Below are 230,075 nucleotides of genomic sequence, written 5' to 3' on the forward strand. Positions count from 1 at the left end.
AAATCTTTCAACACTAAGTAACTTTACAGAATGATAACCCTAAGTTAACCAGGAAAAATGTTTTATAGCATTGTAAAATACAAAGCATATACAGTATATAGATCCAGCCGATATTAGTTTATTGATCTGATGTTCTGACGCAAGTAACCTTTCCTAAACTGTAGTTATCTTTCACAGACCTCTACACGGGGCTACACAGCTGCTAGAACAGACTCATTAACAGAGTCAAGGAGACTAGATTTCTCTCTCGCACATTTTTACTGAAACCAAAATTATTTTGATTGCAAATCCATTGTCTCTGATCAAAATCCCAAATAGCTAATAAAATTACTTTTATTAATGATAAGTTTTGTTATTGTAAAATAACAAAACGTATGGCATATTCGTGCAGCATGTTGAATCCTGGCCTTGGTGTGCAATAAATAGACAAACAGATGTAAGTGATCCTACCCACGTAATAAACATATCCGTGCAGACAATGATTACACTGCTCTCCGGGGTGCTTTTCAACCCACATCATCTATTCATCACAACTAAACACTTTCATTTCCAGGATTTGCAATTATACTTGCTGAGGCAGGGAACATACACGCAGTCCCTGTCTGAAGAAGCACAAGCAGTGCCTGTTCTGTATCAGCTAGAACTGCTGAGCTTAGCAGGAATGTCTGTCACTAAATACATGCAGCTTTAATCCAAGGTATCGTCACGGGTGTTTTGTAACGTTTGTGATGAGTTTAGTATCTGGGTTGATTGCTTGGGAGACCAAACCCCATGTATGTTTGTACAATACAGGCAACAACAGTGCACTGCACAGGCACAGTACAGCAACAACAGTGCACTGCACAGGCACAGTACAGCACAGTATAGCAACAACAGTGCACTGCACAGGCACAGTACAGCACAGTACAGTAACAACAGTGCACTGCACAAGCACAGTACAACAAAATATAGCAACAACAGTGCACTGCACAGGCACAGTACAACAAAATATAGCAACAACAGTACACTGCACAGGCACAGTACAGTACAGCAACAACAGTACACTGCACAGGCAACAGTACACAACAACAGTGCACAGGCACAGGCACACAGTACAGTACAACAACAGTACAGTGCACAGGCACAGGCACAGTACAGTACAGTACAGCAACAACAGTACACTGCACAGGCACAGTACAGTACAGGCAACAACAGTACACTGCACAGGCACAGTACAGTACAGCAACAACAGTGCACTGCACAGGCACAGTACAGTACAGCAACAACAGTGCACTGCACAGGCACAGTACAGTACAGCAACAACAGTACACTGCACAGGCACGGTACAATACAGTACAGCAACAACAGTACACTGCACAGGCACAGTACAGTACAGTACAGCAACAACAGTACACTGCACAGGCACAGTGCAGTACAGGCAACAACAGTGCACTGCACAGGCACAATACAACAAAATGTAGCAACAACAGTGCACTGCACAGGCAACAACAGTACATTGCACAGGCACAGTGCAGTACAGGCAACAACAGTGCACTGCACAGGCACAGTACAGTACAGGCAACAACAGTGCACTGCACAGGCACAGTACAGTACAGGCAACAACAGTGCACTGCACAGGCACAGTACAGTACAGGCAAAAACAGTGCACTGCACAGGCACAGTACAGTACAAAGTTTACAAAAGCAACAAATACACATTCTGACAGATTTGAGGAAAGCAAGAGGGATTAGGTCACTTATATTGTACAGACCAGAGTGTGATTGTTTCTCTGTTTAATAATTTTGTCTGCATCACAAAATGCTTTTTATTTGGGGGGGGGGGGGGGGGGGGGGGGGTGTGTTGCAAAATAGTTAACTGAACCATACTTAACAAAACACATACCTGACAGCAAGGTATCATAAATCCAGATGCTGTGCATCACGGCCCAGACAACTTCAAAGCATAAGGAAAGAAAACAATTCCACAGCCTCGAGCACAATACAGTGCCTTCACCATAACAGCATAACTGCGTGTGGCACTAGGTCTGTACTCAGACAAGATACTACATGTAAAAGAGCTTCATATGTGCTGAATCAGCAGCCACAGCACAGTCATCTAAGCCTTCTGTCTGGTCTTTCCAATGTGTTCTGTTTTCACACAAACATGTCTTTTTGAGTTTTTATTGATCCATTTTTTTATCATCAATTTAATCATTTTTGATTATTTTATGATTTCGTTTTTTTATGCTAATTTACTGTTTTAGTCATGTTTTAGTTTTAGTTCCAATAGTTTTTTTTTTCCTTTTAAATCACATGTGCAGATTCTGTTGCAGAGAGAGCTCCAGTTATTTAGTTAGAGGTTTCATATGTCTGGGGCTACATATAGAGACATTGTTACCACAATTTACCAGCATCACTAGCCCAACCTCCCTTAGCTCACCTGGAAAAGACTGGCTTGTTCGGTCCTGTTGTCAGGGCAGCAGGAGAGGTTTGGGGTTTCCGGATGATTAAGCTCAAACACTTTGACTGATATTTGTAGGGTTATGCAGTATAAACACTGTGTACTAAATGTGCCAGTGACCTTGACATTGGTATTTAACCAGCATGGCTGCCCTATTGAGGTCATGTGACATTTAAGGTTTCTGAATAATAGAGACAGCAGAATAGTTTCACATTTTGTAAAACAGAATTATATTCTGTGGTTCACTGTGTTGTCCATCTACTCTTCTGAGGGACAGCAATGGGCACAGGTTTCCCTGTTCTAGTAAATTCATACAATATGCACAAATCGCATCATTTGGAAACAAAGGGGCTTTGTTTTATTGTTAATTTGCAAGCAAACATTAAGGAAACCAAACTCCACATGGGAATGATCAAGCTGGGATTCACAGTAACTTAACAAAAGCAATATAATTCCGGTTTAAAGAATGGAATCGCATGCTTGTGTCTCGGACATTTCTTACTGTTTTAGTTTTTTGTCAATTCTTCCTTGTTAGTAATCAGATCGAAAGTTCACAGAATGACTTGAATAACAGTTCATTAGAAACTAACACACAGGTGCAAAGCAGCTTTTAATGGTCACATTCTGAGGAAACCTGGACTCTACCTGCAATTTAACACTTTGCAATTTGCATCTCCTGCTGCTAATATCTCACCATCATTTAATCTCACAACTTCATACACGTCACATGGCTTGAAATGTATTCCCCACCTCCACAATGCTACAACCACATGTAATAACAACCCCATACCTGTAATAACAGCTCCATATTTGTAATAACAACCCTGTATCTGTAATAACAACCCCATATCTGGAATAACAACCCCATATCTTCAATCAAAACAAAGCACTAGTCTACAATACATGTCTCTCATTGCCCTGAAAACCAAGTAAGCCCTTTCTCACCCAAACTATGGAGTGTTGCTATAAAACTCCCCTGACAAAAAAAACAACAAACTAATCCTACATGTTCAGATGCTACGATAAGATAGCTGTTAGATATCTGGGAAAATGTTGGCTAAATGTTAAGTGTGGGTTTTCTTTTGTGTTAAATATGTTTTAGTATCTTAGCTTGGTATTACTTGTGCAGGATGTGAATGTTTCCATTTGTAACTTTGTGTGACTGTATGGTGCCCAGGGTTGTCTTTTTCCCTTTGTTTAAAATGAGATGTGACATCTCAGAGAATAGTTTTTCTAGTTACAGCAAATAAATATATAAAGCAACTGGATTTTAGGCTTCTTGACGCATACATCTCAGCTGTCTTTCCTCGGTTTCAGCAGCTTCTTAGAAATCGAAAGGTGATTTTACTTTGGAGGAAATGACAGAACTTTGTATTAATATAATCGTTCAATAGATTTGAACAGCCCTGGGGATTTCTATAGGCGTATAAATGGCATTCACAAGTACTGGACATATAGTTATATATAACTAAATCATTCCAGTAAATCTTATCAAATCTGTATTACCTTCCCTTTATATATCTCACAGCTTGCTATAAGAAGGATGCACATATTATGCTAAATTTCTGTTTGATTTGTAATGGTACTTTTTTGATAATATGCTGCACTTCTCATTAAAAGAAGGTATTTGACACACTTGAGTTGCTTCTAAAAGTTTGAATCCTTGTAGGAAAAACAATTCACAGCATTTATTTTTGACAATAACACTTCTTGCAACATAGCTTGTTAAAAAAAGTATTAACTTCCTTAAAAACGTTTGACTGATTGTAAGAATCATTAATGGCTTTATTGAAGGGGTCACCTCATTATAGTCTGACAGATGTAATAAAATTCTGCAGGTTTATAAGAAAACATTATGGACTATTTCGAGATTCAAATGTCTTATTTGTGTTGTTTGTTTGTGTAGGCTGCTGACTAAGTTTGTAGCACACATGTCTTTATTGTGTGCTTGTATTTGTAATTGTTTTATTGTCGAACAGGACCCCTTGTAAATGAGGCCTCGGTTTCAATGGGTAAATCTTCTGTATAAATGCATTTTATTTTATTTTATTTTTAATAAAAAAATGTTTAATAATTGTTGATGAAGCTTCAGTGAGCAGCACTATGTTGTGTCTCATTGATGAAGCTTCAGTGAGCAGCACTATGCTGTATCTCATTGATGAAGCTTCAATGAGCAGCACTATGCTGTATCTCTTTGATGAAGCATCAGCAAGCAGCACCATGTTGTGTGTCGTTGATGAAGCTTTAGTGAGCAGCACTATGCTGTATCTCATTGATGAAGCTTTAGTGAGCAGCACTATGCTGTATCTCTTTGATGAAGCATCAGCAAGCAGCACCATGTTGTGTGTCATTGATGAAGCTTTAGTGAGCAGCACTATGATCTATCTCGTTGATGAAGCTTTAGTGAGCAGCATTATGCTGTATCTTGTTGATGAAGCTTCAGTGAGCAGCACTATGTTGTATCTCATTGATGAAGCTTCAGTGAGCAGCACTATGTTGTATCTCATTGATGAAGCTTCAGTGAGCAGCACTATGCTGTATCTCGTTGATGAAGCTTTAGTGAGCAGCATTATGCTGTATCTTGTTGATGAAGCTTCAGTGAGCAGCACTATGTTGTATCTCATTGATGAAGCTTCAGTGAGCAGCACTATGCTGTATCTCGTTGATGAAGCTTTAGTGAGCAGCATTATGTTGTATCTCATTGATGAAGCTTCAGTGAGCAGCACTATGCTGTATCTCATTGCTGAAGCTGAAACCACTCAACTTGTATTCTATAGGGCAAATAAAGGTCTCATTATTTTGGAGAAAAACATGTTTGTCATACAGATGTGCTGTAACTTAAGTTCCACAGGTCCTCCCTCCTCGGCAGCTTCTGAAGTTTATTCATGTGTTGCAGTGCTCTATTGTAAAGTACTATCCAGAAGAAACATTGTTGCTGTGCTAGAAAGTGTTAACATCTACAAAGCTGCTGGTTTCAATTATACCAATACATGTTACACACATTATGTAACAAGACATGATGAGCATATCAAGTTAGGACTGAATAAATGCATCATTTGTTCACAAATCATGCCGGTGATGAACAATTCTTTTCACTCTGTCTTTACTTTGTGGGCTTGATTGCAGTCAGCAGTCAGGTATACAAAACCAAAGTCTAGTCTTAGTCCTTTTATTTTATTTTATTTTTTGATGTCCTGACAGTTTTAAACATGGTCTATCCCATGTGCAGACGAGGCAGCATATACTGTACAAGAGAAAAGATGGGTCTATTCCATGTGGAGACGAGGCAACACATACTGTACAGTAGAAAAGATGGGTCTATTCCATGTGGAGACGAGGCAACACATACTGTACAGTAGAAAAGATGGGTCTATTCCATGTGGAGACGAGGCAACACATACTGTACAGTAGAAAAGATGGGTCTATTCCATGTGGAGACGAGGCAGCACATACTGTACAGTAGAAAAGATGGGTCTATTCCATGTGGAGACGAGGCAGCACATACTGTACAGTAGAAAAGATGGGTCTATTCCATGTGGAGACGAGGCAACACATACTGTACAGTAGAAAAGATGGGTCTATTCCATGTGGAGACGAGGCAACACATACTGTACAGTAGAAAAGATGGGTCTATTCCATGTGGAGACGAGGCAGCACATACTGTACAGTAGAAAAGATGGGTCTATTCCATGTGGAGACGAGGCAACACATACTGCCTCAAAGGGCTGTACTAAAGATGTGTGTGCTGGAGTCACAGTAGAAAAGATGGGTCTATTCCATGTGGAGACGAGGCAGCACATACTGTACAGTAGAAAAGATGGATCTATTCCATGTGGAGACGAGGCAGCACATACTGTACAGTAGAAAAGATGGGTCTATTCCATGTGGAGACGAGGCAGCACATACTGTACAGTAGAAAAGATGGGTCTATTCCATGTGGAGACGAGGCAACACATACTGTACAGTAGAAAAGATGGGTCTATTCCATGTGGAGACGAGGCAGCACATACTGTACAGTAGAAAAGATGGGTCTATTCCATGTGGAGACGAGGCAACACATACTGTACAGTAGAAAAGATGGGTCTATTCCATGTGGAGACTAGGCAACACATACTGTACAGTAGAAAAGATGGGTCTATTCCATGTGGAGACGAGGCAACACATACTGTACAGTAGAAAAGATGGGTCTATTCCATGTGGAGACGAGGCAACACATACTGTACAGTAGAAAAGATGGGTCTATTCCATGTGGAGACGAGGCAACACATACTGTACAGTAGAAAAGATGGGTCTATTCCATGTGGAGACGAGGCAACACATACTGTACAGTAGAAACACATCCAAGCATTGGAGTGACAAGATGCAAAGTAAATCACACTGAGCTTATTTAACTTTGATCTTATAAACACCCCCAATCCACATGTTTCTAAAGGAAGGAAGCGGCATGTCTGTGGTGTGGCACAGTGTATTAATCAGCCTCAAAGGGCTGCACTAATCATGTGTGTGCTGGAGTCAAGAGTCATTATGAGAAACAAGTGGGTGATGGGGCCAGATATCAAAGATGATCCAAGACACAAATGTGATAAAGATGCTCCATGTGATGCTCCACAGCTCCGATCCATAGCCTGTCATGCTAACCTCTCATAAGACAATAAGAACATAAGAAAGTTTACAAACAAAAGGAGGCCATTCGGCCCATCTTGCTCGTTTGGATGTTAGTAGCTTATTGATCCCAGAATCTCATCAAGCAGCTTCTTGAAGGATCCCAGGGTGTCAGCTTCAACAACATTACTGGGGAGTTGGTTCCAGTCCCTCACAATTCTCTGTGTAAAAAAGTGCCTCCTATTGCCTGTTCTGAATGCCCCTTTGTCTAATCTCTTTTTGTGACCCCTGGTTGTTTTTTTCTTTTTTCAGGTCGAAAAAGTCCAATACCTTTTAGAATTTTGAATGCTTGAATTAGGTCAATTTTGTGTTGTCTGCAGTTTGCTTACTTGTTAAACATGTGCAAGAGATTCCAGAGACGCAGCGCACACTCTCAACAACAGATGCTTGTGTTTCATGCCTCCCAGCAGTTGTGTAAAAGCATTGTGAGAATCCTTGATTGTGGATAATAATAGAGTGGGAGCAGGTCCTAGCTATGTGCCAGGCTGTGAGGAGGCCCTACTCTATGGCACCAGAACTTTCCAGCCATAAGGCCATGATCTGCGGGTTCAATAGAGAATGTGTGATCATGTCTATGGTGTGTATTAAAGCACGTGTAGTGTAAGACAATGGTGTGATTTTCCAAGAGCCTCACATATAGTAACTGCTGCAGTGAGTTCTGTATGAAATAGGTCACTTTGCATGTCTTAGTTTATCTTTTTTTTTTCTTTTAAGCAAGTTGCTAATCTCACCCTAATTTCACCCTATGCTCACAGCAACATAGCACTAAACAAGCTTGGAGTCCGGCAATAGAGTAGGGAACTTTCCAGGCTTTCCTGTGATCTGTATTTCAAACATAAAAACAGACAAAACATCTTCAAAGGCTCTCTCACAGTGAGGGGCCAGATCCATGCTCTTCATGAATGGCTCTCTAAGGGAAAACCTCCCATTGCTGTAAATGTATTACTTCAGAACTAGTTAATATCAGCAGGATGTAAAGAACAAGCGCCTCTCACTCTGTGTTTTCATGTATTCCTGTCAAAGTGCTTCTCAGCATGACCTGTTTAACGGCATTAAATCTTCAGCAGTGAAATTCAAACTTCAAAACCAAGCCCTGAAGTTGGAGTCCTAGGGCAGCACCAGGTGGGGTTGCAGTACTGTGTATATGTCTGCTTCAGTATTTGTTGCATCAGTTGAAACTGCTGGAAATGATACTCACTGCCTAATTGGAGGATGTTATTCCATCATGTGTATCGTTGAAATGAAGGAGCTCTAACAGTGATGGAAGAAGTCTTGTCTTGAAAACGATGTGCTCGTAATTCATAAATTTACTGAAGCACGAATAAAATGAGTGCATGTTTAAAGAGGAGCAGCAATGAGAAAGCTGTGGTATCTTGAATTCTGATGATCACTGAAACTCCTTGTGGAATAGCAGGCTTATCTGCAGATAATTACCACACACTCTGCCTCTGCAGATAATTACCACACACTCTGCCTCTGCAGATAATTACCACACTCTGCCTCTGCAGATAATTACCACACACTCTGCCTCTGCAGATAATTACCACACACTCTGCCTCTGCAGATAATTACCACACTCTGCCTCTGCAGATAATTACCACACACTCTGCCTCTGCAGATAATTACCACACACACTGCCTCTGCAGATAATTACCACACACTCTGCCTCTGCAGATAATTACCACACACTCTGCCTCTGCAGATAATTACCACACACTCTGCCTCTGCAGATAATTACCACACACTCTGCCTCTGCAGATAATTACCACACACTCTGCCTCTGCAGATAATTACCACACACTCTGCCTCTGCAGATAATTACCACACACTCTGCCTCTGCAGATAATTACCACACACTCTGCCTCTGCAGATAATTACCACACACTCTGCCTCTGCAGATAATTACCACACACTCTGCCTCTGCAGATAATTACCACACACTCTGCCTCTGCAGATAATTACCACACACTCTGCCTCTGCAGATAATTACCACACACTCTGCCTCTGCAGATAATTACCACACACTCTGCCTCTGCAGATAATTACCACACACTCTGCCTCTGCAGATAATTACCACACACTCTGCCTCTGCAGATAATTACCACACACTCTGCCTCTGCAGATAATTACCACACACTCTGCCTCTGCAGATAATTACCACACACTCTGCCTCTGCAGATAATTACCACACACTCTGCCTCTGCAGATAATTACCACACACTCTGCCTCTGCAGATAATTACCACACACTCTGCCTCTGCAGATAATTACCACACACTCTGCCTCTGCAGATAATTACCACACACTCTGCCTCTGCAGATAATTACCACACACTCTGCCTCTGCAGATAATTACCACACACTCTGCCTCTGCAGATAATTACCACACACTCTGCCTCTGCAGATAATTACCACACACTCTGCCTCTGCAGATAATTACCACACACTCTGCCTCTGCAGATAATTACCACACACTCTGCCTCTGCAGATAATTACCACACTCTGCCTCTGCAGATAATTACCACACACTCTGCCTCTGCAGATAATTACCACACTCTGCCTCTGCAGATAATTACCACACACTCTGCCTCTGCAGATAATTACCACACACTCTGTTTCTGCAGATAATTACCACACACACTGCCTCTGCAGATAATTACCACACACTCTGCCTCTGCAGATAATTACCACACTCTTCCTCTGCAGATAATTACCACACACTCTGTTTCTGCAGATAATTACCACACACACTGCCTCTGCAGATAATTACCACACTCTGTCTCTGCGTTGTCCTCCACTGTTGTAGCTCCTGGGTGGTTACATGTTGAGTCCACAATATGAAAACAAGTGGTCGGCTGACGGCACACGCTTCAGAGGACAACGTGTGTTCATCTTCGCCGCTCTCGAGTCAGCGCAGTAGCGGCCTAAAAAAAATAATTGGACATATTAAATTGGGAGGAAATAATAAAAAATAATTGGCAACAACTAAATAAAAAAAAATTTTATAAATAAAGAAATGGATTGGTTGGGATTGTTGCTGAAGTCTGTTTTTCCCATTGCAGGCTTTTGTCGTCTCATGAAGATTTTTCTTGAGGAATGCAGCTATATTTATCTTCACCAAGAAGGGATTTCAGCAGTCTTACTTATTATTTCCAAGAATATTTCAGTTGTAGTTTTAATGTGTTAAACGCTGACAGGAAGAGGTCTGGCAGACCCAAAGCCACAACAGAATCAGTTTCAGAGAGTCAACAGCTTGCATGATAGGCAACTCACAGGACAACAGCTTCAAGCACAGCTTAACACTGGTCGAAGTAAGCAAGTCTCAGTTTCAACTGTGAAGAGAAGACTTCGAGCTGCAGGTTTGACAGGTCGAGTGGCAGTAAGAAAGCCATTGCTAAAATGGCAAAATAAGAAAAAGAGGCTTGCCTGGGCCATGAAGCACCGTCAGTGGACTACTAAAGACTGGAAGAAGGTCTTATGGACCGATTAACCAAAATTTGAAATCTTCAGTTCATCACGCAGTGTTTTTGTACGTTGTCGAGTAGGCAAAAGGATGGTTCCTCGGTGTGATGCCAACTGTCAAACATGGAGGAGGAAGCCTGATGGTCTGAGGCTCTTTTGCTGGATCCAGAGTCGGCGACTTGCACAGAGTGAGTGGCACCCTGAACTAAAACGTCTACCACAGCATTTTGCAGCGCCATACAATACCCTCTGGTATACGTCTAGTTGGTCAGGGGTTCATCCTACAGCAAGATAATGACCCAAAACATACCTCCAGGCTATGTCAGAACTACCTATATACTATAGACTTTACTATATATAGTCACATGAAAATCATATAAAAAAATTCCTAAAGGTATAGTAGTGGCACAGATGGGTTTTTTTGGTGTGTAGAATACACTGTAGAATCTCAGCTGTAGAATACACTGGAGTGAAGGGTGCACTCTAGAAGCTTTGCCTCAGCTATAGAATACACTGGAGTGACAGGTGCATTCTAGCAAGCATTTCCACTCCTGCAGACAGAGGCACACAGCGCAGCTCTCCACGGGGAACTAAAACATTTCCAGTGTGTTTCAACTCTAAAACCTGCTAGAATTGTGTCAGGATCTCAAATCATTTCATTTGAAAGGGACAAGGGCTTAGTATTTGGAGAGCCAGATACAATTGGTGACCGGTTGATTTGTATAGCAGGCCTTAGAATCTGAAATAAAAATAAGCCTATGGCCTTTCCTTTATCAGCTCTTCCTGAAGGAATTAGTGATTAATTTACTCGGGAGGCCTAATAAAGGAGATTTAAAAAAAAAAAAAAAAAAAACATTAAGCTATAAATATTTCACTTATCAATGGTCCTCCCAAAGTTTACTCTTCAGCTTCCTCCCTCAGTCTGAGAGGTTTTCTTGACAAGGTGTGTTCTTATTCCTCTTTCCACACAGAGACAGGCAGCAGTGCAGTATATGATGTGTATTTAAAGGGATAGTGTCTTTAATAGCTTTTTTATTCAGTATATGTTGTTAATATTTTTTTTGTTTTTTATTTGATTATTACACATTTCTTTAAAATAAACAACAAAGAAAGCAATACTAAGGACTTGGTTTTAACACTGAAGACAAGGTAGGCCACCAACTCCTTACAGTACCTGCTGTCTGAAGACCTCCAATCCAGGTCAAGGCAAAGCCCAGCCCTGCTTATCTGACAGGAGCAGAATCTAAAGCATTGCTGAAAGCCATACAGAGGTATTGTAGTGCCATATGGGTTATCAATGATAAAACAAAGAAGGTAAAGCGTTATATCTGATTGAACTCATGCTAGGACACTTAAACCTGATTGAACTCATGCTAGGACACTTAGACCTGATTGAACTCATACTAGGACACTTAGACCTGATTGAACTCATACTGGGAGTGGTGGAACTGTGCGTCAGAAATTGTGGTCAGACCTGACGATCTTATTAAACACAAAATCGCCCTCTTCAGTTCAGTAATTGCTACTGACAAGGTTCATTCATTAACAGTGTATTGGTATTTAACAAAAGAGCCCTGGGGTGCATAAGAGGTATGTGTTGAAAATTCAAATCATTTGATTACATGAAACAGTTCAACATGAAACATTCAAAGCATGTGAATGCATTCCTTCTAATAAACTACCTCCCAGCGACTGGCAGAAGATATTACTCAATACCAATGGCAGCCTCTCCAGGTGAACAGGATATTTCAAAAGATTCCCAAAACACTTTAAAAAACTGTGATTAAGCTGCCTGTGACCTGAAACCTATAGACAAATCATGGATAAGAAGGCAGGAATGTAGACCACAGCCAGACTATATATTAATCTGTCAGCAGGATTAGTGTGTACGGGGTAGTGTACTGGAAAGATGCAGGCATGGTGACACATTGGAGGGGTGATGAGAGCTGGATGGTTCTTGTACCTAAATGATTAATTTCTGACCAGCTGCAATAGAAAGAATGAATTATGTTATTAATCTCAAGATATTTATAGTGCTCAGGTGTTTGAGCGTGCGTGTCCACATGGAAATAACAGCAAGTAGCAAGAAGTTTTCATCAGCGTTATGGAAGCAAGTGTTATGGAAACAATCATGTCACAAAGAAGGCTAAATCCCAGTGGTTGCCATCATGTGAAGGGCCCTTGCTCAGCAATTGTAACCCTGGTAACATGGCAGGGCACTTATTGGGAAAGCTGTGGTTTAAGGGATCACTTGTTCAGCACTCTGGAGTATCGTAACCCTGGTAACACAGCAGAGCACTCATTGGGAAAGCTGTGGTTTAAGGGATCACTTGTTCAGCACTCTGGAGTATCGTAACCCTGGTAACATGGCAGGGCACTCATTGGGAAAGCTGTGGTTTAAGGGATCACTTGTTCAGCACTCTGGAGTATCGTAACCCTGGTAACACAGCAGGGCACTCATTGGGAAAGCTGTGGTTTAAGGGATCACTTGTTCAGCACTCTGGAGTATCGTAACCCTGGTAACACAGCAGGGTACTCATTGGGAAAGCTGTGGTTTAAGGGATCACTTGTTCAGCACTCTGGAGTATCGTAACCCTGGTAACACAGCAGGGCACTCATTGGGAAAGCTGTGGTTTAAGGGATCACTTGTTCAGCACTCTGGAGTATCGTAACCCTGGTAACACAGCAGGGCACTCATTGGGAAAGCTGTGGTTTAAGGGATCACTTGTTCAGCACTCTGGAGTATCGTAACCCTGGTAACACAGCAGGGCACTCATTGGGAAAGCTGTGGTTTAAGGGATCACTTGTTCAGCACTCTGGAGTATCGTAACCCTGGTAACACAGCAGGGCACTCATTGGGAAAGCTGTGGTTTAAGGGATCACCTGTTCAGCACGCTGGAGTATCGTAACCCTGGTAACACGGCAGGGCACTCATTGGGAAAGCTGTGGTTTAAGGGATCACTTGTTCAGCACGCTGGAGTATCGTAACCCTGGTAACACAGCAGGGCACTCATTGGGAAAGCTGTGGTTTAAGTGATCACTTGTTCAGCACACTGGGGTATCATAACCCTGGTAACACAGCAGGGCTCTCATTGGGAAAGTTGTGGTTTAAGGGATCACTTATTCAGCACTCTGGAGTATCGTAACCCTGGTAACATGGCAGGGCACTCATTGGGAAAGCTGTGGTTTAAGTGATCACTTGTTCAGCACGCTGGGGTATCGTAACCCTGGTAACACAGCAGGGAACTCATTGGGAAAGCTGTGGTTTAAGGGATCACTTGTTCAGCACACTGGAGTATCGGAACCCTGGTAACACAGCAGGGCACTCATTGGAAAAGCAGTTGTTTAAGGGATCAGACTGTCAATGTGTGTGTTTAAATATATATTAATTATATTAGCTTATATGCTCAAAATAGCACCCAGTCTGGACTGTCCTCTCTTATTCATATCAGCACCCAGCCTGGACTGTCCTCTCTTATTCATATCAGCACCCAGTCTGGACTGTGCTCTCTTATTCATATCAGCACCCAGTCTGGACTGTGCTCTCTTATTCATATCAGTACCCAGTCTGGACTGTCCTCTCTTATTCATATCAGCACCCAGTCTGGACTGTCCTCTCTTATTCATATCAGCACCCAGTCTGGACTGTGCTCTCTTATTCATATCAGCACCCAGTCTGGACTGTCCTCTCTTATTCATATCAGCACCCAGCCTGGACTGTCCTCTCTTATTCATATCAGCACCCAGTCTGGACTGTCCTCTCTTATTCATATCAGCACCCAGTCTGGACTGTCCTCTCTTATTCATATCAGCACCCAGTCTGGACTGTCCTCTCTTATTCATATCAGCACCCAGTCTGGACTGTCCTCTCTTATTCATATCAGCACCCAGTCTGGACTGTCCTCTCTTATTCATATCAGCACCCAGCCTGGACTGTCCTCTCTTATTCATATCAGCACCCAGTCTGGACTGTGCTCTCTTATTCATATCAGCACCCAGTCTGGGCTGTGCTCTCTTATTCATATCAGTACCCAGTCTGGACTGTCCTCTCTTATTCATATCAGCACTCAGTCTGGACTGTCCTCTCTTATTCATATCAGCACCCAGTCTGGACTGTCCTCTCTTATTCATATCAGCACCCAGTCTGGACTGTCCTCTCTTATTCATATCAGCACCCAGTCTGGACTGTCCTCTCTTATTCATATCAGCACCCAGTCTGGACTGTGCTCTCTTATTCATATCAGCACCCAGTCTGGGCTGTGCTCTCTTATTCATATCAGCACCCAGTCTGGACTGTCCTCTCTTATTCATATCAGCACCCAGTCTGGACTGTCCTCTCTTATTCGTATCAGCACCCAGTCTGGACTGTCCTCTCTTATTCATATCAGCACCCAGTCTGGGCAGTTGATGCCTGTTTGTGCATATAAGAGCTTCTGACGTTTCAGGAGTTGGAATTGTTTGTATACAGTATGTGTTGGCATATTGATTTCATGAAGCCATTATTGAAGGTGCTGTTCTGGGGCTTCCATGGGGAATGTGTAACTGCACACTTCTTCATGATTATCTGAGGGCTTCACTGTAATGGGACTGCTTCCCCTCTAATTGGTTACCAGTATTTAGAATTGTAATAATTGAAAGTCGTGGAGATCAGTGCTGAGATTCAGATCACAGCTGCATGATCACGAATGAAGTCTTAAAACCAGCAATCAAGCTAATGAAATCAATCTCATGAAATTGAAATCGACAGGGTGCTGAGGGAATTAGTTAAACTAATCCACAGATTCATTTCTTCATTTTTTTTCTACCTACAAGGGCCACCAAAGAGATTTTTTTTCTTTTGCTTTTAATGACACTATTGTTGTCAACATGGCATTTGAAATTAATTTTTTGTTAGCAGGAGATATGATCAGAATGTAACATGACCCGTTCAGGAGTGTAATTCTTTTCTGGGAGACAGTTAGACAAGTAAACAAACCAGAGATAACAGAAAGGATACACAGTTGTTCACATTGTGTAAAATAATGGATGAGTGAGGGAAAGCATGAACACAAACTTTCCTCTGTTCCAGTTTATTATAATTAGAATTTGAATCCTTTTTTGGAATTCATACCTTCAAAACTCTCAGTCAGAATTCTTCCAGAACCCATGCCAGTCTCCACACTGGCAAGATCCAGGCTCCATGATATCATCAGTTCTGTTCAGTTGGCTTTTCTGTCAGTTTTGCACACAGTATGTCTGGGTAGCCACTTATCCAATTGTCACGAAACTTGATATTAACATTACTTAGCATATTATTGAGAGTATCAGTTCCTGGAGATACAGGGGGTGTCTATCTGTCCACACATCTAGCTGCAAGTCATCCTTACATGTTTGCATATATCTGGAGAATCGCTTACCGAATTGTGATTAAAACAAAAGTAATTTCCACTCTTACTATACTGTTGATATGTGTCATGGGTATAGTCAACTTTTTCATCTAACTAAAGGCTTTAATATTAAATTTACAGTGACATTTGTTTTGGTTGTCCAAAACAAATATAAATGTCATTGTTTTTCTTCTCACAAACTAAAGTAATCTATATATATAGGAATTGTGTTTCTCAATATCTATTCATTATTGAGACAGAGCTGCTCAAACCCCAGTGGAGCCCAGTCTTTATTGAGAGAGAGAGAGAGAGAGCGCTGCTCAAACCCCGATGGAGCCCAGTCATTATTGAGAGCGAGAGACGTTCAAACCCCAATGGAGCCCAATTATTATTGCTAGAGAGCTGCTCAAACCCGAATGGAGCCCAGTCATTATTGAGAGAGCTGTTCAAACCCCAATGGTTAAAAGTTAAAAGTTAGGGGGTAAGTAAAATATTAAATACTAGAGAAAGAAACATATTTATATGAGATTATTAATTGGAAACACTAACACAAGAAAAGGTAGAATGCCAAGCTGAAATGAGCCACTGAACTGGTACAGCTTCTTAAAATCCATTGTGAGCTTTATTGGCAGATACTGTCATATATATAGTGGCTCCCTGGGTAACTCTGCTGTCATAATGGAATAACCCTAGTTGTTCCCAGCATGCATTGCTAGGGCAAGCTGGTCATTTTTTTACAATTTTACCTATTATAGCTGCAATAACTAATCAAACATCCTTTCATTTACAATGCCTGTTTAAAATGAGCTATCCTTTTATTAAACTAACCATATATATATATATATAATATATATATATATATATATATATATATATATATATATATATATATATATATATATATATATATATATATATATATATTATATTTATATTCAAGCACAGCATTGAAATACACAGGCATTGGTTAGATCAACCTGCTGGCAGAACAGCTGTCAGCTTCAATAAAAACAATCTGTGGCTTTGCATAATGTAACCAGTGATAATAAGCCCTCTGATCCATTGCTTCGTGTTTCTTTTGTAGAAAGCAGGATGTGTATCCAAATGTTATTTTGCTGGTTAAGACTGTTCAGTTCAAATCTATAATCAAGGATTTAAAAAAACGCTCCCCAACAAATCAGGAGGTCTTGTTTTGCAAACATATGGATGACATAAAAGAATCCCTGAGTCTTAAAAAAGAGCAGCTTAAACTGGAACGCCTATTGTCTAATGCTGAGAAACACGACTGTAACCATAGACACAAAATAATAGTTGATGATAATAATAATGATATTAGACGCAGGGTTGAAAGTGTAATCATCCTTAATGATAAAACTGAATCTATAACCTTCAAATATCTGATTCCAGTGAAGAATTCCTTATTTGTGCTACTTGGACCAATCCTCCAGGCTACACAGGTTAGACTGAAAGCGTGTGTACATTTTGTGACCCTGCAGTCCTGGAATAATTGTTGAAATGTGGACTAGCACAACAAATCCCTCAAGAATGCTTTGTTCTGTGAATCTCACATGAATTTTTTACTCTGATAATCACACCGGGTGCAGAACCAGTGAATTCCAGTGAAACATGATTTGTAATAAGCACCAACACAACCCTGTCTGGCCCAGTTTCTATTTAAATCAATGTGGGGAGTTTCATTATAAATCACAGAGAGGGGAGGGAGGGCATGTTAACCCTAACCTGGAATGCATTTAAAACCCGAAACATCATCCTAACATCCATTTGATTTAATATAGACCGAAGAGGATAATGTGTACTCTACCTTACAGACTTGCGTGTGTGTGTGTGTATCATATACTGTATATGTATCATATATAGCAATGTTGCTAACAGGAAACAGCAATGCAAAAAGAGATATAAGCTTCACTACACAGAGTGCCAGATTTATACTCTCTGCTCAGCACATTACACAGAGTGCCAGGTTTATATCACTGCTCAGCACACTACACAGAGTGCCAGGTTTATATCACTGCTCAGCACACTACACAGAGTGCCAGGTTTATACTCTCTGCTCAGCACATTACACAGAGTGCCAGGTTTATACTCTCTGCTCAGCACACTACACAGAGTGCCAGGTTTATATCACTGCTCAGCACATTACACAGAGTGCCAGGTTTATACTCTCTGCTCAGCACATTACACAGAGTGCCAGGTTTATATCACTGCTCAGCACACTACACAGAGTGCCAGGTTTATATCACTGCTCAGCACACTACACAGAATGCCAGGTTTATATCACTGCTCAGCACATTACACAGAGTGCCAGGTTTATACTCTCTGCTCAGCACATTACACAGAGTGCCAGGTTTATACTCTCTGCTCAGCACATTACACAGAGTGCCAGGTTTATACTCACTGCTCAGCACACTACACAGAGTGCCAGGTTTATACTCACTGCTCAGCACACTACACAGAGTGCCAGGTTTATATCACTGCTCAGCACACTACACAGAGTGCCAGGTTTATACTCTCTGCTCAGCACACTACACAGAGTGCCAGGTTTATATCACTGCTCAGCACACTACACAGAGTGCCAGGTTTATATCACTGCTCAGCACACTACACAGAGTGCCAGGTTTATATCACTGCTCAGCACACTACACAGAGTGCCAGATTTATACTCACTGCTCAGCACACTACACAGAGTGCCAGATTTATACTCACTGCTCAGCACACTACACAGAGTGCCAGGTTTATACTCACTGCTCAGCACACTACACAGAGTGCCAGGTTTATACTCACTGCTCAGCACACTACACAGAGTGCCAGGTTTATATCACTGCTCAGCACACTACACAGAGTGCCAGATTTATACTCACTGCTCAGCACACTACACAGAGTGCCAGGTTTATACTCACTGCTCAGCACACTACACAGAGTGCCAGGTTTATACTCACTGCTCAGCACACTACACAGAGTGCCAGGTTTATACTCACTGCTCAGCACACTACACAGAGTGCCAGGTTTATACTCACTGCTCAGCACACTACACAGAGTGCCAGGTTTATACTCACTGCTCAGCACACTACACAGAGTGCCAGATTTATACTCACTGCTCAGCACACTACACAGAGTGCCAGGTTTATACTCACTGCTCAGCACACTACACAGAGTGCCAGGTTTATACTCACTGCTCAGCACACTACACAGAGTGCCAGGTTTATACTCACTGCTTTTTTAGCATAGGCCACAATGAAAATATAGCTACTATCCATGTAATATATATGTATATATCCACCCATCTCTGCATTATCATTAACCGCTTAATCCTTTACAGGGTTGCGTTGAGCCAGAGCTAACCCACCAGACACAGGGTTCAAGGTAAGACTACACCCTGGACAGTGCGCCAGTCCATTGCAGGGCACCACACACACAGAGGATAATTTAGAATGACCAATCAACCTCAACAGCATGTCTTTGGACTGTGGGAAAGGAAACCGGAGTACACTGAAAAAATAAGAAAAGGCAGGTTATGTAAAGGACTTATGTTGCACCCCTCCCCCCGATAAAACGAGGGAGTGGTTGTACAGTATTTGTTAGCCTGTTTGTTTTTCTATAGGTCTGTCGCTATATCGCAGCCATTGATACATAGCGGATTTATATTGGACCCCGACACCCATGATCTATCGAGTGGGTGGTATATATATATATATATATATATATATATATATATATATATATATATATATATATATATATATACTGGAGGTAACTATAGTTCTTCCTGAGGGGCCTTTTGTTTCCCACTATGAGCCGAGGTAAGTAAGTGAAGCAAGGTTGTGTAATAAATATGATTTTATACATTTTGTTTAAATATAGCTGTTACAGAACAAATAAATAAATAACTTTCTCACTGCGGCATAGAATTCTCTGAGTCGTCCATTTTCTGTTTTCTACCATTTTGCTTTGTTGTGTGAAGAAGGAATGATGTTCAGCGTGATGATGTAATTTGAGGGAGTTTGTAAAGAATCTATTGACCAAAAGTAGTGTCACAGGGGCGAAAGTGGGATCTATTTTTGGTCATGTGATGCCGAGAGACTAATGTATTCCTTTGTTCCATCTAGAATTGATTATTGGCCTCTTTACACTGGCTCCCTGAGCAGTATAGAATTTGCTGTTAACTTATAAGGCCTTAATGGATTAGCACCTATTTATTTGCAGGAGTTACTCATCATGTATCTTCCAAACTGCACTTTGAGATCACAGGATGCAGGGCTGCTGGTTGTTTCTGGGGTCAACACGGGAGGCAGGGCGTTTACTTGTTGTGCTCCTAAATTATTGAATGCTTTGCCTTCGTTTGTCAGGGAAGCTGGGACCATTACAGTTTAAAGACTAAAAATGCACTTTTATAAAATGGCTTTCTTATCTTAGTGGGTTTAATGTAGCTTTAAAATTTCTGCTTTTGTATTATGTGTATACTGTTATTTAAATCTGTTATTTAAATGGTCTGATTGTGGCAGTTGTATGTGTGACATTTTTCTGCTATGTACTGTACAGTGCTTTGCGATGCTTTTGTATAAAAAATGCTATATAATGCAATAAATACATATGAATAAATCACAAGCCATAGTCTATAAGGACTGGTTCATAAATAAATAAATATATATTGTAGCATGCATGGGGATAGGCAGCAGCAGGGCTGGTAGGTGACGTAATCACAAACAGAGACATAAGCCTGATATATGCTCCTTGCAAAGAAGCCGACTCTTTTGTACAGCGGTATCGGCGCTATGCTTCAGTGCGAGAGGTCCTGGGTTCAAGCCCGCCCCCTCCGCCTGTGTGTGGATTGCCTCGCCCTGTGTGATGCGCCTGCCTGCGTTAACCTATTTTGCTACAATATATATACCCATCCCCTGTGACCATGTTTAATGAAAATGTACAAAAGACATGTTAAGCCCCTGGGTGAACTGGAGCAGTTTCTCTATAACTTCCTGTTGAATTACAACATTCATTTAAAATGGCTGTGAAAGACTGGTAGGTACAATATGTTCGCTGGCCTCATTCTGCAGTGTATGTGTGTGTCCTACAGTAACGTCCTTATCGAATGAGAAAGGACAATCACTGTATAGCCTTTGGAAACCCTGTCTGCAGAAGGTATTCTAGGGGTTAGCCCTCTCAACTGAATGCTCTTCATTTCACTACAGCAGCTGCTGCTTTATAACTAGCTGGCTTTAATTTAAAAGAAATAGTTTTACAGTGTATGACCTGCCTTTAAATCCAGATAGAGGATGTGTGATAGAGGTATGGGATGCAAGGACATTGTAAAATTGTTGTCTGGAATTGTGCAGTCTTTGGAAAAGGTCACTTCCAAATGGAACAATGTATTGAATACAATGAAAGGAAACAATGAAATCATGACAGCAATCTAGCTGGACATTGAGGGATAAAATAGGGCAATTGTTGGATGTACAGTAAACACTGATATAATACGTGCCTGAGCTGGTCTCTTATCATCTGTTAAATTCACTGTATCCAATAATTTCATGCCAGAGATGTGAGCCGAACGTGTAACACAATCGAGGGTCCGTGGGTTTTTAAGCCACAAAGTTATGTATCACTTTTCCCACAGGGCTGTAGAAGTAGTTTGCAGGGATATTTTCAAATGTAGGAAAGACAAGTTTGCACAACTCAGGTTTCTCCTAAAGATGACTAGTAAAGCATAACTATCCATCATTAGAGGTGTAGGGATTTCTGTTATTTTATATTTAGTTATTAACAGGGATCCTAGTTTTCTGTTATAAAAAAAATCTGTGTTATTCCACAATTAAAATAAAAAGTTTATATAATTTTCGGCATCTTGTTCAACAGTAGCAACGCAAGCTACATTTTAACATGCTGAGACAGAGCGCCTCATTCTTGACCTCTGTACACTAGAAGCGGGTTTATTGAACAAGTATGTTTATGTAAATTCAAAGCAGCATTGTCTGTGTGATGAGTACAAACATGTGTATTGATTTGGTTATCAAACAAACACAAAAAGCCTCAAGTGTAAAATTAAAAATTAAAAATCTCAGACAACCTAGAAAATCTGTGTTTTTCCACATTATTCCACAACAAACAGATTCCTAGAATCCCTGGTTATTAACATACCTCCGCTTATTGCCTAATGAAATCTTGACTTTAGACTGTCCATGGGTCTCTGTGTGCTTATCATAATTTCTTTGCTTCTACACCCACCTGTTTCTCTGTTCATGGCATCAATAGAACATTTTGTTTAATATTAAAAGTAATGCTAGCAACAGTTCTTCAAAATTTTTATAATAGCTGGCGCCCACATTAGCAGCCCAAAAAATGATGTCAATCACATTTAGGGTTAGGTGAGCAAGCTTGTATTTCATCACAAGGTGATATAATCAGAACTAACACTCTAACAGGACTCCTTGTAAGCAATTTGAGCAATCCAAAATCTAACCTAAAAACAAATGTCTCTACAAAAATGAATTGCTTGTACTAGCATGTCTTCATTCAGATCTGGAGACCTAACTGTCACCTATCTGTGCCAGGCAGTAGTGCTTAAACATTAGATACAGTATTTCTACAATCAGCTGCCCACAATGTGCCATAATGTAATAAACAGATACCCAAGTCCAAAGGGTTCCAGCAGTGGATCTTGCTTGCAATCTCTTGCCCATCCTTATTAGTGTGTGACTCATTTTAATGTGAGCAATATATAGAATGCTACAATGTTCAATAACAAATAAATGAATAAATAAATAACCCATACTCTGCAGATTTTCAAGGACAGCATTAAAGTACAGTGGTTTACAATATATGAAGATGCTGTCAATTACTTTAAATGAAAGGCTTTTAGAAAGACATCCATCCATCCATTATCATTAACAGTTTAATCCTTTACAGGGTTGCGGTGAGCCAGAGCCTAACCCAGCAGACACAGGAAAAACATGTTTAGTAAAAATTCAGACTGCCATTCCTCAAATGGGGAAGATCAACCTTGTGGAAATAAGCATAAGTCCTGCATTTACTGTAATGGCTGTCCGCCTTTATTCAGAGCTATTTCTGAAGCTTATGAATTCGACGAGGACTATCTGTATAGATGGGATGGACTGCATTTAAATAACAAGGGAACTAGTCTACTCGGAGAAAAGATCCTCGAGCAGGTTCGGAAGAATTTAAACTAGAAAGGAAGGGGGGAGAAATCAACAAAAAAACAGAAGGGAGACCGCATCAAAACAAGAACAACAACTCAGGTAAGACAACCATTAAATGTATTTATCTAAATGCTAGAAGTATCAGAAACAAAATTCTAGAACTTGAAGCTACTGCACTAACAGGTAACTATGATGTGATAGGTGTTACAGAAACGTGGTTGTCTGAGAGTGATGGGGACGAATTTAATATTTGTGGGTATACACTGTATAGGAAAGACAGGCAGGACAGAAGAGGAGGAGGGGTAGCGCTATACATAAGAAACAGTCTTGAAGCCCAGGTGTTAAACCTGAACAAAGAAAATAAAACCGAATCAATATGGGTCAGAATAACGGACAAAAATTCAAAAGGCATAATAATAGGAGCATGCTATAGACCGCCAGATTCAGACGGTGAGCACAATAATCTGTTATACAATGACATTAGAAATGTGTGTAGCAAAGGAGAAGCCATACTAATGGGGGATTTCAACTTCCCCCAAATAAAATGGGAAAACCCGGTGGGTAGCGCGAAGGATGAAATAGAAATGGTGGAAATGACAAATGACTGCTTCCTAACACAATTTGTGAAGGCACCCACTAGAGGGGAGGCATGCCTTGATTTAGTCTTTTCAAATAACGAAGACAGAATAACTAAAACAGAGGTCAGAGAACCACTGGCAAACTCAGACCACAACATGGTCTCATTTGAAGTGTTTTTTAAATCCCCAAAAGAAATTACTAAAGCGAAGGTTTACAATTTTAGAAAAGCAAACTATGAAGGTATGAAACAGAGACTAACAGAAGTAGATTGGAGTAAAATAGAGAAAACACCCACAGAAGAAGGATGGTTGTTCTTCAAAAATGTAGTACTAGAGGCACAAAACAATTATATCCCTAAAGTAGACAAATCTAAATGTAAAACTAAATTGCCAAAATGGTTTAATAGATCAATTAAAAAAAATATTCAGCGAAAAAAGGCACTTTACAGAGCATTAAAAAGGGACCAAAAAGAAAATACGCAGAAAGAGTACACAGAACTGCAAACGCAAGTCAAAAAGGAAGTTAGAAAGGCCAAGAGAGAAATAGAAATGAACATTGCTAAGGGAGCTAAAACCAATTCCAAAATGTTTTTCCAATATTACAACAGCAAGAGAACATTCAAAGAGGAGATTAAATGTTTAAGAGATACAAATGGCAAAATCGTAGATGAAGAAAAAAAAATAGCAAATATGTTAAATGATTACTTTTCACAAGTTTTTACAAAGGAAGATACTGACAACATGCCCCACATGTCATCCAGTTCCTATCCAGTTTTAAATAACTTTAGCATAACTGAGGCAGAAGTGTTAAAGGGACTAGGAGCTCTTAAAATAAACAAATCCCCTGGGCCGGATGAGATCCTCCCAGTAGTACTCAAAGAAATGAAAGAAGTAATTTACAAACCGCTAACCAAGATCATGCAGCAGTCTCTTGACACAGGGGTGGTACCGACAGACTGGAAAATTGCAAACGTAATACCGATCCACAAAAAGGGAAACAAAACTGAACCAGGTAACTACAGACCAGTAAGCCTGACTTCTATTATATGCAAACTTATGGAAACTATAATAAGATCCAAAATGGAAAATTACCTATATGGTAACAGGGTACTGGGAGACAGTCAACATGGTTTTAGGAAAGGGAGATCGTGCCTAACTAACTTGCTTGATTTTTTTGAGGATGCAACATCCATAATGGATAATTGCAAAGCATATGACATGGTTTATTTAGATTTCCAGAAAGCTTTTGACAAAGTCCCGCACAAAAGATTAATTCTCAAACTGAACGCAGTTGGGATTCAAGGAAACACATGTACATGGATTAGGGAGTGGTTAACATGTAGAAAACAGAAAGTACTGATTAGAGGAAAAACCTCAGAATGGAGTGTGGTAACCAGCAGTGTACCACAGGGATCAGTATTAGGTCCTCTGCTATTCCTAATCTACATTAATGATTTAGATTCTGGTATAGTAAGCAAACTTGTTAAATTTGCAGACGACACAAAAGTAGGAGGAGTGGCAAACACTGTTGCAGCAGCAAAGGTCATTCAAAATGATCTAGACAAGATTCAGAACTGGGCAGACACATGGCAAATGACATTTAATAGAGAAAAGTGTAAGGTACTGCACGCAGGAAATACAAATGTACATTATAAATATCATATGGGAGATATTGAAATTGGAGAAGGAATCTATGAAAAACACCTAGGAGTTTTTGTTGACTCAGAAATGTCTTCATCTAGACAATGTGGGGAAGCTATAAAAAAGGCTAACAAGATGCTCGGATACATTGTGAAAAGTGTTGAATTTAAATCAAGGGAAGTAATGTTAAAACTGTACAATGCACTAGTAAGACCTCATCTTGAATATTGTGTTCAGTTCTGGTCACCTCGCTATAAAAAAGATATTGCTGCTCTAGAAAGAGTGCAAAGAAGAGCGACCAGAATTATTCCGGGCTTAAAAGGCATGTCATATGCAGACAGGCTAAAAGAATTGAATCTGTTCAGTCTTGAACAAAGAAGACTACGTGGCGACCTAATTCAAGCATTCAAAATTCTAAAAGGTATTGACAGTGTCGACCCAAGGGACTTTTTCAGCCTGAAAAAAGAAACAAGGACCAGGGGTCACAAATGGAGTTTAGAAAAAGGGGCATTCAGAACAGAAAATAGGAGACACTTTTTTACACAGAGAATTGTGAGAGTCTGGAATCAACTCCCCAGTAATGTTGTTGAAGCTGACACCCTGGGATCCTTCAACAAGCTGCTTGATGAGATTTTGGGATCAATAAGCTACTAACAACCAAACGAGCAAGATGGGCCGAATGGCCTCCTCTCGTTTGTAAACTTTCTTATGTTCTTATGACTCAAAGTAATCCTCAAGAGTTTCTTTTTTAAATCTCAGTAAATGTAGTCTGAAGCGTCAAAGCCAAAAAATGTTTCCAATTAAAATGTCACCTGGTTTCTATTGTGTTCAGAAAGCACCATGACAACCACAACTGCTAGCTGCTTCAATATAAATATGCACATCATCATGCATCATGACTATCATGACTTCCTTTGATAGCTCCGCCTCCACGGTGAAGCAGAGCCCCTTGGTGGGTGAAAGTCAGCTCATGACTTCCTTTGATAGCTTCCTTCCTGTCTGCCTGTGCTTTAGCTGGCAGGGCTCAGGAATAAGCGTGAAAAACCTGTGTCCAGAGTTAAGAATTCAAATGACAATGCTTACTGACTGGATTTTATCAATAAAACATTTCTTCCTATTACATATTGAAATAATGTAAAAATAAAGTGTGTTTTTCGCACGTACGTTCATCTTGCTTCCTCATAATCCATCTTGAAACGAATACCTGCATTACTCCAGACTGGAGCAGCTATGTTGGCAGTGCTATACATACAATGCTCAAGGTGAAAGTGATCTACAGGCTAAATGAAAAGATTTACTTCCCACACACGCAATATTGTAAAATATGTTTATTTTGAATCAACAACACCAGAAATAGCAAATCCTGCCGTGGTGCTTTTGACTTTGATAACTCATTTCGCCACACCAGAAACTTAGAAATATTCTGCCAGTCAAGAATTTAAGAGACGTCCCCATTGACTCTTTCTCTGCACACATCACAGACAATCATACTCAAAGGGACACAATGGGAGTGGGTGTAAAATATACTGTTTATTCACAAGAACAGGCTACATAAATGGACTATCATACACATATCTGTACAAAGATCATGTGACTGGCAAACATTAATGAACCGTATTGGAAAGCTGAAACTGAAGAAGCACCCCATTATTTTGCAGGTAGAATAGATTTGGGCAAATTTAATTCATAAAATTGATATATCAAAACCATTACTTTAGTAGCCTGTGTTTCCAACATGTTTAGGTTTAAAGTTGTTCAACTTGGCAGTAGTGAAAACCAGCTCAGTCAAAGACATCTTAGGGCTTGTTCCCAGAGAGACCACATCACTGCTGGGTGTTACAGTGCTTGGGACAAGTTGACTGGGGTATACATGCTAATTCCTTCCTTGTTTCTCCTGTTGGGAGGAGCTGCACTATGAGGCTTTCTGAAGCCACTAAAACAATGGCAAAGAGAGCTGTTTGTTTGTAGTAAGATTCGGTTTACTTTACAAGTCACACGGCAGCTCACAGCTTCCAGCAGTAAATCAATCAGCCGTGATCAGCCATCTTGCAATAGGGTTCAGTGGCAGATAATAATAATAATAATAATAATAATAATAATAATAATAATAATAATAATAATAATACTGTATTTATATATATATAAATTATTTAAATGGGTTTGGCAACTGTATAGTTTTCAATGCAGAGTACTTTGCAAACCATGATATGTAAATAAATTATAAAATACAAGCAACCCTCCAAGAGTTTACAAATAAATGATATCCTTCATACATTACTACAATGAGGGTTGGGTGTGTCTGTTACAGCAGCTTCAGCTGTGGGAATATGAGGATGGCTGTGGGTGTGTCTGTTTCAGCAGCTTCAGCTGTGGGAATGTGAGGATGGCTGTGGGTGTGTCTGTTTCAGCAGCTTCAGCTGTGGGAATGTGAGGGATGGCTGTAAGTGTGTTTGTTACAGCAGCTTCAGCTGTGGGGAATGTGGTGAGGATGGCTGTGAGTGTGTTTGTTACAGCAGCTTCAGCTGTGGGGAATGTGGTGAGGATGGCTGTGGGTGTGTTTGTTACAGCAGCTTCAGCTGTGGGAATGTGAGGGTGGCTGTGGGTGTGTTTGTTTCAGCAGCTTCAGCTGTGGGAATGTAAGGATGGCTGTGGGTGTGTTTGTTACAGCAGCTTCAGCTGTGGGAATGTGAGGATGGCTGTGGGTGTTTTTGTTACAGCAGCTTCAGCTGTGGGAATGTGGTGAGGATGGCTGTGGGTGTGTTTGTTTCAGCAGCTTCAGCTGTGGGAATGTAAGGATGGCTGTGGGTGTGTTTGTTACAGCAGCTTCAGCTGTGGGAATGTGAGGATGGCTGTGGGTGTTTTTGTTACAGCAGCTTCAGCTGTGGGAATGTGAGGATGGCTGTGGGTGTGTTTGTTACAGCAGCTTCAGCTGTGGGGAATGTGAGGATGGCTGTGGGTGTGTTTGTTACAGCAGCTTCAGCTGTGGGGAATGTGGTGAGGATGGCTGTGGGTGTGTTTGTTACAGCAGCTTCAGCTGTGGGAATGTGAGGATGGCTGTGGGTGTGTTTGTTACAGCAGCTTCAGCTGTGGGAATGTGAGGGATGGCTGTGGGTGTGTTTGTTACAGCAGCTTCAGCTGTGGGAATGTGAGGGATGGCTGTGGGTGTGTTTGTTACAGCAGCTTCAGCTGTGGGAATGTGAGGATGGCTGTGGGTGTGTTTGTTACAGCAGCTTCAGCTGTGGGAATGTGAGGATGGCTGTGGGTGTGTTTGTTTCAGCAGCTTCAGCTGTGGGAATGTGAGGATGGCTGTGGGTGTGTTTGTTACAGCAGCTTCAGCTGTGGGAATGTGAGGGATGGCTGTGGGTGTGTTTGTTACAGCAGCTTCAGCTGTGGGAATGTGGTGAGGATGGCTGTGGGTGTGTTTGTTACAGCAGCTTCAGCTGTGGGGAATGTGGTGAGGATGGCTGTGGGTGTGTTTGTTACAGCAGCTTCAGCTGTGGGAATGTGGTGAGGATGGCTGTGGGTGTGTTTGTTACAGCAGCTTCAGCTGTGGGAATGTGAGGATGGCTGTGGGTGTGTTTGTTACAGCAGCTTCAGCTGTGGGAATGTGAGGATGGCTGTGGGTGTGTTTGTTACAGCAGCTTCAGCTGTGGGAATGTGAGGATGGCTGTGGGTGTGTTTGTTACAGCAGCTTCAGCTGTGGGGAATGTGGTGAGGATGGCTGTGGGTGTGTTTGTTTCAGCAGCTTCAGCTGTGGGAATGTGAGGATGGCTGTGGGTGTGTTTGTTACAGCAGCTTCAGCTGTGGGAATGTGAGGATGGCTGTGGGTGTGTTTGTTACAGCAGCTTCAGCTGTGGGAATGTGAGGATGGCTGTGGGTGTGTTTGTTACAGCAGCTTCAGCTGTGGGAATGTGAGGATGGCTGTGGGTGTGTTTGTTACAGCAGCTTCAGCTGTGGGAATGTGAGGATGGCTGTGGGTGTGTTTGTTACAGCAGCTTCAGCTGTGGGGAATGTGGTGAGGATGGCTGTGGGTGTGTTTGTTACAGCAGCTTCAGCTGTGGGAATGTGAGGATGGCTGTGGGTGTGTTTGTTACAGCAGCTTCAGCTGTGGGAATGTGAGGATGGCTGTGGGTGTGTTTGTTACAGCAGCTTCAGCTGTGGGAATGTGAGGATGGCTGTGGGTGTGTTTGTTACAGCAGCTTCAGCTGTGGGAATGTGAGGGATGGCTGTGGGTGTGTTTGTTACAGCAGCTTCAGCTGTGGGGAATGTGGTGAGGATGGCTGTGGGTGTGTTTGTTACAGCAGCTTCAGCTGTGGGAATGTGAGGATGGCTGTGGGTGTGTTTGTTACAGCAGCTTCAGCTGTGGGAATGTGAGGAGTGGCTGTGGGTGTGTTTGTTACAGCAGCTTCAGCTGTGGGAATGTGAGGATGGCTGTGGGTGTGTTTGTTACAGCAGCTTCAGCTGTGGGGAATGTGGTGAGGATGGCTGTGGGTGTGTTTGTTACAGCAGCTTCAGCTGTGGGGAATGTGGTGAGGATGGCTGTGGGTGTGTTTGTTACAGCAGCTTCAGCTGTGGGAATGTGAGGATGGCTGTGGGTGTGTTTGTTACAGCAGCTTCAGCTGTGGGGAATGTGGTGAGGATGGCTGTGGGTGTGTTTGTTTCAGCAGCTTCAGCTGTGGGAATGTGAGGATGGCTGTGGGTGTGTTTGTTACAGCAGCTTCAGCTGTGGGAATGTGAGGGATGGCTGTGGGTGTGTTTGTTACAGCAGCTTCAGCTGTGGGAATGTGAGGATGGCTGTGGGTGTGTTTGTTACAGCAGCTTCAGCTGTGGGAATGTAAGGATGGCTGTGGGTGTGTTTGTTACAGCAGCTTCAGCTGTGGGGAATGTGAGGATGGCTGTGGGTGTGTTTGTTACAGCAGCTTCAGCTGTGGGAATGTGGTGAGGATGGCAGCGGGTGGGTAAATTTATTATAGAAAACAAGCTTTATATAAACATGTAGAGCTGAAACTGCCTCAAGTACCAGATATTAAGAAATATTAATAAAGTATATGCACCACTGAGTAAGACCACACAAAGCCAATGTGTTTTCTAATGAAGCTCTGGAAAGAGATAAGCCTATGAATGTGTCTTATAAATACTGTCGCATTGCGTAACGTTCAGGACAAATCAATTAGCAGCCATTTAACAAAGCGAAATGCACATCTCACAATTATCTCAAATGATCTGCATGCAAATAGAAGGGGCTGTTTACATGAACTGTTGCTACTGACAGTTTGCGTCTAGTTTATACAGTGTCTACTTACATTGGCTTGTTTGAGAATATGTATTTATTTGGAGAGTAAAGAACCTCTGTGGATCATTAAAACCCCTAGGCTTCCTACAGAAATAGAGGCTCTTACTAAGCGTTGCATCTCCAGAGTAATCAGGGGCAGTCTTTGCATGCAAATTGCAAAGAGAAAAGAGGTTCCTGAAAACAAAGAGAAGGTGATGAAGTTATCCGTCCATTTACTAGTTCAAAAGCTTTTAAAAAGGGAACCACTGATGGAGCGAATACAGACCACATTTTGAATTGACCAATATTGTTTTAGCATTAAAACATCTTTTTTTTTATTTATGTACAGTGATTGTTTGATTTGTGTTGGTTTCTGATGATCAATGTTGACTGAAACATGCAGAATATTCAGTGCTGGACCTTGCTCTGAATCATTGTACGAGTCTCAAGTTTGATTCGTTCTTCCTCCAAATGTACAACTCTTTTCAAAATAAAACAGTTCAATAAAATAGGACGGTCAAATGCTCAGCTTGGTTTGTTTTCCATCCCTCTTTCTCCTTTATGGCTCATCAAACCTGATTCTGCCTCCCTTGTAGAGCAGGGGATCAGGTTCAGTCCAGAGGGGCTTGGCTTCTGTTCAGGTCAGCCAACAGACTAAACTCTCCAAAACTGTACAGTGACTCTCTGAAACTGCCCATTGACTCTCTGAAACTGCACAGTGGCTCTCTGAAACTGTACACTGACTCTGTGAAACTGTACACTGACTCTGTGAAACTGCACACTGACTCTCTGAAACTGCACACTGACTCTCCAAAACTGCACAGTGACTCTCTGAAACTGCACACTGACTCTCTGAAGCTGCACAGTGACTCTGAAACTGCACATTGACTCTCTGAAACTGCACACTGACTCTCTGAAACTGCACAGTGGCTCTGAAACTGTACACTGACTCTCTGAAACTGCACAGTGACTCTCTGAAACTGCACATTGATTCTCTGAAACTGTACACTGACTCTCTGAAACTGCACATTGACTCTCTGAAACTGCACACTGACTCTCTGAAACTGCACAGTGACTCTCTGAAACTGCACAGTGACTCTTTGAAACTGCACACTGACTCTCTGAAACTGCACATTGACTCTGAGTGGCCTTACATTTTAACAGTTAATATATAGTTAATATGCTGTTTTCTGACTAGTATATAACAATACAAATACAAACTACTGAGAAACAGCAAGTAAGAAGGGGGATAAAACACCAAGTGAAACAAGCCGCAATTTTTTTCTTTTTTTTCTTTTTTTTTCATAAGCTAGAACCATCTGTACACAAATACGGAAATGCTTGGATATTGAAATCTTGGCAAGGCACTTATAGTCCTTATTTTTTTTATTTTTCTTCATTTGCCGGCTTCTCTGTTAGCAGTCCATCATCCACAACTCCTTTCAAGCAAGCAAACCATGTTTACAATCAACTCAAAAACTCCTCTAAAGTGCTCTTTCAGTCTTGCAGGAGATTCTACATCCTCAGATCACACCCACATCTTTCTTCTGCCCCAGTAATTCCACTCTTCACACTCATTCTATGCATTCCTGCCTCCTTCCCCTCATCGGCGCCTGGAAGTGATGTCAAAGCAGGTGATCATCATGAGATGTTCCTTGCAGAAGTTGACGCGACTCTCGAGACGCTCTGTAATGCACTCCAGGGCTTCCAGATACTCCAGGGAATCCACTTCGAATGTCTGCTGCAGATCAACTGCAATCACAATGGAAAATCAAAATGAGATTCTCTATGTAGGCTACCTTTCACTTCACAACGAAGCAAAGAACTAGCAAAGAGCTGAGAGCACAGTGAAAGAGTGAAAGAGTAGAGAGCACAGTGAAACAGGGAAAGAGTAGAGCACAGTGAAAGCGTAAAGACCGCAGTGAAAGAGTAGAGAACACAGTGAAAGAGTAGAGACCACAGTGAAACAGTGATAAAGTTGAGACCACAGTGAAACAGTGAAAGAGTAGAGAGCACAGTGAAAGAGTAGAGAGCACAGTGAAAGAGTAGAGACCACAGCGAAACAGTGAAAGAGTAGAGCACAGTGAAAGCGTAAAGACCGCAGTGAAAGAGTAGAGAACACAATGAAAGTGTAGAGACCACAGCAAAACAATGAAAGAGTAGAGCACAGTGAAACAGTGAGAGTAGAGAGCACAGTGAAACAGTGAAAGAGTGGAGAGCATAGTGAAAGAGTAGAGAGCACAGTGAAACAGTGAAAGAGTAGAGAGCACAGTGAAACAGGGAAAGAGTAGAGAGCACAGTGAAAGAGTAGAGAGCACAGTGAAATGGGGAAAGAGTAGAGAGCACGGTGAAAGAGTAGAGAGCACAGTGAAAGTGTAAAGACCACAGTGAAAGAGTAGAGAACACAGTGGAAGAGTAGAGACCACAGCGAAACAGTGACAAAGTAGAGACCACAGTGAAACAGTGAAAGAGTAGAGAGCACAGTGAAACAAGAGTAGAGACCACAGCGAAACAGTGACAAAGTAGAGACCACAGTGAAACAGTGAAAGAGTAGAGCACAGTGAAACAGTGAAAGAGTAGAGAGCACAGTGAAACAGGGAAAGAGTAGAGACCACATTGAAACAGTGAAAGAGTAGAAAGCACACTGAAAGAGCACAGTGAAAGAGTAGAGAGCACAGTGAAAGAGTAGAGAGCACAGTGAAACAGTGAAAGAGTAGAGCACAGTGAAACAGTGAAAGAGTAGAGAGCACAGTGAAACAGGGAAAGAGTAGAGAGCACATTGAAACAGTGAAAGAGTAGAGAGCACAATGAACGAGCACAGTGAAAGAGTAGAGAGCACAGTGAAAGAGTAGAGAGCACAGTGAAGTGCTACCTTTCAGTGCTACCTTTCACTTTATAACGAAGCAAAGAACTAGCAAAGAGCTGACAGCACAGTGAAAGAGTGAAAGAGTAGACAGCACAGTGAAACAGGGAAAGAGTAGAGCACAGTGAAAGCGTAAAGACCGCAGTGGAAGAGTAGAGACCACAGCGAAACAGTAACAAAGTAGAGACCACAGTGAAACAGTGAAAGAGTAGAGCACAGTGAAACAGTGAAAGAGTAGAGAGCACAGTGAAAGAGTAGAGAGCACATTGAAACAGGGAAATAGTAGAGCACATTGAAACAGTGAAAGAGTAGAGACCACAGTGAAACTGAAAGAGTCAAGAGCATAGCGAAAGAGTAGAGCACAATGAAAGAGTGAAAGAGTACGGATTCACTCTGGTGTATGAGGCAACACTGAGGAAGGAGGACTAGCAGAAGTTCTAGAATTAGAAAAGGAACATATAACCTACAGACCTCCTAGAACTTATACATTATTCTAGAATGGATGTGCAAAGAAATCCAGTACAATGCTACAGCTATTCTAATAAAGAAGTATAAAGGTCTGTAACATATGGCTATATATATATATATATATATATATATATATATATATATATATATATATATATATATAGAATATACATGCCTCAATGTATTAAGAAAGGAAGTAAAAAGCATGCTGATGTATTGTAGATCAGAAGTGGATAAAGTGTTTTTTTCTAAACAGATTTTTGTGGGAAAAGGAGCCATCTTTTTACTGCAGTGTTTTAAATGGGTAATAATGTTTAACACATGCAGTACAGGTTTTTTTGTTTCACATTTTATTTCTATAAATCTTACATTCACTGGTCCACTTCTCAGGTTCAAGCATCAGGTGCTGTTTGGTTGTCTCCAGTTCCTTCTTAAGCCACTCGTATCTAGCTCTAACCTCAGCGATTCTCTGCTGTCTGTTCTCCAGAATCTTCAGCTTGGCACTGAAGAATACCACCTAATAATATGGAAAACAAACCATTTATTCCCAGCAACAAATACACCCATCCACAAACAGAAAACCACTTTGAAGTACTGTGTACAATGTATTAAATGTCTCATTTCCGTAAGGGCAGCCTCTGATTCACAGCGTCTCTAGTTATTAAGCAGGCCTCTCACCCAGTTGTCTCTTAGTCACAACGTCTCTAGTTATTAAGCAGGCGTCTCACCCAGTTGTCTCTTAGTCACCCGTCTCTAGTTATTAAGCAGGCGTCTCACCCAGTTGTCTCTTAGTCACAGCGTCTCTAGTTATTAAGCAGGCGTCTCACCCAGTTGTCTCTTAGTCACAGTGTCTCTAGTTATTAAGCAGGCGTCTCACCCAGTTGTCTCTTAGTCACAGCGTCTCTAGTTATTAAGCAGGCGTCTCACCCAGTTGTCTCTTAGTCACAGCGTCTCTAGTTATTAAGCAGGCGTCTCACCCAGTTGTCTCTTAGTCACAGCGTCTCTAGTTATTAAGCAGGCGTCTCACCCAGTTGTCTCTTAGTCACAGCGTCTCTAGTTATTAAGCAGGCGTCTCACCCAGTTGTCTCTTAGTCACAGCGTCTCTAGTTATTAAGCAGGCGTCTCACCCAGTTGTCTCTTAGTCACCCGTCTCTAGTTATTAAGCAGGCGTCTCACCCAGTTGTCTCTTAGTCACAGTGTCTCTAGTTATTAAGCAGGCGTCTCACCCAGTTGTCTCTTAGTCACAGCGTCTCTAGTTATTAAGCAGGCGTCTCATCCAGTTGTCTCTTAGTCACAGCGTCTCTAGTTATTAAGCAGGCCTCTCACCCAGTTGCCTCTGATTCACAGCGTCTCTAGTTATTAAGCAGGACTCTCACCTGGTTGCCTGCCCCTCTCCTCTTCTGGAGTCGTTCCACATCATCTATTTCATATACTTTGATCTCAAAGGGTTCGGTCGAACCTCTCTGTGCAGGTCGCAGTGGCCCGTCTACCCAGCGTACCCCAGGGCTGTTGGCAGGCTTCCGGACCGGTGAGGCTGCATCGAGGGACAGAGTTGGGATCAAGCGACGCCTCTGAGTCCCTGCGAAAGAGGCCAGTATGAATATATAATCCTAGAATTAGAATCTCATTTTCAATCAAGCTTGAAGGAAAGCAATGGTGGGATTAATATAGAGGGTGCCAAAAAGAAGCACCACTGTTTAGGCCATTAAAATACACATGAGGTACCCTGACCAAATCACAGGTGTATATTTTGGTATCATGTAAATAATTACTCAAAGTCATGTGAGAACAACTTTGGGTGAATAAGAAGGAGAATATATTGACCTGGAGGTAAACTTTCCTTGGGTTAAACTTTGCAATTGACTTTCTCATACTTGCATAATTGTTCAAATAGTCTAATCATTTTTCTTCCTAGTGTTTTACAATTTGATAAGCCTTTCTGGAGTTCAAGAAGTGATGGCTATCTCTTTCTAGTCATTTCTTCCTATTTTCTGTACTCCGGTCAGAAATCCAATTTAAAGGGCCTTTGTGCATGTAGATATCCAATGCCTTAAAAGTTTTCAAGGAAAAGTAATAAAAGAAAAACCAAAATCATTTAGAAAAAGATAAAAGCAACAGAAGCTGAGTTGCTTATCAGTGCTGGGCACAGATTAACAGGTCCTGATCCATGTCATTCAGGAATGGCACTGTGGCTTTTTTATTTCCATACAAATTGGCAGTTAGAAGAATGTATTATCTGACCAAAAAGATAGAGACGGGAGACGTTTAATGGCTTCTGTTGTGTTAATTTAAAGAACAGCAAATACAGACTTTATAATTCTCAACACCCAGCTTAGTAATGTCTGATTCTATTAATCTCAACACTAGAGTGACTGCATTCAGCCTGTTAAATCTTTTCCACAGTCACCCCAGTCATGAGCTCATTGAGATTGGCTCTGCCTGGCAATGGGAAACCAGCCATTCAAACACGATTACTGCGCTCCTTTTCAACAATGTGTCACATGATATGCTCTTGCTTTAATCTGGAAGGAGGGAAACAAGGCTGCTGATTCAGGGGGAAAACAGGTCTCAAAGTGGCTGGGTTGTTAGAATAATGTTGTCAAAAGGGTCTCAAGGCTGCAATTGCAATTTATCCTGAGTGAGTCCCAACGTGCTGTTGCTATGAAAGGTACTCTTATGAAATGGCTACAGAAGCTGTGTTTTACTGTCTACCAGTCAGATATTAGTCCAATTTTTAAATTTCCAATCTATGCCCAATGCCACTCTGTGTGGCCCGCTGAGGCTAGTCCCCAGACGCTGACTGCTCCAGGCTTTTAGATACAATACTGTCCCTGAGGCTAGTCTCCTGACTGCTCCAGGCTTTTAGGTACAATACTGTCCCTGAGGCTAGTCCCCTGTCTGCTCCAGTGATTTTAGATACAATACTATCCCTGAGGCTAGTCCCCTGACTGCTCCAGTGCTTTTAGATACAATACTATCCCTGAGGCTAGTCCCCTGACTGCTCCAGTGCTTTTAGATACAATACTATCCCTGAGGCTAGTCCCCTGACTGCTCCAGTGCTTTTAGATACAATACTGTCCCTGAGGCTAGTCCCCTGACTGCTCCAGTGCTTTTAGATACAATACTATCCCTGAGGCTAGTCCCCTGACTGCTCCAGTGCTTTTAGATACAATACTGTCCCTGAGGCTAGTCCCCTGACTGCTCCAGTGCTTTTAGATACAATACTGTCCCTGAGGCTAGTCCCCTGACTGCTACAGTGCTTTTAGATACAATACTATCCCTGAGGCTAGTCTCCTGACTGCTCCAGCGCTTTTAGATACAATACTATCCCTGAGGCTAGTCTCCTGACTGCTCCAGTGCTTTTAGATACAATACTGTCCCTGAGGCTAGTCCCCTGACTGTTCCAGTGCTTTTAGATACAATACTATCCCTGAGGCTAGTCCCCTGACTGCTCCAGTGCTTTTAGATACAATACTATCTCTGTGGCTAGTCCCCTGACTGCTCCAGTGCTTTTAGATACAATTCTGTCCTTGAGGCTAGTCCCCTGAAGGCTCCAGTGCTTTTAGATACAATACTATCCCTGAGGCTAGTCTCCTGACTACTCCAGCACTTTTAGATACAATACTATCTCTGAGGCTAGTCTCCTGACTACTCCAGTGCTTTTGGATACAATACTGTCCCTGAGGCTAGTCCCCTGACTGCTCCAGTGCTTTTAGATACAATACTGTCCCTGAGGCTAGTCTCCTGACTACTCCAGTGCTTTTAGATACAATACTATCCCTGAGGCTAGTCTCCTGACTACTCCAGTGCTTTTAGATACAAAACTACAACTGAGGCTAGTCTCCTGACTACTCCAGTGCTTTTAGATACAATACTATCCCTGAGGCTAGTCCCCTGACTGCTCCACTGCTTTTAGATACAATACTGTCCCTGAGGCTAGTCCCCTGACTGCTCACTCATTTCATTTCTCACTCAAAGAAATGAAAGAAGTAATTTACAAACCACTAACCAAGATCATGCAGCAGTCTCTTGACACAGGGGTGGTACCGACAGACTGGAAAATTGCAAACGTAATACCGATCCACAAAAAGGGAAACAAAACTGAACCAGGTAACTACAGACCAGTAAGCCTGACTTCTATTATATGCAAACTTATGGAAACTATAATAAGATCCAAAATGGAAAATTACCTATATGGTAACAGGGTCCTGGGAGACAGTCAACATGGTATTAGGAAAGGGAGATCGTGCCTAACTAACTTGCTTGATTTTTTTGAGGATGCAACATCCATAATGGATAATTGCAAAGCATATGACATGGTTTATTTAGATTTCCAGAAAGCTTTTGACAAAGTCCCGCACAAAAGATTAATTCTCAAACTGAACGCAGTTGGGATTCAAGGAAACACATGTACATGGATTAGGGAGTGGTTAACATGTAGAAAACAGAAAGTACTGATTAGAGGAAAAACCTCAGAATGGAGTGTGGTAACCAGCGGTGTACCACAGGGATCAGTATTAGGTCCTCTGCTATTCCTAATCTACATTAATGATTTAGATTCTGGTATAGTAAGCAAACTTGTTAAATTTGCAGACGACACAAAAATACGAGGAGTGGCAAACACTGTTGCAGCAGCAAAGGTCATTCAAAATGATCTAGACAAGATTCAGAACTGGGCAGAAACATGGCAAATGACATTTAATAGAGAAAAGTGTAAGGTACTGCACGCAGGAAATAAAAATGTACATTATAAATATCATATGGGAGATATTGAAATTGGAGAAGGAATCTATGAAAAAGACCTAGGAGTTTTTGTTGACTCAGAAATGTCTTCATCTAGACAATGTGGGGAAGCTATAAAAAAGGCTAACAAGATGCTCGGATACATTGTGAAAAGTGTTGAATTTAAATCAAGGGAAGTAATGTTAAAACTGTACAATGCACTAGTAAGACCTCATCTTGAATATTGTGTTCAGTTCTGGTCACCTCGCTATAAAAAAGATATTGCTGCTCTAGAAAGAGTGCAAAGAAGAGCGACCAGAATTATTCCAGGCTTAAAAGGCATGTCATATGCAGACAGGCTAAAAGAATTGAATCTGTTCAGTCTTGAACAAAGAAGACTACGTGGCGACCTAATTCAAGCATTCAAAATTCTAAAAGGTATTGACAGTGTCGACCCAAGGGACTTTTTCAGCCTGAAAAAAGAAACAAGGACCAGGGGTCACAAATGGAGTTTAGACAAAGGGGCATTCAGAACAGAAAATAGGAGACACTTTTTTACACAGAGAATTGTGAGGGTCTGGAATCAACTCCCCAGTAATGTTGTTGAAGCTGACACCCTGGGATCCTTCAACAAGCTGCTTGATGAGATTTTGGGATCAATAAGCTACTAACAACCAAACGAGCAAGATGGGCCGAATGGCCTCCTCTCGTTTGTAAACTTTCTTATGTTCTTATGTTCTTACTCCAGTGCTTTTAGATACAATACTGTCCCTGAGGCTAATCCCCTGACTGCTCCAGTGCTTTTAGATACAATACTATCCCTGAGGCTAGTCCCCTGACTGCTCCAGGCTTTAAGATACAATACTGTCCCTGAGGCTAGTCCCCTGACTGCTCCAGTGCTTTTAGATACAATACTGTCCCTGAGGCTAGTCCCCTGACTGCTCCAGTGCTTTTAGATACAATACTGTCCCTGAGGCTAGTCCCCTGACTGCTCCAGTGCTTTTAGATACAATACTGTCCCTGAGGCTAGTCCGCTGACTGCTCCAGTGCTTTTAGATACAATACTATCTCTGAGGCTAAACCCCTGACTGCTCCAGTGCTTTTAGATACAATTCTGTCTCTGAGGCTATTCCCCTGACTGCTCCAGTGCTTTTAGATACAATACTATCCCTGAGGCTAGTCCCCTGACTGCTCCAGTGCTTTTAGATACAATACTATCTCTGAGGCTAGTCTCTTGACTGCTCCAGTGCTTTTAGATACAATACTATCCCTGAGGCTAGTCGCCTGACTGCTCCAGTGCTTTTAGATACAATACTGTCCCTGAGGCTAGTCCCCTGACTGCTCCAGTGCTTTTAGATACAATACTATCCCTGAGGCTAGTCTCCTGACTGTCCAGTGCTTTTAGATACAATACTATCCCTGAGGCTAGTCCCCTGACTGCTCCAGTGCTTTTAGATACAATACTATCCCTGAGGCTAGTCCCCTGACTGCTCCAGTGCTTTTAGATACAATACTATCCCTGAGGCTAGTCCCCTGACTGCTCCAGGCTTTTAGAAACAATACTGTCCCTGAGGCTAGTCCCCTGACTGCTCCAGTGCTTTTAGATACAATACTATCCCTGAGGCTAGTCCCCTGACTGCTCCAGTGCTTTTAGATACAATACTATCTCTGAGGCTAGTCCCCTGACTGCTCCAGTGCTTTTAGATACAATACTGTCCCTGAGGCTAGTCCCCTGACTGCTCCAGTGCTTTTAGATACAATACTGTCCCTGAGGCTAGTCCCCTGACTGCTCCAGTGCTTTTAGATACAATACTGTCCGTGAGCCTAGTGCCCTGACTACTCCAGTGCTTTTAGAAACAATATTATCTCTGAGGCTAGTCCCCTGACTGCTCCAGTGCTTTTAGATACAATACTGTCCCTGAGGCTAGTCCCCTGACTGCTCAAGTGCTTTTAGATACAATACTGTCCCTGAGGCTAGTCCCCTGACTGCTCCAGTGCTTTTAGATACAATACTATCCCTGAGGCTAGTCTCCTGACTGCTCCAGTGCTTTTAGATACAATACTATCTCTGAGGCTAGTCTCCTGACTGCTCCAGTGCTTTTAGATACAATACTATCTCTGAGGCTAGTCTCCTGACTGCTCCAGTGCTTTTAGATACAATACTGTCCCTGAGGCTAGTCCCCTGACTGCTCCAGTGCTTTTAGATACAATACTGTCCCTGAGGCTAGTCCCCTGACTGCTCCAGTGCTTTTAGATGCAATACTGTCCCCCGAGGCTTGTCCCCTGACTGCTCCAGGCTTTAAGATACAATATGATTCCCAAGGATGTTTCATGTTGTACAGCACTGCGGGAGAAAATAATTAAATGAAAGCATCTATATGGATGTATAAACTGGTTAAAACATTAGCAGGCAGCTTTACACAGCTGCTGTAGAAAAGGCATTTCTAAAACATTTCTATAAACATCTGTAAAGATGTACCAGAAATCCCAACTTGCACCTTGTGTATAGCATTCATTGTGTATGGCTGAGCTGCCTCTGGGTAAATCCTTTATATATACACTACCCACTGGTATACTACCCTATAAAAACACACTACACAGTACACTATATAGTATACTATACCTTTCACCAAGCTATATAGGTAACATATAGGTGTTAGCTACAGGCTCTTCATAGTGCATAGTGGTGCTCTGAGGTTTGTCCATCGTTTAGTGCCTGTTCCTACCAAATTGCACAGTTCTGAAGTAATGTTTTTCTACAACAGCATTGCAAAGTGGCCAATTGAATATACAATGTACAGTTTACAGGCTACTTTCCACAAGACTGTTACTTACAAAAACCATTATATAAGCTAGCTTACTACATGAGCGTATTTAGCAGCCAAATGCTCTCGTTCTGTGTCTTTCAGCTGACAACTCATTGTTTTCTTTCATTAACCTTGATCTCATATAGAGGCCAATTTATAACTAAATGATTTAATGAGTGTTCGCGTATAAACATAACAGCCGGTAATTAGTGTATTTGATTTTTCCCCACTGTAATTAATGGCTTGCTAATTACAGCCTCTTACTTCATCACAGCTGAGAGTGTGTATCCCCCCCCCAGCATTGTGCTCCTCTTTCATGAGCCCACAGTGAAGGATGAAAGAGGGCTGTTCCTTCACCACCAAAACCTGGCCAATCCCTGATGTGCACCTGCAGTAGCAGAAGGGAAGGGAGGATTCTTGAATGCAGCAACAAAAGGAAATAGCAAAGATGGCAAGGCCTCTTTCCGGTGGTATAGTGTATACATACATACACCTGCTGATTTCCTTAATTATTGCTTGAGCAGCGCACCTTTATTTTTTAGGCTTGCATCATTTATTGTAAAGGCTCCTTCACAAACCAGCCAACAAAGACAGATCTGGGTTGTTTTTTTTTTCTTCTTACACATGGTATTCTACTTACCGTTATTATTTCTTTTCTTCTGGTTTTTGAGGCTTCTTCGGCCACTAACTGAGCTGCTGTTCTCGCTCACGGAGTCCTGGGCAGACGAGGCACTTCCGGTCGCCTCGCTGTCCCGAATCATGCTCTCATAGCCGCTGCTGCCCCCGCTGTGGTAGAATAAGGCAGTTTTACCCATGGCTGGAGGGAGCTCCCCACTTAGAACACTGCTGTTGTCACTGCCATGGCCACTGCTGCAGCGGTGAGGCTTGCGTGGGGCTGTGATCTTGCTGTAGGGGGAAGGCAGCGTATGAACAACAGGCTTCTCATCTCCAGGAAGCCCTCCTCTCTCCTCGGAGTCTGATGCCCCTTTTACATGGCTGGCATGAGATGCACCACTTCCTTGGAGCAGCTCTGAGATCCGTCCGTTCACAGCTCTCAGTGGTAGTTTGGAAACCAGCCCTGAGCCCCGGTTCCTGCACAGGGACTGGGTGGACCAGGATATCTGATTTTTGCCATTAGGTGGTAAGCTGGAGCTCCTGTTGACAGACTGAGGGAGGGATTTCGTGGAAAAGCTCAGTGTTTTGGTGCTGGAAGCTGACATACTTCTGGCTTTGGGGCTGGCTAGGAGAAGCTTAGTGACAGCTGAGATCTTGGACTGGGTTACCTTGGGCGACTGAGGGGTGGCGCTGGTGCCACCAGAACCAGTGGATGAGGACATGGAGGCACGACTCAAGCTCCTGCCAGCCCTTGGCATGGTGCTGTCCCTTCCAAAGATGCTCTTTGAGCCAACCGAAGTCAGGCTTTCAGCCCTCTCCAAGGACAGGCAGTTGTAGTGCCCGGTATGAGACCTCCCCAGGGAGTTGGTCCGGTTAGCAAGTTGCTCCAGCTTGGCACTGAAGAGCTTGCTGCTGCTTTCAATGTTGGGACCTTTCAGCTTCCCACTGCTGCCTAGATCATCAGGAAGGCTGCCCAAGAGTGAGAGTGTTTGGCTCTGGCTGCTGCTGCAGCTGCTGCTTGTGTTGTGCAGAGGGCTTGCTCTGTTCCTCTGGTCCAGGCTGGATTTTCTAACTGGAGGCAAAGGCGGAATTCCTTTTGGCTTGGCAAGAATGCAATGCTTGGCTGAAGCTGCTCTCCTTTCCAGAGTGGCCCTTGGGCTGCAAGGAGTTGAGGAGGCAGCCCCTATACCACTACACTCAGCACCCATGAACCCAAGGGAGGTATCTTCAAGATTCTCTTGTCTGTTCAAGCGGTGCCATCCCCTGGGCAGGCTTCCTGTCCTGAGGACCTCATAGGAATAAATGGGACTCTGGCTACCAGAACTGGACAAGGTCATCTCGCACCCATCAACCACCCTCCTCAGGCTGTCAGAATATATAGGGGAGTTGGCTGCCTCCCCACTACTGGAACTGAATCGGTCAGCCGAGTTCCACACCTTTATTGGATCAGAGGACCTTTTTTCTCGTTTGGCCTCACATATGACATCTACAGCTTTCGTGTCCTCATCTTCTCTTTTAAGCCAGGGATCATCAAACTTGATGTAATTGGAGATAGGGAATACTGCCACCTTGTTATCTACAGTTTGAGGGACGTTAATGCCTGGGCTGACTTTAGTGAGATCCTGCAGGACCCTTGTGTTGACTGTGATGCAGGGATGAACAGTGACGATGGGCATGTAGCCATCTGAGACACCCAAGCTTGACACATTAGAGACGGTGACTGCAGTTTTGTCCAAAGTTGATATTTGACAGTTTTTTGGTGGGGAAGCCTTGATGGGGTGGCTCTTCTCAGCAGCCGTCTCGACTGCAGCAAATAGGTTGTCAGCAATTGAGTTCTTTCCCCCGTTCAGGTAGAGAAGGCTTTCGCCCTGAATTTCTTCTGGGAAATCAGTCAGATGAGGTTCTGCCAGGGACTCCCCTTGCCCGTAGCATGGCTGGGTGACAAAGCTATGACAGGACTGCTCTCCATCACTGCCAGTGCTCATTTCACTCAGCCAAGAGCTGATGGAGGAACGATGGCTATTTGTGGTCAAGGCTTCCCCTTCACCTTTGGGGACTGGCAAGAACTGTGTGGTGCTGACATCAGAAATGGTAGCAGTGGTGGAAGTGGCAGCACTTTTGTAGCTCTCAGGGTCTTCACTGATGCTACTGATGATACTGACAGGCCGTGAGCCAGAGGCCATGGCCTGGACTGAGCAGTCGCTGTTAAAGCTGATTATGCTCGTGGGGCGTCCATTTTCCAGCATACCGATTGTCAGCTCTTCAACCAGCGTGAACACCAGCTCGTCTTCCCCATTCAGCTCCAGGGGCTGCTGAACTGTCACTGTGGTGGTACTGTTGACCTCCTTCTTGGTCTCTGGCTGAGACTGTTGATTTTCTGAGAAGGTTGTCTCAGCAGAGCTTCCATTTATAGGAACAGAAGACTTCTTTATGACCTGGGGGCTCATACCCACAGGGGAAGTCCTGACTTCAGGCTCCAGCAAAGACTCGGTAGAGGATTTACCATTTTCCTTGCCCAGACTTTGGGGTGGTAGTGGGGCTGGGCAGGGCAGTACTCCCTTCTGTGTGTACACCTTACATCTCTGAGATGGGGAAGAGGGAGGCTTATACTCAGATGTCTTGGTTAGGCTGGCAATGCCCAGTCTGGGAGAGCCCAAGGGCCTTGGTTTTGTTTCTCCAGAGCTGTTAGTGGTCAGAGATTCCTTGCTGCTGTGCAGGGTGGAACTCTGAGCCCTCTGTAAGGAACTAGCCTGCATGCTGCAACTTCCTGTGACACTCCTGCTTGAGGATAGATCAGAATGGTTTCCATTGGGACAGGTGATGGCAGACATGCTCTGGACATTGCTTTGGGCAACACTGCCATTCTCCACAGACTCTATCTGTTGCTGTTCAGTTATGTGAGCTTCTGATACCACCTGAGGCCCTGCCCCTTGGGTTTGCACTGGCTCATGCTTTGTCAACAGGTTTGCAGTATATTGTGCAGCAACCTCTTCAAAGGGGAATTTGCTGACCTCCTCACTGCCATCAATGCACTCTAGCCTCTCCTGCAGTTCTGCAAAGGTGTTGCATTTCAGGCAGTCCTTGCCTCCTGCATTCTCAGCCTTTTCTTCTTGCGGCTGCTGCTTCTCTGGCTCACACTTGTTTTTCTGCAGAGAGGGGATTATGGGCACGGAATCCGGAGGCCCTTCATTGTCGGTCAGTTCCTTGTCTGACAGGGCTGAGCCGTTGGGGCCCACGTAGATGACAGTGTCGCAGGACTGCTCGCTGCTGGACGAGTAATCGGGATCACTGGACAGGAGCAGGAGAGGGAGGTCAGGGTCAACCACGTTCCTCGAGTGGAATGTCCTCAGCTGGGTAGGCCGGCGCATTTTCCCTTCCTCACAGGAACTCTCACCACCAGAAGAGCTGGAGGTATACTGGGCAGAGGAGAGAAAGCAAAAGAGAAACAGTTACTATTGCAGGGGAAGGCCCTTTTGAATCTCATCCATTTTGTAATGAAAGTGAATGACAGTGCTTTTAATAGAATGTAGTGTAAGTGCCAAGGCCTGGCAGTCAGATTTTGTTTTAATGATGCAGGACTGTCTATCAGAGTGGTCTGTTCTGTCAGTCCTACAACAATGCAGTATTGTCCTTACAATGCAGTATTGTCCCATGAGAAATGGATACCGATCAGGACTATACAATATGAATCTCAGAAAAGGCTTAGTCCTGTCAGCACACTTACCTTAGTCTTCTTCTTCTTCATCCTCAGCACTCGGGATGCAATCTGGACCGTGGAAAGTGTCTCTGCAAAGTTGCTGGCGATTGCTGAGATGTGTGCAATCATGGTAGTGCGGCAGTTCATGTTTCCCAGAGACTCACGAAGCAGCATAGTGAGCTTGCTGTCCCTGCCACAAAGAAACAGAACCACGTTTCAAACCCCATTTGAATTTGTCAAAGCTCTTTGGGGTTTGTGGTGGGCAACTATCTGCCTTGCATATGCACCTGCTGGAATTTCTGTTTGTTTTCTTGCACCTTCCTGTGTGCTGCATGCTGGAACCAACCACCTTGGCTGTTTTTGAGTTGTTAACTTTTCTTCAGGGAATTATGGCAGCGACAGTGAATCATGTTACTATGGAAACAGCAAAATTTATACAGCTGTGATTGGGGAGCCAAAAATATTTTTTATATTAATAGTAATAAACTCTTCATTGTTCCCGTGATAGAATGTCAATACATTACCCTTGAGGAACTTTGACCAGTCAAATGTTGCTGCTGGCTCACCCTTGAGATTTAAAAGTTAAGATCTCCCTGGCTTTGACAACTACAGGCCACTTATATTACTTGGGATATTAACTACCAGTGTTTTGTACACAGTCAGAATATTAAAAAATGGCAATAGACACACAGACACACACACACATTATATAATGGGGTTTTGTCCTTGACATCGTTGCTTAGCAACCTGAAATGTGGTTTAACCTAATATCCCACCATATCAGTCTGACATTTTCTCAGTTTAACACAGAATTGTGAAAGAAAGGCTGTTGCTGCAAATGATAACAGATGACTTTCACACAATGAAAGGCTAATGTATGTGTCTTTAATTCAGGGGTTATTTCATATCACAACTCGTCCAAAATGAATACTCAGAATATATTATCAGCTAAGGATGTTTCCTGTGATAGACACATATGCTTACATTACTGTCGAAGCAGCTATCGCGTATCCCTTCATCTCATATTGCTGACCCTTTTCTGTGTTTATCTGTGCTTTTCAGGGGACCGCAGTGATGCATTACAGACAGGACAGGGCTGTGCAGTGTGGATTGCATTGCAGACAGGACAGGGCTGTGCAGTGTGGATTGCATTACAGACAGGGCAGGGCTGTGCAGTGTGGATTGCATTACAGATAGGACAGGGCTGTGCAGTGTGGGTTGCATTACAGACAGGACAGGGCTGTGCAGTGTGGATTGCATTACAGACAGGACAGAGCTGTGCAGTGTGGATTGCATTACAGACAGGACAGGGCTGTGCAGTGTGGATTGCATTACAGACAATACAGAGCTGTGCAGTGTGGATTGCATTACAGACAGGACAGGGCTGTGCAGTGTGGATTGCATTACAGACAGGACAGGGCTGTGCAGTGTGGATTGCATTACAGACAGGACAGGGCTGTGCAGTGTGGATTGCATTACAGACAGGACAGGGCTGTGCAGTGTGGATTGCATTACAGACAGGACAGAGCTGTGCAGTGTGGATTGCATTACAGACAGGACAGGGCTGTGCAGTGTGGATTGCATTACAGACAGGACAGGGCTGTGCAGTGTGGATTGCATTACAGACAGGACAGGGCTGTGCAGTGTGGATTGCATTACAGACAGGACAGGGCTGTGCAGTGTGGATTGCATTACAGACAGGACAGGGCTGTGCAGTGTGGATTGCATTACAGACAGGACAGGGCTGTGCAGTGTGGATTGCATTACAGACAGGACAGGGCTGTGCAGTGTGGATTGCATTACAGACAGGACAGGGCTGTGCAGTGTGGATTGCATTACAGACAGGACAGGGCTGTGCAGTGTGGATTGCATTACAGACAGGACAGGGCTGTGCAGTGTGGATTGCATTACAGACAGGACAGGGCTGTGCAGTGTGGATTGCATTACAGACAGGACAGGGCTGTGCAGTGTGGATTGCATTACAGACAGGACAGGGCTGTGCAGTGTGGATTGCATTACAGACAGGACAGGGCTGTGCAGTGTGGATTGCATTACAGACAGGACAGGGCTGTGCAGTGTGGATTGCATTACAGACAGGACAGGGCTGTGCAGTGTGGATTGCATTACAGACAGGACAGGGCTGTGCAGTGTGGATTGCATTACAGACAGGACAGGGCTGTGCAGTGTGGATTGCATTACAGACAGGACAGGGCTGTGCAGTGTGGATTGCATTACAGACAGGACAGGGCTGTGCAGTGTGGATTGCATTACAGACAGGACAGGGCTGTGCAGTGTGGATTGCATTACAGACAGGACAGGGCTGTGCAGTGTGGATTGCATTACAGACAGGACAGGGCTGTGCAGTGTGGATTGCATTACAGACAGGACAGGGCTGTGCAGTGTGGATTGCATTACAGACAGGACAGGGCTGTGCAGTGTGGATTGCATTACAGACAGGACAGGGCTGTGCAGTGTGGATTGCATTACAGACAGGACAGGGCTGTGCAGTGTGGATTGCATTACAGACAGGACAGGGCTGTGCAGTGTGGATTGCATTACAGACAGGACAGGGCTGTGCAGTGTGGATTGCATTACAGACAGGACAGGGCTGTGCAGTGTGGATTGCATTACAGACAGGACAGGGCTGTGCAGTGTGGATTGCATTACAGACAGGACAGGGCTGTGCAGTGTGGATTGCATTACAGACAGGACAGGGCTGTGCAGTGTGGATTGCATTACAGACAGGACAGGGCTGTGCAGTGTGGATTGCATTACAGACAGGACAGGGCTGTGCAGTGTGGATTGCATTACAGACAGGACAGGGCTGTGCAGTGTGGATTGCATTACAGACAGGACAGGGCTGTGCAGTGTGGATTGCATTACAGACAGGACAGGGCTGTGCAGTGTGGATTGCATTACAGACAGGACAGGGCTGTGCAGTGTGGATTGCATTACAGACAGGACAGGGCTGTGCAGTGTGGATTGCATTACAGACAGGACAGGGCTGTGCAGTGTGGATTGCATTACAGACAGGACAGGGCTGTGCAGTGTGGATTGCATTACAGACAGGACAGGGCTGTGCAGTGTGGATTGCATTACAGACAGGACAGGGCTGTGCAGTGTGGATTGCATTACAGACAGGACAGGGCTGTGCAGTGTGGATTGCATTACAGACAGGACAGGGCTGTGCAGTGTGGATTGCATTACAGACAGGACAGGGCTGTGCAGTGTGGATTGCATTACAGACAGGACAGGGCTGTGCAGTGTGGATTGCATTACAGACAGGACAGGGCTGTGCAGTGTGGATTGCATTACAGACAGGACAGGGCTGTGCAGTGTGGATTGCATTACAGACAGGACAGGGCTGTGCAGTGTGGATTGCATTACAGACAGGACAGGGCTGTGCAGTGTGGATTGCATTACAGACAGGACAGGGCTGTGCAGTGTGGATTGCATTACAGACAGGGCAGGGCTGTGCAGTGTGGATTGCATTACAGACAGGACAGGGCTGTGCAGTGTGGATTGCATTACAGACAGGACAGGGCTGTGCAGTGTGGATTGCATTACAGACAGGACAGGGCTGTGCAGTGTGGATTGCATTACAGACAGGACAGGGCTGTGCAGTGTGGATTGCATTACAGACAGGACAGGGCTGTGCAGTGTGGATTGCATTACAGACAGGACAGGGCTGTGCAGTGTGGATTGCATTACAGACAGGACAGGGCTGTGCAGTGTGGATTGCATTACAGACAGGACAGGGCTGTGCAGTGTGGATTGCATTACAGACAGGACAGTGCTGTGCAGTGTGGGTTGCATTACAGACAGGACAGGGCTGTGCAGTGTGGATTGCATTACAGACAGGGCAGGGCTGTGCAGTGTGTATTGCATTACAGATAGGACAGGGCTGTGCAGTGTGGGTTGCATTACAGACAGGACAGGGCTGTGCAGTGTGGATTGCATTACAGACAGGGCAGGGCTGTGCAGTGTGGATTGCATTACAGACAGGGCAGGGCTGTGCAGTGTGGATTGCATTACAGACAGGGCAGAGCTGTGCAGTGTGGATTGCATTACAGACAGGACAGGGCTGTGCAGTGTGGGTTGCATTACAGACAGGACAGGGCTGTGCAGTGTGGATTTACCTTATTGTTCTTCTGCCTTTTTATGAACCTTCACCAAAAAACTCTGATTACACCATGCTGATTAAATGAAACTAAATAGCACACATTGTTTTTTAGCCTCCTTTAGTTCATAGTATCTTCCCAGTAGATTTTCATATCAGGAGATATTTAAACATCTCAATAGGGTATACAAGTCTGTTAATCCTTGGGAATGAGCTGATTAGTGTCTTTATTAAACAAAGCCTATACTATGGCATGGTCTATCTAATAATGTATATACAGCACTCATACACACAGTGTGTGTAACTTTAAGGCTGCATTCTATGATTCTCTCACTCTTTTTTTGTTTTCGAAGTTACCTCAGATCACCAATTATTGACTAAAGCCAGGAAAAGTGAACACATTACCCCTGTTTTGGACTATTTGCACTAACTCCCTGTGGAGTATAGAATTGATTTTAACAAAAGATTTTGTTGTTAACTTATAAAGCCCTAAATGGATTAGCACCCACTTATCTGCAGCAGTTACTGACCCCATGTGTTCTGAATCGCACTCTGAGATCACAGGAAGCAGGGCTGCTGGTTATTCCTGAGGTCCCTGAATCACCGTGGGAGGAGGGCTTTTTCATTGTGGAATGCTGTGCCTGTGTCTGTCAGGGAAGCTGGGACTGATACAGCTTTTAAATAGACTGAAAGCTTTCTTGTCTTTTATATTTTATTATTATTATTATTATTATTATTATTATTATTATTATTATTATTATTATTATTATTATTATTATTATTATTATTAATAATAATATGTGTGCATAATTATATTTATCTATGTATGCATATGTGTGTATATGTCTATCTATATATATTTTTTTATTATACTGTTGAATATGTTTTTTAAATAGTATGATTGTGGTAGATGAGTAATATGTTTTACAAATGTCAAAAGTATAGTGAAGAAATAATAGAAGAATATTGCCTCGTACCCCCGCAGAACAGCGGAGGCTGCGAGACCCCCCCCCACCTCGAGTCTGTGCTCATCTACGAGCAGAGCGCTCCCCGTAGACTGACTGACCCCTAGTGGTTGAAGTTTTAGTGCTTCAGGAGCATTTCTGGCAGAGACATAATGTACACTTGCTTTCATGATTTCATTTTGTTTTCACTTAGTTCTAGAAGGAGGCAGCAATTTCTGACATTAGCATCAGTTGTAATTCCATTTTACCAAGGATCAGTTGCTTATGCAAAACCCTTATTGTGCACATTTATATTATCAGCCAGCAGCAATATGAAACAGGAATTGCAGCTGAGCTCTCCAGAGTGTTTACAGTTGTGTTTTGCAATGTAAATGTGTTGCTTTTAAATTAAAACTGCATGGTGAAACATTATATTTTCCCACGGGGCGGAGAGTGGATTGAACTTCACTCTTTCAAGATATTGAATTCTGAAATGTAACCATAGCAATGTTCAATGCTAGAGAGAGGGGTAGTCCAATATCCCATATAGGAACTGTTGTAGTAAAACTTAATACTGATGGTAGCAAAGTTAGTTATGTAATCTGAACTTGATTTATTATATCTTTGGAAAACAACAGCATACCTTTGCTTTCAGATATCCTATTGTTGCGATTTCATTTATACTGAAACATACAGAATGTGTCCACTAGGCTACAATTAAGTAATTAAGTAATTCCTAGTAATTTGTAGACCTGCTTAATTAATTAACAAGGTAACAGTTGTGTGGTTCATTCAGTGCTACTTCAGCCTTTTGTGGAATAATATTATTCCTGCATAAAACTGACTTTCCTAATCGAAAACCATAAAGAATCTCTTTCTTGTTCACTGTAAGACTAGACACTTCACGATTGTATTTGCATGTTTTTTCTCCACAGTCTGGTGTTGGCTCTGTTGGGACGGAGAGACACAGCCTTTAGAAGAAGAGAATGCCACATGGAGCCCTTACTTGTATGGGATGTGCTTGCTGCCATTGACGAGGGCGAGGATCACGTTCCCCAGTGCTGACAGTGAGAGGCACAGTCCAGCCCCACTGTCCCGGCTCTTGCCCAGCACCTTCACACAGCTGCCCAGGTCGATGAGGTGCAGGCGGCTGCGCCCCCCAGACACTACCGCGGAGGGAGATAAAAGAGAGAGGGGGAGGGGTAGAAGGGGTAAGTCTTCCTTCATGGTTCACACCTCACAGTGCTCAAGGCTTTTCTTCATCCACATTTAAGAAGAGCTTATCCTTGTTGCAGGTTGGTGCAAGTGCGAGGATCACCCAAACATCCAGATACGCTGATGCACACATGTCATGAGCAACTCATGTGGAATTCCTTGACCCGGGTTCAGCAACTTGAGTCAGGACATGATGCCTGCACATCTTACTGTCAAAAGTTATAGAGGTCAAAATGTGGTGATGGGGACTTATTAATGTGTATCAGTGTGTACTTATCGGTGTGTATCAGTGTGTACTTATAAGTGTGTTAACAGTAAAATGTTCTTATCAGAAAAGAAACAACTTTAGTTTGGAAGTATATTTTAAATTAAACACAGAGCTTCTATCTGCATTGCAATCTAATAGAAACAGAATAACAATCTCTGGAGAGAATTCATATGTTTGGGTAAATTGAAATAGAGTATCTGATCTGAAATAAGTGTTTCAGTTCAGAAACAGAAATAGAAAAAATAAGTATTATTACAGAAAAACTGTTAAGTCTAAAAATGAGACAATACAGTCGAGTTTCTTATTAATTAAAAAGTAACTCAGGCCTCTCAAATACGTATCTATAAGTTGTCAAGGACTGCTGAAGCAGGGGATTTTTAGCTGGAGAGAAACCAAGTTTGGTAAACACATTATTCATGTAAAGGTCAAAGCAGACCAAATGCTTAGATCAAATTAAGTCTTCTGACGCACAAAGCGGAAGAAAAGTTCTATAAAAGTGGAGGCAAGACTCCAGTCCAGTACCATTCAACTTGGTAACACAAGAAGTTTGGTCCATTCTCTGAAGATCTCTGGAAAGCTGGTTGCTGTTTGGGTCGAATTCAGTAGCCTCTGCCTTCAAAGACAGCTCTTGTTTATAGTTATATTCTACACAAAACTTCCATATATTGGGAGGTAAGCATAATTCTGAATTTATATCTCACTTATATTGAAGCGTGGCTATAGGGATAGGAATTATATTTTAGCTTTAGAGAGTGACATATTGGATGCTTTAGGATTATTAGCGTTGGGCATTTCTTAGCATTTCACCTGTCTAGCCCAAGGGCAAAACATGTTATAATCACAATAGTCTGAAGCATTAACATTGTTAAATTTGTAAAAGCAGGGGCTCCCAAGTGGCGCATCCAGTAAAGGCGCTCTGCGTGGAGTGCAGGATGTGCCCTATAGCCTGGAGATTGCGCACCAGCAACCCCTGTGGCTGACAGGGCGCCTGCAGGTCTACAGTGGAGCCATTCAGATCTGTGTTGTCCTCCGGCACTATGGGTCTGGTGGCTTTGCTGTGGATCCGCAGTGTGAAAAATGATGGATTTGCAGGAACACGTTTCAGAGGACGTGTGTTTCAGCCTCCGTTCCCCGAGTCGCCGAGGGGTTGCAGCAGTGAACCAGGATAAAAATAATAATTAGGAATTCCAAATTGAAGAGAAAACCAGGGTAAAAACCATTGGTGATGATTTAATTTAATAAAAAATAAAAACAAATTGTAAAGGCACTGGATCACCCAGATTGCCTATTAGCTGGGATTCGTCGTGGTCTGTAACCAGTCAATCCATTTTTAAGTATTTAATAAACTGAAGGAGTACTAACAATGCCCTGAATCATTGAAACTTCAAATTGAATGGGTCTGTGTGATTATTCTTGATCAAAGGTTGTCTATGGCATCACACTGTAAGCCAGTACATTAACTATGCACTTCAGGATTAGAACCATCTATATACCTTCCTGTTACCCTGGGTTCTCTGATCAAGAACCAAAGTAGTGCTTTAAGTAACTATGTGTACTTATTATTGTGCTAATTATTGTATTATTATGTACTTATTACACCTATCAGTGTGTATCAATGTGTGCTTATCAGTGTGTACTTATCAATATGGGCTCAACAGAAAATCACAATAATGCATTAAGATATATATTTTTTTCCATCTGCATTTGCTAGAAATTATCTTTGAAATCACAACCCAAAAACTCTACATCACTAGGCCATCAAAGGGCCGTGGTTGCCCGGCTCGAAGTCTACAGTAATATACAAGCCACGATATCAACTCCCACAAGGTTAGCTTGGTAATTCTCCTCTCAGAATAGAGCCCCTGGTACGGCAGGCTGACTTACTCCCTCCCTTGCCGCTCTTGTCCATGCGGTACTGGTAGACATGCAGGGTGAAGAGCATGTGTGAGTTGCGCTGCTCCTCTTCGTCGCAGTCCGGCTTGCTGCTGCGGCGGGAGGCAATGGCGGCGTCGAGGAAGAAAGCTGCCTTCTCCGCAGTGGGGGCTCGGAGCTCACTCTGGTTCTGAAGCTGTTTGGGAAGAGCAGACTGCGCTGAAGGCATCTGGAACAACTGCAGACATCTTGGGGCCACGTATTATTGAAGCACCTGGAGTGGAATGGCCCTCCAGGACCGAGATTGGACACCCTGGCTGTAAGGTATAAGCTCAGGGCGAAGTAGTTACTGTACCTCTATAGCTGTGGTCACTCAACTGTGTCACTAAGTTTAATATAAAGTGGGTATGTGATAATGCTTTGATGCTTCACAGGACTCTCACTAAAACAGGGAAGCAGATTGACTGAAAACCTCTTTATTAAATTTTACACAAGATTAGCTCTGCTTTTCAGAAGCCTAGAATTGCTGCTCAGGATTCATCCACTCAGCACAGAGAATGTATTCCCTCTAATACCCATCTGTATTATTTGTGTAGTCCACAACGAAGGGTATTTTAATAAGTAGCTATGAAGCCAGCATATTAAACCGGCTACAGAGAAAAGATGGCTTAAACAGATCTATTGAATTCTCCTTATGAGTTATCTTTCTAGCTTTAAATATAGTAGGTCAACATAATGAAGTATTACAGGCACAGAAATGAACAAGGCTAACCACTTGCACTATAGGGACCTCAGCATGTGAAAAAGCACATTAAGTCTTGGCTCGATTTCAATTCAATAGGTCTGTTCTGTTAAACCCTGATAGTCTCTTGGTAGAGATGCTTTGGGGGGCACACTCCTCTAATTAAGACAAAGCTGTCAGCTGTTTCATGGTCCTGAATGAAGCTGTACTGCTATTCACTGTATTTAACCCTTTAGATCCCGGAGTGCCCATGGGCGCCAGTGCTATAGGTTCCTAGAATGCCAGCTGGCATCCATATGCTTTTCTGTGATAGTAAATGTGTTGACTCTTCAATAATCATGTTAAAACAATAAAGCAGCAGACATTCGAAGACCTTAAGATGTGCAGGATGCTCCAGCATGTGAAGGGTTCAGAGAACACTATAGTATCTAATCTGATTACAGGCTTTACATTGTTAACATCACCCATTATCACAATGAAAATGCAATGCTTAAACCAGTAAACATGTACACAGTATAACACATTAAGAGCATCAAGCTTGTTAAAATGTTTACTACAAATTGTTATACCGGTATGTATCCATGGTTACCTGCATGCCACAGATGGGGTCCTCACAGAGGTAAACTCCTGGAGACTGGCCATCCTGGAGACTGCCTGTAGCCACCTCTGAAAGCAGGTCCTTGAGCTTTTCGTCTTTCCCCCAGACCTCGACAGCAGAGGCTCGGACTGAGAAGCGTGCACCAGTCTTCTCCTTCCTCTCGTTTATCAGCCTGAAGAGCCAGGATATGGAGCAGGGGATGATTCCAAGGGTCTGCATGGAGTCATCTTTTCCCATCATGGTATATGACTTTCCTGTCAGGCAGAGAAATGGAAGCACTGTAAGTCTACATCACTGTCGCAGCGGAGTGTTGTTTTCTAATACAGATTTATAGTGCATTGAATTGCTGCTTTATTTGGTGGCACTGACCGAGAATGAAGTGCAATGGGAAGCTGCTCCATACTCTTTACTGAGGAATGAATGAATTAAGCCAGATTATATGTCAATATATCTTTAAAAAAAATCACTTTTTCACTTTAGAATAGTGAAAATTAAGAGGTTTTGTTAATATTTAGCAATTCCTTCATTTTAATTGATCTTATTATCACTGATAATATAAACAATTAATATAAGCTGACCAGTTTACACATGATGTTCATTTCATTAGCTACCCTGGTTACAGGTACTGGATAAAATAATGGCATTATTAAGCACCCTATCTTGGTGCTGTATGTGATGTTTTATTTTCCTATGTTTTCTGGAGGGAGATGGATAAAGGGAGATATCCCTAAATAGTATATATTATATATATTATATCAGATATTAAGTGGCATCTAATATATATATAATATATATATATTCTTATATATATAATATATATATATTATATATATATATATCAATATATAGTTTCGTGAAACACTACCAACCAGGTGATACTTTCCGGCGATATATCTATATATATATATATATATATTAATATATACTATATATATATATATATATGTGTGTGTGTGTGTGTGTGTGTGTGTGTGTGTGTGTGTGTGTGTGTGTGTGTATGTTTGATAAGCGTATTGCTCTCATAAGCTGTGGGGAACGTCAGTCTCAGGTACCCCAGCTAGCTGCCTCGGTTGCTGCAGTAGGGTTTGGAAGGAAACTAGAAAAGTGAACTGAACTCTATAACATACATTGTTGTAACTCTTAAAACAGGTCAGGCACACACACTGTAATCAATGACAATTTCACTTGCTTAAATAACCTCTTTATTTCTTGTTTTTTAACATATATAGAAAGGTTATTTCTCTTCTGGAACTTGCTTTCTTTGAATAGGCAGTTTTATTAAGATAATTTGTTTAGAGACCATAAAGAAATCACCCTATTAATCTTCCCAGTCTCCCATTGCAGGACAGTCGTTGTATAGACTGCATGCTGATGCAGCACCCTCTTTGTCCCTGGATTACTCTGAAGCATGACATCACTGTTCATGCCTGCTGCGCTCCATGCTCACTCACACACACTGAGCAGCGGTGGGAGACAGGGCCTTTATTACCACTGAAACCATTACAAAAACAATACGGTACAATGGCTGGCTGAGCACCACAAACAAGGTAATAATTCAAGTGAGGGGTTCGGATGAGGCAATGTGGATGAACCCCAGGACTGAATTACTGCCTTGCGTCTTGTTTAGATATTTATTACGGCTATTGGGTAATATAATATACTTGCACTTTATTGATATTCTTTCTATATTCAGGTTTAGTGGTTTAGCATTTTCATTAATCATAGTTTAAGTTTAACAGTTACAAAGGACTGGTCTGGTAATGGCTATGTACGCTGGGTGTTCATTCTGTGTGAAGGTTGCATTACCTACAGTTTGTGTGTGTCGGCCCTGTGATGTCTGCTGCCCAGTTATTGCAGGGCAGTTATGTGAACTGGATCGGAATAGCATGTTTTTTGACTGTAGCTGAGAGATTATTTGTGAGCAACTAGTGAATATAAGAAAAGTAGCAGCAGTGGTGCACAGAGGACACCACATGTGCGCATGTACAGAATATAGTGAAACAATCATTTTAGGAGAGGTTCATCCCCTTTACTTTTTACATTAATTGATTTTTTCCTAAAATAAAAGTAATTAACAAAATAAAAGATAATATAATATATTATATATATATATATAATATATATACATATATTCTGACCAGTTGGTCTTATATAAATATATATATATATATAGTGCCTATAGAAAGTCTTCACCCTCTTGAAATTTTTTCACATTCTGTTGTGTCCGTGCCTCAGAGTTTCATGCATTTACATGAGGATTTTTTTCCATTTATCTCCACTTATCTGCAAATATAGCCTTCATCCATGTAATATATATGATTATTAACTAATTGGCCCTGTAATGTTAACAAGTCTGTGGAGAGGCCAGGCTGACCAGTGTGTTCAGTGAAAGGCTGCACTGACCGAGCTTGGTGTGTCCGAAGCAGAACACACAGCCGTCCGCCCCGTCCACCACGGACTGGATGACCTCCGCCACCGTGCCGGCGCTCACTTCAGCCTGTCCGGAGACACAGGAGAGGTTACTGTGATGAATGGGAACAGACAACAGAACCGCGGGAGCCTCTTACCAGCAAGCTCTGTGCTGCAGTTATCCTGGGAAATGGATTGGTCTCCATGGGAGCCTTTGGGAAGGCTGGGTGTCCTCATTAAAATGTGTATATTAAACTCCTCCAGGAACCCCTCCCTCGCTGCCACAAACACAGGATTGTGTATATTAAACTCCTCCAGGAACCCCTCCCTCACTGCCACAAACACAGGATTGTGTTTATTAAACTCCTTCAGGAACCCCTCCCTCACTGCCACAAACACAGGATTGTGTTTATTAAACTCCTTCAGGAACCCCTCCCTCACTACCACAAACACAGGATTGTGTATATTAAACTCCTCCAGGAACCCCTCCCTCACTGCCACAAACACAGGATTGTGTTTATTAAACTCCTCCAGGAACCCCTCCCTCACTGCCACAAACACAGGATTGTGTTTATTAAACTCCTTCAGGAACCCCTCCCTCACTGCCACAAACACAGGATTGTGTTTATTAAACTCCTTCAGGAACCCCTCCCTCACTGCCACAAACACAGGATTGTGTATATTAAACTCCTCCAGGAACCCCTCCCTCACAGCCACAAACACAGGATTGTGTTTATTAAACTCCTCCAGGAACCCCTCCCTCACTGCCACAAACACAGGATTGTGTTTATTAAACTCCTTCAGGAACCCCTCCCTCACTACCACAAACACAGGATTGTGTTTATTAAACTCCTTCAGGAACCCCTCCCTCACTGCCACAAACACAGGATTGTGTTTATTAAACTCCTTCAGGAACCCCTCCCTCACTGCCACAAACACAGGATTGTGTATATTAAACTCCTTCAGGAACCCCTCCCTCACTACCACAAACACAGGATTGTGTATATTAAACTCCTTCAGGAACCCCTCCCTCACTACCACAAACACAGGATTGTGTATATTAAACTCCTCCAGGAACCCCTCCCTCACTACCACAAACACGGGATTGTGTTTATTAAACTCCTTCAGGAACCCCTCCCTCACTGCCACAAACACAGGATTGTGTTTATTAAACTCCTTCAGGAACCCCTCCCTCACTACCACAAACACGAGATTGTGTTTATTAAACTCCTTCAGGAACCCCTCCCTCACTACCACAAACACAGGATTGTGTTTATTAAACTCCTTCAGGAACCCCTCCCTCACTACCACAAACACAGGATTGTGTTTATTAAACTCCTTCAGGAACCCCTCCCTCACTGCCACAAACACAGGATTGTGTTTATTAAACTCCTTCAGGAACCCCTCCCTCACTGCCACAAACACAGGATTGTGTATATTAAACTCCTTCAGGAACCCCTCCCTCACTACCACAAACACGAGATTGTGTTTATTAAACTCCTTCAGGAACCCCTCCCTCACTACCACAAACACAGGATTGTGTTTATTAAACTCCTTCAGGAACCCCTCCCTCACTACCACAAACACAGGATTGTGTTTATTAAACTCCTTCAGGAACCCCTCCCTCACTACCACAAACACGAGATTGTGTTTATTAAACTCCTTCAGGAACCCCTCCCTCACTACCACAAACACAGGATTGTGTTTATTAAACTCCTTCAGGAACCCCTCCCTCACTACCACAAACACAGGATTGTGTTTATTAAACTCCTTCAGGAACCCCTCCCTCACTACCACAAACACAGGATTGTGTATATTAAACTCCTCCAGGAACCCCTCCCTCACTGCCACAAACACAGGATTGTGTATATTAAACTCCTCCAGGAACCCCTCCCTCACTGCCACAAACACAGGATTGTGTTTATTAAACTCCTTCAGGAACCCCTCCCTTACTACCACAAACACGGGATTGTGTTTATTAAACTCCTCCAGGAACCCCTCCCTCACTACCACAAACACAGGATTGTGTTTATTAAACTCCTTCAGGAACCCCTCCCTCACTACCACAAACACGGGATTGTGTTTATTAAACTCCTCCAGGAACCCCTCCCTCACTACCACAAACACAGGATTGTGTTTATTAAACTCCTTCAGGAACCCCTCCCTCACTGCCACAAACACAGGATTGTGTATATTAAACTCCTTCAGGAACCCCTCCCTCACTGCCACAAACACAGGATTTAAGGGTTACATTATTTTAGCATCCAGTATAGATAATGTGACATTCAGATATTTTAATATGTGTATTTATTCAAGCTTGATGCTATACTTCATACTGGACGCATTTGGCTAACTGTTCAATAGTCCTGAACTATGCAATATGTAAGGAGAAACAAACAGAAATGATGCACAACTGTCCTACCTTGTGTTGGATTTGCAGTTAGCTGGACAGACACACAGACAGACAGACCACTAGAACTTTAACTAGACAGACAGACAAACAAACAGACAGACAGGCAGACAGACAGACAGAAAGGTAGACAGGTATGAAGACAGATACATACATTCACTAAAAACACATACAGTAGATCGACAAATGGGTGTATGATACAGGAGCCTGATCCTGCAATGGTTACATACATCTACATTCAAACTTCCCAAAAAGACCCTGGTAGGAGGTGCATTACCTGCGGACTCACTACCTAGTAATCCATTTTGTTTTTGGAAGGGCATGATTTTGGATGTGTGCATATTAGTTTAATAGCGGTAGATACGTGTTGTGGAGAATTCTCCAGTTCAGATGCATGGACAGTTCAGATACATGGGCAGTTCAGATAAAGAGGCGACTATAGTACCTCTTTAAGTCTTGACCAATCCAATGCTCTTTCTTTGGAGTAATAATGTGACATGTGCACCCCTTTCACTAACCTGCCAGACATCATAGAGTAATAATGTGACATGTGCACCCCTTTCACTAACCTGCGAGACATCATAGAGTAATAATGTGACATGTGCACCCCTTTCACCAACCTGCGAGGCATCATAGAGTAATAATGTGACATGTGCACCCCTTTCACTAACCTGCGAGACATCATAGAGTAATAATGTGACATGTGCACCCCTTTCACCAACCTGCGAGGCATCATGTGGGAAGACAGCATCAAAGGCGAACATCTTCGGTGGCACCTGGCTGCCCCGCTTCTGCGTAGTATTCTGGGGGGCGTTGGTGGCTGGGTCAAACAGGGTGATCTGCTTTTTACGGGGGTCGACTTTCAAGAAGGAACTGGACTCTGTGGTGACCCCTGCTGGGGCTGGGCAGATTCGCAGCATGACTTTCACCTGGAAGAAAGACAATGTTATACTAGCAGTATCTACAGCTGCTAATGCAGCCTCACTGGTTGTTCCCACTGGCTGTTCACATTGGCTGTTTCCACTGGTTGTTCACACTGGCTGTTCCCACTGGCTGTTCACACGTGATTTTGAAGGGGTGATAACCAAGGCTTCACAATTTTTTTTCTTACCCTTCATTAGAATATAACCACATTTGGTTCTCTTATCTTTTTTGCTTTCCAATCTTTATTTTTACATTGATTGCAGGGCAGCCCATTTCATCTGCCACAGTTCTATGACTTTCTGTGCTGTAGGTAACAGGACCCTTGTGTAGTTTCTGGAGCGCAGTCCTATTACCAGGAAAAAATGATCAACAGCAAAACAATACAGGACTTGTGAGAATGTTGGCAAGAATTATTATTATTTATTTATTTTTAACCCTTGGTTATGATCTCTTTACCCCTTGTATGAGAGTGATACAGTTTAAAGTGAATCTGCTTTTGCTATTTTCACTGCATCTGTGTTGGTTAATTTGAGCATATCCTCTGGTTTTCTCATCCTCTGGTTTTCTCGTCCTCTGGTTTTTCTCGTCCTCTGGTTTTTTCATCCTCTGGTTTTTCTCGTCCTCTGGTTAACTCATCCTCTGGTTTTTCTCGTCACTGATTTTCTCGTCCTCTGGTTTTCCTCGTCCTCTGGTTTTTCTTGTCCTCTGGTTTTCTTGTCTGATTTTTCTGATCCTCTGGTTAACTAATCCTCTGGTTTTCCTCATCCTCTGGTTTTCCTCGTCCTCTGGTTTTTCTTGTCCTCTGGTTTTCTTGTCTGATTTTTCTGATCCTCTGGTTAACTCATCCTTTGGTTTTCCTCGTCCTCTGGTTTTCCTCGTCCTCTGGTTTTTCTTGTCCTCTGGTTTTCTTGTCTGAGTTTTCTGATCCTCTGGTTAACTCATCCTCTGGTTTTTCTCATCCTCTGGTTTTCCTCGTCCTCTGGTTTTCCTCGTCCTCTGGTTTTCCTCGTCTGGTTTTTCTTGTCCTCTGGTTTTCTTGTCTGATTTTTCTGATCCTCTGGTTAACTCATCCTCTGGTTTTCCTCGTCCTCTGGTTTTCCTCGTCCTCTGGTTTTTATTGTCCTCTGGTTTTCTTGTCTGATTTTTCTCACCCTCTGGTTAACTCATCCTCTGGTATTCCCGTCTTCTGGTTTTCCTCGTCCTCTGGTTTTCCTCGTCCTTGTGAATGTATTGTCGCAGTTTCTATTGGTTGGGTGTTATGTGATTAAAATTCTAAAACAAAGGCAATGAAGGACAACTGACTGAAGAAGCAGTGCTCTGCACAGACTTACTAGCTTGACAAGTAAACAGCCACCTCTCTCTGACCCGCATCACAGCATTGCTCCTACGCACAAACGGGCAGCCATTTTTTTCCCGTAATTCCCAGTCTTCTTGTTTTGTTCTGACATCAGCTTTTTGTTTAAGATTTTTCTCTTTGTGTTTGAATGCAGTGCACTGATAAGAGTTGCAGCAAGATTGAAATTACAAAGGGATATTCAAAGTGTGAACTCCAGTCTATACTTGACTTCTGGTTTTTGAAAGGATTTTACAGTTGTTTGTTTCTCATTTTGTCATTTACTCTATTAAAAAATAGGCCTCAGTTAAAGACTGGGGTACAGGCACTGAAAATATGCCCTTTAGCGTTCTTACATTGGAAATGTGATATCCTACGTCAATTTCACGTGTTTTTTATTTATATATGTAATGAATGTAAAGATTGAACTGGAATACAATGTTGTATAATTTGTCAGACTAAATCGATTCTATGAATGAATAACTGTGTAATTAATCACACTCTATTTATCAGTAACACTTAAATAATAGCTACAAATGTATAATGCATTCCGACTGAATACCACAGGAATTACACTGGAATATCCTCTGCACTTCCTCTGATCCTGAGGTCATTATTTTGAATTCAGCCCTGTTAATTCATCATGATTTAAAAACATTTTGCTTCCCCTTTCCCATCCATCCATTCCTAATGAATTCCATGTTTATTATTTAGTCATTTGTACCCTCTTACTTGCCCAGCAGGGGATTGTGAGAAGTGTTGATTCATGCATGAATGAATGCCATATACATGTGAGCAGCATCATTTGTTACAAAGTACCATAGAATCGGTACGAGCAATTAAATCCACATGAATTAGCAGGGCTGAATTCGTTATGAATTACCGTACCTCAGGGTTCAGAGGAACAGCAGAAGATATTCTGCTGTCATTCCTATGGTATTCAGCCCAAATTCATTAGGAGTGTACTGTCCTTATTGTAAACTGTTCCCAGCCGATCCTTTAGAAAGATATTACAGAACAGATACTGGCTCCTCAAAGAGTAGCCTTGTCCCCTCTAGGCACAGAAGCCACTCATTGTGTGCTTGGTGTGGATGTGTCAGTAAGTACAGCTGGGTCAGACAGACGGTGTGGAGCCCCAGTGAACCTAATCAAATCCATCCTGAGAGTCCAGGGTTTCCACGATCAGCCACCATGCCAGTCCTTTCAGCAGCTTTTTAATATTCAAGCTGAACTGGGACTCGTTTCCCTACTGAAACAGTCCGAAAAGGCTTTTATGAGCGGTTAATTATTTGGGCTTGTTGTTACAGTTTTGGCAGTGCATGGTATTAAATCGAACACACCTAATTAGACAAGATAAATCAAATGCCAAATTTTAGGGAAGGAAATTGGCTTTTCATGCTTAATTTCCTGTGTGCCATTGTTCTTTAATTGTAGGCTTTCATGTGCACTAATCCCTTGTAATTAAACTGGTTAGAAGATAACCCTTGTATGCTAGGAGCCCTCAGTTCAGTCAGAATAATTTGTCCCAGGCTTCAAGCAGTGTCAAACCTTGTACGTTCTCTAATAAACACGATCAGTTCATTTCTGTGCAGGCCTCATATGTAATGGTGTAGCCCTAAATCTTAAAGTACCGAAATGCCTATTAAAATATAGATTTTTCTAAACCTAATTATACAAATTCACATTTTATTTGTAAATTGAACATGAGGTGACAGTTAATAGCTAATGCATGCGTCTTGCATGTCACTTGTAGGCTACTCCCCCAGTGCTGACAGATTGGCATTTTTCCAGCCAAATTTGACTTGTTTTGACAGCATCTAGCAGGCTACTGTTATCTTTGGTGATTTAGATATTTTTTGGCTATTTTTATCGTGCAGATTTTTTTTTTTATTCCTTCTCATCGCCAGAGCAGAACTTCAATCACCATGATGCCCTGTATTAGTATATCAACTCCTCCCCGTCTTCAATCACCACGATGCCCTGTATTAGTATATCACCTCCTCCCTGTCTTCAATCACCACGATGCCCTGTATAGTATATCACCTCCTCCCTGTCTTCAATCACCACGATGCCCTGTATTAGTATATCACCTCCTCCCCGTCTTCAATCACCACGATGCCCTGTATTAGTATATCATTTCCCCCCCGTCCTCAATCACCACGATGCTCTGTATTAGTATATCACCTCCTCCCTGTCTTCAATCACCACAATGCCCTGTATAGTATATCACCTCCTCCCTCTCTTCAATCACCACGATGCCCTGTATAGTATATCACCTCCTCCCTGTCTTCAATCACCACGATACCCTGTATAGTATATCACCTCCTCCCCCTGTCTTCAATCACCATGATGCCCTGTATAGTATATCACCTCCTCCCTGTCTTCAATCACCACGATGCCCTGTATTAGTATATCACCTCCTCCCTGTCTTCAATCACCACGATGCCCTGTATAGTATATCACCTCCTCCCTGTCTTCAATCACCACGATGCCCTGTATAGTATATCACCTCCTCCCCCTGTCTTCAATCACCACGATGCCCTGTATAGTATATCACCTCCTCCCCCTGTCTTCAATCACCACGATGCCCTGTATAGTATATCACCTCCTCCCCTTGTCTTCAATCACCACGATGCCCTGTATTAGTATATCACCTCCTCCCCCCATGTCTTCAATCACCACGATGCCCTGTATTAGTATATCACCTCCTCCCCCTGTCTTCAATCACCACGATGCCCTGTATAGTATATCACATCCTCCCTGTCTTCAATCACCACGATGCCCTGTATAGTATATCACATCCTCCCCCTGTCTTCAATCACCACGATGCCCTGTATAGTATATCACATCCTCCCCGTCTTCAATCACCACGATGCCCTGTATAGTATATCACATCCTCCCCGTCTTCAATCACCACGATGCCCTGTATAGTATATCACATCCTCCCCCTGTCTTCAATCACCACGATGCCCTGTATAGTATATCACATCCTCCCCCTGTCTTCAATCACCATGATGCCCTGTATTAGTATATCACCTCCTCCCCGTCTTCAATCACCAAGATGCCCTGTATTAGTATATCACCTCCTCCCTGTCTTCAATCACCACGATGCCCTGTATTAGTATATCACCTCCTCCCCATGTCTTCAATCACCTCGATGCCCTGTATTAGTATATCACATCCTCCCCCTGTCTTCAATCACCACGATGCCCTGTATAGTATATCACATCCTCCCCCTGTCTTCAATCACCACGATGCCCTGTATAGTATATCACATCCTCCCCCTGTCTTCAATCACCACGATGCCCTGTATTAGTATATCACCTCCTCCCCATCTTCAATCACCACGATGCCCTGTATTAGTATATCAACTCCTCCTTGTCTTCAATCACCACGATGCCCTGTATTAGTATATCACCTCCTCCATGTCTTCAATCACCACGATGCCCTGTTTTTGTGATATACATATATATAATCTTAAAAGCAAGAGCAATTGCTCAATCCAATCCCTGTGACCGATTATATGGTTTATGGCCACAGTCATAGGATGCACTTTTGCTGTCAGCTGTCTTCATCAGCATTTTTAGTACAAGAGATGTTAGCCTTCCTAAAGTAGAACTGTAGTTTGTAATAGAAGTCCCTAATGTTCTCTTAATTGCATCACAAGGACTGAATCAGACAATTTTGCAGGAGATTTGACTGCAAACATTTAAAATACATGCTGGTTATTAGACTCTGATGTGGAGTGTACCATCAAAACTGGTATGTAAGGAATCGGACACTGATTTTTGTGTTGCTATTGTGTATTCAATGGAAAGACTAATTTGATTTCCTGATGGAAAATACATCACTTCATTGATGCCCAGGCACCAGAATTAGAGTGGTCACGTGCTATATAAGCATTCTCCTAACACATCGGTAAATGTTCTAAAGTTAATTCTTAAGTCAAGGTTCTGGCTATAGAAAAAAGTACCGGAACGCACTCCTGCTTGACTACACCACTGCTCACATGGCAAGATGCTAAATGATAAGTTAAGGCACAATAGAGTGTCTCCTCAGTAGCACACTGCTTAAAGCAGAAAATAACTATTTTATTGTGAATTCAAAACTGAACTAGAGTCATCGATATGCACTAAACTGTGCTCAATTTAGGCAATGCTTGGCTACAATATGGAGGAGATAAGTGTCTTTAGGCAATTTTCTTTAATAAAGTTCCACCAGTGTGTGACATTTGCAAGTGCGTGATCATTTCCTTTTAATTTAAAATGCATCATATTCTATACACTGTGCATTAGCATAGCATTAGCATGTCATTCATCTATTTAATCACCAATATCCAGTCCAACCTGTATCCTGTCTGTCAGCTCTGCTTCTCTGCAGCTCGCATATTTTCAGCAGCACAGTGTCTTTAACAGCATGTACTCGTCATCATCACTGAAGCAGAACACCAGAGCGGTTCCTGTCACTCTGTCATGATGATCACACAGCAGCAACATGGATACCATTACAATTGAAATGTGTGTCTACACTGTCACTTACACTTATTCATATTACATTATTTCAGCAGCACAGAGCCCCACACTGCATGTCTATGCATAGTCATAAGACACAAGGTTCTGAATAAGCTGTTACATGTCTCAGTACTGTAAGAATGTATGACACCACCAGCCCAGTATTAGACACATTTGATGGGGGTTTTGTATGATAATTTAAAAGAATGATATCAGCATATTGGACCCTAGTCTGAAAGTTTTAACTTTCATAAATACACCCATGAGACTGATAACAATGTAATTTAGAAATGAGATGAGTAACTGTATTGGAGCACAGAAGGAGCATCCCTTCCTATCACATACTGGTCTGGATAATAATGGGGGTACCCACTGAAGACTACCCTGCTGTTTGCATATGCATCCTCACTGAAGACCACCCTGCTTTTTTGCATATGAATCTCACTGAAGACCACCCTGCTGTTTGCATATGCATCTCACTGAAGATCACCCTGCTGTTTGCATATGCATCTCACTGAAGACCACCCTGCTGTTTGCATATGCATCTCACTGAAGACCACCCTGCTGTTTGCATATGCATCTCACTGAAGACCACCCTGCTGTTTGCATACGCATCCTCACTGAAGACCACCCTGCTGTTTGCATATGCATCTCACTGAAGACCACCCTGCTGTTTGCATATGCATCCTCACTGAAGACCACCCTGCTGTCTGCATATGCATCCTCACCACCCTGCTGTCTGCATCCTCAGTGAAGACCACCCTGCTGTCTGCATATGCATCTCACTGAAGACCACCCTGCTGTTTGCATACGCATCTCACTGAAGACCACCCTGCTGTTTGCATACGCATCTCACTGAAGATCACCCTGCTGTTTGCATACGCATCCTCACTGAAGACCACCCTGCTGTCTGCAACCGCATCCTCAGTGAAGACCACCCTGCTGTCTGCAACCGCATCCTCAGTGAAGACCACCCTGCTGTCTGCATATGCATCCTCAGTGAAGACCACCCTGCTGTTTGCATATGCATCTCACTGAAGACCACCCTGCTGTTTGCATATGCATCCTCACTGAAGACCACCCTGCTGTCTGCATATGCATCCTCAGTGAAGACCACCCTGCTGTCTGCAACCGCATCCTCAGTGAAGACCACCCTGCTGTCTGCATATGCATCCTCAGTGAAGACCACCCTGCTGTCTGCATATGCATCTCACTGAAGACCACCCTGCTGTTTGCATATGCATCCTCACTGAAGACCACCCTGCTGTCTGCATATGCATCTCACTGAAGACCACCCTGCTGTCTGCATATGCATCTCACTGAAGACCACCCTGCTGTTTGCATATGCATCCTCACTGAAGACCACCCTGCTGTCTGCATATGCATCTCACTGAAGACCACCCTGCTGTTTGCATATGCATCCTCACTGAAGACCACCCTGCTGTCTGCATATGCATCTCACTGAAGACCACCCTGCTGTTTGCATATGCATCTCACTGAAGACCACCCTGCTGTTTGCATACGCATCTCACTGCTGTTCGTATACATCTCACTGTCCTCAGACTTTAAAGTTATGAGTGTAAAAAGTTGTCCGGATGTTAACAATGAAAAGAAAAATTACAGGTAGACAATGCTATATTTTTTGGAACCCCGCTACTTACTCTTTAAGAGTATCAAAAAGTGATTGCTTGTAAAACTAGTCTAAAGTAGGGAATGAAAGCAGGCCATGCTGACTTCATAGCAGGCTCTGGTACATTTAAAATAAGGGCATGTCACATGTTAGTCCTCACTTTTCTGTCAGGTCAGTCTGCCTAGGCTGCCATCAGCTCACCAAGTCAGTCTTATTCATTCCTTTCTGTGACGCTTCATCAATCACGTCAAGCCCCTTTCCAATCCACTTTCCACACAGACAATGATGAGACAATAGTCACGTGACCCAAAGCACTGGTACCAGGAAGCAGAAGTCTACCTGTTCTTGTAATATTTGCATATCCTGAATTAGTGATTGTGATCAAATTAAGAAGAGGTAAAAAAATAAATGGAAAAGCATTGGTAATTACTCCTTTATAAGAGGGAGCAAGATAAACAGAAAATAGAAACACACAAGCAAAAATGAACATTGTTGGATTTAAGAATGTGTTGTGTCATGCATTCTAACATGCGTTCTGAATATAACTGCATGCATTCTAACATGCGTTCTGAATATAATTGCATGCATTCTAACATGCGTTCTGAATATAATTGCATGCATTCTAACATGCGTTCTGAATATAATTGCATGCATTCTAACATGCTTTCTGAATATAGCTGCAAGCATTTGAATATGCTTTCTGAATATAATTGCATGCATTCTAACATGCTTTCTGAATATAGCTGCAAGCATTTGAATATGCTTTCTGAATATAATTGCATGCATTCTAACATGCGTTCTGAATAAGTGAGAACAACGCAGTTAAACGAGGCAGTCTTCCCAGCGACAGCGAGTGGAAGCGACAGCAAGTGGGAGAAGTACAGGCGTGGAAAAGTACAGAGCAGTTTCGAAGCAGAAAGGAGAAATTGCATCTTGAATTGCTTTAATCAGAAAACAGGGGACATTGGGGAAACACAGCCGCGTGTGTTTTTTTGTGATAACAAACAAGCTGAAACTCGGAGCAGCTGATTCAAATTCAGCGCCGTTTTGAGACACGGGCGAGGGGAGGAGCCGACAGCACAGCAGAACAACGCAGTTAAACGAGGCAGTCTTTCCAGCGACAGCGAGTGGAAGCGACAGCGAGTGGGAGAAGTACAGCGTGGAAAAGTACAGAGCAGTTTCGAAGCAGTTTGAAAGCAGGTTGACAGCTGCAGAAGAAACTAAACTTCAAAAAAAAAAAAACCTCAACATGGTCTTCAAGCCTGTAATCTGTGACACCTGCTTGATGTGGGAAATCCGAGAAAACCCAGCGGAGCTAAACCAAGTGTGCGTAAAGTGCCGCGCGATCCAGGATTTGCATAAACTAGTAAGTATGCTAGAAATGGAGCTGGAAGAAGTGAGACAGCAACAGGATCTTGAGGAACTGGCACACCCACAATTCATGGAAGTCTGCATCACCCCTAACAGACTGAAAGCCACCAGGGAGATAGAAGGTCAGAACAGCTGGGTTCAGGTAGGCAGAAGCAGGGAAAAAAAGAAACTTCGTCAAACACAACCACCAGAAATCAAAACAACCAACAGATTTGAGTCACTTCAGAATTGTGATGAGCAGAACCAACAACAAGAGAATGAAAGGAACAACATCCAGGACCCTATTGACAGTGGTGACCAGACAGCAAAAAGAAGGGAGGTCATGATTGTTGGGGACTCCATATTGAGAAACACAGCAAGTTCAGTTCGCAGTTTGGACCCCCTTACTACAACAGTGTGCTGCCTTCCGGGAGCCTCGGTCAAGCACATCACTGAGAACGTGGACAGGCTCCTAGAACGAACAGGAGACGACCCGGTAGTAGTCGTCCACATCGGTACAAACAACATTGGAAGAGACAGACCAAAATCCCTGCAAAATAAATTCAGAGAGCTAGGAAGGAAATTAAAAGAGAAAACCAAAACTGTGGTATTTTCTGGTATACTACCGGCACCTTGCAAAGGACCATATGGACAGCTGGAAATAATTAATCAAAACGCATGGCTGAAGACGTGGTGCACACGGGAAGGCTTCACCTATCTTGATCATTGGACCACATTCTACAACGAGGACTATCTGTATAGACGGGATGGACTGCATTTAAATAACAAGGGAACTAGTCTACTCGGAGAAAAGATCCTCAAGCAGGTTCAGAAGCATTTAAACTAGAAAGGAAGGGGGGAGAAATCAACAAAAAAACAGAAGGGAGACCGCATCAAAACAAGAACAACAACTCAGGTAAGACAACCATTAAATGTATTTATCTAAATGCTAGAAGTATCAGAAACAAAATTCTAGAACTTGAAGCTACTGCACTAACAGGTAACTATGATGTGATAGGTGTTACAGAAACGTGGTTATCTGAGAGTGATGGGGACGAATATAATATTTGTGGGTATACACTGTATAGGAAAGACAGGCAGGACAGAAGAGGAGGAGGGGTAGCGCTAAACATAAGAAACAGTCTTGAAGCCCAGGTGTTAAACCTGGACAAAGAAAATAAAACCGAATCAATATGGGTCAGAATAACAGACATAATAATAGGAGCATGCTATAGACCGCCAGATTCAGACGGTGAGCACAATAATCTGTTATACAATGACATTAGAAATGTGTGTAGCAAAGGAGAAGCCATACTAATGGGGGATTTCAACTTCCCCCAAATAAAATGGGAAAACCCGGTGGGTAGCGCGAAGGATGAAATAGAAATGGTGGAAATGACAAATGACTGCTTCCTAACACAATTTGTGAAGGCACCCACTAGAGGGGAGGCATGCCTTGATTTAGTCTTTTCAAATAACGAAGATAGAATAACTAAAACAGAGGTCAGAGAACCACTGGCAAACTCAGACCATAACATGGTCTCATTTGAAGTGTTTTTTAAATCCCCAAAAGTAAAGACTAAAGCTAAGGTTTACAATTTTAGAAAAGCAAACTATGAAGGCATGAAACAGAGACTAACAGAAGTAGATTGGAGTAAAATAGAGAAAACACCCACAGAAGAAGGATGGTTGTTCTTCAAAAATGTAGTACTAGAGGCGCAAAACAATTACATCCCTAAAGTAGACAAATCTAAATGTAAAACTAAATTGCCAAAATGGTTTAATAGATCAATTAAAAAAAATATTCAGCGAAAAAAGGCACTTTACAGAGCATTAAAAAAGGACCAAAAAGAAAGTACACAGAAAGAGTACACGGAACTGCAAACGCAAGTCAAAAAGGAAGTTAGAAAGGCCAAGAGAGAAATAGAAATGAACATTGCTAAGGGAGCTAAAACCAATTCCAAAATGTTTTTCCAATATTACAACAGCAAGAGAACATTCAAAGAGGAGATTAAATGTTTAAGAGATACAAATGGCAAAATCGTAGAGGAAGAAAAAAAAATAGCAAATATGTTAAATGATTACTTTTCACAAGTTTTTACAAAGGAAGATACTGACAACATGCCCCACATGTCATCCAGTTCCTATCCAGTTTTAAATAACTTTAGCATAACTGAGGCAGAAGTGTTAAAGGGACTAGGAGCTCTTAAAATAAACAAATCCCCTGGGCCGGATGAGATCCTCCCAGTAGTACTCAAAGAAATGAAAGAAGTAATTTACAAACCGCTAACCAAGATCATGCAGCAGTCTCTTGACACAGGGGTGGTACCGACAGACTGGAAAATTGCAAACGTAATACCGATCCACAAAAAGGGAAACAAAACTGAACCAGGTAACTACAGACCAGTAAGCCTGACTTCTATTATATGCAAACTTATGGAAACTATAATAAGATCCAAAATGGAAAATTACCTATATGGTAACAGGGTACTGGGAGACAGTCAACATGGTTTTAGGAAAGGGAGATCGTGCCTAACTAACTTGCTTGATTTTTTTGAGGATGCAACATCGATAATGGATAATTGCAAAGCATATGACATGGTTTATTTAGATTTCCAGAAAGCTTTTGACAAAGTCCCGCACAAAAGATTAATTCTCAAACTGAACGCAGTTGGGATTCAAGGAAACACATGTACATGGATTAGGGAGTGGTTAACATGTAGAAAACAGAAAGTACTGATTAGAGGAAAAACCTCAGAATGGAGTGTGGTAACCAGCGGTGTACCACAGGGATCAGTATTAGGTCCTCTGCTATTCCTAATCTACATTAATGATTTAGATTCTGGTATAGTAAGCAAACTTGTTAAATTTGCAGACGACACAAAAGTAGGAGGAGTGGCAAACACTGTTGCAGCAGCAAAGGTCATTCAAAATGATCTAGACAAGATTCAGAACTGGGCAGACACATGGCAAATGACATTTAATAGAGAAAAGTGTAAGGTACTGCACACAGGAAATAAAAATGTACATTATAAATATCATATGGGAGATATTGAAATTGGAGAAGGAATCTATGAAAAAGACCTAGGAGTTTTTGTTGACTCAGAAATGTCTTCATCTAGGCAATGTGGGGAAGCTATAAAAAAGGCTAACAAGATGCTCGGATACATTGTGAAAAGTGTTGAATTTAAATCAAGGGAAGTAATGTTAAAACTGTACAATGCACTTGTAAGACCTCATCTTGAGTTCTGGTCACCTCGCTATAAAAAAGATATTGCTGCTCTAGAAAGAGTGCAAAGAAGAGCGACCAGAATTATTCCGGGCTTAAAAGGCATGTCATATGCAGACAGGCTAAAAGAATTGAATCTGTTCAGTCTTGAACAAAGAAGACTACGTGGCGACCTAATTCAAGCATTCAAAATTCTAAAAGGTATTGACAGTGTCGACCCAAGGGACTTTTTCAGCCTGAAAAAAGAAACAAGGACCAGGGGTCACAAATGGAGTTTAGAAAAAGGGGCATTCAGAACAGAAAATAGGAGACACTTTTTTACACAGAGAATTGTGAGGGTCTGGAATCAACTCCCCAGTAATGTTGTTGAAGCTGACACCCTGGGATCCTTCAAGAAGCTGCTTGATGAGATTTTGGGATCAATAAGCTACTAACAACCAAACGAGCAAGATGGGCCGAATGGCCTCCTCTCGTTTGTAAACTTTCTTATGTTCTTATGTTCTTATGTTCTTATGTTCTTATGAATATAACTGCATGCATTCTAACATGCGTTCTGAATATAATTGCATGCATTCTAACATGCGTTCTGAATATAACTGCATGCATTCTAACATGCATTCTGAATATAATTGCTGCAGCTTCAGTGATATTACTTTATGATGAGATAAAAGACCAAGAAATTGGGAGATGAATAAGACAAGACAAGCAAGGCAAGGTTTTAGCCTGTGCTCTGTGTTGTAAGTCCCACTATTAGTAATACTGTAATTATTATTATTATTATCTAAAATACCCGTGATTCATCATTATTATGAAATCATTTATGAAAACCATCATATGCAGTTACAGTATTTGCACTCATTGGATCAGCGGGAAACAGCAGGAAGATAACAAGATCATTAAATCAGAACTTAAACCAATACAAAATGAGGGGAGGAGACCTTTATTAACATGGCCTCTTATTAATAGACTTAAAATGGAACAAATTATTGATCTGAACAAGGTCCGGTCCCAGCTAGTTTGGATTAGCAAGAGTTTACTGGGCTTGTGAATTATTCATATTCAAGATGATACAATTCTAATAGAGTGTGCTTATGATAGCCTGCTGTCCCTGTTGTGCATCATAGAGAACTGATGATAGCCTGCAGTCCCCCTGGTGCATCATACAGAAGTAATGATAGCCTGCTGTCCCTGTGGTGCATCATACAGAAGGGATGATAGCCTGCTGTCCCTGTAGTGCATCATACAGGAGTGACGCTAGCCTGCTGAGACCTCCAGACAGCAAAGGAGAAGTACAGTTGTGGAAAAGTACACAGTAGTTTAGAAGCAGTTTGAAAACAGGTTGACAGCTGCAGAAACTAAACTTAAACTTACTAAAAAAATTACAAAAAAAATGCATGTTTCACTCACTCAGAGTTGTGTGTTCAGGGCAAAGGAATGGGAGAGAGTGAGGGGGTAAAAGTAATAATAATAATAATAATAATAATAATAATAATAATAATAATAATAATAATAATAATAACTGCTACGAATGCTGGAAGCACCAACACCGTACTTGTTTTCACTAGTCCTTTTTTCTCGGGAAAATGCAGAGAAAACCTTTCAATGGCTGAGTGAGACCGATAGGAGCCGAGAGAAGCCGAAAAAGGTGGTGGATCTGAGCAACACACACAGTCTCTGCATCACAGCCCTACATGGACACAAACAAACAATATAGCTGCTTCCGCATCCAGCACTCAAAGAATATTATGGACATCTGCAGAGGTTTTTGAGGTGTTATAGTAATAAAAAAATGACTTGGATCGCATTATTGAGGAGTTTGGTGATAAAACGAGTGATCAGGAGATGATTTATCAGTATGCATTACTATGAAGAGGTATGTGATAAATACAACGAACAAGGGGTGGGGCGGGGCTAGAGATGCAGTACTGGGTGTCCTGTTGATATGCAGGGCCTTTTAAATCTGTTTTACTTTTAATAAAATTACTTTTAAACAGCACGTGTAAAATAAACAGATTGTGTGAAACTAAAATGGACCTCAAGCGCCTGACAAGCACTGAATAAATGGACTGCAAAGGGTTAATGAGGCATACTGTGCACATTTGAGACAGGATAGGTTTTTAAATTGGCCCAAAAACTGAAATAAATAAATACGTAAATTGAGCCTGACTCATACATTTTAATAAATGGACCGCAAAGGGTTAAAATCTATTACAGCATCTATTACTACCCCTTAATAAGGATGTGGTTTTCACACAACTGATAAAAAATAAGAATTTGTTTGTTACTCTCCCTGCACATAATTACTGCAACACCTAATTATAAAATGCACTGGCAGGAACTGGAAGATGCCCCCATTATACTAAAGTTATGTTATAATAAAGTGTGTAACTGTGCAAGGCCTGTTAGGAAGAAAGAAATACTAGAGGAGAACCATTTTGTACGGTGTTGAGGAGCTGCCAAAACAAGAACGTGCAACTAACTTTGGGCCATTTTTAAAGTCAATTCCAGCTTCCAACCAAGATGCTCCTGAAAAAAAGGGTGTGCCTAGATCATGTGTCACCGGGTGCAGTGACAGTGAGATGGTGTTGTATCAATGGTGTGCCTAGATCATGTGTCACCGGGTGCAGAGACAGTGAGATGTTGTTGTATCGAGGGTGTGCCTAGATCATGTGCCACCGGGTGGAGAGACAGTGAGATGGTGTTGTATCAAGGGTGTGTCCAGATCATGTGTCTCAAGGTGCACTGACAGTGAGATGGTGTTATATCGAGGGTGTGCCTAGATCATGTGTCTCAAGGTGCAGTGACAGTGAGATGGTGTTGTATCGAGGGTGTGCCTAGATCATGTGTCACCTGGTGCAGAGACAGTGAGATGGTGTTGTATTGAGGGTGTGCCTAGATCATGTGTCTCCGGGTGCAGAGACAGTGAGATGGTGTTGTATCGAGGGTGTGCCTAGATCATGTGTCACCTGGTGCAGAGACAGTGAGATGGTGTTGCATCGAGGGTGTGCCTAGATCATGTGTCTCCGGGTGCGGAGACAGTGAGATGGTGTTGTATCGAGGGTGTGCCTAGATCATGTGTCTCCGGGTGCAGAGACAGTGAGATGGTGTTCTTGGTGTTCTAACAAACCTCTGCTTTTCAATAAACTTACAACTGATTCTAACCTTGATCGTCTCTGTCTAGCAGAAACCTGGCACTCTGAAAATGACAAGCACTCCCTACATCTATCCACCTCAAATGGCTACTCACTCTTTGACAAGCCACACCTCACTGGTAGAGATGGGGGCACTGCTCTTTGTTTGAGAATCTCTCTATCAAGCTCCCCTCTCCCATGTCCCTCACCCTTGCTATTATCTATTGTCCACCAAAGAATAACTCTGCTTTCATTGCAGAGTTCTCACAATTTCTCTCCCTAATCTGCAATTCAACTGACAAAATTCTACTCCTAGGTGATTTCATCATCCATGTCGATTTGTCTTTTTCCCTTCTAGTGACCGCCTTTGTTACACTCCTGGACTGTCTTGGCTCTCTCAATCTGTCAATGTCCCCACTCACACCCATGGACACCCCCTGGATCATCACTAGGGGTCTTGATATCTCCAAAAGGTCAGATATCTCTCTCTCTGACCATTTCTTAATCACTGCTAATATTAATCTTCCAGCACCTTCAACTACTACTGATACTGTCATTTCCTTCTGTCCCAAAAATCTGCTAAATCCTATAATACTCTTGGAATGTGTCTCTTCTTTAACTTTAGCATAAGGCAGAAGTGTTAAGGGGACTAGGAGCTCTTAAAATAAACAAATCCCCTGGGCCGAATGAGATCCTCCCAGTAGTACTCAAAAAAATGAAAGAAGTTATTTACAAACCGCTAACCAAAATCGTGCAAGTCTCTTGACACAGGAGAATTGCAAATGCAATACTGATCCACAAAAAGGGAAACATAACCGAACTAGGTAACTACAGACCAATAAGCCTGACTTCTATTATATGCAAACTTATGGAAACTATAATAAGATCCAAAATGGAAAATTACCTATATAGTAACAGGGTCCCGGGAGGCAGTCAACATGGTTTTAGGAAAGGGAGATCGTGTCTAACTAACCTGCTTAATTTTTTTGAGGATGCAACAACGATAATGGATAATTGCAAAGCATATGACATGGTTTATTTAGATTTCCAGAAAGCTTTTGACAAAGTCCCACATAAAAGATTAATTCTCAAATTGAACGTAGTAGGGATTCAAGAAACACATGTACATGGATTAGGGAGTGGTTAACATGTAGAAAACAGAAAGTACTGATTAGAGGAGAAACCTCAGAATGGAGTGTGGTAACCAGTGGAGTACCACAGGGATCAGTATTAGGACCTCTGCTATTCCTAATCTACATTAATGATTTAGATTCTGGTATAGTAAGCAAACTTGTTAAATTTGCAGACGACACAAAAGTAGCAGTGGCAAACACTGTTGCAGCAGCAAAGGTCATTCAAAATGATCTAGACAAGATTCAGAACAGGGCAGACACATGGCAAATAACATTTAATAGAGAAAAGTGTAAGGTACTGCACGCAGGAAATAAAAATGTGCTTTATAAATATCATATGGAGATACTGAAATTGGAGAAGGAATCTATGAAAAAGACCTAGGAGTTTTTGTTGACTCAGAAATGTCTTCATTACTTTTTTATGTTCTTATGTTCTTCCCTTCTGACTGGTACTCTCCCATCTTCGGTCAATGAAGGGGTGACCCTCTACCATATCACAGCACTGAAACTGCTCTGCTCTGGATTGTAAATGATCTTCTGTTTAATCCTGATGCTGCTGCTCCCTCTGTCCTTGTCCTCCTGGATATAACTGCTGCTTTTGATACCATAGATCATAGCATTCTTCTTGACTGCCTTCAGAAGTATGCTGGGATCTCTGGAACCTGTCTCTCCTGGCTGTCCTCTTACCTATCTGGATGCATACATGTTTTCTATGATGGGAGCAGTGCTGATGCAAACCTGTTCACTTGCGGTGTCCCTCAAGGGTCTGTTCATGGGCCTCTTCTCTTCAACATCTACATGCTTCCCTTGGTTCACCAACATAGCCTCATGTTTCACTCCTATGCAGATGACACCCAGCTTTATCTAAAACTAGAACCTGGATGTGGAAATTGCATCATTTTGTGTTTTATGCTCCCATGGATGTTTGAATATTAATTAAAATGATGATTAACAACAGTGAGATTGAATTGCCATTTCTGTGGTATGGTACAAGGTAATAAAGGAACACACAGTTTAACAAGCCAGCTATGATCAGCAAACAAAAAAGCCTACATAAAGTCCTTAGATAAGTTATCTAATTCAATTTGAAGACACATCCTCATTATTGATTGGTACTAAAAACAATGTGTACATTTAAAAAAAGGAATAGTTAGGAAATGTTATCTTGCAATGAACAGGTTTTTAACAGGTTCCAACAATGCACTCACATATGTGATTCGTATCAAATTATCTTTATATTGGGCTTGTTTGTATCCGGATATCTCATAGGGAGCTCCAAGCAACCCACGAGCACACATGAGTGAGTCTCAACGGGGCTGACGGACCACCCTGTAGTGTATGAACTATCCTTGAGTGCCGAAAATATAAACCGTGTTCACAGCGCTGTATTAGGGCATAACCGTAGAACTGTATAAGAACAATATAGGCTGTGTAATAACAGCAGACAGATGGGCACACGGGTGATGTTTCTCACATGTTTATATGGCAGCTCCACAATTGGAAGAATATATATATATTTCCCTCCATAATGAATTATAAAGTGCAATGCCAATCATAAAAAATAAATAAAAAAAATGCAATTCTCAAGTCTGCCAAACATAAAAGTGCCTAATTTTGGTTTGAAACTGGAACATTAATGGTTACCATGCACAGGCATGATGGAAAATATATGAAGTCACTATATCTGTATTTGTCACCTTTTTTCATTTTCTGTGCTTTATTTTCTGGATGAACATGTATTTAAGAAAAATAAAACTGCTCAGTTCTTCTCAGTGCTGTGAAACAGCGGGCTGTTTTTTTTTTTTTCTTCTCCTGTGCTTGCTTTTATAGTACATTTCTCCTTTGTTACTGCTTCTAGGAAACCTACAGCTGCATCAGAATGTACCCACGCTGCTATATAAGTTAAAATAACTCAATATTGCCTCTGTCAGCCAAAACTTGCAAACATTTCATTATTGCTGCCTGGCATTCTAACCCAAGGACCCCTCATGTTTCTGTCTTCAGGGAACACTAGCAATGGAATTTGTAACAACGCTTGGACTTGTTGGAAGCACTCTGGCAGTCTGCAGTGCACAGAGTATTGCGTCAACCTTTCTATAATGAACTGCAGGAGACACTCCACTATTTGACACCCCTGGACACTCATGTAGATATGGAGGTGGGCTGATAACCTTGCTTCAACTGGCTACCAGAACAATAAACACAAGACCCTGCCTTCCTGACACAAAGTGAAGGTCTTTATATATAAATGTCTCTAAGGTTTTTATAATGCATTATTGGAAAGTGTGTAAGGAATGGGGCTGATCTGCGCTATTGCTCGCTTACAGTAGAAATGATGCTGAGTGATTTGCGTATCTCACTGTGTTTGATATCTCACTGCAGAGGCCCCTGTGTTTGATACTTCACTGCAGAGACCCCTGTGTTTGATATCTCACTGCAGAGGCCCCTGTGTTTGATATCTCACTGCAGAGACCCCTGTGTTTGATATCTCACTGCAGAGGCCCCTGTGTTTGATATCTCACTGCAGAGACCCCTGTGTTTGATATCTCACTGCAGAGGCCCCTGTGTTTGATACTTCACTGCAGAGACCCCTGTGTTTGATATCTCACTGCAGAGGCCCCTGTGTTTGATATCTCACTGCAGAGACCCCTGTGTTTGATATCTCACTGCAGAGACCCCTGTGTTTGATATCTCACTGCAGAGGCCCCTGTGTTTGATACTTCACTGCAGAGACCCCTGTGTTTGATATCTCACTGCAGAGACCCCTGTGTTTGATATCTCACTGCAGAGACCCCTGTGTTTGATATCTCACTGCAGAGACCCCTGTGTTTGATATCTCACTGCAGAGACCCCTGTGTTTGATATCTCACTGCAGAGACCCCTGTGTTTGATATCTCACTGCAGAGGCCCCTGTGTTTGATATCTCACTGCAGAGACCCCTGTGTTTGATACTTCACTGCAGAGACCCCTGTGTTTGATATCTCACTGCAGAGACCCCTGTGTTTGATATCTCACTGCAGAGACCCCTGTGTTTGATATCTCACTGCAGAGACCCCTGTGTTTGATACTTCACTGTGTTTGATATCTAACTGCAGAGGCCCCTGATATTTCACTGCAGAGGCCCCTGTGTTTGATACTTCACTGCAGAGACCCCTGTGTTTGATATTTCACTGCAGAGACCCCTGTGTTTGATACTTCACTGCAGAGACCCCTGTGTTTGATATCTCACTGCAGAGACCCCTGTGTTTGATATTTCACTGCAGAGGCCCCTGTGTTTGATATCTCACTGCAGAGACCCCTGTGTTTGATATCTCACTGCAGAGACCCCTGTGTTTGATATTTCACTGCAGAGACCCCTGTGTTTGATACTTCACTGCAGAGACCCCTGTGTTTGATATCTCACTGCAGAGACCCCTGTGTTTGATATCTCACTGCAGAGACCCCTGTGTTTGATACTTCACTGCAGAGACCCCTGTGTTTGATATCTCACTGCAGAGGCCCCTGTGTTTGATACTTCACTGCAGAGACCCCTGTGTTTGATATCTCACTGCAGAGACCCCTGTGTTTGATACTTCACTGCAGAGACCCCTGTGTTTGATATCTCACTGCAGAGACCCTGTGTTTTACTGAGAGGCCCCTGTGTTTGATATCTCACTGCAGAGACCCCTGTGTTTGATACTTCACTGTAGAGACCCCTGTGTTTGATATCTCACTGCAGAGACCCCTGTGTTTGACATCTCACTGCAGAGACCCCTGTGTTTGATATCTCACTGCAGAGACCCCTGTGTTTGATATTTCACTGCAGAGGCCCCTGTGTTTGATACTTCACTGCAGAGACCCCTGTGTTTGATATCTCACTGCAGAGACCCCTGTGTTTGATATTTCACTGCAGAGGCCCCTGTGTTTGATACTTCACTGCAGAGGCCCCTGTGTTTGATATCTCACTGCAGAGACCCCTGTGTTTGATATCTCACTGCAGAGACCCCTGTGTTTGATATCTCACTGCAGAGGCCCCTGTGTTTGATATTTCACTGCAGAGGCCCCTGTGTTTGATACTTCACTGCAGAGACCCCTGTGTTTGATATCTGTGTTTGATATCTCTGCAGAGGCCCCTGTGTTTGATACTTCACTGCAGAGACCCCTGTGTTTGATATCTCACTGCAGAGACCCCTGTGTTTGATATCTCACTGCAGAGACCCCTGTGTTTGATATTTCACTGCAGAGGCCCCTGTGTTTGATACTTCACTGCAGAGACCCCTGTGTTTGATATCTCACTGCAGAGGCCCCTGTGTTTGATACTTCACTGCAGAGACCCCTGTGTTTGATATCTCACTGCAGAGGCCCCTGTGTTTGATACTTCACTGCAGAGACCCCTGTGTTTGATACTTCACTGCAGAGACCCCTGTGTTTGATACTTCACTGCAGAGACCCCTGTGTTTGATATCTCACTGCAGAGACCCCTGTGTTTGATATCTCACTGCAGAGACCCCTGTGTTTGATATCTCACTGCAGAGACCCCTGTGTTTGATACCTCACTGCAGAGGCCCCTGTGTTTGATACCTCACTGCAGAGACCCCTGTGTTTGATATCTCACTGCAGAGACCCCTGTGTTTGATACTTCACTGCAGAGACCCCTGTGTTTGATACTTCACTGCAGAGACCCCTGTGTTTGATACTTCACTGTAGAGACCCCTGTGTTTGATACTTCACTGCAGAGACCCCTGTGTTTGATATCTCACTGCAGAGACCCCTGTGTTTGATATCTCACTGTAGAGACCCCTGTGTTTGATATCTCACTGCAGAGACCCCTGTGTTTGATATCTCACTGCAGAGGCCCCTGTGTTTAATACTTCACTGTAGAGACCCCTGTGTTTGATATCTCACTGCAGAGACCCCTGTGTTTGATATGTCACTGCAGAGACCCCTGTGTTTGATATCTCACTGCAGAGACACCTGTGTTTGATACCTTACTGCAGAGACCCCTGTGTTTGATATCTCACTGTAGAGACCCCTACGTTTGATATTTCACTGTACCTGACAGGGGCCCCTGTGTTTGATATCTCACTGTAGAGCCCTGTCACTGCTCGAGACTCTGAAAGGAGTGTGTCTCTCCTGTAGAGCCCTGTCACTGCTCGAGACTCTGAAAGGAGTGTGTCTCTCCTGCAGAGCCCTGTCACTGCTCGAGACTCTGAAAGGAGTGTGTCTCCCCTGTAGAGCCCTGTCACTGCTCGAGACTCTGAAAGGAGTGTGTCTCTCCTGTAGAGCCCTGTCACTGCTCAAGACTCTGAAAGGAGTGTGTGTCTCCTGTAGAGCCCTGTCACTGCTCGAGGCTCTAAATGTAAAAGATCATTTATTTTAGCTATCAGTGCTTTCATTGTATCATTTATTAAAATGAAACTGATAGGCCAATATGTGCTATTAGCCCTCAATGCACCAGCAACATTTATCTGTCTCGTAATAATTAACACAAACACAAAGCTTCTTACAAGAATGTCATTGGCCTTTTTCTTAATCATGTATTACACATAGCCCCTGAAGTTTCTCCTGCATTCATGGATAATTACTTATTATAAGTCATCAGTAATGGAAAAACCCCTTTAAATATACAGTGCACCCATTCAAATTAATTCACCTTTTGATGCCTTATAGCCTGGAATTAAAATGCAATAAAATAGGTTTTTTTTTTTTTCACTTATCTACACAGCCTACCCTACAACTTCCAAGTGAAAAAAATATTGTAGAAATTTGTTGAAAATTAATTACCAATAAAAACTGAAATAGCTTGGTTGGATAAGTGTCCACCCCTTTGTAATAGCAATCCTAAATTAGCTCAGGTGTAACCAATCGCCTTCAAAATCACACGCCAAGTTAAGTGGCCTCCACCTGTGTTAAATTGTAGTGATTCACATGATTTCAGGATAAATTCAGCAGTTCCTGTAGGTTCCCTCTGCTTGGTAGTCCATTTCAAAGTAAATATTGTCAAATCTAGCTGTGCAAAGTTAGTAGAGACCTATCCCAACAGACTTTTCCAGTTTTGTATTTTTAATATATATATTTTTTCTCAATAAAACCTTTTTCCCCTTAACAGTGTTGAGAATGGTGTGTAGACAGGTGTAAAAAAAATCCTAATTTAAATGCATAAATACACTGCCTCAACAAAATGTGAAAAAAGTTCAAGGGGTGTCGACTTTCTATAGACACTGTGTGTGAATATATATATATGTGTGTGTGTGTGCATAATATTAGGAGCATGCTATAGACCGCCAGATTCAGACGGTGAGCAACATAATCTATTATACAATGACATTAGAAATGCGTGTAGCAAAGGAGAAGCCATACTAATGGGGGATTTCAACTTCCACCATATAAAATGGGAAAACCCGGTGGGTAGCACGAAGGATGAAATAGAAATGGTGGAAATGACAAATGACTGCTTCCTAACACAATTTGTCAAGGCACCCACTAGAGGGGAGGCATGCCTTGATCTAGTCTTTTCAAATTACGAAGACAGAATAACTAAAACAGAGGTCAGAGAACCACTGGCAAACTCAGACCACAACATGGTCTCATTTGAAGTGTTTTTTAAAACCCCAAAAGTAATGACTAAAGCTAAGGTTTACAATTTTAGAAAAGCAAACTATGAAGGTATGAAACAAAGACTAACAGAAGTAGATTGGAGTAAAATAGAAAAAACACCCACAGAAGAGGGATGGTTGTTCTTCAAAAATGTAGTACTAGAGGCGCAAAACAATTACATTCCTAAAGTAGACAAATCTAAATGTAAAACTAAATTGCCAAAATGGTTTAATAGATCAATTAAAAAAAATATTCAGCGAAAAAAGGCACTTTATAGAGCACTAAAAAAGGACCAAAAAGAAAGTATGCAGAAAGAGTACACAGAACTGCAAACACAAGTCAAAAAGGAAGTTAGAAAGGCCAAGAGAGAAATAGAAATGAACATTGCTAAGGGAGTTAAAACCAATTCCAAAATGTTTTTCCAATATTACAACAGCAAGCGAACATTCAAAGAGGAGATGAAATGTTTAAGAGATACAAATGGCAAAATCGTAGATGAAGAAAAAAAAATAACAAATATATTAAATGATTACTTTTCACAGGTTTTTACAAAGGAAGATACTGACAACATGCCCCACGTGTCACCCAGTTCCTATCCAGTTTAGCATAACTGAGGCAGAAGTGTTAAAGGGACTAGGAGCTCTTAAAATAAACAAATCCCCTGGGCCGGATGAGATCCTCCCAGTAGTACTCAAAGAAATGAAAAAAGTAATTTACAAACCGCTAACCAAGATCATGCAGCAATCTCTTGACACAAGGGTGGTACCGACAGACTGGAAAATTGCAAACGTAATACCGATCCACAAAAAGGGAAACAAAACTGAACCAGGTAACTACAGACCAGTAAGCCTGACTTCTATTATATGCAAACTTATGGAAGCTATAATAAGATCCAAAATGGAAAATTACCTATATGGTAACAGGGTCCTGGGAGACAGTCAACATGGTTTTAGGAGAGGGAGATCGTGTCTAACTAACCTGCTTGATATTTTTGAGGATGCAACATCGATAATGGATAATTGCAAAGCATATGACATGGTTTATTTAGATTTTAAGAAAGCTTTTGACAAAGTCCCGCACAAAAGATTAATTCTCAAACTGAACGCAGTTGGGATTCAAGGAAACACATGTACATTGATTAGGGAGTGGTTAACATGTAGAAAACAGAAAGTACTGATTAGAGGAAAAACCTCAGAATGGAGTGTGGTAACCAGTGGAGTACCACAGGGATCAGTATTAGGTCCTCTGCTATTCCTAATCTACATTAATGATTTAGATTCTGGTATAGTAAGCAAACTTGTTAAATTTACAGACAACACAAAAATAGGAGGAGTGGCAAAGGTCGTTCAAAATGATCTAGACAAGATTCAGAACTGGGCAGACACATGGCAAATGACATTTAATAGAGAAAAGTGTAAGGTACTGCACGCAGGAAATAAAAATGTACATTATAAATATCATATGGGAGATACTGAAATTGGAGAAGGAATCTATGAAAAACACCTAGGAGTTTTTGTTGACTCAGAAATGTCTTCATCTAGACAATGTGGGGAAGCTTTCAAAAAGATTAACAAGATGCTCGGGTACATTGTGAAAAGTGTTGAATTTAAATCAAGGGAAGTAATGTTAAAACTGTACCATGCACTAGTAAGACCTCATCTTGAATATTGTGTTCAGTTCTGGTCACCTCGCTATAAAAGAGATATTGCAACTCTAGAAAGAGTGCAAAGAAGAGCGACTAGAATTATTCCGCGCTTAAAAGGCATGTCATATGCAGACAGGCTAAAAGAATTGAATCTGTTCAGTCTTGAACAAAGAAGACTACGTGGCGACCTAATTCAAGCATTCAAAATTCTAAAAGGTATTGACAGTGTCGACCCAAGGGACTTTTTCAGCCTGAAAAAAGAAACAAGGACCAGGGGTCATAAATGGAGATTAGACAAAGGGGCATTCAGAACAGAAAATAGGGGGGACTTTTTTACACAGAGAATTGTGAGGGTCTGGAATCAACTCCCCAGTAATGTTGTTGAAGCTGGCACCCTGGGATCCTTTAAGAAGCTGCTTGATGAGATTCTGGGATCAATAAGCTACTAACACCCAAACGGGCAAGATGGGCCGAATGGCCTCCTCTCGTTTGTAAACTTTCTTATGTTCTTATGTCTCTTTTCTGCTGAAGAATGCTTCTAATGATAAATGAGTCTGCCGGTCTGCCTGCTTCTCTCTACAGAATAGATGAGTCCAGAATCCCGTCCAGCTTCTTACTGCATAATACATGAGTCCACCGAGAATCCCGTCCAGCTTCTCACTGCAGAATACATGAGTCCACTGAGAATCCCGTCCAGCTTCTCACTGCAGAATACATGAGTCCACTGAGAATCCCGTCCAGCTTCTCACTGCAGAATACATGAGTCCACTGAGAATCCCATCCAGCTTCTCTCTACAGGATAGATGATTCCACTGAGAATCCCGTCCAGCTTCTCACTGCAGAATACATGAGTCCACTGAGAATCCCGTCCAGCTTCTCTCTACAGGATAGATGATTCCACTGAGAATCCCGTCCAGCTTCTCACTGCAGAATACATGAGTCCACTGAGAATCCCGTCCAGCTTCTCTCTACAGGATAGATGAGTCCACTAAGAATCCCGTCCAGCTTCTCTCTACAGGATAGATGATTCCACTGAGAATCCCGTCCAGCTTCTCACTGCAGAATACATGAGTCCACTGAGAATCCCGTCCAGCTTCTCTCTACAGGATAGACGAGTCCACTGAGAATCCCGGCCAGCTTCTTACTGCATAATACATGAGTCCACTGAAAATCCCGTCCAGCTTCTCTCTACAGGATAGATGATTCCACTGAGAATCCCGTCCAGCTTCTCACTGCAGAATACATGAGTCCACTGAGAATCCCGTCCAGCTTCTCACTGCAGAATACATGAGTCCACTGAGAATCCCGTCCAGCTTCTCTCTACAGGATAGATGAGTCCACTGAGAATCCCGTCCAGCTTCTCAATGCAGAATACATGAGTCCACTGAGAATCCCGTCCAGCTTCTCACTGCAGAATGCACGAGTCCATTGAGAATCCCGTCCAGCTTCTCAATGCAGAATACATGAGTCCACTGAGAATCCCGTCCAGCTTCTCACTGCAGAATACATGAGTCCACTGAGAATCCCGTCCAGCTTCTCTCTACAGGATAGATGAGTCCACTGAGAATCCCGTCCAGCTTCTCTCTACAGAATACATGAGTCCATTGAGAATCCCGTCCAGCTTCTCAATGCAGAATACATGAGTCCACTGAGAATCCCGTCCAGCTTCTCACTGCAGAATACATGAGTCCACTGAGAATCCCGTCCAGCTTCTCTCTACAGGATAGATGATTCCACTGAGAATCCCGCCCAGCTTCTCACTGCAGAATACATGAGTCCACTGAGAATCCCGTCCAGCTTCTCTCTACAGGATAGATGATTCCACTGAGAATCCCGTCCAGCTTCTCACTGCATAATACATGAGTCCACTGAGAATCCCGTCCAGCTTCTCACTGTAGAATACATGAGTCCACTGAGAATCCCGTCCAGCTTCTCTCTACAGGATAGATGAGTCCACTGTCTACACACTGTCTCCTCTGCGCCCCCCGCAGGTAAAGTTAAAATACACACTGTCTCCTCTGTGCCCCCGCAGGTAAAGTTAAAATACACACTGTCTCCTCTGCGCCTCCCACAGGTAAAGTTAAAATACACACTGTCTCCTCTGTGCCCCCGCAGGTAAAGTTAAAATACACACTGTCTCCTCTGCGCCCCCCGCAGGTAAAGTTAAAATACACACTGTCTCCTCTGCACCCCTGCAGGTAAAGTTAAAATACACACTGTCTCCTCTGCACCCCCGACAGGTAAAGTTAAAATACACACTGTCTCCTCTGCACCCCCGCAGGTAAAGTTAAAATACACACTGTCTCCTCTGCACACCCGCAGGTAAAGTTAAAATACACACTGTCTCCTCTGCGCATCCCACAGGTAAAGTTCATTCCATCTTTCATTCGCATCATGGAAAAGATGACCAATCACAGCCTACAACCACAGCAGCCCCCACTGACCTCCAGCTCACACAGTATGAAAAGAAAGGACCCATTAATGATCTTTAACAACAATTGAAAGATGAGGTCAGTATTGACCAAGCCTGTCCACACAATACATGTTGTATTATATGATCAAAGCCTTTAATTGTTACCTGCTGTGCTTTCACACAGAATCTCCCTCCAGCATGGAGGACCATATTATTTGTGTATGCAATAGATAGATCGGTGGTTCTCAACTGTGGCCCTCGAGATCTATTCCAGTCCTGGTCTTTATTCCAACCAGGTCCTAAATTAGTTCATTTCCTTTGATGCATTGATTATTGTTGATAATTACCTGTCAAATATTTGAGGCATAGGAACTTGGTTGCTGATTGCACCTCTAACAAATAGAATTGTCAACTTTTCTTAGCCTTGCAACCAGAAAGGAGAAAATTCGTTTAAGCTAGAACAGTGTCTAAAGTGTATCATATGTGGAGAGATGCCTTCAAGCTACAACGTTGTATACACTGCAGCACGTGTGGAGAGATGCCTTCAAGCTACAACGCTGTATTCACTGCAGCACGTGTGGAGAGATGCCTTCAAGCTACAATGCTGTATACACTGCAGCACGTGTGGATAGATGCCTTCAAGCTACAACGCTGTATACACTGCAGCATGTGTGGAGAGATGCCTTCAAGCTACAACGCTGTATACACTGCAGCACGTGTGGAGAGATGCCTTCAAGCTACAACACTGTATACACTGCAGCACATGTGGAGAGATGCCTTCAAGCTACAACGCTGTATACACTGCAGCACGTGTGGAGAGATGCCTTCAAGCTACAATGCTGTATACACTGCAGCACGTGTGGAGAGATGCCTTCAAGCTACAACGCTGTATACACTGCAGCACGTGTGGAGAGATGCCTTCAAGCTACAACGCTGTATACACTGCAGCTCGTGTGGAGAGATGCCTACCTTTCCCAGTCCTGGGTTGTCCTTGATTTTGTTGACGGCTCGCAGCAGGCATGGCGGTGCTGGCGGGGGAGAGCTCTGCAGAATTGCACTGAAGTTGGTGGGGAAGAGAGGGGGGTCACACAAGAAGGATGGAGATGGACGATGTTTCTTCTTTTTAGAGGACAGATTCAGCTTCTGTGCAGCTCTGCAGGGAAGAAACAACAGTTAGAACAAAAGAACATAAGAAAGTTTACAAACGAGAGGAGGCCATTCGGCCATCTTGCTCGTTTGGTTGTTAGTAGCTTATTGATCCCAGAATCTCATCAAGCAGCTTCTTGAAGGATCCCAGGATGTCAGCTTCAACAACATTACTGGGGAGTTGGTACCAGATTCCCATGATTCTCGGTGGAAAAAAGTGCCTCCTATTTTCTGACTGCCCCTTTGTCTAATCTCCACTTGTGACCCCTAGTCCTTGTTTCTTTTTTCAGGTCGATTCACTTTGGCAAATACTATATTTTCCCTGCTCAATATGGTGTATGATATCTTTATATACAAATCCCATCCATACTATCCATTTAAAAAATGAAACAGTATTTCAGCATGATGTGAATGAGCTTAGAAAAGTCAATATGGCAAAGCTGTAATATATTTTTACACAATATCTTTCTATCTTAGTTTTCCTATTTTACAGTCAAAACAACTTTTTCTTTTTGTCCTTTTATTTTAATTCCAATTGTATTCATTTTTTGTTTCACTCTTTTAATTGTTCTGTTTCTACAAGCTAGCTTTTTAACTTTGTTTTTTACTCTGAACTGCAGTTCGGCTGCTTTACCGATACCAAACTGTCTCAGTCAATCAGCAACCTAACCCTAACCCCTAACCCTAACCCTTAACCCCTAACCCCTAACCCTAGCCCTAACCCCTAATCCCTATCACAGAGCTCTGCAGTGCATTTATTATTTATTATTATTATTATTATTATTATTATATTATTATTATTATTATTATTAGTATTATTATTATTATTATTATATTATTATTATTATTATTTATTTCTTAGCAGATGCCCTTACCCAGGACGAGGTACAGTTGTATACAAAAAATACATATCAAGAATTACAGAACAATTAAGAGCAATAAACAAAGTACACTATTGCATTAAAATGCTGGTATCTGAAGTCAATAGCAGTTTATACTCTATATTGCTCATGTCCTGAGAAACCAGATGGCATGTATTGCCTAGATGCCAAGGAAGTATGCAATGCTGACATGTTTCTGAACATATCTATGGATATTGTCATTCTAAATGTTTCACTTAATTTTTTTGTTTATTTTCTGGTGTACATTCAAAGCTGATATTGTTTTATTGGTATGAGTTTCAATGAATTTCAGTTAGGCGTGGAACGTTTTTTTTGTATTTAAAGCAAAAGAAAAAAGCTGAATAAAGCTGATGTTGCAGGAACCAGTCAGTGGGTTATGTTGGGTTGTACAGAACAGTTTCTACATTTAGGGTTGGGTGTTTTTTCTTTTTCTTCATTTCATCATCTATCACACATCCTTACTGTTGCACACAGAACAAGTTCAAATGCAATTCTGAAGGCTTTGTGCCCCATAAGTCCCTCCTTGAGAGAAACCCAAGTACAGTCGGTTCCTCAGATTGGTTTTACAGACATGCAATCACAGCCTATTGTTTTTAAAGCTCCTCCTCCCTTGCAAGGCTGGATTAAACGTTTCTTGAAAACAGATGGGCCCTTCCCTTTAAGTGCTTGTTGAACAAATCATCTCAAATGCCTCCCCTTGATAGTAAATAAAAACAGGTGGCTATTGTTAGGGTAATGGGAGCATGGAGGTGGTTACTTGTGTTTGTATGGGTCTTAATGAATCAAACAGGAGCGGTTTTCAAGTGCTGGTGTTTGGGTTCAATTTAGCTCAGAAACGAGACAGGCGAATGAATGGCTACCAAGAATGGAGGCACAGGGCTTGACTAGAATGAACGTCTTTAATCCAGGGATACAGGAATGGAGGCACAGGGCTTGACTAGAATGAACGTCTTTAATCCAGGGATACAGGAATGGAGGCACAGGGCTTGACTAGAATGAACGTCTTTAATCCAGGGATACAGGAATGGAGGCACAGGGCTTGACTAGAATGAACGTCTTTAATCCAGGGATACAGGAATAGAGGCACAGGGCTTGACTAGAATGAATGTCTTTAATCCAGGGATACAGGAATGGAGGCACAGGGCTTGACTAGAATGAACGTCTTTAATCCAGGGATACAGGAATGGAGGCACAGGGCTTGGCTAGAATGAATGTCTTTAATCCAGGGATACAGGAATGGAGGCACAGGGCTTGACTAGAATGAACGTCTTTAATCCAGGGATACAGGAATTTGACTAGAATGAACGTCTTTAATCCAGGGATACAGGAATGGAGGCACAGGGCTTGACCAGAATGAACGTCTTTAATCCAGGGATACAGGAATGGAGGCACAGGGCTTGACTAGAATGAACGTCTTTAATCCAGGGATACAGTTGCACATTGGGTACCCTACCAAACTGGAAGCTTAGACACAGATTTTTGTTTATCTCAAATAGCCTTTGCCTTTTGATTTCAGAGAGCTAAAGGGAACATGTTCTACACCTGGCTACAAATCCAGTAGAGAATAAGCCTCCATATAACCTTTCCCTATTAAACAGAAAAACACATTTCCATAGCCAGAGCTGGCTATGCAGTGCTCAGCCACCATGAGTCCACATTTCTGGGTTTGTGTTGCCACAGTTCAGCGGATTTGAACAACATGCATTGCTTGTATTTACAGTGTAGTTTCATTTCATAGTTTTTACCTGTTGGTAAGAATATCTTAAATCTGTAGAAGAATGCAGTTATCTGAATGTTTGCATTCTCTTGTGAATTATTAACACACAAACGCAGCAAGGAATGTTCACGACTAAAGGTAGATTACAAGTGCAACTTGGATTAAGTTTTGCTGCAGGCAGGGACATGCTGTCAGTAAGATAGCAATGGTGTCTGTAAAATAAATGTACTATCCCTAAATTACAGAATGTCTTGCATGTTCCCAACAATACAGGTCACTTTGGCAGATATCGATTCAGCCCCAAATAATATAAAGAGAACTCAGATCTCCCCTGAGCACCGGCCGCATCACTAACAACGAACTTCATTAGAATTTCATCTGAGATGTCTTGAAGAGAAAGTAGGCTCAAATGACAAGCAAAGTGTTTGTAACAGACAATGTGGTGTGCTGATAAACAAGAAGCTACACAGAAGAAATTACTTAAATTCATCTGAATTCAAGCACTCTGCCAGGGAGCTGTAGATCAGTTGCAGTCCAATTGCCTTCCATGATGTATTGGTCAGCTGCATGCTCACCTGACAGGATGACTTCCATAGGACAAGCAAATTGCAACAGAATCCCCTCTGAGACGAGTCAAGAGTCTACTGAACAGGGACAAGCAAATTGCAACAGAATCCCCTCTGAGACAAGCCAAGAGTCTACTGAACCGGTTACAAGCCCATTGCAACAGAATCCCCTCTGAGACAAGTCAAGACGCTACCGAACAGGGACAAGCCCATTGCAACAGAATCCCCTCTGAGACAAGCCAAGAGTCTACTGAACCGGTTACAAGCCCATTGCAACAGAATCCCCTCTGAGACAAGTCAAGACGCTACCGAACAGGGACAAGCCCATTGCAACAGAATCCCCTCTGAGACAAGTCAAGACGCTACCAAACAGGGACAAGCTCATTGCAACAGAATCCCCTCTGAGACAAGTCAAGACGCTATTGAACAGGGACAAGCCCATTGCAACAGAATCCCCTCTGAGACAAGTCAAGAGTCTACTGAACAGGGACAAGCAAATTGCAACAGAATCCCCTCTGAGACAAGTCAAGATGCTACTGAACAGGGACAAGCAAATTGCAACAGAATCCCCTCTGAGAAAAGTCATGATGCTACTGAACAGGGACAAGCAAACTGCAACAGAATCCCCTCTGAGACAAGTCAAGATGCCACCAAACAGGGACAATCCCATTGCAACAGAATCCCCTCTGAGACAAGTCAAGATGCTACTGAAAAGGGGCAAGCCCATTGCAACCTGCTGTAGGGGTGGGAAGGGTACGGTGTAGTGCTGCAAAGTGGTACATTGTTAGAATGTGGTACATGTACCAAAACAAATGCATGTGTAAGATCAGAAAATGGTACACTGTCAAAAAGTGGTACGTTTGTATTTAAGTCTTTTAATGCATGTACAAGTTCTTTTTTTGGTTTTTCAACAGCGGTATAGCCTACACTACAATGTGAAGCAAGAAATTATTGAATAGGCTACTGATGTGTGCTTGCTTTAAATATACACATTTCAGAACCATTAGCTGTGTTCATAAGTTGCTGCAAACCTTAACACTGCGTTAAAACAATATGCAGATTTAAGCTTCGGGAATCTACATTATCTTCAAATTTTTACATGTGATTGTGTTCCCTTATGTAAACAGATGGACAGAATACGCACTAATTGTATTAAATGAGGTGCCTATGCAAGCTGCCTGTGTGCACTGTATCAAGGGCTCAACATGTTAGGTTGGCTATAGCTGCATATTAAAGTTTGGAGATAAAACAGTGTCTGTAGTATACATATTCACTCTATATGGGAATGTTACCATGTAGATGAAAGCAACGTTAATCTGCTCAGTTGACCCTGGCTCGAATAGTATAAGAGTGTAATTCAGTGTGATGAAGTGCTATTAATCGCAATCTTGTCTTGTCCCTCTTAGCAATATTTTTATTTCCTTGGCACAGGATTGTTGCTTTTAGTTACAGAATTAGAATACAGAGCTCAATGAAACTTGCTCAAGGAATCCCGCAGTAATGATCTCTCCCCCTCGTCCCAAGACTCCAGATAACTCCCCACAGTTCAGCAGCCACTTCACAGTGTGTAAGGTCTTCCAGTTAAGGCTACAGTAGCATTAGCTGTGCAGTACAAAACAGAGTTCCAACAAATCATTTTTGCTGTATTCATTCTGCACTAATAACATTAATAAAATAATCTGAACATAGATTATAAAACAAATTTAAATGAAATGGATGCAGTAATTGTATCAATTAAATATACAATTAAAACCAAGATTAAGTGAGATTCAATTTTCTACTCGCTCAGCAGCCTAGTGATACCACTGGATAATGGGTCTTTTAAAGGGTTACCATTAACAGAGCCCATCACATTCCCAGTAAACGTCAAGGATGTGACTCATTATACACATTAGGCATGTAACAAAGCACTCTCCAGTGTTTCCACACTGTCCACCACTGTATTTAGAACACAACTTGAGTTCCATTAGCACTTTTGTGAATGCCCAGAAAATGAAACTGGCCCACTATACAAGCAATAGGCAAGCAAATCTTCACCACAAGTAATAACCCTCCTAAACACTTCCACTGTTATACATCGAGCAAATCCAGACTACAGAACTGCAAGTTTTACAGAACTGAGGATCTCCAGGAAATGACTTTCAAATCGGGCACAGAGTGTTTTCATTTATTTCACTTCCAAAAGATTGTTTTTTTTTTCCAAGTGTTAAAAACATTTTTCAGAACTTTCCGTCACCCGAGGAAAAGAGCCTTTTCAATCCCATACTGTAGATATCTACAGTACTCACAATTACACCATTAGTCATTCGTTAATCTGTGTGCAGGCTCCAGGCATCTTTATCTTCACTTGTAGCTCCAGACACCTTCATCTGCAAATAGCACAGGGAAGTGTAGATGCTGCTGGCTTCTGAATATAGTCTGTACATGTAGGACATATAAAGGCACTACAGTATTTGGAATATATATATATGTATACATATATATATATATATATATATATATATATATATATATATATATATATATATATATATATATATATATATATATATATATATATATATATATATATATATATATATATACTGTACACAGGGAGGAGAGTATTTTTAACATATCATTAGAATTAAAACTAACACTGCTTGCACAATAACAGTTAGAACTACCTCTAATAAAAAAAATAATACAAAAAATAAAAAAACTAAACATTTCAAACCTTGAACGTTATGTAAGGTTATCTAAACACGTATTAACATTGAGGGCTAACTGAAAAAAGTGTTTCTGTTTGTAACATACTTTCAAAAAGGGTGTGTGATACTATGTTTAAAAATGTTACTGCAATATTCATTGCAGTTTTTTTTCTTTTCTTTTTGAATAACCATACTGGGCAGTATGAAAAACAATTCCCCGGTGCTCTGAACTGACCAGGAATTTACACATTCACTCTCCACTTCAAGCAGAACACATTAGAACGTTTTTCAAGACCGGTGCCACACTGCAGCTGCTATTTTTAGCTGAGTTGTCCTATATAAGTAAAAAAAAGGCTCTTACTGCAATTACCCAGAGAAAACTAACACAACTTCTGCCAGCAACAGACTCGTATGCAGAAATGCATAGTTCTCTCATTGGCAAACAGATCTAATGCATGCATAACAAAGGTGTATTCTTGTTCCCCTCAATTAAACATTTCCCAGAGGGCTTGAAAAATAAACAGCCACTACCAGCCTGACCTTTACAGCCATGTTTGCACATTTATAATGCAGGACAAAAGCTGACCCATTCAACACTCTGTATCTCACAAGGAGTTCTCCCTTCAAACAAGCAAGCAGAGCAGAGCAGCAGCATGAGACTTCACAAACTGGAGCTCAGAGGCAGTTTACAGGTACTTACACTGTGATCCAGTCCATCCCCTTGCGAAAGCCTATTCATGGTCCATGTTCATGGCTAGAGGGGCTGCGGTTTACCTTCTCTTTCACCATGGTACCCTATACCACTCCGGGTTATGGCATCACTTCACCTAGGAATGTGGCACCTGCAGCACCGGCAAAGCAGTGCGCTTCAACCTTGTAAACTCAGCAGATATCAGTGAGTGCTCGACCAAGGGGATTGCACCAGCCCCCCCCCCCTCTCTCTCTCTCGCTCTCCTGCTCCACACTGCCTACAGGATCTTCATTAGCCCGTTGCTACTCAGGACAGAGAACTGTGTGGAACACAAATGTGATGCACTGCGGTCTGACTTATATTCAACACTTGGAACCAGGTTACCTGGGCGACGCTGTTTGTTGATTGGCACAATATGCCAATTCGGCAGCACTAACGCTTTGCCTAGTACAGCAGTGAAGCCTGGCACGGCTCTCTGTCAGGTGGGATATTAAGAAGATTCCGGTGGAATTTTAAGAAAGTCTAAACATACAGCTGTGGCCAAAACGTTTGCATCACCCTGTAGAATAAACACATTTTGCCTCATAAAGTTGAATTAAACCTGCTGAATAATGTAAAAACGGGACAATTTAAATCTAACATGAAATGCTGTTCTACTATTAGGACTTCGGTAGACTTCTGAAATATAATTTTGTAGTTTGTTTGACTATGTGATGTACATAAAATATCTAAATGATGTTCTCATATATATATATATATATATATATATATATATATATATATATATATATATATATATATATATATATACACACACATATATATATATATATATATATATATATATAGAGAGAGAGAGAGAGAGAGAGAGAGAGAGAGAGAGAGAGAGAGAATTATGTCTCAATCCTAACATTCTAGGTGCTACAAAACATTTGGCCACAGCACATTGCAAGCTGTTAGGAACAAGGGTGTCTGGCAGCACAGACAGAAGATAATGCAGAAAGCACAGTTCCGAATTCCATATTTTTCTCCCATTTTACAAAATGCTTCCAATAAATAAAAACTCATGGACCGAATAAATAATCTTTTTTTTTTTTTTTTTTTATTGAGTAAGAATAAATAATTCTCCATATTTCCCGTTTCAGCTTGTGCATCAATTCATAATTTCACATGAAACAATGATATCTCATTCCTCTTCTCTCAGACGGAATTTCAATGGTGTGCTCTCAGTTTAAGGTTCTAACTCAGAATGTAAAAAAGGGTAAAGTTGTTTAGTTTGGTGTTCCTGATCTGTGATACATTTAAATAATGTAATACAAAGCATTTGTCTCAAAGAACCTTACAACATAAAAGAATACCACTAATAAATAATGCTGAGGAAGTCTTTAATCCTGCTCAAGCCCAAAGTAGAACACATTTCAGTAATCTCGTGGCACCTCAGGGTCAGAAACAGAAGCAGCAGCACTTCCCTGCCTGGCCTGAACGGCTTGCTGTGATTGGGCTGGACTGCACTTCCCTGCCTGGCCTGAACGGCTTGCTGTGATTGGGCTGGACTGCACTTCCCTGCCTGGCCTGAACGGCTTGCTGTGATTGGGCTGGACTGCACTTCCCTGCCTGGCCTGAATGGCTTGCTGTGATTGGGCTGGACTGCACTTCCCTGCCTGGCCTGAATTGGCTTGCTTCCCTGCCTGGCCTGTGGCTTGCTGATTGGGCTGGACTGCACTTCCCTGCCTGGCCTGAATGGCTTGCTGTGATTGGGCTGGACTGCACTTCCCTGCCTGGCCTGAATGGCTTGCTGTGATTGGGCTGGACTGCACTTCCCTGCCTGGCCTGAATGGCTTGCTGTGATTGGGCTGGACTGCACTTCCCTGCCTGGCCTGAATGGCTTGCTGTGATTGGGCTGGACTGCACTTCCCTGCCTGGCCTGAATGGCTTGCTGTGATTGGGCTGGACTGCACTTCCCTGCCTGGCCTGAATGGCTTGCTGTGATTGGGCTGGACTGCACTTCCCTGCCTGGCCTGAACTTGCTGTGATTGGGCTGGACTGCACTTCCCTGCCTGGCCTGAACGGCTTGCTGTGATTGGGCTGGACTGCACTTCCCTGCCTGGCCTGAATGGCTTGCTGTGATTGGGCTGGACACTTCCCTGCACTTGGACCCTGCCTGGCCTGAATGGCTTGCTGTGATTTCCCTGGGCTGGACTGCACTTCCCTGCCTGGCCTGAATGGCTTGCTGTGATTGGGCTGGACTGCACTTCCCTGCCTGGCCTGAACTTGGCTTGCTGTGATTCCATTGGACTGCACTTCCCTGCCTGGCCTGAATGGCTTGCTGTGATTGGGCTGGACTGCACTTCCCTGCCTGGCCTGAATGGCTTGCTGTGATTGGGCTGGACTGCACTTCCCTGCCTGGCCTGAACGGCTTGCTGTGATTCCATTGGACTGCACTTCCCTGCCTGGCCTGAATGGCTTGCTGTGATTGGGCTGGACTGCACTTCCCTGCCTGGCCTGAATGGCTTGCTGTGATTGGGCTGGACTGCACTTCCCTGCCTGGCCTGAATGGCTTGCTGTGATTCCATTGGGCTGCACCGCCTGTTGTTTCTCTTTTCATCCTATTCAAAAAACTGCAAACAGACTTTGAGGAAAGTTTTCAGGACTCTAACCCCAGAATGTTCACTTTGCTTTCACCAGCTCAGTGCGTCTAGACTGTGAGACTCGGCCAATCACTTCATCACTTCAGAATGTTCACTTTGCGTTCACCAGCTCAGTGCGTCTAGACTGTGAGACTCGGCCAATCACTTCATCACTTCAGAATGTTCACTTTGCTTTCACCAGCTCAGTGCGTCTAGACTGTGAGACTCGGCCAATCACTTCATCACTTCAGAATGTTCACTTTGCTTTCACCAGCTCAGTGCGTCTAGACTGTGAGACTCGGCCAATCACTTCATCACTTCAGAATGTTCACTTTGCTTTCACCAGCTCAGTGCGTCTAGACTGTGAGACTCGGCCAATCACTTCATCACTTCAACCACACTGGTTCATTTCATCAATTCAACTACACTGGTTCTACTCTCCAGCGCATGTGTAGGTCTACTGAGCTTCCACTCTGGGGAATAGCAAATTCTGTTTTTTTCCCACTTTTTACCAATTTAATTAAACATGACATTTGAACATAAATATAATGTTGATAGTTAAAATAAGTAAATTAATAAATGTTACCACAATTTTCGTTCTTTTTTTTATTAAAGCTAGTATTTTCAAAGTCTGTTTTTGCTGTAATAGTAACTAAAGCACCTGAAAGCACTTGCATGACATAATGTTTATAAACATCCCTTGGCTCACTGCTGGCATTAAAATAAGCAGGACAACTTAATTATATTACAGCAGTTCAGAAAACAAATATCCAGCACTGTTGTGAGAATCATATTTACAGTCTTCCACTGACAGTGTAGTTCAGTCTACATATAAAGGTGTTTTGAAAAGACCTGTTGAGCTTATTACTGGCATTATAATAAACAATACAAAATATTACAGTTAGTAACAGTCCAGCAATGTCTTGTGAGAGTAATCCTATGCACAGTACTCCACAATTGAAGTTCAGTGTTTTACTGGCATTATAATAAACAGGATAAAATATGAAACACTGATAAATGACTGAGTCGTTGCTCTAACCAGGTTCACTGCTGTGATCACCCGAATGTAATTTAAATAGCGCCCCTTTTAATGAAAACACATAATGAATCCTGCCAATTGTTTCTTTGCTAATTCTGCCTTGTTATTAACAAAGGGTGTGTCCAGACAGAATGTCTTTATGAAACAAACTGTGCATAGTGTAGTAACTACATCCACACTGTAAAGAGATTAATTTCCTTTAAAGGAAAGAATAGCTAGAAAAGTAGCTTTGCGCTTGCTTCTTCATCTTCAGATAATATAACTGAATTAAGGAACGCTCTTGGTTTAACATTGCAAATTATAGCTTTATTAAAGGCAGGTAGAGTGACAAGAACTAATCTAAACAATAATTAAACACGCAATGAATTTGGCTTAAGTACTTCAGCGCAGTACAGTAATTTAGATCTAAGTTTTCAGCACAGAAGAATGCTGTGCTTTACTATTGTTGCCTTCTTACTAATCTATAAAACCTTTGTGTCTGATTAAGAGAATCAATCTATAAAACCTTTGCGTTTGAATAATTAAGAGATCTTAATCTTTAAAACCTCTGTGTTTGATTAAATAAGGAAGTCAATCTATAAAACCTCTGCGTTTGATTAATTAAGAGATGTTAATCTTTAAAACCTCTGTGTTCGATTAATTAAGAGATGTTAATCTATAAAACCTCTGCGTTTGATTAATTAAGAGATGTTAATCTTTAAAACCTCTGTGTTCGACTAATTAAGAGATGTTAATCTATAAAACCTCTGTGTTTGATTAATTAAGAGATGTTAATCTTTAAAACCTGTGTTTGATTAAATAAGAGAAGTCAATCTATAAAACCTCTGCGTTTGATTAATTAAGAGATGTTAATCTTTAAAACCTCTGTGTTCGACTAATTAAGAGATGTTAATCTATAAAACCTCTGTGTTCGATTAATTAAGAGATGTTAATCTATAAACCATCTGTGTTTGATTAAATAAGAGAAGTCAATCTATAAAACCTCTGCGTTTGATTAAATAAGAGATGTTAATCTATAAAACCTTTGTGTTTGAATAAATAAGAGAAGTCAATCTATAAAACCTCTGCGTCTGATTAAGAGATATTAATCTATTAAACCTTTGTGTTCGATTAATTAAGAGATTTTAATCTATAAAACCTTTATGTTTGATTAAATAAGAGATGTTAATCTATAAAACCTTTGTGTTTGATTAAATAAGAGAAGTCAATCTATAAAACCTCTGCGTTTGATTAAGAGATATTAATCAATTAAACCTTTGTGTTTGATTAAGTAAGAGATGTTACAATCTCACAGGTCATGAAGAATGCATTTGGGGGGGTGGAAACGCTTAGCCTCGCCCCTCTATCCACTTCAACTGATACTGTGAATGATCCCAGGCACTGCAGTGTCTTCCTTTGTCAGGAAGTGACCCCTGCAGCCCTTGCTGAGTAAATGAATGAGCCCTGCTTAGGTAATCAACAGTAAATACAGACACAGGAAGGAGATGTCAGAGCTGCCACGGTCATGTCTGATGGATTTCAGTGCTCTGAATCTCTCTGTCTTACTTGAGTGCATCAGCTCAACTCATGAATACTTTATAAATTATATCCTATCTATCACTACAGATTGTTGCTAAAAAAAACTGGAAGTCATTTATTTCCCATGAAAAAAAAAAAGTTTTTTGGTCTATCTATTTAGAGACAAAGGCGCCTTACATAGAAAAACTTAGAGGGACTTACATAAAAAAAAAGTACTAACTTTAATGTGATAATTTTTTATAAACTGTGACTTGCTAGAACATGCTTGTTAAAATGTGACTTTTATAACAAGTAAAAGAAAAAAAGTATGCCTCCCTTAAATCCGAGCACATCTGGTACGTAAAACATAGAACACACTGCTGTGTGGTCCATTTCAAAGGTTTGTTCTAGTTTCGATATGATAGATTAATAATGGCGTGTTCTTGATCCTAAAACGTGGGTCGCAGAACACAATACTTAAACACCTCATGAGACACTGTAGACATTCATTACACTGAACGGCTCACAAGACGCTGTAGATATTCACAACACTGAACAGCTCACGAGACGCTGTAGATATTCACAACACTGAACAGCTCACGAGACGCTGTAGATATTCACAACACTGAACAGCTCATGAGACGCTGTAGATATTCACAACACTGAACAGCTCACGAGACGCTGTAGACATTCATTACACTGAACAGCTCACAAGACGCTGTAGATATTCACAACACTGAACAGCTCACGAGACGCTGTAGATATTCACAACACTGAACAGCTCACGAGACGCTGTAGATATTCACAACACTGAACAGCTCACGAGACGCTGTAGATATTCACAACACTGAACAGCTCACGAGACACTGTAGATATTCACAACACTGAACAGCTCACGAGACGCTGTAGATATTCACAACACTGAACAGCTCACGAGACGCTGTAGATATTCACAACACTGAACAGCTCACGAGACGCTGTAGATATTCACAACACTGAACAGCTCACGAGACGCTGTAGATATTCACAACACTGAACAGCTCACGAGACGCTGTAGATATTCACAACACTGAACAGCTCACGAGACGCTGTAGATATTCACAACACTGAACAGCTCACGAGACGCTGTAGATATTCACAACACTGAACAGCTCACGAGACGCTGTAGATATTCACAACACTGAACAGCTCATGAGACGCTGCAGATATTCACAACACTGAACAGCTCACGAGACACTAGATATTCACAACAGCTCATCTGTAGAATGAATGTTTCTGTTTGAGCCCAGCTGCCAGTGGAGTAGCAAACAACAAAGAGCTTTCACTTCTAAATCCCATTTCATTAGATTGTCTCTGAGTTGTCATGTGAAATACAATTAAGACACAAACCACTGGTGAAAAACTGCTAGCCACTGTGTAGTGTATCACGAAGACGAGCTGACAGGGAGAAATGATGTCTAGTTTGATAGTGCAGGAACTTTAATATCTGTAAGGACTCTTTCCTGGACCACTTGATATATTTATAATGTAATTACACCACTGTCAGTGCACCTGTCAGCACAGATTGCTTTCTCTTGGAATATCCTACAGCGCCACACAAGACTTAAAAAAAATATCTGGGGATCCCTGAGTGGCTCACATGGTAAAGGAATGCTGTGTGGAGTGCAGGAGGAGTCATAGTCACGAGAGCGCAGCTTCAAAGTAGCAGATCTTCACTGACAATTCCACAGGGTGTGTTTGTCTCCGGCACCACCCTAACATTCCGTGCAGTAACACACAAACCCAGGCATTTTACATTCTACACTGCCGTGGAGGGATTGAGGTAGAATGCAAGAAGGCCTTGGTCATTAAACATGCCACTGACCTTTCCTTTCCTATGTAGTTTGTAGAGACTAATAAACAAAACAAAAAATGAAGCTATACTTAAGCAATTCGTTTTAATGGCAATGTATTTACTTATCGCATCCCATATTACAAACATATCTAACTCTTAATGGTATATTTGAGAAGTTTCAGTCTACATCTAAGTGTGGCCTTTGATACTGTAGACCACCCTACTGAATCATCTTGAAAGCACAGTAGGACTGTCTGACCTTGTCCTATCCTGGTTCAAATCATCTTTCTGATAGGTTTCAATTAGTCTCTATTGGGTAGTGTGATGGGGTGCCCACCCCTTAATGTATGTATATATTCATTTGTATTGTTGTCGTTGTTGTTATTATTATTCTATTATTAGTATTATTATTGTACATGCTTGTGTGCAAGCGGACAAAACCATCCGTCATTGTTGTTTGAGACCGGCGAAAAGCCAGTCTCAGCAAATGTGGTTGGCATTGATGGGGTTGAATCCCCATCCTGAGTAGAATGTGGGAATGTGGCCGAAGCCGTAATAAGATAATTTTTAAATAGATAATTAAGGCTCTGGCTACAGTATACAAGACCCACTCTGGGCTCAAAGTTGAGAAGAGTTAAGGAGAGTAAAGAACGAGATTGAATGCTACCAGGAAGTGAACCCTGGTACTCGTTTTATAAAAAGAATTATCTGTTAGTGTTTATTTTGTTTTGGCCAGTGTGCCCTTTATTTGTGTTTTGTTCAATTGTTCATTTTTGTTTAATTAATAAACGCACTGAGTGCAGCCATAGCGCCTCAGTTTACCTGCACGTTCTGTGTTATTTTTTCATTTCCCTGGTCTGACGTCTGCCCTTCAGCCCTCACTGAACCGTCTTGAAAGCACAGCAGGACTGTCTGCCCTGGTCCTCTCCTGGTTCAAATCTTATCTTTCTGATAGGTTTCAGTTTGTCTCTATTGGGGAGGTAAAATCAGCATCATCTGTGCCGATGATACCCAGCTATATTTGTCCCTAAAGCCAGGACTTTCTTCTGCCTGGGTGTTATTAGCTACTTGCCTTGCAGACATCAAGCATTTGATGGCACAGAATTTTCTAATGTTGAATTCAGATAAAGCAGAGGTTATGCTAGTGGGCTCACAGAACCAACTGAAAGGAAATTTGGGATTACATGAGCTCGGCCCTTGCAGTCTCTCATCAAACCTTAAACTAGAGTTTGGGGGTCAACCTAGCCAAACTTAGACCAATTATTTCCATATCTGATGCAGAGAGACTAATGCATGTCTTTGTTTCATCTAGAATTGATTATTGTAATGCATTATTTTTTGGTGTCCCAAAATGTGTGGTATCCTGCTTGCAGGTATTGACAATGTCGACCCAAGGGACTTTTTTGACCTGAAAAAAGAAACAAGGACCAGGGGTCACAAATGGAGATTAGACAAAGGGACATTCAGAACAGAAAATAGGAGGCACTTTTTTACACAGAGAATTGTGAGGGTCTGGAATCATCTCCCCAGTAATGTTGTTGAAGCTGACACCCTGGGATCCTTCAAGAAGCTGCTTGATGAGATTCTGGGATCAATAAGCTACTAACAACCAAACGAGCAAGATGGGCCGAATGGCTTCCTCTCATTTGTAAACTTTCTTATGTTCTTATGTTCTTATATTCTTAGAGTCAGCGACCTAGTGTCTCTCTCTCTCTCTCTCTCTGTGGTTAGTATTGTATTTTATAACCTCTCATTTTAGCCCTTGTGTTTTGTTTGTTGGATAAAATAAACATGAAAAACAGTGCTGCAGCATACAAACTGCAGAACACTTAGCTCTTTAAACTGCAGCCCAATCAGCTCTTTAAACTGCAGCACAATCAGCTCTTTAAACTGCAGCACAATCAGCTCTTTAAACTGCAGCACAATCAGCTCTTTAAACTGCAGCACAATCAGCTCTTTAAACTGCAGCACAATCAGCTCTTTAAACTGCAGCCCAATCAGCTCTTTAAACTGCAGCCCAATCAGCTCTTTAAACTGCAGCACAATCAGCTCTTTAAACTGCAGCACAATCAGCTCTTTAAACTGCAGCACAATCAGCTCTTTAAACTGCAGCCCAATCAGCTCTTTAAACTGCAGCCCAATCAGCTTTAAACTGCAACTTCTTGTCTCTAAGTTTCCTTACTGCCAACTAACATATGGGCCCACAGCACTATCCCGTCACACCCACACAAAAGCATCTTCACTGATACAATAACACAACACGTGCATATTATCACCTTCACTGATACAATAATACAAGTGTAACCTATTATATATTAACACCTTCACTGATACAATAACACAAGTGTAACCTATTATGTAGTGCTCTGTTTATCCTATTATGTAGTGCTCTGTTTATCCTATTATGTAGTGCTCTGTTTATCCTGTTATGTAGTGCTCTGTTTATCCTGTTATGTAGTGCTCTGTTTATCCCATTATTCTGGTGCAATGGGTTGGCAACAATCAGGCACTGAACAAAAGAAAGAATAACGAGAGCTGAAAAAGGTCCTGCTGATGACTGAACAGTGTGCACATCTAAATGCTGCCTGCTGCTCACAGGACAAACTGAACTGAAACTCAATGAGGGGTTTGGCTGCTGGGTCTATCACTACAATCTTTCTGCTATTTTAACAATTTGAAACAGATTTAAAACGCCACAACAACCCTAATAAATACCTCTTTCAAATACACGTCACATTCACTTCATATACACTGAGTGTACAAAACATTAGGAACACCTTCCTAATATTGAGTTGCACTCCCTTTTACCTTCAGAACAGCCTCAGTTCATCAGGGCATGGACTCTACAAGGTGTCGAAAGCATTTCACAGGGATGCTGGCTCATGTTGACTCCAGTGCTTCCCACAGTTGTGTCAAGTTGGCTGGTAGTGGATCTCTACTCCAAATAGCTTGTTCCATATCAACCCACAGATGCTCAATTGGATTGAGATCTGGTGACTGGGCAGGCCACTGCAGTAAGCTGAATTCACTGTCATGTTCGTGGAACCATTCCTGGACAATCCTAGCCTTGTGGCAAGGGGCATTATCCTGCTGAAAAAATCCATTAGCTGATAGATACACTGCTGCCATGAAGGGATGCACCTTATTGGCAATGATGTTCAGATATCCTGTGGCATTCAAACATTGCTCCATTTTTATCAAGGGGCCCAATGTGTGCCATGAAAACACACCCCACACCATCACCACCAGCCTGCACTGTTGACACACAGCATGATGGATGCATGTCCTCATGTGGTTTTCTCCATATCCTAGTCCTCCCATCAGCATGAAACAGCAGGAACCAGGATTCATCACACCAGGCAATGTTTTTCTAATCCTCCAGTGTCCAGTGTTTACGTTCCTTAGCCCACTGCAACTGCAGTTTCTTGTGTTTCGCTGAAAGAAGTGGAACTCTGTTAGGTCGTCGTCTGTCACACCCCTTTTATGTCAAGGTACGACGAGTTGTGCATTCTTTTATGGGTCTTTCGGCACCAATGTTGTACTGGACTGTCAGCTGACTAACTGTAGCCCATCTATTGCTCTGCACAATTCGTGTCAGCCTCCTTTGGCCTCTTTCATCAATGAGCTATTCTCTTTCCATATTTCCAATGCAGAATAAAACATGTTTCTTCTGATACAGCATCTCACCTTGTCACTAAGTTTTTCTATTACTTATTCATTTAAAACAAATGGATCTGAATGTCATTCTGTGTTTAAACACATCACTGCACTAACCCCTTTCAAACTGGCTACCATTGCTCTCCTTGCTTTGCCTTATAACACACAGTACTTTGTACATACTGCACTGTGACTAAGAACATCTCAACAGATCCTGCTACTATTCCACCCCCTCTTGGAAATTCCTGCAGTGAAACGGCGGTGCTGGACCCCCAGGGAAAAGATTTCTGAAATAAGTCAAGTGGGACCTATTCCAAGTGAGCCGCCACTAATGAAGGCTCTCGCTCTTGACAAAAATAGTCTCAGCTGTTTTGCCAAACCATCGATCATCTGGGGAGACGTGTGGAGAAGGTCAGTCCTGTTGTTTAGAGGCTGCTCGGCTTCTATAGGAGGGGCTCTGCTTGAGGGACCCCGTGATTACACACAATTATTATCATCTCTAATTAATACTATCCTGCTAACAGCCATGTAATCACACTGTCTGACTGCTTTCCCTCCCTCTCTCACCATCACTGTGGGAAATGATCCAGCTGCAGAGGGAGATGTCTGCGCAAGATAAATCTTACAGAATAGATTACATTTTGTCAAAAATGGAAAAAAAATAAGAATTCCTTTCCCAGGAATGGAAAAAAAAACAAGACGTAATAAGATTCTGCAGTTACATATCAATCAATATTTTCACAAAGTGCTTTACAAGATACAGTAAAAATCATATCTAAGCAGCACACTGTCTATAATGCGACTCTGCAGTCACATACCCAAGCAGCACACTGGAGTCCATAATGAGACTCTGCAGTCACATACCCAAGCAGCACACTGGAGTCTATAATGAGACTCTGCAGTCACATACCCAAGCAGCACACTGGAGTCCATAATGAGACTCTGCAGTCACATACCCAAGCAGCACACTGGAGTCTATAATGAGACTCTGCAGTCACATACCCAAGCAGCACACTGGAGTCCATAATGAGACTCTGCAGTCACATACCCAAGCAGCACACTGGAGTCTATAATGAGACTCTGCAGTCACATACCCAAGCAGCACACTGGAGTCCATAATGAGACTCTGCAGTCACATACCCAAGCAGCACACTGGAGTCCATAATGAGACTCTGCAGTCACATACCCAAGCAGCACACTGGAGTCCATAATGAGACTCTGCAGTCACATACCCAAGCAGCACACTGGAGTCTATAATGAGACTCTGCAGTCACATACCCAAGCAGCACACTGGAGTCCATAATGAGACTCTGCAGTCACATACCCAAGCAGCACACTGGAGTCCATAATGAGACTCTGCAGTCACATACCCAAGCAGCACACTGGAGTCCATAATGAGACTCTGCAGTCACATACCCAAGCAGCACACTGGAGTCTATAATGAGACTCTGCAGTCGCATACCCAAGCAGCACACTGGAGTCTATAATGAGACTCTGCAGTCGCATACCCAAGCAGCACACTGGAGTCTATAATGAGACTCTGCAGTCACATACCCAAGCAGCACACTGGAGTCTATAATGAGACTCTGCAGTCACATACCCAAGCAGCACACTGGAGTCCATAATGAGACTCTGCAGTCACATACCCAAGCAGCACACTGGAGTCTATAATGAGACTCTGCAGTCACATACCCAAGCAGCACACTGGAGTCTATAATGAGACTCTGCAGTCGCATAGTCTGGGGCTTCTCTCAAGTAGAGACAAATACAGCGGGCTAAGTAAAAATCACCTTCGAAGTCAGAGCTTAGAAAGATGGGTCCCATTAGCAAAGTAGGACTTCAAGACTCTCCAGATCAGAGACTCAATTTCACACTTCATAAACAAACCGAGAAATGCAGCCTACTTTTACAAATGTGGGACTAAAAGCCAAATCCTTTTTGTGGATAGAGTGGAAAGTTGTTGCTGTTGACACACAGATTGTCAAGCTTGGTTCCATGTGTACAGATGCCTGGTCATATCCTATGAGAGACAGGGGCCAATTTGAGGGGATAAAAAGGATTAAGAGCCAGTGGATATTTAAGCTACTTGTGGTTTGTCATGTTCTGAGGATGAGTGCCAGGCTTTGATATAGAGAGCGAAACACTGTCCAAATTATTCAGATAAAAAAGCAGGCTACCAGGAGGCAGTGGATTGCATGAAATAACTAGGTAATGACAGCCTGCAGCACTCAGCAGCCAAAGGCATTGATATGTGGAATATTACCTACTGATTTGTAGAACCCATTTTAACCCATTGTGATGAACTCTATGGAAAGAGTTCATCATAAAATGGAACAGCTGAATATTGTAAATTCACCAAAGCAGAACAGAGAAGCCCGCTCACACACTAACATTTAGATAAGAATCTCTTGAAGCGATGTTGTTTCTGAAAAAAAGAATTTAGCAAAATACAGTGGCTCATCCGCTTCAAAAGTACTCCATTTTTAAAATAAAACTGACACTTGGTCCATATCCAATTAATAAAGTAATGTACTGCAATTTATAAAACAAAAAAAAAATTAAAAATGCAATTGTGAGTGCCAATGAATTGCGCACACGTTAGTGTGACAGAAATATGAGTTCTGGTGATGAATCTTCCTCCCGACCTGTGAGGGCGCTAAAGAACAAGAGGAGAAGTATCTGGAAGGGCTGGCCTGACAGTTCGTTTCCGGGACCAGGAAGTGGGTCAGTCTGGAAAGAAGCGAGACTCTGTTGTAAGACCGTATTGATTTGAAAGGTAAACGAGAGGCAGCTGCAAGTAATAAGGCATCTGCAACCGTTTACCTAGATATCATGCGGGATTACATATAGGGGCCAGGGTAACGCTGATCTTTTCCTTTGTTTGGGTAAACGTTCGGAGAGAGAAGGAGCGAGAGAGGAGCTCTCGTTGTTACAGAGAATTACGTGTTGTGTTTTGTTGTGTTTGTTTGTAATTGTCTGCGTTTTGTACCACCAGACAGTTAACTCACCTATTCGGATCACCACTGCATGGAACGGTCACAAAATACAGTGTCTTCACCCACCACAAGCACGTCTGCACTCACCCAGGACTGGTGACCGTGTGTTCGTTTTGTTCGGGACTGTGCCCTGCTTTGCTATCCCCGTGCTTTACACATTCTTGTGTATAGCCGGGGATTTATTATTTTACGGTCACCAGACCTGGATTATAAATAAAAGCACCTTTTCACTGGAAACTGTTCACTGTTCAGCCCGTCACTCCTGCATCGCATCACCGCTACACCTGCTCCCCTCCACTAGCCACTTTGCCACAGATATTAAAAACTAAAAGTAACGTAATGTAACATATCACCCCATTATTCAATGTAACGTATCACTCCATTATTCAATGTAAAACATCACCCCATTATTCAATGTAACGTATCACTCCATTATTCAATGTAACACATCACCCCATTATTCAATGTAACGTATCACTCCATTATTCAATGTAACATATCACCCCATTATTCAATGTAACGTATCACCCCATTATTCAATGTAACACATCACCCCATTATTCAATGTAACGTATCACTCCATTATTCAATGTAACATATCACCCCATTATTCAATGTAACGTATCACTCCATTATTCAATGTAACACATCACCCCATTATTCAATGTAACGTATCACCCCATAATTCAATGTAACGTATCACTCCATTATTCAATGTAAAGTATCACCCCATTATTCAATGTAACGTATCACCCCATAATTCAATGTAACACATCACCCCATTATTCAATGTAACACATCACCCCATTATTCAATGTAACGTATCACCCCATTATTCAATGTAACATATCACCCCATTATTCAATGTAACACATCACCCCATAAGAGTGCAAAGAAGAGCGACCAGAATTATTCCGGGCTTAAAAGGCATGTCATATGCAGACAGGCTAAAAGAATTGAATCTGTTCAGTCTTGAACAAAGAAGACTACGTGGCGACCTAATTCAAGCATTCAAAATTCTAAAAGGTATTGACAGTGTCGACCCAAGGGACTTTTTCAGCCTGAAAAAAGAAACAAGGACCAGGGGTCACAAATGGAGTTTAGAAAAAGGGGCATTCAGAACAGAAAATAGGAGACACTTTTTTACACAGAGAATTGTGAGGGTCTGGAATCAACTCCCCAGTAATGTTGTTGAAGCTGACACCCTGGGATCCTTCAAGAAGCTGCTTGATGAGATTTTGGGATCAATAAGCTACTAACAACCAAACGAGCAAGATGGGCCGAATGGCCTCCTCTCGTTTGTAAACTTTCTTATGTTCTTATGTTCTTATGTTCTTATTCAATGTAACACATCACCCCATTATTCAATGTAACGTATCACCCCATAATTCAATGTAACACATCACCCCATTATTCAATGTAACGTATCACCCCATTATTCAATGTAACGTATCACCCCATTATTCAATGTAACGTATCACCCCATTATTCAATGTAACGTATCACTCCATTATTCAATGTAAAGTATCACCCCATTATTCAATGTAACGTATCACCCCATTATTCAATGTAACGTATCACTCCATTATTCAATGTAATGTATCACCCCATTATTCAATGTAACACATCACCCCATTATTCAATGTAACACATCACTCCATTATTCAATGTAAAGTATCACCCATAAGAACATAAGAACATAAGAAAGTTTACAAACAAGTGGAGGCCATTCGGCCCATCTTGCTCGTTTGGTTGTTAGTAGCTTATTGATTCCGGGTAAAAGTCTGCTACAACCTTCCATAGCTCAGCCTTCTGTGAACTCCACTTCATTCAGAAACCAGGCCTTGTTGGCTGTCCAGTTTTGTCAAGTATACAGGAACACTCCAGTTACTTCCTGCAGGGCTACATGAATATAATATTATGCATATAATATAATAATATAATATCAAATAACAGCACAGATGGGAATCCCAGTGCATGCTGCCCTCTATCTTTCCAGTTACTGTTATTTGTTGTCTCTGTATATCGGTTCATCTCAGAAAAACTAAAACAGGGCTGTGCAGTTGGACTGGGGTCCTGGGATTTAGGTGACCATGGAAGGGACCTGAAGTCTCTGCCCTGTTGGTCTTAAAAGCGACTTTGCCACCAGTATACAATGGCAGCACTATTGTGATGTTGGGTGGGCTTAATCCACAGCAATCCTCTAGTAAACCCAGGAGACACCAGGAAGAACCTGCCCCATGCCAGGGCACTGCCAAACCCAATCGAGCAGACAGGTCATAATCAAGCAAACCCAGGAGACACCAGGAAGAATCTGCCCAACACCAGGGCACTGCCAAACCCAATCGAGCAGACAGGTTCTAATCAAGCAAACCCAGGAGACACCAGGAAGAACCTGCCCAACACCAGGGCACTGCCAAACCCAATCGAGCAGACAGGTCCTAATCAAGCAAACCCAGGAGACACCAGGAAGAACCTGCCCCATGCCAGGGCACTGCCAAACCCAATCGAGCAGACAGGTCCTAATCAAGCAAACCCAGGATACACCAGGAAGAACCTGCCCAACACCAGGGCACTGCCAAACCCAATAGAGCAGACAGGTCCTAATCAAGCAAACCCAGGAGACACCAGGAAGAACCTGCCCCATGCCAGGGCACTGCCAAACCCAATCGAGCAGACAGGTCCTAATCAAGCAAACCCAGGAGTCACCAGGAAGAACCTGCTCCATGCCAGGGCACTGCCAAACCCAATCGAGCAGACAGTTCTAATCAAGCAAACCCAGGAGACACCAGGAAGAACCTGCCCCATGCCAGGGCACTGCCAAACCCAATCGAGCAGACAGGTTCTAGCCAAGCAAACCCAGGAGACACCAGGAAGAACCTGCCCCATGCCAGGGCACTGCCAAACCCAATCGAGCAGACAGTTTCTAATCAAGCAAACCCAGGAGACACCAGGAAGAACCTGCCCCATGCCAGGGCACTGACAAACCCAATCGAGCAGACAGTTCTAATCAAGTAAACCCAGGAGACACCAGGAAGAACCTGCCCCATGCCAGGGCACTGCCAAACCCAATCAAGCAGATGGGTCCTAATCAAGTGGCCAGGCAGTATATGAGTAGAAAGGTTCTTCATTGTATGTAGTTTTTACCCCAACATTTAAACATTATGTTTCATTATAATTATACATGCCAGCAACATGTATATCCCTTGGAGATTTTTTAACAGAGCAAAATACAGTAGGTAGCTTTATTATTCCAGACTCCTGCTGCTTATTAAACCTTAACAAAGCATTAAGGAACTGCTATCAATTAAGCACAACAATGAATGTGGTTTCAATGTTTAAATCATCTCTAGGGATTGTTTTCCTCAGGATTTAAAACTATCAAATCAGAGTTTTACTTTTATTGATAAATATACAGATATCTGATATAAGGGCTGTAGATTATAGACAGATATCACTGTTGATAGCTGTTTTACTATAAACCCAGTTAAACCGAGCTGTACTGTCAGATTAGGCCATGACATCTCTTAGCAATATTAAAAAGCATGGCTCGGGAAACATACCAGTCGTAAATCTGTAAAGGAGTTCCATTTGTAGGAGAGAGGGAAGACCAGGGCACAGCCTCTCACTTCTGTGGGGAACACAGGCTTGCATTCCAGGGGTACAAGAAGCAGCAGTCTGTTCCCCAGGAATGATTGAGCATCAAGCATACGGTAGTGCACATCGCTCATCACAAACCTCTTAGGAGAGGCACATGTCAAGGAACCCCTTTAAATCATAAAATCAAAACTAAGGGCCTAAATCAAGTTCTGTTGAAATACTTTAGAGGTTAACGAACTTAGCAGAGGAAATTCAAACAGAATTCAGATACCTATTTCCCAACGGTTGATTTATTAATTGAACCTGCAGCTAAATCCTTACACTGAATCAGGCTTCTCCTTCTTTGTCAGCTTTGTGAATCTACCCAAAACAGCCACTACAGCAGGATGGACTGTCAACATGTAATACTTGAACAGAGAGACATAAGTGGTTCAAGTAGCAATGCCTTAGCAATCAATTAGTCTGATTCAATTCAAGCTCACACTCATTGTTTATTTCATCCACACATCTCATTTGCTGCTTAATAAAAAAAGAGCATGAAAAAGCCAGTCTAAAAAAAATATATGTGCACAGAATAGAACACAATGATGAAAGCAAAACCAAAAATATGTTTAACAGCAGTTCCCGTAGTGTAGATGGCCAGTGACTGCTTAAAGAAAGAGCACTCATTTAAAAGCCCGCAAAACTGTGCTAGGTTTTATAAAACTGCCAAGAATGAACCAGTAACCTATGTGAATCCCTGAGTTTGTCTCTATCTCAAGCTAAGAGACCACATCTTGTTTTCAGTGGTGTCCTGGCTTATGCCAAGTGCAATAGGGTAAAGCAGCATGTCGAACAGGTCCATTATAAAGGTCAAAGTAACAATGCTTGAAAGTGTGCCATCAAATGAACGAAGAGCCAGGAGGCCCTGGAACGAATGTCAAGCTCAGCTACAGGCACGGGTGTGTTGTGATCATTCTGTGCACAACAGATCTGGTGTTACTGTTAAACATTTTTTGTTTGCATGTTTTATTTTGTTACCAGAAGGAAGATGGAGGATCACTTATGGAGAGAATTTAGAATAGAGGGCCGACATCACTTTGCCTTCTGCATGGCAGGAAAAATAAATCATTTTTCAATGCATTTGTTGACCTCACAGAGACAGTATAATAAATAAACGAATGCACATTTAAGACACAGAGATTGTATTTTATCTGTGTCTCATCCCCAAGCACCTGTAGCTGTGTGATTCTCTAAGCATTATCACTTCCATGGGCTTAAAGCATGGATCCATGTCAGGCTCTACTGTGTATCTGCACCAGCACTAATTTCGAACTCTCAGTGTAACTCTTACTGTAGGCACCCCTGGGTTCATCACAGACACCCGTTCAATACCATGCCGAACAGAGGTTCAATTAACCAGTATCCAGTATCTTAACCTAACCCTCGACACTGATAGTTCTGAGTCCAGTATCTTAACCTAACCCTAACCCTAATCCTCTCCCTCCCTAACCCTCCCTAACCTTCAGCACTGATAGCTCAGAGTCCAGTATCTTAACCTAACCCTCGACACTGATAGCTCTGAGTCCAGTATCTTAACCTAACCCTCGACACTGATAGCTCTGACTCCAATATCTTAACCTAACCCTACCCGTAACCCTTCCTAACCTTCAGCACCAATAGTTCTGAGTCCAGTATCTTCATCTAACCCCAATCCTAACCCTAACAGTAACCCTTTCCCTACCTAACCCTAACCCTCCCTAACCCTCAGCACCGATAGCTCGGAGTCCAGTATCTTAACCTAACCCTCGACACTGATAGTTCTGAGTCCAGTATCTTAACCTAACCCTAACCCTAATCCTCTCCCTCCCTAACCCTCCCTAACCCTCAGCACTGATAGCTCAGAGTCCAGTATCTTAACCTAACCCTCGACACTGATAGCTCTGAGTCCAGTATCTTAACGTAACCCTCGATACTGATAGCTCTGAGTCCAGTATCTTAACCTAACCCTAACCCTAATCCTCTCCCTCCCTAACCCTCCCTAACCCTCGACACTGATAGCTCTGAGTCCAGTATCTTAACCTAACCCTCGACACTGATAGCTCTGAGTCCAGTATCTTAACCTAACCCTCCCTAACCCTCAGCATTGATAGCTCAGAGTCCAGTATCTTAACCTAACCCTCGACACTGATAGCTCTGAGTCCAGTATCTTAACCTAACCCTAACCCTAATCCTCTCCCTCCCTAACCCTCCCTAACCCTCAGCATTGATAGCTCAGAGTCCAGTATCTTAACCTAACCCTTGACACTGATAGCTCTGAGTCCAGTATCTTAACCTAACCCTCCCTAACCCTCAACACTAATAGCTCTGATCTCAGTATCTTATTTCAAAGTGGTGAAAAGGATTGACTCAAGACGGTCATCGGTCTCATTATCTTAACCCTAACCCTAACTCTAACTCTCCCTAACTCTCAGCACTGATAGCTTTGAGTCCAGTGTCTTGTTTCAAAGTGGTGATAATGATTGATCCTCATCAGTCTCATTTAATACATGCTTAAAATGCTTGAAATGATAATTAAAAAGTGTAGCGATCAAACGATGATTTCCTAGCTGCCAATCAAACAATGATTCCCTAGGCTATTCAAACGATGATTCCCTAGCTGCCAATCAAACAATGATTCCCTAGGCTAATCAAACGATGATTCCCTAGGCTAATCAAACGATGACTCCCTAGCTGCCAATCAAACGATGATTCCATAGGCTAATCAAACGATGATTCCCTAGGCTAATCAAACGATGATTCCCTAGGCTAATCAAACGATGATTCCCTAGCTGCCAATCAATCGATGATTCCATAGGCTAATCAAACGATGATTCCCTAGGCTAATCAAACGATGATTCCCTAGTTGCCAATCAAACGATGATTCCCTAGGCTAATCAAATGATGATTCCCTAGGCTAATCAAACGATGATTCCCTAGTTGCTAATCAAACGATGATTCCCTAGTTGCCAATCAAACGATGATTCCCTAGCTGCCAATCAAACGATGATTCCCTAGTTGCCAATCAAATGATGATTCCCTAGTTGCCAATCAATCATAAGAACATAAGAACATAAGAAAGTTTACAAACGAGAGGAGGCCATTCGGCCCATCTTGCTCATTTGGTTGTTAGTAGCTTATTGATCCCAAAATCTCTTCAAGCAGCTTCTTGAAGGATCCCAGGGTGTCAGCTTCAACAACATTACTGGGGAGTTGATTCCAGACCCTCACAATTCTCTGTGTAAAAAAGTGCCTCCTATTTTCTGTTCTGAATGCCCCTTTGTCTAAACTCCATTTGTGACCCCTGGTCCTTGTTTCTTTTTTCAGGCTGAAAAAGTCCCTTGGGTCGACACTGTCAATACCTTTTAGAATTTTGAATGCTTGAATTAGGTCGCCACGTAGTCTTCTTTGTTCAAGACTGAACAGATTCAATTCTTTTAGCCTGTCTGCATATGACATGCCTTTTAAGCCCGGAATAATTCTGGTCGCTCTTCTTTGCACTCTTTCTAGAGCAGCAATATCTTTTTTATAGCGAGGTGACCAGAACTGCACACAATATTCAAGATGAGGTCTTACTAGCGCATGGTACAGTTTTAACATTACTTCCCTTGATTTAAATTCAACACTTTTCACAATGTATCCGAGCATCTTGTTAGCCTTTTTTATAGCTTCCCCACATTGTCTAGATAAAGACATTTCTGAGTCAACAAAAACTCCTAGGTCTTTTTCATAGATTCCTTCTCCAATTTCAGTATCTCCCATATGATACTTATAATGTACATTTTTATTTCCTGCATGCAGTACCTTACACTTTTCTCTATTAAATGTTATTTGCCATGTGTCTGCCCAGTTCTGAATCTTGTCTAGATTATTTTGAATGACCTTTGCTGCTGCAACAGTGTTTGCCACTCCTCCTACTTTTGTGTCGTCTGCAAATTTAACAAGTTTGCTTACTATACCAGAATCTAAATCATTAATGTAGATTAGGAATAGCAGAGGACCTAATACTGATCCCTGTGGTACACCGCTGGTTACCACACTCCATTCTGAGGTTTCTCCTCTAATCAGTACTTTCTGTTTTCTACATGTTAACCACTCCCTAATCCATGTACATGTGTTTCCTTGAATTCCAACTGCGTTCAGTTTGAGAATTCATCTTTTGTGCGGGACTTTGTCAAAAGCTTTCTGGAAATCTAAATAAACCATGTCATATGCTTTGCAATTATCCACTACTGGTGTTGCATCCTCAAAAAAATCAAGCAAGTTAGTTAGACACGATCTCCGTTTCCTAAAATCATGCTGACTGTCTCCCAGGACCCTGTTACCATACAGTTAATTTTCCATTTTGGATCTTATTATAGTTTCCATAAGTTTGCATATAATAGAAGTCAGGCTTACTGGTCTGTAGTTACCTGATTCAGTTTTGTTTCCCTTTTTGTGGATCGGTATGGATCGGTATTACGTTATTCGATGATTCCCTAGTTGCCAATCAAACGATGATTCTCTAGTTGCCAATCAAACAATGATTCTCTAGTTGTCAATCAAATGATGATTCCCTAGGCCAATCAAGCAATGATTCCCTAGTTGCCAATCAAACGATGATTCCCTAGTTGCCAATCAATCAATGATTCCCTAGTTGTCAATCAAACAATAATTCCCTAGTTGCCAATCAACGATGATTCCCTAGGAAAATCAAACGCTGATTCCCTAGTTGCCAATCAAATGATGATTCTCTAGTTGCCCATCAAGGTGTTTCTACTCTTAACAACATGATGCCTGATATTCCACAGCATCAAAATCCTAGAGTAGTTACAGTTCTGTTATCAATTCAACGCTTGTCTTCTTTCTATTCTTTCTATTCCTTTTTTCTATTGCTCATCCTTGTTAGACAGCTATTTGGTCTTCCAGCCTTGGGTTGGTCAATTATAGATTGACACTCACCTCTTCCAGGCTGCTGACCCTCCTCTACTCCCTTTCATTTCCTCTCTTCTCAACATCTCTCTACTCTCTGTCTCCTTTCCTTCTGATTTCAAACAGGCCTGCGTCACTCCCATCTTAAAAAACCAACCTTGATCCATCATCCCTCCAGAACTACCATCCTGTGTCCCTTCTTCCATTCCTCTCTAAAACCGTTGAGCGAGTGGTACATCGCCCGCTCCGTGCTTTCCAGGCAACACATTCTCTGCTCGACACCCTCCAATATGGTTTTCACTCCGGTTTTATTTTCTCTCATTTGAATTTGCTCTTACTACTGATTGTATTGTATTTTATAACTGCTATTATCTGTAATGTGATATTTTGTAATGTGATACTTTGTAACAGCTGTAGTCAAACTGGATAAGAGCATTCGCTAATAAATAAATAAATAAATAAATAAATAATAAATAATAATAATAATAATAATAATACACACAAAGAATAAGACACTTCGTACTGCCCTACTGCAATGTAACGTTTATTGTTTTAGATTGATAAATATGTGCTACTAAAAGGGACTGGTCTTACCTGGCGAAGAAGGAGGCAGCGGCGGAGGTCCCACTGGAGGGAACACTGGCGGGCACACTGGAGGTCCCACTGGAGGGCACACCGGCGGGCACACTGGAGACATAGGTGTTCTGTAAGCCGGAGAAGTTGTACAGAGAGGGCCTGTCTGCATTGTACCGGTTCAGAACAGCCTCGCTCAAGCCCTCCTGGCAGTTCTCAGTCACCACTTGAGAAATCTGCATGCAAACACAGCAGGGAGGAGTGAGGAGAGGCTTCCTGGGATAAAACTTCAGGGTTTTGGGATGGATCCCATGGAAACCCGAAGAAGATGGCACTATCAAGTAAAGTAGATTTAAAATCCTGCTTTAAAAAAAAAATACTTAACTGATTTATTTAATTTTTAAACAGCTGAGTTTTTTGTTTGTGAACTTGTTTTTAGAATATCTTCTGTGTTATATTTGCAAGCATAGAGTAGAGAATGAATCAAACACAGTATTTAATCCATTATCAAATTAGGTAATGTTATTAATATGTTATTATTAAGCAGATTTCATTCAACTATGAAACAAAATTAGTTCATTCTATAGGGTGATGCAAAACTTTTCGCCACAGCTATACATACTGTATATTGATTGCAATGTCATGCACCCCATGTGATCACATCACTCTCCTCTGAGCTCATTGCAATGTCATGCACCCCATGTGTTCACATCACTCTCCTCTGAGCTATTGCAATGTCATGCACCCCATGTGCTCACATCAGTCTCCTCTGAGCTCATTGCAATGTCATGCACCCCATGTGTTCACATCAGTCTCCTCTGAGCTCACTGCAATGTCATGCACCCCATGTGTTCACATCACTCTCCTCTGAGCTCATTGCAATGTCATGCACCCCATGTGTTCACATCACTCTCCTCTGAGCTCATTGCAATGTCATGCACCCCATGTGATCACATCACTCTCCTCTGAGCTCACTGCAATGTCATGCACCCCATGTGTTCACATCACTCTCCTCTGAGATCATTGCAATGTCATGCACCCCATGTGATCACATCACTCTCCTCTGAGCTCATTGCAATGTCATGCACCCCATGTGATCACATCACTCTCCTCTGAGATCATTGCAATGTCATGCACCCCATGTGTTCACATCAGTCTCCTCTGAGCTCATTGCAATGTCATGCACCCCATGTGTTCACATCACTCTCCTCTGAGATCATTGCAATGTCATGCACCCCATGTGTTCACATCAGTCTCCTCTGAGCTCACTGCAATGTCATGCACCCCATGTGTTCACATCACTCTCCTCTGAGCTATTGCAATGTCATGCACCCCATGTGTTCACATCAGTCTCCTCTGAGCTCATTGCAATGTCATGCACCCCATGTGATCACATCACTCTCCTCTGAGCTCACTGCAATGTCATGCACCCCATGTGATCACATCACTCTCCTCTGAGCTCATTGCAATGTCATGCACCCCATGTGTTCACATCAGTCTCCTCTGAGCTCATTGCAATGTCATGCACCCCATGTGTTCACATCACTCTCCTCTGAGCTCATTGCAATGTCATGCACCCCATGTGTTCACATCACTCTCCTCTGAGCTCATTGCAATGTCATGCACCCTATGTGTTCACATCACTCTCCTCTGAGCTCATTGCAATGTCATGCACCCCATGTGTTCACATCAGTCTCCTCTGAGCTCATTGCAATGTCATGCACCCCATGTGTTCACATCACTCTCCTCTGAGCTCATTGCAATGTCATGCACCCCATGTGATCACATCACTCTCCTCTGAGCTCATTGCAATGTCATGCACCCCATGTGATCACATCACTCTCCTCTGAGCTCATTGCAATGTTATGTACCCCATGTGTTCACATCACTCTCCTCTGAGCTCATTGCAATGTCATGCACCCCAGGGCACAAGAAGTGCCCATTAATTTTGTGCCAATCATTTTGTGTGTTTGTAAAAATACCCCATGCCCTTCTGGTATTCATCACTATGCAGACCTCCTACACAGCGATGAATGCCTAGCTCTTCCAGACACTTACAACAGCACATATGAATGAAAGGTACTTTAAAAAAATGAGTAGTATATACAAATTCTTTAGCAGCAACCATTGTGTACTAGAGACAGCACGATCTATTTGTAGCACATATTAAAAATACTAAATATGTCCAGTATGGATTTTTAAACACTCCTACACATTGTAACATATCAGGTGTATTCTTGTGAAACAGACAGTCAGTATAGTTGAAATTGGTAATTACTAACCTCAGCTTGTCTGTATCAATATAATATAATATAATTTTGAGTAAAATGTCATGTAAGAAAGTGTGATTCGAGTGATTCAGCACTCAGAGTTGTACAAAGTCTGGAAAACCACAGCTGATGAGAGTTAGTCTTTCTGGGCGGGCGGCTCTTTAATCCTCATCTTCATTTAAACTTGGGCTCAGGCTCAGGTCTAATAATAGCTGCCATTTCTGAGTGACAGCCACGCTCACAAACAAATAAGGATGCAGCCTAGGGGAGGGGTGGGGGTGTTTATGAGGAATGGAGGCCACTGAGGGCTCTTCCACTTCTCCATGCGTCTGAGGACAGCAGCAACTGTCAAGGCTGTCAAGATGTACGTTATGTTATCTAAGGGCTTGTTTAAAATGCACACTGCAGGAATATGCGTCGAGGCATGGCTGTTCTGTTTCAGACTGGTCTCAGGAGGCACAGGGAGGCAGACTGTGAAAATATATTTGCATGATTATTTGTTGCTACCTTAAATACTGTATGAAAACACACTGCTTGAGTTTGCTGGAGCGGAAAGATTACAAAAGAACAGCCAAGAGTGGACCCAAGTACTGCATATATAAAAATAGATTACATCACATTGCAAGCTTGTGAAGGAAAAAACATATACAATTTATAAATGTTTAAATATATTGTACCAATCATATAAGGATTTAACCAAACCTAATTTGAATCTTTCTCACAAAATCTCTGATGAACTGGGGGACGTTTGAAGGTCTGCTCTCAGGGTAGGTTGCCTGTCTTCTGTTAAACCTCCATTTTCAACAAAAGGACAATTGGGTGAAAAGGACCCCCCCTGATGTTCTTGAATTCAAAGAGACTCCCAGCTGTGAGCACAAGCTACTTTATTGTTCTGAGTAACTAAACTGGTCTAGTAGACAATCAGTCTCTCTTTGCACTGCACTTCAAAGACTCAATGTGTATTGAAGATATGTGTAACCACTCAAATATGGAGAGGGCAGAGCCATCTGGTTTGCCAGGCTTTGTCTAGAGGAAATGGGAGTAACTATGGATCTAGTAAAATGATTTACAGGTAATTCCTATCAGATCTGAGTGCATCTCTAATGTAGAGGTAATTCCTATCAGATCTGAGTGTATCTCTGATATACAGGTAAGTTCTATCAAGTACGAGACTAGGGCGTGTGAACTATGCACCAGCTGTAGAGTCACTTACAACAACATCTCACCTGAAAGACAGAGGACAAGGAGGTTAAGTGACTTGCTCAGGGTCACACATGAGTCAGTGGCTGAACTGGGATTTGAACCAGGGCCCTCCTGCTTATAAGCCTGTTTCTTTAACCCCTGGACCACACAAGATATATGTAATTAGAAGTAATTCCTATAAGATCTGAGTGCATCTCTGGCACACAGGTAAGGTGCAGGAACTAAGAGGAGCTGGAATACATTTCTCACTCAAAATTAAGAGTGAGACCAAAGCAAAGAGACAAGCGTGTTGTCTGAAGCAGTAAAGACATGTGTGAGTCTGGAGGAGGAGAGAATAGAAATCAGGGGCTTTGAACACTTGTTTTCTACAATGCTGTATTAAAAAGCTCAGGATCTCCAGCTTGAATAAAACAGCTGATTCAAATCAGAAGTGCCAGGAATCATCAATAAACACTACCGAAGCTGTGCCAAGAATCATCAATAAACAATGCTGAAGCTGTGCCAAGAATCTTCAATAAACACTGCTGAAGCTGTGCCAAGAATCTTCAATAAACACTGCTGAAGCTGTGCCAAGAATCATCAATAAACACTGCTGAAGTTGTGCCAAGAATCATCAATAAACACTGCTGAAGCTGTGCCAGGAATCATCAATAAACACTGCTGAAGCTGTGCCAGGAATCATCAATAAACACTGCTGAAGCTGTGTGAAAAGCAGCTCTTAAAAGAACCACTAATTAAATGTTGACAAAACTAATATATATTTTGTGGCAGGGTCTTTAGCATGTCTATACACACTGTATTCATTATTATACTATAAACTACAGTATTAGTGGGCATGTCCAGGGACCTGGTTACAAGCCCTTTTCTTTAACCACTGGACCACGCAGCCTGTTGACAGTATTTGACATGCACCGCCCCCATGTGACTCTGTTGTGTGCAACATGGTAGACATTGGAAGTATTCCAGCCACTAATGTAGGAAATAAGATTGACAATGAAGACATTCTGTTAATTTTTTCTTTCTCTTTTTATGTCATCAGTTTGCAGAGACATGCATCAATGAGATGTTGTACCAGAATCAATGTACTGTCATTCAAAGATTGAGGCACAGTTCGCAATGGTGGTGCAAGTCAGCAGACACTCTGGCCTACTGCTCCAAAATATGCTTCAAAAAACATGAAACCAGAAACACAGGGAACGAGCTAGTCTGGGAATCTGTATTATAAAAGAATGACATTAGGCATGGACCTGGGTCGAAGTAATGAGATCTGAAGAACGTAATGTGTCTAACGACAGACCATTTGCTTCCCTCCCACCGGTCTTCATGTAAATAAGGAGAATGACCTTTTACAAATAAGGAGGCGAATGCTGTACCATGACACCTACACTTCTGAAAAACATATATTTAGGGAAGCCTAGCTACAATACAAATGTCATTCCAAACTGAGGCTTTCTTTAACACATAGTGCTTCAGCAGCAGTGCATGTGGTAGCAGGCAGTGCTTGTTTTAACACACAGTGCTTCAGCAGCAGAGCATGTGGTAGCAGGCAGTGCTTGTTTTAACACATGGTGCTTCAGCAGCAGTGCATGTGGTAGCAGGCAGTGCTTGTTTTAACACACGGTGCTTCAGCAGCAGTGCATGTGGTAGCAGGCAGTGCTTGTTTTAACACACGGTGCTTCAGCAGCAGTGCAAGTGGTAGCAGGCAGTGCTTGTTTTAACACACGGTGCTTCAGCAGTAGTGCATGTGGTAGCAGGCAGTGTTGTTTTAATACACAGTGCTTCAGCAGTAGTGCATGTGGTAGCAGGCAGTGTTGTTTTAATACACAGTGCTTCAGCAGCAGTGCATGTGGTAGCAGGCAGTGCTTGTTTTAACACACGGTGCTTCAGCAGCAGTGCATGTGATAGCAGGCAGTGCTTGTTTTAACACACAGTGCTTCAGTAGTAGTGCATGTGGTAGCAGGCAGTGTTGTTTTAATACACAGTGCTTCAGCAGCAGTGCATGTGGTAGCAGGCAGTGCTTGTTTTTAACACACAGTGTTTCAGCAGTAGTGCATGTGGTAGCAGGCAGTGCTTGTTTTAACACACGGTGTTTCAGCAGCAGTGCATGTGGTAGCAGGCAGTGCTTGTTTTAACACACGGTGCTTCAGCAGCAGTGCACGTGGTAGCAGGCAGTGCTTGTTTTTAACACACGGTGTTTCAGCAGCAGTGCACGTGGTAGCAGGCAGTGCTTGTTTTAACACACGGTGTTTCAGCAGCAGTGCACGTGGTAGCAGGCAGTGCTTGTTTTAACACACGGTGCTTCAGCAGCAGTGCACGTGGTAGCAGGCAGTGCTTGTTTTAACACACGGTGCTTCAGCAGCAGTGCACGTGGTAGCAGGCAGTGCTTGTTTTAACACACAGTGCTTCAGCAGCAGAGCATGTGGTAGCAGGCAGTGCTTGTTTTAACACACGGTGCTTCAGCAGCAGTGCATGTGGTAGCAGGCAGTGCTTGTTTTAACACACGGTGCTTCAGCAGCAGTGCATGTGGTAGCAGGCAGTGCTTGTTTTAACACACGGTGCTTCAGCAGCAGTGCAAGTGGTAGCAGGCAGTGCTTGTTTTAACACACGGTGCTTCAGCAGCAGTGCACGTGGTAGCAGGCAGTGCTTGTTTTAACACACGGTGCTTCAGCAGCAGTGCACGTGGTAGCAGGCAGTGCTTGTTTTAACACACGGTGCTTCAGCAGCAGTGCACGTGGTAGCAGGCAGTGCTTGTTTTAACACACGGTGCTTCAGCAGCAGTGCACGTGGTAGCAGGCAGTGCTTGTTTTAACACACGGTGCTTCAGCAGCAGTGCACGTGGTAGCAGGCAGTGCTTGTTTTAACACACGGTGCTTCAGCAGCAGTGCATGTGGTAGCAGGCAGTGCTTGTTTTAACACACGGTGCTTCAGCAGCAGTGCATGTGGTAGCAGGCAGTGCTTGTTTTAACACACGGTGCTTCAGCAGCAGTGCATGTGGTAGCAGGCAGTGCTTGTTTTAACACACGGTGCTTCAGCAGCAGTGCATGTGGTAGCAGGTAGTGCTTGTTTTAACACACGGTGCTTCAGCAGCAGTGCATGTGGTAGCAGGCAGTCCAGTGAAACTGCAGAGTTCACCTTGTCATTTAAAGAACCTGAGTCGGATCTGAAGCCAGTCCTAATCCTCACATCGAACCGCTGTCTGTTAATCATTAGTTGTTTAAAGCAGAAGATGTGAGCCAGCAAAATGAAAGATCTAACTGACATGTTTTACCTGTGTGTTTTCACGTGTGTGTGTGTGTGTGTGTGTGTGTGTGTGTGTGTGTGTGTGTGTGTGTGTGTGTGTATATATATACACACATAAATAATGAACAAGAAATTGCTAATTGATGAACTGAAAACGTCCTCTCCCCCTTCTTCAGATAGCATGGTAGGAATACCCAGGTGTATATACAGTATTATATGTACTCCTTATTAATTATCAACGTACTTTTTTGGGGCCTTTGCTTTACATATGAATTATGAGTAGGCCAGATCGATGATCGTTAAGTCTGTGGTGTGATGCTGTGATTATAAATTGTCTCCACTGTTGCATGTTTACAAGAATTACCAGTGGACTTTATTTCATGGAAGCATTATCATTTTTATGGCTTTGAAAAAGTACTTTACTCCGTTTCCACGCCTGACACTTAGAGAGGAATAAGAGTGCATCTCCACCCATCATTTATCTATGACACTGAATTGAGCTGAGCTGTAAAAACAGGCTTAATGAAGCTGCTGTACCCAGTGGTTTCTTGCAGTCCTGAAGAGAGGACTATACAAGCTGGAAGACAATCAAGACATGTTTTACACACTGTAACAAACTTGCTAACATTTAAGATACATTTAAAACAGTCAGCTAAAAAGGAAGTGGAAAGGTTGGAGCGGCTGCAGAAGCAACGAGGATGAAAGAGCTCAACCCTCATTATGGACAAAAGAATCATGGGCTTTTCAGAAAGCACACGTTTAATAAGATCATGCCAGGAGAAACGCCCAGTGCTGCACCACTCCCAATGAGATGAGCAGAGAAGACCTGCCATCTGTTGTGTAAAAAGAAAAAAGAAGCATTCATTTCACATTCTAACACTGGCTCAACCTTATAATGGGGGGGGGGGTTTATACATTACATCAAGCGCCTTCTGCTGCTCGAAGCACAGTCACACAACTTCAATTACCTAGTCCTGGCATTCACTTCTCACCATGCCACCCAATTAAACATGACTTCCAGTCACAGCACTACCTTCTGAATCTGCTTCGCTTTCTCAAGCAGCAATGCATTCCTAGGATTTCCAGCACAGCCTCTGGCATCTGAATGTTGAAAGGGCACGTCAACAATTATTTATTTTTTATCCAAAACATATGACTAGACTCATTAGGTCCTCATACAAACTGTTAACACAAGGAAATGTAACTGTTAACAGAAGGCAATAATCTTCCTATTGAGATAAATATCTTCACAACAGGGAATGTCAGTTGCCAGCTTCCTGGCACTGGTGTATCTCAAGGTGAACTTTAAGCACAGGCTACACTAGTATTGAAAACAGCAGGGTGGGGAATGAAAACCTGGCAATTGCTTTGCATTAGGGAAACAATTTGAAAGACTGAGGGGGTCATATTGAAGCTGTGCCGTGCCAGTAAATGTGCTGCAGTGGTACTCCAACATATCCAGCAGCAATAGCTTTCTTTTTAGTCACCAGTACAAACATATATCTACCAAGGAGGGACGCCGTGCATCCGTCAAGACCGCTCCCGAGTCAGTGCAGGGGTGGTAGCGGTGGGCTGGGCCGAAATACAATTGGGCATTTTTACAAAAAAAAAACGGGGTAAAAATGAATTGGCGACTACGACATTTTTAATTGTTGTTCGATGCAGAATCCAATGGGCTGCGTTCTATAAAAGTATCAGGCTATCAAGTATAGTTTTCTCAACTGTCTGCAGCTAGCCTAAAGTGATACACCCTAGTGACCTCATACATACTTAATCTAAGATAAAGTCAAATATGTGAAAACCCTGAAGAAACGTCTTCCCTGTAGTGGGAGACAGGGGCCCCTTCTTTATCAAGCCGACTGTGCTACTCGAGAAGGTGCAGGGAGGGTTGATGCATCAAAGCAGGTGATATGAGTGACTGCAATATTACAAACTGACTCCCTCCTTCTCATATACAGAGATTCATATCTACTCACTGATACTGTGCAATATTACAAGCTGACCCTATCTCCTTCTCATATACAGAGATTCATATCTACTCACTGATACTGTGCAATATTACAAGCTGACCCTATCTCCTTCTCATATACAGAGATTCATATCTACTTACTGATACTGTGCAATATTACAAGCTGACCCTATCTCCTTCTCATATACAGAGATTCATATCTACTCACTGATACTGTGCAATATTACAAACTGACCCCCTCCTTCTCATATACAGAGATTCATATCTACTCACTGATACTGTGCAATATTACAAGCTGACCCTATCTCCTTCTCATATACAGAGATTCATATCTACTCACTGATACTGAGCAATATTACAAGCTGACCCTATCTCCTTCTCATATACAGAGATTCATATCTACTCACTGATACTGTGCAATATTACAAGCTGACCCTATCTCCTTCTCATATACAGAGATTCATATCTACTCACTGATACTGTGCAATATTACAAACTCACCCTATCTCCTTCTCATATACAGAGATTCATATCTACTTACTGATACTGTGCAATATTACAAACTGACCCCCTCCTTCTCATATACAGAGATTCATATCTACTCACTGATACTGTGCAATATTACAAGCTGACCCTATCTCCTTCTCATATACAGAGATTCATATCTACTCACTGATACTGTGCAATATTACAAGCTGACCCTATCTCCTTCTCATATACAGAGATTCATATCTACTTACTGATACTGTGCAATATTACAAGCTGACCCTATCTCCTTCTCATATACAGAGATTCATATCTACTCACTGATACTGTGCAATATTACAAACTGACCCCATCTCCTTCTCATATACAGAGATTCATATCTACTTACTGATACTGTGCAATATTACAAGCTGACCCTATCTCCTTCTCATATACAGAGATTCATATCTACTCACTGATACTGTGCAATATTACAAACTGACCCTATCTCCTTCTCATATACAGAGATTCATATCTACTCACTGATACTGTGCAATATTACAAGCTGACCCTATCTCCTTCTCATATACAGAGATTCATATCTACTCACTGATACTGTGCAATATTACAAACTGACCCTATCTCCTTCTCATATACAGAGATTCATATCTACTCACTGATACTGTGCAATATTACAAGCTGACCCTATCTCCTTCTCATATACAGAGATTCATATCTACTCACTGATACTGTGCAATATTACAAACTGACCCTATCTCCTTCTCATATACAGAGATTCATATCTACTCACTGATACTGTGCAATATTACAAGCTGACCCTATCTCCTTCTCATATACAGAGATTCATATCTACTCACTGATACTGTGCAATATTACAAGCTGACCCTATCTCCTTCTCATATACAGAGATTCATATCTACTCACTGATACTGTGCAATATTACAAACTGACCCCCTCCTTCTCATATACAGAGATTCATATCTACTCACTGATACTGTGCAATATTACAAGCTGACCCTATCTCCTTCTCATATACAGAGATTCATATCTACTCACTGATACTGTGCAATATTACAAGCTGACCCTATCTCCTTCTCATATACAGAGATTCATATCTACTCACTGATACTGTGCAATATTACAAGCTGACCCTATCTCCTTCTCATATACAGAGATTCATATCTACTCACTGATACTGTGCAATATTACAAGCTGACCCTATCTCCTTCTCATATACAGAGATTCATATCTACTCACTGATACTGTGCAATATTACAAACTGACCCTATCTCCTTCTCATATACAGAGATTCATATCTACTCACTGATACTGTGCAATATTACAAACTGACCCCCTCCTTCTCATATACAGAGATTCATATCTACTCACTGATACTGTGCAATATTACAAACTGACCCTATCTCATTCTCATATACAGAGATTCATATCTACTCACTGATACTGTGCAATATTACAAACTGACCCTATCTCCTTCTCATATACAGAGATTCATATCTACTCACTGATACTGTGCAATATTACAAACTGACCCTATCTCCTTCTCATATACAAAGATTCATATCTACTCACTGATACTGTGCAATATTACAAACTGACCCTATCTCCTTCTCATATACAGAGATTCATATCTACTCACTGATACTGTGCAATATTACAAACTGACCCTATCTCCTTCTCATATACAGAGATTCATATCTACTCACTGATACTGTGCAATATTACAAACTGACCCCCTCCTTCTCATATACAGAGATTCATATCTACTCACTGATACTGTGCAATATTACAAACTGACCCCCTCCTTCTCATATACAGAGATTCATATCTACTCACTGATACTGTGCAATATTACAAGCTGACCCCCTCCTTCTCATACAGTATATGGAGAGTCATATCCACTCATTAGTGCAATGTTTTTTTCTCATTGTTTTTTTGACAGAATATACCGTAAGGCGGCAGACTCGAAATTCATACTCGAGAAAAGAGTTAGGGTTAGGGTCAATACTTTGAGAATTTCTTTTTCTTCATTTTTGGTTTTTTAATTTACACTTTTATAGATCCAGATCAATCTCAATCTTTCTCTAGAAAGCGTCCCACAAAGAAGGCTTTTAACTGCTAGTTGTTGCTGAGCATCTATAAATAACTGAAGAAAAAAGTGAGCGGTTCAAATTCAGCCTGGTAACTAAGAACGCTGGGTTGTGAGTGGGCATTGGACACTATAGCAAACAAAATTGATGCCAAAACAGAACCTGGTCAAGCTGGATGTAGAATGTAACCTTGTCTCCCCTGCTTGTTTGCCCTCTGTAGTCACTGCCCCCTGTCCTGTCACTGGACCCCACCCTGCTATAGTCACTGCCCCTTGTCCTGTCACTGGACCCCACCCTGCTGTAGTCACTGCACCCTGTCCTGTCACTGCCCCCTGTCCTGTCACTAGACCTCACCCTGCTGTAGTCAATGCACCCTGTCCTGTCATTGTATCCCATCCTGTCCTGCTACTGCACCCCACCCTGCTGTAGTCACTGCACCCTGTCCTGCTACTGCACCTCACCCTGCTGTAGTCAATGCACCCTGTCCTGTCACTGGACCTCACCCTGCTGTAGTCAATGCACCCTGTCCTGTCACCTGACCTCACCCTGCTATAGTCACTGCCCCCTGTCCTGTCACTGGACCCCACCCTGCTATAGTCACTGCACCCTGTCCTGTCACTAGACCCCACCCTGCTGTAGTCAATGCACCCTGTCCTGTCATTGTATCCCATCCTGTCCTGCTACTGCACCTCACCCTGCTGTAGCCACTGCACCCTGTCCTGCTACTGCACCTCACCCTGCTGTAGTCAATGCACCCTGTCCTGTCATTGTATCCCATCCTGTCCTGCTACTGCACCTCACCCTGCTGTAGTCAATGCACCATGTCCTGTCACTGCACCCCACCCTGCTGTAGTCACTGCCCCCTGTCCTGTCACATTGTAAACACAACAAAACGGTGGCACTCGGGTCGTGTTCTGCACACAGAACTATAACCCTTGAGCAGTTCTGTCTGGCAGTGTACCAGGGAACCTACCACTGTCTCAAGCTAGCTTTCAAACCAGATGCATTGAGTACCACTGGTTTAGACTCCTTCATTTAGCTCAATGAGTCTAGAGGATTTTTACTGTAAGATAACAAAAACACTTTATTCCATTGGAATGCTCTATGAATTTCCAGTACTTCACTTAGCGTTTACACTTGATGCTAAATTGATGCTTCTGTCATTGAACAGTGTCATTTAATGTTTCATGTCTTGCTCTCTGTCTTGGCATGCAACTCCCTACAGACAATTAAAAGAAAATGAAATAGACTACAATTTAGATGTGTCCAGTATGTATTAAAGAAGCTACACTAGACTACAATTTAGATGTGTTCAGTATGTACTGGTATGTACACAGAATGTATTTTGTGGGCATGCAGTCAAGACTTACTTGATAAGGGTAAAGGGTCACCCCATTGGCTCTTGACATAGACCAGGTCCCATCCAGATACTGATGTGCCTGAATGGGGCCCGAGGCCAGGATGTTGCCGTTGCCTGGGCTGCTAGCTTTCCCAGCATGCCCGGGGGCTCCGTTCTTCTTCTCGATGCCCAGGCTGTTGGGTTTGCTGGAGTGCTTGCCGGGCGGGGAGCTCACGTAGCCAGGGCTGGTGTAGGTGGCTGGGATGAAAGACCAGTCCCGAGGTCCCTGCTGGCCGCCCACGCTGCGGGAGCCCCCTAGTGAGGGCATGTTGGAGGGAGGGGGCGATCCTGGAGAGCTGTCGCGCTGCTGCAGGGCGGCAGCCTGTTCTAGCGTCAGCACCATCTGAATGGCCTCCTGCTTCAGATGGTTCAGGTGGGTGGCGCAGACGTCACAGCGGCTGTCCTTCTCATTCCAGGCCTTGCGGGAGGTGTTGGGGACTTGGAGTTTGTCATGAATCAGGGCAGAGAATGAAGGGTCCTGTGAGAGAGACAAAGGGATTATCTGTCATTAAAGCAGTCCATGTTTAATGGGTGTAGCATAGTGATGCACTGAAAGTGTGGATTATCTGTCATTACAGCAGTCCATGTTTAATGGGTGTAGCACAGTGATGCACTGAAAGTGTGGATTATCTGTCATTACAGCAGTCCATGTTTAATGGGTGTAGCACAGTGATGCACTGAAAGTGTGGATTATCAATAATTACAGCAGTCCATGTTTAATGGGTGTAGCACAGTGATGCACTGAAAGTGTGGTCCGGATGCAATCTGTAGTATGGATCATGGATTTGTTCTAGAATTAGCAGTGCTATATATCAACATGTTCTCCTGTTAGAAATATTTATTTTTTATTATTATTGCTTTGGTTAGTTTGTTTTATATGTGCTGTCACTATGATTGAGTGCCTAGTGATCAGGCATTAGGGTGTCCAAGGACACACGAAAGAATATGAGATCTCAAAGATTCACTTGGGTGTGAGTCACCCTGGTAACAGAAAGCACCCATCACACCTATACATGAAGCATCATGTCTGAAAACAATACAAAAACATTACAGACTGTAGGGTATTATATAATGCAAACACAATACACACTGTAGAGTATTAAACAATGCAAACACAATACATACGGAATCATGGAGCTTTACCAATCCAATGTTAATACACTGTACATTCCTACATTCACTCTTTATGTAAGGCTGATATGTAATGGTTCATTTTCCTATTGCCAATATCTTTCCATTTAGGTCTCCCACAATTTAGCGGCACTGAAAGAAATGCTATAAAACTGACTTTCCCTCAGAGTGGATTTGTGTTACTATAAATGAGTATGAATACTTTCACTGAGAGTGGATTTGTATTAATATGAATGAGTATGAATACTTTCACTGAGAGTGGATTTGTATTAACATGAATGAGTATGAATACTTTCACTGAGAGTGGATTTGTATTAATATGAATGAGTATGAATACTTTCACTGAGAGTGGATTTGTATTAATATGAGTATGAATACTTTCACTGAGAGTGGATTTCTATTAATATGAGTGAGTATGAATACTTTCACTGAGAGTGGATTTGTATTAATATGAATGAGTATGAATACTTTCACTGAGAGTGGATTTGTATTAATATGAATGAGTATGAATACTTTCACTGAGAGTGGATTTGTATTAATATGAGTGAGTATGAATACTTTCACTGAGAGTGGATTTGTATTAATATGAATGAGTATGGATACTTTCACTGAGAGTGGATTTGTATTAATATGAATGAGTATGGATACTTTCACTGAGAGTGGATTTGTATTAATATGAATGAGTATGGATACTTTCACTGAGAGTGGATTTGTATTAATATGAATGAGTATGGATACTTTCACTGAGAGTGGATTTGTATTAACATGAGTGAGTATGAATACTTTCACTGAGAGTGGATTTGTATTAATATGAGAGAGTATGAATACTTTCACTGAGAGTGGATTTGTATTAACATGAATGAGTATGAATACTTTCACTGAGAGTGGATTTGTATTAATATGAGTGAGTATGAATACTTTCACTGAGAGTGGATTTGTATTAACATGAATGAGTATGGATACTTTCACTGAGAGTGGATTTGTATTACTATGAATGAGTATGAATACTTTCACTGAGAGTGGATTTGTATTAATATGAATGAGTATGAATACTTTCACTGAGAGTGGATTTGAATTAATATGAATGAGTATGAATACTTTCACTGACAGTGGATTTGTATTAATATGAGTATGAATACTTTCACTGAGAGTGGATTTCTATTAATATGAGTGAGTATGAATACTTTCACTGAGAGTGGATTTGTATTAATATGAATGAGTATGAATACTTTCACTGAGAGTGGATTTGTATTAATATGAGTGAGTATGAATACTTTCACTGAGAGTGGATTTGTATTAATATGAATGAGTATGGATACTTTCACTGAGAGTGGATTTGTATTAATATGAATGAGTATGGATACTTTCACTGAGAGTGGATTTGTATTAATATGAATGAGTATGGATACTTTCACTGAGAGTGGATTTGTATTAATATGAATGAGTATGGATACTTTCACTGAGAGTGGATTTGTATTAACATGAGTGAGTATGAATACTTTCACTGAGAGTGGATTTGTATTAATATGAGAGAGTATGAATACTTTCACTGAGAGTGGATTTGTATTAACATGAATGAGTATGAATACTTTCACTGAGAGTGGATTTGTATTAACATGAATGAGTATGGATACTTTCACTGAGAGTGGATTTGTATTAATATGAATGAGTATGAATACTTTCACTGAGAGTGGATTTGTATTAATATGAATGAGTATGAATACTTTCACTGAGAGTGGATTTGAATTAATATGAATGAGTATGAATACTTTCACTGACAGTGGATTTGTATTAATATGAATGAGTATGAATACTTTCACTGAGAGTGGATTTGTATTAATATGAATGAGTATGAATACTTTCACTGAGAGTGGATTTGTATTAATATGAGTGAGTATGAATACTTTCCCTGTGAGTGGATTTGTATTAATATGAATGAGTATGAATACTTTCACTGAGAGTGGATTTGTATTAATATGAGTGAGTATGGATACTTTCCCTGAGAGTGGATTTGTATTAATATGAATGAGTATAGACAATATGTCCTCTTTGAACTAAGACACAGTCTTTTGATGAGTTGGTGTGACAGAGTGTGGCAAAGTGGCTAGTGGAGGGGAACAGGTATAGCGGTGATGCGATGCAGGAGTGACGGGCAGACAACAGTTTCCAGTGAAAAGGTGCTTTTATTTATAATCCAGGTCTGGTGACCGTTAAATAATAAATCCCCGGCTATACACAACAATGTGTAAAGCACGGGGATAGCAATAATAGGACACAGTCCCGAACAAAACGAACACACGGTCACCAGTCCTGGGTGAGTGCAGACGTGCTTGTGGTGGGTGAAGACACTGTATTTCGTGACGGTTCCGTGCATTGGTGATCCGGATTGTGCTGACCCTGGTCGACAGCTCCGGACCGGTAAGTTAACTGTCTGGTGGTGCAAAACGCAGACAATTACAAAACAAACACAACACGCAATTCCTCTTTACAACGAGAGCTCCTCTCTTGATCCTTCTCTCTCCAAGCGTTTAACCCAAACGAAGGAGAAGACCAGCGTTACCCTGGCCCCTATATGTAATCCCGCATGATATCGAGATAAACGGTTGCAGCTGCCTTATTACTTGCAGCTGCCTCTCGTTTACCTCTCAAATCAATACGGTCTTACAACAGAGTCGCGCTTCCCTCCAGGCTGACCCACTTCCCTGACCCGGAAACGAACTGTCAGGCCAGCCCTTCCAGATACTTCTCCTCTCGTTCTTTAGCGCCCTCACAGGTTGGGAGGAAGATTCATCACCAGAACTCATCTTTCCGTCACACAGAGATAGAATGATTCTTGGTGTTAGATCTCCCTCTCGACCTGCAAGACAGCTGCATAAAAGGAGCAGAATGCCCTGGACTAAATGGCACGATATTTTATTCCCAGGGTTAGGTGGAAATCAGCTATCTAGAAAGGGGGCAAAGCTACAGTATAGGATCTCAATGACCTGGACGGAAAACGGTGGGGCATCCGTGGATTGGAGGAGCGAATGCGCTCGTTGACCAAGGGGTCATGGGTGACGTCATACAAAGGGGACGTAGTGATGTAATCTGTTCCTTTGTGAATGATTATGTTAAATGACCAGAAGGAGAACCTGTGCTGTGAAACGTGAATGTTTTGTTTGTTGTTAATAATACTGTTTGTAATTATTTGGATGGCTAACATGATCCGGAGCTGTCGCCAAAGGCCAGCACTAAACCCGGATCAACAACACTGCACTTTTGTTGTCACTAAAGAACTGTATTCACCGCGAGCACTAGAGCACGCACTGTGGACTGGTGTTTGTGTTTGTGATTGTGTTACATGTGAGAGAACTGAAAGAGGACTGTTATTATTTTGGGGCAAACCCACAGATTATAAATAAGCAATACACACCACTGTATTGCTTCATTAACACTGTTATTGTTTACTGCTATTAGCCATCAGGCATTGAATTCAATTATGTCCTTGATATAGTTAATAGCTCTTTGTCATCAGGAATATTTCCTTCTTTAAAAACCGCCTTAGTGAAACCTTTACTTAAGAAACTGAATCTGGATAGTTCAGTTCTAAGTAATTTTAGACCTATTTCAAACCTTCCTTTTTAACAGAGGTACTTGAAAAAGTCATTTTTAAACAAATTAATAGTTTCCTTGGAAATCTTCGAGAAATTTCAATCAGGATTTTGCACTAACCATAGCACTGAGACTGCACTTGTCAAAGTGGTAAATGATCTGTGTGTAAGTACAGATTCTAAGTGTTTATCTGTTCTGATCCTTTTAGATCTGAGTGCTGCTTTTGATACTGTGGATCACAAGATTTTAATTAATCACCTTAGAGAATAGGTGGGCCTTTCTGGTAGTGTTCTACAGTGGTTCATATCATAGTTAATGAATAGACAGTATTTTGTTGTCTGTGGAGAATCTCCATCTGGACTAGCTAATGTTACACGTGGTGTTCCGCAGGGCTCCATTCTTGCTCCCATGTTATTCTCTTTATGCATGCTGCCACTCGGGGAGGTTATTCGTAAACATGGGGTGAATTTCCACAGCTATGCAGATGACACACAGATTTATATATCTGTTAAACCAGGTGACACAATAGCTATCAATGCCCTTTTCAAATGCCTAGCTGATATTAGAAGCTGGATGACTCAGAATTTCTTACAGTTAAATTCTGATAAGACAGAAGTCTTACTTTTAGGCTCTAATCAACAGCTGGACTCGACAAATATTGACCTAGGTAAGCTAAAATCAAATGTAAAATCTGAAGTGAAAAACCTGGGGGTTATTTTTGATTTTGCACTTTCCTTTGAACCACATATAAAATACATTACTAGAGCGTCCTTCTATCATTTAAGAAACATTGCAAGTGTTAGATCATTCTTGTCCTTGGATGATGCAAAGAAATTAGTACATGCTTTTATTTTTTCTACAATTATAATCAATCTGTACTGAACCGAGTCAATATCTACAACAGTGAATTATAATCCATGTGTACCGAACCGAGTCAATATCTACAACAGTGAATTATAATCCATGTGTACCGAACCGAGTCAATATCTACAACAGTGAATTACAATCCATGTGTACCGAACCGAGTCAATATCTACAACAGTGAATTATAATCCATGTGTACTGAACCGAGTCAATATCTACAACTGTGAATTATAATCCATGTGTACTGAACCGAGTCAATATCTACAACAGTGAATTATAATCCATGTGTACTGAACCGAGTCAATATCTACAACAGTGAATTATAATCCATGTGTACTGAACCGAGTCAATATCTACAACAGTGAATTATAATCCATGTGTACTGAACCGAGTCAATATCTACAACAGTGAATTATAATCCATGTGTACCGAACCGAGTCAATATCTACAACAGTGAATTATAATCCATGTGTACCGAACCGAGTCAATATCTACAACAGTGAATTATAATCCATGTGTACTGAACCGAGTCAATATCTACAACAGTGAATTATAATCCATGTGTACTGAACCGAGTCAATATCTACAACAGTGAATTATAATCCATGTGTACTGAACCGAGTCAATATCTACAACAGTGAATTATAATCCATGTGTACCGAACCGAGTCAATATCTACAACAGTGAATTACAATCCATGTGTACCGAACCGAGTCAATATCTACAACAGTGAATTACAATCCATGTGTACCGAACCGAGTCAATATCTACAACAGTGAATTACATTCCATGTGTACCGAACCGAGTCAATATCTACAACAGTGAATTACAATCCATGTGTACTGAACCGAGTCAATATCTACAACAGTGAATTACAATCCATGTGTACTGAACCGAGTCAATATCTACAACAGTGAATTACAATCCATGTGTACTGAACCGAGTCAATATCTACAACAGTGAATTATAATCCATGTGTACTGAACCGAGTCAATATCTACAACAGTGAATTATAATCCATGTGTACTGAACCGAGTCAATGCCTACAACAGTGAATTATAATCCATGTGTACTGAACCGAGTCAATGTCTACAACAGTGAATTATAATCCATGTGTACTGAACCGAGTCAATGTCTACAACAGTGAATTATAATCCATGTGTACTGAACCGAGTCAATATCTACAACCCCAATTGAAAAGCAATGAAGACGAGTTAAAAACGATGCTGAACTGTATTACAGAGGAGCATGGATTCATATTGAACCCCAATTGAAAAGCAATGAAGACGAGTTAAAAACGATGCTGAACTGTATTACAGAGGAGCATGGATTCATATTGAACCCCAATTGAAAAGCAATGAAGACGAGTTAAAAACGATGCTGAACTGCATAACGGAGGAGCATGGATTCATATTGAACCCCAGTTGAAAAGCAATGAAGACGAGTTAAAAACGATGCTGAACTGCATAACAGAGGAGCATGGATTCATATTGAGCCCCAATTGAAAAGCAAGGAAGACGAGTTAAAAACGATGCTGAACTGTATTACATAGGAGCATGGATTCATATTGAATCCCAATTGAAAATCAATGAAGACGAGTTAAAAACGATGCTGAACTGCATAACAGAGGAGCAAGGATTCATATTGAATCCCAATTGAAAAGCAATGAAGACGAGTTAGAAACGATGCTGAAGTGCATTACAGAGGAGCATGGATTCATATTGAACCCAAATTGAAAAGCAATGAAGACGAGTTAAAAACGATGCTGAACTGCATAACAGAGGAGCATGGATTCATATTGAACCCCAATTGAAAAGCAATGAAGACGAGTTAAAAACGATGCTGAAGTGCATTACAGAGGAGCATGGATTCATATTGAACCCCAATTGAAAAGCAATGAAGACGAGTTAAAAACGATGCTGAAGTGCATTACAGAGGAGCATGGATTCACACTTAACCCCAGTGGAATTATTGGTACAAACAAAATGAGTTTATTCTTACAGTTAAAACTCTGAATGCCAACTTTTAACAACACAATTCTCAGCGCATAATGATACTGTTGCTCTGTTCTAAACAGCTAAAACCAGCTGGACTCTCATGCTGTCCTTCACTCACTGCACAGGTGTGCATGTTGAGTGGCTCTGATGTGCCCACTTGGTTTGCAATTAAACAAAAGGGGCTGCATGCCAGCACCCAGAACACCACTTTCCCAATGAGTGCTTCATGCTATGTGTTGACTGATGAGGGCATAAATCCAGGTAATTAAGGGTTGTCCATGGCAAAGGCGGAACTATGCTGAATAAAACCACACATGCCTGCTGGCACTGGAAACCGCTGAGTTTTTTAAAAGGTAGGCTTTTCTTTTTACAGATTATCTTCCACACAATTTGAATGGTTCAGCTCAGGATTGCGAACGACCAACTGCTTTTGCTATATTATTGTGTGATCTGGTATGCAGATGAACTACAAAGTGCCTTGAACTATGAACTAGGGTTCATATAAACAATCCTCTTATAGTATCATATTTATAATGTTAGCATATGAGGACTGGCCATCAGATATTATTTTGTCTGCATTGACATCAATACAATTAAAAGAGAGAACAACCTCTAAACAACACAGAATTACAGCGATAGGGATCAGCTAACAACCTCTCCCTCAGGCGCTGGAGAAAAGCGGGGCTTCTCCCACTCAGGCACACACAGCAGGAGCTCCTCCCCTTCTGGTTGTAGTGGGGAAAACCAGCAGGCATGCTCCCTCTGCTTGTGGGAGCAGTAAACCGTCCTCCCATGGAGGCAGAAGCAGAACCAGCAGGTACTCTTCCTCTGCTGGTGGAGGCAACAACATTTCCAATGCAGGCCACTCCAGTTCCGGCACAGGCCACTCCAGTTTTGCCACAGACAGCTCTGGGTCTGCACCACACAGCAGCTCCTGTCTCTCTTGCTGCACACGGAGGTGCTCTCAATGCAGGCAGTTAGCCTCCTGGTTAGCCTTTAACAGTGCCTGTCTTGCTGCTTCCGTACCAAATAACACAACACAGGGTGCAAGTCTAAATTTTGTTGTCAGACAACAGCCCCACTTCTGGTACCACGATGTGAAAGACTGCCCTCTGGTCACAAATTTCTTTCCCAAATAAACACTTTAGTCACAAGATGCGAGAAAATGCAGTAGTGTGTGTTTATTATTTACAATTCAAAATAAAACAAACAAAACAAAACCTAACCCGATCTCGGGCCCTATCTAAACAGTTGATGTTCCTACCTAATAACGAGGCAGGCTAAGCCTGTTATGTTGTCAGCAAAACCAAATCACAATCCAAGTCATAGTCCAATCTCAATCCAAGTCATAGTCCAATCACAATCCAAGTCATAGTCCAATCACAATCCAAGTCATAGTCCAATCACAATCCAAGTCATAGTCCAATCACAATCCAAGTCATAGTCCAATACCTTTTCCAATAGTTCATTTTCCAGTTCTCACAACACTCGCAATAACAATCCAACTCGCCAACTCGCCAACTCGCCAACCAAACTCCTAACATCACCCACCTTGAAACACACAGACTTACACCTTTTAAACATCACTAATTAGTCCCCTAATTAGTCTATTGACTAAACCTGCAGTTGATCCTGACTCCAAAAACCACTACTGGGTCCTAATGCCCCCATGTATGGTCTTTGCTAAACAAGACATATTTATTTTAAACCAGATTTAATTACTTTTTAGTCTCCCTTATTTAACACACCATTATCATTTACCAGTTTATCAATTAACCTAAATTTAGTTTTAACCTCAAGTACATTATATTATTCAATTTCTTTGTTTACCATCCAGTTCGTTTATGTTCTCCTTCACAATGTATGTATGTATGTATGTATGTATTGTGACAGAGTAGGGGGAATATGTGTACAGAGCAGAGGCTCTGCACATGGCTGCATGTGTGTTTGAGTGTGTGTCTGGTGATGAAAATTGTGTTTAATTGTTTAATTGAGTGATTTGAAAAGTGTGGAATGCGTCCAGGTGGTATTAGAATGATTGGTTGCCAATTACCCCTGGTCACGCACTATAAAAGAACAAAGGAAAGAATGTTTGGTGGTGAGCAAACTAGGAGTCTGGTCATGAGTAATTGTGAGTACTGTGTGTTGGGAGTTTAAACAACTGTGTGTACAAACTGGTAACTGTGTTTTTGAAACAGGTAAAACACTTAGCAGGCTCATGCTAGTGTACTTTAGTTAGGCTATTGTTTTTGTGTTTTGTTTGAGTGTGTGTGTGTGTAAATAAATATACTATAGCACACTGGTAAGCCAGTCGTTCTAAATGTCAAGCTTCCCTGCTCAAGCACTGGGAAAGTAGATGTCCTCCCCACCCCCACCAGGAACATTATTCTATTGGCTGTACTTTTCATTGTGTCCTTCAAGCTGAATCAACCTAGTGCATCGTTATTGAATGAACTCTGTCTCTATCCCACTCCAATTTACAAGGCTCCCCTGCCTGTTTCCGTACTCCAGCACGTTTGCAGGTTTACTGCCCTGGAACAAAGACAAAACGAGCCTGTTTCTTTAACCATTGCGAGCTAGAGTTTCTCACATAGTAAATTACCAAAACCATCCCAAGCATTGAGAAAATTAACAATAAATGTAAAAATGAAATACTCTATAGGGCAGGCAGACCGAGGCTTCATCCGTCTGCAAAGACTCAATTCGAGCCCTCAAGCATACACTCCATTACCCCTGTAATGATGTTCAATGTTTTTTGATCATTAAGACACCATGAAGCCATAACTCACCTGGCCCTTTCACTGTCCACCACTGGTGACAGCTGGGTTTGATGCTGTATCCAGCAATACGTGTTTAAAGTGCAGCTCGATTCGACTTCTCTCAGCACCCCCACACTGTCCCTTTCTATTTAAGATATACCATGTTGAAAACTAAATGATCATATCCTTCTGCTCCATATAGAGTGTATTAGAAAAACAACCTGTAATGCACTAAAATTGATATTACTGCAGAGGTTTTACTGGAAGATGCTGCACAAACGATAAGGTTCAAGTGTCGTATTTTTATTTAAAAACTCACCGTGATAGTGCCAGACTTGGGTGAGGGGTTACATCCTGTAATGCACTGAAATTGAGATTACTGAAGAGGTTTTACTGGAAGATGCTGCACACAAGATAGGGTTCAAGTGGAGATAAGCCTATTCTCACCATCAGTTAAACTAAATGTTTATTGTATACAAAAATACCCAATATTTAACATTGAGGATTTACATGCCTGTCACATTAATATCCCCTAAAAATGGAATGCAGATCAGAGCTCATACTTTTGCAATAAGATAAACAATCTCCAATTCTGTTTTTAATCGTCTGCTCTTTTTTGCTCTAGGATGAAAACCTGTCTGCTGCTTACCTGTTCACCAGTTCTGCCAAGTCTAGTGAATACTGTTTGTTTCCAGGCACTATCAAACAGGTGAGGTAACACTACAGACAAACGTCAATGAATAGAAACAGACAAGCAAACAACAATGTTCTGGTACAACATCTAGATCCCATAGGAAATGTATCAGTCACACAGAGGTAAACAAAGACTCCAAACAGCAACTGAGGAAGCAGATAAATCGCATTCCAACAATGCTGCCGTCTCCGCGTTGCTTGGGTGGTTTTCACTGTTGGTGAAGCTGAGTGAAAATAAGACCTGGAAAACATACAGTCCTACACATTTCTATCTAACACTGCACGCCTTACACCGAAAGAGTTCCATTTCTATCTAACACTGCACGCCTTACACCGAAAGAGTTCCATTTCTATCTAACACTGCACGCCTTACACCGAAAGAGTTCCATTTCTATCTAACACTGCACGCCTTACACCGAAAGAGTTCCATTTCTATCTAACACTGCACGCCTTACACCGAAAGAGTTCCATTTCTATCTAACACTGCACGCCTTACACCGAAAGAGTTCCATTTCTATCTAACACTGCACGCCTTACACCGAAAGAGTTCCATTTCTATCTAACACTGCACGCCTTACACCGAAAGAGTTCCATTTCTATCTAACACTGCACGCCTTACACCGAAAGGGTTCCATTTCTATCTAACACTGCACGCCTTACACCGAAAGAGTTCCATTTCTATCTAACACTGCACGCCTTACACCGAAAGAGTTCCATTTCTATCTAACACTGCACGCCTTACACCGAAAGAGTTCCATTTCTATCTAACACTGCACGCCTTACACCGAAAGAGTTCCATTTCTATCTAACACTGCACGCCTTACACCGAAAGAGTTCCATTTCTATCTAACACTGCACGCCTTACACCGAAAGAGTTCCATTTCTATCTAACACTGCACGCCTTACACCGAAAGAGTTCCATTTCTATCTAACACTGCACGCCTTACACCGAAAGAGTTCCATTTCTATCTAACACTGCACGCCTTACACCGAAAGAGTTCCATTTCTATCTAACACTGCATGCCTTACACCGAAAGAGTTCCATTTCTATCTAACACTGCATGCCTTACACCGAAAGAGTTCCATTTCTATCTAACACTGCACGCCTTACACCGAAAGAGTTCCATTTCTATCTAACACTGCACGCCTTACACCGAAAGAGTTCCATTTCTATCTAACACTGCACGCCTTACACCGAAAGAGTTCCATTTCTATCTAACACTGCACGCCTTACACCGAAAGAGTTCCATTTCTATCTAACACTGCACGCCTTACACCGAAAGAGTTCCATTTCTATCTAACACTGCACGCCTTACACCGAAAGAGTTCCATTTCTATCTAACACTGCACGCCTTACACCGAAAGAGTTCCATTTCTATCTAACACTGCACGCCTTACACCGAAAGTGTTCCATTTCTATCTAACACTGCACGCCTTACACCGAAAGAGTTCCATTTCTATCTAACACTGCACGCCTTACACCGAAAGAGTTCCATTTCTATCTAACACTGCACGCCTTACACCGAAAGGGTTCCATTTCTATCTAACACTGCACGCCTTACACCGAAAGAGTTCCATTTCTATCTAACACTGCACGCCTTACACCGAAAGCGTTCCATTTCTATCTAACACTGCACGCCTTACACCGAAAGAGTTCCATTTCTATCTAACACTGCACGCCTTACACCGAAAGAGTTCCATTTCTATCTAACACTGCACGCCTTACACCGAAAGAGTCCATCACTGTACTTTATCATTTGGAAAGAAGTTAACGTCTAAAATGAACTGGAAATTAGAGGCTTAGTTTTCACAGATTGTTTTTGTTTTTATGAATATACATTTTCAAGCCAATAATTAATTGTGGGAGATAAAGTTTTTGTGTTAATTTTAATAGAGCATTGACAATGCTATAAGACTATTTCACATTCTAGCAGTACTTGAAGGTTGCGTGAGGTTATTAGCAATTAAAAGGCTTAACTAATTACCGTAATAATAGCTTTGGTTGCTCCATGCTAATAAATGTATGTGCTTTTATAGCACACATATTTCATTGTGCTCCTGGCTTGCATTTCTTTTTTTTGGGTTTGTGAGGAACGGATTTTGCAGATTCTGTAGAGCACCAGGGAGGGTCCTAGTTGACACACGCATCCCCCGATACATGTCCCTGTCTAGCCGTGTTTTTTCGCCCTGAAGCTGGAGGTCAACACAGATCTGAATGGCTCCACTGCAGACCCGCAGATGCCCTATCTGCCACAGGAGTCGCTGATATGCTGTGAACTGTGGATTTCCCTGCTGACTTAAGCACTCCCTACCCGGGCGGTGCTCGGCCAATTGTGCACTGCCCCTGGGAACTCCCGGTCACGGTCGGCAGTGACATAGCCTGGATTCAAACCAGAGATCTCCAGGCTATAGGGCACATCCTGCACTCCACATGGAGCACCTTTACTGCACCACTCATGAGCCCGCACATTAATTATTTTTCGACAGTGTACAGAGAGGTTTGAGAAGCCAGTCCCAGAGCAGGCAGAGCCCCTTCAGCGCTGTCACCACTCTGCCTGCCGTGCTGAATGTGAAGCACACATGGGGATTTTAAAACTCAGGTGCAGAATTTATTAGAGGGCAAAAAAAAACACATGCTATTTTGAAACTCAAAGGAATTTACTAGGAAAGTGTTTTTATCAGCAGTACGCTGCTGGAAATGTACTTTGCACCAGATCAGTGAATTATCTCGCAGATCAGTGAATTACCTATCAATGGCTATCGCTAGCTTATTCCCAGCTCTGTTGTGTTTCTCAAAGCATCAGTGAACATCACACTTTCTCTCTATTGCTGCCTCTGGAGTGCTACCTTATCATCTCCACAAATCTTTGCAGAACAGCTTCATATGTCTCATTCACTGTTATTGTTGAATTATAGGAAACAGTGGCTTTAGGACAATACCCATTTGATGACCAAAACCATTCATAGCTCACAGGAGACAGCATTAGTTTGCGGTGAGAGCATGTAATAAAGGGATTGTGCGCTGCCTGAACCTCATAAGAGGAACCTGTTTAGGTAACTGTACAAGTTCCATTGCATCTCTATAATGTGTTGGGCTTTAACTGAATATTATGCAAAACCCCAAATTACCTGATCCAAATTTTACAAAGCAACTCAAATGTATGAAGTTCTGCAGGAAAGGGATGTTCATTGGATGTACTTAGTACCTCTTTCTATGACAAATAAACATTGCCTCCAGGTACTGACCTGCTATGGGACATTTGAAAGTCTTGGGCTGGCACTGACAGCCATCTGCAGTGGTCTTTGTTACATGCATTACAGCCGTGTCGTGCTGGCCTGCTCACAGGACACAGACAGCAGAGAAGGCTGGTATCCCTCAAAGGATCAATCTCTTGAGTCCCTGCCTGGTGTCAGATTGAACAGGATACAGACAGCAGAGAAGGCTGGAACCCCTTGCTGGATCAAGCTCTCGAGTCCCTGCCTGGTGTCAGATTGAACAGGATACAGACAGCAGAGAAGGCTGGAACCCCTCGCTAGATCAAGCTCTTGAGTCCCTGCCTGTTGTCAGATTGAACAGGATACAGACAGCAGAGAAGGCTGGAACCCCTCGCTAGATCAAGCTCTCGAGTCCCTGCCTGGTGTCAGATTGAACAGGATAAAGACAGCAGAGAAGGCTGGAACCCTTTGCTGGATCAAGCTCTCGAGTCCCTGCCTGGTGTCAGATTGAAGGTATTCTTATTCATTTTGGAGGGAGTCTGGAGCGTTCAATAGAACTGGAGTGTCACAAAGCCAGGCAATTTGCCCTCCATGTACAAGTACAGATGTGGCGAAAAGTTTTGCACCTCCATCTAGAATGAACTAATTTTGCTTCATAAAGTCAAATGAAACCTGATTAATAATGTTCTGTTAACATATTGTATTACACTCCACTTTGTAGTAATTAAATGACGTGTTTCAGAGTCCAGTTTTTATGAGGGTTTTCATAGGGGTATGTTATGGTTGATGAGCGCCTTCATCACAGGCAGTTTTACAAAAGAATCCCAAAAAGGCCTGCACAGGGCCCATAAGCAGCTGTCATGCCATGTCCGTCTGTATCAGCTAAACCCAGACACGTGAGCGGTCTGTATCAGCTAAACTCTGACACGTGAGCGGTTTGTATCAGCTAAACCCTGACACATGAGCGGTCTGTATCAGCTAAACCCTGAAACGTGAGCTGTCTGTATCAGCTAAACCCAGACACGTGAGCTGTCTATATCAGCTAAACCCTGACACGTGAGCGGTCTGTATCAGCTAAACCCTGACACGTGAGCTGTCTGTATCAGTTAAACCCTGACATGTGAGCTGTCTGTATCAGTTAAACCCAGACACGTGAGCTGTCTGTATCAGTTAAACCCTGACACGTGAGCTGTCTGTATCAGTTAAACCCTGACACGTGAGGTGTCTGTATCAGCTAAACCCTGACACGTGAGCTGTCTGTATCAGCTAAACCCTGACACGTGAGCGGTCTGTATCAGCTAAACCCTGACACGTGAGCTGTCTGTATCAGTTAAACCCTGACACGTGAGCTGTCTGTATCAGTTAAACCCTGACACGTGAGCTGTCTGTATCAGTTAAACCCTGACACGTGAGCTGTCTGTATCAGTTAAACCCTGACACGTGAGCTGTCTGTATCAGCTAAACCCTGACACGTGAGCTGTCTGTATCAGCTAAACCCAGACACGTGAGCTGTCTGTATCAGCTAAACCCAGACACGTGAGCTGTCTGTATCAGCTAAACCCTGACACGTGAGCTGTCTGTATCAGCTAAACCCTGGCACGTGAGCGGTCTGTATCAGCTAAACCCTGACACGTGAGCTGTCTGTATCAGTTAAACCCTGACACGTGAGCTGTCTGTATCAGCTAAACCCTGGCACGTGAGCGGTCTGTATCAGCTAAACCCTGGCACGTGAGCTGTCTGTATCAGCTAAACCCACGTGAGCTGTCTGTATCAGCTAAACCCAGACACGTGAGCTGTCTGTATCAGCTAAACCCAGACACGTGAGCTGTCTGTATCAGCTAAACCCTGACACGTGAGCTGTCTGTATCAGCTAAACCCAGACACGTGAGCTGTCTGTATCAGCTAAACCCTGACACGTGAGCTGTCTGTATCAGCTAAACCCAGACACGTGAGCTGTCTGTATCAGCTAAACCCTGACACGTGAGCTGTCTGTATCAGCTAAACCCAGACACATGAGCTGTCTGTATCAGCTAAACCCTGACACGTGAGCTGTCTGTATCAGCTAAACCCTGACACGTGAGCTGTCTGTATCAGCTAAACCCAGACACGTGAGCTGTCTGTATCAGCTAAACCCTGACACGTGAGCTGTCTGTATCAGCTAAACCCTGACACGTGAGCTGTCTGTATCAGCTAAACCCTGACACGTGAGCTGTCTGTATCAGCTAAACCCAGACACGTGAGCTGTCTGTATCAGCTAAACACTGACACGTGAGCTGTCTGTATCAGCTAAACCCTGACACATGAGCTGTCTGTATCAGCTAAACCCTGACACGTGAGCTGTCTGTATCAGCTAAACACTGACACGTGAGCGGTCTGTATCAGCTAAACCCTGACATGTGAGCTGTCTGTATCAGCTAAACCCAGACACGTGAGCTGTCTGTATCAGCTAAATCCAGACACATGAGCTGTCTGTATCAGCTAAACCCAGACACGTGAGCTGTCTGTATCAGCTAAACCCAGACACGTGAGCTGTCTGTATCAGCTAAACCCAGACATGTGAGCTGTCTGTATCAGCTAAACCCAGACACGTGAGCTGTCTGTATCAGCTAAACCCTGACACGTGAGCTGTCTGTATCAGCTAAACCCTGACACGTGAGCTGTCTGTATCAGCTAAACCCAGACACGTGAGCTGTCTGTATCAGCTAAACCCAGACACGTGAGCTGTCTGTATCAGCTAAACACAGACACGTGAGCTGTCTGTATCAGCTAAACACTGACACGTGAGCTGTCTGTATCAGCTAAACACTGACACGTGAGCTGTCTGTATCAGCTAAACCCAGACACGTGAGCTGTCTGTATCAGCTAAACACTGACACGTGAGCGGTCTGTATCAGCTAAACCCTGACATGTGAGCTGTCTGTATCAGCTAAACCCAGACACGTGAGCTGTCTGTATCAGCTAAATCCAGACACGTGAGCTGTCTGTATCAGCTAAACCCTGACACGTGAGCTGTCTGTATCAGCTAAACCCTGACACGTGAGCTGTCTGTATCAGCTAAACCCTGACACGTGAGCTGTCTGTATCAGCTAAACCCAGACACGTGAGCTGTCTGTATCAGCTAAACCCTGACACGTGAGCTGTCTGTATCAGCTAAACCCTGACACGTGAGCTGTCTGTATCAGCTAAACCCAGACACGTGAGCTGTCTGTATCAGCTAAACCCTGACACGTGAGCTGTCTGTATCAGCTAAACCCTGACACGTGAGCTGTCTGTATCAGCTAAACCCAGACACGTGAGCTGTCTGTATCAGCTAAACCCAGACACGTGAGCTGTCTGTATCAGCTAAACCCTGACACGTGAGCTGTCTGTATCAGCTAAACCCTGACACGTGAGCTGTCTGTATCAGCTAAACCCTGGCATGTCTTCTCTGATAAACATGTTTTATTTTTACTTACATTAAACCTTGAGTGAAACCGGATTGAAATTGCAGCTATTCTTCAAACGACATCCTGGTTTCATTTAGTTGTCTAAAGTATGAAGGCAGCTTTGCAGTTTGTTTACAGTATGGGAAATAACGCTCATTTTGAATCTACAAATATTTTTGATGGCTTCTCTTTCTAATTAGATAACAAATACGGCTGAACCCTGTATTGACTACTGGCCCACCTGTCCTGTTCCCCAGGAAATGCCAGGTTTCACACTTCAATGAAATGACTGTCACAGAAACTCTAGCAAAATAACTACACAGTGCACTCACATGGGATCTTTTGGAAAGGAACCTTGCCTTGGTCATTTTCCAATTTTGAAATGTGTGCAAACAGATCGAATAAATACATTCAAGCCATCAGGAGTGTTTACTCCTAGCGGCTCTGCTAAAAAGAAACACATCAAAATTCAATGTCTGGCATTTTTGTGATAAACCACTACCCACGTAATTAAGCTTTGACAGAATGAATCTGTGACTTGGCCAGTGTTATAAATCTAGGGCCAGTCATGTAAGTGCTGGCTGGATGAGATCACAGTAGAGGGCCCTCCTCCTGGCATGTTCTTATCTGGGCTTGGCTGCAGCATCAAAAGAAAAGCACAGGCAGAGCCATGAAGCACAGTTGCAGATTAGAAGGCTTTGCTTGTACTGCAGCTGTGGTCAGGTCCAATATTTACCCTCCTCTCAGGTTTGTAGCAGCGAGATAAAGGAACAGTTTTTTTATAACACCCTCTTGTTTGCTGAGGAGCTCATTTCTTAATCTAGCCTGTGGTCTATAAGGCAATCGTCACAAACAGAACTTTGAGTACCACAGATACACAGACGGGAGAACGAGATTTGTGTGAGCTGTGTTACTTTGTTGCCACTAGGCTCTCCCACAACCCTGTTTAAAACCTGTATGTTAGATGGGTACAGTTCTGCACCTTTTATGCATTTCAATTTTCAAATCTAAGTTTCAAGAAGTCAACAAAAGTAAGGGTGAGAAGATAAAAAAGACCTCCTGAAGAGCCAGATGTGATTTCATTGTGTCAATGAATGAGCACTCGCAATGACTTGGTCTCTTTGTTTTACAGCCATCAACTGCCTGAACAAACTCAATTTCTTTGCATCCTGCCAGTTCACTGTAGCACTCAACTCAAATGCAGGTTGACTCAATGAGGACTGATTCCTAGGGTGAATGGAAAGTGGGGTATACCTGCTGTAGCAGTGTTTCTCCTTTGTGTATAACGCTAGAGAAAGAAAGTTTTTTACTGAGACAGCCCAAGATCTGCAGGGAGAGTCTGCTCTGGGTCAGGGGGTGAAATGTATTGTTACTTCTACTGCTTCACAATTACTGGAAGGTGAAAATGAGACCCAGCATGATCCAGACTCTTTAAATTCTGGGCCACCAGCACATCCCGGACAATAAAATGCCTGCTGACAATTGAAAGATCCATTCGTCTCGCTCAGTCTCAAAAGGCTGCGGGTTAAATTGGGAATTCAGAATTTGTTAAAAGGGGAATTGTGAAGTTGTTACATTTTATTGTAGGACCCTTTTGATCGTGTCTCATTCAGGTACGCCTCAGATGAGTACCCCGGGCTCAGCTCAAGCCCCGCTGACTAAGGCAACATGTCAAAGCTTGCAGGAGCTGTTGTTAAACATTAAAAGATAATCTGTGTTGCTCTAAAATCAAGGATCCCAGTGTTTACTATACTATGTCCAAATGTATATACTGGAACTGAAACCTAAGCTGCTGGCCTAACTAAAATCTTTGAAATTATGAATTCTGACGCTGACAATGGATTTGTGATCTTAACAAGTAGATCAAAAAAACGTCCTCGGCAGTGTGCTTAAAACTTTGTAAAACAGTCCTGTAACAAAAATCTTTGGTGTTTTTCAGTCTTTTACAAATGTATGTTGCATATTGAGTATGTGCTTAATATCAGTACAGTTTACACTAAGAGGGATAATTTCTATACTTCTACACTGCAGCAAATACAGACAACTATCAACCAGTTCATACAGTCCTGTCATTGCAAAGCATTTGAAACTGTTCAACATTAAGCAGCATCCAGTATAATCGACCAGCCTGAAGTCTATAAAAAAGAGAGCCTTTATATTTGCAGAGCAGCAAGGCCTCTTTGTCTTGACAATTCTCCAAAATCAACAAACCTCAGCTCCATAAGAGCCCTCCAGTTCACCCCCTGTCATTTCCCATCCAGAAGCACATTCAGTGTCCTGCACGCCACATGCACTGTGCAGTGAAAATAACCCTTTGATAGGATACACAGCTCCACTAGTGTAACTAAAGCTAGGTACTTTTGACTACTACAGCCAGCGATAGTGCAACCGTGAAGCAAGAATAAACAAGGTGCCACTCACCTGAGGAAATGACAAGGAAACAGCCAAGAGATAAGAGACAGAAAATTACAAATAAACACTGTTTCCATACCTGCACAGCATTGCACGAACCTGCACAGCATTGCACAAACCTGCACAGCATTGCACGAACCTGCATATCATTGCACGAACCTGCACAGCATTGCACAAACCTACATAGCATTGCACAGACCTGCACAGCATTGCATGAACCTGCACAGCATTGTATGAACCTGCACATCATTGCACAAACCTGCATAGCATTGCAAAAACCTGCACAGCATTGCACGAACCTGCACAGCATTGCACAAAACTGCACAGCATTGCACAAGTCTGCACAGCACTGCACGGACCTGCAGAGCACTGCACGGACCTGCACAGCATTGCACGAACCTGAATAGCATTGCACAAGCCTGCACAGCACTGCACGGACCTGGACAGCACTGCACGGACCTGCACAGCATTGCACAAACCTGCACAGCATTGCATGAACCTGCACATCATTGCACAAACCTGCATAGCATTGCACAAACCTGCACAGCATAGCACAGACCTACACAGCACTGCACAGACCTGCACAGCATTGCACGAACCTGCACAGCATTGCACAAACCTGCACAGCATTTCACGAACCTACACAGCATTGCACAAACCTGCATAGCATTGCAAAAGCCTGCACAGCATTGCACAAACCTGCACAGCATTGCACAAGCCTGCACAGCATTGCACAAACCTGCATAGCATTGTACAAACCTGCACAGCATTGCATGAACCTGCACAGCATTGCACAAACCTGCACAGCATTGCACAAACCTGCACAGCATTGCACAAACCTGCACAGCATTGCACAAACCTGCACAGCACTGCACAAACCTGCACAGCATTGCACAAACCTGCACAGCATTGCACGAACCTGCACAGCATTGCACGAACCTGCACACCATTGCCCAAACCTGCATAGCATTGCACAAACCTGCACAGCATTGCACAAACCTGCACAGCATTGCACAGACCTGCACAGCATTGCACAAACCTGCACAGCATTGCACGAACCTGCACACCATTGCACAAACCTGCATAGCATTGCACAAACCTGCACAGCATTGCACGAACCTGCACAACATTGCACAAACCTGCACAGCATTGCTCCAACCTGCACAGCATTGCACAAACCTGCATAGCACTGCATGAACCTGCACAACATTGCAGGGACCAGCACAGCATTGCACAAGCCTGCACAGCATTGTACGAACCTGCACAGCATTGCAGGGACCTGCACAGCACAGCACAGAGAGAAAGTAAAGCCACAGCAAAACTGGAGGTCAGTTTTCTCTCTTCACCCCACTCCCTCCCTAAATAGATATGTCCTGCATGTTTATTTCAAGTGAGATTCCTTTCAGCAGGAAATTCAATCTCAGCAGCAATTTTAAATGAGCTACATGCCTGATTTGTTCACAACGCGTGGTAAAAAAATAAAAGACTGTGCAAATGTGATCCCCACTGTGACTGGAATACAGATGAGATCAGACCTCTAAAAGACCCTGGACGCAATTGGTTAAAGCCAGCCTTGTTGCAAGAGCATTCCATAATGTAATAGTGTATAAAATCGTCCTATTAGGCTTGACTTATAAAACCAACAACAGTACAGCTGTTGAATTTCAGCGTATTACCAGGGCCTGCTTGTTAGACTCGCCATTTATAAAAAGATATGCAACTCAAACCCCTCTTTGATGTGATCCAAAGCCTATTCCAAATGCAATGACACAAGTCCAAGTACTAATAAAACACAGTGTTGTGCTAGAATTTCAATCCAACTTCATTCCAGCCAAGACAGTAATAAAACTAATGTGCTGCTCATAGCTAGATTAAGAATCTGTTTTCAATCTGTTGTTAAAAATGTGTATTTAAGAAGTAAAGAAAAGGCACAGTAAAATACTAGTCAATACTTTTTATTTTGTACAGATTCTTTACCATTTTCAAAAGAATTCACTCTGAACCATTTGATATACTCTAAAAACAAATCTTGGACCTTTTACTTTGTTTAGTTTTAAAGATCTTGGACCTTTTACTCTGTTTAGTTTTAAAGCTGCGGGGGGGGGGGGGGGGGGGGGGGGGGAACGACACATTACACTCTGTAGTCTATCAAGAGATTTAAAATAACTTCATTAGCCGAAAGCCAAGCCCAGTCCTTAAAGGTTAAGCCCTGAAAATCAGCTTGGCACGGATGGCTAGGGTGGTGTACGTGGGTGGTGACGTCATGGGCTGAAACTGCCAAAGCACTGTATTAATTAAATAATAAAGCAAAGATTCAGACAAAACACAACAAAAGAAAAGGGCACACTGGCCAAAGTAACTATAACTCAAACAATTAGAATTCTTCTTTATCAAGATGAGTACCTTGTTCGCTGGCTGGTAGCATTCGTTCCTTCTCTCTGACTCCCCTCACAACTCTCCTAAACTCTCTGCCACTCTGAGCCCAGAGGGGGTCTTTCATACTGTGTCTGGAGCTTTAATTACCCATTATATAATTACATTATTAATACTCCAGCCAAATTCCCACAAGCTACTTAGGATGGGGGTTTCAACCCCATCCATGTCAACCACATCTATGAGTAATAAATAATAATGTCAAATAATTAATAATAATGTCAAATAATTAATAATAATGTCGGACGGCTCTCGTCCGTCAACACACATACAATTTAATATAACAACAACAACAATAACACATAAATAACAAAAGTACGGGCACCTTGCCACACAACACCATACATCATTTCTGCCCTGCTATTTATATAAAACATCTCAACTACAATTCCAAAGCAGCTCCCCACAAGCTTCTGCAACTGAACACATTTTTACTGGGTTTACTAAACTAAAACCATTCCTCACAATATTTTACACAGCTAAACCCTCAGGTAACAGCTGTATCACACACAGCAAGCTCTCTAAAAGCCCCCAATGGTTTTTCTGGATTCCACACGTGGCATTAGGCTTGGGCTGTGGCCAGCAGATCAGGGGTTAGTTACACAGATACTGCCAAGGTCTTCAATTAGGAAGGGAAGGGTAATGGATAGATAAGATCCTTTCATCAAGGCCTAAAAACAGTTTACACACTGAGATAGTGTAAGATAGGCTGCCCATTCAAAGCTTCAACACATGCAGCTGGGGCCAGGCAGCAGAGGTTGATGTCAAATGCTGTGATGAAGTCAAGTGAGGCTTGTGTTTTCCAGCTCTTAGCTAGGGACCATGTGAGTGGGTTAAGGTGGGCTGTCAAACAATGGCTCACATGTTTAACTACTGCAGCACCTTGGTGACAAACTCGCCCAGAATATACTTTCCACCTTAAATGCAACTGTGCCTCATGTATTCAAACTCCTCTCTCAGCCCCCCCTACCTGGTGATGTGCAGGTACAGCACCTCAGCTCTGCTGAATATCATTTAGATTGCATGCCATGTAATACAGGACAGCAGCAGACGCTTGCAATGAATGCAGAGTGGGAGGGAATGTCCTGTATCTGTGCTCACCTGAAACAGGACACCCCACCCACCTAGCTGTCATTACATGGAGCTCAGGTGTGATGGTTTAGAACTAGAAACTACAGTGGAGAAGATGCTTGCTGTAACCTCTCCTCTGTCTTTAGAATCATGCACTTTCAACAGTGCAGCTACGCTCTTTCCTCTTACCAAAATGGACAACAGAAACCAATGCCTGCCTCTATGAATCTACACAGAACCTACTTTCCGAATGGCCTCTATGGGTCTGTTTCAAGCATCTCATTACTATATAGCAATGGCATTTCTCCATATTAATATTCAGTGCTATAATATGGTGATTCTGGGCTTAGCATAAATGCTAATTAATCTTGAAATAAGACTTTGCAGTTCCAGGCTTTAGACGTAAAAACTTTATAAGCTGCAGTTTCTACTCAGACTCGAGATTCTTCACATGGACATTCAATTCACCCTAGAGACTCGAGGGCACAAACTTGTCCACAGAAAGGACCCTGTCCACAGAACTGACACTGTCCACAGAAAGGACCATGTCCACAGAAAGGACCCTGTCCACAGAACTGACACTGTCCACAGAAAGGACCATGTCCACAGAATTGACACTGTCCACAGAAATTACCCTGTCCATAGACACGCTGGGTGGGTTGGTACACTTTTGTTCCTATCTTGCAACACATGATGTCCTGCATGTGAAAAATCCTGGCTTTAAAACATAATAACATAGAGGGGTGGCTAAGCACTGGATCAGAGGGTTACAGAAATGCGCTTTCCAGGGCAGAATGAAAACACACATGTACTACAGGCACTTGTGATCCACCTGTCTCAAGAGCTAAATCAACAATTAAACACACCTGGCTTGCCTTCAGGAGGTGGAACCCTATCTGGCCAATAAAAGCCAGTACTGACATCCCTCTCAGGTTATCATCTACCCCCTTAGACTGCAAATCAATTGCTGTACAACGCACCTGGAAACACATGTTTTACACAGCAGTAAAGAGATTTTCAATTCACATGTTCTGTTTATAATCCTTTGCACAGCTAATTTACATACAACTGACTGGAGTGCAAACCCACCCTGTCGCACACAGCAGGGATAGCACATTAACAACACATTAACAACAGAGATAGCACATTAACAATAGAGACATGTGGCAAAGTGCCATCCCCTGTGTGTATTTTGTATAGTGTGTTAATGTTGGTGTATAGTCATTGGTACACAGGATATAAACAGGTCTGTGTAACATGAGTGTTTAAAATGTATATTTGCATTTAGGCATGAGGATTGCACAGTACTGCACATGCAGGTAAAATGTAATAATATGTGAGCACGGGGAATTGCACTTTATTAATTCATGTGCAGTTGTACCGCGACTACAATTGAATGATTGATTAGCAATCGAGTCTCGGTACAGCTGCATAAAAACAGCATGTTTTCACACACTCGGGGTTGTGTGTTCAGTGAGTGGAGAACGGGATTGGAGACGAAGGTAATAGTAATAATTGTAATATTAATCATAATCTTTAAAATATTTGCTCACCGTGTTTTGTCTGTATAGTCCTTTTTGTTTGTCTTTTTGTTTTGGCGACAAGTGCCGTGTCCTGTATTTTTGTATGTTACAACCGTTTATTTTCTGTCTGTTCTGTTCACTCATTAACTGATGAGCAAAGCCATTCGCTCAGCCCTACCAAACTCCACCTCTCTTGTTGTTTATTTCCTGCTTCTGGTCTGACGTCACCCACTCCGGCCGTCTTTGTGACAAGACAACACATTAATAACACATTAACAACAGAGACAGCACATTAACAACACATTAACAACAGAGACAACATACTAACAACAGAGACAACACTTTAAAAACAGAGATAGCACATTAACAACACATTAACAACAGAGACAACACATTAAAAACAGAGATAACACATTAACAACAGAGATAACACATTAACAACACAACATACTAACAACAGAGACAACACACTAACAACAGAGACAACACATTAAAAACAGAGATAGCAAATTAACAACACATTAACAACAGAGACAACACATTAACAACAGAGATAACACATTAACAACAGAGATAACAACAGAGACAACACATTAACAACAGAGACAACACATTAACAACACATTAACAACAGAGACAACACATTAAAAACAGAGATAGCACATTAACAACACATTAACAACAGAGACAACACATTAACAACAGAGACAACATACTAACAACAGAGACAACACTTTAAAAACAGAGATAGCACATTAACAACACATTAACAACAGAGACAACACATTAACAACAGAGACAACATACTAACAACAGAGACAACACATTAAAAACAGAGATAGCACATTAACAACACATTAACAACAGAGACAACACATTAAAAACAGAGATAGCAAATTAACAACACATTAACAACAGAGACAACACACAACAGAGACAACAACACATTAACAACAGAGACAACACATTAAAAACAGAGATAGCACATTAACAACACATTAACAACAGAGACAACACATTAAAAACAGAGATAGCACATTAACAACACATTAACAACAGAGACAACACATTAAAAACAGAGATAGCACATTAACAACAGAGACAACACATTAAAAACAGAGATAGCACATTAACAACACATTAACAACAGAGACAACACATTAAAAACAGAGATAGCACATTAACAACACATTAACAACAGAGACAACACATTAAAAACAGAGATAGCACATTAACAACACATTAACAACAGAGACAACACATTAAAAACAGAGATAGCACATTAACAACAGAGACAACACATTAAAAACAGAGATAGCACATTAACAACACATTAACAACAGAGACAACACATTAAAAACAGAGATAGCACATTAACAACAGAGACAACACATTAAAAACAGAGATAGCACATTAACAACACATTAACAACAGAGACAACACATTAAAAACAGAGATAGCACATTAACAACAGAGACAACACATTAAAAACAGAGATAGCACATTAACAACACATTAACAACAGAGACACCACATTGAAAACAGAGATAGCAAATTAACAACACATTAACAACAGAGACAACACATTGAAAACAGAGATAGCACATTAACAACACATTAACAACAGAGACAACACATTAAAAACAGAGATAGCACATTAACAACAGAGACAACACATTAAAAACAGAGATAGCACATTAACAACACATTAACAACAGAGACAACACATTAAAAACAGAGATAGCACATTAACAACACATTAACAACAGAGACAACACATTAAAAACAGAGATAGCACATTAACAACACATTAACAACAGAGACAACACCTTAAAAACAGAGATAGCAAATTAACAACACATTAACAACAGAGACACCACATTGAAAACAGAGATAGCAAATTAACAACACATTAACAACAGAGACACCACATTGAAAACAGAGATAGCAAATTAACAACACATTAACAACAGAGACACCACATTGAAAACAGAGATAGCAAATTAACAACACATTAACAACAGAGACACCACATTAAAAACAGAGATAGCAAATTAACAACACATTAACAACAGAGACAACACATTAAAAACAGAGATAGCACATTAACAACAGAGACAACACATTAACAACAGAGACAACACATTAAAAACAGAGATAGCACATTAACAACACATTAACAACAGAGACAACACATTAAAAACAGAGATAGCACATTAACAACACATTACAACACAGAGATAGCACATTAACAACAGAGACAACACCTTAAAAACAGAGATAGCACATTAACAACACATTAACAACAGAGACAACACATTAACAACAGAGACAACACATTAAAAACAGAGATAGCACATTAACAACAGAGACAACACATTAAAAACAGAGATAGCACAACACATTAACAACAGAGACAACACATTAAAAACAGAGATAGCACAACAACAGAGACAACACACTAACAACAGAGACAACACATTAAAAACAGAGATAGCAAATTAACAACACATTAACAACAGAGACAACACATTAAAAACAGAGATAGCACATTAACAACAGAGACAACACATTAACAACAGAGATAACACATTAACAACAGAGACAGCACATTAAAAACAGAGATAGCAAATTAACAACACATTAACAACAGAGACACCACATTGAAAACAGAGATAGCAAATTAACAACACATTAACAACAGAGACACCACATTGAAAACAGAGATAGCAAATTAACAACACATTAACAACAGAGACACCACATTGAAAACAGAGATAGCAAATTAACAACACATTAACAACAGAGACACCACATTGAAAACAGAGATAGCAACATTAACAACAGAGACAACACATTAACAACAGAGACAACACATTAACAACAGAGACAACACATTAAAAACAGAGATAGCACATTAACAACACATTAACAACAGAGACAAAACATTAAAAACAGAGATAGCACATTAACAACACATTAACAACAGAGACAACACATTAAAAACAGAGATAGCAAATTAACAACACATTAACAACAGAGACACCACATTAACAACAGAGATAGCAAATTAACAACACATAACAACAGAGACACCACATTGAAAACAGAGATAGCAAATTAACAACACATTAACAACAGAGACAACACATTAAAAACAGAGATAGCACATTAACCACACATTAACAACAGAGACAACACCTTAAAAACAGAGATAGCAAATTAACAACACATTAACAACAGAGACAAAACATTAAAAACAGAGATAGCACATTAACAACACATTAACAACAGAGACAACACCTTAAAAACAGAGATAGCAAATTAACAACACATTAACAACAGAGACAAAACATTAAAAACATTTAACAACACTTTAACAACAGAGACAACACCTTAAAAACAGAGATAGCAAATTAACAACACATTAACAACAGAGACAACACATTACAAACACATTAACAACACATTAACAACAGAGACAACACAAGAATTTTTTGTCTCTATCGTTTAATGGTTGATTTAATTGTTGTCTCTGTTTTGTAACAGAGATAGCAAATTAACAACACATTAACAACAGAGACACCACATTGAAAACAGAGATAGCACATTAACAACACATTAACAACAGAGACAACACCTTAAAAACAGAGATAGCAAATTAACAACACATTAACAACAGAGACACCACATTGAAAACAGAGATAGCACATTAACAACACATTAACAACAGAGACAACACATTAAAAACAGAGATAGCACATTAACAACACATTAACAACAGAGACAACACATTAAAAACAGAGATAGCACATTAACAACACATTAACAACAGAGACAACACCTTAAAAACAGAGATAGCACATTAACAACAGAGACAACACATTAAAACACATTAACAACAAAACCATTCTGTCAAAATGTTACCAAACATTACAGGTGGCCGCTGTGATTACTCCCTGATCAACTGGAGATGGCTGTAGTTGAGATGGTCTGTGCAAAAAAAGATATTCGCCTCACCGAAATCCAGCAACGCATTGATGAAGACAACAATCAGTCTACCTACAATTGCTTGTATTCTACAAAGGCACCAAATAACTATGAAACACATTTACTTGGTGCCTTTTGAAATAAATAATCACAGGACGAAGCAACTGTGAGAAGAGTACGTTCATGTAGGAACACTATTTTCGTGCCTCAGTATACTGCAGTAGAAGTGCACACGCAGGTACAGTAATGTTCTTCCGATATTGTTAGCATGTGAGTTTGGTACATATACTGTAATAAGCTTCTGACAAAGTCCCGCATAAAAGATTAATTCTCAAACTCTACGCAGTAGGGATTCAAGGAAACACATGCACATGGATTAGGGAGTGGTTAACATGTAGAAAACAGAAAGTACTGATTCGAGGAGAAACCTCAGAATGGAGTGTGGTAACCAGTGGAGTACCACAGGGATCAGTATTAGGTCCTCTGCTATTCATAGTCTACATTAATGATTTAGATTCTGGTATAGTAAGAAAACTTGTTAAATTTGCAGATGACACAAAAATAGGAGGAGTGGCAAACACTGTTGCAGCAGCAAAGGTCATTCAAAATGATATAGACAAGATTCAGAACTGGGCAGACACATGGTAAATGACATTTAATAGAGAAAAGTGTAAGGTACTGCACGCAGGAAATAAAAATGTGCATTACAAGTATCATATGGGAGATACTGAAATTGAAGAAGGAATCTATGAAAAAGACCTAGGCGTTTATGTTGACTCAGAAATGTCTTCATCTAGACAATGTGGGGAAGCTATAAAAAAGGCCAACAAGATGCTCAGATATATTGTGAAAAGTGTTGAATTTAAATCAAGGGAAGTAATGTTAAAACTGTACAATGCATTAGTAAAATCTCATCTTGAATATTGTGTGCAGTTCTGGTCACCTCGCTATAAAAAAGATATTGCTGCTCTAGAAAGAGTGCAAAGAAGAGCGACCAGAATTATTCCAGGCTTAAAAGGCATGTCATATGCAGACAGGTTAAAAGAACTGAATCTGTTCAGTCGTGAACAAAAAAGACTACATGGCGACCTAATTCAAGCATTCAAAATTCTAAAAGGTATTGACAATGTCAACCCAAGGGACTTTTTTGACCTGAAAAAAAAAACAAGGACCAGGGATCACAAATGGAGATTAGACAAAGGGGCATTCAGAACAGAAAATAGGAGGCACTTTTTTACATAGAGAATCGTGAGGGTCTGGAATCAACTCCCCAGTAATGTTGTTGAAGCTGACACCCTGGGATCTTTCAAGAAGCTGCTTGATGAGATTCTGGGATCAATAATCTACTAACAACCAAATGAGCAAGATAGGCCGAATGGCCTGCTCTCGTTTGTAAACTTTCTTATGAACTTATGTTCTTATGTTCTAATACTGTGGTAGTACTGTGAGTTGATATGGATAAGTAAACCCAACTGTGCAGTACCATGCTTCACTCAAAGGGAACCATATCAGAATCCAATATTACAACAGGAATCAAGGGGCTTGCATTTACACTGTCAGAATCCAATATTACAGCAGGAATCAATGGGCTTGCATTTACACTGTCAAACTAATATTACAGCATGAATCAAGGGCTTGCATTTACATTGTCAAACTAATATTACAGCATGAATCAAGGGGCTTGCATTTACACTGTCAAACCAATATTACAGCATGAATCAATAGGCTTCCATTTACACAGTCAAACTAATATTAGAGCAGGAATCAATAGGCTTCCATTTACACAGTCAAACTAATATTAGAGCATGAATCAAGGGCTTGCATTTATACTGTCAAACCAATATTACAGCAGGAATCAAGAGGCTTGCATTTAAACTGTCAGAATCCAATATTACAACAGGAATCAAGGGGCTTGCATTTACACTGTCAGAATCCAATATTACAGCAGGAATCAATGGGCTTGCATTTACACTGTCAAACTAATATTACAGCATGAATCAAGGGCTTGCATTTACATTGTCAAACTAATATTACAGCATGAATCAAGGGCTTGCATTTACATTGTCAAACTAATATTACAGCATGAATCAAGGGGCTTACATTTACACTGTCAAAACAATATTACAGCATGAATCAATAGGCTTCCATTTACACAGTCAAACTAATATTAGAGCATGAATCAAGGGCTTGCATTTATACTGTCAAACCAATATTACAGCAGGAATCAAGAGGCTTGCATTTAAACTGTCAGAATCCAATATTACAGCATGAATCAAGGACTTGCATTTACACTGTCAAACCAATATTACAGCATGAATCAAGAGGCTTGCATTTACACTGTCAAACCAATATTACAGCATGAATCAAGGGGCTTGCATTTACACTGTCAAACTAATATTACAACAGGAATCAAGGGGCTTGCATTTACACTGTCAGAATCCAATATTACAACAGGAATCAAGGGCTTGCATTTACACTGTCAAACCAATATTACAGCAGGGATCAAGAGGCTTGCAGTTAACACTGCCAAACTAGTATTACAGCAGGAATCAAGAGGCTTGCATTTACACTGTCAAACTAATATTACAGCAGGAATCAAGAGGCTTGCATTTACACTGTCAAACCAATATTACAGCATGAATCAAGGGGCTTGATTTTAAACTGTCAGAATCCAATATCACAGCATGAATCAAGGGGCTTGCATTTACACTGTCAAACCAATATTACAGGATAAATCACGAGGCTTGCATTTACACTGTCAGAATCCAATATTACAACATGAATCAAGAGGCTTGCATTTACACTGTCAAACCAATATTACAGCAGGAATCAAGGGGCTTGCAGTTACACTGTCAAACCAACATTACAGCATGACTCAAGGGCTTGCATTTACACTGTCAAACTAATATTACAGCAGGAATCAAGGGCTTGCATTTACACTGTCAAACCAATATTACATCATGAATCACGAGGCTTGCATTTAAACTGTCAGAATCCAATATTACAGCATGAATCAAGGGGCTTGCATTTACACTGTCAGAATCCAATATTACAGCATGAATCAAGGACTTGCATTTACACTGTCAAACTAATATTACAACAGGAATCAAGGGGCTTGCATTTACACTGTCAGACTCCAATATTACAGCAGGAATCAAGGGCTTGCATTTACACTGTCAAACCAATATTACAGCAGGAATCAAGGGGCTTGCAGTTACACTGTCAAACCAACATTACAGCATGAATCAAGGGCTTACATTTACACTGTCAAACTAATATTACAGCAGGAATCAAGGGCTTGCATTTACACTGTCAAACCAATATTACAGCAGGAATCAAGAGGCTTGCATTTACACTGTCAAACCAATATTACAGCAGAAATCAAGAGGCTTGCATTTATACTGTCAAACTAATATTACAGCATGAATCAAGGGGCTTGCATTTACACTGTCAAACTAATATTACAGCAGGAATCAAGAGGCTTGCATTTACACTGTTAAACTAATATTACAGTAGGAATCAAGAGGCTTGCATTTACACTGTCAAACTAATATCACAGCAGGAATCAAGAGGCTTGCATTTACACTGTCAGACTCCAATATTACAGCATGAATCAAGAGGCTTGCATTTACACTGTCAAACTAATATTACAGCAGGAATCAAGAAGCTTGCATTTACACTGTCAAACTAATATTACAGCAGGAATCAAGAGGCTTGCATTTACACTGTCAAACTAATATCACAGCAGGAATCAAGAGGCTTGCATTTAAACTGTCAGAATCCAATATTACAGCATGAATCAAGGACTTGCATTTACACTGTCAAACTAATATTACAACAGGAATCAAGGGGCTTGCATTTACACTGTCAGAATCCAATATTACAGCAGGAATCAAGGGCTTGCATTTACACTGTCAAACCAATATTACAGCATGAATCAAGAGGCTTGCATTTACACTGTCAAACTAATATTACAGCAGGAATCAAGAGGCTTGCATTTACACTGTCAAACTAATATTACAGCAGGAATCAAGAGGCTTGCATTTACACTGTCAAACTAATATTACAGCAGGAATCAAGAGGCTTGCATTTACACTGTCAAACTAATATTACAGCAGGAATCAAGAGGCTTGCATTTACACTATCAAACCGATATTACAGCAGGAATCAAGAGGCTTGCATTTACACTGTCAAACCAATATTACAGCATGAATCAAGAGGCTTGCATTTACACTGTCAAACCAATATTACAGCAGGAATCAAGAGGCTTGCATTTACACTGTCAAACCAATATTACAGCATGAATCAAGAGGCTTGCATTTACACTGTCAAACCAATATTACAGCAGGAATCAAGAGGCTTGCATTTACACTGTCAAACCAATATTACAGCAGGAATCAAGAGGCTTGCATTTACACTGTCAAACCAATATTACAGCATGAGTCAAGGGGCTTGCATTTACACTGTCAGAATCCAATATGAGATCAATGGAATTTGTTCTCTTGAAAATTATTTTCTTTTCCACTTCGCTGAGCTGACAGCCCGTGTTTTTGTATAGACATATTATATAGTATTTTATTCCCATAGTTTTGTTATTAGGATTAGTCATTTTGTATTTTATTCCCAAGGTTTTTGTTTGTTTGGTTTAATATCATAAGCTGCAGATGCTGGATATCGTTGTAAAGCAGAGATACAGAGAGAGCACTGCTATAAAATGAATCCTCTAACAATACTAAAATAATATAACATGTATGGACGCCTGGGTTTGATTTATTGAAAAGGAATTGCCTATGAATTTGACAGGAAAGTTAATACTTTTTGTACCAGTACTTGGATTGGAGCCCTCCAAGGAACAAGGGGGGCTCAGGACATTGTTCTGACACCAGTAGGAGGCACTGTATTCTTATACTGTGGCTGGCACTCTTCCAGTGTTCTAGGACCCTGTGTGCTGTGCTGGTGCTGCTTTGGCTGTTTTCCAATACAAAATTCAAAGGTCAAAGGTTTAGCATCACCCTATAGAATGAACTTATTTTGCTTCATAAAGCAGAATGAAACCTGCAGAATAATGTTAGGTTAACATATTGAATTATATACCGCTTTGTAGTTTTCCATATACTTAACAAAAAACTGACAACAATTGAAAAATGTGACATTTCAAAATCTAACATGAAATACTGTATTACTATTATGGCTTCCAGTAGACTTTTGCTGAATTACGTTAAATAAAATACCCAAATTACGTTCATATTTTTTTTTTTTTTTTTTTTTTTTTATTATGTCTCAATCCTACACTTTGCTGGTGATGGTTCCATGAAGCAGTAGTGCCTACCAATGCACATTTCAGACAAGAACACAAGATATAGCCTTGATTAGCATAGGGACTACTGCACTATATCCTCCTTGCGAAGGACATTCCCAACAAGGGAATAATTCATGTAATCCTCAGCATCTTCCTGATCATATCTCCTTTCTCTTTCAGAGCAGTTCTGAATTACAGTAAGTGGTATTGCTGATAAAGCTGGAGTGGGGGCTGTATGTTTTTAATTAGCCTGATACTGAATACTATTCACTGCTGTTGCACTGCTTTTAATTCAAATAAAGAATCCTACCATCAATCTTGTATGGAATATTTTCATGAATCAGTGCTAACACTAACTAACTGTTGCAATTAAATTGTCTTATTCTGCATAGATTTACGTTATCTAATAATGTGTTTTATTCACGATAAAACTTAGCATAATCTAGCCTAGAACAAACCTACAGTGTGGCCCACAGTGATAATATTATAATTTAATAAGAGCAGGATTACCCATTTTCTGTTTAAATATTTCACTGAAAGCTGAGTAACTTGAACATGTTTAAATGTTTCACTGAAAGCTGTGTAACAGGTACATTTTGTTGGCAGCTTGGGTCCCCCGATTGTCCTGTGGAGGGTGTGAGAGTGAGGAGCAATGCTGTCCCTGATTGTCCTGTGGAGGGTGTGAGAGTGAGGAGCAATGCTGTCCCTGATTGTCCTGTGGAGGGTGTGAGAGTGAGGAGCAATGCTGTCCCTGATTGTCCTGTGGAGGGTGTGAGAGTGAGGAGCAATGCTGTCCCTGATTGTCCTGTGGAGGGTGTGAGAGTGAGGAGCAATGCTGTCCCTGATTGTCCTGTGGAGGGTGTGTGAGAGTGAGGAACAATGCTGTCCCTGATTGTCCTGTGGAGGGTGTGAGAGTGAGGAGCAATGCTGTCCCTGATTGTCCTGTGGAGGGTGTGAGAGTGAGGAACAATGCTGTCCCTGATTGTCCTGTGGAGGGTGTGTGAGAGTGAGGAGCAATGCTGTCCCTGATTGTCCTGTGGAGGGTGTGAGAGTGAGGAGCAATGCTGTCCCTGATTGTCCCATGTGTGTGAGAGTGAGGAACAATGCTGTCCCTGATTGTCCTGTGGCAGGTGTGAGAGTGAGGAGCAATGCTGTCCCTGATTGTCCTGTGGAGGGTGTGAGAGTGAGGAGCAATGCTGTCCCTGATTGTCCTGTGGAGGGTGTGAGAGTGAGGAGCAATGCTGTCCCTGATTGTCCTGTGGAGGGTGTGTGAGAGTGAGGAACAATGCTGTCCCTGATTGTCCTGTGGAGGGTGTGTGAGAGTGAGGAACAATGCTGTCCCTGATTGTCCTGTGGAGGGTGTGAGAGTGAGCAACAATGCTGTCCCTGATTGTCCTGTGGAGGGTGTGTGAGAGTGAGGAGCAATGCTGTCCCTGATTGTCCTGTGGAGGGTGTGAGAGTGAGGAGCAATGCTGTCCCTGATTGTCCTGTGGAGGGTGTGTGAGAGTGAGGAGCAATGCTGTCCCTGATTGTCCTGTGGAGGGTGTGAGAGTGAGGAGCAATGCTGTCCCTGATTGTCCTGTGGAGGGTGTGAGAGTGAGGAGCAATGCTGTCCCTGATTGTCCTGTGGAGGGTGTGAGAGTGAGGAGCAATGCTGTCCCTGATTGTCCTGTGGAGGGTGTGAGAGTGAGGAGCAATGCTGTCCCTGATTGTCCTGTGGAGGGTGTGTGAGAGTGAGGAACAATGCTGTCCCTGATTGTCCTGTGGAGGGTGTGAGAGTGAGGAGCAATGCTGTCCCTGATTGTCCTGTGGAGGGTGTGAGAGTGAGGAGCAATGCTGTCCCTGATTGTCCTGTGGAGGGTGTGAGAGTGAGGAGCAATGCTGTCCCTGATTGTCCTGTGGAGGGTGTGAGAGTGAGGAGCAATGCTGTCCCTGATTGTCCTGTGGAGGGTGTGAGAGTGAGGAGCAATGCTGTCCCTGATTGTCCTGTGGAGGGTGTGTGAGTGAGGAGCAATGCTGTCCCTGATTGTCCTGTGGAGGGTGTGTGAGAGTGAGGAGCAATGCTGTCCCTGATTGTCCTGTGGAGGGTGTGAGAGTGAGGAGCAATGCTGTCCCTGATTGTCCTGTGGAGGGTGTGTGAGAGTGAGGAGCAATGCTGTCCCTGATTGTCCTGTGGAGGGTGTGAGAGTGAGGAGCAATGCTGTCCCTGATTGTCCTGTGGAGGGTGTGAGAGTGAGGAGCAATGCTGTCCCTGATTGTCCTGTGGAGGGTGTGAGAGTGAGGAGCAATGCTGTCCCTGATTGTCCTGTGGAGGGTGTGAGAGTGAGGAGCAATGCTGTCCCTGATTGTCCTGTGGAGGGTGTGTGAGAGTGAGGAACAATGCTGTCCCTGATTGTCCTGTGGAGGGTGTGAGAGTGAGGAGCAATGCTGTCCCTGATTGTCCTGTGGAGGGTGTGAGAGTGAGGAGCAATGCTGTCCCTGATTGTCCTGTGGAGGGTGTGAGAGTGAGGAGCAATGCTGTCCCTGATTGTCCTGTGGAGGGTGTGAGAGTGAGGAGCAATGCTGTCCCTGATTGTCCTGTGGATGGTGTGAGTGTGAGGAGCAATGCTGTCCCTGATTGTCCTGTGGAGGGTGTGAGAGTGAGGAGCAATGCTGTCCCTGATTTTCCTGTGGAGGGTGTGAGAGTGAGGAGCAATGCTGTCCCTGATTGTCCTGTGGAGGGTGTGAGAGTGAGGAGCAATGCTGTCCTTGATTGTCCTGTGGAGAGTGTGAGAGTGAGGAGCAATGCTGTCCCTGATTGTCCTGTGGATGGTGTGAGTGTGAGGAGCAATGCTGTCCCTGATTGTCCTGTGGAGGGTGTGAGAGTGAGGAGCAATGCTGTCCCTGATTGTCCTGTGGATGGTGTGAGTGTGAGGAGCAATGCTGTCCCTGATTGTCCTGTGGATGGTGTGAGTGTGAGGAGCAATGCTGTCCCTGATTGTCCCGTGGAGGGTGTGAGAGTGAGGAGCAATGCTGTCCCTGATTGTCCTGTGGAGGTAAGCTCAATTTAATTCGATGAACGTCAGCACTCATCTTAAGATGTTACAGTCCTGAAGAGTTCATAGCATAACCCTTAGCACTCACTTCTCCTTGCTACTTAAATATCTCTGTCTTGATTGTGTTTAAATGCATTTTAAAAAATAATTTTAGATCTATTTATTTTCAAAGTTTAACAATATGCTGTACAGTATATTTATTCTTAGATTCTTATTACTGACAAACTGAAAAACAGATTGCATATCTGGTTAAATGAAGCAAAAAAACAAAAAAAAACAACATTGTTTCAATGCCCCAAGAGACAATTCTGAATTTCTAAAAATCAGAATGTAGATTGCACACCTCTTCACACTGCATTCCTCCGATATTTTATTGACTCATCTCTTGCTGCATTATTACACGTCAAAGGCACAGTGTCTATCTGGCTGTAAACATATCACTGTTCATGCTTGGCAGGCTGTTAAGAGACTATACAGGGAATATCAAAACAGATTTAACTTGCAATATACTTCCAATTACTTTTCTAACTTAGCTTTTCAAAAGTGTCACCTCAACATTACACCTGAGATATACTGCTTTCAATGTCAAGATTTAGACCAGCCCCTCTGTTATAGTTCTACAGGGAAAAATGCTTTGAGAACTTTGTATGCATATTAGAACTTGATTTTATTGCAGACACAAAAACTGATGGCAACAGCATTACAGAGCATCCTTTAAACACAGAGTGTCACGATGCAAGTTCAATGCAAGTTCAATGCAGGTTCAATGCAAGTACAATGCAAGTTCAATGCAGGTTCAATGCAAATACAATTCAAGTACAATGCAGGTTCAATGCAAATACAATGCAAGTACAATGCAAGTTCAATGCAAGTACAATGCAAGTACAATGCAGGTTCAATGCAAGTTCAATGCAGGTTCAATGCAAATACAATTCAAGTACAATGCAGGTTCAATGCAAATACAATGCAAGTACAATGCAAGTTCAATGCAAGTACAATGCAAGTACAATGCAGGTTCAATGCAAGTTCAATGCAAGTACAATCCAAGTTCAATGCACAAGATCATCCTCACTCACCGAAGTAACTTGAACTTCACTCAGTCTATGAGGAACTGAGGCCATCAGTCTAGTCTGAATGTCTGCATTTAAATTCTGGTTGCTACTCAGGTACAAGCAAACACAAGATCTCTTACAGAAACGCCCTGCGTATGTCCTATAAACAGGGATGTCAAACTCGGCTGTCTCACCCTGGGTTCATGGACAGATTTGTGCCTGGATTGACAGCTCTATGAAAGTGAACTATCGGAAGTGCAGGGGTCCTTCTGTTCTGCAAGTAATATATATTAGGTGCTGTTGATGTAGCAGCTTTGCAGATTGACGGCCAATAATTCAATGTTCTTGTTCATAGCAAACCTCCGTACTCTCCCAGAGCCCCCATTCTGTTCTGTTCTTTGCCCATCTGGGCTAACAGCACAGCCTTGTCACCAGCACAGAGGCTACTGCAAGGGATACTAGCAGTAGAAACGAGGCTCCGAAAAGCACTTGAGACTGTAATGTCGTGCACTGTGGCTTGGCAGGGGCCAAAGGCCAGGCTCAGATTAAACACCACTGCTTTGTTACTGTTCTCACTGGAAATGTTCATGCCAGCAGCCTTACGGGTGTCAAGGCTCCCTTACTCCCTTAATTTCTCTGCATGCTGGCTCCTTGTTTCACTCCATTTCTCTGCACCCTGGCTCCTTGTTTCACTCCATTTCTCTGCACCCTGGCTCCTTGTTTCACTCCATTTCTCTGCACCCTGGCCCCTTGTTTCACTCCATTTCTCTGCACCCCGGCCCCTTGTTTCACTCCATTTCTCTGCACCCTGGCTCCTTGTTTCACTCCATTTCTCTGCACCCTGGCTCCTTGTTTCACTCCATTTCTCTGCACCCTGGCTCCTTGTTTCACTCCATTTCTCTGCACCCTGGCTCCTTGTTTCACTCCATTTCTCTGCACCCTGGCTCCTTGTTTCACTCCATTTCTCTGCACCCTGGCTCCTTGTTTCACTCCATTTCTCTGCACCCTGGCCCCTTGTTTCACTCCATTTCTCTGCACCCTGGCCCCTTGTTTCACTCCATTTCTCTGCACCCTGGCCCCTTGTTTCACTCCATTTCTCTGCACCCTGGCCCCTTGTTTCACTCCATTTCTCTGCACCCTGGCTCCTTGTTTCACTCCATTTCTCTGCACCCTGGCCCCTTGTTTCACTCCATTTCTCTGCACCCCGGCCCCTTGTTTCACTCCATTTCTCTGCACCCTGGCTCCTTGTTTCACTCCATTTCTCTGCACCCTGGCTCCTTGTTTCACTCCATTCTACAGTGTTGAATAATTATATAGTTAAGCACTAGATACTATTGATCTTCTCTTTCAGTGCTCCCTCTCTCAATGGTTTACAGGTGATATATATATCGCTTGCTGAATTATATATAATGCATAAACCATTGAGAGAGGGAGCACTGAAAGAGAAGCTCAATAGTATCTAGTGCTTAACTATATAATTATTCAACACTATGCAAAACATTCTGCCAAACCAGATCTATTACCAGTGTAAGGGTATTTGCAGGAGAAAGCGACCCTCAGTATATTCATGAGGAGGAGCCCTATTGTGTACAGTTACCCTATTTATCAAATATGCTGCCATCAGCATACAATATTATATGGGCACTTTTCATTAAAAAAAACAAAAAAAAAAAAAAAAAACGGGAGTCATATGTATGATAATGAATGGCTATTAACTAAGGCTTTAAATCTTCAGTAACACCACTCAGCCTAATTGAGAATGACCATCAGTGAAAATGAGTCATTTTAAAATGTATATTGCTAGAAGCAATATATGAGATATTTATGTTAACTAAATTATTAAAGTGCATATGGTTCAAACTGAGAATAAACCCTTTTATTGAAACTTATTGCTAATGATTGTATACTCATACTCTTACAGTATATGATTGATTTAACTGGAGAGTCCCTACTGTACATTCCCTACTGTACACTCCCTCACTCTAGTACCACACTGATGTCTTTACTGGACACTCCCTACTGTACACTCCCTACTGTACATTCCATACTGTACACTCCCTACTGTACATTCCCTACTGTACACTCCCTCACTCTAGTACCACACTGATGTCTTTACTGGACACTCCCTACTGTACACTCCCTACTGTACATTCCATACTGTACACTCCCTACTGTACATTCCCTACTGTACACTCCCTCACTCTAGTACCACACTGATGTCTTTACTGGACACTCCCTACTGTACACTCCCTACTGTACATTCCATACTGTACACTCCCTACTGTACATTCCCTACTGTACACTCCCTACTCTATCTGTCTCTGATCTGCCAAATAGACATGGCTTGAATTTCCAGCAATTCTTTTCTTTAGGTCCCAACAGGTAATGAAGCTGGTAGTGGGGTTTCAAACCTGGGGTTCAACTCCACTGTGATGCTCTGGCAGTGACAAATGGCTTGTTATGCATGAGGCAATCCATCATCATGACAACCAGAGAACCTCACGGTGACCCTGGTACAGCAAAGGCCCCATGACATCACTGTTCTCATTCTTATTGGAGCACATCTGAAGGTCACACTGACCCCAGTAACAGAAAATAGAATCAGCTCAGGAGGAACAAAGAGAGCTAATGATAACCTTGACAGTGGTACTGTCTTGGAAGAAATGGAGAGCAAATGACAGGGTTTAACACAAAAGCATTACGAGACAAAATAACAGCTGATTGTGTCACGCACTGGCTCCTACTGTGAGAAGCAGGGGGAGGCTTTGGAAAGCTTCAATACAGGCAATCTCAATGGAATACTGTACACAGAGCATCCACTGGACAACTGGCTATTACTGAGAATAGGTGAAGAGTATTAACAATTGCCACAATACTAGTAAAGAAATTACAATTTGTGGGGGTTAGAAATGAACTAAGAAAGGGTTACTATTATTGATGGAAACAGAATCTACCAGACATAAGTTGTCTTCATAGTAAAATAGATTGTATCTGTGTAGCAACAAAACAACTCTGTTAAGAATGCCGATTGAGAAGAACACTTTGGTAGGACTCAAGAGCAGACACCTGCTTACTAGCAGATATACTGCTGTTGAAACAATTAGCAAGTTAACAAGACCAGCTGGAAATATTGCAAGCTTGTATAGGCACATCAATATAGACACAGGAGAGACACTTTGAGATGCGCTCCCAGAGGAAATATTAATATAGACACAGGAGAGACACTTTGAGATACTCTCCCAGAGGGAATGTCAATATAGACACAGGAGAGACACTTTGAGACATGAACCAAGGGAATGTCAATAGAGACACTTTGAGATGCTCTCCAGAGGGAATGTCAATATAGACACAGGACAGACACTTTGAGAGTGCTCCTAGAGGGAATGTCAATATAGACACAGGAGAGACAGACACTTTGAGATGTGCTCCCAAAGGAAAGTCAATATGGACACAGAAGGAATACTTTGAGACGCTCTTCCAAAGTGATGCAGCACACACACACACACACAGTCTATAAGAAGTATTCCAAAGTGATGCACACACACACACACACACACGCACATTCTACAGCCCATTTTACAACACATTCTACAACACATTCTACAACACATTCTACAACACATTCTACAGCCCATTCTACAGCACATTCTACAACACATTCTACAACACATTCTACAACACATTCTACAGCCCATTCTACAACACATTCTACAACACATTCTACAACACATTCTACAGCACATTCTACAACACATTCTACAACACATTCTACAGCCCATTCTACAACACATTCTACAACACATTCTACAACACATTCTACAACACATTCTACAACACATTCTACAACACATTCTACAACACATTCTACAACACATTCTACAACACATTCTACAACACATTCTACAACACATTCTACAACACATTCTACAACACATTCTACAACACATTCTACAACACATTCTACAACACATTCTACAACACATTCTACAACACATTCTACAACACATTCTACAACACATTCTACAACACATTCTACAACACATTCTACAACACATTCTACAACACATTCTACAGCCCATTCTACAACACATTCTACAACACATTCTACAACACATTCTACAACACATTCTACAACACATTCTACAACACATTCTACAACACATTCTACAACACATTCTACAGCCCATTCTACAACACATTCTACAACACATTCTACAACACATTCTACAACACATTCTACAGCCCATTCTACAACACATTCTACAGCCCATTCTACAACACATTCTACAACACATTCTACAGCCCATTCTACAACACATTCTACAACACATTCTACAGCCCATTCTATAGCCCATGCTGCACCTGACACATAGTGCATGGGCTACATTGTAATTGGTTTCTTAGCCTTTTTGGTTTCTTATCAATATTTGTTCTGGCTGATGGAATTTGTACAGCAACTGACATTTTGAATTCCAAGTCTGCGTTCATCATAAGTGGGTCTACACAGCCATCAATATGAAGAAATCTCTCCAGTGATAAAAGGATTACCATGCTAACAGCTGCTGCTTGCCTGTAGTGTATTAAATTCTAAGCCATGCCAATCTGACATCACCCCATTACAGAAATATCTGACAGGTACAGATACTGCAGCTGAACAAACACAGATCCTGTTTTAACAAGGCTTTTCTTCTTCTAGTTTCCAAATACTGTTTTACCCAGAGGATCAACCAGCATTGCCAATGCATAAAGCAACACACAGATTCTGAAAAAGCTATCAAGGCAAGCGCGACAGCACAGCTCATCCGGAGCACTGTGCTTCTGTGCAGGATGGCACTGAGGCACGAGGGGTGCTGGTACTCACAGTGCATGCTGTATCAGTGGGTAAAGCAGGACACCACAGCTCTAACTATGACACCTGTACCAAGGGGACATGAAGCAAAGGAATATGAGAAGTCAGTCCCCCTGCTTATTTCCAAGCCATTTAATCTCAGGGACCAGGAAATTAAAATTACCATTATTGCAAAAGTCTATCGCCTATTGCTGCTCTCAAAAACAGCCTGCAGCTACACCTGCACAAGGTTGATGTCCTCCCTGTATATCCCCTGGATTCATTTCAATCACACCTTGGAGCCTGCCCATGCATTTGCTTTATTTCTTTTTAGGGTGGGGGCTAGATGTGTTGAAACCAAAATCAACATTTTCTTTCAGTGTGGGTATGGTTTTGAACATTTGCTGCTGCAATGCAAATTCTAATGCCATTCCCTTCAGAGGTGCATTTAACAACAGCTGCCATATGTTTACATGAGCAACAGTCAGTCTGACTTTGTCAGATTCATCTGAACTATCTCCTGCTATGTTATATTTGTTACCTGCTTGTTTGTTACATTAAATATGTAGTATACCATGGCATATGGGAGCTGTGTGAACCGCAAACAGCCTCCCACACTGCAGGGTAGCTGGCAGGCTAAAGTACATGTTACAGTGCCTACAGAAAGTCTACATCCCCTTTAAAAATTGTCACCTTTTGTTGTTATAGCCTGGAATTAAAATGCATTAAAATAGTTTTTTTTTTTTTTTAAATTTATCTACACATTCTACCCCACAACTTCCAAATGAAAAAAATATTCTAGAAATTTGTAGAAAATGTATTAAAAATAAAACCTAAAATAGCTTGGTTGGATAAGTGTCCAACCCCTTGTAATAGCAATCCTAAATTAGCTCAGGTGAAACCAATCGTCTTCAAAATCACACACCAAGTTAAGTGGCCTCCACCAAGACCCTGCCTAGATCAGGCCGTTCCTCCAAACTGGATGACCGAGCAAGAAGGAGACTGATCAGAGAGGCTACCAAAAGGCCAATGGCAATGTTGCAACAGCTACAGGCTTTTATGGCCAAGACTGTTCAAAGTGTGCAGGTGACAACATATCCAAGCGCTCCACAAATCTGCCCTGTATCGTAGGCTGGCAAGACGAAAACTATTACTCAAGAAAGCCCACCTTGAATCCTGTTTGAAATATGCAAAAAAACACTGAGGAGATTCTGGAGCCATGTGGCAAAAAGTTTTGTGGTCTGACAAAACTAAAATGAAACTTTTTGGCTTAAATGCAAAGCGTTGTTTGGTGCAAACCCAACACAGCACATCACCCAAAGAACACCATCCCTACTGTGAAGCATGGTGGTGGCAGCATCATGTTATGGGGGTGTTTCTCATCGGTAGGGACGAGGGCACTTGTCAGGATATAAGGGAAAATGAATGGAGCAAAGTACAGAGAAGTCCTTGAGGAAAACCTGCTGCCCTCTACAAGAAAGCTGAAACTGGGACAGAAGTTCACCTTTCAGCTTGACAACGACCCAAAGCACACGCCAAAGATACACTGGAGTGGCTAAGGAACAAAAAGGTAAATGTCCTTGAGTGGCCCAGTTAGAGCCTCAACCTAAATCCAATTGCAAATTTGTGGCATGACTTGAAGACTGCTGTCCAACAACACTCCCCAAGGAACTTGACAGAGCTTGAACAGTTTTGTAAAGAAGAATGGTCAAATATTGCCAAATCTAGGTGTGCAAAGTTGGTAGAGCCCTATCCCAACAGACTCACAGCTGTAATTGCTGCCAAAGGTGCATCCACCAAGTATTAACTCAGGGGGGTGGAGACTTATCCAATTATGACCTTTCAGTTTTGTATTTTTAATATATAATCTTTTTCTCAATAAATTTTTTTTTCCCCTTTAACAGTGTGGAGTATGGTGTGTAGATAAGTGGAAAGAATCCTCATTTAAATGCATGAAACTCTGAGGCACTGACACAACAAAATGTGAAAAAGTTCAAGGGGGTGAAGACTTTCTATAGATACTGTATATACTATAATTTCTCAGTATGAAGTCATACCTCCTGGGGATTCATAATAATCAGCAATGTGTTGATGAATCTCAATATGAACTCAGTATCAATGGAAAATGCATGGCACCCAACTACAAATCCACTAGGAATGCCTCCCTTCTCAGTATAAGCACATGTATGGTCCATGTTACCAAACTGCCAAAAATGTGATGCTGCCTTAACGGGACTCATTATTCTCTATAACACATAGTTAATAGCGCTAGAGTGCTACAAGGCACTGGTGAATATCTCCCCTACTGTTCTTGATTGCTCTCTGTACAAAAGCCTCCAACAAGCTGGAGTATTGGCTCCTGACTCACCCAATCCCATTCTGGCAGGGAGCCAAGACCTGTGTCTGTGCCAGAGACACAGCGGAACTGCCAGTCCCTGCTCTCCTGCCTCTCCAACTTCTGATTTCATTAGTACTGACACTCAAAAGATTTCTCTTTGTCAATGAATATTGAGCAAGAGAGAGACTTACGTTGTATTGTGTCTGTTAATGAGAGCTAAAATAGCAAACAGGAAACATTTATGCTTTAGTGTTGAGAAGCAAAGAAGAAACACGGTGCTAAACACAGATCAGCAAGCTTTCCAGCAGTCTGATAATACTGCTGTCCAATAACATACACCTGAAATCAGACGTCAGTTTGAACCAATGGTTTTAAACAGTTACCCTGAAGCCAAAGCCTCATAAAGTGTTGGATTTTGTCTCAGAATCCTATTTCAGTAGCTGTTAGTGTTCACATCCTTGACGTTTCCTAAGCTGACATCTCAAGTGTCTTCGCTCTTCTGCGTCCTCGGCTTTCTTCTGTCCCACTCAGGATCTGCTTACTTTATTTCACTTTGGGAGCCCAGGGGAGCTTGACCTTGTGTTTCTATGAGAGGCCTGAGAAGCACACAGGCTTCAGTGAGACATTACATACTGTACATGCAAATGCTGTACTGAACATACGCTCTAGAAAAACTGCATGACACATTACATCCTGTACATGCAAATACGGTACTGAATACACCAAACCAAACACTCCAGAAAAACTGCATGGCACATTACATACGGTACACACAAATGGAAAACGCAGAAGTCAGTTCACACCACAATGATAATAGCAAGCTTTCCAGACTCATGGGCTTTACTGCAGGGACAGCTCTTACTTCACAATACAACGGCAAGATACATGTTGTACAAACGTCTACGACTGGCAGAATGGCATAGACAACCTGATAAACTGGTTATATTATACAGTACCATAGCTGACTAACCACTGGAGAAAACTCCCTGCTTGTCCTCAGTCCAAGTTCAGCTTGCCAGCATCAGGTAAAACCATGAGGAGGGAAGGCTGACTAACCACTGTCTGATTCAGCTTGCCTGCATCGGGTAGAGCCATGAGGAGGGAAGGCTACTTCACACATGCATGCAATCAGACACTTGGCATCCACACATGTGCTCGTTTCACTTCCATCTGTATTGGCAGAAAGGCAGGCCTGTGCTTGTGGAAGTGAAGTGCAAGTCTGCAATGGGATTAGAGGCTCCGAGTTCTAGAGCTGTCAATAAACACTGGCAGCTGTACAAGTGGCTGTCGTCCTGCAAACATTCCTTTATCACTGGGACACGGCACAGGAATCTGGGGCACTTACAGGCCAAGTCGTTGTTTTATCTTTTTCACTATTAAAAAAGCTCTGGCCTCCTTGCAGTACACCCTGTTTCCAGCTTTTCCACCTTGCAGAAATGATCCAGTCAGACTAGATTAAGGAATAGTTTTGATGTTTTGTGTTGTTTTGTATGTTTGTTCACTGACAACTTATTGCTCAATGAAAGGCAATGACTAATTCCACTTCACATTGATCTCACACAGGTCATTTCTAGACAAGCTGGATGCAGATTTCTGTCAGGGAATCAATAAACCTTATTTTATCAGTGTCCCAAATATCCAAATATGCAAACATCTATTATATATGTAAAATGCAAGCGTAATAAAATAAATGTAAAACACACGGACAGGAATCCCTTTTCAATCTTCCAATTCTGAAGCTCATAACTTTAGCTAACCAATTGTTTCATCACAACTGGATAAATGGTTGTCTAGATAAACTGAGACACACGGTACAGAGCGACAGCTGAAATATCGCCTCCACTATACTGCCTGCATAAAGAAGGTAAATATAACAAGAGACAGAAATGTCTGTAAATAAAAAAAAGCTGCTGCATTCTGGACAGACTGGAGACTATTTAATACCTTAACCGATACCCAGTAAATAAGGCATTACAGTGGTCAAATCTTGATGAAATAAAAGTATGTATCAATATTTCAGCATCAGACAAAAACAACAAAGACCTTAACTGGGCAATGTTACATAGGTGGTAAAACGACACCCTAGTGACGTTTCTAACATGGCCTTCAAACGACAACATGAGGTCAAAAATAACACCAAGACTTCTAACTTTAGGCATGGAGTTAATTTCAGTGCCATCAACAACCAAACTGAAATCACTAACTTTGATCAACTGTTGTTGAATGAAAGCCAAGTCCATGTTGGTGAACAATCTGGCCAAGTGGCAGCATATATAGACTAAGTCAGGGATGGCGAACCTTTTTTAGCTGGAGTGCCAAAAGTTGGATTTTTTTTTTAATATACATCATTAAGTGCCAAGGGTGCCAATGATTAATTAGGGGTGTAAAAGGTTATACAGCGGCTAAACGGTAACATTTTAAAACAATATTTACTTTCCTTTTTTTTGTAATTAAGTTTTTATTAAGCAAACATACCAAAAAAACAGCAATCCACAATACAAAATAATCAAGAACATTACATGAACTAGGATAGAACCCCTCCATCCGCCCTCATCCCCTCGCAACCTCCCCAAACCCTCAACCCCCCTCCCCTCTCTGTTGTGTGGAGAGCAGGTGTGGGGGAACAATATTTACATTCCTGTGACTAATGGGACTTCTGCTGCTGAATATCTGCTGACATTTTGTCACCCCGTGGTTCACAGTCAGTCATTTTTAGAGCAACACATGCATCACTCATGTCATCTGTCAACCTGTTGCGCATGTCTGATTTGATCAAATTCATGCCAGAAAAAAGCTACTCACAAAAATATGATGAGCCAAAAAAAGTTAGAAGTGAAATTCCAAGAGTTTTCATTGCTTTGAAAGAATTTGGCAAAGAATTCCAGACTTTTAATATCTCATTTTCTGCACTTTCTGCTTTTTCCCCATCTACTCTGTCACACTCAATCTGCTGTAATGTTACATGCAGATCAGTGAATTTTCTTTTCCACACTGCACTTTCTTGAAATTCCAACAATTCTATTTCCAAACTTTCAAGTCCCAGCCATTCCAACTGGGAAATATTCAGCTGGTCAAACATGGCTGCGTCAGAACTGCTCATGAAAGACAGTGTTGCCTCCATGTTGTGGAACTGAATAAACCTGGCTGCAAATGCTTCCCTAGAAGCCCCCATGATTTTGGAAAACTGGTGGTAAACTTCCTGCAGATTACTGGGACTGTCTGCAAAGTGTGCAGATTTCTGCAAATGTGTTTTCAGGTTTGGGAAGTATTTGAGCTGTCCACAGTCAATGTCTCTTTCAAACACCTCTAACTTTCTTTCAAAAGCCCTGATATCCCCAAACATGCTTTCAGCTGTTTTGCCAAAACCCTGGAATTTTTGGTTCATGTCATTAAAATGTTTGGTGAAGTCAGTGAAAAACATAAGGGTGTTAAGCCACACAATATCAGTGAGTTGTGGAAAGTTTTCCCCTTTTTCATCCATGAACAGCCTTATTTCATCTAAACAGGCCACAAATCTCTCCAGCACTCGTCCTCGGCTTAGCCACCTGACATTATTATACATCAATAACGTTGAGTACTGTGACTGAACCTCATCAAGAAGCATCTGGAATTGGCAGAAATTTAGAGCTCGAGCCATGATGTAATTTACAATCTTTGTGACTATCTTAAGGATGTCATCCACTTTCTTGTTGCTATCTCTAGCTGACAAGGCTTCCTGATGGATCAAACAGTGAAACTGGATAACTGGATGTTTTGCCTCCTGCACAAGGTACTGAATGAAACCTGATGTTGCACCAACCATGCTAGGTGCACCATCAGTTGTAACAGAAACTACTTTTTCCAAGCTGATATTTTCAGCCAAAAATGCCCCTCTGACAGCATTAAAGATATCATTCCCTGTTGTCCTCCCTGGCAGAGATAACATTTTCACTAATTCTTCCCGCATGTTTTCACCAGCTGCATAACACACGATTACTGCTAACCTTGCATGGTTAGTGACATCAGTACTTTCATCCAGACACAGTGAATAAAACTCAGACTTTTGCAACTCAGCGGTGAGCTGCTGGCTAACATCTTCAGCCATGCGCAGGATTCTGTCTTTGACAGTATTTCTACTGAGTGGCATATCTGTGATGCGCTGCACAATTTTATCCTTGTTAGGGAAGTCATGAAATAAAGAACCAGCACTAGCCAGCATGGCACTCTTGATATATTCACCATCTGACAAGGGTTTGCCATGCTTTGCAATGCAATGACATAATTTGAAGCTTGCAGCCACCAAATGGTTTGTTTTTTTAAGATAAGTACTAAAAACAAGAGTCTGGTTTTGATACCTCCTCACTGCCCTTTGAAGGAATTCTTTCCTTTCACTCTCATTAAGATCTGTAATGTTTTTGTGGTTGGTGTCAAAATGGCCTTTTACACTTGAGGTTCGATAAACAACACTTTCATTACAAATAACACCCAGCGCTTTCCCTTTACTGTCAACCATTCCAAATGTTTCTGTCCAACTGTGATGGAGAGCGAATGAATCCGAATCAAAAATCTCCCTCTCGACCAGTGAGGGCACTGTACAACAGAAGCTGCGGGCTTCCTACTGAATGGTTGGGCAGTTCATCCTGGGGACAGTCGGGAGCCGGCCATTCAGGAAGAGGGCGGCGTTACGGTACCTGGAGTCATCGCCCTAGTACGGTGAGCGAAGTTTCAGTCATGAATTGGAGGAGACGTGATTGAACTAGCTATCGGAGGGGGCGGGGCTTAGGGTACTTTAGGGGGACGTGACGCCGTAATCGGCTCCTTTGTTGTGGTTAATGGGAGGAGACAAGGACGGAATCTTGAATGAAGTGTGGGTTCATTGAGGAGTATTGTGTTTGTTTTGCCAGACGGCTGATACGAAGCTGGAGCTGCAGCGAGAAGCCCGGACCTGAACGCGCACGAGCACCACCACTCAGAGCACCGCACCTGCACCAGAGCACCCAGTTTGGAGATGTGTTTTTGTGTTTATTATTTCGGGACTGCAACCCCTTTGTTTTGTAGCTGGTAATACCCATTGCTGGGTAGAACCAGCTTTATTATTTTGGGTCCAGTTTTCACTGGCAATACCCATTGCTGGGTAGAGCCAGCTTTATTATTTGAAACCTGGTTTAAAAAGGGCATTAAAAGAAACCTGACCAGTAGACTTTGTGTTTGTCCTTTGTTGGAGCACCTCTTTGCCACACCAACCCTCCTGGAAGGATCTACCACTATCTGCCTGAAGTTTAGCTTTTTTGATTGTGCTCATTTTCTTAACCTTCACTTCACTTTTCAGTTAACTGACGAGAATGTTTTTCTTCAGAAGCACGCTGAAACAGGTTGCCTTACTATCTCCCCAGAAGAGGTCTCTATACAACAGCAGCTTTCAGCATGAACAGCTATCCCACTATTGCAGATATTTGCTGGGTTCCATACCTAACAAAAAATGGCCACAGCTAATATTGCCCACCACATCCCCTCCCCCCAGCCCATCCATATCCCCATCCCCATCATAACTGCCAGACCAAACATACACTCTCTCTCTCTCTTCAACTCCATCCCACTCCTGTTCCCCTTTATACTTCACTAGGCACTTAATGCTGGTCTCCCCTCACCGCCCATAATTTCCTCTTGTCCCTGAGAACTCGCAATCTGTTCTAAGCAATTCCCTTACATTCCCCATTCCCTGTCCCTAAGTACACTGCACATTCTAATCTACACTCACATGCTGTTCTTGCTGGAGACTGCAGCCAGGGAGCGTGGTTGTGGTAGAAGGCAGTGGAAGACTACTTCGCTGCAGACCAGTGGGAGGCAAAGTGAGGCAGCAAGACTGATCAAATTCAGACAAAAAATGAATAATTATGAATATGCATGTTCTTTCTGTCCCTAAATCCATTTTTGCTCACAGATTATATTATATTGTTTTGTAAATTTACAGACATAAAAAGCAATAGTGATAGTGCACCTCACAGGGACCCATCAACTTTTGCATATGCCCCTCTATATATTTTGGACAATGACTCTTTAATCCTTATTCAAGTAAGATCAATCAATCTTAATTTTATATAGCGCCTTTCATAGTGGAACATCATCTCAAAGCACTTCACAGCTTGTCAAAGAATAACAGTGCATAATAAATACACAGTTTGAATATTATATTGCTAAACTACAGTAAAATACATAAATCCCATTTCATGATGCATTAAGTTTAAGAATTATAACGCTAAACATCAGTAAAAGCAACACTCCCAGTGCATCATACAATAAATATAAGATGTTTGCTCAGTTGACGCGCTGCACCAGTAACCCTGGCCATAACTGTTTTGTTTTTTTGTTTGCAATTGCACACAGTGACAACCATTACCGGTGTACCGTCATTTTTTCAACTGTATATTTACTTACATAAAACATATCTACTGCTTTTACATTTTGTAAAATAACTATTTCAAAGACGAGTAGCATACTAGAAAACATACTTATTAGAAAAAGATTTCTGTGGTGTCAAACCACCTTGAAAAAAAGGACTATCCACAAATGTACTCTACATATCAGAGGCATCATTGATTTTGGGACGATTGTTTTTTGAGAATTTGCAACCTGCTTTTCCACACTGTATGAAGTGGGGTAACAACACACCACAGTATGACCCATAATTAACACTAAAATAGTACTAAAAAAAAAACAAAGAAACAGTGCAACAAACAAAGAACACATAGTTTGAGATACGAGTGTGTGACAGTGGAATATATTTTCGGTATTTATGACAAGGGAAAGGTTTGACAATCAAAACAGCGTGGGACATTTGCTTTAGAGTTTAATGTACAAATACACGTTTGCCGCCAGTGACATCTGCAAAAGACCTTGCGCTGCACATTAACACGTGTACGAAAAGTTGTACATCTTTTTAGAAAAGACGTAAGCCGAAAGTGCTTGATTATGTAATTTAGACCTATTTAAGGCTCGCAGACCCCCGACCCCGAGTGTAAAGTATGAAAGATTGTGGCCATTTCTCCATTTAGTTCAGGTGATGACGGCCAGTAAAATGCTACAAGCATCAAGCTAACGATCCCTTCCTCCACACGTGTCCCGTTGACACATCCATAGCTGACCACAATTAAATTTGATCCTCCATGGGACAGACTTACTGTTTTTGATCAGCTTTCTGTTCCTAAGGTACTTGAATAAAGCAGCTCAGCAGCATAAACAACCAACCATGAAATAACGGCTACAGTTAGCACTGCTTAATTACTGGGGGCGGGGCCGTCCTTGCAAATCAAACTGACTGGCTTTCCAAAGTGCCACTCAGAGGGCGTGCAAAAAAAATAAATAAATAAATAAATAAGCAGATAACTGCTCACTCGGTGTGCCAACAAATACGACTCTGCGTGCCACTTTGGGCACGCGTGCCATAGGTTCGCCATCGCAGGACTAAGTAATAAAGGTCCCAATACAGAGCCCTGGGGAACACCTTCATAACAATGACAACATCACATTTATAAGAGCCAAGGTTTACAAACTGTCTCCTGTTAGCCAGATAGGAGCCAAACCAACCAAGGGGAATACCAGTGATCCCTAAATATTTTCCCATTCGATCCAGTAAGATTGTTTGACAGTATCAAAAGCTGTATTTAAGTCCAAGAGAAGAAGGATTTTTAGTGACCTAGAGTCAGCAACCATCACCAAATCATTAACTACTAGGGCTGTTTCAGGACTGTGCTTCCATACTTACTGCTTTACATATACTTCCCAAATATCACAATACCATTTTTTTTTTAGATAAGCCTCTCCCACAGGCTTCCTCCAGGTCTTAGCCTTCACAGACCTCTCTACCCAGAGCAGGCTTCCTCCAGGTCTTAGCCTTTACACAGACCTCTCTAGCCAAAGCAGGCTTCCTCCAGGTCTTTGCCTTCACACAGACCTCTCTACCCACAGCAGGCTTCCTCCAGGTCTTAGCCTTTACACAGACCTCTCTACCCACAGCAGGCTTCCTCCAGGTCTTAGCCTTCACACAGACCTCTCTACCCAGAGCAGACTTCCTCTAGGTCTTTGCCTTCACACAGACCTCTCTACCCACAGCAGGCTTCCTCCAGGTCTTAGCCTTCACATAGATCTGCTATTTTATACACCAGGTGTCCCAAATTAAAATAGAGCCAGATGATTCCAATCCTGGCTAATACCAACCTACCAACCTCATGGCATTTTGCACCAAACCCCTGGACAATATCTTTCCTCTCCCTACTCTGCCACAGTGTTTGTGAGAATGTAAACCAGGGAGTAAGATGGTTCACCTAGAGCTTTGAGGCTTTTCTAATGTTATCAGCACTTAGAAATGAGCTAGTGGCAGGAACCCTGTGGGATGAGGAATAGATCGGCAATGCTGCCTGTGGGAATAAGGAGCGTGATCGAATTGAAATTACTAGACTTCTTGGACCTCATTAAAAAGTCAAGCAGTCTGATTGGAAACTTAATTCCCAATGGTTCCTGATCTGATTCAAGTGATAGGTGACATTTTTGATTTGACCAGAAAGTTAAATGAGGGCTTTCCTCTGTGGTTCTTTCTATGTGGATAAACAGGAGGGCTTTTCTCTGTGATTCTATAAAATACTGAATTACATGATCCCAACCTGCTGGGGTTGCTGCTTGAGAGATTGCAATAAATAGAGAAATGCAATCTTGGAAATTTGCAAGGTGGGCAGAGGTTGAAAAAGGTGCTGAGACTCAGCAGATAACAGGCTGTCTGACCACATTCAATATGTCAGGCCGAGGTTCACTAAAACAAAGAACAAATGGTTTCCTTTATCTCCTGGTACACAAAAAATAACTGATTTTATTAAAATGCAAACTCCTGTCCATAGATGCTCCGGGTCTCAGTTGGAGATGCTATTAAACTGGATTTTGTGAAATGCCTGGAGTTAAAAGGATTATTGCTATTAAACTGGATTTTGTGAAATGCCTAGAGTGAAAAGGAAGATAGAGACACAAGACAAAGAAGCTCCATTACATGTAACACCCCTATCTTTACAGCCCCAATGAAACCGCCAGCCCCTTCTTTTTCTGTCTTCACTGTGCAGTAATAGCCCTCTACCAGGAAGATCCTGTTCTTTACAGAATTGCTTCATTAAAACTCTTGTAATAGCTGTTAGCTTTTCTTTTTCTTTTGTTGTTGATGTTTGTATCCCTGTCAAAGAATGCCCTTTACAAACCTTTAAATCAGAGAGTGTGTGTGGGAGCGGAGCACGCCAGTTTTATATGGAGTAGGGGAGAAGAGCATACAAATTTTATATGGAGCGAGGGAACGGAGCACGCCAATTTTACATGGAGCGGGGGAGCGGAGCACACCAATTTTATATGAAGCAGGGGAGCGGAGCACGCCAATTTTAGATGTAGCAGGGGAGTGAAGCGTGGAGCAGGGAATGGCAATTTTATATGGAGCAGGGGAGTGAAGCAGGGAGCGGATCATCACAATTTTACACAGAGAGGGGGAGTGAAGCAGTGGAGCGGAGCGGGGTGGTTGCTGGAGTGGAGCGCAGAGCAGACATTTCAAGCCTGCTCTTTCACAGCACTCAGAACTGAGCACGGATTTATTTTTCTTAAATACATGTTCGGCCATGGAGTTTTATTTTTTAAAAGAAGGTGACAAATCCAGATGCAGTCACTGTACAGTATTTTCCATCATGCCTGTGCATGGTAACCACTCATATTCCAGTTTCAAACCACAATTAGCCACTATTATGTTTTGCAGACTTCAGAACTGCATTTAAAAAATAAATAAATTATTTTATATTTAATAAGTAATCAGTGTGTCTGTCTGTCTGCTGTTATTACACAATCTATATTGTTCTTATACAGTTCTACAGTTATGCACCAATACAGCGCTGTGAACACGGGTTATATTTTCTGCACCCTTAAGGATGGTTCATACACTACAGGGTGGTCCGTCAGCCCTGTTGAGACTCACTAATGGGTCGTGGGTTGGTTTGAGCTCCCTATGAGATATCCGGATACAAACAAGCCCAGTATAAAGGTCATTTGATACGAATCACATGCAAAATCAATAATAATAAGAAAGCGTCTTCGAATTGAATAACTTCTCTGATAGCTTTATGTTGGCTTTTCTCTTTGCTGGTCATAGCTGGGGTTTTTCTTTTTTTTTTTTTTTTTTTTTTTACTTGGGTCAAGCTATGCGATTATAATAAAGAAGATTAAATAGTATTCCTTTCTGGATGTACATTACATGTATAAGCTATGTGATTATAATAAAGAAGATTAAATAGTATTCCTTTCTGGATGTACATTACATGTATAAGCTATGCGATTATAATAAAGAAGATTAAATAGTATTCCTTTCTGGATGTACATTACATCTTTTTATCTGCAATCGGCATCATAGTGGGGGTAGAAACAGCTAGTTTATTCTAAATGAATACCATGTGAATGGGAATCTCAAGCAGTGGAGTGGAATGGAAGAAAGAGCGGAGGATATTATGAGCAGTGAAGCGGAATTGTGTCACCGCTCACATTCTCTGCTTGTAATATAAGAAGCCTTGTTTACAGCCCTCTTATTTCCTGCTTCTTTCCGTGGTTTAGGAAAGTTTTTGGAATCTGAGTTTTCTAAACAGTGAGCTATTATAGGAGGCAGTGTGGTCCAGTGGTTAAAGAAACAGGCTTATAACCACAAAATTCCAGGTTCAAATCCCAGCTCAGCCATATGACTCACTGTGTGACCCTCAGCAAGTCACTTAAACTCCTCATGCTCCATCTTTCGGGTAAGACTTTGTTGTAAGTGACTGTGCAGCTGATGCATAGTTCACACACCCTAGTCTTGTATCTTGTAAAGTGCTTTGTGATGGTGGTCCACTCTGAAAGGCACTATATAAAAATTACATTATTATTATTATTATTATTATAAGATGATGGCGATGTGTTGACTGGAGGTCAGGACCAGGGTCATACTCACAGGGCTTGGAGGCTCGTGCTTGCCCTGTCCTCAGTCCTGGGATTCACAACTTGCCTTGTTCAGGTATATTGTTGAAATGACCTGGTGCCAGGAGTTTGAACAATTAGGCAGCTGTTAAATCTGCTCTCAACTGATCACACTAATCACATCATTAATAATCTGCAGGGTTAGTAATAGGGTGCGCTCACATTGCTATGAGGGAGGTTACCAAGAGACCTGCACAGCCAGCCTGAACTGACAATCGAAGAGGCAGCTTCATTCTAAAACCTTCAAAATACCAAGAGACCTGCACAGCTGGAGCCTGAACTGACAATCGATGAGGTAGCTTCATTCTAAAACCTTCGAAATACCAAGAGACCTGCACAGCCGGAGCCTGAACTGACAATCGATGAGGTAGCTTCATTCTAAAACCTTCAAAATACCAAGAGACCTGCACAGTTGGAGCCTGAACTGACAATCGATGAGGTAGCTTCATTCTAAAACCTTTGCTGTCAATCCTGCTGAAGGATGGTCTTCTCAAGAGTAATAAACCAATGAAAGGGGAGATCTTGAAGGCTTAAGGTGCAGCTGTGAAGGAATCTGTGCAGGTGAGAAAAGAAAAAACATTTCTTGGAGCGAAAAGAAAAATCCATTTCCTTCCCAACGATGGAGGGATGGGTTAGGAACAGCGGGCGAAGTCTGAATCATGATAGGTTATTACAGTCTGTAGGAGAAATGGCCACCATTCACCCGGACAGCCACCTCCATTGCATTCTCAGCAGCATACATTGAAATGAACAATAATGTGACTGCAACAGTGAAGCAGCTATAACCACCAGTTTATCATCTGAACAAAACTTCACTGGGTTCAAAATGGGAGGCCAATATATAATTATATATAAAAGCAAACACTCACTCATAGCACTAGAGTAGTAATACATATTGATATCGTTATAGCTTATAGGGAAACAGAACAAACAATGAACGGGTCACCGCTTGAATAATAATGACTGTGCATAATAGGAATGCAATCCAAGACTACCCAAGATTATCCAAATCAGCTTTGAAATGCCACTTACCAGGCTGAAGAGTACCATCTGTATAGGAGATAACATTACTGTAATACACACATCACTTATCACAAAGTTTAATCATGTAGGTGGAACTCATTCAACCTATTAACACACGGTTTACTGGAATATTGTAAAACTTTGATGCTGTAAAACATTTACAGATAATGACAAAGATAAAGAAGTGAGTGATCAGACACTGGAATGCCATTGTCTATACTGGCTGCTGCCAAGACTGGTTAAGACTAAGAAAAGCTGTGATCTACCTGGTAGCAGTCATCTACGTTACAACAATAACACCATGTGAATTCTATATAACTAGTTTGTTTCTTCCTAAAGGTCTTCAGCCTCTTTCAATGGTGCAGGACCTAAAAGATAATCTGATCCAGTTTGATGAGCAGTGTACAGTTAACTGGAGTGTAGCTGATACTCCAGATATAGGTTCATTAAAACTGTGTGATCCAAACTTGAATTGCATAAGTGTGTTGAGAACCTCAACCAGTTTATAGCAGATTCTTTCTTAGCCTTGCATCATCTGTTTTCAACTAGGAAAGTATTAGACGACAATCTATACAACATTTTTAAAAACCTGATGCCTACGGTACATGAATATAGGAATGAAGAATAACAAGATGGCTACAGTATATAAAGCAAAACTACACCTGCTGCAGACTTGACTACAGGAATGAGGAATAATAAACTGGCTATATACAGAACGAAACACCTGTGAATCCCAGAACAGTAATGCAGAAAACTACACCAGGTGAAGACGTTAGGGTCCAGGGCCATGAAATCAAATCCATTTAAAGTGAAATAAAAGAGCAATTCTGTAAATGTGAAATCCCAGGTCATTCACAAAGCCTGCTCTCAGCAGCCAGTTGGTCAGGGTTGAAGGGGTCACATTTCCTAACTGTGCAGAGGCTCAGTCATCCACGTTCTTAGGGCCCTAACCCTCTGAATCTAACACCAGACCTTTGTGCATCCTGAGGACAGTTTGGACTCAGACAGTAGGTGTTTTGTTGCTTCAGTGTTTCTCTACACCACCTCAAGTGCTTCATACCTGGTGCTCTAAGGCATCTACATATAGAAAAAGCCCTGAGAATTTTCCCTGTGATCTTGTCTCCCAATGCGCTAAGGCATCAACAATCAGGAAAAGCCCTGAGAATTCTCCCTGAGAATTTGTCTCCTAGTGCTCTAAGGCATCCACATGCAGGAAAAGCCTTGGGGGCAGCCATGGATACATAGATTAAGATAAAAAGCAGAACAGCCAACAGAAAGGAAAATAATTATAAACTGCAAGTCACACGATCAAGGAATAAAAAAACATCAAGGACTGTTGTGCTTTATCTGAAAGACATGAGTCAGCCAGACAGAATCTCTCAACAAGCACTGATAACACCAGCCCAGGAAAAGCCTCCATTGAATCAGTTATTATATATAAATATATACATGTGTGTAAGACAGTCCTCTCTGTGCTCTGTGTCACTCTAACTAGCACACTTTTTCCAGGGCGTTTTGATACATTGCCTCAGCAGAGAGTGCTCTGGAAGCTCTCCCAATAAAAAAGGGAATTCTGAAGACCGCAAGTGTCAGTCCACGCATGTCCTTTGAACGGATTGAATTCCCATTGTTCTCCCATTAGATGAAGTCAAGAGTTAATTGATGTATTGTGGATTTCACTAAGTAGTCCCTAGATACACATGCCACAGTTCAGTAAATTAAACTATTACAAAAGAATGTATCGAGAATTATGTGCCAAGCCTTGCTAAATATAAGATCTACAAGAAAAGGTAATATTGTATTTAAAAAGCCAGAAGTTATATGTATTTGTTTTCCAAATGAAAGATGGTTAACTAAATGAATGTACAATCTGTTCAAGCATTTTGTTTGCTATCCATCGTGTATTTAAAAGCAGATTTAAAAGCAGAGACGCATTGAGGAGAGAAGCAGACCTGCCATTTTAACTGCTGTGCAGAGACGCATTGAGCTGAAGTTCTAATGTTAGTTTAATAATTTTTTATAAGGTGGCTGTTTTTATAAGGTGAGAGTGTATTTCTCGCACACACTCTTTGCTTTGCCAGATCCCAAAACTTGATATTAATATTTTTAACCTGTTTCTATAGAACCTATTGTGGTTGAAACGTTTCAAATGCTCTGTCATTGACATTCTGAGTGCAAGATCTACTCTCTCAGCGGAATTACAAGTGTAGTTGCAGCTAACAGGCTCCAATGGGGATGTGACTTTATTTTTGACTGAGGTATATGTATTTCCTTGACCAACAGTTTGCTACAAGCCATTGCTTACATTCTAGATTCTTCACATACATTCAGAAATGCTGACATCATTAAACCTTAGATCTGATTTTTTTTTTTTTTAGACATGTTACTTTTACTAAAAAACATTCATTCAATTAGGAAGTGGCATTACAACTAATAACCATCAAGGGTCAGTGTTGTCTACATTGGGATCCACTGTAAAGAACCAATGGGAAGCACATGAGCATCCTTGCAGAGCAAGACACAGTGACTGAGGATTGGAGCCAAGTTCAGAGATCAATGCACTGTCTGCCGTGCCCACAGAGTCAGGCTTCTTTTCATTACAGAAAGACACGTCTTTACATTACTAAATATTCATCTACCGGAGACAGTTCCTTATAAACTGACCTTTCAAACCCACCACGTCCATTGAAGCCTCTGTGTGTATTTCCAGTGCTCCGCTGTGTCTTTCAGCAGCGAATGTCATTTCTGGCACCAAACAAATGTTCAGTAGTAAGTGCCAAAACAAAACAAAAAAAGACAGCTTTGTTGGAAAACTGCTGATGGTGCCAGATCTTTTTCTTCATTTGTTTCACTGCTTTTATGCCACAATGCCAGGCTCCGACCACGTCTTCAGTGTTTTTAAAGACCTCACAGCTTACAGGAACTAGGGCACTAGGATGTCTTCTTACAATGCTTAACCTTGTAAGCTTTACTGCATATGATCTTGTGCCAATCAGACACTGCCTGCGGTTTGAAGTGTGGCTCTCTGCTGCCGGGAGCCTTTTCTTTCTTGAATTGTAAGCTGTTCTTTTACAATATCAGGTACTGTACACTCAACATAATATTATCACAACAATGGAGATCAGATAGCACTGAATTCTAAGAAATTCCTCTTGATGTGTATTTATTCCGTCCTTTCTTTTCCTGGCAACCTGTTTTGTTTTCAGGTACAGTGTCAGGTTTCATTGGTGGAGTTTTCATGCATGTTTTTTTTTAGCTGAAGATATTTGCTCAAGAAAAATGCAAAATGCTTTTTCAGGTTTCCATTCGCTCAGTTTATTTTACTTGTGAAAACTCCACTTCTCATCTGACGTCATGCGAATGAAGCTGTGCTAATTTACGTATCAATTAGTTCTCGTGCTATTTTCACAGATGGTTCGTGTAAATGTTGTTTCCATGCACACACAGAGAACTGGTACACGAGATAATCTAAGCTGTGATTTCTAAATACCTTGTGCCTGGTAGTTTATTAATATGTTTGATTGCTCTTGACCAAATTGTTTTTCAAATGTCATTAGTGTCATGTCGTTAGTAGTGAATACTGTTTCAGCTAATTTATGTTACGACTTAAAATACTGAAACTGACCAACAGGTACTGCAAATCACCAAAGCTGAAAACCCACACAGACATTATATGTATTTCCCTTTCATTCAGGCAATACAGAATATATTGGATCAGGTTGTAACATATGTTACTGTAGCAGAGAGAGATCTGTGCTGACTCTGCTGGCGTGTTCACAGTACTGCAGGAAGAGGGCTGCAGTCTTCCAACAACCGCCTGTGAGTCATTGCAGTGACACAGGGAGGTGGGAAGGTAGGTGTGTGGACTTTCCCCCTCTCTGAATGGCTGAGAGGAGAGTCTTGGCAGATTGCTAGCCCTATAAATAAATGCTCTGCTGTTTCCTCAGGTCTGCCCACTTAGACGCAACGAGAGTACGGAAGCTCTGATTCAGGACCAGGAATCAGCCGAGAGAAAAGAAAGAGTTTCACAGCGAGACAGAGAGAGCGAGGAACCCTTGGGCAGACCCCGGCGTATTGTAAAAGAGCAGGCTAGTTAGCCGACAGAGTAGGACGGTGATCCGGGTCGTGCGGGTAGCGGCGACCGGGATAACGCTGCCGAGTGCAGCACCTTTTATTTGTAGTTTTATTACTGTTTTATTTTTCCTTGTTCTTTTCGCCTTCTGTTTTCATTATTATTTCTTTGAGCACCTGCGAGTGCACTTGCTGTTCGCTTACCAGCTGTGGTATTTCCGTGGTGCTGTCTATCATCGTTGATAGGCAGCCCACGGTCAACAGTGCCCTCTGCCGGAAAAAGTAAGAACTGGTCTAAAATAAAACTGGGCACCTGTGTGGTGTTTTCAATTACAACTGTGTGTCTCCTAGTCAGTGAATTACCCACACCCCTTCCACAGTTACACAAATCAAAATGTTAGTGGTTTGATTAAAATCCTTAAAAGAAACTATCCAGTTGAATTAAAGTATTTTCTCCCCCAGAATCGGGCGGACACGCATTGTCTTCAGACATAGTTGGCATCAAAAAAACCATGGGAATTAATTTAGTTACAGATGTTTAAGCAGCACACTTTCTCTTCGAGTTTAACTTTAGTGTAGTTTTTACAGCAAGGGTATTCGCAAACAGTTGCTTTAACACTGTAACACATGTAGACCGCAGCTCGTGGTATTTTTTTGTAAGTGGTTTTATCATGGTACATGTGTAAGTGGTTTTATACAGAACTGTAAACCCACTTGTACAGCATTACAAGACAGACACACAGCAAAAAAACAACAATAAAAAAGCTGCCTGCATTATCATTAAGGTGAAATACACCACTGCTAACCATAAAACTGCCCACTTTTTGCTGTCTTGGAACCCACAGTAACAACTGACCTGTTCCCCTGCAATATTTACACATTTGGCTGTTTTTTTTCTGGCCACGCACATCACCACTTCACATGTAAACTGACCCTTTGACATTGGATGTGAAAACCGGACTAGGGTTTTCAGGTTTAATTTGTTTTGTTCGATCGCAAAACAAATCCGAACTCTCTACACTGCTCAGTAAACTTTGGTCGGATGTCAAATGTTGAAATGGATACAGTTTGTTGTACTGTGTTGATCATGCATCCACAATGGGGATGTGATTAAACAGCCAGCCATTTACTAATTGAGGAGGAAGAGCACTGTTACTGTCTGAACAGACAGCCATTTACTAATCGAGGAGAAAGAGCACTGTTACTGTCTGAACAGCCAGCCATTTACTAATTGAGGAGGAAGAGCACTGTTACTGTCTGAACAGCCAGTCATTTACTAATCGAGGAGGAAGAACACTGTTACTGTCTGAACAGACAGTCATTTACTAATCGAGGAGGAAGAGCACTGTTACTGTCTGAACAGCCAGTCATTTACTAATCGAGAAGGAAGAACACTGTTACTGTCTGAATAGCTATCCATTTACTAATCGAGGAGGAAGAGCACTGTTACTGTCTGAACAGCCAGTCATTTACTAATCGAGGAGAAAGAGCACTGTTACTGTCTGAACAGCCAGCCATTTACTAATCGAGGAGGAAGAGCACTGTTACTGTCTGAACAGCCAGTCATTTACTAATCGAGGAGGAAGAACACTGTTACTGTCTGAACAGACAGCCATTTACTAATCAAGGAGGAAGAGCACTGTTACTGTCTGAACAGAGCCATTTACTAATCGAGGAGGAAGAACACTGTTACTGTCTGAACAGACAGCCATTTACTAATCGAGGAGGAAGAGCACTGTTACTGTCTGAACAGAGCCATTTACTAATCGAGGAGGAAGAACACTGTTACTGTCTGACTAGCTATCCATTTCCTAATCGAGGAGGAAGAACACTGTTACTGTCTGAACAGCCAGTCATTTACTAATCGAGGAGGAAGAGCACTGTTACTGTCTGAACAGACAGCCATTTACTAATCGAGGAGGAAGAACACTGTTACTGTCTGACTAGCTATCCATTTCCTAATCGAGGAGGAAGAACACTGTTACTGTCTGAACAGCCAGTCATTTACTAATCGAGGAGAAAGAACATTGTTACTGTCTGAACCCAGCCATTTACTAATAGAGGAGGAAGAGCACTGTTACTGTCTGAACAGACAGCCATTTACTAATCGAGGAGGAAGAACATTGTTACTGTCTGAACAGCCAGTCATTTACTAATAGAGGAGGAAGAACACTGTTACTGTCTGAACAGCCAGTCATTTACTAATCGAGGAGGAAGAATACTGTTACTGTCTGAACAGCCAGTCATTTACTAATCGAGGAGGAAGAACACTGTTACTGTCTGAACAGTTATCCATTTACTAATCGAGGAGGAAGAGCACTGTTACCGTCTGAACAGCCAGTCATTTACTAATCGAGGAGGAAGAACACTGTTACTGCTGTAGAACTCCTCTTCCAAGATAACCTTTCAATGGCTAAGTGAGAGCGATAGGAGCTGAAAAAAGGGGGGCGTATCTGGGGCTTGGCTGGAGATGCAGTACTGATGTCTTTTTGCCACGCAGTGCATTTTAAAACATTTTCCTCTGAAAAAAATTGTTTTAAATAGCGCATGTAAAATAAACAGCGCATGTGAAAATAAACTGGATCTGACGCACCTGACAAGCACTGAATAAATGGACCACTAAGGGTTAATAGTCCTTTTGGAAATGAGCAGCCCAGTGCATAAACAAGCTTCTGAAGCATTCAGGAAGCCATTAATCAGTGTCTGCCTGATTCCATCAGATATTCAGCAGTGAAACCTGGGCATACTAAACACACTGCAGGCTCACTTGCTAACAGACGCTAAAACTATCCCAAACCCTTCAGTTAGTTGTGCTGTGACAATGGGCAAAGTGTGCTGCGTAGAAAACTGGGAAGAGCTATGCTCTGCAGAGGATTCCTGTGCACGGTAATGCTATATAATTATCAGGAACAAATTTTCATGGTTTGCCATTTTATTATGTGTTTAATTAACCGGGTCGATGTCATTGCTATTATCGACCTCGTGTTACAGTAACAGGCTGTCGAGCTATTCCACACAATCAAATAATAATAATGACAGTTCTGCCATCTTCAGCACAACAAAAGATGATGTTGTCAAACTGTTGTCATGGCAACACAATCTTTATCTATAGTTCATTTATCTTAGGCACGTCCTTCCCAACATAAAACAGAAATGAGTTCTGTGATAAGCTTCATATTTACTGTGGGCACGGAAATGCACTGAAATGGCCCTTTTCGGTAGAATGAGAACATTACAAACAAGCTGAAGCACGGAGCTCTGGTTTGACCTCCAGATGTGCTGTCTATAGCGGTGAATAACATTTCAAACACGGCTCAGTGATAATGTTTACCCAAAGGATCACACGAGCGCTTTAATCTACTGGGAGGGCAACCGTCACAATGCTGTTTCATTCTGAAACAGTGAAATAGTGATGATAAATAAACTGGTAAATAGCCATAATTATCAATATTGCCCAACTGTTACAGATTGGATTTGCTGAATCACAGCTGATCTCAGTACCACAAAGCAAATTACCAGGATTAGCGCAGTAACACGCAACTCAATTTACTGCTGTTGTTACTTCAATCTTACTTTGAAAATAAGTCAAGGCTAATCACTGAGAAACTACTTCCCAAGCTGCTATCCACAGGGTATCAAGGCTCCCACACAACACAGAATGAAATGTGTACTGCACAGACTCAACACCATGCTCTCTGCTCTCCAATAAAACCAATTCACACAAAAGAGAATGAAATATATACTGCACAGCCTCAACACCATGCTCTCTGCTCTCCAATAAAACCAATTCACACAAAACAGAATGAAATATATACTGCACAGCCTCAACACCATGCTCTCTGCTCTCCAATAAAACCAATTCACACAACACAGAATGAAATATATACTGCACAGCCTCAACACCATGCTCTCTGCTCTCCAATAAAACCAATTCACACAACACAGAATGAAATATATACTGCACAGCCTCAACACCATGCTCTCTGCTCTCCAATAAAACCAATTCACACAACACAGAATGAAATATATACTGCACAGCCTCAACACCATGCTCTCTGCTCTCCAATAAAACCAATTCACACAACACAGAATGAAATATATACTGCACAGCCTCAACACCATGCTCTCTGCTCTCCAATAAAACCAATTCACACAACACAGAATGAAATATATACTGCACAGCCTCAACACCATGCTCTCTGCTCTCCAATAAAACCAATTCACACAACACAGAATGAAATATATACTGCACAGCCTCAACACCATGCTCTCTGCTCTCCAATAAAACCAATTCACACAACACAGAATGAAATATATACTGCACAGCCTCAACACCATGCTCTCTGCTCTCCAATAAAACCAATTCACACAACACAGAATGAAATATATACTGCACAGCCTCAACACCATGCTCTCTGCTCTCCAATAAAACCAATTCACACAACACAGAATGAAATATATACTGCACAGCCTCAACACCATGCTCTCTGCTCTCCAATAAAACCAATTCACACAACACAGAATGAAATATATACTGCACAGCCTCAACACCATGCTCTCTGCTCTCCAATAAAACCAATTCACACAACACAGAATGAAATATATACTGCACAGCTTCAACACCATGCTCTCTGCTCTCCAATAAAACCAATTCACACAACACAGAATGAAATATATACTGCACAGCCTCAACACCATGCTCTCTGCTCTCCAATAAAACCAATTCACACAACACAGAATGAAATATATACTGCACAGCCTCAACACCATGCTCTCTGCTCTCCAATAAAACCAATTCACACAAAACAGAATGAAATATATACTGCACAGCCTCAACACCATGCTCTCTGCTCTCCAATAAAACCAATTCACACAAAACAGAATGAAATATATACTGCACAGCCTCAACACCATGCTCTCTGCTCTCCAATAAAACCAATTCACACAAAACAGAATGAAATATATACTGCACAGCCTCAACACCATGCTCTCTGCTCTCCAATAAAACCAATTCACACAACACAGAATGAAATATATACTGCACAGCCTCAACACCATGCTCTCTGCTCTCCAATAAAACCAATTCACACAACACAGAATGAAATATATACTATACAGCCTCAACACTCTGCCCTGTTATCCAATAAACATCAATGGAGAACATCAATACCTCAGCCCTGAAATAGTCCAGCTCCTGAAGCTGAAAGGACCATAGGACACGTCTCTCACACTGTCCAACACACAGCAAACTGAGAAGAATGTGATGTCAATATTATAAACAGGATTCAAACTGAGAAGAAGGTGATGTCCACGTTACATTCAGGATTCAAACTGAGAAGATGATGTCCATGTTACATTCAGGATTCAAACTGAGAAGAAGATGATGTCCATGTTACATTCAGGATTCAAACTGCGAAGAAGGTGATGTCCATGTTACATTCAGGATTCAAACTGAGAAGAAGATGATGTCCATCTTACATTCAGGATTCAAACTGAGAAGAAGGTGATGTCCATGTTACATTCAGGATTCAAACTGAGAAGAAGATGATGTCCATGTTACATTCAGGATTCAAACTGCGAAGAAGGTGATGTCCATGTTACATTCAGGATTCAAACTGAGAAGAAGATGATGTCCATCTTACATTCAGGATTCAAACTGAGAAGAAGGTGATGTCCATCTTACATTCAGGATTCAAACTGAGAAGAAGATGATGTCCATGTTACATTCAGGATTCAAACTGAGAAGAAGATGATGTCCATGTTACATCCAATTCAGATCCAACTGACCAAACAGTTTTTTTTTAATTTTTCTTTGTGTCATTTATTTACTGCCCACCCCTGCTTAGAGGTTCTAGAAAAGCATCAGTAACACTTTCCAACTGCTCCTTTCCCTCCCTCTCTCCCCCCTCCATCCAACTGCTCCTTTCCCTCCCTCTCCCCCTCCTCCATCCAACTGCTCCTTTCCCTCCCTCCTTCCCCCCCTCCATCCAACTGCTCCTTTCCCTCCCTCTCTCCCTCCTCCATCCAACTGCTCCTTTCCCTCCCTCCTTCCCCCCCTCCATCCAACTGCTCCTTTCCCTCCCTCTCTCCCTCCTCCATCCAACTGCTCCTTTCCCTCCCTCTCTCCCTCCTCCATCCAACTGCCCCTTTCCCTCCCTCTCTCCCTCCTCCATCCAACTGCTCCTTTCCCTCCTCTCCCCCTCCTCCATCCAACTGCTCCTTTCCTTTCCCTCCCTCTACCCCTCCCCCTCCTTCCAACTGCTCCTTGAGACATGTTACTGGTTTTACATCAAAGAAAAAGCCAGGGACAATAAAATACAGCTTTTTTAAAAATAAATATCTGTTTGCCAAACACTTAGAAGAAGCATTTAGCCTTACAATGCAGTGAAATCTGGTCTGAATCTATCTCCATCTGAGAACCAAAATGCGTCTCTAGATGAGTCCATTTCATTCTGATATTATTGTAGCACCAAATTAAAGATGGATATTAGTGGCTTATAAATAAATCACATTCCCTTTAGTGTGCTATTTCTTACCTTTATTCTAGTGGCATAATGCCATCTGTTGCCCGAATATTGTAATCATTCAAGCATCTGTTTTTATCAAGTAAGTGGATTTGTATATTCTTCAGATCTCTGCATAGCTCCTAGTCCATGACTTGCAATTATTCCTGGAATAAGAAAGTCAAAATGTGCTCCCAGTAAAGGCCCTACAGCCTGGACGTCGCCGGTTCGAGTCTGGGCTATTCCACAGCAGACCGTGGACGGGAGTTCCCAGGAGGCGGTGCTTAATTGGCTGAGCGTCGCCGGAGGGGAGGGTTTAGGTCAGCCAGAGTGTCCTCGGCTCACTGCACACCAGCGACCCCTGTAGTCTGGCCGGGTGCCTGCGGGCTTGCCTGTTAGCTGCCCGGGAGCTGCGTTGTCCTCCGACACTGTAGCTCCTGGGTGGCAGCATGATGAATCCGCAGTGTGTAAAGAAGCGGGCGGCTGACGGCACAAGCTTCGGCGGACAGCGTGCGTTCATTTTCGCCACTCCCAAGTCAGCGCAGGGCTGGTAGCGGTGAGCGGAGCCTAAAATAATAATTGGGCATTTCAAATTGGGAGAAAATAACAAAAAAAATTTTGGCAACGACTAAATAAAAATGTGCATCATTTGAATGGCTGTTTCAATCTAGTCCAATCACCCCCAAATGCAATTCTAAACATTTTACACAAACCAAATGATGAGGCACGCATCTTTGAAACCTCTAATCACCTTCCTTCCCAACTACATGTACAGGTGACTGGTCTATCAGCAGAAAATGAGACAAACACAGGGGAAACTTACTCAGCAAAAAGTGGAAGAAAAGGCAGGATATCCATGTGTGTGCTTGACTGACTGTGTGTGCGGATTTTAAACATTGAAAATCTGCTGGAGTTTAGTTTTACAATCTAGATATAAACAACAGATATGATGCTGCATGAAGCTCAATGACTCAAACACACAGGCTGGGAAACCTGGTCTACAGTAATGACCTGCAAAGCCAGTGTCATCACACCCACTACACGAGAAGCGTTGGAAGAGAGCAAGTCCTCACGAAGACTTAAAGGCCAGTGTCGTGACATCAATCACACCCACTACACGAGAAGAGATGGAGGAGAGCAAGTCCTCACGAAGACTTAAAGGCCAGTGTCATGACATCAATCACACCCACTACACGAGAAGAGATGGAGGAGAGCAAGTCCTCACGAAGACTTGAGATCTGAGGCTTGGGAAACACTAGGGCGTTCACTCCAGGCCAGTCGTTTTGGTTGCCATGTTAAACATGCAGATTAGAAGCCCTGTGGAAGAGCACAGCCGATCTGAAGGCGTGCCTCAACGGAATTCAAAGAGTTGAGTTCGTTTTAATAAGCCTGATGCGTTTTTATGCTTTGTTTTTGTAAATAAACCACATGCTTCCAAGTGCATAATAGCTGAATATATAATAGTCTTCATTCATTTCAGATTTTTTACATTTTTATTTATTCAACATATAGGTAGTTAAGAAAAGCATCAGATCATAGCATAGCAGCCATCAAGTGAAGCAGTGTTTGATAAATGCTTCAACAATGCGCTAGCAGAGCTGCTATAATCAATCAATCAATCAATCTTTATTTTTTCTGTTCATTGTTATCAGTCTCCAAGACTACACAACATAGGAAGGAGATCTGAGCCAGGGCTATGACCTGGCCCTGCCAGTGCAATTCTGAACTCAGCCCATTAAAGAGCCATTCGAGTGCCAGTTATATGCATCTGCCTCTGAAGATGAGAGTCCTTTCAACCTCATGACTATAACAAAGCACCTGCACGCTGAGGGCTTGCAGACCGCGTGAAAACCACACAGAGTGACAATACACTACATCGCTATCCAAGTGCTCAACAGGTTTTGTTTTTCACAATAAGGAAATGCAATAATTATTAACAAACAGAACTGCTTTGTGATTTTGAGACGTTCATCAGCAGCTCTGGTGTTGCACACCGCAGAGGAGTCTCCACTTGTCTTGTGTGACTGAGGCTCCATTCAAATGTTAAATAAGCAGTAAGAGTGACTGTGGAGGCACTGGGGGTCTAACAGCTGAACAATCAGGACCTTCAGCTTTCAATGACATCAAGCTTTGAATGCATTCACCCCAGACAAGTGAAGCAATATAACCGGGCAGTGCTGCTGTATCCCATGCAATATAACAGGGCAGTGCTGCTGTATCCCATTCTGTGCTTAAACATGTTTGGATTTAGTCGGCTGATCTAAACAAAGACTAATCTAAATCCTGCTGTCATGCAGATCATTAACCAGGGTTCTTTGTGTGCCAAGATGTGCGAATCTTTTGAGTATGAAATGGTGGCAGTATCTAGATTGATGTTTCCTGCATTATTGAATCAGATCACTGCACACCAGCTTCAGCACTGTTAACACAGAGCACACCAGCTTCAGCACTGTTAACACAGTGCACACCAGCTTCAGCACTGTGAACACAAAGCACACCAGCTTCAGCACTGTGAACACAGAGCACACCAGCTTCAGCACTGTTAACACAGAGCACACCAGCTTCAGCACTGTTAACACAGAGCACACCAGCTTCAGCACTGTTAACACAGAGCACACCAGCTTCAGCACTGTTAACACAGAGCACACCAGCTTCAGCACTGTTAACACAGAGCACACCAGCTTCAGCACTGTTAACACAGAGCACACCAGCTTCAGCACTGTTAACACAGAGCACACCAGCTTCAGCACTGTTAACACAGAGCACACCAGCTTCAGCACTGTTAACACAGAGCACACCAGCTTCAGCACTGTTAACACAGAGCACACCAGCTTCAGCACTGTTAACACAGAGCACACCAGCTTCAGCACTGTTAACACAGAGCACACCAGCTTCAGCACTGTTAACACAGAGCACACCAGCTTCAGCACTGTTAACACAGAGCACACCAGCTTCAGCACTGTTAACACAGAGCACACCAGCTTCAGCACTGTTAACACAGAGCACACCAGCTTCAGCACTGTTAACACAGAGCACACCAGCTTCAGCACTGTTAACACAGAGCACACCAGCTTCAGCACTGTTAACACAGAGCACACCAGCTTCAGCACTGTTAACACAGAGCACACCAGCTTCAGCACTGTTAACACAGAGCACACCAGCTTCAGCACTGTTAACACAGAGCACACCAGCTTCAGCACTGTTAACACAGAGCACACCAGCTTCAGCACTGTTAACACAGAGCACACCAGCTTCAGCACTGTTAACACAGAGCACACCAGCTTCAGCACTGTTAACACAGAGCACACCAGCTTCAGCACTGTTAACACAGAGCACACCAGCTTCAGCACTGTTAACACAGAGCACACCAGCTTCAGCACTGTTAACACAGAGCACACCAGCTTCAGCACTGTTAACACAGAGCACACCAGCTTCAGCACTGTTAACACAGAGCACACCAGCTTCAGCACTGTTAACACAGAGCACACCAGCTTCAGCACTGTTAACACAGAGCACACCAGCTTCAGCACTGTTAACACAGAGCACACCAGCTTCAGCACTGTTAACACAGAGCACACCAGCTTCAGCACTGTTAACACAGAGCACACCAGCTTCAGCACTGTTAACACAGAGCACACCAGCTTCAGCACTGTTAACACAGAGCACACCAGCTTCAGCACTGTTAACACAGAGCACACCAGCTTCAGCACTGTTAACACAGAGCACACCAGCTTCAGCACTGTGAACACAGAGCACACCAGCTTCAGCACTGTGAACACAGAGCATACCAGCTTCAGCACTGTTAACACAGAGCATACCAGCTTCAGCACTGTGAACACAGAGCACACCAGCTTCAGCACTGTTAACACAGAGCATACCAGCTTCAGCACTGTGAACATATAACACACCAGCTGTGCTGTTAACACAGAGCACACCAGCTTCAGCACTGTGAACACAGAGCACACCAGCTTCAGCACTGTGAACACAGAGCACACCAGCTTCAGCACTGTTAACACAGAGCACACCAGCTTCAGCACTGTTAACACAGAGCACACCAGCTTCAGCACTGTTAACACAGAGCACACCAGCTTCAGCACTGTTAACACAGAGCACACCAGCTTCAGCACTGTGAACACAGAGCACACCAGCTTCAGCACTGTGAACACAGAGCACACCAGCTTCAGCACTGTGAACACAGTGCAATACCAGTCTTTTGCCTCCCACTGCTGTTGTCAGCGTAAATATTTACAACATGAATTTAATGTCCTAGGATCAGTACACCATAAGCATCCACTGAAAACAAAGGTTTTTAAAATCCCATGTGGGTATTTATTAATCTATTTACAACTGGGGATGGGACATTATTAACTGAAATAATTCAAGATGTATATATTGTGAGAATGCTGCTCTCACTCATGTTCGATTGGTCAGTGTTTATGTAAATGTGCTCTTGTGTGTGTGTGAGCCAATAGGGCTCGGGGGGAGATCTGTATTTATGAATTGCCTGCGCGCAGCTCGGGGTTGTGTTGTGTGTTATGTGTTGTCTGTTGTGTGGCTGACACTGCCTAACCGTGTTCCTTTTACTTGAGCTGTCTTCATTTAGTCAATTGCAGACCAGACACGTCTCTGCTACTACACATATATATATATATATATATATATATATATATATATATATATATATATATATATATATATATATATATATATATATAACACATATATATAGTATTAATATACACACAGAGATACATTGTATTAGCTGTCTCTCAAAGGAGAACTTCCCTGGGACAGCACCTACCTGCTGACACTGAGGTCAGTGTGAACAGCACCTTCAGTTATATGGCAATTTTATGAATGCAATACGTTATAATACAACTGTGTTAGAAACTTGGCTTTCAATTAAACACAGTGCATGTAATTTTGCTCCTAGTGTTACTTTAAGATTACACAAGGAGTTTGGTACCAAGCGAAGTCCTGCAGCTTTTCATGCTTTATTCAGTATTATTCAAATCACAATACCCTTAATCCTCCATGGTCTGAAGAATGACTGCGTGAGGCAGTTACAAAAAACAATACAACTGTGAAATAAGTGCTAATCCTTTATTCGCTGAAATGATGTGCGATGGAATAATAACGTATTCGATATTCCACGCTGTGCTTGAATGTTAATGTGGTGGCTGAGCCTATACAGAAATCCCACACAAAAATCAAGTGTCGAGGTGGCATTTTTCATCTAAAATGGTTCTGTTTCGAAGAGTCCCAAGGAGCTGGAAACATATTTCACACAGGCTCCGTGCTATAATAAATTCCAATAAGGAATTGCAGATGACGCCGCAGGTAGACCCCGTGGGTGTCTCGTCAAAGGGTCTCCTGTTTGTAGCTTACAGATGAGCAAGTGCTAGAGTTTATCGAATAGATAAAGCTGTGATATCATTGCAGTATCACTCACAGCTCTGTCATTCTTTCACAGCAGAGTGTATGGAATGGATAAAGCTGTGATATCATTGCAGTATCACTCACAGCTCTGTCATTCTTTCACAGCGGAGTGTATGGAATGGATAAAGCTGTAATATCATTGCAGTATCACTCACAGCTCTGTCATTCTTTCACAGCAGAGTGTATGGAATGGATAAAGCTGTGATATCATTGCAGTATCACTCACAGCTCTGTCATTCTTTCACAGCAGAGTGTATGGAATGGATAAAGCTGTGATATCATTGCAGTATCACTCACAGCTCTGTCATTCTTTCACAGCAGAGTGTATGGAATGGATAAAGCTGTGATATCATTGCAGTATCACTCACAGCTCTGTCATTCTTTCACAGCAGAGTGTATGGAATGGATAAAGCTGTGATATCATTGCAGTATCACTCACAGCTCTGTCATTCTTTCACAGCAGAGTGTATGGAATGGATAAAGCTGTGATATCATTGCAGTATCACTCACAGTTCTGTCATTCTTTCACAGCAGAGTGTATGGAATGGATAAAGCTGTGATATCATTGCAGTATCACTCACAGCTCTGTCATTCTTTCACAGCAGAGTGTATGGAATGGATAAAGCTGTGATATCATTGCAGTATCACTCACAGCTCTGTCATTCTTTCACAGCGGAGTGTATGGAATGGATAAAGCTGTGATATAATTGCAGTATCACTCACAGCTCTGTCATTCTTTCACAGCAGAGTGTATGGAATGGATAAAGCTGTGATATAATTGCAGTATCACTCACAGCTCTGTCATTCTTTCACAGCAGAGTGTATGGAATGGATAAAGCTGTGATATCATTGCAGTATCACTCACAGCTCTGTCATTCTTTCACAGCAGAGTGTATGGAATGGATAAAGCTGTGATATCATTGCAGTATCACTCACAGCTCTGTCATTCTTTCACAGCAGAGTGTATGGAATGGATAAAGCTGTGATATCATTGCAGTATCACTCACAGCTCTGTCATTCTTTCACAGCAGAGTGTATGGAATGGATAAAGCTGTGATATCATTGCAGTATCACTCACAGCTCTGTCATTCTTTCACAGCAGAGTGTATGGAATGGATAAAGCTGTGATATCATTGCAGTATCACTCACAGCTCTGTCATTCTTTCACAGCAGAATGTATGGAATGGATAAAGCTGTGATATCATTGCAGTATCACTCACAGCTCTGTCATTCTTTCACAGCAGAGTGTATGGAATGGATAAAGCTGTGATATCATTGCAGTATCACTCACAGCTCTGTCATTCTTTCACAGTGGAGTGTATGGAATGGATAAAGCTGTGATATCATTGCAGTATCACTCACAGCTCTGTCATTCTTTCACAGCGGTTATTATGATATCCAATTATACACTTGTGTTATTCATTTTCATAAAGTGAACCTGATTCATGAAACTATAATTTCATGAATACATTATTATTATTATTATTATTATTATTATTATTATTATTATTATTATTATTATTATTATTATTATTAAATGTGTATCTTCTCTTCTTTCTCCGTATCTCCTGAAAATACGCCTGTCTTGTTTTTCTCTGCCTTTACTACCTGTCCATTTAAATTTAAATATAGGTTTCTCATTTAAATACTTAATTCCACCACCATTACATACACTGCACCCATCCCACCTGTCGGAAAACGTGCACAGCTTTCATTATTAATCCCGAATATGCTTTCTGAACCCCTTCAGTCAACAGAGCTTAGAAGCGCTTTGATCTAGCTTTGCAAATATTAGGATCTGATAGCACTTGGAAGAATTGCTCTGCACCGCAACGCAAACAAAGCTGGAATTCACGCGAGTAGGACTCATTGTGGTCAGCTGTTTCTATGCTAAATAACACGTACGGTTGCCATGTAAAGATCGGATTTGTACCTAAACACTCACGTACTGTATATCCCCCAATGCTAATGAAAATGTCAGGAAAGGATGAAGAATAAAAGTCTTAAACTGCCATGGAGCATCAAAGCTAGAAAAACAATACCAATGAGGCGTCATTTCTGCACCGATAGTTAAAACAGTCTGTGCGTGCTAACAGAACCGAAACTCGACTCCAGTAATAATGAAATAACATGAAAAGTGGGGAAAGATTTAAAAATAGATGTTTATACTTTCAGCATTATTATTATTATTATTATTATTATTATTATTATTATTATTATTATTATTATTATTACGGCTACTAATAATAATAATAATAATAATAATATTAATAATTCAACCGTTGATTTAAGCACGTTTCCCCCAAATAGTGTTTTTTGTTTTTGTTTTTCCTACCTTGCTAGAGAAGGGTCCTGGGATCAGTAATTTGAGGGCCTGTCTTTTTAACTCCACCAGCCTTGCATTACAGTTCTCACACCAGATCCCTCGATCTGATCCAGGGGAGCTCCCACTGCCGGAGCCCGGAGATCCAGTCCCGAATCCAGGGGACCCACCCAAAGATCCAGGGGAGCCCGTTCCAATTCCCGGGGAAGTGGGGCCGGGGGAGCCAGTAAATGATCCCGGGGAAGAAGTGCCAGACCCTGGGGACGGGGTTCCAGACGAGCCCAGGACTGAGCCAGCTCCTTCGGGGGTGGGGCGTTTGCCGGTTCGGGATTCTTCATAAGCTTTCCTATACCAGGTCTCCGGAGAGAAAGAGGCTGACTTGGCTGGAGATAAAGCCTCTGTCATCTATTGAGAATAGAGTGGAATTAAAATCCCCCAAATCAATGAAGAATACACTGGAATTAAAATCCCCCAAATCAATGAAGAATACAGTGGAATTAAAATCCCCCAAATCAATGAAGAATACACTGGAATTAAAATCCCCCAAATCAATGAAGAATACAGTGGAATTAAAATCCCCCAAATCAATGAAGAATACAGTGGAATTAAAATCCCCCAAATCAATGAAGAATACAGTGGAATTAAAATCCCCCAAATCAATTAAGAATACAGTGGAATTAAAATCCCCCAAATCAATGAAGAATACACTGGAATTAAAATCCCCCAAATCAATGAAGAATACAGTGGAATTAAAATCCCCCAAATCAATGAAGAATACACTGGAATTAAAATCCCCCAAATCAATGAAGAATACACTGGAATTAAAATCCCCCAAATCAATGAAGAATACACTGGAATTAAAATCCCCCAAATCAATGAAGAATACAGTGGAATTAAAATCCCCCAAATCAATGAAGAATACACTGGAATTAAAATCCCCCAAATCAATGAAGAATACAGTGGCATTAAAATCCCCCAAATCAATGAAGAATACAGTGGCATTAAAATCCCCCAAATCAATGAAGAATACAGTGGCATTAAAATCCCCCAAACCGATGAAGAATACAGTGGAATTAAAATCTCCCAAATCAATGAAGAATACAGTGGCATTAAAATCCCCCAAATCAATGAAGAATACACTGGAATTAAAATCCCCCAAATCAATGAAGAATACAGTGGAATTAAAATCCCCCAAATCAATGAAGAATACAGTGGCATTAAAATCCCCCAAATCAATGAAGAATACAGTGGAATTAAAATCCCCCAAATCAATGAAGAATACACTGGAATTAAAATCCCCCAAATCAATGAAGAATACAGTGGCATTAAAATCCCCCAAATCAATGAAGAATACACTGGAATTAAAATCCCCCAAATCAATGAAGAATACAGTGGCATTAAAATCCCCCAAATCAATGAAGAATACAGTGGCATTAAAATCCCCCAAATCAATGAAGAATACAGTGGCATTAAAATCCCCCAAACCGATGAAGAATACAGTGGAATTAAAATCTCCCAAATCAATGAAGAATACAGTGGCATTAAAATCCCCCAAATCAATGAAGAATACACTGGAATTAAAATCCCCCAAATCAATGAAGAATACAGTGGAATTAAAATCCCCCAAATCAATGAAGAATACAGTGGCATTAAAATCCCCCAAATCAATGAAGAATACACTGGAATTAAAATCCCCCAAATCAATGAAGAATGCAGTGGCATTAAAATCCTTCAAATCAATGAAGAATACAGTGGCATTAAAATCCCCCAAATCAATGAAGAATACAGTGGCATTAAAATCCCCCAAATCAATGAAGAATACAGTGGAATTAAAATCCCCCAAATCAATGAAGAATACAGTGGCATTAAAATCCCCCAAATCAATGAAGAATACACTGGAATTAAAATCCCCCAAATCAATGAAGAATGCAGTGGCATTAAAATCCCCCAAATCAATGAAGAATACACTGGAATTAAAATCCCCCAAATCAATGAAGAATACACTGGAATTAAAATCCCCCAAATCAATGAAGAATACAGTGGCATTAAAATCCTTCAAATCAATGAAGAATACAGTGGCATTAAAATCCCCCAAATCAATGAAGAATACACTGGAATTAAAATCCCCCAAATCAATGAAGAATGCAGTGGCATTAAAATCCTTCAAATCAATGAAGAATACAGTGGCATTAAAATCCTTCAAATCAATGAAGAATGCAGTGGCATTAAAATCCTTCAAATCAATGAAGACCTGCATCCCAAGTTGCCGACAGATATTCCGGTTCCCATAGATATGCAATACAGTCAATTTACATTCATATCTCATTAGTAAAGGCAGTTGTTTATCAATAAGAAAAACAATCAAGCCAGAGCTAGATCATCTACACATGGCCAATATAGTTCTTATTAAAGCCCACTGAATAAACGACACACTGTTAAAAATAAAGATGATCCATGTTCCAATGCTGTCTACATAGAACATGAAAGCGAATTCAATGAATATAGCAAAACCACGCAGGTACACGGTTCTACCTGTGACTGACAAACCACTAAGTAGCAATATATTAGCATGTTGAACAATCATTCTATACGCGTTCTGCATATTACTGTGAACAATCATTCTATACGCGTTCTGCATATTACTGTGAACAATCATTCTATACGCGTTCTGCATATTACTGTGAACAATCATTCTATACGCGTTCTGCATATTACTGTGAACAATCATTCTGTACGCGTTCTGCATATTACTGTGAACAATCATTCTATACCCGTTCTGAATATTATTGTGAACAATCATTCTATACGCGTTCTGCATATTACTGTGAACAATCATTCTGTACGCGTTCTGCATATTACTGTGAACAATCATTCTATACCCGTTCTGAATATTATTGTGAACAATCATTCTATACGCGTTCTGCATATTACTGTGCCAAACATACCCCATATTTTCGGTTTCTGGCTGACACGGCAGCCCTGTCCTTATTTCCAGACACAGAAGTCATGTTCATTGTTTTCCTTATTTCTTAATCAACCAAGAATCCCAGTTCAGCGTGTATGTATATTCACGAAGCAATCTGAAAACCCACATCCAGCAGCCAGGTACGCATTCAGAGGAAATCAGATTCCTGCGCGCTCTGCTTTCGCTGGCATTAAAATCTCGATCGCTTGCATTTTTTTAAAGATCACATCACACAAAAAAAACCTAAAAAAAAAAAAAAAAACCCATTCCAGAACAAACTCAATTCCCAACTGAGTCGCGGAGAGAGGCTAGGAGAAGAGAGAGAGAGAGAGAGAGAGAGAGAGAGAGAGAGAGAGAGAGAGCAGTATAGTGAATCTCGAAGGCATGCACTAACCCATTCTTAAACAGTATCACGGTCGCTCAAAGAGTAGAATCTGCCTTCAAGTACGATGCCTTTTTTGCTGCAGTCGATGCACATGTTCTTATAAATAAAGAAAGATTTAGCATTTTTTTGATTCTGAGATACACGGAATACCTAAAGAAAACGCATACCTTCCGATCCGGGGTGTACTGTGGCCTCAATAGGTTTAAAACTAATAAGCAGGTTCAAATATTAAAACATGACAATGTAAAAGATAATTAAAATGTGTGTGTATGATGTAGTACAAGGAATTTTTCTGCTACACCATACATACTCCAAACTGTGCTTTCCTAGCATATACACCTCATTCAGACCAGAGTGCGTTTTGACCTTCTTACGCAGTTTCACAGCGCCCTCTGCTGTCTATGATTGGGTAATGTAACTCAAAGATTTAAAGGGAATTTGGGGCAGTGGGGTCTATTCAACTGATCTAAACGCGAGCGGATGTAAATATTGTCGTCCTTTTAATCACTACATTGAGAAATGCACAAATGACACCGGCACACAGTGTTAGGTGCTTGATCTTCACGTGTTGATTATGTCGGTGGATTTGTTCGTTCATATCCTCATTAATAAATGTGTGGGTTATAATTTTCTTGACTGTGCCTATGCAGCGACCCAATCTTATATTGAATCGCAGCACAGAATACCTGATGAGTTTTAATTCTAAATGCTGGTGTAGCTGGCAATTCCCAAGACTCAGGTAATGATGTCTAGTGCACACAGGTGTTATATAATAATATTACAGGACACATCCCAGGGATTCCACGTGTGTATTTAATTAGTCAGATATTTTAGGATCAGCACATTTGTTCAAAAGTGTGTGCACATTTTGCAGGTGTTTCTATTTTTGTCCAAACCATCTAATTAAAAAAAGAAAAAGTACAACTATAAAAGTGCTTGTCAATTTATTAAAATTAATGCTTCATTCATCTTTGCCCACCAATTAACAGCTTGTTTCTGTCTTTCTAAAGCATTTGAAACAAAAGCTGGTCTCTGCAGGTTATATTTGAAATGGCATGCCTTGTTTCAGGCCACACAGAGTAGGGTTATTGGCTAGTCACATAACCTATGATCGAGTTCTCTGAGTTACTGGATTATTACTATGAAGAGGGTATTGTTTCCTCTGTTATGACCCTGCCCAATCGAGTGTTAACACTGGGACTGGCATCCAGTGGCTGGCATGTGATCATGTTTTTTATATCTGGTAAGGATCCTAGCAGCGGCATTGTGGACTAGCTGCAGTCAGTTTAGGGTGCATGCCAGGAGACCACCATATAGAGTTGCAGTAGTCAAGTCAACAAAGTATCTCCGCATCTGGGAGGGAAAGGTAGGGACGGACTTTGGAGATGTTTCAAAGATGGTAGAAGGAAGATTTGACCACGGAAGAGATGTGGGCATTAAAGGAGAGATTGCTGTCAAGAAGTACACCAAGGCTTTGTATTGTGGGGTTCAGGGCAGCTACATAAGTTGAGTTTTACATCCTACTAGAAGGAGTTCAGATTTATTAGTGTTCAGCTGAAGAAAATTGATAGACGAGAGCCGGACCATGGTAGAGGGGCTCCCAGGGTCGAGTTTTAAGTAGAGCTGGGTGTCATCAGCATAGGAGTGAAACATGAGGTTGTGTTGGTGGATGAGGTGACCAAGGGAAGCATGTAGATATAGAGGAGAAGGGGTCCAAGAACACACAATGAAACTATTTTACTACTTTAATATTAAAAACATTCAGACCTGATATTCCTGCCACAAAACAGTGTTATTCAAAACTGTCAAAATGCAACATGATGATATTTTTTCTTGTAGCTTATACTTCAATTCCTATTATAATATCCATGCAGCGGTTTCAACAAGGGGCTGTTTCTCCCTGTTCAATATCTCTTTATATAATGGGATTACAGAAGACTCACTCAGCCCTGATTCTACCCTGTTCAATATCTCTTTATTTAATGGGATTACAGAAGACTCACTGAGCCCTGATTCTACCCTGTTCAATATCTCTATATAACTGGGATTACAGAAGACACACTGAGCCCTGATTCTACCTTGTTCAAAATCTCTATATAACTGGGTTTACAGAAGACACACTGAGCCCTGATTCTACCCTGTTCAATATTTCTATATAACTGGGATTACAGAAGACTCATTGAGTCCTGATTCTACCCTGTTCAATATCTCTATATAACTGGGTTTACAGAAGACTCACTGAGTCCTGATTCTACCCTGTTCAATATCTCTATATAACTGGGTTTACAGAAGACTCACTGAGCCCTGATTCTACCCTCTTCAATATTTCTTTATATAACGGGTTTACAGAAGACTCACTGAGCTCTGATTCTACCCTGTTCAATATCTCTTTATATAACAGGTTTACAGAAGACACACTGAGCCCTGATTCTACCTTGTTCAATATCTTTTTATATAATGGGTTTACAGAAGACACACTGAGCCCTGATTCTACCCTGTTCAATATCTCTTTACCTTCTCCTCCCTCCTCTATCTCCTCTGACGACTTTGCTTCTTTCCTCTCTAAAATCTCTGATATTCACAAACTCTTTACCACCTATCCCCCTCCATACCCTCTGTCTCCCCTACTAACTCACTGTCCTTCTCCTTCTCTCTCCTCTCAGACTCTGACCTCTCTTCCCTCCTCCAGGACCACAAACCCACCACATGCAACCTGGACCCCCCACTCGTCTCTTTCAAGCTGTTTCTACTGCTCTACTCTCCTTCATCTCCTTCTGTTGACTAAAAAATGTCTTCATCTAGACAATGTGGGGAAGCTATAAAAAAGGTCAACAAGATGCTCAGATATATAGTGAAAAGTGTTGAATTTAAATCAAGGGAAGTAATGTTAAAACTGTACAATGCATTAGTAAAATCTCCTCTTGAATATTGTTGTGTTCTAGTGTTCAGTTCTGGTCACCTCGTTACAAAAAAGATATTGCTGCTCTAGAAAGAGTGCAAATAAGAGTGACCAGAATTATTCCGGGTTTAAAAGGCATATCATATGCAGACAGGCTAAAAGAATGTAATCTGTTCTGTCTTGAACAAAGAAGACTGCGCGGCGACCTAATTCAAGCATTCAAAATTCTAAAAGGTATTGACAATGACGACCCAAGGGACATTTTCGACCTGAAAAAGGAAACAAGGACCAGGGGTCACAAATGGAGATTAGACAAAGGGGCATTCAGAACAGAAAATAGGAGGCACTTTTTTACACAGACAATTGTGAGGGTCTGGAACCAACTCCCTAGTAATGTTTTTGAAGCTGACACCCTGGGATCCTTCAAGAAGCTGCTTGATGAGATTCTGGGATCAATAAGCTACTAACAACCAAACAAGTAAGAATGGCCGAATGGCCTCCTCTCGTTTGTAAACTTTCTTATTTTCTTCTTATGCTCTTATGTTCCTCCCTTCTCAACACCTCTCTCCTCTCTGGCCAATTTCTCTCTGCCTTCAAACAAGCCTCTATCACTCCCTCCTCGAAAAACCTACCCTCAACCCCACCTCCCACCAGAATTACCATCCTGCTCGACCCTCCTCTCTGCTCGACCCTCTCCAATCTGGTTTCCGCTCTGCTTAATCCCTGAAACTGCTCTCCTGTCTGTCACTAACTCGCTAAACTCTGCCCGTGCTGCCTCTCTCTACTCTGTCCTAATTCTCCTCGATCTCTCTGCTGCCTTTGACACTGTCGATCATTCTATTCTCCTATCCTCTCTCACTGACCTGGGAATCTCTGGCACTGCTCTGGCCTGGTTCTCCTCCTACTTCTCCATCCGCACCTACCAGGTAACCTGGCGCAGCTCAACCTCCACACCTCACCCTTTCTCAACAGGAGTACCCCAAGGATTAGTCTTGGGTCCTCTCATGCTCTCTCTCTACACCCGCTCCCTGGGCCTCCTCATCGCATCCTATGGTTTCTCATACCATTTCTATGCTGATGATGCTCAGATCTTCCTCTCCTTCCCCACTCTGACCTCACCCTTCATTATCTCTACCTCTCTGTCTGCTATCTCCTCTTGGATACACTCGCATCACCTCAAACTCAACCTCTCTAAATCTGACCTCCTTTTCTTCCTCTCCTCATTTTCCCTCTCCTCTGATCTCTCTATCTGCATTCCTCTGGAATCTACCATGCTCTCTCCCTCCTCCTCAGCCAAGAACCTCAGAGTAACCTTGGACCCCTGCCTCTCCTACTCCTAGCACATCTCCACTCTAGCACGCACCTGCCGATTCTTCCTGAGCAACATGCTAAGAATCCAACCCTTCCTCACCAACTACTCCACACAACTCCTTATCCAGGCCCTGATACTCTCCCGCCTAGATACTGCAACTCCCTACTGGCTGGCCTCCCTGTGTCCGCCACCCGTACACCCGGATTTTTACAGAAGACACACCGAGCCCTGTTTCTACCCTGTTCAATATTTCTTTATATAAGTGGTTTTGTCAACTACTGACAAGTTCTTGGAAGCATTGCTCGCTTCATCTTTTACTCAGTCAGGATCGACTGAAGAGCTGGTGGAAAATTGTAACAATATTATAACAAACACCTTAGATACTATTGCACCTCATAAAATTAAGGAGGATTCTCCCCATGGTTTCACGACATGTATGAAAAAACGTATGTGTCGTAAACAAGAATGAAGATGGAGAGCTACTAACTTCAGGTCCATTATTTCATTTGGAAAGACAATATCTTGAAATATAGGGCTGCACTATTTCATCAAGATCAACTTAGCATTCAAATATCATTGAAATAAACAAGAATAACCCTACATTTCTATTTCTCGCAGCTCGTAACATATATGAGAAATTTCAGTCAGAGTGGTTAATGACATGCTGTTCTCCTCTGACACGGGCTCTCCTTCGGTTCTTATCAGAGTGGTTAATGACTTGCTGTTCTCCTCTGACACGGGCTCTCCTTCGGTTCTTATCAGAGTGGTTAATGACTTGCTGTTCTCCTCTGACACGGGCTCTCCTTCGGTTCTTATCAGAGTGGTTAATGACATGCTGTTCTCCTCTGACACGGGCTCTCCTTCGGTTCTTATCAGAGTGGTTAATGACATGCTGTTCTCCTCTGACACGGGCTCTCCTTCGGTTCTTATCAGAGTGGTTAATGACATGCTGTTCTCCTCTGACACGGGCTCTCCTTCGGTTCTTATCAGAGTGGTTAATGACATGCTGTTCTCCTCTGACACGGGCTCTCCTTCGGTTCTTATTAGAGTGGTTAATGACATGCTGTTCTCCTCTGACACGGGCTCTCCTTCGGTTCTTATCAGAGTGGTTAATGACATGCTGTTCTCCTCTGACACGGGCTCTCCTTCGGTTCTTATCAGAGTGGTTAATGACATGCTGTTCTCCTCTGACACGGGCTCTCCTTCGGTTCTTATCAGAGTGGTTAATGACATGCTGTTCTCCTCTGACACGGGCTCTCCTTCGGTTCTTATCAGAGTGGTTAATGACTTGCTGTTCTCCTCTGACACGGGCTCTCCTTCGGTTCTTATCAGAGTGGTTAATGACATGCTGTTCTCCTCTGACACGGGCTCTCCTTCGGTTCTTATTAGAGTGGTTAATGACATGCTGTTCTCCTCTGATACGGGCTCTCCTTCGGTTCTTATTAGAGTGGTTAATGACATGCTGTTCTCCTCTGACACGGGCTCTCCTTCGGTTCTTATTAGAGTGGTTAATGACATGCTGTTCTCCTCTGACACGGGCTCTCCTTCGGTTCTTATTAGAGTGGTTAATGAACAGGATGTTTCAGAAACAGGAAGTTGTCATAAATCCCCTGCAAAAAGAACCCTCTGTCATTTGCTTGGTCACATACACTTCCTCTTGTTTGTAAACACCTTGTATTATTTTATTTTTTAGACATACTTTTGATTTGTGTCAAAAACATCTCACTGAGGCCTTCGTTATGTCGAGATCACAAGATCATTTATCCCAGGATCTCAAGAAAACTGAAGTAATAATTGAGATGATTTAATTTATCCTGTGCTCTCAACAAAATTACTTGAAATAAATCATCTCAGGAGAATAGAAGTAATAACTTATTTTTTTTTCAAGATCCTGGGTTAAATAATCTTGTGATCACCAAATAGCGGAATGGAAACATCAAGATCCTGGGATAAATGATCCTGAGATCACGAGATAGCGGAATAGTAATATTGATATCCTGGGATAAATTATCTTGAGATCCTGTGATAGCGGAATACTAATATTTATATCCTGAGATAAATGATCTTGAGATCACGAGATAGCGGAATGGTAATATCAAGATCCTGGGATAAATGATCTTGAGATCATGAGATAGCGGAACAGTAATATTGATATCCTGGGATAAATGATCCTGAGATCACGAGATAGCGGAATATTAATATTGATATCCTGGGATAAATTATCTTGAGATCACGAGATAGCAGAATAGTAATATTGATATCCTGGGACAAATGATCTTGAGATCACGAGATAGCGGAATACTAATATTTATATCCTGGGATAAATGATCTTGAGATCACGAGATAGCGGAATAGTAATATTGATATCCTGGGATAAATTATCTTGAGATCTAGCAGAATACTAATATTTATATCCTGGGATAAATGATCTTGAGATGACGAGATAGCAGAATGGTAATATGAAGATCCTGGGATAAATGATCTTGAGATCATGAGATAGCAGAATGGTAATATCGAGATCCTGGGATAAATGATCTTGTGGTCACGAGATAGCGGAATGGTAATATTGAGATGTGATGTACTTCCATTACGGATTCTGTCCTGTTGGTAGGTTGAGATGAGGTTGCTGACTGAGGTGCCTAAGGCAAAGTATATGTCTGCTCTGCAAGGGGGAGACTGTCTCTCTTTTAGCAAAGCGAAAATCCCTGAATCTCAAGACTGAAGTACAATTCTCTGTCACTACCACTACATTGTGTTTAGGACACCGAAGTACTTTCCCAGACACTCATAACACATGCTGTCCAACATCAATTCTGCATTTGCTGTAGTGGATCACATAATAAATCCTGTATAATCTATTTTTGTGCTGCCATCAGGTAGAATCAGGTATTTTTTTATCCGGAGGCACTTCAATAAATACATGGCACATCATGGACCTGGCAAAACAGATGGCAGTCATTACCCAGGTAAGGGTTTATACTGAGCTTGTACAGGAGACCTCATTTCATCCACATTTAATGTTTTGCACACTGTTATTCTGAAGCCAACTAAATCGAATTGTATTTTGGTAAAGCTAGTGAGTGATATGTATATAGTGAGTGATATGTATATAGTGGACCTGGTTAAGGGGTTACAGGGCCGTGCTGCTGGTCCTGTTCCAATGCTGTGTGAGCCCTGAGAAGCTTCCTGATTTAGAACAAAAAAAACTGCTAGAATGACATAATACTCACTATAAAGAGACACAATCATTAGCTGATATTAAATCATTTTTTAAAATATGTATGTGTGTGTGTATATATATATATATATATATATATATATATATATATATATATATATATATATATATATATATAGTTGAGTGGTTATTTATATATATTTGTATTTATGTGAGCCGAGATATATATTTAGAAATGTTTTTTTTTTGTTTTTTTTTTCCATTAAGGGATGGTGTCCTTTTAGGATGATGAATAGCAGCATTTAAGGGTGACATGTTGTAACCCTTTAGCTTTACTGCCAAAGACCCACAAGGTCAAGTCAGGTACTGTTCCACCTTAACCAGGGTCAATGGAAGCAGGTACAGGGAAACACAGACTGTTCCACCTTAACCAGGGTCAATGGAAGCAGGTACAGGGTAACACGGACAGTTCCACCTTAATCAGTGTCAATGGAAGCAGGTACAGGGTAACACGGACAGTTCCACCTTAACCAGTGTCAATGGAAGCAGGTGCGGGGTAACATGGACTGTTCCACCTTAACCAGGATCAATGGAAGCTGATACAGGGTAACACGGACTGTTCCACCTTAACCAGGATCAATGGAAGTGGACCTCAGTGCCAATTGTTGTCGTTCCTCATAGTGTTTCTGGTCTGTAAATCATTAACAATTGCATGTCAATAAATACAAAACTTTTGCTGGAACTTTTTTTTTTAATTGATGCTATTGAGTCATGCATGTCATCACTATGCAATATAGATCTGTTTAAGAAAATCAGTTTTAGAAAAAACAAGGTAAGCAGAAAAAAATACCTGATTCTGAAAGGGAAAGCAATCACTAACTGCAAGCCTTTGTGTTGAAGGTATCTCCCTGACTTTACCTTCCCAGTGATCAGTCACAACGACCTCCAGAATATTACTGATAGAGCGCTTCTTGTAATTCAGACTAGTGGGCTTCATGTTAAAATAATGAGCAATCTGAGCAGTGCGGGTCCTGTTAAATCTGTTGTGACGTGATCAGAAAACGCAACCACAGAGGGAAAAAACAGTTTGTTGGGGAGCAGAGTCCAATCCACTCTGTTCTTGCTAGTGCAGTCAAATTACACAGTTACAGTGCCATTAATTCATTCCATGACATGAACTACATATAGAAAACATCTTAAAAATAATAGCACAATTTAATAACATTTTATATTAGAAGAGAAACAGAAAGGAGCTGGAAACGTAGACCTTGTAAAGAATCGCATTTTATCTACGTCTGTAGACAGCATCTCCTCCATTTCCTCTTGTGTAACAGGTTCTCCTGGAGAGAACAACATTACAGACATTGCTGCTGTGTCACACTGCTAAACAATGGCCAGCTTCTAGCTGGCTGACAGCCTGAATGTTTTGTCATTTTGAATCCCTTTATCAGTAGACCTTGCTATGAAGTATTGAAAAAGTGAGTCATACAGTTTTAATCTTTTACTGCTTATGCAAGGCAGCAAGAAGTGCAAGGGGAGGTGGTGCATTGGCTTAGCATCCCAGTGACTGTACCTGGAAAGCTTTAATCCCAGTTCTGTAGGTCAAACATCTACTGTGGCTGTTTTTAGTTTAACTTTTGGAAGAGATGCAACAAATGGAATTAGCATATATATATATATATATATATATATATATATATATATATATATATATATATATATATATATATATATATATAAATAAGATGGCACCGTCCCCCCCCAATTTTTTACCTTAAATCCTTCCTGTGCTTTTGTACACTTTACGAGGAAATGAACCAATTTGGTTTTTTGTTTAATTGTTTTATTGTTTAGTAATCTCCTGCACCTGGTGTTAATTGTAAATTAGAGCCAGGTGCAGGGTATTTAAAGAATGCAGCCAGGGTGCTCAGGGTTTCTGAGAGGTGGGAAGCAGAAGGTGTGTTCTGTTTCCGAGCAGTCAGGAGTGAGGTATGGTGTTTTTGTTTGTGACAGGTAAACGGCTTAGCTGTCCTGTGTATTAATTAGGGACCTGGTGGTGTATAGTCAGAGCTCCAAAACGGAGTTCGATTTTGTTTGTGTTTGATTATTTGTGTGTTTATTAAAAGTGTGCGCAAGCGCCATAAAAATCCATTTCTGTTTCCTGGGTCTGCTTTTTAAAGGGGCAATGAACCGTGAGAGTTGCAGGATCTTTCACTATATATATATATATATATATATATATATATATATAATATATAGATATATATATATATATATATATATATATATGTATATATGTGTATATATAATATATATATATATAAATATATATATATATATATATATAGTATATTATATATATGTATATACATATATTATATATATATATGTATATACATATATATATCATAATATATATATATATATATATATATATATATATATATATATATATATATATATATATATATATATATATATATATATATATATGACACGGGTGTTTTAAATACAAATTGTGTTGGAAACAGTTTCTAAGGGAAAGTGTTTGAAAACAAACACTGGAGGTATTCATAGTCTTTTGATGTGATCTATTTAAACCCTGAGGCATCATGGTATCTAGTCTATTTATTCACTTATTTTCTTTCATTCTTCTATATTGTACATTCTCTTATTTTTTTATAAATCCACACACTTTAGCTCACCCAAGGTGTGTCTGTTCTTTGTAAAGTGCTGAACTGTTGGTTCATTTTCTTTGTTATTTCTTATATTTAAGTGGTTCTGTGTTCTTTTATTTAATGATGTACCTGTGTCTCCTACTTATTTTACTTTATACAGAATATACTATATACAAGGTTGCTGTCCTTGCATGACAGATTTAAGACTGAATATTTTTTTTATTTATTTGTGATTTCACTTATCTTGATGAATATATTTGCACACTTGTTTTTACAGCTTGCAATTTTTGAAATGTTAGGTAATTTCATATTCTAAATTAATGGTACTCCCTTAACCCTCTTGTCGCTTTTATAATAATCAAGCAGTTCATTCCTACTGCGTTGGTCAACTTTTCTCAATTCTCTCTCAATAATTAGTTACTTAAATCTTAAGATTTCTTTTATTTCCTTTCTGTTTTTTTCATAGTAATTTTCAGCAGAACACATTTTTTGTCCTCACACCCAGTCCTTTAGGGATGTCTCTTTTGGTAGAGTCAGGATGTGCAGATGCCTCATGTAGGTACTGATGCACTGCTGGCTTATTGGGTCAATGTTAGCATTTTGTACTTAAAGCTGCTGGTCCCTCCCCCACCCCTATTCTAGCTCCACCTCTCCCAGGAGACATCACAGAGAAACCTTTCTCAGACGCTAGTAGGTTAAATCACTATAGAAATGCCAGTATGATTGTCCATTGAGTTTATATAGGCTTATGCTTTCCTTTCAACATAAAACTCTTTCCTGATTACAAAATGCTGTTAAATACCTGTCTGTGGCAGGCTGGTGAGTGGATAGAGGCCCAGAGACAGTCTGCAGATCAAAAAAATAACAATTTTATTATAAACACAAAAATAAAGCTTACAAGGGCAAAATAACAGCTACTCAAACACAAATAAAGCAAAAACAAAACTCACAAAAGTAGTTTCCAGGCTGGGCAATGCCTTCACTGGATTTATCAAAATTCAAAAAAAAAAAAATCACAAAACAAATGCCAACCTGCTTCCTCAGCTCCCTCCTCTCTAATGAGAAACAGAGGCCTCCTTTTGTCAGGTGGCTGGGCGCTGACTGATTGTTAAACTAATCATCTAATCAACCCCAGCCACCTGAACACAATGAATCCAGGCAGGTAGGGGAATTTAACCCCATCCCTGCCAATTTCTAAAGGGCAGAGCTGTGCTCTACCACACACCTCCCCCCATGTACACCGGCCACAATCAGCCAACTCCCCCTTCCCCCCCACGAGACCAATTATGTCCCTTGGGTGGGCTGTTATGGTGGGTGGTGGTGGGCGGGGTTGATGTCGGAGCCCCCAAGCCTTCTTTGGTTGAGGGGGCCCCGGATCTCCAAAGTAGTACGGCGATGGCGGCCCGGCTCCCTCTGGTGGCGGAGGCGGCAACGGCGGCGGACCCTCGGGAGGCCTAAAAAACAAAAAGGAGACACCAGCAGTCCCAAGCAATGCGGAGCAGCAGGCAACCCCAGGCGATCCAAATGAGTCATCCCTGAGCGGAGCGGGCGTGGCATCCCTGGGCGGTGCAAGGCAGGCATCCTTGGGCCATAGCTCCTCCCTTTCTGGCTCTGTGAGCGGTGGCTCCTCCTCCCTCTCTGGCTCTGGGAGCGGTGGCGGCTCCTCCTCCCTCTCTGGCTCTGGGAGCAGCGGCAGCTCCTCCTCCCTCTCTGGCTCTCGGGAAGACGGCTCACCCCTCTCTGGCTCTGGGAGCGGCGGCTCTTCCTCCCTCTCGGCTCTGGGAGCGGCGGCTCCTCCTCCCTCTCTGGCTCTGGGAGCGGCGGCGGCTCCTCCTCCCTCTCTGGCTCTGGGAGCGGCGGCAGCTCCTCCTCCCTCTCTGGCTCTCGGGAAGGCGGCTCACCCCTCTTTATTGGAGTGACCGGGGCATCTCCCATGTCTACCGCCAGGTAATTAACCACCATGAGGGCAACCTCTGGGAAGGACGCTGGGTGGTGTTGTTCCTCCCACTGTACCCACCTCTCCCCACCACACCACAGCGTGTTGATAACTATGGGGAGATCGTGGACGAGGTCTTCCTCAGGGTGCATCAACCAGTCCCAGATCTCCTGGGATGGTGGTGAAGGTGGTGGTGCTGGAGGTAGTGGGGTGGCCCCTGATGCCCTGGGTGAACACTGCATCTATTCCTGGGCCTGGTTGTAGGGGCATCCTGCCCAGTTGTGGCCGTCCTCCTCACACCGGCCACACCAGTTTGCCGGTGGCACATCTGGGCAGGACCGCCAACGATGGTCCTCTTTCCCGCACCAGGAACACCAGGGGAAGAGGCTGGCCGGGTCCTCCAGCGGTGGCTACAGCAGCTTACATTTCTTCAGCTGCTGCTTGCCCTGCCTTTGCCGCTGTCTGCTCTTCTTTCCCATGTTTTTAAAAAAATAATAATAATTATCCCAAAAATTAAAAAAAAATAATAAAAAATACTGCTCTTAGCCTCTAGGTGGTGCTATCCCACTACTAACACCAAATGTGGCAGACTGGTGAGTGGATAGAGGCCCAGAGACAGTCTGCAGTTCAAAAAAATAACAATTTTATTATAAATAAACACAAAAATAAAGTGCACAAGGGCTAAATAACAGATACTCAAACACAAATAAACCAAAAACAAAACTCACAAAAATAAAGTTTCCAGGCTGGACAATGCCTTCACTGGATTTATCAAAATTAAAAAAAATCACAAAACAACCACCAACCACCAACACGCTTCCTCAGCTCCCTCCTCTCTAATGAGAAGCAGAGGCCTCCTTTTATGTCAGGTGGCTGGGCGCTGATTGATCGTTAATTAAACTAATCATCTAATCAACCCCAGCCACCTGAACACAATGAACCCAGGCAGGTAGGGGAATTTAACCCCATCCCTGCCAATTTCTAAAGGGCAGAGCTGTGCTCTGCCGCACTGTCCTTCAACAGTCAAGTGTAACACACTGTACAACATCGCTACAGCTGAAAATACGAGCTGTGAGTATCAGTAAATCACTGTGACTAGGCTTGCTACTGTTCCTTTTTTATTTTTTTTTGGCAGATCAATGATTAAGATTGACGTTTATGTTTGAATTAGTTTTTTTTTTCAATCTCTATTTTTCAATTTTAGCAGTGAATGGGTGAAATCAATATTTATGCTTTAAAAAAAAAACTATATATTCAACATGCAACAAAACCATGGTTACCAACATTCTAATTGAAATAACGTTTGGTCACAGTGAAGCTATACCTTGTAAAGATATACATCCTACACAAATTAAAAAACGGTCTCAAATGAACCGTAGAAAATGCAGCATATAAAAGTGTATTACACAGACTTTTATGGCATGAAGTTATGAGTAGAAATAATATTCACAGAACAAAACATTAGATCGCTGAACAGAACTAACTTGCGCTTATTATTCAGAGTCCGAGGTCCGCCCCTCTCCTGCTTCAGCACAGCCGGACTTGGAATCACTCACTGGAAGGCAGGGCAGATGGGCTGCTTTGTCCTGCCGAGGAGATTTCAGCCGTCGGCCAGGGTATTGTGTACAATATTCATTAAGTGTTTTTCTCTTGCACCCAATTTTCAAATCACACTAGTAACTGTCACCATATACCTAAAACAAAAGCCTGCCTACACTTTAACCCGCTAATTTCAAAGGGCGCTTTGAATGACAGACGCTGCAGCTGGCAAATGAAAGTGCACAGTTGGTGCAGATCTTGATGATTGACAGTCATTTAAACAAATGAGAGCATTCTAGCACTGCTTCATTTAAAGAGATCTGTAACGGACCACTAAGATGACTGACAATGAACCTCAGCCATTCATACTGGAACAGAGGCGGGACAGAGAAGTAAGTATAAAAACTACACAAACTAGAGATGATTTGTAAATTATTATTTTTGTTAAGAAAATAAAAAATAGCGAGTGGTTTTACCCACGTTTATTGTATATAGATTTTTTTTTTACACGTGTTTATATACACAGACACACACGCGCACACACAAACACACACACACACACACACACACACAGTGAAAAACCCCTCCAGATGCCCCCGGATTCTGATCCACTCAATATATTGTCCTAAAGCATGTCCTTATCATATTTTATCCAAACTGAAAAAGCTCATCTCGAGATGTACAAATGTACGAGTGATACAAGGACAGAAAGACAGAATTGCTCCATTTTATATAGTTTATGTTTGTTACGGGCACTGATGGGAGTTGTGTGATCAAAATGTGTGTGTAATAGAGGGCAGAGAGGCTTGTAATTGCTTATATAATGTTCCACGAGAAACAAGCTTGTTCATTTGCCAGCTTTGACATACCAAGGCTTGGAAAAAAAGCAATTTAGCCTTTGAAGCCACAAGGAGAGGATAGTTCAATTCATCAATTTGTAATTGTTACAATCAAGTATGCTAAGACTAGATCCAAAACAGATTTTTTTTTTTTTTAATCATGCAGAACTGAAGACAAATCTATTCAAAGGATAAATTACATTTTTAGACTTTTGTATTTATTTATTTATTTAATGTATTTATTTACAGTTTTATGGCACTTTTATACAGAGGTATCTCTTGCTGTATTTTAGATAATGCTTTGCTTGCAAAGCGATCTTTCTGCAGAGTGAAAGGACTATACCCACTGAAGAAAGATCATACTTTGCTTGCAAAGTGATCTCTTTCTGCAGAGTGAAAGGGCTATACCCACTGAAGAAAGATCATACTTTGCTTGCAAAGCAATCTCTTTCTGTAGAGTGAAAGGGCTATACTCACTGAAGAAAGATCATACCTTGCTTGCAAAGCGATCTCTTTCTGCAGAGTGAAAGGACTATACCCACTGAAGAAAGATCATACTTTGCTTGCAAAGCAATCTCTTTCTGCAGAGTGAAAGGACTATACCCACTGAAGAAAGATCATACTTTGCTTGCAAAGCGATCTCTTTCTGCAGAGTGAAAGGACTATACCCACTGAAGAAAGATCATACTTTGCTTGCAAAGTGATCTCTTTCTGCAGAGTGAAAGGGCTATACCCACTGAAGAAAGATCATACTTTGCTTGCAAAGCGATCTCTTTCTGCAGAGTGAAAGGGCTATACCCACTGAAAAAAGATCATACTTTGCTTGCAAAGCGATCTCTTTCTGCAGAGTGAAAGGGCTATACCCACTGAAGAAAGATCATACTTTGCTTGCAAAGCGATCTCTTTCTGCAGAGTGAAAGGACTATACCCACTGAAGAGGGATCAGCATGTTCACATTCTCAATCCTCAAAGGGCATATTCAGTGTAAGCTTGTTAAGTACAGTGTCTAGTTTTTGCACATCCTTATCAGCTGGTGTGAGCATGAAACTCCTTCTAGCCTCTACCAGTGACTTTTAAAGATTGTTATGACCTGTCAGCTAGCAAACCATTTTTTTTAATCAGCTCACCACTGTAACTACTGACAGCTCTACAAAGGCGCTCACAAGAAATGTTCCTCAGTTCTCTTGCGGTTAGACAAGAGCAGTCGGCTATTATAGTTGAAGCAGGGCCTCTTTCATGTACAGTAATGGGTAAAGAGCAGAGACCAGCTGTTTGTCAAGTCTGCTGTGTTGTTTCTACCTTCAAGTCTTCATCAGCCTTGATTGACATTAGAGGCTGAACATTGCTGAATTAGTTACAAACTATTGTTGGGGGACCTGATATAATGCAAACTGATGCCATTCTTTCCTACACAAGTGTTAGCCTTTACTAGAATCTTATAAATATTGTTGCAAGAAAAAAAACACCTCTGTACCATGTTACAGTGTGAATAAACAGTTAAATAAAAATGTGATATTACTGGACCGTATGATTCATTCATGCTTTGCAGTTACAATAAAGAAGCCTACATCTGGATCAGGGCTAGACCATCGCTAACTCTGGAAAGTTGTGCCTAAACTTGGTATTAATGTTGTGAAGAAACTTGTTATTACCATTACTGGCATGTACAGTGGCTTGCGAAAGTATTGACCCCCCCCCCCCTTGGCATTTTTCCTATTCTGTTGCCTTACAACCTGGAATTAAAATGGATTTTTTGGGGGTTTGTATCATTTGATTTACACAACATGCCTACCACTTTGAAGATGCAAAATATTTTTTATTGTGAAACAAACAAGAAATAAGACAAAAAAACAGAAAACTTGAGCGTGCATAAGTATTCACCCCCCCCCCCCAAACGTCAATACTTTGTAGAGCCACCTTTTGCAGCAATTACAGCTGCAAGTCTCTTGGGGTATGTATCTATAAGCTTGGCGCATCTAGCCACTGGGATTTTTGTCCATTCTTCAAGGCAAAATTGCTCCAGCTCCTTCAAGTTGGATGGGTTCCGCTGGTGTACAGCAATCTTTAAGTCATACCACAAATTCTCAATTGGATTGAGGTCTGGGCTTTGACTAGGCCATTCCAAGACATTTAAATGTTTCCCCTTAAACCACTCGAGTGTTGCTTTAGCAGTATGCTTAGGGTCATTGTCCTGCTGGAAGGTGAACCTCCGTCCCAGTCTTAAATCTCTGGAAGAGTGAAACAGGTTTCCCTCAAGAATTTCCCTGTATTTAGCACCATCCATCATTCCTTCAATTCTGACCAGTTTCCCAGTCCCTGCTGATGAAAAACATCCCCACAGCATGATGCTGCCACCACCATGCTTCACTGTGGGGATGGTGTTCTAGGGGTGATGAGAGGTGTTGGGTTTGTGCCAGACATAGTGTTTTCCTTGATGGCCAAAAAGCTCAATTTTAGTCTCATCTGACCAGAGTACCTACTTCCATATTTTTGGGGAGTCTCCCAATTGCCTTTTGGCGAACACCAAACGTGTTTGCTTATTTTTTTCTTTAAGCAATGGCTTTTTTCTGGCCACTCTTAAGAACATAAGAACATAAGAAAGTTTACAAATGAGAGGAGGCCATTCGGCCTGTTTTGCTTGTTTGGTTGTTAGTAGCTTATTGATCCCAGAATCTCATCAAGCAGCTTCTTGAAGGATCCCAGGGTGTCAGCTTCAACAACATTACTGGGGATTTGATTCCAGACCCTCACAATTCTCTGTGTACAAAAGTGCCTCCTATTTTCTGTTCTGAATGCCCCTTTGTCTAATCTCCATTTGTGACCCCTAGTCCTTGTTTCTTTTTTCAGGTCAAAAAAGTCCCTTGGGTCGACACTGTCAATACCTTTTAGAATTTTGAATGCTTGAATTAGGTCGCCACGTAGTCTTCTTTGTTCAAGACTGAACAGATTACATTCTTTTAGCCTGTCTGCATATGACATGCCTTTTAAGCCCGGAATAATTCTGGTCGCTCTTCTTTGCACTCTTTCTAGAGCAGCAATATCTTTTTTATAGCGAGGTGACCAGAACTGAACACAATATTCAAGATGAGTTCTTACTAGTGTATTGTACAGTTTTAACATTACTTCCCTTGATTTAAATTCAACACTTTTCACAATGTATCCGAGCATCTTGTTAGCCTTTTTTATAGCTTCCCCACATTGTCTAGATGAAGACATTTCTGAGTCAACAAAAACTCCTAGGTCTTTTTCATAGATTCCTTCTCCAATTTCAGTATCTCCCATATGATATTTATAATGTACATTTTTATTTCCTGCGTGCAATACCTTAAACTTTTCTCTATTAAATGTCATTTGCCATGTGTCTGCCCAGTTCTGAATCTTGTCTAGATCATTTTGAATGACCTTTGCTGCTGCAACAGTGTTTGCCACTTCTCCTACTTTTGTGTCGTCTGCAAATTTAACAAGTTTGCTTACTATACCAGAATCTAAATCATTAATGTAGATTAGGAATAGCAGAGGACCTAATACTGATCCCTGTGGTACACCGCTGGTTACCACACTCCATTCTGAGGTTTCTCCTCTAATCAGTACTTTCTGTTTTCTACATGTTAACCACTCCCTAATCCATGTACATGTGTTTCCTTGAATCCCAACTGCGTTCAGTTTGAGAATTAATCTTTTGTGCGGGACTTTGTCAAAAGCTTTCTGGAAATCTAAATAAACCATGTCATATGCTTTGCAATTATCCATTATCGATGTTGCATCCTCAAAAAAATCAAGCAAGTTAGTTAGACACGATCTCCCTTTCCTAAAACCATGTTGACTGTCTCCCAGTACCCTGTTACCATATAGGTAATTTTCCATTTTGGATCTTATTATAGTTTCCATAAGTTTGCATATAATAGAAGTCAGGCTTACTGGTCTGTAGTTACCTGGTTCAGTTTTGTTTCCCTTTTTGTGGATCGGTATTACATTTGCAATTTTCCAGTCTGTCGGTACCACCCCTGTGTCAAGAGACTGCTGCATGATCTTGGTTAGCGGTTTGTAAATTACTTCTTTAATTTCTTTGAGTACTACTGGGAGGATCTCATCCGGCCCAGGGGATTTGTTTATTTTAAGAGCTCCTAGTCCCTTTAACACTTCTGCCTCAGTTATGCTAAAGTTATTTAAAACTGGATAGGAACTGGATGACATGTGGGGCATGTTGTCAGTATCTTCCTTTGTAAAAACTTGTGAAAAGTAATCATTTAATATATTTGCTATTTTTTTTTCTTCATCTACGATTTTGCCATTTGTATCTCTTAAACATTTAATCTCCTCTTTGAATGTTCTCTTGCTGTTGTAATATTGGAAAAACATTTTGGAATTGGTTTTAGCTCCCTTAGCAATGTTCATTTCTATTTCTCTCTTGGCCTTTCTAACTTCCTTTTTGACTTGCGTTTGCAGTTCCGTGTACTCTTTCTGCGTACTTTCTTTTTGGTCCTTTTTTAATGCTCTGTAAAGTGCCTTTTTTCGCTGAATATTTTTTTTAATTGATCTATTAAACCATTTTGGCAATTTAGTTTTACATTTAGATTTGTCTACTTTAGGGATGTAATTGTTTTGTGCCTCTAGTACTACATTTTTGAAGAACAACCATCCTTCTTCTGTGGGTGTTTTCTCTATTTTACTCCAATCTACTTCTGTTAGTCTCTGTTTCATACCTTCATAGTTTGCTTTTCTAAAATTGTAAACCTTAGCTTTAGTCATTTCTTTTGGGGATTTAAAAAACACTTCAAATGAGACCATGTTGTGGTCTGAGTTTGCCAGTGGTTCTCTGACCTCTGTTTTAGTTATTCTATCTTCATTATTTGAAAAGACTAAATCAAGGCATGCCTCCCCTCTAGTGGGTGCCTTCACAAATTGTGTTAGGAAGCAGTCATTTGTCATTTCCACCATTTCTATTTCATCCTTCGCGCTACCCACCGGGTTTTCCCATTTTA

The 230,075-nt window shown here is 41.8% G+C and overlaps 1 protein-coding gene across 2 annotated transcripts; it reads right to left on the reverse strand.

Moving 5' to 3' along the window:
- Nucleotides 1-30,176: 30,176 nt before the first annotated feature.
- Nucleotides 30,177-210,564, reverse strand: LOC121315372 (kinesin-like protein KIF26B). 2 transcript variants are annotated; one of them, XM_041249397.1, is made up of 15 exons: nt 210,308-210,564; nt 207,375-207,767; nt 131,323-131,829; nt 118,698-118,912; nt 89,182-89,365; nt 61,060-61,266; nt 57,922-58,015; nt 55,510-55,772; nt 54,191-54,374; nt 51,830-51,989; nt 45,787-45,949; nt 42,088-45,478; nt 35,295-35,497; nt 34,288-34,435; nt 30,177-32,339 (listed from the first exon to the last, which is right to left on the reverse strand). In XM_041249397.1, exons 1-15 carry the CDS (start codon nt 210,374-210,376, stop codon nt 32,191-32,193), a joined length of 6,330 nt encoding a protein of 2,109 aa, XP_041105331.1. In that variant the 5' UTR covers nt 210,377-210,564; the 3' UTR covers nt 30,177-32,190. The 2 variants fall into 2 exon arrangements, with proteins under 2 accessions (XP_041105331.1, XP_041105332.1); XM_041249398.1 differs by lacking the exons at nt 118,698-118,912; nt 131,323-131,829; nt 207,375-207,767; nt 210,308-210,564 and adding an exon at nt 95,934-96,183.
- Nucleotides 210,565-230,075: the final 19,511 nt, after the last annotated feature.

This window comes from Polyodon spathula, chromosome 5, assembly GCF_017654505.1.
Source record: "Polyodon spathula isolate WHYD16114869_AA chromosome 5, ASM1765450v1, whole genome shotgun sequence".
Taxonomy (NCBI): Eukaryota; Metazoa; Chordata; class Actinopteri; order Acipenseriformes; family Polyodontidae; genus Polyodon; species Polyodon spathula.

Bases quoted from the DNA above. Each gene is read 5' to 3' on its own strand.
- LOC121315372 (XM_041249397.1), bottom strand. From the start codon at position 210,376: ATGAACATGACTTCTGTGTCTGGAAATAAGGACAGGGCTGCCGTGTCA. The intron at 89,366-118,697 runs GTAAGACCAGTC...TCTTCCCTGCAG, and splicing joins GCTGCCTCCTTCTTCGCCAG to AGCTGCACAGAAGCTGAATC. The intron at 34,436-35,294 runs GTGAGAGTCCTG...CCATATTATTAG, and splicing joins GGAGAGGGGCAGGCAACCAG to GTGGTATTCTTCAGTGCCAA.